General features: G+C 40.3%; 7 protein-coding genes across 12 annotated transcripts; 3 read left to right on the top strand and 4 right to left on the bottom strand.

Moving 5' to 3' along the window:
* The first annotated feature begins 3,020 nt into the window (after positions 1–3,020).
* LOC117420566 (small integral membrane protein 14-like) lies at positions 3,021–32,142 on the top strand. Its single transcript, XM_034034038.3, has 5 exons — positions 3,021–3,471; positions 8,753–8,848; positions 24,070–24,118; positions 29,688–29,836; positions 30,139–32,142. The coding sequence occupies exons 2-5, from the start codon at positions 8,774–8,776 to the stop codon at positions 30,175–30,177; spliced, it is 312 nt and encodes a 103-aa protein (XP_033889929.1). The 5' UTR covers positions 3,021–3,471; positions 8,753–8,773; the 3' UTR covers positions 30,178–32,142.
* A 23,189-nt stretch (positions 32,143–55,331) lies between these two features.
* On the bottom strand, positions 55,332–65,870 carry lias (lipoic acid synthetase). 2 transcript variants are annotated; one of them, XM_034034628.3, is made up of 12 exons: positions 65,554–65,870; positions 64,518–64,687; positions 64,153–64,246; positions 62,280–62,360; positions 61,590–61,746; positions 61,197–61,254; positions 60,532–60,660; positions 58,251–58,396; positions 57,740–57,810; positions 56,602–56,713; positions 56,428–56,492; positions 55,332–55,995 (listed from the first exon to the last, which is right to left on the bottom strand). In XM_034034628.3, exons 1-11 carry the CDS (start codon positions 65,644–65,646, stop codon positions 56,476–56,478), a joined length of 1,128 nt encoding a protein of 375 aa, XP_033890519.2. In that variant the 5' UTR covers positions 65,647–65,870; the 3' UTR covers positions 55,332–55,995; positions 56,428–56,475. The 2 variants fall into 2 exon arrangements, with proteins under 2 accessions (XP_033890519.2, XP_033890518.2); XM_034034627.3 differs by lacking the exon at positions 56,428–56,492.
* A 74-nt stretch (positions 65,871–65,944) lies between these two features.
* Positions 65,945–71,196, top strand: LOC117420695 (large ribosomal subunit protein uL6). Its single transcript, XM_034034227.3, has 7 exons — positions 65,945–66,018; positions 66,684–66,730; positions 66,833–66,948; positions 68,136–68,231; positions 68,362–68,494; positions 69,039–69,119; positions 71,044–71,196. The coding sequence occupies exons 2-7, from the start codon at positions 66,685–66,687 to the stop codon at positions 71,151–71,153; spliced, it is 582 nt and encodes a 193-aa protein (XP_033890118.1). The 5' UTR covers positions 65,945–66,018; position 66,684; the 3' UTR covers positions 71,154–71,196.
* Positions 71,197–85,339: 14,143 nt separating this feature from the next.
* Positions 85,340–98,679, bottom strand: LOC117420425 (beta-klotho-like). Its single transcript, XM_034033876.3, has 5 exons — positions 97,939–98,679; positions 89,857–90,364; positions 88,729–88,997; positions 86,957–88,100; positions 85,340–86,276 (listed from the first exon to the last, which is right to left on the bottom strand). Exons 1-5 carry the CDS (start codon positions 98,677–98,679, stop codon positions 85,939–85,941), a joined length of 3,000 nt encoding a protein of 999 aa, XP_033889767.3. The 3' UTR covers positions 85,340–85,938.
* A 2,379-nt stretch (positions 98,680–101,058) lies between these two features.
* Positions 101,059–132,750, top strand: LOC117420878 (replication factor C subunit 1-like). Of its 3 annotated transcripts, XM_034034595.3 has the most exons (25): positions 101,059–101,232; positions 102,479–102,592; positions 103,039–103,123; positions 104,556–104,684; positions 111,856–112,097; positions 112,781–112,858; positions 114,857–114,934; positions 115,709–115,799; positions 115,916–116,127; positions 116,264–116,371; positions 117,479–117,658; positions 117,871–117,975; positions 123,460–123,745; positions 124,298–124,407; positions 124,658–124,772; positions 125,590–125,678; positions 126,151–126,288; positions 126,427–126,522; positions 128,808–128,906; positions 129,272–129,426; positions 129,641–129,758; positions 130,061–130,206; positions 131,202–131,415; positions 131,519–131,707; positions 132,212–132,750. In XM_034034595.3, the coding sequence occupies exons 1-25, from the start codon at positions 101,230–101,232 to the stop codon at positions 132,299–132,301; spliced, it is 3,270 nt and encodes a 1,089-aa protein (XP_033890486.3). In that variant the 5' UTR covers positions 101,059–101,229; the 3' UTR covers positions 132,302–132,750. The 3 variants fall into 3 exon arrangements, with proteins under 3 accessions (XP_033890486.3, XP_058888613.1, XP_058888612.1); XM_059032630.1 differs by lacking the exon at positions 102,479–102,592; XM_059032629.1 differs by lacking the exon at positions 112,781–112,858.
* A 1,691-nt stretch (positions 132,751–134,441) lies between these two features.
* wdr19 (WD repeat domain 19) lies at positions 134,442–163,807 on the bottom strand. Of its 2 annotated transcripts, XM_034034432.3 has the most exons (37): positions 163,654–163,807; positions 162,925–163,016; positions 162,428–162,493; positions 161,988–162,113; positions 161,790–161,905; positions 161,004–161,119; positions 160,650–160,730; positions 160,361–160,473; positions 157,844–158,017; positions 157,298–157,368; positions 156,977–157,149; positions 156,285–156,399; positions 154,787–154,893; positions 154,185–154,307; positions 153,344–153,493; positions 152,701–152,848; positions 152,053–152,257; positions 151,102–151,261; positions 150,638–150,748; positions 149,906–150,015; positions 149,662–149,719; positions 149,258–149,404; positions 148,998–149,080; positions 148,536–148,619; positions 146,832–146,978; positions 146,287–146,411; positions 146,033–146,142; positions 145,844–145,912; positions 143,664–143,741; positions 141,980–142,076; positions 140,813–140,937; positions 140,494–140,575; positions 136,022–136,172; positions 135,732–135,855; positions 135,324–135,400; positions 134,852–134,995; positions 134,442–134,634 (listed from the first exon to the last, which is right to left on the bottom strand). In XM_034034432.3, the coding sequence occupies exons 1-36, from the start codon at positions 163,657–163,659 to the stop codon at positions 134,881–134,883; spliced, it is 4,035 nt and encodes a 1,344-aa protein (XP_033890323.2). In that variant the 5' UTR covers positions 163,660–163,807; the 3' UTR covers positions 134,442–134,634; positions 134,852–134,880. The 2 variants fall into 2 exon arrangements, with proteins under 2 accessions (XP_033890323.2, XP_058888610.1); XM_059032627.1 differs by lacking the exons at positions 161,790–161,905; positions 161,988–162,113; positions 162,428–162,493; positions 162,925–163,016; positions 163,654–163,807 and adding an exon at positions 161,203–161,253.
* Positions 163,808–178,890: 15,083 nt separating this feature from the next.
* On the bottom strand, positions 178,891–212,277 carry LOC117421452 (kelch-like protein 5). Of its 2 annotated transcripts, XM_034035913.3 has the most exons (11): positions 211,614–212,276; positions 203,994–204,176; positions 195,058–195,194; positions 194,582–194,778; positions 190,159–190,371; positions 183,032–183,218; positions 182,386–182,610; positions 181,828–181,990; positions 181,170–181,382; positions 180,570–180,741; positions 178,891–179,130 (listed from the first exon to the last, which is right to left on the bottom strand). In XM_034035913.3, the coding sequence occupies exons 1-11, from the start codon at positions 212,003–212,005 to the stop codon at positions 179,074–179,076; spliced, it is 2,139 nt and encodes a 712-aa protein (XP_033891804.3). In that variant the 5' UTR covers positions 212,006–212,276; the 3' UTR covers positions 178,891–179,073. The 2 variants fall into 2 exon arrangements, with proteins under 2 accessions (XP_033891804.3, XP_033891806.3); XM_034035915.3 differs by lacking the exon at positions 178,891–179,130 and having other exon boundaries at positions 180,638–180,741; positions 181,094–181,382; positions 211,614–212,277.
* Positions 212,278–239,479: the final 27,202 nt, after the last annotated feature.

The raw sequence follows: 239,479 nt of genomic DNA, 5'->3' as shown, positions 1-239,479 counted from the left end.
TAATCGGCAGCGCTGATATATTAATATCTTATAATCTTATAACTCACCCACCCCACCGTAATGTATGTGTAGAAAGCAATGAACAGAAAATGCACTTTTGTTAAAAAAAAAAACCTGAAATATACTTTACATACATGCCAACAGTCCCCATGGTCGGGACGGTCCCAGCAAATGTCCCGCGTCACGATGCATAAAGAAAGTCCCGACATTTACCCATAGAAAAAAATAATAATTTATTCAAAAGATTAAAAATAATTTATTCTGCACAGTAGAGTTAGGTGAAAACCACACGCTCTGCACTTCGTGATAACTAACTTATACAAAGGTAAGAACGCTTCATTATTTTAGTGTCACGATGGTCGTGTCCAGTTGAGTTTTGGGGGGATACGTCTATAATATGATAATGAGTGTTTTTTGCGTATGACTCTTCCCATGCAGGGCGCACTCGACCCAGTGCTACTCTCTGGCGGTCTGGGCATGTGGCTACATATTTCGACACTTATTTATGAAGCCCTACCCGTTAAAATCGAGCCAATATCCGTTCCCTCATTTTATCAGCTCCGAGGTGCCCGCAAAAGGGATATCATGCGCCAGCCTCATGACCTCGAGCTGACAAGATGGGGGAACCATCAATTGTGTTACAGGCTATCCCGTGCCCGTGGCAAGGTTTACCCTATATAACAATTGCCCCTTGATAATGAAGTGTGGAAATACTAGCGCCCCAGCGGCATCAACAGCTTTACCTTCAATAGACCGGACCTGTTCTCAAGCGTGCCCCAGCGTGGGGTCGTTGCTTTGGCCCCACACTAAGTCCGCGCTCAAGGCCCACTGGTTTGGTATATTGAGAGGGGCTGGAGTAGCCTCAGTCCTGGATGGCCCAGTAACCTCGACCTCTCGGTCACACTGCGTACCAACTCCCTTTGATTGGCATTTACCATCCAAGCATGTTACCATCTTTGTTAGTTTTTCTTGGATGAAAAAGGGGAGGAAAACATTTCAGCTTGAAAGGGAAAAACATCACCAATCATTTGGACAGATACATACTGCACATGCAGAACAATTAATGTAGGTGTGACATAAGGAGAAACCTGTTATAGGCGCTCCATCTGTTGATGATGAATATTGCTATTCCAGCTACTTGTCTTCATTGATTTAAAAAAGCTTTGGTCTTGATTGGATTACAAGCCAATTTATACATCTGCTAAAACTGAAGCATGAGGTTGGTAAGAGCCCCAAGCAACAGCACTGGATTGGACTATTGGACAATTGGCTACACTGACCGATTAAAGCCATAGTAACTTGCAGCAGCAATACAGGAAGTTGCCCATTCTTTCAAGGGTGTGACACAAAAGGTTTTTTTTTCTTCGGGTTTTTACCCAGCATATGTTTCAGTCACTTTTGTAAACACTTTTTGCTGCTTTTGAGTGGTGTATATATGTAGCATTTTCACAAGGAAAAATAGTTTTTTTTTTAATTGTAAAGTTTTAAACATTCATTTGTAGTAATTGGTAACTGTCTGCCAGCTCTAATTTGTAATTATGAAAAATAATGAAGACAGACATTAGAAAAATTGATCACAGAAATAATCAGTTCTTAAGGTCCCAATAATTCAGCAGTAACAACGTGGCTTGGAAACCCATTCCATACACTCACTGCTTTCTGTTTAAAGTCTGTCTTCAGTTGAGTGGATGACTCCCATATAAAAGCTGATCACATTTTCCTGGTAATTTTTGCTGTAATATGTGCAGAGCCCTCTCTTGGCAAAGGGGCATACTACATGCAAGGACTCATTAGTATGGATTTGTCCTTTATGGTTTCAACTGAAACACCAGTGGACATTTGTCCTTTAACAAGCAGATAATTTGACACAACTGTCAGTCTCTGCTTGTGAAAGCCCAGGACAATAGAATGGTGATATTCAATAGGTCAATATTAAGGTGTACCACCAGTGATGTATCCTTTCAATGCAAAAAAAAGCACAGTTACCATAGTCAGTAGTTGCTGTAAAAGACTGAATTACACCTATACAGTAGGTCTTATAAAAGTCTCCCATAGTAAAAGCATAGCAATGTGTGATAAAGCAGAGTGAAAGCATGGTAAAGCATAGGTGAGCATGAGCACTGTAAAGCCCAGAAAGGTATGTTAAACCATTCCATTAAAAATCATGGCAAATGCATAGTAGAATATAACTATGGGAACAGCATGGGAAAACTGAAAAATGACTGTGCAAAAATACCATGGTAAAGTGTGATAAACATGTGGTAACTGAGTGGTACTGCTTTTGAGAAAGGTTCCCCATATTTTTTAAGTTATTCTGAATCTTCATACAAAATCTATGAAAAGCAGGTTAGCAGTATTGAAGAAGAGAAGAAGCAAAACAACATTTAAAACATTAATGGCTTGATATATATATATATTGGCCACATCATAATAAATATAATTGGATCAGTACAGGATGGGTCAAGCACTTATTTATTATAAATGTGCTAGGAAAGAAAACAGCTTTTATGATCCAATAGTGGAAATATATGTTGCTGCTGCTTTGCACAAGCTGTTATTTATTTGCATGTTTTGCTTACTGCATCAGCTTTTTAATGATGTGATCAAGGCTTGTATAAAATGTAAATGTGATACATCATGTACGTGTATGTGATATAGAGTGATTGATATAGAGTGATTCTTGTGCATCTCCATATATTTCACCAGTCAAAAAAAAAAAGGCGACCTACACTTAACCAATGCCTTATAAGCCCATGTTGGCAATATCAGCTCAATATGAATGTTCTAACTTAGGAAAGAATAAACCACCAAACATACACCCAGTGACCTGCAGCTTAAAGGTGCAAGAAGTAAGGAAAGTTCAAGTTTAGTTTTCAGAAGGGACAGTGGAAGAATGGAGTAAAAAACAGGGTTTACATTTGCCACTAGAGGGAACTGTTTATAAATTCACCAAGCCTCAAGAGCTAGCCTTGAACTTCGTTTTGCATGTGTATCAGAATTTGTCGGCAGGGCGCCCACCTACAAGTTTTCAAGTCAGCAAACGCCCACTTTGGAATGCGAGGGGTAATTAACTGTGATAACTTAGCCCGTATTATTTCTTCTCGGCTGTAAAAAAAAAATAAAAATTCGGCTAGCCTGGGCACCCCAGAATGCACGTCCGGGACACCATTCCCAGTCACATTCCCTCCCCCAGCTGTAATAACACTAGAACCAGGATAGCATTGTGTAAACACTAATTTGAATACACCATGCACCAGGACCCGGATCTCTCGCGTGACATGAATGACGTGGACAGTGTGTCATAACACAGACAACACAGGCAGTCTGTGCAAATTGCAAACTTTAGCTTTAGTTGTTTTTGTGCACTGGTTCTTGTTTTGCGACGAATGCCGGAAGGGAAGCTTGGATATACAACATAGCCTGACAGTCATCTGTCATATCACACCGAAAGGACATTTGTAACATCCCCATGTAAGTTGACGTGCTGTTTTTTTTATCCTATGTTTATTATTTTGATTGTTGATGTACGTGTGTGTCCTGGCTGGCTCCCAGAATTGTTGTACTGTGTAACTGAATAATAAGGAATGCACTGGCCACTGAACTTAAACGCAAGGAAAAGTGAAGCTTCACAAGTGAAATGAGTTTACTGTATTCATTTATTTATTTATTTATTATTTATTATTTTTTTACTTTTGTTGCTGTAGTTTAAACCTGGGCTCAGCTCCCTTCATTTATTTGTATGTATTATTTACGTACACTACAATCTAGCAGCATTTCCTTGTTTGCGGTTGCAATTCAAGTTCATATCAGAGAAATGTGATGTGATGTGATTAAATTACTAGCAGATTTATTATCTATTTGCAGTACCTGTACCATTGAAACAAAACGAAATTAAATGGACCGCACATGCAGCCCATTCATTATTCCTGGTTACACTTCATTAAGGGGACGATTTGGGTTACTGTAGGCTACCAATACCCCCAAACCACCTCTGTGCTTTACCGGTGCATGAATCTAGCCATGGGTTCCTTGGGTACTATAAAGCATATAAAAGTGTGATATAAGACAGTGAAGCATACTAAAGAATAACGAAGCACTGTAAAGCATATAAAAAACAACATGGCAAACCACAGCAAATGCAAAGTAGAAGGATGGGAAAGCATGGGGAAATGCAGAATTACCAGGCAAATGTAACACTGTAGACTTTTATAAGGGCTGATGAAATCCAGGGTGTTTGCTGTAAAATGCACCCATATTATTATTATTATTATTATTATTATTATTATTATTATTATTACATTCCATAGCAAGTGGACTAAAACAAAAAGTTTGATGACTCTGAAGTCAGGAATTTTGTTATTTTGGTGATATTTATTTTCAAAATTCTAATTAAAATCTACAAGTCAAATGCCTAAACCACAAACTATGTAACTAATGATTATTGAGACAGGGCCTAAAGCTTTTGGCCTCAATGGTTTTTGGCCTCCTTTCCCTCACAATTCCAGGGAAGAATTGTATTGGGATTATATTCCTCATGAACCCCAGCACTAAGAATACAGCCACCACCTTTGTTCCACTACCTAATGTACAGTGCGCATTGATTCTAGAGTAGACACTGACGTGTCAGACTTGGACTAGTGCAAAAAGAGTGGTACACCCACTCCAGCTAGAAGCCATACCATTGCAAGTTAAGATCCCTGTGCACAAAACTATGATTTTATTTAAAGACTTTTTTTTTTTTTTTTTTTGATTCATGCATAAAAACTGAAGAAATTGATTAAGCACAGTATTAAGAAATGTACATTTCAATTGAATTAGTGCTGTGTCTGTTAAAGTAGCAAAACATGTGAGTGCCAGAATGAAGAAAAAGTAAAGAAAAACATGCATAAAGGACATCTCTGAATTATTATTATTATTATTATTATTATTATTATTATTATTATTATTATTATTATTATTATTACAACAACAACATTTTATTTATATAGTGCCTTTCATAGCAAGTATCCCAAGGCACTTTACAAGATTTAAACAAACAAAAACAAAAAGTACAATTAAGTACAGTTAAATACAATTAAAAGCCAGTTTCAAATAATAAGTCTTTTAAAGAAGTTTTAAAAATTTTTTTAATATAATTTGGCAAGGAGTTCCAAAGTCTGGGTGCATAAACAGAAAAAGCCCCGTCACCCTGAGTGCGAAGCCTGGAGCTGGGGACAAGCAACAGACCAGCCTCAGAGGAACGCAGGAGCAGGGACATAGGGAGTAAGCAGGTCAGGAATATATGAAGGAGCAGTGCCATTTAGAGCTTTATAGATTAGCATTGCAATTTTTAAATCAATCCTAAAGTGAACAGGCAACCAATGGAGTTGACATAGTACAGGTGAAATATGATCACGAGATTTTGATCTTGTTATGATACGAGCAGCAGCATTCTGGACATATTAGAGCCTTCTAAGAGTATTATTAGGAAAGCCACAGAAGAAAGCGTTGCAGTAATCCAATCTCGAGCTGATGAGTGCATGAACTAACCTTTCTGCACCTACTGATGATAAAAAAAGATGTAAACGGGCAATATTGCGGAGGTGAAAAAAGACTGTCCTAACAACACTGCATACGTGAGGTTCAAAGGTTAAGGAGGAATCTATAATAACACCCAAGTTCCTAATCCTAGAACTGACTTTAACATCGGAACCATCTAATGACAGTGAGGAGAAAGTAACTCTACGCAAATTTTGGTCCAGTGGTTAAAGTAAAGGGCTTGTAACCAGGAGGTCCCCAGTTCAAATCCCACCTCAGCCACTGACTCATTGTGTGACCCTGAGCATGTCACTTAACCTCCTTGTGCTCCGTCTTCCAGGTGAGATGTAATTGTAAGTGACTCTGCAGCTGATGCATAGTTCACACACCCTAGTCTCTGTAAGTCCCCTTGGATAAAGGCGTCTGCTAAATAAATAAATGATAAATAATACTTATCATCATTTATTTCTTAGCAGACGCCCTTACCCCGGAGCGACTTACAGTTGTATACAAAAATTACATATCAAGAATTACAGTACAATTAAGAGCAAGATACAAAATACAGTGTCTTCAGTCCTAATAAGAACAAAATATAAAGAACAAGTATGGTTAAAGAATAAGCATTTGAAACGTTTAACATTGCTGTTCTCATATTGCTTTCAAACACTGTGTTTTAAAATAAAAATATGTTTGTATGATGTGTGTTGCTTTCAAACGCTATAATTTGAGACATGCAAATTTGCACACCAAAGGTAAGATTAAAAAGTGATTTAATTAACTTTGTGAATTTAAAGCTGTAGTGCCTCATATTGTCATTTATAATCTCTTGTGAAGTTGTAAATTCTCATTGTAAAGGCACGCTTGTGGAAAGTTACTGATAATGACACATTCCTTATTTGGGTGTGATATATGGAGGTTGTCTGTTTTGTACTCTTCTGTTGCAGTCTCTTGTAGTAATAGCAGAGTTGGGGTCATTCCATTTCCTTTTATATAATTACAATTCCTATTCCATTTTACGACATGGTCTGAGGTTTATGCCATGGGCTTTATCAGGTTACCTGACAAGTTCATTAAGTTGTATGCAGTATTTGTTTGCTCAATAAAGCCTTTGTTGTAAAGTGCTTGGAATAGGAATTTGAATTAAAAGGGAATTGGGATTAGAAATTTAATTGGAATTGAAAAAATGGAATTTACCCTACCTTTTGAGTAATAGGCCTATGTCTTATTAGCATGGTGTGTGTGAATTGCCAATTGTGAGTATATTTATTAGAAGGACCAAGAAAAGGTACAGGAGGATACCAAGCTGTAATGGACAAAAGTTGCAAAAGAAAGAATTGTTGCAGAATGATGTAACCATAGGCCAGGTATAAAAAGGATTATTTCGAGTCTTTGTTAGACCAGAGGAAGAAATGAAGACTACACACTGTTATTTACTGTTATTTACTGTATGTGCACTAATTCATTTTTTGTATTGCATGCTGATTTTGATGTATAATAAAGCACCAGTATTAAACTGACTAATTGTTGTATTGAGAGAATCAGTCTGGGTTAATCCAACATAAGGCTCATATCAGCAAGCCAGTTAACAGTACCATATTGTTTTTGCATTCAACACTGAACTTGAATACTGGAAGCAGTTTTATTTCTGTGCTCAACGCTATGCTCATTTTTATTTCTGTGCTGGCTCATTTTTACAACTGAACTATTTGTAATGTTTGAAGTAAAAAAATAAATAAATAAGTTTGTTTGTTGTATTGATTAATGGCACTTGTAAGCTTGTAACTTGCTTAGAACTTGAAAGTGTAAAAAAATGTATTTTCACTAATATTTCAATATTATTGTGATTATTATTGTTAATATTATTCTACAGTAGCTTTATGTTTCGTGGATGTTGTTGAGCAAAGTGTATTTGATATATGACAGTGTATTGCTGTATTTAATGAAGTTGTTGTAGCTACGTGTGGAACAAGTGTTTTGTTATAGCCATAGGTTCGGTAATCTTCCAAGAGAAGGGGTAATGCTGATGTTCAGGTATTACTTGTAATGGTTAGGTAGTAGGAAATAATAATGATAATAATAACGAGTAAACAATAAAATAGTTTAACAATCGTGTTTGTAAACAAAGACTATATTCCTGCAGGTTAAACAAATACGTATTACTGAGAAGAAACATGTAATGTAAATTATATGAATGTTTATTGTAAATGGAATGAATGTTAAATGGATTCCAGGTATAACCGGTTATTGAATCATTAATTAATTATTATTTAATGCCATGGCTTTCCATAGCAGGAGTATTAGGTGGTCAGTTGCGAGCTTGTCTTGTGAATGCCAGTCATTGTATGTACAACCTGTTAGTCATTTGCAATCTGAGTGATGTATCCATTACGAAAATAGATATTTATACCTGTGAACACTAGCAAGTTGCTATTTGCTGCTTTGTAAATACCTCTGTGTTCTTGAGAGAATAATGTGATTGTGGGTGGGGGTAAGCTCGGACCGTCACCCTGTTACACACCATAACATTAAGTCAAAATAGTCAATAATATGTTTTTATATATATACTATAAAATTGCTACTGTGCTGCATTGAAAAAATATATATTAATAAGAAACATCTGCTACAAATTAAGGATTACTGTATATCCCGGTAGCTCTTCCATTCTGAGTTCAGGCTATTGTTCCATTAAAACATTTTAAGCCTGCTTTTCAGTCACATACTGTATGTGAACGCGCAAAGGCACTTAAAGTGCAAATATGAACGGAGTTGCAGACCGAAATACACGGCGGCCTTGGGCCAGCACATTAGTGTGAACAGAGTCTTTGATGTTTTACTGTGCTAGAGAGATGGTAAAATTCTGTTTTTGTGACATAATGTCTGTACTGTACCTTTAGACCAGAGGGATAAGAAAAGTACTTTGTTTCCATACATTCATTAGTCCATTTTTTTCCTTTCGATTTTCTTCCTTTTCAGCCTTGAGAGTGTTCTGTTTGTTGCAGTGTAATGTAGCAATTTGCATGTGGTTGTGTGATGTAGACAGATACATTTGAATGATGCAAATATGGCTTCTTTTTGTTTCAGTTGTTGATGTTGAATATGTGGCATAAAACTGTGCGAATGTGTACTTGACAAATGAAAGCCTGGTAAATCAGCACCATAACAGTCCCAGAGTTTGATTACAGTATTTTCTTTTCTGATTTTTTTTTTTTTTTAAATCTTCACATTTTAATTACAGCTAAGGAAGTAGACTGCAGCCATGGCAGAAGGAGGATTTGACCCATGTGAATGCATCTGCTCTCATGAACATGCTATGAGAAGACTCATTAACTTGGTAAGAGCCACTTCCAATTTTATATTTTTTAAAATAAGTGGTCAATTCCAGCTCAGGTGTACCAGGCTCCTGAGAGGGGTTCACTCCATTTGTGGTTGATGATACATTAATCACAAATGATTCAGAAAATGGTGCCAGGACGGGTATCATGGATACAGTGATGATAAATGTCGCTGTGATACATTGCAAGCCTTGAAAACAAAATTCTATGATATTTCTGGTTTCCCCAACGTGTTGGAAGAAATAGACTGCACACATGTGCCGCTAACCCCTCCAGCTCGTTCTGAGCATCTGTGTAGGAATAGGAAACACACCTATTCTATTAATGCGCAGGGGGTTTGTAATTGTGTACAATGTAACACTGCACCCCAGAGTAACTTAAATAAAAACGGACAGTGTACATTAGGCTTCTAGGCTACTAATAATAATACAAATAAGTGGTATAATGTAAAATTTGTTGTTGGTCCTTTTAAAATTTGTATTAACGAGAATTGTAAGTATCATAATAATAATAGTAATAATAATAAATAATAATAATAATAGTAATGTACAATGCAGCAGCATGATTTATTTTGTGTTACCATACCGGTAGCCTCCAGGCTAAAGTAAAAAGAGTGCGCTAGGTGTTCATTTAATTTTACTACTGTACTGTGTACTGTATAGGCGTACTGTACAGATTTATATTTTTGGTCATAATGTAATGTGTGCCCAACCCAAAACACATTAGTGTTATTTCAGCACAATGATTTATACATTTAAAATCCATTAAGCACTATACATGTATGTGTGTGATTTTATTGTATATATTTTTTTTTTTAAAATTTAGTCGTCGCCAATTATTTTACCCCGGTTTTCACCCCAGTTTAGCATGCCCAATTAGTATCTGTATCCCCGGCTCACCGCTCGCAACCCCCCCGCCGACTCGGGAAACGGAGGCTGGAACACGCGTCCTCCGAAACGTGCTCCTTCCAAGCCGTCATTTTTCGCACTGCAGATCCACAGCAATGCCACCAGACCTATAGTGCCGGAGGACAACACAGATCTGGCGGCTCCGCTGCAGAGCCACAGGCGCCCTATCAGCCACAGGGGTCGCTAATGCGCGGTGAGCCGTGGATTCCCCTGCCGACCTAAGCCCTCCCTACCCGGGCAGCGCTCAGCCAATTGTGCGCCGCCCCCTAGGAACTCTCGGTCACGGTCAGCTGTGACATAGCCTGGACTCGAACCTGCGATCTCCAGGCTATAGTGCACATACTGCGAGGAGCGCCTTTACTGGATGCGCCACTCGGGAGCCCCTGTATTTTTTTAAAACCTGACACCTCCTAATGTTGGACAAACATATTCAGTTTAGTCAGGGGCTACTGTATAATTATGAAAAGCTTTTTGATAGAACACATTTTTTATTTGGGGGTGAAGGTGGGGGCCCCACTATAGAATCTGATGGGATTAAATTGCCTTTCATTTTTATATACAGTACCTTGCAAAAGTTTTTAGACCCCTGACCATTTCTCTCATATTACTGAATTACAAATGGTACATTGAAATTTCGTTCGTTTGATATTTTATTTTAAAACACTGAAACTCAAAATCAATTATTGTAAGGTGACATTGGTTTTATGTTGGGAAATATTTTTAAGAAAAATAAAAAACTGAAATATCTAAGTAAAACACTTTTTTTACTGCTTGGACACAGAACACACTACCTGTCTCCTTCTACACAGCAGCCCCGTGCAGACTGACTGCACCTCCTATATACCCTGCACCTGGTCCTAATTTACAATTACTACCCAAGTGGTCTTGCGTTGTCCTGCTGGAAAATCGACACCTCCGGATTGGCTTGCAGGAATGGAAAAACTGTTGCCTCAAGGACTTTGTCAATGTATCGTTGAGCAGTAAGGTTGCCCTCAATCCGCACCAAAGACATTCTTGTGTTAAAGGAGATTCCTCCCCACATCATCACACTTCCACTGGTTGGCTTGAACACACATTGTCTTCCGCCAGGTCTGTCGAGGACAAAACAGCATTCATCGGTGAATAAAACACTAAACCACTCTCTGCCGCCACCTCAGATGTTCTCTGGCCCACAGAAGACGGCGATTTCGTCTCTCAACTGTCAACATGTTACCCTTGAATGGCCTCCAAGCATGCAAATGATTTTCATGCAGAAGGCGAGCTACAGTCATTCTGCTGATGCGTGGGTTATTTCTTCCTGGAATTGCTTGTACTGTAGCAACTGCAGTCTGAAAACGATTTTTCAGACTGTAGTTGCTACTTGCCGAAATCCTTACCACAGTTCTTTGGAACAGGAATAGTGCAAATGCTACAGCCGTTCTTCCAAACTACAATCTGACAACAAAAGATTGCGTAGCTTCTTGTTCATTCAAAGGTAAATGTGCTGAATGATGATGCTGAAGTGTGTCCCATTTAACGCTTTTAGCTCCACCCTACACCCTACTCCCTCGCTCACCCAACTGCACACTCTGTGACGTCAGTAAAACGTCACGCAAAGTGTACACTTGTCGAAGGGTGTGGGGTGCAAGGGAATTGTTTTGGACGCAGCCCTGGTCTCCCAGTTCGTGGCCTGTCATTGACAGAGTGTGTCTGGTTATACAGTCTAGCCATGTTTGAAATTTGCTGGCTGTGAGCACCCAAGACAGCGAGCCACAGTACGCTGCCCTAGTCCAGCCTCCAACATGCCAATTGCACAAAGGCGCTGCTCTCTTGACAGATGTGGCGTATTGGTGTTTTTCTGTGATTTTCTATATTGCTTTTATTCAAGCTTGCAATTCAACAGCTGAAATCACTCCATAGCCAGTGTCCAATCAACTGTCTCACTAATTAGGTGATATGCTTCAGTCAGTCACTCAAGCGTGTCATGGTCAAGGATGAATGATCGAGTGATTAAAAAGAAACCAAAAACATTTCGTCAGTGTCCATCATTTATATACCTTATTTTTTTTTTGAAAATAAATGTGTTAAAATATTGATAAGTTTCTTTTGACACTCGGTATGTGTGTGTGTGTGTGTGTATACACACACACACACACACACACACACACACGTATGTTTTTGCTCACAGAGCCAGGTTCCCATTATCTGTTGTGTATTACATTTGAACACTTTCATAAAAGAGATTGCTATGTACCGTATTAAAATAGGCAACATGAAGGGTTTTTTTTTCTACATTTAAAAAAAAAAAAAAAATGTTATTTTGATTCTTGCACCCTCTGCCGCAGCAAGCCACAACTCCCGCTATTTATTTTAACAATGTTGCACGACTCTCGCAATAGAGATCTCGTTAGAAGGGGCAACAAATATTTAAATTAGTATATTGCGTCCCTTTTCATTTTCTCTTAGTACATATCACAAAATGCATACTTTTGCTAAGTGTCGCGATGAAAATGCAAATTGCGGTATGTTTGCGCTGCGACTGGCCCATCTTAGTACACCTACCCCTTAACCTCTTCCATACTGAGTCACCATGTGATTACAAGGTACTGTATGTATGTAAAATATGTCAAATTCAATGTCAAATGCCCTAGCTTGTTAAAAAAAAAAAAAACAATCTGAAAAAATAATGCTTGAAAATCTGTAACAGCAGGTTTCTAGATCAGTAAGATCCAGAGATATGAACTTATGTAAATGTGGGTCAACCCACAAAATGTCGTTTTTGACAAAATTGATATTTTGAGAACTGTTCAATTTGATGTCCTCCAGCAGCTATGGAAACTTAATTGACTCAAAAGACCTGCTGTTTGATTTTCAGGTTTCTTATGAACCTCATTACCCACCCATTTGTTTCAGATTATTTGCAGGTCATTCTAACCAATCCAGATGCTTGACATGGAATCACCCATATTTGTTACAAAGGATGCACTGTAGGATCTTATAACAAATGCCCACATGTTCAAATTGTCTTGTAACAAATAACCATTCAAAGTTTCACCAGGCTTGGGCAAGCAGTGATTTACACCTATCTCAATCAGAATCCAGAATTTCTATTTAAGTTGTTCACCATTGCTTCAATACCCTAAATGCCTTTTGCCAAGGATTGCTTAAACAATTCATCAGATTGGATGAGCTGTTCTCGATAAACAGTACAGCTTAAATTGTAATTAGGGATATATGTTGGAGTGGGCAGATATACTACAATACATTGGTAATGGAGTTCCCAGACCCAAATAAACTCAGGTATGATTTAATTTGTGTAGAACATCAGGATGCAGCGTATTCACAAACTGGTCAATATGTGCAAAAGATCAGAAGTACAATACAACTTGAATACTGTAGCTTTTTTTTTTTTTGAGGTGGAGCTCTCAAATACAATAATAAAGTTCACTTGATGTGGGTGTACCTGTAGCTAAGCAGCAAAGTTTATTTATGATCTTATTGGTTTGCACAGTAAGAGCCCTGTATCCTGTCCATACAGGATATATACTACCAGCTGCAGACATCCAGGAACAGCTGTGCCTTACCTTTCAATGGCCTCATCTGTTCTTTAGCAGGAGTCATGCTCATTACTGAAAATACATTAATTCAAGCAGTATTGAAGAACTTAGTCAAGCATACTACTGTCACTTACTTCCAAAAGTCGTTTACCCCTCTAGTGAGTTTTGCTGACTCAGTATTATTATATCACAAACTACAGTAAGTTAATTCTTTCAAGAGTACAGACCTGTATAGTGGTCTAGCAGAAATGAAAGTGCAATCTTAAAAGTTGTGTACACATTTTTGTTTTCTTTCTTTTTTTTGTTCCCTGGAATACTACACTCTTTGTTTGTACAAGAGCTTTTTGCAAAGGTTTTAAATTTAAAGTACAGTACATGGAAATTAAATCGAAAGGGATTTCAATGTCAACAAATGTCTATGTCGGACACAACATCCCATCACAGGAGTTTTATTCATGCAACATCTAGGATTACTGGGTTTGGACATGTACTGTATCTACTAATTGTGAAGTACAGTAGTGCAAGCTAAATCCAATTTCATCTATAGAGAGAACATTGATTCAGCAGAGCATGATTTAAACAGCTGGACTCTGCATTTTATATTGTGTACCTCAGATCTCTGTGACTGTAAACTGGGAACAAGCTATTCAAGTTTTTTTTTTTTTATTTGAAGTAAGAATAATTTGAAGTACTGTATATTTACCTACTGAACCAGCTGTTTGTGCTGTTGTGGTGTATAATCGCCTTGTTTTGTTAGAATATTTACCTCCTTGCACACTACACTTAAAAACAAATTATCACTTAAATATTCTCCACTTGTATTAAAGAGAAAAATACCCCTAGAGTCTGCGAGAGCGGGGGCGGAAGATGACTCAACGTTGGACAACACGGTTAACGACTTAGGAACGGAAACGGATATGAGTATGGAGAGTACTTCACAAAAGACTAGTTCAAGATCTGCAGTTAACAAAGACATGGAACTCCAGGTTTGCGTCTGCGGCTGGAGCAAGGCGACAACGGTCAGGGGTTTGAAGATTCATCAAGGGAGAATGAAATGCTTGAGGGAGAAGGGACAAGGGCCTCGCATTGATCAGTACTTCTTACGAAGTCAGTCAAGTCAGTCGAATGAAATCCAGCGACAGGAAGCAAACCACAGTTCGCAGGATATCAGCACCCCTGTCATAGATGTGAGGAGGACTTGCATGGACACAGTTAGTGATGAACCTAATGATCCTTGTGAACCCGGTCAGACAAACCAGCATAAGAGAGAAAAGAACCTCAACGGGCACAAGCCTGGAGTTAAATGGCCAAGAGCTTGTGAGAAAACTGCATGGGACACAGTAAACACAGATCTCTGCGTTGCATTGGAAAGATTAAGTGGAACAGTTGAAAAGAAGCTGGATAAATTTGGGGACATCATCTACGCATATGGAAGTGAGAGGTTTGGAGTTGAAAAAAGGAAGGAAAAAGTACAAACTATTCCTGGAAAGTCTAGACGGCAGCAGGAGATTGAACGCTTAGTTAGAGAAAGGAGACAGCTGAGGAACCAATGGAGAAGAGCAGAACAAAGTCAGAAGGAGGGACTCAATCTCTTACAAAGGGTCATAAAAGATAAGCTTGCAACATTGCGCAGAGCTGAGCGCCTACGGAAACGCTACAAAAAGAAGGAGCGTGCGAGAGCTAACTTTTATAAAGACCCATTCAAATTTGTAAAGAAGTTATTCACCAGTGAGAAGAATGGCACACTAAAAGCATCTAAGGTTGAGCTGGAGAGATATTTGGAGGAAACACATACAGATTCAAAAAGGCAGGAGCCTATGTCAATTCCGTCAGACATCCCACCTATCAATCCACCAGAATACCAAATGGAGGACTGTGCACCTAAGTGGAAAGAAATAGAGCAAGCTGTGAAAAAAGCAAGGGCTTCATCATCTCCAGGGCCTAATGGAGTTCCGTACAGAGTGTACAAGAGTGCTTCAGGAGTTCTACGAATTCTGTGGAAATTGATGAAAGTGGCATGGGAAAAACAGGTTGTACCAAGAGCATGGCGCCGAGCAGGTGGAGTCTTTATACCTAAAGAAAAAGATTCTACAAGCATCAGTCAGTTTCGTCCCATTTCCCTATTAAACGTAGAAGGCAAGATTTTCTTCAGCATTATTGCTCAGAGATTGTCAGCTTACCTATTAAAGAACTGCTTCATTGACACTTCAATACAAAAAGCGGGCATTCCAGGTTTCCCAGGTTGCTTAGAACACATCAATGTGATCTGGCAACAAATTCAATCAGCTAAAAAGGAGAGGAAGGAGCTCCATGTGACATTCCTGGATTTGGCTAATGCATATGGTTCAGTGCCACATGAACTACTTTGGGCAGCATTTGATTTTTTCAGTGTACCGATGACAATAACAAATTTAGTGAAAGCCTATTTTGGAGATTTGCAATTCAGTTTTTCAACTTCAGAATTCAGCACTACATGGCAATGCCTAGAGGTTGGAATAATGGCAGGATGCACCATTTCTCCACTGGCTTTTACCATGGCAATGGAAGTAATCATTAGGGCATCAAAATGGGTAGTAGGAGGAGAGCGCTTGGCTTCTGGAATGCGACTACCACCAATTCGAGCATACATGGATGACATGACAACCATGACTACAACAGTAGCCTGCACTAATCGATTATTGGGCAAATTAACCAATAACATTGAATGGGCACGAATGCAATTCAAGCCCACTAAATCAAGGAGCATCTCTATAATTAAAGGCAAAGTAGTAGATAAAACATTCTTCATTAATGGTGAGGCAATACCAACAGTGTCTGAGAAGCCAGTGAAGAGTCTTGGGAGATGGTACGACGGGGATCTAAAGGACACAGTTCGTGTGGGAGAAGTTAGACAACAAGCAGTGGAAGGGTTGAAGAGCATAGACAGCTGTGCTGTACCAGGTAAACTAAAACTCTGGTGCTTTCAGTTTGGTCTACTGCCGAGGTTGCTGTGGCCACTGACTGTGTACGAGGTTTCTTTGACAACAGTAGAGAAGCTGGAAGCTTTAATCAGTTCATACATCAGGAAATGGTTGGGAGTTCCACGCTGCCTCAGCAGAGTGGGACTTTGTGGTAAAGGAATACTGCAGCTACCAGTCTCTGCTCTAACCGAGGAGTTTAAGTGCGCCAAGGTCAGACTGGAAATGACATTAGTAGAGTCACGCGATAAATGCGTAAGGGAGGCAGCACCTGTGTTGAAAACTGGAAGAAAGTGGGCGGCAAAGAAAGCTGTGGAAGATGCAAAGGCTGCCCTTCGAATTGGTGATATCATGGGGCAAGTTCAGCATGGAAGAGGGGGTCGTGGTTTCAGTTCAGCTCCTCCTACATGGCACAAGGCAGCCCCAGCTCAAACGAGGTGCAAAAGCAGGAGGAGAGGATGAGGTGTATAAAGGCCATTTCCCAGGCCAAGCAGGGAGAATGGATGAGATGGGAGAGTGTGGAACAACGCAAGATTGGCTGGCAAGACCTATGGTCAATGGAACAGAGCAGGATCAGTTTCCTCATCAGGTCAACATATGATGTTCTCCCATCACCACAGAACCTAAACCTCTGGGTAGGAGAGGATCCCTCATGTCCTTTGTGTTCATCACCTGCAACATTAAGGCACATTTTGACAGGATGTAAGGTGGCTCTTAGCCAAGGACGGTTTACTTGGCGCCATGACCAGGTGCTGCGATGTTTGGCCTTAGCATTGGAAGACAAGTGTAACATGACCAATAAGTTGTCACCTGTTCCATCAAAACATTACACACAAAAGACAACATTCCTCCGCCCAGGAGAGCAACCACCAAGAAAAGGTGTTAAAACCAATCCTCGCCCAGGACAACTGGAAGCTGCTCGAGACTGGAAAATGCTGGCAGATGTTGGTCAACGGCTTATTTTTCCACCTGAGATTGCCACCACTAACCTTCGACCAGATATTGTCTTGTGGTCTGGATCAGCACGCCTTGTTCACCTGGTAGAGTTAACAGTGCCATGGGAGGATGCTGTAGATGAGGCGTATGAGAGGAAGAAACTGCGGTATGCTCAACTAGCCACTGAAGCGGAACAGCGAGGATGGAAAGTTCGGGTTTACCCAGTGGAAGTGGGTTGTCGAGGATTTGTGGCACACTCTACAACCCGGTTTCTCAGAGACGTCGGATTCAGTGGCCAAGAGTTGCGTCGCACAGTGAAGAACTTATCTGAAGCAGCAGAGAGGAGCAGCAACTGGCTGTGGTTGAGACGGAAAGATTTTGGCTGGGGATCTCAAGCACAATAGAAAGAAAGAAACGCTGATGTACAGGTAAGTAAGCTGGGCTGAGTTGAGTGGGGGACGGAGGGGGGTGATGCTGGGATGCCAGAATCACCGTCGAGCCCTCTTGAGGTGTCGTGGGCTAGTCGACGAAACACTGAGGATGGAAGGTGCCCACTTGAAAACCCCAGAGATGTACCCTACTTAGCTCAATCCAGACGGTTGTCATGCTGATGCACTGGGGAGGCCGCACTGTGGTTGATCCCCGTAGCCAGCATCGCAGCCGTTGTGTGTGCTGATGCGCCAGGGAGGCAAAATAAGCTGATCCCTGGAGCCAGCATTACACTTCAGCCATTAACACCAGACTGAAGGATATCTACATCATCATATGGAAGGAAACGTAAATGGATGGAGACACATATGGATCACATTAGTTTACTGTAAAGCTACGTCTTAGTTGGTGCTTATCTTGGCGAGAGCCGAGTTCAAATCAGCATGAAGTTTTAACATCTACTCTCGTGTAATGGAAATCATTATAGTCCGTGCTACCTTTTGAGCTTTTTGAAATGACAACATCAGGAATGAGCCTCTTTTTTATATCCAGTGTTACAGATTCACTTTAAAGCTGTTTTGGCTAACTAAATAATTACATAACCTTTCCTATTGCCCGCTTTCAATCACTGTAGACAGGTCTCAAATGTGCAGTTTTGAATCAAGCACTTGTTACTGTAAGGGAAAGCCCTGTTTGCAAGCCGTCCTACTGGGTAGTTTGGCACTTCCTTGGTCATTTCACCTAGAGAGTGAAATTGACCCCTATCCTTCATCCCCAATGGTTTGCAGTCATTGACGATTGACCCAACAACACTGCTGAAGAGAAAAGACCAAGGAAGTGAAACGGTAACAGGCTACCTGAAAATATGGCAAGCAAACTAAGAACTTTCTTTACCAAGTATTGTGGGCTGTCCATTTCATGACCAGTAAACAAGTAATTCAGTTGAAACTGTGCTTAAACTTTTAACATCTTTCATACACAGCACTGGATATCTATTTTTGTCAGAGCAGTAAGTAACTGTAATTTTGGCCATGTGGAATAAATGGGAAGGTAAATAGAACAACTATAGTTCAATATTGTTCTGTATTTTTTTCTGTTAATTTAAGATAAATGAGTTGACAGCAGTTTATTTTGTATTAAAGATATAAAGACTGATTTATGATGATATGTAAGGAAGAAGGAAAATAAATTGATAGCGAGACAAACACATTTGAGAATTGACACCTTTGTGATTTGAACAAGAATTTATTTTCAAGGTGTATTTAACCCACACAGTGTCACTGTGAACCAGTCTCAGTTCTTTCCCTGTTTAATTGTGATGTATATATTTCTGACCAAGCCCTTTTAAACAAGCTATATAATCTAGGGTGTATTCTAACAGACAGTCCTAATACTCTGCCCAAGTCTGAAAAGTCACCTGTGGGCCTCCAGTAAAGCATCTCCTGATGCAGCATTGGACATTTATTCCTAAAATAATAATCTCTGGATTATGAATATACTTTCTTTAGTAAAACATTTTAGACAGTTCCATCGATACATTTCAACACACTACAGTGCACTCAGCTGAATGTAGACATTTACTTGTTATGGACAAAACATTTGAAGACTTATTTTTGCAACCTTTATCAAAAAAGGAAAACAATAAAGGAAGTATTCTATAATCTGTAGGTACAGGGTCACTATTTTTTTAGCTAATTTATTTTATCGCCTATCTGAAAAGATTTTCATATGTTTTTGTTTGGAAATTATTGTTCAGGAGTGAAACTTGGAAAAGATGTTGACCATGCTAGATAATTGAAGTAAAATAAAATGCCACACTGTCCGAGTTACAAATGCCTCATAATCCAAGATGACTGCCAGGCGGCAGTTTCCAATATGCGTCATGCCACACCAAATGAAAAACAAATTGGGATTGTCCACACCTCATAGTCTCAGATTATTTTGATATCACATTTGGCTTTAAATGGAAGTGTTTTAGGAAGAATCCCAAAATATTAGCTTACAGCTGTCATTATTTGTTTAATTATGGGCCTATAATGGGGGCATGCCTGTGATGGATGAAAACTGACTATGTTTGAGAGGTCAGAAATTTCAAAGTATTCAAGACATCATGTTGATACTCTCTGCACACACAAAACTGTTCTTCTGGTTTAATAATGCATTACCTACTGGTGACCATGTGTATTATTGCAATAAAAATACTATATTGTACTTGCGAGTCTTTAATCTTGATTTAAAAATGCCGACCGAAGCAGCGCCTCTAATAGAGGGAGGCAAAGAGTTCCACAGCCTTGGAGCATTAAAGCTAATACAGTAAGTAATCATGGTGCATGACTTCAATTTACAGCATTTAACAGTACAGGATTCTGCCGAGATACCTCTGTCTAACAGATTCCACGCTTTGAGGATAGAAGATCAAGAAATAGATAAAAGCAAAAGCGAGGTGCTTTTAGTAGGTGACTCCATTCTACATTATGTAGACTGATTTTTTTTTTCTGTATACTCCCGATAAACAGGACTGTTACTTGTTGCCCTGGTGCGAGAGTCAAAGACATTGACTTAAGAACGGACAGTCTTGTAAGGACCTATAATAAAAAGCCTGTGATTATCATGCATGTTGGAACCAATGATGTTAAGGATAGAAGATCAGAGGTTCTAAAGGAGCAATTCAAATCTCTTACAAAGAAATGAAAAGCGTTGGGGAACAGATTTTATCTGTCAGGTTGACTGCCTGTGTTTGGCAAAGGGGATGAATTGTTTAGCAGAATTAGAGCGTTGAACAACTGGTTAAAGGAGTGTGTATGCAAGAAGGAACTGGCTTTATAGGTAATTGGGACTTGCTTTTCGGGAGATGTGCATATGATATGAAAGGTGGTCTGTACTTGAATAAATTAGGGACAGTCAGACTTGCAGCAAACATTGAAAACCACTTAGCCTGTTGTAGCAGGGCAGAGGAGAGCCTTGCTGTTTTAAATGTATTTTGTGGGGTGTATTTAAAGGGATTATTTTGTGTAAATGATATTGTAAATGGTGCATTATGATTTTAAAAAAGGAATGTATTTTGTGTTTATTTAAAAACTAGTGTTTTTTTTTTAAAAATCTCGCTAATCTCGTGCAGAATGCGACCATCTCCAAGTGGTTTAATTAAGTGTTGATTTGGAAACACGCAGATAAAAAACCTGCAGCATTTGCTGAACGAGGTGGGGTTTTGGGAGGAGAAAGAACGAGGAGGCTGTGTGGTCCAGTGGTTAAAGAAATGGGCTTGTAACCAGGAGGTCCCTGGTTCAAATCCCACCTCAGCCACTGACTCATTGTGTGACCCTGAGCAAGTCACTTAACCTCCTTGTGCTCCGTCTTTCGGGTGAGACGTAGTTGTAAGTGACTCTGCAGCTGATGCATAATTCACACACCCTAGTCTCTGTAAGTTGCCTTGGATAAAGGCGTCTGCTAAATAAACAAATAATAAAGAGGGAGAGCAAGAAGGAAAGTATAACGAAAGTAAAAGAAAATAACAAATGCTACGCTTGCAGGAAGCTCAGTGTCAGAGTATTCTGTGTTCAAGAGTTTGTTTTGTTTAAACTTTTATTCTGGCTCTGAGCATTGTTGTTTTGTTTTAATATTTATTATTATTATTATTTTTTATAAATTTAGTCATTATCAATTATTTGTATTATTTTCTCCCAATTTAGAATGCTGACAAAGGTGTGTAACTGATAGAGGCATTTTCCCCAAACTGTACATTTTTTCAGAAGGCACATCTTGTGGGGTGGGGGACTGCTCTAATTATAATGTTACACAAAATATTACTGAGTTATTCCTCTTTTGAGTCGTTCGTACTAACCTTAATTTTAAAAGGTCAATCACCGGTGATTACTGTAATTCTTTACCGTCCACCCAAATCCAACCTACCTTTCAACACAGAATTTGCTGATTTCCTCACTATGCTCTCTGCTAAATATGACGGTGTTATTATACATGGAGATTTTAATCTACATATTGAAAGTGACTCTGATCCAAAATCACTGGACTTTGTAAGGCTCCTAGATTCCCTAGATTATGTTCAACATGTTAAAGGACCTGCTCAAAATCGTGGCCATACTTTAGACCTAGTCATCACTAATGGCTTAGCCATTAACAACCTGACAGTGTTAGATCTAACCATCTCTGATCATCTTGCTATCCTTTTTGAGACCAATCTACCTCTCCCCACTCAAACTGCTCTGCTGCTGCATACTGTTAAAAAACAAGTAATACATGTTTCAGCTGCACCAGAGCTGTCTCATATGCTAAGATTAATACCGCCTACTGCTACGAACTCAGTCAACTGATGAGGTAGTAGACACTTATATTAACCTTCTGTCAAGGGTCTTTGACAAAGTGGCCCCAGTTAAAACTAGAAAAATCTCCCTAAAGCCTACATCACGTTGAGTAAATCCAGATTTATGCCAAATGAAAAAAGAAGGTTGTAAACTGGAACACAGGTGGATTAAAAAAAAAATCATCTGTTCACTATGAAATAACAAATTGCCTGTTCACTGTGAAATCTGGAAGCAACATCAATTAAAGTATAGCATGGCTCTGAGGGCATCCAGATATTATTATTTTTCTTCCCATATTGAAACAAACAAAAATAACTCTAGGGAACATTTGACGTTCCTCCTCATTTTGAATCCACAACTTTTAAATGTGAGGAATTTCCTAATTACTTTCAAAAAAAGATTATTAATATTAGGAAGCAAATTCCCATGGATGGCTCTCCTTTGAATCTGCAGTGTAATTAGATTAGTTTTGCTATGGAATCTTTCTCTCGGATTACAGTACAAGATCTCAATAAATGGGTAATGCAAATTCATTCTTCCACTTGCTTGTTGGATTCAATCCAACCAAAATTCTAAAAGCACTTTTCAATGATTTGAGTGAAATTATCTTGGACGTAATAAATAGATCGCTGTCATCAGGAGTAGTTCCCTCTGCCTTAAAAATGGCAGTGGTTAAGCCTTTGCTTAGAAACCAAACCTAGACCGGCTGCTTTAAAAAGTTATAGACCTATTTCAAATCTGCCATTTCTACCTAAGGTTCGAGAAAAGATAGTAGCAAACTAGCTGAATTCATTTCTTGAGGGTAACAAAGTGCTGGGTTACGTTCTGTGCACAGTACAGAGACTGCGCTCATCAGAGTGGTGAATGATCTACTGTTAAGTGCAGACTCTGCTGTGCATCTATTTTTGTTCTTTTAGATTTAAGTGCTGCATTTGATACAGTGGACCATACCGCTTCAATTAGTCATCTCAGAAGTTGGGTTGGCCTGTCCAGTATTGTCTTAAAATGGTTCAAGTCATATCTTACTAACAGACAGCAGTTTGTTTCATTAGGAGACTCTGTGTCTGGATTTTCATCGGTTGCCAGTGGCATTCCCCAAGGCTCTATACTGGGACCCATTCTTTTTACTGCTGGGTGAGATAATCTGTAAGCATGGTGTTAACTTTCACTGCTATATCAATGCTGACACACAGATCTATATCTCTGTAAAACCTGATGATACCCTGGCTGCTTTACTAATGTGATGAGGTGGATGTTTCACAGTTAAACTCTGATAAGACAGAGGTTCTGTTATTAGGTTCTCAGCAACTAGAAGCCACAGAATTTAGTAGTCGCCAATTGTTTTATCATTTTCTCCCAATTTGGAATGGCCAATTATTTTTAGGCTCAGCTCAACGCTACCACCCCCGCACTGACTCAGGAGCAGCGAAGACGAACACACGCTGTCCTCCAAAGCGTGTGCCGTCAGCTGACAGCTTCTTTTTCACACTGCAGGCCCACCATGCAGCCACCTCAGAGCTACAGCGTCGGAGGACAACGTAGCTCTGGGCAGCTTACAGGCAAGCTCGCAGGCGCCCGGCCAGACCACAGGGGTTGCTGGTGCACGGTGAGCCAAGGACACCCTGGCTCACCTAAGCACCCCCCCCCCCCCCCCCCCCGCCCCTCCCCCCCCCGCCCCTCCCCCCCCCCCCGCCACGGACGGCACTCGGCCAATTGTGCACCCCCCCCTGGGAACTCCTGTCCATGGTCGGCACTGGAATAGCCTGGACTCGAACCGGCAACGTCCAGGCTATAGGGCGCATCCTGCACTCCACGCGGGGCACCGGATGCACCACCACTCGGGAGCCCCTTTAAACTGTGTTTCTCTTTAATCTCTATACAAATGTATTATATTAAGATTTTCTTCTGTTTTTATATTTGCTTTTCTAAAGTGAATTTTAAACTATTTTCTTCTGGTTTGTCCTGTACAGCGCTTTGATACACTTTCTGTATGAAAGGCGCTATATAAATAAAGTATTGATTGATGGATTGATTGATTTCACAACATAGAACATAAGATTCCTGCTAATACTGTAATTGTACTAGCAGGTCTGAATAGTTGAATTACTTATTTATTTATTTTTCTTTTCTTTCAGCTGAGACAGTCCCAGTCGTACTGCACAGACACAGAATGTCTTCAGGAGTGTGAGTACAATACAGTATTGGATTAATATGTTATTGCATTTCTAACCATGTTTTGAAGAAAAAAAGAATGAAACTGCCAACATGCACACATGACTGTTGTTTAGTTCTATATTATAAATATGTTGTGGTGTTTTGATGTGAAATATTGAAAGGCTGACCCAATTCCACTGAAACAATAACATAACATTTTAAAAGAAGTCACATACCAGAATAATACAATATTTCCTTTTTTTATCTTTTATGCTAATTGTTGTGACTACTCTTCCATTCTTTGGGGTGTTGCCTAAGGAATGCTGAGCGAAGGCAAAGCGTGGAGCAGGGGTGAAATTCTGCCGGTACTCATCAATACTCTGTACCGGGACAGTACTGGGTTCCGGAACTTATTTGATTTGCATTCTGTCCACTCTTACACAGTCTGTTAGCACAACATTTCTCATGCGGCCAAAGCAGCCCAGTAGCCTCCCAGTTACTCATCTCTTAACTGAGCGCCTTTATCGTAATCGGCACTGCTGTCCAGCTTTCATTCAGCGCAGTCCATGTTGCTTGCATTCGGATTCCTCGTTGTGCTTCTGTTTCTGTTAGCTGCTATTGGCCAGCATTAGCGTCAGTATAATCACTGCATGTTGATTGGCCAAGCTTTCATTCTGATCAGATTTCATTTGGCATGCGTCACAAATCTCCGCCCATTTTGCTTTGTGTCTGTGCTCATTGGTTGATCAATGAGAGAAGCAGTGTGACATGAAAATAATAAATAATAATAATTACTCTTTTAAGTGTTATATTACAGCACATGAGTGATACTTCGTTGTTAGTATACATTTTAAAAGTATTCCTTGTCACTCAGGTAGTCTACATTTTTTTAACGTTTACATTCGGCTGTGCATATGAGTACCTGCACTTTTTTGTTGAGAATTTCACCCCTGGGGTGGAGTATGACAGTAGAAAATGAAAGAATTTGACACACCCATCTGAAGAAAATCTTGTACATTAGCTTAACATGTCAAGGAAATCCCTTCCCTATGTTACAAGTTAAACCTCTGTGTCACTTGCACTTCTGACTTTATAGAATGATGCTCTATTCCAGTTTTAAAAATCAGAATATAATCTACGGTATTGATTTTATAGTCATATTCATATTTTTTTCAAGTAGCGTCATCTGCTTATACACATTGTCTTGAATCTTGTCCATCAATTTTACGAACATTTAAGAGGGCTGTATAACCAGCTTGTCTGGCCTTGTAATGCAGATGTAATGTTACAACTCACATCAAACAATTATTGTGATGAAACTGGCTAAGGGCATTCTCTAACACAAGCCATTCATAGTACCAGAATCTGCCTGTGTGTCACGCCTACATTTTTAAATATCTAGAGCAATGGTTTATTTGTCATAAAACGTGCTATGGACAGTCTCTCAAGTATCAGTTTACCAGCATCTAGCATAATTTTCTTTTTTTGTGATTCAGTTATACAGCTTACTGTAATAGGTTATATACTGATCATCAAAAGAAACTTATCACTATTATGACATTTATTTTCTGAAAAAAATAAGGTATATAAATGAGGGACATTGACAAAATGTTTTTGGTTTCTTTTTAATCACTCAATCATTCATCCTTGACCATGACACGCTTGAGTGACTATGACTGAAGCATATGCACTTAATCACCTAATTCGTGAGACAGTTGATTGGACATTGATTTCAGCTGTTGAATTGCAAACGTGAATAAAAGCAATAAAGAAAAACACCAATATGCCATGCCTGTCAAGAGAGCAGCGCCTTCATGCAATTGGCATGTTGGAGGCTGGACTAGGGCAGCGTACTGTGGCTCGCCATCTTGGGTGCTCACAGCCAGCAATTTCAAACCTGGCGAGATGGTATAACCAGACACACTCTGTCAATGACAGGCCACGAACTGGGAGACCAAGAGTCACAACACCTGCCCAAGATCAACAGATCATTATACAGCATCTTCGTGATCGTTTTCGCACTGCTAGTCGAACAGCATCTGATACTGCAGGTCGTAACAATCCACGCATCAGCAGTTCAGCTGTAAGTAGGCGGTTACACAGTCATCATCTACAGGCCAGACAACCATACAGGGGTCCGGTGCTCAGTAATGTGCACTGTCGCAACAGGATGAGGTGGTGCCAACAACACCTTAGGTGGACTCGCCTTCAGTGGAGCCAGGTCCTCTTCAGTGACGAATCGAGATTCTGCATGGACTGCCCTGATGGACGTCAGCAAGTATGGTGTAGACGTGGTGAACGATACGCTAATTGTTGTGTACGAGAGACCAATCGGTGGGGAGGTCCAAGTTTGATGGTCAGGGGAGGTGTCTAGTCGCTACAGAACTCCACTGGTAGTGACTGACGGCAATATGACTGCACAGCGATATGTTGACCAAGTCCTAAAGCCTCACTTGGTGCCCTTCTTGCAAGTCCATCCTAATGTGACAACATTCCAGCAAGACAACGCACGTGCATATATTGCTCGTGTCACGACAGCTTTCTTGCAGAATGCGAATGTGAGAGTCATGCCATGGATGCCTTATTCCCCAGACCTGAGCCCAGTTGAACATTTGTGGGATGAACTTGGTCGACATGTGGCTTCTAGGGCTCGGAGACCACTGAACAGGCAGATGCTTATCCAGGCACTACAAGAGGAATGGGCCAGGATTCCACAAGACAACATCCGGAACCTGGTGCACAGTAAAAAGTCCCTTTTTACTGTGCACCATATCTTTATTTTTTTTTCAACTCTATTTATTGTGCTTTGAAAAGAGCAAAATTAAGCAATCAGTAATACAATATAAAGATAACAGGAGATTTGGTAATCACCCACCAAAATTAAATTAAATGCAACTTAAATAAACAATAATAAAAAAATTGTATAAAAAAAGGTAGTACAGTACAACCATGCCTAGATAGTACACAGCAGTCCAGCTAAGGTGGGGGCTGCGATTTTAAGATTTTTGAAGTATGATAGAAAAGGATCTCAAGCAGCATGAAAATGATCCGTACAGCCACGAACAGTACACTTGTTTTTTTCCAGTTTTAAATGTTGCATCACATCCCTGATCCAGTGAGCATGGTTGGGCAGGGCAGACTGCTTCCAGTTCAACAAAATAAGCCGTCTGGCTAACAGGGTGCTAAAAGCAAGGGTATCAGATTGAAGTTTGGACATAGTCACATCTTGAGGTAAAATACCAAAGAGAGAGATCTCAGGAGAGGGTTTCAAGGGTTGTTGTAGGACAAAAATAGAAAGTATGTAATCTTGGACATGTCCAAAACATGTGGACCAAGTTGGATGCATCTTAGGGCAGATTTGAGCCAATTTGGTTTTAGACATATGAAGCCTATGAAGAATCTTAAACTGTATTAGGCCGCGTCTTGCACAGATCGATGAGGAGGGCACTCGAGCAAGAACAGAGTCCCACTCCTCATCTAAGAAGACCAGTCCAAGGTCCTCCTCCCACAGCGTCTTAAATTTAGATAGAGAGGTAGAGTTCAGTGTGCAAATATTATCATAAATCTGAGACATACTTCCTTTACAATTAGGGCTTGACACTATAATAGAGTCTAGAGGGGATTTAGGAGAGATTGTCGGGAAATTGAAGGTAACGAGAAAAGTATTTTCTCGGCAGACCAATTTTTTGGGAGAGCTGTTCAAAGGAGGCAAAGATTCCCTGAATATATAAATCACTCAAAATTTTAATACCATTACGGTGCCAAGTCCGAAATGCCGATAATGAAGGTGGGAATAAATGGTTGGCATCAACAGGAGCTAGGATTGAAGACGAGATAAAAATTTAGGAAGATATTCATTTTTATAGTTTATCCGGCCGGCAAGAGTCAGTTGCAAATTAGACCATCACAAAAAGTCCTTTCTCATGTGTTCCAGCAAAGGTGACAGATTTAGTTTAAAAAAAGCTGTCAATAGAGCGAGTAATTAGAACACCTAAATATTTAAGTTTGGTCACAACTTTGAAAGGGAAATTATGAACGGAGAATTTGGAAAAGTATGAATTGAATGGGAACAATTCACTCTTGTGCAGGTTCAGTTTGTAACCTGAAAATCTGCTAAATTGCTCTACAACAGACATCAAGTGGGGCAGGGAACTGCGAGGGTCAGTAATATAAATAAGGAGATCATCCGCATATAGGGATACTTTCTGTTTCTGCCCCCTTCAAACTACTCCTTGAATAAGCTGGTTACTGCGTAGAGAGGTGGCAAGGGGTTCGACAGCAATAGCAAAGAGAAGGGGGGAGAGGGGACAGCCTTGTCTTGTGCCACGGTGAAGTGAGAAATATTCAGAACGTGTGTTAGTAACGACAGATGACTTTGGGGCAAGATATAATATTCTTATCGAGGAAATAAAATTGGGGCTAAAGCCAAATCTTTGAAAGGTTTTAAAGAGATAGTCCCATTCCACACGGTTGAAGGCCTTCTCAACACCTAGAGAAACCAGAACCTCTGGCACAGGGGATGCAGGAGGCATGTATATGATATTGAAAAGCCGCCGTAAATTGGAAAACAGATGCCTGCCTTGAATGAAACCTGTTTGATCCGGAAATATTATAGAAGTAAGGACCAGTTCTAATCGAGATGCTACGGCTTTAGCGAATATTTTCAGATCCACATTTAAAAGAGAGAGAGGGCGATATGAGGAACAAGAAAGGGGTCTTTATCTTTTTTTTAATAGTAAAGAAGTTGCTGCCTGGTATAGCATTGGGGGGAGAGACTGAGAATTAAATGATTCCAAGAACACTGAATTCATGAGTGGGGAGAGGTGGTCAGTAAATGTTTAAAAAAATTCTGACGGGAACCCATCAGGTCCTGGAGCTTTACCACACTGCATGGAAACAATCTCGCTAATCGGATTTATAAAGTGTACAGTAACAGTGCTTGAATTGGTCATTAATTTCTTGCTGATCAATAGATGTTGACCCAGAAACAGTTTGAATTTGTTTAATAAAACGGGAAGTGGCAGATTAGCGAAACTGGTGGGCCAGAAGTTTACCAGTCTTTTCACTATGATCATAAATTCTGTAACGAGAATTGATTCATAATTGTGCAGTTTGGGATGATGAGAGTAGATCTTATTCTGTCTGATGGGCAAAACGTTTCTTAAATAAAGCTGGTGAGGGACAATTAGGATATATATAGAGTCAATTTTCAAAATAGAATCAGACAATTTGGAGAGCTGCTCAAGGCGGCGCTTGCAGTCTTGAGCTGTATAGGAGATCATTTGTCCACAAAGGACTGCCTTCAAGGTCTCCCATAGTGTGCTGAACAAAATACCTGTATATCCATACCTTAAAACACTTCATGAACTTGAGAGCTAATTTTGACACTTGCCATGACGCTGTACATAACCACACAGTTCTGGCAAAACTAGAACCCAAAGACTCATAATTCCATACAGTGCTATGTGATTTATTAGAGGAAAACTCAAAAGTACTCCTCTTGCATGTCTTACGCTCGTATTGGCTGCTTGGAGAAACAGATAGTAAACTATAAAAGTAAAGTAATACATACATGAATCATCATTATTTTGTTTTGCAGTGCCAGGACCGAACCCTTCCAGTGATGGCGACTTTACTATGCCAATGATAATGATGGCATGGATGGTTATTGGCCTGGTTCTGTTTCTTCTTAGACCAGCCAGGATGAGGGGACCCAGTACAGCAGGAAAGCCAACAAGCCCACATAATGTAAGTACCAGTGATGTTCCTTCTGTGTTGCATGTTTTTTTTATACATATAAATGAGAGATTGTGTTGCCTCTATATGGTTGAAAAATCTATTTCATACCCTTCAGTACTTTTTCAATTGCTCCTCTATCACCTGGTGAATTTTTGATTTGTAACATATTTTCTTCAGTCTCAGATGGTACAACACAATAGAGCAACAAGGAGACCATTAGGTTTAGATCAGCGGTCCTAGGGAAAGGGAACTACCTTGGTACAATTCTAATAAGGGTAAAAAGTAAACAATGAAATATTTTGTTTCCTCAGAATCATGGACATGAACCCCCGGCGCCCCCAGTGGATTAAACCAAACCATTGACTGACAACAGCCAAGGATTCACATTATGACCAAATGAATTATTGTGGCCCAGATACACCTTAGAGATGTTTCCTTGTCTCTATTAAGCCAATATTTTCCTATACTGTTTCTTGTTACAGATGGCTTCTTAATCAAATGTTGTTTTTTGTAGCTGGATTTCATCTTTATATCTACAGACTCTGAACAGTTTATTTACAATTACAGGTGAAAGGGGTGTTTTGATGTGATTTGTTCAACATTCCAGGTCAAATGTATATTTAGAATGCTTTAGACCCAATAATTTAATTTGCATATTATTATGTATATGTTAATATAACACAAACTGGATCATCAAAAAAACATAACCATTTACAAAACATACAAAAACTAGACATCCTGTCATTTTATGTGCTTGTTTCTATAGAGATGCAAAATTTGGATTTGTACAATCTAGGGTTATTGCTACAGATTAATTATAAACTTTGAGAGGTCAGTTATCATTTAATTATACCTAACATAAAGTGACAAATTCAACAAGGTAATTTCTCCAAATTGCATTATGTAAAAGGAAAAATCATACTATTAATGGTATAAAACTAGTAACAATCAAGGTTAATGCAGGAGCTAAACTATTAGTCTTGGTTGTTTATTAGTATTTTCTGAACATCATTAACAATTTGATTTTAATTTAAGTATACGGTACAAAGTAAACTTTGGAAAAAAATACATTTTTTCTGGTACTAAACTGTTTGATTGAAAGTGTGTGATCAAAATGTAGATTTTGCCCCACTTAGTTTTGAAACTCTTTAAATGGTAACAAAAATGTTTTTCTTACTTAAAACCAGCTCCATCTTTTAATGACTGCAAATTGTAAAGAATTTTGGTCAAATGCCTGGTAAAACACAATTACTCTAAATGTGCCTGTAGTGTGACCTGTATCATGTATTTCTTGTTTATTTTTCTGTACAAGACACAAACTGTTTAATTCATTATTTTTAATATATCATTCTGTAAATCTTGTCAGTACTGAAAGAGTTGCTGTCAATTCAGGAATTGGTTACAAAATTGGATTCTAAATATATAGTTCAGTTTAGTTTATCGATTTGCTGAAGATTCCTTTTGTTTTACACTGGCCAGCTTTGTTTCAAGGTGAACAACGTTTACTAGTATGAGAATTACCTCCTAGTTGTACCTTTCACAAATGCCAAACTTTATAGGACTGTATTGAGCTCATTGTTTTGCTACCATGCTTATTGTGCATTTGCTGTTTCTTTGCACATTTAGTCAAACATTCTTCAAATACACACGTCTATTGCTTAAGATTCAAGAAACATAGTTTGTAAAGTCTTTTTGTGGGCAGGGTCCATCACAGGTGTTCTTTGGGTAAGCCCATGACTTTCCTTATAATCAACCATTCTATTCTTTCTGACATCATTCACACATCCTAAATAAAATGGAGCTGCATCTTTATATACTGTAATGAAATGTGTGAATTAACCTTCACGTTTGATGGAAGTGCAAAAAGAAGGGATATAGATCAGAGTTACAGGTTACATGTTGCTTGATGATGTGTTTTTTTTTTAACCTGGACAAAAATGCTTTGTTTGTGCTGCTGCGTTAAAACTATAGATCCCCAGGCTGCCAGAATGGTGTTATGTCTGCGGGTGACAGTACTGTATGGTAAGCAGATAATTCCTTAATCCCTTCAGATATTTCCACAGCTGTAGGTGGCACAACATATGAGAAGTACTTCTTAATTTGCAGTATGTAAAAATTCTGACAGTTTGTTCTCAATGTTCTTCACCTTGATAGAGATGGGTGTCGGGTGTAATATGCCAAATTTAATGTGGGTTTATATTGTTTCTTTAGAATTTCTAAAAGGAGTGCCATTTAGGGCTTCATCTATACTGTAAAGGGCTTATACTATGCACTTTCTTATTAACTATAAAATAAATACAAGAGTGAAAAAATTGTGCACTATTTCTTTTTTTATTATTGTATTAAAAGGCAATACTGATTTAGGTTTAGTTTGACTGCTAGTTACAATAGACTCAAATAGCATACATGAACCGTTTTATGTGATTTATTGACTGAGCTGTACAGAAACACAAAAAATAAATGCAACCATGAGGTGATACATTTCATACTATAAAAAGCTACACAAACACACAAATGTACATTTTTTTTGTGGGTTCCAATTAAAATGACAATGCATATGGTGGTTTTGCTGTTAAGATTACTTTTGTATGTCTTGCAATCTCGCCTGCTTCGTATGCCCAGCCCTCAGACAGATTGACCTTGGGTTCATTTTGCCCTGTACGTCACAGGATCCTTCCATTTGCAGTCTGGCGTAGTGAATGGTGATTTGTCTTTCAATACTATACATTCCTTCCACAGACTAGTGACGCGATCCTGGGAAATATAATTTACATGCCATTAGATTGAGACGTACCTGCGTGATTAATTAAATAAGACAGATCTCCTCAGCAAAATAGCATTACTTCAGGAGAGCTACGAACAATCCCACTGTACCCCCGCAGTATACCTCTTTGAACAGCTTAGCAGTAGTGTATGTAGAAAATCCTATGGGCTGTTTTACAGATTCTCAGTGATGTACAGATGAGCCTGGGGCACTGTGAGTAGTTACCTGAGCCTAAAACTTGGGTCTGAAAACCACACGTCTATAATGTGCATTCTGGTGTTGTAATGGTTATTTTATCCAGGTCAAAAACTCGTTATTTAGTACGCGTTTCAAATATTTAGTACGTGTTCTCATCTGCCATTCCCCTTCAATTCATGGTGGTATAGGGGCTTGGCACTGGGTAAAGTGTAGTGAAAGATGGATAGACCCGGACCCTCTGAGACGAGCATCAACCAGCGGTTTCAGAGCCTTAGAAATCGCTTTCATTCAGTGGTAACCCCACTGTAACTAATACATAATTTTAAATGTATTGTTAATAGCTTTTTAATTAAATGATACCAAATCACGTTTTTATTTACAATGAAGGGAAAACAATACATGTTTTCATTATAAGCATTTGGGCGACTGTGACAAGCAGGCTCTAGTGGTTACGTCAGACCAGAAAGGAGTACACAGACAGATGGTGGATGAAATGGTAAATGCGCTTGCTTGCGCCGTTTTATTGTAAAATAAAAGGTTTGAACAAAACAAAACACAGGACACGGCACTTGAGGCCAAAATAAATAGACAAACAAAACGGACTAACACTTAACAAACGGTGCACGGACAGACACACAAACACGGTGAGTTTAAACACTTATTATTTACGTTCCCTTTCAAGTCGAAAATAACCATCAAGTATGGGACATTGCCGTCAGGCAGTAGGGATTGGCTGAGCTTTATGTCAAAGCTGCCGATAGGCTTTGTGCAGCGCTTCTGCGCTTGGTGCTTAGTGCTTCTGCACTTGGGGCTCGGTGCTCGGCCCTCGATGCTTCGGCGCTCGGTGCACGTTCCATCGACGCTCGACGCTTCGGCGCTCGGTGCTCGACGCTTCTGTGCTCGACGCTTGGTGCTCGACGCTCGGTGCTCGACGCACGCACCCTCGGCGCGCGAAGCTGCGGTACTCGACGCTCGACGTGTCGGTGCTTGACGCATCGACGCTCGACGCACGCACTTCGGTGCTCGACGCACGCACTTCGGTGCTCGACGCACGCACCTCGGCGCTTGACGCGGCGGCGCTCGACGCACGCACTTCAGGTGCTCGACGTCGGTGCTCGACGCTTCGGCGTTCGACACACGCACATCGGTGCTCGACGCTTCGGCGTTCGACGCAGGCACATCGGTGCTCGTCGCTTCTCTTCACTGCTCGTCAGTGCTTGCGAGTGCTAGGCACGATGTCTGGGTTACACCGATGCGTGACCTGTCAGGCCAAGTTGACTGCCAGCGATCCACACGAGGACTGCGTAGCATGTTTGGGGCCGGACCATGCCGCATCTGCCCTGGCAGATAGGGCATACTGCCCTGGCAGATAGGGCATACTGCCATTTATGTGCGGGGTTCCAGACACACACCCTTCGCCAGACATCCTTGGGGTCGTCCCATACCATCTCGGCCCCGCCGTCGTCTGTTTTGACGCCACCGGTGACGTCGCAGCTCCCCAGGAGCCCATCCTCCCAGCTTACAGCTGGTCAGAGGTCCCCAGCTAGGCGTGCTCGGGACGTTCCCGCAGTCCTTCCTCTCACGGGGCACGTCCCCGTCGGGAGTCCAGGTCGAGATCTCGATCGCCTCGCCGTAGAAGGCACTCTCACTCCCCTCGACGGGGCAGGCGACAACAGGACACATTTGGAGTAGCTGAGCTCACCTCCAAAATGTCACAATTCATGGAGGTCATGATGGGACAGCAATCCCTCCTCATGACCCTAGCGAATGTGGCGCCTCGGGCTCCAGAGCTAACAACCGGGCCCATCGCTAGTCAGCTGGTGGTTCCTCCACCAGTGCCTCACGGCCAACCCCAGGTAGAGTGGGACGTCGATGCTGTCTCAAGGGACGCGTCCGACGTAGAGCCCCTATTTGAAGAGGGCACGGAGCCTGAGGTGGCATCCCATCACTCTGGGCAGGATGACCCTGAAGTGCTGGATACTAATGACCCTATGTGGTCGGTGGAGAGGGCAGCCCGTCACTTAGGCGTGGACTGGCCTGTGTTAGAGCTGACACGACGCTCTCTATTTGAGTCGCCGTCAGCCCAGCCCCTTCAGTCCAGGATGCTACCGGCATTCCTCGATTTTATTAAGGAGGTGCAGTCCACCTGGGGAGCCCCGGCCTCCGCCCCTGCAACTTCTCGCAAGGCTTCGGCCTTCACCATGAACGGGACGAGCGAAGCTGGGTTAGCGTCCTTCCCACCAGTGGGCGCTGCGTTCGCCGCGTTGGTAAAGGCGCCAACATTATCGGGGCTGACTAAGGACCCCTCCTGCCCTAACAGTAGAGGCAGTTAGGCTGTCTAACGTGGCCAGCCTCCTGACGGTCTACCAGGCGGCGCTCATCCGTGATCTGCCTGAGTGCCCATCTGTTGCCCTTAGGACCGAGCTGGGTGCAATTGCGCAGCTGTTGGTTAAGCTGGCTCAATTGAATGCACGAGCACAGGGCAGGAGCATTGCTTCTCTTGTGGTGGCAAGAAGGCAGCTCTGGCTCTCGCAGGCAAGGGTACAGGAGCCTGATAAGGCCCCATTGCTAGATGCTCCGATATCACCGGGGCACACGTTTGGCCCAGCGGTTGAGGAGATGCTGCAACGCTCCGTCAAGGCACGTGAGGCGTCACAGCAGTTGGCAAAGATGTGGCCAAGCAAACCCTTCCAGCCAAGGCGGCCACAGGAGCGCCAGTGTCGCAGGGCACCGCCGCAGCAGCAGGCGCAACCACGGGGCAGTAAAATTGCCGCAGTGCGGAGGGTGGCGCCCTAGAGGAGGTGGCAGACCGTGCCCTCGTGGCTCTGGCCAGGCCCCTCGTGAGCAAGCGCAGCCTAAGCAGCCCTGAGAAACCCAGGCAGCTGTTAACCCACCCCTACACTGTTCCACAGCTCCTGTTCTGGCAACAATGCACCAACGACATCTGGGTGCGCAAAACTATACTCACCGGGTACACCCTTCAGTTCCTGTTAAAACCTCCCCCCTTCAGGGGAGTGGTGGTAACTGCAGTGAAGGACTTGGTTCAGTCCTCAACTCTGAATGTGGAAATACAGGCATTGCTCAGGAAGCATGCCATTCAACTAGTAGACCCTGCTCTGACCGACCAGGGGTTCTACTCCAAGTACTTCCTAGTGCCCAAAAAGGTCCTATTTTAGATCTGCGAGTACTGAACAAATACCTACGGGTGTTGTCGTTCAAGATGCTTACGCACAGGCACATTGTCAGTCTGTCCGGCAGGGCGACTGGTTTACCACCGTGGACCTGACAGATGCGTACTTTCACGTTCCCATCTGTCCAGGTCACAGGAAGTATCTATGATTCGTATTTCAGAGCAGGGTCTACGAGTTTTGTGTCCTGCCATTCGGCCTGTCTCTAGCTCCTCGAACATTTTCGAAGTGTATGGATGCCATTTTAGCTCCCTTGCGGACTCAAGGCGTCCGACTGCTGAACTATCTGGACGACTGGCTCATCTGCGCGCAGTCAAAGGAGCAGTTGGCACAGCACACAGTGATGGTTACAGACCATCTCCAGCGGCTAGGTCTGAAGGTGAATTCAGAGAAGAGCCGCCTCGTGTCGAGCCAACAGACCGAATTCTTGGGTCTGCATCTAGACTCAGTGTCTATGGAAGCGGCCCTGTCGACACAAAGAGTTGCCTCGTTGGAATGATGTCTCTCCTTATTCAGGTTGAGAGAAACAGTCAGCATGGAGCTGTGTCAGCGCATGCTGAGGTTTGTGGCTGCCACCTCACAAGCCCTTCCCTTGGGCTTACTACACCAGAGACCACTACAGGCCTGGTTCAATGCCTTTGCGTTGCATCCGCGGAGAGACAAGCACCGCAGGTTGAGGGTATCCCGAACCTGCTGGGAAGCACTATGCTGGTGGAAAGTTCCTTCGGACATCCGCCAGGGCGTACGCTTGGGTCCCATCTTCTGAAGTGAAGTCATCACAACCGACGCTTCCAACCAGGGTTGGGGAGCAGTCTGGAACGGGACAGGGACACATGGAGTGTGGTCAGGACCCTAGAGGTCAGCCCACATCAATGCTCTTGAACTCAGAGCGGTGGACCTCGCCCTTCGGCACTTCTTGCCAGTGCTTCTAGGCAAGCACGTGTTAGTGCGGTCAGACAACACCACGGTAGTGGCGTATATCAACCGCCAGGGCGGCTTGCGGTCCCCCCGGTCTTCACCGGATGGTAACACGGCTGTTGCTTTGGGCACAACTGCGTTTAGCCTCTCTGCGTGCGGTTCACCTACCGGGCAGAGTCAATTACGCAGCGGATCTCCTGTCCAGAGGAGGTCCTCTTGCAGGCGAATGGCGTCTTCACCCTCGGGTGGTAGAGCGCATTTGGGAATGGTTCGGCACAGCGCAAGTCGATCTCTTCGCTTCGCGAGAGACCACGCACTGTCCCCTATGGTTCTCGGTGAAGGACCTCGACAGCCCCCTAGGAGTCGATGCACTGGCTCACAAATGGCCGCCAGGGCTCCTGTATGCATTTCCACCGATTCCGATGCTCCCCGCCTTCTTGGAGAAGGTCAGGGTAGAGCAAGCGACAGTGATTCTGATCGCTCCTCGGTGGCTTCGGAGAATATGGTTCCCGAGTCTGGTGCAGTTGTTGCACGGTCGCCCGAGGGAGCTCCCTCTGCGAGTGGACCTGTTGTCCCAAGCCCAAGGAGGGCTATGGCACCCAAACCCCAAACTCATGCAGTTATGGGCTTGGCCCCTGAGCGGGAGCGCCTGTCAGCCTTAGGGCTTTCGACGGCGGTTATATCGACCATTCAGAGTGTGAGAGCGCCCTCTACTAGGTCGCAGTATGCGTATAAGTGGCAATTGTTTCAAAGTTGGTGTCTGGCTGAGGGCCATGACCCGGTCTCCTGCCCTATGGCAGTGATATTACAGTTTCTGCAGAAGCTGCTAGATGAGGGGAAATCTCCCTCTACACTTAAAGTGTATTTAGCCGCCATATCGGCTTGCCATGTACGCATTGACGGGTTATCACCTGAAAGGCGCAAGACGCTTGCGGCCTCCAAGGACGACCAGTTTACCGTCATGGAGCCTTGATGTGGTTTTAGAAGCCCTTACCAAGGCACCGTTCGAGCCTCTCCACAGTGTGGATATGAAGCTCGTGTCTATGAAGACTGCGTTTTTGCTATCAGTGGTATCAGCAAAACGTGTGGGCGAGTTACATGCACTTTCGGTGCATTCGTCATGTACTCGTTTTGCAGGAGACAGTTCTAAGGTCTCCATGCATCCAAATCCGGCCTTTTTACCCAAGGTCATATCCCTGTTTCATATGAACCAACCAGTCGAGTTGATGGCGTTCCATCCTCCTCCTTTTTCTTCCCCAGAGGAAGAGCGGTTACACATGCTCTGCCCTGTGCGGGCATTGAGGTGTTATATTGACTGCACAAGGAATGTGAGGCAAACAGAACAGCTGTTCATATGCCATGGTTCTAAGACTTTGGGTCAGCCGTTGTCTAAGCAACGCCTTTCCCATTGGATAGTGGATGCTATTAAGTTAGCATATGATTCTATGGGCCTTCCGCCACCAGGACAGTTGAAGGCACATTCCACTAGGGGTATGGCAACATCCTGGGCCCTCTTTAGAGGAGTGCCGGTGTCTGACATTTGCGCTGCAGCCAGTTGGGTTACACCGCATACTTTTACGAGGTTCTACCGGTTGAATGTACTGGAATCCTCTGCTCCGTCATTTGGAGCATCTGTGTTACACTCTATGACGCCTCAGGTTGCGGACATATAGAGTGGTTGACAATATGGTGTGACTATTCCACCTTAGGACAGGTGTCATTGCGAGCATAGACGCTGAGGTGCAGCTCCGCATATGCGTAGATGCATTGTCTGCACGGTTGCGTTATGACGTTAGTCAGTCCTACTGCCGAGAATCCTCCCTCGCGACGGCTTGGGTACACTGTTCCCATACTTGATGGTTATTTTCGACTTGAAAGGGAACGATAGGTTGCGGATGCAACCCCGGTTCCCTGAAAGAGAAAATAACCATCAAGCCGCGAGGTCGCTCTGGAAGCCTTCACGGCCTGAAGGGCAAAAGAGGAAGTGACTCTCCGCGCGTTGCGTATAGTAAGCTTCCAGGGGGGCGGGCTTACACGGCAGTTTGCGCGGAGGCCTATCGGCAGCTTTGACATAAAGCTCAGCCAATCCCTACTGCCTGACGGCAATGTCCCATACTTGATGGTTATTTTCTCTTTCAGGGAACCGGGGTTGCATCCGCAACCTATCGTTATTTTACTTTCCTTTCTCCTCTCCACACCCGTTCTCCACTCACCGAACACACCACCCCCAGTGAGTAAAACGTGCATCTATATACTGTTGTGCCAGGATTCAATTACCAATGAATTATTCACTTGAATCCCAGCACGTGAATTAATTATGTGCAACCTCGTGCTCACATATTAAATACTTTAAATGCACGTGAAGTGATGTGCCATCCTCGTGCCTAAATACAATTATACATTTTAAATAACTTGTGCTGCACACACCCATTTATATCCCGTGCAGCCATCTCTATACACCAACATTAACACACGCAACATACAACATATAACACACAAATGCACACAGGGGCGGGGCACATTGCCACAGCGACACAGTGTATGTTTCCTTCATTGTAAATAAAAACGTGATTTGGTATAATTTAATTAAAACACTATTAGTAATAAATTAATCATGGTTGTAGCAGCAGTAAGTATTCTGTAAATATTTTGTCTAATAGTTAAAAAGTACAGTGCTTATGGGGCTGTCTTGTTTTCAAAAGATATCGGCACAGACATTGTATACAAACCAATGGAATACCTTGTGTGTATTATATATCACAACACTTACTTTGCTATTGACTGCTTGGAAACAGAGCACACCTTCTGTCTCCTTCTACTCAGCAGTCTAGAGCAGACTGACTGCCTCTCTTAAATACCCTGCACCTGGTTCTAATTTACAATTACCACCAGGTGCAGGGGATAATTAACAATAAAATAAATCAAACAATTAAACAGAATGTGCATACGCACATGTTTTATGCCCCCTCCCTGCTGTCTTACAATATATATATATATATATATATATATATATATATATATATATATATATATATATATATATATATATAGTCACCTCCAAAATTATTGGCACCGTTGATAAAGATGAGCAAAAAAGACTGTATAAAATAAATAATACCAGTACTGAGCTATATTGTAATTTTCCAACATGTGGAATATATTTGACTTTATTAATGATTCAATGGAATCAACCAAAATTACACATTTCTCAAATTATAAATTTATTTCCAAAAAAAATTAAGTATCACAATTATTGGCACCCTTGTTTTCAGTACTTTGTGCACCCTCCCCTTGCAAGGATAACTGCACTTTTTCTATAATGTTTAATGAGATTGGAGAACACATTGGGAGGGATCTTAGACCATTCCTCCATACAGAATCTTTCCAGATCCTTGATATCCTTCGGTCTGCGCTTATGGACTGCCCTCTTCAATTGAAACCACAGGTTTTCAATGGGGTTAAAGTCCGGAGACTGAGATGGCCATTGCAAAATGTTGATTTTGTGGTCAATTAACCATCTCTTTGTGGATTTTGATGTGTGCTTGGGGTCATTGTCTTGCTGGAAGATCCACTTGCAGCCAAGTTTAAGCCTCCTGGCAGAGGCAACCAGGTTTTTGGCTAAAATGTCCTGGTACTGGGTAGAGTTCATGATGCCGTTGACCTTAACAAGGGCCCCAGGACCAGTGGAAGCAAAACAGCCCCATAACATCAAAGATCCACTACCATATTTTACAGTAGGTATGAGGTTCTATTCTGCACACGCATCCTTCTTTCAATGCCAAACCCACCGCTGGTGTGCATGGCCAAAGAGCTCTATTTTGTTCTCATCTGACCTTAGTACCCGGTTCCAATCGAAATGCCAATGCCGTTTAGCAAACTCCAGGCGCGTATGTTCGTTGGTTGCTCTCAATAAAGGCTTTTTTTCTGGCAACCCTTCCAAATAGCCTATTGGCATGTAGGTGGCATCTAATTGTAGATTTGGAGACTTGGTGACCCCAAGATGCTTAGCTGTCTGACTTGTAGAAAGGGGTAGTTAAAAGGTTTAGTTAGTGCTCCTTACTAAAGAGCTAGGTTTTTGTTTGGTTTATTTTGTATACGTTATTGATATTTGATTTGTGTGATTCTGGATAAAGAGAACACCATAATGAGAAAATAAACATACAGGCACCATCCTGTTTAAAACAAAATTCTGTTGTCCACAGTGCTTGGTTTCCATCAGACTGTGTTCAAGACTCGAAAGAACAGTGACAAAACACCCCAGTCTGTCACATGTGGTAGAGAATGCGGGCAACACTGGAAAAATAAAAATAAAGTATGTGAAGCGGAACACAACACCTTGCAACCATGGAGACAGTAGTGCAGGGGCTCTTACAAGCCGCTTCAGCGCAACAAGAAGCAACACGAGTCCAACAGGTAGCACAACAAGAAGCAACACGAGTCCAACAGGAGACCAATCAGTTACTGCGAGAGGAACAGCTGAGAGCCAGTCTGCAAAAAGACATACAGACCTTAGCAGAGCGAATCAGTGATTTGGCTAACAGGGTTTTGCCTAGCTCTCAACCCATACGTGCTCACTGTCTACAGAAAATGACTAGTAACTATGATGTTGAGGCTTATTTGAAAACTTGCGAGCACACCGCCGAAAGAGAGAAGTGGCCCACTGACCAGTGGGCTGGACTGGTCGCTCTTTTTCTTGCCGGGGATGCCCAAAAGGCGTTCTTTGACCTGGAACGAGATGAGGCTGCCGATTTACGGCAAACTAAAGGCGGAGATCCTTGCCCGACTTGGCGTCACTACGGCAGTTCGAGCCCAGAACTTCCATGGCTGGAAGTACCAGGAGGATAAAGCACCCAGGTCTCAAATGTTTGACCTCATTCATTATTATTATTATTAATTTCTTAGCAGACGCCCTTATCCAGGGCGACTTACAATTGTTACAAGATATCACATTATTTTTACATACAATTACATTTTTTTTTTTTTTTTTTACAATTACCCATTTATAGGTAAAGTACCTTGCTCAAGGGTACAGCAGCTGTGTCCCCCACATGGGATTGAACCCATCACCCTCCGGTCAAGAGTCCAGAGCCCTAACCACTACTCCACACTGCTACCCCATCTAGCCAGGAAATGGCTCCAACCTGAGGCTTTAACCACTGGCCAGATAGTGGAGCAAGTTATGATGGATAGATACCTACGAGAATTGCCACCAGGTCTGTGCAAATGGGTTGGTCAGGGAGACCCATCTAACGGAGATCAGCTAGTTGCGCTGGTCGAACGCTATATTGCAGCAGGAGCGCTACTTCAACCCACCGGACTGGAACGTTCCCTGATCCCGAAAGCCCGGAACCACAGTGGAACCGGTAAGACTGTTCCTGGGGAAAGGGGAACCGAAGAGCAGACTAGGTCTGCGAAGGGACATTTTGATAGTGGGGTATCTGAGGGTAAACATGACCTGGGGCTTAAACAAAAGGGAGTTGAAAGGTTTAAAGTTCGGTCATTTAGCAGGCCCTTAAGGTGCTTTAGGTGCGCTGAATATGGTCATATAGTGACTAACTGTCCTGGAAATGAGGAACCGATGCAGTGTAACATGGGGGAACAACCTAATAACAGCTCTCTATATACCTGTACTATAGTTTCTGTAGCAACGGGGAAACCAAATGGTGATAAACACATGTGTCCAGAGGTTGTAGAGGGAATTAAGGGTAAAGCATTACTTGATTCAGGAAACATGGTAACCCTGGTGTCCGCACACTTAGTGTCCCACATAAATTAGATAAGGACAAGGACCTCAATATTATTTGCATACACAGGGATACGTGCCACTACCCAATGGCAATTATATGTATTACAACGAGTGCTGGGTCCTTTAATTATAGAGTGGGAGTAGTACCGATGTTGCTGTATCAAGTAATATTGGGTCGGGACTTTCCCAGTTTTATAAACTATGGGGAAAACAGGGTGCATTGGATATGCCCGATAAAATTGAGGTGGCAGGAAGAGAGCCACAGAGTACCTGCCCAGAACCCTTACTTCCAGTGTTAGAGAGTGACATTGTTACAGAGTGTAAACAAGATTTCCGAATGGACATAATGATAGGAGAGGAAGTGGATCACAAGGGTCCTAGCCTCTCTGGTAAGGTCCCAGACCAGGACCCTTTTAAAACATTCTGCAGCCCATTAGTGCCACTGCCAATAATACTCTGTTTGAGCGCATAGCCATGGATTTAGTAGGCCCCCAAAACAAGTCAGCCCACGGACATCAACATATTCTGGTTATGCTAGACTATGCTATGAGATATCCGGAGGCTATTCCCCTACGTAATACCTCAGCTAAAGTTATTACCAAAAGAGATACTTACGGACCAGGGCACTCCTTTCATGTCTCGGGTTACCAAGGAACTGTGACACTTGAGAACCTTTGTCTACCATCCCCAAATGGATGGGTTAGTGGAGCACTTCAACAAGACCCTTAAATCAATGCTATGGAAGGTAATTGATAGGGACGGTAAAAACTGGGATTTCTTGCTGCCTTACTTAATGTTCGCTGTACGAGAAGTTCCCCAAGCTCCTACAGGATTTTCACCTTTTGCGCTTTTATATGGCAGACATCCCCGGGGCCTTCTGGACATAGCGAAAGAGGTCTGGGAGCAAGAACCCACCCCGTATCACAGCATTATTGAATATGTCTTTCAGATGCAGGACCGAATAGCTGCTGTAATACCCATTGTGAAAGAGCATGTGCTGCAGGCTCAAGCCCAGCAGAAGCACAGTTATAACCGATAGGCAAGGGTCAGGGTTTTTCAGCCAGGAGACAGAGTTCTAGTATTAGTTCCGACCGTAGAGAGTACATTTTTGGCTACCTGGCATGGCCCATATGAGATCATAGAAAAGGTTGGTGAGGTAAACTACAAAGTGAGACAGCCAGGGAGAAGAAAGGTGGAGTCAGTCTTGTACCAACGCTCACTGAATTATTATTATTTATTTCTTAGCAGACGCCCTTATCCAGGGCGACTTACGATCGTAAGCAAATACATTTCAAGTGTTACAGTACAAGTAATAATACAATAAGAGCAAGATAAATGCAATGACTATGGTTCAAGCAAGTACAAGTGTGACAAAATACAATTCAATAATACAGCAGATAACAGTGATAGTTACATCAGGATATGATTAACTACAAAATACTACAGATTAAACACTTGGCAGATTGCAGTACTCTGAAGTACAGGATTAAATGCAATAAAATAGGGGGCAGATAAGAGCAAATAAAGTGCATTTAAGGAAGGGTGATAGTGTCCCAGGGGAAAAACAGAGGAGTTCTACAGGTGCTGTCTGAAGAGGTGAGTCTTAAGGAGTGTGGCAAAGTGCCCGCCCCTGTGTGTATTTGGTGTGTTGTGTGTTGAATGTTGCGTGTGTTAATGTTGGTGTATAGATTGGTACACGGGATATAAACGGGTCTGTGTTTCACGTGTGTTTAAAAAGGTAGATTTGTATTTAGGCACGAGGAGGGCACAAATCACTTCACGTGCTGGTTAAATGTAATATGTGAGCACGGGATTGCACAGAATTAATTCACGTGCTGGGATTCAAGTGAATAATTAATTAGTAATTGAATCCCAGCACAACAGTATAAATAGGCACATTTTTAGTCACTCGGGGTTAGGTGTTCAGAGAGTGGAGAACGGGAGAGAGAGAGGAGAGTTAAAAACCAGCGTAATTATAAATATAATAAGTGTATTCTCACCGTGTTTGTTCGTCTCCGTTTCACCTGTGTGTTAGTGTCTAGTCGTTTTGTCTGTCTGTTTATTTTGGCGTCAAGTGCCGTGTCCTGTTTTTGTGCTGTTTTCAACCCTTTTATTTGTTAATAAACGCTGAGTGCAGCCATTGCACTCAGCTCATCACAGCAACTGTCTGTGTTTGAATTCCTTTCTGGTCTGACGCAACCCACTCTGGCCGTCTTTGTGACACGTGGTGTCATCGTGGGATAGCCGCGCCTCCAAGCGTCAGACCAGGAGGGGTTTTGTTTAAAAAAAATAAATAAATAAATAATAATATTATGGCAGAAGACGCCATCAAACTGCGGGACTGGTTCCTGGAGAATGCTGGGCTGGAGGCCCAGGCTCTACCCATAGTCGTCCGGGCCCTGTGGATGATGGACAGTGAGAGATGGGAGGCATATCAGGAGGAACACACCCCAAACACCTTGGAGGAAGGGGTGGAGTTTCTCCTCAGCTACCTGGAGGCAACGATAAACGGAACAGCAGCCCAGGTAGCAGGACCACCAGCAGAGGAGTACCTGCTGTCCCCATCTCCACCAGCAGAGGGTGAATGCCTGCTGGTTTTGCCTCCACAGCCCAAGCGGGAGGCAGAGACAGATAAAGAGGTGAAGGACAGGGAGGAGGAGTGCCGCCTAAGGGCCAGGCATCCACGGCGATGTAACAAGCCATTGCCGGGGTGCCTCCTCTGCGACCAGGATCACCTGTTCGCCCACTGTCCCTTCCGCAGTTATGGGGAGGAGCCTGAGCGTCCACAGCCCAAGCGGGAGGAGCCTGAGCATCCACAGCCCAAGCGGGAGGAGCCTGAGCATCCACAGCCCAAGCGGGAGGAGCCTGAGCGTCCACAGCCCAAGCGGGAGGAGCCTGAGCGTCCACAGCCCAAGCGGAAGGAGCCTGAACGTCCTACGCCTGAGTGGGAGGAGCCCGAACGTCCTACGCCTGAGTGGGAGGAGCCCGAACGTCCTACGCCTGAGTGGGAGGAGCCCGAACGTCCTACGCCTGAGTGGGAGGAGCCCGAACGTCCTACGCCTGAGTGGGAGGAGCCCGAACGTCCTACGCCTGAGTGGGGGGAGCCCGAACGTCCACAGCCCAAGAGGGAGGAGTCGGTGCGTCCACAGCCCAAAAGGGAGGAGTCGGTGCGTCCACAGCCCAAAAGGGAGGAGTCGGTGCGTCCACAGCCCAAAAGGGAGGAGTCGGTGCGTCCACAGCCCAAAAAGAGGGAAGTCGGGGCTTCCACAGCCGTAGGACCCAAGCTGCCAGCAGAGGGAGAATGCCTGCTGGTTCAGCCCCAAGAGCCGGAAGGGGAGGAGTTACAGGCTCAACCCCCTGAAAATTTTTGGGGGGGAGAGGGGCAGGAGGCTGGTGTCCCCCAGCAGCCTCTATTCATGCTGCTGAAGGCAGCACGGGGCGCACCAGCCCAGCCGCCACGGCGGAGGGAGCCAGCGCCGCCAGGAGCAGAGGAGCTGCCTCTGCCTCCGCCACCTCCACCGGCAGGAACAGAGCAGCAGGAGCTGCCTCTGTCTCCGCCACCTCCACCGGAAGGAGCAGAGGAGCAGGAGCTGCCTCTGCCTCCGCCACCTCCACCGCTTCCTCCACTAGGAGCAGAGGAGCAGGAGCTGCCTCTGCCTCCACCACCGCCAGGAGCAGAGGAGCTGGAGCTGCCTCTGCTTCCGCCACCGCCCGGAGCAGAGGAGCAGGAGCTGCCTCTGCTGCCCGTACCTCCACAGGGAGTACGGTGGCCGGAGCCCCAGAAAGGGGAGCTGCCGGCCACGAAGAGGGGGGACGAGGTCTGGAGACCACTTTCCCCAGCAGCAGTTTCGCTGCAGGAGTTCTTGTGGCCGGAGCCCCACAGGAGGGAGCTGCCGGCTACGAAGAAGGGGGAGGTCGGGGGACCACCTGCCCCCGCAGCTTTTTCGCTGCAGGACGGGACCAGCATGCTGTCAGCCGTGCCACTACCGGCAGGGGAGCTGACAGCATTTCCAGCCATGGGCCCACTGAAGCCTCCCTTCCCAGCCCGAGACTTTGGCCTGGACTGCTGGGTATTTAAGGGGGGAGGTGGCCGTTGAGGCCATGTGTGCTTTGCACAGGGGGGGGGTATATGTGGCAAAGTGCCCGCCCCTGTGTGTATTTGGTGTGTTGTGTGTTGAATGTTGCGTGTGTTAATGTTGGTGTATAGATTGGTACACGGGATATAAACGGGTCTGTGTTTCACGTGTATTTAAAAAGGTAGATTTGTATTTAGGCACGAGGAGGGCACAAATCACTTCACGTGCTGGTTAAATGTAATATGTGAGCACGGGATTGCACAGAATTAATTCACGTGCTGGGATTCAAGTGAATAATTAATTAGTAATTGAATCCCAGCACAACAGTATAAATAGGCACATTTTTAGTCACTCGGGGTTAGGTGTTCAGAGAGTGGAGAACGGGAGAGAGAGAGGAGAGTTAAAAACCAGCGTAATTATAAATATAATAAGTGTATTCTCACCGTGTTTGTTCGTCTCCGTTTCACCTGTGTGTTAGTGTCTAGTCGTTTTGTCTGTCTGTTTATTTTGGCGTCAAGTGCCGTGTCCTGTTTTTGTGCTGTTTTCAACCCTTTTATTTGTTAATAAACGCTGAGTGCAGCCATTGCACTCAGCTCATCACAACAACTGTCTGTGTTTGAATTCCTTTCTGGTCTGACGCAACCCACTCTGGCCGTCTTTGTGACAAGGAGGCACTGGAATGTGGTCAGAGACTGGGCGGTCCTGACATCTGTAGGAAGGTCATTCCACCACTGGAGCGAGGGTGGAGAAGGAGCGGGCTCTGGAGGCAGGGGAGCGTAGAGGAGGTAGAGCCAGTCTTCTAGTGCAGGCGGAGCGGAGAGGTCGAGTGGGGGTGTAGGGAGAGATGAGGGTCTGGAGGTAGCTGGGTGCAGTCTGGTCAAGGCATCTGTAGGCTAGTACAAGAGTCTTGAACTGGATGCGAGCGGTGATCGGGAGCCAGTGGAGTGAGCGGAGTAGTGGAGTTGCGTGGGAGAAGCGAGGCAGAGAGAACACCAGGCGTGCAGCGGAGTTCTGGATGAGCTGGAGCAGACGGGTGGTGGACGCAGGGAGGCCAGCCAGGAGGGAGTTGCAGTAGTCTAGGCGGGAGAGTACCAAGGCCTGGACCAGGAGCGTAGTTGGTGAGGAAGGGTCGGATTCTTCGGATGTTGCTCAGGAAGAATTGGCAAGTGCGTGCCAGAGTGGAGATGTGCTGGGAATAAGAGAGGCAGGGGTCCAGGGTGACTCCGAGGTTCTTAGCAGAGGAAGAGGGAGAGTGTGGTAGATTCCAGAGGAACAGAGATAGAGAGATCAGAGGAGGGGGGGAGGAGGGAAAGAAAAGGAGGTCAGATTTAGAGAGGTTGAGTTTGAGGTGATGCGAGTGCATCCATGAGGAAATAGCAGACAGACAGGTAGAGATACGGGAGGAGATGGTTGAGTCAGAGGTGGGGAAGGAGAGGAAAATCTGAGCATCATCAGCATAGAAATGGTATGAGAAACCATAGGATGCGATGAGGGGGCCCAGGGAGCGGGTGTAGAGAGAGAACAGGAGAGGACCCAAGACTGACCCTTGGGGGACTCCAGTTAAGAGTGGGTGAGGTGTGGAGGTTGCTCCACGCCAGGTTACCTGGTAAGTGCGGTTGGAGAGGTAGGAGGAGAACCAGGCCAGAGCAGTGCCAGAGATCCCCAGGTCAGCGAGAGATGATAGTAGAATAGAGTGATCAACAGTGTCAAAGGCAGCAGAGAGGTCGAGGAGAATTAGGACAGAGGAGAGAGAGGCAGCTCGGGCAGACTTAAGTGAGTTGGTGACAGACAGGAGGGCGGTTTCAGTGGAGTGAGCAGAGCGGAAGCCAGATTGGAGAGGGTCGAGCAGAGAGTGGTTGGACAGGAAAGCAGAGCTGGCGGTGTACAGTCCGCTCGAGGGTTTTGGAGAGGAAGGGTAGGAGGGAGACAGGACGGTAGCTCTGGAGAGAGGTGGGGTCGAGGGTAGGTTTTTTGAGGAGGGGAGTGATAGAGGCTTTTTTGAAGGCAGAGGGAAAGAGACCAGAAAGTAGAGAGGTGTTGAGAAGGGATGTTACCCTTGACCCCACCACCCATATATTGTGCAATTTTAAATTATACACTCATATTGATATAAATATATGAATATAAATGTACCTATTTTTTGTTGCTACTGAATTCACCATTCTAAAACATTCAGTATCCATGATGTAAGATGTATGCCACCACTTATGTTTGTTACGAGGACCCAAAGAATACAGAAACACAGTAATAATATTCACCCTAAAAAAAAAAAATCCTTACGATATACCTTTACAATAGGATTGTGTATTTTTTCTTCTGTATGACTAATGCAGTACAATAATCCATAAAACATTAAAATATGATTCCTATTTAGATGATTATATACACCAGAATTTTAAATTGTTTCATTTTTTTTTTTTTTTTTTTTTGCTAAGGGCAGCTATATGTTAATGAAAATTAATTTTTCAAATGTTTTAAATGTCATCTGACTTTGATATGTTGCAACATTAGTTCAGTAAGAACAAAATTCCTCTGAATGAAACAATGTTATTGTTTTTGGTCATAGGCCAAATTAGCAATCTCATTTAATTAAGTTAAAATCCCTGGATATGACCTACTTACCCAAGTAGACTATTTTAAGATAAGGATCTACCACAGGACCCACCTCAAAATGTGATATCTGCAAAATGGGATATCCACTATACGTTCAATTAGGTGGGCTTTAATAAAACAAATATCACGTGTCACCCATGCTTGCATTGATTATCAACGTTAAGTTCCTAGGCAGATAAAGATTGATAAACTGTTTGATGTACAGTATAAGATTAATTTGTGTATTGTTTTGTAGTTAGATACATGGTGAGTGAGATCTTGCCTTTAAAAAGCAAGACCAATTATCTTTCATTGGAATATATTGGCAGACGGTATACATTACTGGAGCAGATGCATAGGGCAGCAGTGTGGAGTAGTGGTTAGGGTTCTGGACTTGACTGGAGAGTCGTGGGTTCAATCCCAGGTGGGGGACACTGCTGCTGTACCCTTGAGCAAGGTACTTTACCTAGATTGCTCCAGTAAAAACCCAACTGTATAAATGGGTAATGGTATGTAAAAATAATGTGATATCTTGTAACAGTTGTAAGTCGCCCTGGATAAGGGTGTCTGCTAAGAAATAATAATAATAAAAATAATAAATATACCATGTCAACCTCTTAAAAGCATGGAGAGACAGGGAAGGTCTATTGGCTATGGATGATAGTTCATTGGCAGAATCTAAAGAAATTCAGCCAGAGCCACGGGTTAAAATAGCAGATACTTTATCGGAGACCCAGAAGCAGGAGGTACCAGATTTTGTAGGAAGAAATAGGGATGTGTTCTCCGCCATACCTGGCAGAACCGACATAGTACACCACGAAATATTGACCAAACCGGGAGAGAAAGTGCACAATAGGGCTGGAGGAAGCAAAATATTTGGGTTTTAATGTAGAAAGAGGCATTGTAAAACCACAAATTGATAAACTGGAGGCAATAGAAAAATGGCCACGCCCAATTAGCAAAAAACAGGTTAGGGCATTCTTATGACTAACCGGTTACTACAGGAGGTTCATTCCTGACTTTGCCTCAATAGCCGCACCCCTCACGGATCTTACCAAAGGTGCGAGAAACCTAATGATAAAATGGAATGCGGAAGCGGAGGCTGCCTTTCACAGGTTGAAAGGCACTCTGTGCACACAGCCAGTATTAGTTACACCAAATTTTGATAAAGAATTCATGGTACAGACCAATGCTTCTGAAGCAGGGATAGGGGCAGTGCTTTCCCAACAGGTCCAGGGTGTAATGTTTTTAAGTAGGAAACTCACTCCACAAGAGAAAAACTACGCTATAGTGGAGAAAGAATGTTTAGCAATAAGAACATAAGAAGTTTACAAATGAGACGATTCTGCCCATCTTGCTTGTTTGGTTGTTAGTAGCTTATTGATCCCAGAATCTCATCAAGCAGCTTCTTGAAGGATCCTAGGGTGTCAGTTTCAACAGCATTACTGGGGAGTTGGTTCCAGACCCCCTCACAATTCTCTGTGTAAAAAAAGTGCCTCCTATTTTCTGTTTTGAATGCCCCTTTATCTAATCTCCATTTGTGACCCCTGGTTCTTGTTTCTCTTTTCAGGTCGAAAAAGTACCCTGGGTCGACATTGTCAATACCTTTTAGAATTTTGAATGCTTGAATCAGATCACCGCATAGTCTTCTTTGTTCAAGACTGAATAGATTCAATTATTTTAGCCTGTCTGCATACAACATGCCTTTTAAACCCTGGATAATTATAGAGCAGCAATATCCTTTTTGTAACGAGGTGACCAGAACTGAACACAATATTCTAGGTGTGGTCTTACTAATGCATTGTAAAGTTTTAACATTACTTCCCTTGATTTAAATTCAACACTTCTCACAATATATCCGAGCATCTTGTTGGCCCTTTTTATAGCTTCCCCACATTGTCTAGATGAAGACATTTTTTTTTTTTTAAATTTAGTCGTTGCCAATTAGTTTTTATTATTTTCTCCCCAATTTGAAATGCCCAATTATTTTTTAGGCTCAGCTCACCGCTACCACCACTGCGCTGACTCGGGAGGGGCAAAGATGAACACACGCTGTCCTCCGAAGCGTGTGCCGTCAGCCGCCCACTTCTTTACACACTGCGAACTCACCGTGCAGCCGCCTCAGAGCTACAGCGTCGGAGGACAACGCAGCTCTGGGCAGCTTACAGGCAAGCCCGCAGGCGCCCGGCCAGACTACAGGGGTCGCTGGCGTGCGGTGAGTCGAGGACACCCTGGCCGACCTAACCCTCCCTCCCCCCGGGCGACGCTCGGCCAATTGAGCGCCGCCCCCTGGAAGCTCCTGTCCACAGTCGGCTGTGGAATAGCCTGGACTCGAACTCGCGACGTCCAGGCTATAGAGTGCATCCTGCACTCTAGCGAGTGCTTTTACTGGATGCGCCACTCGGGAGCCCCTAGATGAAGACATTTCTGAGTCAACGTAAACTCCTTTTTCATAGATTCCTTCTTCAATTTCAGTATCTCCCATATTTATAATGCACTTTTTTATTGACTGCATGCAGTACTTTATACTTTTTGGTATTAAATGTTGTTTAGATCATTTTTAATGACCTTTGCTGCAGCTGCAACAGTGTTTGCCACTCCTCCTATTTTTGTGTCATCTGCAAATTTAATAAGTTTGCTTACTATACCAGAATCTAAGTCATTAAAGTAAAGATTATGAATAACAGAGGACCTAATACTGATCCCTGTGGTACACCACTGGTTACCTCGCTCCATTTTGAGGTTTCTCCTCTAATCATTACCTTTTTTCTACATGTTAACCACTCTCTAATCCATGTGCATGCATTTCCTTGAATCCCTACTGCGTTCAGTTTGAGAATTAATCTTTTATGCGTGACTTTGTCAAAAGCTTTCTGGAAATCTAAATAAACCATGTCGTACGCTTTGCAATTATCCATTGTCGATGTTGCATACTCAAAAAAATCAAGCAGGTTAGTTAGACACGATCTCCCTTTCCTAAAACCATGCTGACTGTCTCCCAGGATATTGTTACCATATAGGTAATTTTCCATTTTGGATCTTAGTATAGTTTCCATAAGTTTACATATAATAAAAGTCAGGCTTATTGGTCTGTAGTTACCTTGTTCGGTTTTGTGTCCCTTTTTGTGGATTGGTATTACGTTTGCAATTTTCCAGTCTGTCGGTACAACCCGTGTCAAGAGACTGTTGCATAAGGACCTTTTTATTTTATTGTGTTACACGTTCCCATGTGTTGCTACAACTGTTTACGTAAGGTTTGTGTGTTTTTATTTTTTTAATTTTTTTTTTTTTTACATTGACCACTTTTTAAAAAACTTTTAAATTGCATTCCCTGTCTCATGATGACTACACATGTACCCGCATGGACATCTCAGAACTACATTTCCCATCATCCTGTGTGGTCCAGTGGTTAAAGAAACGGGCTTGTAACCAGGCGGTCCCCGGTTCAAATCCCACCTCAGCCACTGACTCATTGTGTGACCCTGAGCAAGTCACTTAACCTCCTTGTGCTCCGTCTTTCGGGTGAGATGTAATTGTAAGTGACTCTGCAGCTGATGCATAGTTCACACACCCTAGTCTCTGTAAGTCGCCTTGGATAAAGGCGTCTGCTAAATAAACAAAATAATACTCACATGTAACGGAGATGAATTTACCAGTGAGCAGGAGCATGATGGGTATTGTAGTTAATTGATTACATTTCTATACTTAAGAGTACGTTTTGCTTTTGATTAAAGAAGGACAATGTATGAACTTATAAATAATTCCCTTGTTTTGAAAAATACACATGGAGTATTATGCTTTGTATTAATGTTGTGTAGTGTCTAAAGTTGCACCTTCTGTTTCCTAAATCAGTGTCTCAGCTGGTCACTATAACAAATGACCCGTATGATGCTTGTGACGCAGCCCATGCACTTGCTATCTGACAGAGTGGGATATGTTTAAAGCAAGTATTATCATTTTACTGTGCCATATTTGAATCTTTTTGATAAGGGTGCACTGGCTGGGACAGAAAACCTGCTGTACAAAGAAATAAGGCACTATAGAATCATAAACCAACAGTATATGATGTGAATTAGTGTTTACTGGTAACTTAATGCAGAAAAAATCAATCCCTTAAATACACTATTACTTATTCAACTATAATACATACATTGGCATGTGTGCCATGTTTGCCAGCTGTTTTGACCCTTGGGCTGAGACCCTTAATGCGGTCATACAGTACATATTTTATTTCACAAGTGGGGAAAAAAACAGTGTGCTCAATACAAATAGTTTCCCAAAACATTTTCTTGTTGTCTTTTCACTGTGTTCTGGGTGGAGACATAAGGACCTATTCACAAAATGGGATGCTTTTAAGGAACTTCTACTTTCTAAAGGAGCTGGATTTTGAGCGAATCTACAAAAAAAACAAACAAAAAAAAACATGCTAAACCCAGCTTTTGTATTTGATGGGAGACGTGTTCTGGACGATCTTCATTTCAAGCTTCAGAATATTAGATTTTAGGTAAGGAGTTTTATTTTTAAACACTTTTTTTTTTTTTTTTTTTTTTAGATAATGCAATGTAAAAGTTGCAATGTAAAACAACAACTGCACAACTGCTTTGTGTTTCCATGGTTGTATCCTGCAGTTTTAGACTTTGGGTCTTCTTCAGAGGTGCCAACACTGCAATGCATAGCTTTAAGATATTGAAACTTAAGGTAAATACCTATTTATTGTTGCCAGTATTATTTACTGTATATACATGCACATGTTTATTTCGTTCCCCCAGATTGAAACTATAGGAAAGAAAGTAACCATACTGAGAATACCCTTTACTCCCACATGTGAAATCCCCAAAATAAGTCTACATGACCCTCCAGTGAAGAAGGCAAAGGTATAAAGGAAATTAAAGCTATGAACTACTGTACACAAGGCATAAAGTTTACTCACCAGCAATGTTTCTTACCAAATACAGTAATGTGCACAATATCTGTGTAGGAATTCAGAATTTCCAGCCTTAAATCTGCAGCTCTGAGGCAGTATTTATTTAAGCCTCTCCTTTAATTACATTTCCTGCCCAAAGGGAAATTCAGAATTCTATTCAATAACAACAACTGATTGGTCAATCTGATTTTGTATATTTATATAGGTTGTTGTAATCTTGAACTTTTGTTAATGCATATGTACAATTGTTTTCAATTGTTGAGTTTTATGTAAAATCGTTTTTTTTCCCCAGGGCTTTTGCTTCTTATATACTGTATGGAATTATTGTTTTTGGTTACTTTCTGAAATACTTGGGAATTTTTTTTTTTCTGTCAAAATATGTATAGTAGTACCTCGACAGTACTTGCACACTTAAGTTGTACCTTCTTTCCTTTGCTGTCTTCCACAACAAAATCCTTATGGTCACTGACACATTCTTCTGGTGTTTTTGTGTGTAAGCATTTTATTTTACATTTTCGTATTTGTAATTCTGTTTTAAATATTCTGTATCTCAATTGTAATACAGGTATAAATCCAAATATAAATCCTGTGAACCAGCCTCCATTCCTAATTGTAATCTTGTTTTAAATTTTGCAAGCAGAGTCTCCAATAGAAATGTAGGAATGTGCTGCCACTCAGTATTTCGGGCAGGTTTAAAGTATTCAGAACGAATCAGTTGTAGACAAATCAGGAAGGAGGGGACATTGCTCAGCTGCACTGGGAAAGATTTTTTTTTTTTTTTTTTTTAAATGGAGGGGGAAGGGTGGTCAGCGTGAATTGAGTAACCATTTCCACAGTTTTTCCGGTGTTTATTGGATTTCATTTTTTTTTGTATTGGGTGCTTTATCGTTTTTTTTTTTTTTTTATTGGTTAAAACCAAAAACCAGAAGCCCTAATTATGACATATTTCCTTTCAACTAAGAAGACTGAATGATGGCTCATTTTTTAAAAGTGGTTGACGTGCTGCAATTTAAGGCAAACCATTAAAATCATGCCCTACTTTGACCCACACATTATAGATTTTGTAAGACAGTGAGCTGTGCTTATGGAAAGACAATCAACAGTTGTACGCAATTTTATTCATAGAATTGGTAATAATGTTCACTGAAGGTCAGCAATTTACACTATATTGTCTTACATTGAGACTTCAGTTATTGGCATTAATATGTAAATTGCAATACAACGCCTTTATCTTCAATTAAAGACAAGTGGGATTTCTCTGCCATTCACTGTTACCCTGCAATAACAGCACAGTACAGCTTGCATAAACACACATTATGAAAAAGTAGATGATCACGGATCTACATATGTACAGATAAGTTCCTCCATATTTAATTTCTCCAGATTCTCACACTTCTGTTTGAAAAGTTATCAGTTTGATAAGCAGTTCTCTAGTATCTAGATATATGTAATTAGAGATGTATGTACTACATAAAGATAGAAGGACAGTCACCACCTTGTATGCCTTAATTCTGATATTCTAAATAACTTGAAGCATGTTCTAATCGAGTTTCATCACAATTGGATATGCGGTCTCAGATTTTATATATATATATATTAAACTCTTAAGTGGGACACACCTACAGTCCTCTTCACTCTATCAAGTATTTCATTATTTTTATTATTATTTTTATTATTATTGTAGTCCAACCCATTTGTCAGGAGTCGTCTTATTGGGTTTCTAATTTTCTTTTCTCAATGAGGTTCTTCAAGAAGAATTCACCTGGCAAAATACAGGAAATTCTCATTAATGAAGTTATCCATCAATAGATTTAGGGCAGTATACCAATGAGTCTGTTACAAGGTACAGTAAAAGTAAACAGCAAGTCAATTATTCCCATTTCCAATAGGTTAAGAACAGCCTTCCTGGTGTCTAGAATGCTTCAGTCATGTAAGACCCTTTCGCTGACAGCTTTACACATTTCTGAGAATCGTGATAGAACTGCTTCACATCTTTGTAGTGATCTTTGAAAATCTTACTTGTTTTTATGTTTCTCTTTGAAAAGAAAAAAGGCCCTGTTGATTTTAAGCTCACCAAAACTGCAAATGGTTCAGAAAGCTTTAAGATCTAAATGCCTATCCGCAGCCAAAAGTCTGTGGGCCAGTCAGTCAACCATTAAATTACTTTTCTAAACTGATCTGCAAGATGTGTTACCTTTCAAACAAATCAGGTACAATCCCAGGTCATGCCAAGAACAGCTTTCTAAATATGTGAATATTCTGGGTGACACAGAAAACACAAGAATTACTACCAAACAGATTGATCAATGATCTGTTTTCATACTGCGTGCGACTCATATCCGCTACTAGCCTGCGGTGATGAACATACCTGCTTTGTATGAAGAGCGCACTAGTGGTCCGCTTGCAGTGTACAGAAATCCCAGCTCTTTTCCCACATTCTCCCAGTGCTGAAACTTTTCAGGGCTAACATACTCATCCACCTTTACAACACAAAGAAACACACTTATGTCCACACTGTTCCTTGTATGGCTATGAACACAATCAAAAGTAATAAAGTTCATAGCATCATCAGTTACATGTATTATAGTGCTCTTTTATAAGCACAGACATTTTAATTTTCACTTCCAAAACCATTACACCATTTATTATTATTTGTAAACATTTAGTAGCTTTCTAATATCCAAATTTTTTTTTTTTTTTTTTTTTTTAATTTAGTAAATCGACAATTGATTTTACCCCGTTTTTCTCCCAATTTGAAATGTCCAATTGTATTTTTAGGCTCAGCTACCACCCCTGTGCCGACTTGGGATCGGCAAAGACGAACACATGCTGTCCTCCGAAGTGTGTGCCATCAGCTGACCTCTTCTTTTCACTCTGCAGGCCCACCATGCAGCCAACCCAGAGCTACAGAGTCGGAGGACAACGCAGCTTACAGGCAAGCCTGCAAACACCTGGCCAGTCTACAGGGGTTGCTGGTGCACGGTGAACCGAGGACACCCTGGCCGACCTAAGCGTTGTGCATCAACTAGGGCATTGAGCAATCAGAGAACTGCTTCAATGCATGTGGTTCACCAGGTAAGTGAAGCAATTTCCAAAATGAAGACAGAAAGAAAATCATACTTGCTGTGGAGAAATACCCAGAGCTTTACGACAAAGTTCATCACAATTACAAAAGATACAGATGAAAGATTATGGGAGTCCATTTAGGAGGAACTGGGTATTCCAGGTATGTATGATTTATTACCATATATGTTGAAATACCACCATAGAAGACACTCACAATTTCCACATCATGTTGATGAATATGTACCAGTCTTGATTATAGTTTTGTATAGATCTGGAAGTTTTCAAACCTGTCGCATCACCTCTGTTGCTTCTGGTGTGTATGGTCATGTTGCTGCACCTAATTTTAAAAAATCGCATCACGTCTGGTGTGCGGCAGCCTTAACTCAGATGATGGGATTACATCTGTAATTTTGTTAAGGACAAGAAAAATCACACCAAACCTTTAGATGTCGTTTTGTAGGTTGCATGTACTGTCCTAAAGTCAGGCAATCAACGGCAGCCTCTCTTACTTCTGTATGAAAACAAAGAAAAGTTCACTGTAAAACCAGAATGTCAGCATTTCATTTTGAAATTGGCTCATTTTCAGTTTACAGTGCAAAGGTCACTATAATTGATTGGCTCATCCCAGTAATACTCTTTTAATTGATCCTTTTCATCTTCTGCTAATATGATTTATATAAGTGCTATAATTTGACATTTGCAGTCCTGATCAACTGACAAGCCATGTTCCTACAATAATGCCACATTAAAATGTATATTAAGGCGAGTCTGTGCAAATTTGGAGCAAAAAAAACATTGCTCTTTGATAATTGTTGCACATCATATTACAATATAATGTTCTTATTCTAGAGAACACATAAAACATTTTTTCACGAGGACCAGTATTGGAAAATATAATTCTCTAAATTTGACCCAACAAAGAAAGAAACCATACATGAAACACAATTTTACCTTTCATTGTTGCATACACCTGTGCGTCTGTCTCTCCAAGACCCAGCATTATGGATGTTTTGGATAACAGAGAAGGCTTTACTTTCTTGGCATGCTTCAGGACACTAAGGGATTGGTCAAAATTTGCTCGCGGGTCACGGACATGCCTAAAAACAAAATGTATGGAAATCAGTCATCAGACAATGAAAGTAAGACACACTGAGAGAATTCAATACAAACTTCTGGGTACACTGGTGTTTACCAGCACAATTTGAAAAGTAAATATGGTGATAATGTCCATCAACATGTGTTGACTGTACATCTCTCTAGATAAGTCTTAGAAGGTCTGATATTCAAACCATGGGGTGAAACAGAGGTGAATTCCAGGTCATCCACTATCTGACTTTGTGACCATATACAATCCACTATCCTCCTTGTGTCTCACTGCAGGGTTAGAAACTTACGTTCGCCTGAGGCGAATTATATCTGATGAGGACTAGTTGATGTCTGTGTCTCAGTAGTCCTCTGGGCGAGTACTTAAAACAAATGTACACGTATACTCTCACGTTCAGTCTTGAAAAATGCAGGGAAGTCAATTTTCTAACGGGGTGTAGCAAAGGTGAATAAGCATTCACAAATAATGCTTAGAAAACAGTCTCTTGGAACTGAAACCTCCCTTCATCTCCACTGCAATGCCAACCCCACTTAACGACGTTTTACGTTTGTGTTCTCCCTCTGCAATTTACTGCAATTTAATAAAGTTGCGTTCTTATCTATAAACATAACACATTTAAAGCTTGGGAAGCTGAAATTACTTTAAAACACACTTTTCTTATACCAATACAGTACTGGTGAGCGATAATCATTTTGTTCGAAAACCAGGCTTTAATCACCGATAAGGTGCACAGGCGGTGATTCTGTGAGCCCTCCGGAGCTCAAGCACCAATGTGGGAAAATAAGGTCCCGCATAGTGCAAATAAATCACCGGTTCTGTCAATATATAGTGTGGATGCCTCACAAGCAGAACTGTTATTGCAGCGTTTAAAAATATAAAATCAATTTATACAAAGTCTCCCAGCTTTCTTGAAAAGATCTGCGTTTTTATTTTTGTATTTGTTATGCTCTCAATAGTATTGTAGCGATCACGGTTAACGCAGACAGGCGCATCACACAGGGCCATCCACACAGGGGGGGGGCGGGTGTCAACCCGGGCCCTCACCTCTCACACTAAAGCATAGTGCCAATACCGTTGTACAAAAGAGTTGGCTCCTTTGCAAGGAGCGTATGGGCTTATCGGGCTCATGTCTTTGTGTGTGATTACGTCAGCTACCAGCCCTGCTGCTGCCTTCCCCTGTGCACGCTACAGTATCTATAGCAGACTCAGCGTCTGTTAGTTCTGGCAGATTCTACTGTACTTGCTGAAGTGGTTTTCTCCCACTGCTAATTTAAAAAAAAAAAAAAAAAAAAAAAATAGCCACCTAACAATTTCATCCTGAGGGCTACAGTGAAACGTACTGTCTTTAAATTGGGACTTTAGTGAAGACTACATGTGTTCGTGAGTACATTAATTATTGTAGATAGTAATTCATAGCCAGCCCACATTTTTGTAAATAGAAACACATGTAATGTACAATAAAATAAACATTTTACTTGTGTCATCTGTGTCAATTTCAGGCAGAGCTTCATGGTCGGCAAGGTAACACAGCTAAGAGATTTTCTTCCTCTGTCATCCGTAAATAAATGGGCTGAATATGTTACCCAATAAAACACACTACAATAACTCCAGAAATCTGGTCCAGAATGGTTTTTTAACCCTTGGAGAAAGGCTGCCATCTGCTGTGAGAAACTGTTTCTGCAGCCTGAAACAAAGGCAATTCTAGTTCTAGAAGTTTCATTTGCTGTTCTTATTTTGGTCTGCTGTGCCACTGGCGCCCTCTAGTAGCAGCACATCACAATACACGCATTTAACAAAAACATTTTGTTTTTTATGACCTAATTTCTGACATCTGTTCATATAACATGTGCAGGCTTTGAAATCTCCTTATAAGGGGGTTGCTTGGCTTTCCTGCCACAGAGGATCTGGCAGCAACTGAAGGACCTTGGAGGACAAAACTGAGGGGTCAAAACAAGTTGGGTAACTTGAACTCAAATTTACAGACATAATTTACAGACATCATTAGCGTGCGTATAAGCATTTTAGGGCACAGAGGTATTTAGAAAATATGAATAGTAGAAACAACTGACAACAAATAATAACACAACAGACAATTAATATGTTATCCAGTTCATTGGGCCCTCTTACCTCTGTAACTCTCTGACAGTCTCTACATTGTGGGCATAAACATCTAATCCGGACAAAGCAATTCTCTCCACAGCGTTTAAGTCACCTCTGAAATCAGGGGTTAGGCACTCCACCAGGATTTTCTGACTCCTATTAAAACATTGAAATCTAAGATATTAACCTCACAAATAGCATTCCCAGTTCCACACACAAGAATGGCAGGAACTGTGTGGTAGCTTCATAAAGACATGCCAAAGGGATGGTTTAACCTAATTAGTGTGTCATTCTTTGATTGTTCCTCAACACATACGTAAGATGGTGATTGGTCCATTGGGCTACATTACCCATACTGATAAGAACACTTCAACTATGTTAGCATGCAACAGATGCAAGGATGATACAAGCATAAGAAAAGATTTCATGCACGAGGCATTGCACAAATATTGCATCACATGGCATTGACTTTTTTCAGAGGTCTGAGTCTTGCAAATTCCTTTTGTGATCTCTATTATCCAAGAATAACATTTGAAGCCAGGAAGACAAGTTGACAAAGTTATGCATACATTTTTCAGAACAATCAAACATTTAGGAAGAGCAGAACTTCTAAAATGGAGCAAAAAAATGTAATGCAATTTTTTAACCAAAAAGTTAGGAAGACTGAATTAAACTTAACTAAACTGACTTACATTTCTTTCAGATAAGTTACTGTTTTTGCAATATGTTCTGCACCTCCATCAGAAATATCTGTAAAAAAACAAAAACAAAGAAAAAAAATTGTCAAATATCATAACCACACTGTTATTATGTGGATAACTATACAATTGTGCCTACAAGTACCTTATCATTAGCGATATCAGAAAAAAACAAAATATGCAATTTGTAATACTTTTTGTTTCTAGTATTGGTGTTGGTTACAACTGGATAACCATCAGAGACACTAAACATCAGTACAAAGCCTCAAAAAAGTGCATTGTAAGGTAAGCAGAACATTTGCAGCAAAAAATGTTTTTTAACCTGGTCTGAAACATGTACTGCATTAAGGAAGCTTGCCTCGTGGCTGCAGCATTCCCCCAACTCACCGTCTCTGTCCACGGAGGTCAACACCACATAGTCCAGGCCCCACTCAGTGATGGCCTTCGCTGTGTTGTGTGGCTCGTTGGGGTCCAGTGGGGGAGGCTTTCTTGCGGTTTTCACTGAGCAAAATCTGCAGCCTCTTGTGCAGGTGTCTCCCATCAACTGGGGATACAACACAACTCTTTAGGAAATGAGCAAACATTGTTCTTAGGCATAGCTGCTTCTATATGCATTGTCTCCATCCCTTCTGAAAACAGTGAAAATGTGACAATTATTTTTCCACTGTTTCAGAACAGAGATATGATTTTTTTTAATGGAAATAGACTTATTCCAAAAAGGAAAATTATACCATGTCAATACACATTAAGTTACATTTACATGACTCCTACTGAAAATAATGCCTGATATGATTGCAAGTTGTACTGAAAAATGTAGGTTGTGGATTAGACAGAGATGATAAATAGTAACCTGAAAAAATATACCAGAAACAAAAATGTATTAAAATGCACTGGATTAGAAACAGATTTTAAATGGCACTTTTAAATCCCTGGCATTATAACCTTATTTACAACCATGTCTCCCACAATACCTTGATTAAAAAATGAATCAATTAAATCCTTTATCCAGATTAATCAATTCTCATTTACAACGACCACCTGGCAAGAAGTCCACACCACCACCAACTAAAAACTTACCATGATAGTTGCTGTAGCTGTGGCATACTCTCCCCCTCCCCAACACTCTCCAATGTTTGGGCACCTTGCCTCTTCACACACCTACGGACACAAACTACATTACCAATTGGAAAGAGGAATTCACCTCATAGCCCTCTCGCAGCATAACAGAAATACTGCACGCTACAGTGAAAAGCCATGAGACTCCCTATTCATAAAATTTAAAAAAAGAAAATCAACTACTGCTTCCTGGTACCTGTGCTGCAGGTCACATGGTCTAATTGCACCTACAGTGGTTTGCATAAGTATTCACCCCCCTGCAAAGTTTTCACATTTTGTTGGCATAAAGTTAAAAAATGCATATAGAATATAAATAAGTAAGATTTACAGACAAAAACAGATTAATCTCAGTTGCATAAGTATTCAACCCCTTTGCTACTGCAGCCCTAAATCAGCTCAGGTGCAAATTATTTGTTTGAAAGGTCACAAAATTAGTGAAATGGTTTCAGCCTGTGGGTACTCAAAGTGGTTTAACTTGCAGATAATTTCCCTCAGGTATATAAAGACTTTCAAGATGCAACTCACCTAGTGATCCAACAAAGCAACCATGGAGACCAAGGAGCTTTCGAAACAAACAAGTCAGGGATAAAGTGGTAGAGAGGCACAAAGCAGGAGAAGGGTACAAGAATTTCAAAGGCGCTGATTATCCCTCTCAGCACAGTGAAGTCCATCATTAAGAAGTGGAAGATGCATCATACCACTCAGACACTACCCAGATCAGGTCGCCCTCCCAAACTGAGGAGCCAGACAAGCCGGAAACTGGTTTTGGATGTCACTCTGAAGCCAACAATGACCTTGAGACATCTGCAAAGTTCTGTGTCTAAGGGAGTCAGTGTTCACACATCAACAATAAGCCTGTCCCTACACAAAGCTGGCCTGTATGGACGGGTTGCAAGAAAGAAGCCATTACTCAAAAAGCCTCATCTTAAAGCACGTATGGAGTTTGCGAAAAAGCATGTAGATGATACTGTAGACATGTGGAAAAAGGTTTTGTGGTCAGACGAGAAAAACGTTTCTGTCTAAATTCCAAGCGTTACATCTGGCGCAAGCCCAACACTGCACATCACCCAGTCAACACCATCCCAACTGTCAAGCATGGTGGTGGCAGCATCACGTTATGGGGATGCTTCTCTTCAGCAGGGACTGGGAAGCTTGTCAGGATAGAGGGGAGAATGGATGGTGCAAAGTACAGTCGAATCCTTGAGGAAAACCTATTTGAGAGGAAATTCACATTTCATCAGGACAATGACCCAAAGCACAAAGCCAAAGCCAACACTGGAGTGGTTGAACAAGAAGAGAATTAATGTTCTTGAGAGGCCCAGTCAAAGTCCTGACTTGAATCTAATCAAACATTTATGGCGAGACTTGAAGAATGCAGTCCATCGACGATCCCCAAAAACTTATTACTAATTTACCCGTGAAGAATGGGCAAAAAATTTAACCATCCTACTGTGCAAAGCTAGTAGAGACCGATCCAAAAAGACTCATAGCAGTAATTGCTGCAAAAGGTGCTTCTACCAAGTACTGACTTAAGGGGCTGAAAACTTATGCAACCAGTAAATTTCATTTTGTACATTTTCTTTGCAAGTTTTGCTGACATTTAACCTCCTCCTCACATAACAGTGTTCAGTTTAACCACTACAGCTTTGAATAAAAAAAAGTTTGTTTGAAAAACTGTGCATACATTATTTGTAATTAAAAAAATGTGACATTATTGGTGGGGGGCGAATACTTCTGCAAACCATTGTAGATCACTCCAGTACAAGAAGTGACTGATCGGGCACCAGGAAACAGCAGCATCTTAAAGAATTATTTGGTAGTGTAATTTGCTTACTGTGTGCAGGTTTAAATTCCGCAATGTGTTCTTCAGTTTATTGTAATTTTTCCCTATTGGAATCGCAGTCTTCAGCCAAGGAGGGAGTCTTAGCCTATGGGAGAAACACATTCATGACCCCTTCTGGTAATAAGCAAATGAGCTAGCTGTATTTATTATTTTTTTAGCAAAACAAAAAAAACAAACCACAAATGGTCATGTTTTTAAAGTAGGAAAAAAAAGTGTCAATCCCTTTAGTGGCCGTAACAGAGATTCCACTGTATTAAAGGTTTGTAAATTACTTTATTTCTTACTAGTGAGCTACCTCCTTGTTCTTATAAAACATTTAGGATGAGCCTGTCCTGATTCTCATAAGTCTCATTTACCTCTCTCCTTTCTGTCGTTTGAGGTTCCCCTTGTACTCTTCCCATCTGTTTTTGTCAGACAGATCGCCTGATATAAAATCCTGGAGATCGGGTCCACCGTCCAGCAGCTCCTTCTTCTTGTCTGGCAATGAACTGGAAGCCCTGACTGTATTAAAAAGGCTTGTACAGACCTACGATCAGAACAAAGCTGTGGTATAATTACATCAATATACGACAATATACATGCATGTTCAATATTAGGACTAGCAATATTATCACTGGTCCTCCTCCTCTTCTGTTGAAGATATCTTGGTTCTCGGCTTACATTATATACAGTACATGACAAATGAGACTTTAATACAGCTGCTACCTGACGACTGCATGTACTGCAATTTGAACTCATTGAAATGTTCAAGCTACAATGAGAGCAAGGTACCAGAATGCAACAAATTCCATTTATATTACAAACAACATAAAATATAAAACAAAAAGTGTTTATGTTAATGAAACTACTAAATATATACTATACATCCAAGCAAACCATGTATTGTATTCCGTTTTTGTAACAACTATTACACTCCAATAGGTCGTAAATAGTTCTTAAAATAGCGTTGCGCTTTGACTTTGTATTCAAGGCCTCACCTTGTCCAATGAAACCACACCTTGTTGCTCGCTATCCAGTTTACTATGGTTGTTTTGGCAGCAAACACTTGGTACCTCCCTCCCTAAGTATTACTACCTGCAGCAGCAGGAGGTTATAATATAAGTGTCACATATGAGCGAAATTTGTGCTCAGGAAAGCAAAACACAATATATAAACACATTAAGAATTATTACATTTTTACAATTCCATAAATAGTAGTGTATTTGTGACACTGATACTACGATTTTTACACCAAACTACTGGAAAGCTGACACGACTACGCAAGTGCTCTTCACCATAAGGAAGACTCACAAATAAACACAAGTAAATCCTCGGTCCACCAACACACAAAAGTTACGTGAAACAATTTAAGAATTGCACAAAAACAAAATCTTCGTTGCATTATACACTTACCGGTCCTGTCACAAAATCAAGTTCCTTTGATTTCCACCACAGCCTAATGCCAGGATGTCGACTGGCAAACTGTGCGTGTTTAAATAAAGACATTTCTATGACTATAAAGCCTATCTTTCAAGCTATTTCTGCAGCAGAACCTGAAAGTCAACTAGATCGCACAACAATAAATCTGAATTCGATTAAGAGTGACTGCAGAATATTTTATGGCAACTACAGAAAACGTACAGACCAATAAAGATAGATGTATTCTAGAAATGGGGGAATAATTAAAGTAGAGTTCACGGTGTCAAAGACTTAAATTTAAGAATTGTCACAAATCAGTTAAAAGGTTTTATTCTGAAGGCTCTGCGATCGTTCGATCGTGTCTAAAATGTGCATCAAAAACGTGATGACGTAGAACGTGGGGAAAGTACAATTGCGTGCCAGCGTCGGTCCTTCCTCCTTTCCTCCATCATCAGCGAGGTAAGAGTGGAAGATTGTATTACTGCTGTAGGAAAATCCAACTTCATCTATAAAGATTGTCTGTATGATGTGAATATGATCAACGTTATAGGAAAATACACATTGTGCCAATAACGACGGTTTATGTATTTAGGAGTTTTAGGAAAGATGGACCCCAAAAAGTAAAATATTTGTCAGACGTTCTCCTCTTAGCAGTCAGGCCTATATCCCATGGTTTCAATGGCTTGTCATTCCAGTTCTGAATTGTATGTTAAATTGCATATACATTGAAACACGCCACGTTATTTTATACAAACCTTAAATAGCAGTTTTAAAAAAAATCCAAGGTGAGACTGCAGTTGAATTAATATACACGCCATGTAAATAGCAAGTATTGGACATAGGGACACACCATACTCGAACAACCGGACTTCAATTGGTTTGCGCTACGTGTGAAAATGCCGAAGTTTGCTGTCGTAGTCGTAAAGTTAGTGGCATTGCATACCAAGATAAACATGCAACCGAGTAGTCAAAAGTTATATAGGCCTGTGTTTCAAGTTTTCAGATGGTAAGTTCTGTAATGGGAGCGCCGTGTAGAAAAGCACGATAATGTTTTATAGCAGATCAGTGTTTTTAATGCATTGTATAACGAAGTCAACCAGAACGCGTTTTTTTTTTCCTCTCAGAATGAAGACCATTCTCAGCAACCAGACCGTCGACATTCCTGACAACGGTAAGCTCGGTTTGCCGTAGAAAATGTTTTTACTCTTGTTAATGTACTGGTGGAACTAAAACATCGGAAGCTCATACGTGTTTCGTGCGTTTGTGTTTGCAGTCGAGGTGTCCCTGAAAGGGCGCACAGTGGTCGTGAAGGGACCCCGCGGGACTCTGCGCAGAGAATTCAACCACATCAACCTCGAGTTGAGCCTCCTCGGCAAGAAGCAAAAGAGGGTAAGCAAGCCGGGACAGTGTTACTTTGGTTGTTTGATACCGTGCTTGTCACCTGTATTGTATAATAAAGATGACATGTCTACCGTGTGGAAGTAGACCACTGAAACAAATCCCTTAACTATAAAGTTTTAAAATCAACTGTTTGTCTGTTCTCTCACTTGAATCTGTTTGCTGTAAACCTTGTATAGGATGTTGTAGCCTATACATGCTGGGTGCCCAGCAAGAGGCCAGTAAATATTTAACCAGCTTACTAGCACAGTTGCTGAAGTTTTCTGCATAGTGATTCTTGGTACACATTGGATAACCTTATTCTGAGAGTAAGACCTGGTTAGAAATAGGAAAGTATGCTACTGGTACCCCTTTCTATTCTTACTATGTCTGATTGACCATTTGCATAAAGATGCTAAATGTTTAGATATTTGTCAAAATTCTTATGACTTATGAAATTCTTATCTTGTAAGGTAGCTGTGAGTACTTTATTCTGAAGCCAGAATCAAAAGACTACTGTGCCATTAATATAGTTCTAGACTCTTCCTTGAAAAAGGTAAACCTTTTAATATGAGAAGGCATTGCAATTCCACCCATGTCAAGCCCAAGACGTTAGTAGTGATGGGTGTCGTAAAGCCGTATTCCCACAGAAAATGCAGGACCAGTGCCTACAGTGATGCCTTGTTTTGTAAAATGCAGTGTCAGTGGTGGCATTGCAGTTAATGCTAAGAAAGCTGTTTTCAGTACCGGCACAGAACCTTCTCTGAAACACCTCAAAATTGAGGATTGCGTTCGTATGTTTTGCAAGGCAAACATGTCACAGAATTAAGGAATACTTTTATCACATCCTTGTGGCCAGAAAAGCTGTTCTGTCAATTTCCTGGTGGAATAATGCATTGAAATGTATTTGAGAATGAATATATTGTTTAACCGTACCCCCTTTCTAACACTAATCAGGAGCCATAATTACAACTGTACTATTAGTGTTATGCCTTGTGATGCACATGAAAGTGCAAGTTGAACGGCTTATGAGGCAAATGAGTCACAGCTCATTCTTCAGTAAAAAAAGTCAGACTTATAAAGGGGAGCACTGTACATAGACAATTTAACAAGCTGGTAATGGGTGAAGCAGTGTTTGTGCACAGTACCCGTTAAACTTGTTCATATACAATTAATGTCATTTTATTTTTTCTTCTCAGCTTCGTGTTGACAAATGGTGGGGTAACAGAAAGGAGCTTGCTACAGTTCGGACCATCTGCAGTCATGTTCAGAACATGATCAAGGGAGTCACATTTGTGAGTGCTGTCCCATGAACCTGTATACTATTCAGCTGGCTGTAAATGCTTATGCTGGATTTATTACAAATGTCATAAATCCCTTTGTGAATTATTTGAGCACTAATCTGAGCCCTGTATTTCTCTGTAGGGCTTCCGTTACAAGATGAGGTCTGTGTATGCTCATTTCCCCATCAATGTGGTCGTTCAGGAAACTGGGTCTCTGGTGGAAATCAGGAATTTCTTGGGAGAAAAGTACATCCGCAGAGTACGCATGAGGCAGGGTAGGTATTTACTGTGGCTTCAGGATCTGTGCATATGGGAAATTGTGTAGCATTTCTCCTTTGGCTTGTCATTTAGTCAAGTCCAGTTTCTTGCAAAATGTTCTACATTTATTTTGGTTTCTGGCCTAGTGTGTTTTTTACCGATAAATTCTCATCTAGTGCTTTACAGTAATAAGTCTTATCTAAAATGAGTACACCAAGTTTTAGTTTTAGACTGCATTTCAAGGATTTGCAACAGGAGCTTTGGTAAAGATGAATAAAGAAGGTTTTTGCAGTAGTATAACCTTAACACGTTTATTCTGCCCGTCCACACAGTCTTAACATTAAACTTTTAAACTCTTGTACCTGCTCTATTTTAAAGTGTGAATTGTCGACACTTTAAAATACAAGACCCATAGGTCAGATTCTACAATAGCTAGTCCTTTGAAAGGATAAATGCTAACACACAAGTTTGTCTGTAACAAGTTCAACGTGGTCTAAGTAGTTTCTGCTTAGTTTGGGTCTCACTTTGTGTACTGTTGTCTAACCCTTTTATGTTACACAGGTGTGACCTGTAATGTTTCCCAGGCACTGAAAGACGAGCTGGTTCTTGAAGGCAACGACATTGAGCTGGTGTCCAACTCAGGTTTGTGTTCAAAGTTTTGTGAACATAAATTATGAAGGGGATGGCCACTTGGTTTGCCTGGTTTAATTTGATTTAGACCTCCACACAAATCATTTATTTTCACTTTGGATGAAGTGCCAGATTACCAGCCTTTTACTTTCTACTAGGGGTGCACCGATAAACATTTTCTTGGCCGATGGTTCTCTACCCATATCAGCCGATACCGATAACAGTGCAGTTAAGCTATTGTAAACTACGAGAACAAGGCATAGGGCCTGTATTTAAACTGTTTTTTTTTATAATTTTGTAAATGTTAAATGAACAGATATTGTTTACTACTTGTATTTATGACAAATGAACAGGTATTGTTTACTTGTTGAATTCTTTAGAAAATGAATACAAATAGCAAAGTATTGTTGTGTGCTTGACAGCAATTTATTCATTTGTTTTTACAAGTCGCACAAATAGTATTTTGCAGTTGTACTAGTAAACACTTCTATAGAGAAATATATAATGTGACATTAACTTTTATAGCCACTTGCTGTCACATTGTCTTTTATAAAGTTTACCTATACTGTACAGTAGAAAAACATGTAGCCTACACAATGTCAACTACAACAATGTTAAATTATTATTTTAAGCATACGCTGCTTAAATGCAGCACAACTTAAATTGTTAATCAAAAAAAGATGACGAATATTACATTTCAGTCAAACTTGAATTTATGTAACAAAAGACAGCACAGTAATCATTTTATGCTTAAATGCTGAATACACCCACAACCAATGCAGATTAAGCAAGATAAACAAATTACAAAAGGCCATTTTGAAGTGTGTTGTGTAATAATAAAAAAACTACCAGACAGTATGAGCTAACAGAGGACTTTTTTTGCTGTTTTAGATGCAGGGAGTGTTGAGCAGCATGGGCAGGCATATTCAGAGCTTTTTTTAAAAAATATATACTCACAGTTCATTGTTGAATTTAATTTAACTTGGCTATCCTATTGTCTTCAGATATTTAAAAAAAAAAAAAAAAAAAAAATCCAAACACTGCTCTTTTGAGTAGTGGGGAAAATGGCTGTTTTTTTGCGTCATTTAATAAGGGCTCCTGACCAAACGTACAATTCTGTGAAGCAATTGAAGCATGAATATTGGTGTATCTTATCAGCTAAAATAACAAACCTGCAGTTTGTGGGTTTTTTTTTTCTCCTCTTGTATCTGTGCCATGCTGATAGGCTACCGATTATTGGTGCACCCCTACTTTCTACCCAGTCATTCGTTTTGCTGTTACTGGTAAACTTTTGGCTCCCCTTCTGTTCTGCAGTGATGGGGGATCTAATAGAGGTGCCTGTGTTTTATAAAAAAAAAAATACTTTTGTAACTTATCCATGATGGTTCTAGTGTTTAATAGTGTAAACACATATTGGCGGTTCCTTTCAACACAGCAGGTTGCCCCCTAGTTTGCATTGTAGGCGTATATGGCGGTTGTTCATCTGGATCACGGTTTTCCAGTATGTCGAGAGGAGAATTTATTCATTTGTGGTATTTGGTTAGGACGTTCTTTTAGCAAGATGAGAGTACATGAATGTCCATGAGATGGGTGTAGGTTATGGTGGTCTGCTTTTTCATGTTGCAGGTCTGGCGCAAATTTGGTATCTACTGCTCCGATGGGGCTTTATGTTGACATTCTAGTGGAATTGCTTCAATTATATCAGGAAAACTTGGTGGTCTCTGTTTTGAAGGGGGGTATTTTAGTAAATCTGTGTTAAATTGGTCTGGTATGGGACCATTTGACAGTGCAACTTGGAACTACATAATTTTCCATAGCTTAAAGTCTATTCTAAATTCTAAGGTGAAATCTAGAGTTAAGACATTGAAAAAACAGCTAAGTAGGTTACTTTGCAACAGTATGTATGCTTCTGACTTTGTATGGTGTTTCTTTGCAGCTGCCCTGATCCAACAAGCAACAACGGTCAAGAAGAAGGATATCCGTAAATTCTTGGATGGGATTTACGTGAGCGAGAAGACCACTGTGCTTGAGATGACTTCTGATTAAAAATGGCTTCATTTCAGGACTAAATAAAGTTGCCTAAAAACAATTCTTTTCTTTTTTGCATTAATCAAATGAGCTCCGAGGAGGTATATCTTTTAATGAACTAATACTACAGGCAATTATACAGGGGGTAATAATGGGTGTCCCATTTCAAATCTAGAAATAACTTGATTGGTACTTGGCAGCAGATTTTACTCATTTTAATAAATTCCCAACCTATTAATCTTAAACCCAGCATAAAATAAACCTTCCCAAAAGATTGTTTCCTCAGAACATACCTCTTGTAGTAAGCACCTGTTTCCAGAAATGTTTTGCCACTAGGTGGTGCCCCTTTTCAGTGATCTCTAAATCTACTAAAGCATTGCATGAAATTTAAATGCTGCTGTACTTGACTAGAAGGGCTAAAGGCCGGGACAGACGAGCGGCGTGGCACCGCAGGGCATTTTTGCAGTGCAGTAGCGCTAGTCCCTAACCGGGCACACATGAGCGTTATGCACTATGTGACTGACTGCTACAATATTTTAAAAAAAGGCAATGGTAGTCAGTTCCACACAGTATGTCCAAAAGTTTTGCATCACCTAGAATGTTAGGGTTAGGACCACAAAAAAAAACCTGATATTTTATTTATCAAGTGATTGAAGAAACTACAAAAACGTACTGGAAGCCCAGTACACCCTTGCTATAACGCACATCATAACAAACCGGAACCCTGAATTAAAACTGTGCAAAAAAGGAGTAATGCAGGCATATCTCATCGTGAATATAGGTTGTCAAAAAACACTTGTTTTTTGGCTTGTGTGGCAAAACAAAAATTGATTAAAGGAAAAACTTGATCTTGTCTGGTTGATTTGGAATAGAAGCTCAGTTTGGGATTCTTGCATGTTGAATTAAGATTTGGTGCACTGAAACGATCATGTCATTGATTTTGAGTACATGTTCAGCATCAATTCGGGACTTTTGCTTTTTGTACTTTAATTCTTTAACGAATAGGATAAAGCAAAGGCAGAATACTTCATACATGAGACAAGCCAGTACATGTAATTCTACCATTATTCACAATCTCATTAATTTACTTCCGACAGTATCGTTCATTTTGATTGCACTTTTGTACAAACGAACCCCTCGATATAATGAACAAAAGGCTTGGACCCCAACAGGTTTGTTATAGAGAGGGTGTACTGTAGTAGTACAGTATTTCATGTTACGTTTCAAAATGTTACATTTTTCATGGTGAAAACTACAAAGCGGTATGTAATTTAATGTTAACGTATTTAGCAGTTTTCATTTGACTTTGACGCAAAATTGGTTAATTCTATAGGGTGACGCAAAACTTTTGGTTATAGCTGCAGCCCTCCACATAATCTACTAAATAAAAACATTTGTTTATCAAAGATGTTTTTCTGTCATCTGCAGGTGTATGAAATGAGTGATCAACTTGGCAAAGAAACTATACATGACAGCAGGTAGCCTACTGTCAAGTGATAAATATCTTTTTACTGTCTTGGACAATTATTTAGTAAAAAAGCGATAAGTATTATTTGATAGTGTAAGGGAATACTGATCTATGTTTACTGTTTACTAAATAGGCTACAGGAAGGGTGCTTATCAGGAGTGATGTATAAAATACTGACTTGTCCCAATTGTTGCTCCTATGGCTCCCCAGATGTTTGCCTTCATCTCAGCATCCTTGTAGGAAATATGGAGGTGTCCAAGCATATAGCGTTATGTCCGCCTGTATTGCTACAACTGTTTAAATAATGTACCTGTAATTTGTCTTTTCATTGTTAACATCCTGACAACTTTTTACAGTCTGTTTCAACATTTTCAAAATGGCTGCTTTAGTGCACTGGGGTTTGAGATCTGTCCTCTAAATCAAAATCACTTAAGAAAGAGCGATTTAAAAAAAAAAAAAAAAAACTGCTCTGGCTTTTCTGTTCTGTACAACATCATGGATCGTTATTGCTGTGCTAACTGTTTGACAATACAGACAATAGTCCTTACACTAGTGAAAATAGCTTTGAAATGGACTTTAAAGGTATAAGTGTAAAAAGTTGTAAGGATGTTAACAATGAAAAGAAAAATTACAGTTATGTTATTTAAACCGTTGTAGCAAAACCTATTTTTCGGAAACCTGCTACTTACTCTTTAAGAGCGTAGGCACATTTGAAACGTATGAGTTCACTTAAAAAAGAAAATACATTGTGCAAAAGTCTTGGGCATTTTTTTTTACTCTGATGCATTATGAGCATCAACAATTTACTCAAAGCCTCCACTAGTTTTTTCTACTATTACAACAACCTTGACTTGCATAAAGAAGGAAAAGCATTGAATGAAATAGCTCGCATCACACGATTTTCAAGGTGTGGTTTCCGAAGCATAATCAACAAGTACAGAGAAACATCATCTGTAATTGACAAAACCAGGACTGGAAGACCCAAAGAGCTGTCTAACAAGGATGAGCAATACTTGAAGATAATATCCTTAAGGAATAGAAAGAAGACAAGCATTGAATTGACAACAGAACTGGCAGAAGGAACAGGTGTCATCCATCAAATCAACAGTATGAAGGTCACTCTTGAAATCAAGACTTAAAGGATGTGTTGCAGTAAGAATACCTCTGTTAAGAAAGGGGAACAAGACTAAAAGGCTAAAATGTGCACAAGAACACAGGAATTGGACCATGGAACGATGGTCAAAGGTGCTTTGGATATATAGATAGATAGCTATCTATAAAGTGTTTGAAGATGCAGGCAAAAAATATATAAAATAAATATACAGCATATACAAAAATATGAAATAGAAATATTTGTAAATTATGTAGAAGCTTAATTGTTTTTATTATGTTATATAGCACCTTTCATAACAAAGTCATCTGAAAGCGCTGTACAGCATAAAATGGTAGGAATTATAACAACAGCAAATACATTTTAAAAGCATACAAAAGGTTAAAAAAAAAAAGGACAACAGAAAATCCAGTCAGGATGAACAGAATGTCATTCTAAACAGAATGGTTTTAGACAGGAATTAAAAGTAGGTTATTCACTGACACAGCATCCCTAATCGAATTCCATAATTTTGGAGTATAGGGGACTTTATATAAATATATATTACTCAAGCAATCATTTTTTGTTTGGTGAGCTATTGTGTTTTTCATTTCGATAGTGTTGCAATGCATTAAATACCCCTGCGAACATTTCATGATTACCTCAGACCATTCATGAACTCAAGTAGAAGTTCAAGAGCAATGGAGTTACAATGGTGTTTGGGAAACACTGCAGTTCCTGAACGTTGATCCTATGATGGTCTTACAATGTTGGTTTGGTTCAAGTAGCTTTTGGGAAATGACCCCTCTGGTCTGCAGCACCATTCAGTAACATTGCCTGCAATATTGGTGGTAAAATGCAAAAAAAAAAGTGTGTCCTAGCCTTAAGGCACCTGATGAGTACTTGCTGAAAGATACTTAATCTGTTTAGTTGCTGAGGCAACATTTCAAAATGTGCACAGTTGATTCAAACAATATGTAAAAATAAATTACAATTTTAATACAGAACCAAAAAAACCTTAAAAACCTAGCAAACAAAATGTGGACACAACTGCAAAAACTGTTCAACTGGATGTCTTTTGCAGTTTAAAACATAAAAGTAGATTATGATTAAAAGTTTTAAACCCCTGCTTCACATTTACAAATGGCTGCAGCAAAAAATATGCCTTCAAACATGGTGGGCTCCTGGTCCATCGTGAGAGATTGGTAATTGTATTTGTTTTACAGTACCTGGGAAACTGCCAACCAGGGCACACGACCTGGTCATGTGACAGTGTCAACTGAGAAGGTGTTGTTAATGAAAACATTGACAGCAGTGGGAGGGCTAGCGAACATGTAATTTACAAAAAAGACGAATTACTCTTAAGTGTACAGGTTGTGGTGCATTCACTTTATAGCAGAAATCTAAATACAAATGTATGAAATGCTAAAACCAGTGCATGTTTCTGTGTTTATCAGATTATAGCCAAATGCAATCCAAAATGTCTTAAAGAGGCAAGGAGTGTAAAATTAGTTTGATGAAGATTGGTGCAAAATCAAGGTATACAACACAATTTTTAAAAAGACTTGAATCACTAAAACACAACCTTCCAAAGAATACAATTTTATTTTGCATGGATGTATTTTGCATGTCCCTCATAAAGAAACTTTAGAAGCTTGTCAAAAAGCACTAGATAATAGACTAGATAAATCAATACCAACAGCACAGGTGCTGAACATGATCAACGTAGTTTTAGAAAACAGTTATTTTACATTTGTTGATAAGAATTACAAACAAAACGATGGTACAGCAATAGGATCTAAATTAGGAATGCATTTTGCCAGTACATACATGGGGAAATGGGAAGAACAATTACTTAGAAAATCGGAGAGAGAACCTTTAGAATACATTCGGTTTGTAGATGATATTTTGGGGGTTTGGACACATGGAGAAGAATCTATTTTCCAGTTTCATAAAATGGCAAATGAAATACACAGTAATATTAAGGCGGACCATCGATGGACAAGAAAATAAATATAATATAGTAAAACTTGAAGAAGGTTCAATTGAGACTGACCTCTTCTGTAAACCTACTGACATGCACCAGTATTTACACATGTCCTCTGCACATCCAATACACAGTAAAAGGGCAATCCCAAAGGGTCTAGGAATAAGAATACGAAGAATATGCTCAAAAGAAAGTGCCTATGTAAAACAAAGAAATGTATTAAAACAAATCTTTAAAAAAGGATACAAAGAAAGAATTATAGAGACAGAGTTAAGAAAAGTGGATAAACTAAAAAGAGATGATCTACTAGATTATACAAATAGAGATAAAAAGGTCAAAAGAGTCCCATTGGTAATGACTTACTCTAAACTTTTGCCCAATATTTCTAAGATAGTTTGGAAACACTTGAGGATTCTACATAATTCTGAAAAATTTAAAAAAGTATTTCTTAAGGCCCCAGTTGTAGCATTCAAAAGAGAAGCTAATTTAGGTGATATTTTAGTTCACAGTAAACATAAAAGAATAATTGACAAAATAGGTTCTACGAACAAATGCACTAGTAGATGTAAAGTGTGTAAATACATAGACAAACGTAAAAATATAATTAAACATAAGAATACCACATATCCACTAAAAACTAATACTTACTGTAAAAATAGCAATGTTGTTTATGGAATAGCCTGTGAAAAATGTGATGAAATCAAATATGTTGGAGAGACTGGAACTACTTTATATAAAAGAATTCAGAACCACCTTTCATTAATTAGAAATAAAAAAATGAATGAACCAATAGTACAGCACTTCACCAGTCAGGGACATGACATAAATGATGTAAAGTTTGTAGTATTAGAACAGCTAAAATTAGACTATGCGACATATAGAAGAATAAAAGAAAGTAAATGGATAAATAGACTGAACACGATTATGCCAGCAGGACTCAACAGAAAAGAATGAACTAATTAACCAATAAATATATAACATTTAAATAAATAAACAAAATTCATTCAAAAGTTGTGCATGCTGATGCTCTGGGGAGGCCAAATCAAGACTGATCCTCAGAGCCAGCTTTGCATGATATAATAAAAATATAAGTTTATATAAAGTAATGTTAATTAGAATTAATACAGATTCAAAGATAGAAGTAAAAATGATGTCACAATATATGATGTCACATTACATCATGTAAGAATAAATCATGGATTTGAATGTAAACAATAACAAGTAGTTGTCATGCCGTCAAAAACCTATAAATACCTCCAATGTTTTGATTCAAACACAGGCTCCCTTGAGAAAGATATGTACAACATATCGAAACATTGGGCAGCTGGGTCTTTGAGCTAATATATATATATATATATTATATACACAATCAGCACATAAATGTACCTTTTCTTTTTTTTTTAAAACCCTAAAAACTGGCATTGCTTGATCACAGGTAGCTTTCTGCTTTCTGCTTGGGTGAAATTAAATTGATCCTTATTTTTGGTTCAATTTGTTGAACAGACTTGAGTCTAACAGTTGCACCAAATATAGACAGACACATACTAATTACATACACAAATAACAGCTAACATCTTAGTGACAATAAGAGTTTTTTTTTTTTTGCATTCATTTTAAAATCAGTGTTTTTTTAAGAAGTTTAAAATTCAGTACAATTTAGGGGAATCCTGCATGCTTAAAAAAAGAAAAAAACATGACAAAACTATTAAACATGAGTCATTTAAAACAATGTAAGTTACCAAAAAACTATATATATATATATATATATATATATATATATATAACACAGCTTGGAAAAATAACAACCTCTGATTGGTTAAACAGCATCACATGACCGTGCGTGTATGTGTAACGACCCTGGCGATGGCAGCATCCTGGACATTGTGTTTGTCTTGTTTGTTACGTCCTGTTTAAGGTTCCATGTATTGTGAGGGTACGGGGCACGCCGTTGGTGTGTGTCTGCGTGAGTGCATGCGTGTGTGTGCAGTGGGCGGTTCCCCCAGAGGCTATAAGTAGGAGGGGGGGGAAGCCGCGAGGGGGAGAATGCGTGTGAATGTCTGACTGGAGAGCGATTACGAGAGAGAGAGTACCGGCTGAGAGAGTGCTTGTCGGTGAGTCTGCGGTGTAAAAGAGAGAGAGACAGCTATTTGTTATTTTGGCGTGAACCCCGGCCCAAACAGGGTTTCGTTGTGTTATTAGAGAAATTAAAAAAATAAAAGTACGTGGAACCTCATCTGGCCTCTCCCGAGTCTGTCTCATCCCCATAGCACAGAACGCTACATTGGTGTTTCAGAAGTGGGATTTGTACAGCGCCTGTCACGAGGGGTGAAACAGAAGCAAGAGGGAGAAGATGGCGGACGCGAGAGAGATGAGAGAAGACGAGCTGCGAGCCAGACTGGAGGAGCTGGTCGCTGAGCTGAGGGTCAGGAGCTACCCGAGAATGGGCGCTGCATGGGGAGGAGAGAACATGGAGCGAGGGAGGAGCAAGAACCCTTGGGCGAAAGAGGAAAGAGGGATCAAGATGGCGGAGCTGGAAGACAGACAGACTGCTCCGCAGGCTGAGGGGCACTGCGCCATCGTCATCGAGGGAGAAGGAGATTCTTCGGCCGCCGCAAGGACCTCATCAGCCACAGAGATAGGAGGAGCGCAAGTGCGCGTCAAGGAGGAGGCAGCGTCACCATCGGACACGCCCGCCCTGCAGCAGAATGTCAACAAGGGGGTTTATTACAGCCGTTTGCAGTACAACGGTAAGGCCGATTGGCGAGACTTTGTAAAGCAGTTTGAAATGATGGCAATGGTAAACAACTGGACAGACAGAGAGAAAGCCAGTAATTTAATTGCTTGTTTAGAAGAAGAGGCTTTACATTGTTTAACCACCGTCGATCTAAATGGCTGTAGTAGCTATGGGACATTGGTTGCTGAACTGAGCGTGTGTCTGACAAGAGAGCGTGACGTTAAGCCCCGATATGGGCCCCGTGCCGATCACGGGAGAGAGAATATGCGGTGTGGGGGGAACATGTTGCCAGGGGCGAGCCGGCAGCCAGTGAAAGCAGGCCGATATGACGGTAGATCGCCGTGGGAGGCGTACCACGTCAAATTCAGGATGGCAGCGCTCACTAATGACTGGGGGCCGACGGAGAAAGCAGGACAGTTGGCGGCTGCATTAGAGGGAGAAGCGCTGCAGGTTCTGCTGGACTTGGGCCCAGACGAGGTGGCCCAATACGAGGTGTTAACCGCAGCTCTCGAACGCCGTTTTGGGAGAGTGGAGCCCGCAGTCGGGTTGCGCCTGCAGCTGGCCAACCGCACTAGAGCTCCCGGAGAGAAACTGGGCGTACTGGCTGCTGATGTCCGGTACCTGGCCCGGAGGGGGTACCCAATGTTCCCGCCAGCCACCCAGGAGGACCTGGCTGTCGAGGCCTTTGTTCGCGGACTGACCCCGACCGCTCTACGTCAGCAGGTCCGGTTTGCTGCCCCAACCTCCCTAGAGCTTGCCGTGGCTCACGCCGAACGAGTCGAGGCGGTGCTCGAGGAGGGGGAGCGGGACCATGCCCCTGGGAGCGAGAGTGGTCAGCAGAAGAGGCGGCCTGACCACACACCACCTAGAGCTCGCATGGCCCAAGCAGAAGAAGAGGAGGCCCCGTACCGCACCATTGACCCCACCTGGCCCCCGGAGCTTACCACCCTCATCAGGGCGGCGATCACCCAGCCAGCTCGGACTCCTGAAACCCCCCCACAGCTGTGCTGGGGCTGTGGACAGCCTGGCCACCTACGGCGCCACTGCCCAGCAGCAGCTGCTGCACCACCACCACACCTGACACAGCAACCGCAGGGAAACGCCAAGGGGCCCGCATAGACGGGACGACGCGTGCCCCCAGTCCAGTCCCATTAATCGCGGACCACCCAGCTGCAGCGGCCGCCACCAGTACTAACCCGTGTAGCCGACAGAGCAGGGCGTCACCCCTCACGGAAACAGCCGACCACAGACAGTGCCAGCCAGCTATAGCGGTAGGAAGGACCACTGCCGGGGACTTCTGCCATGTCCCCGTCCGCATTGAGGGGGTCCCGTGCACTGCTCTCGTAGACACTGGCTCCACGGTGACTCTCATCCGCCCCGATGTGCTCCCTGCAGGGGTCCGGCTGGAGCCCACCACCGTGCAGTTGCGCACTGTGACTGGAGAGCTAGCCCCCATGCAAGGAAAGGGCAACCTTGCTATTGAAGTGGCTGGACGGACAGTACACCACCCTGTCTGGGTAGCAGCTGTACAGGACCCCTGCATACTGGGCCTGGACTTCCTGCGCTACACAGGCGGACAGCTAAACCTCCGGACCGGGACACTGCACATACAGGGGAGCCCGGCTTTAGCTTTAGCCTCACCCCTTGGACCGCTGGGTCGGAGTCGGGACCCCTTCGCACGACAGTTTCGGGATCTGCCGAGGACACAACGGACCGCCGCCATGAGACGGGAGACCTCAGCACACCCCCGGGCTCCATCATGCGCCAGTCTCATCAGGGACAATACAGCGTCTCGACGGCCCCCACTCCGGAAGGAGCTACTGCTTGCACAGCCGCCTTCAGGTGCCAGCGCTCGCCAGCCAACATGGCCACCCTCAGGCCGCAACGCTCGCCAGCCAACACGGCCACTCTCAGGCCGCAATGCTCGCCAGCATGTACAGCCGCCCTCCTGCAGTTCTAGCGTGGCCCAGGGGAATGCAGCTCTCCCCCAGGCAGCCCCGCCACCCTGCCCGGCGCCGCCAACCGCTACCCAAGGGCTGCGGGAGGATACCGCCATGCCACGCCCTACTGTCAGGAGTAATTCAGCGTCCCCAGCAATCTCCCCTCCGCCACCAGTCTCCCCTGAAGACCCAGCTCTCAGCGCAGTGCATGCAGTTTGGCTCAGGAGCTGCGAAGGGCTTTGCACAGAAGAGCGTCGCCAGCTGTGGGAACTGGTGTATGAGTATCGCCACAGTTTCGCTACCGCCTCGGATGACGTGGGGCGGACACACCTGGTGCAGCACCAGATCGAGACGGGAGCCGCCCGCCCCATTAAGCAGCGCCCTCGCCGCCAACCACTCGCCCTCCAGGAAGCCACAGAGCAGGTGCTGGAGGAGATGAAGGCAGCGGGGATCATTGAGCCGTCCGACAGCCCCTGGACCTCGCCGGTAGTCATGGTGCGGAAGAAGGACGGCAAGTGGCGCTTCTGCGTCGATTACCGGCGAGTGAACGATGTGACGGAGAAGGACTCCTACCCCCTTCCCCGCATCGATGAGTCCCTGGACTTGGTGGCCGGCTCTAGATGGTTCTCTTCGCTGGACCTCCGCAGCGGCTACTGGCAGGTTGCGCTGGATCCCTCTGCACGGCCGAAGACTGCCTTCTCCACTGGACGGGGTCTGTGGCAGTTTACTGTGATGCCGTTCGGACTTTGCAACGCCCCCGCAACGTTCGAGCGGCTCATGGAAAAGGTGCTGGCCGGAGTACCCCCCTCGGAGTGCCTGGTCTACCTGGATGACCTGCTAGTCCACGGAGGGACCTTCCAGGACGCCCTGGCCTCCCTGCATGAGGTGCTCCGGCGAGTGAGGAAAGCGGGGCTAAAACTGCACTCTGAAAAGTGCCAGCTGATGCGCCAGGAGGTCTCGTTCCTCGGGCACCGAGTGGGAGCAGAGGGGATCCAGACAGAGGTGGACAAGGTCACCGCAGTGAGGGACTGGCCTATTCCCGTCAATCCCCGGCAGGTTAGAAGCTTCCTAGGGCTTGCGTCCTACTACCGCAGGTTTGTGCAGGGCTTTGCCACCATCGCTGCCCCCCTGCACCGCCTCCTGAGGAAAGACGAGCCCTTTGAGTGGACCCCGGCGTGCCAGGAGGCGTTCGCCTCCCTGCAACATGCGCTGTGCCAGTCCCCGGTGCTGGCTCCCCCGGATGTCCGTTCTCCCTTCCTGCTGGACACGGATGCAAGCAACGAGGGGATCGGGGCTGTCTTATCCCAGCCGGGTCCAGAAGGGGAGCATGTGGTGGCGTATTTTAGCCGGTCGCTCAGCAAGGCAGAGCGCCGGTATTGCGTCACCCGACGGGAGCTGCTTGCGGTGGTGGAGGGGGTCCGCCACTTCCGCCACTATCTCTGCGGGCTCCCCTTCACCATTCACACAGACCACGCTGCCCTGCAGTGGCTCCTGACGTTCCGGGAGCCGGAGGGACAGGTCGCCCGTTGGATCGAGCAGCTCCAGGCGTTTCAGTACCGGATCCAACACCGGGCTGGTGAGAAGCACGCCAATGCGGACGCGCTGTCCCGTCGTCCCTGTGCCCGGGAGGGATGCGCCCATTGCAGCAGAAAGGAGGAGAGGGAAGCAGAGCTGTCCCGCCGGGGGGAAGAGCAATGCCGGGTGGCAGTATCGGCTGAGAGGGTGGATTGGAGAGCCCATCAGGACCGAGACCCGGACCTCCGCCCCATACTACATTGGCTAGAGGAGCAGCGAAGGCCTCACTGGGAGGAGGTGGCCCCTTTTTCCACCGCCACTCGGGGGCTGTGGGCTCAGTGGAGCGGGTTGGCCTTGCGTGACAGAGTCCTTCAGCGGCAGTGGAAGGTGCCCGCCACGGGGGAGGTGAGGTGGCAGGTGGTTGTCCCGGGGGCGATGCGCCAGGAGGTGCTAGAGGCCCATCATGGGACCCCAGGCACTGGTCATTTTGGAGTGACGAAGACCCTGAGGCGGCTCCGCCAGTCGTTCTACTGGGGGCAGTGCAGGCGAGACGTGGAGGACCACTGCCGACGCTGTGACATCTGCACTGCCCGGAAAGGACCCCAGGGCCGGTCGCACGCCCCACTCCAGCAGTACCAGGTCGGGGGGCCTATGGAGAGGGTTGCCGTGGACGTACTAGGCCCCTTTCCACGCTCAGAGAGGGGGAACCGGTTCGTTCTGGTGGCCCTCGATTACTTCACTAAGTGGCCAGAGGCGTACGCTTTGCCAGACCAGGAGGCAGAGACGGTCGCTGAAGCACTGCTGGAGGGGTTCTTCAGCCGGTTCGGGGTCCCTCAAGAGTTGCATTCCGACCAAGGGCGCAACTTTGAGTCCCGGGTCTTTGCCGGGATGTGCCGGCGCCTGGGCATCAAGAAGACGCGGACCACCCCTCTGCACCCTCAGAGCGACGGACTGGTGGAGAGGTTCAACCGCACGCTGGCCGTACAGCTGGCTGTCACCACCGCCACCCACCAGCGGGACTGGGACACCCACCTGCCTGTCGTGCTGTTGGCCTGCCGCTCTGCTGTCCAGGATTCCACCGCCTGCACCCCTGCCCTGCTCATGCTGGGGCGTGAGCTGCGCACTCCTGCGGAGCTAGCGTTTGGTCGTCCCCCAGATGCCCCCAGTGTACCCCCGGGCCCTGAGTATGCCAGGAGACTACAGGACCGACTGGAATCAGCCCACAGCTTCGCCAGGGACCAGTTGCAGGCTGCTGGGGTACGGCAGAAGCGGAACTATGACCTCCGAGTACGGGGGCGCCACTTCACCGCCGGGGAGCTCGTGTGGGTCTTCAGCCCCAAGAGACAGCGGGGCCGTTGCCCCAAATTGGACAGCCACTGGCTTGGTCCTTGCCATGTCCTGGAGAGGATCGGGGACGTGGCCTACCGGGTGCAGCTACCTCACAGAGGACGCAAGGTAGTGCTACACCGGGATCGGCTGGCCCCCTACCTGGGACAACACCCAGCACCATCCGACCCAGCAGCTCCTGACAGTCCTCTCCTGCCCCCTCCTGATCCACCCCGCCCTAACAGTCCCCCCACCCCCAGGGCTGAGGGTTCCTCCCCCGACGGTTCAGTTTCCCTGTCCCCTGTGGCTGACAGGAGCCCGTCCTCCACGCAGGGCTCCCGCCCGCAAAGACAGCATCGCCTCCCGGGTCGTTTTCGAGACTTTGTTCTTCCCTCGGGGACGAGGGACTAAGGGGGGGGCTGTGTAACGACCCTGGCGATGGCAGCATCCTGGACATTGTGTTTGTCTTGTTTGTTACGTCCTGTTTAAGGTTCCATGTATTGTGAGGGTACGGGGCACGCCGTTGGTGTGTGTCTGCGTGAGTGCATGCGTGTGTGTGCAGTGGGCGGTTCCCCCAGAGGCTATAAGTAGGAGGGGGGGGAAGCCGCGAGGGGGAGAATGCGTGTGAATGTCTGACTGGAGAGCGATTACGAGAGAGAGAGTACCGGCTGAGAGAGTGCTTGTCGGTGAGTCTGCGGTGTAAAAGAGAGAGAGACAGCTATTTGTTATTTTGGCGTGAACCCCGGCCCAAACAGGGTTTCGTTGTGTTATTAGAGAAATTAAAAAAATAAAAGTACGTGGAACCTCATCTGGCCTCTCCCGAGTCTGTCTCATCCCCATAGCACAGAACGCTACAATATATATATATATATATATATATATATATATATATATATATATATATATATATATATATATATATATATGTGGCATATAGCATATAGCACGGCTTGCATACTAATGAGCCGCTTCACACTGAATAAATCACTACGCATCACTACATTCTAAATTCCATGACAAACTGCCATTTTATTTGTTATTAGTTACAGAACCAGTGCCAAAAATGACTGGCATGTCACCTATTTCCTTTAATAGATTTGGGGATGAAACTCCACATAACTGGTACAACACCAACTTGCTGAGTGAAGACAGCAGTCAACCTGAAAAAAATAAATTAATAAAATAAGTGCACCAGCAAGAGTAGACACATAACAGTAGATGAGGAACAGCTAAATGAAATAGAAGAAAAAACACACACACAAAAAAACAAAAAAAACAAAACTACAGCATGGGCTGGTTAATGTACTTAAAGAAAAAAATATGGACATTCATTTTATGGAAATAAGTCCAAAAAATCTCAACAACATAAGGGAATTTTATGCCAGTGCAAGAAATTAAACTGAGGACCAGTATTCAGTCTCCAGTTTTATAACACTGAGGTGGACTAAATACATTAACAGTAGAAGTTTTAACATCTCTGCTGACAGCGAGTTTAAAACCAGCAATAATGTATTCCTGTCAGTCAGGAAAACTCTTAGAAAAGCAGGTAACGACAAGGCCAGACACCAGCCCCCGAATTACCGGCCTGGATTTTAAGCGTCTGCGGGAAACTGAGGTGCTGAGGACTTTACGCACCAACGGTCGGATTGGTGCGTAAAGTCTGGTTCGATTGTCACGACTTGGACGCAAGGGTGTCTGGCAACTGACAAAAACATATTTTGAGATCCAAAAGGATGAAAACGTACTAGAATATGTGTGCCTCGCATATAACGAGTTCACAAACTCACTTCAAGATCCGACTTCAGTCTCCATCGCAGCTGCCCTCCTTACTTCCTTAGTGTCATTTGAAACGCCGCTCATCATCACAGCTTGTATTCAGTCCTCCAGGTTCTAGTGAGATGGCACTTTCGATGCAGAAATTCACAATAAACTAATGTGCGCAATGTATTTTTAATAAGCGAACAATGAATTAAAATACATTAAATTTGGGACTATATTACACTGCGGATGTATACACAATAATATCACCACGCCAGGCATGGTATATATCATGGGAACCGCACGGCTCGTCGTGGTTTATACCTTACATATATATATACACACACACACACACACACACACACACACACAGAGTAGTGTGCAAAATTTGGAAGCACCTATGAATTTTAGTGTTTTGGATTTTTTCATACTTAATTTTGAAAGAAACAATTTTTATAATAAAAAGAAATTCATAGGAGGTCCCACAGTACTGTATGTTGGATGTAGAAATACAAAGATATAAAGGTGATATAAATGGTTTAAATTATGTGCCACACAACCAATTCAGTACTGATGCCTATCTTCACATAACTCCCTAGGGTATTAATTCAGGCTAACAACTGAGTAGACTATGGAAGTGTTGAACACAAGTTCAGTTCCGTTAACAACAAAACGAGTTCTTTACTTCTTTACTTCATGGGGCAGGATTTTTAAAAAAAGTATTATCATTAACTAGCATTACCTGTACATTCAACAATGACCATTTAAGATGTGTTTGACACACTTTTCTCTCAAGCATAAAAGAAAACAAACGAAATAAACAAAGCCTTTAACTAACTGATTACTGCAGAGCCCTTAATTTACTTTCGTCCCTTCAATTCATCCTTTTAAATGCACTCCCGAAGCAGGAGTGACTAGAAAACAACGATGTCTCTTATATAAAACCTGTGTGCAAACAGGCCCCTACAGGAGAGAGTGCTGCACTTCAATATGGCTTCTTTTGTTTCCTTTTGTAAATGAGGAGCACTGAAATACAGAGCGCAACAGTGATGAGAAGACAGACCCCAAAGAAAAACAACGGCTTTCTCTCCAGTATCAAGGCACACAGTAAACACTTTTTCTGCGTGTCCTTTTCCTCACAAGACTGGACTTGTTTTTCTGAAAGAAAGCCATTGTTAGTCACCACTTGGCTGTAAAAATGCACTGAGGCCTTGGAGCTGGATTTGTAGTAGTGTGAGTTGAACAATCCAAACTGTGGCACATGCTTATCCTGTAACTTCCAGCTGTAGTATCCTTTGATGTTGACATTATCTTGTTGATGTGCTGTTGAGAAATGGGGAGAAAATGATCATCAGTCAATTTTAAAAGCATCAGATTATTTTTATTGATGACAGTACTACAGCTGCTCCCTGCTTTAGAGAAGGGAGGATTTGATCTGTTGGTATCCAACTAAATACATGTTGGATTTTTTGTGGCATTTTTTGTCAGGCCATTGTTATGCTTGCATGCATTTGCACTTGATAATTACAATGTAGACACAAGGGTATCATGTTTAGTGTTATTCGTGTTTAGCTAACATGGATGAAATAGAAATAGGTGTGAAAGAATGAATTCCCTTAATTTGTAACTGTACCTAGTTACAATCAAGTTTTATAATTCAAGGTTGTATAAAGTGTTCTTGAAAATGTTTTTTATTTTTTTATTATACTGTAATGCAGGGGTGTCCAATCACGGTCTACTCCAGATTTAACAGATACAAATATATAATGTACTACTTCAGGGCCTGGGTGGAGGATTAATTAGTTCAATTAAATCATTTGAAACAGGATTGGAACAAAGACCAGGAGTGGGAAGGCCAACTTCGGACATCCCTGTCGTAATGGATTCCTCTTATTCCGTGGAGCTTTCTGTTTAACTCATAATTTAGTTAAAAACTCTAACGCACTGTATAACAGTTAAATTAACCTTCAATCAGATTAGTCAGTATGCATAATGAAACTCACCTTTTAAGACCTCTTCAATGTAATGCCTTATATAAAATTTTCTGAGCTCATCTGTATAAGATCTGTCATCTACCCCGTTGGCTGTAATGTAAAGGCCTATATTTCCATAGCTGTTCTTAACCCAGTTTAGAACTCTGCGAATCCCCCAGGGTACCACAGATAAGCCCAGGGGGGAGCTGGGCCAGGTGATGTCTGACATGAGGTTGCAGTCACGGTCCTGTTCGTACCGGCTGCCATTCTGCCGCTGGTGTATCACCAACCGCGTGGTGAAGTGGTTCAGGGCCACAAAGTCAGCTGCACCCCTGACGGTTTTCTTTTCCTTTTCAGTGAAATACGGGAGTGTGGACCGGGACATCCTTTCTATGTTCTTCTCCTGCAGGTAATGGCGCATTGTTGTAGGGTAATCTCCGGTCCTGAAGATAGGTTCCATAAACCAAGCCAGCTCAAACTGCAAGAACCTCTGTACAGCAGCAGCATGAGACGGCAGATATGGATTGGCGGGTTCGGCCCAGTCAGCGTGCAAGGAGAGCGATACCATTCCATGTTGCTGGACTCTGTAGTGCTTGTCATACAACTGCCAGGCCATTGCATGCGCTATGATCAAGTTGTGGGCGGCTGTGTATGTATCACTGCTACTTACATTATAAGCATGACTTAACCTATTGGGTTCATTAACAGTGATCCACAGCCCAACCCATTCCCCTAACTCTTTAAAACACAGGTCAGCATAGTCCCTGAAGGCATGAGAAGTGGACCTGTTGAGCCACCCCCCAGAGCTATGCAAAGACAAAGGCAGGCCAAGGTGTTGGTGGTGGGTTGGATGGTACAAAGTCACCATGGACTTGATGTTGTGCTTCAGCAGCTCTGTAATCACACACCGGTAGTATCTCAGGGCTTCCGAGTTGATGGTCGATAGGCCACCATTGGGTAGAATGAGGGACCAGTTGAGGGCGAACCTGTAGTGATCTACCTTCAGCTTCCTAACCAAACGGAGATGATTCCTGATGGCACTGAAGGCTGTGCACTGGGCAGATCGTGTCTTCAGCTTGACACCACTGATTTTGTGAAGACCCCCGTCTCCAGTGATGTTCCAGAGGTACAGGTTAGGATCAGTAAATTGAGGAGAGGAGGGTGTGAGATGCACCTGTGGTTTAGGATAAAAGAGTGGAATTAAACTGGGGAAGTTGAATAGGGCTTCTGAGAGTTGACAAAGGGCAGGGGTATCAGTTCTTGGCACGGCCAAATATGATTATCGTCTTTTCTAGGACTGTGGGAAAGTGTAAAAAGGTTAAACACATCCTGCAATAAATATGTCTGGAAATATTTTTATGCGCCCTTGTTTACAACTGCAGCGGGTGTTGCTGGGTAATGTAATAATATGATAATGTCTCAGTGGTTATAAATCTACACTTACTCAAAGATGTTACAGAATTGTGATAAATATATTACCATACATTTATCTAAGCTGAAACCACCTGGTAAGTGTCCAAAATAATAATATTTAGAGATTGAAAGGCAGTGACAGGCAGTGCATTGTAATACTGTTATACTATCAAGGGGATCTGAGATAAGAACAAGAAACAATTCCTGAAACTAAATTACTGCATTAAACACATGCTGCCATTTGTTATGATCTATACTGGTTTTCTGTCAGCGGCAGCTGTTGCATTATCCATATACATGATATCAATATAATTCCAAGCACTGAAGGCTACACTAAAGAACCCTGCAGTATACAGTATACAGTAGATACACATGCAGTTTTGACTTGCCTGAAGGGTTGAGTCTGAGACGCCCCACTGAAAGTCACAGGGAAATTGACCTTGAATGGGTTGGTTTATCTCAGTCCCCGGAAAGCCATGCTGTTTGATAATCTGTTTGTAGAAAAGAGCAGACGTTTTGGGAATTCTCGTTTTTTCTTTACTATTGATATCCACGTAAAACAGCCCCCTTCGGCTGTTGTATGCATATTGCCACTCAAAGCCATCAACCAGCGACCATGCTGTGTAGCCAAAGACGTCCACACCATCATATGTAATAGCTGAAAGGAGAAGAAAAAAAATATTTAAAAAACCTGTGCATCTTTTAAAGCAACGTGGGTATGAGACAGTGAATCACAGTTATCTCAACTAATACAATACAATACAATACAATACAATATAATAAAAATGTATTTATATATAGCGCCCTTCACGCTATGGCATCCCAGAGTGCTGTACAAAGTTAAAAACAAAAGAGCTCATGTACAATACACTCCAGCTACAACCAATTATATAAAAGCACATTTAAAAAAACAAAAGTATGTTTTCAATTTAGACTTAAAATAATTGTTTCAACCTGCCTGATGTCAACCAGAATAGATTTCAACAAACAAGGGGAACTAATGTATCAACTAATGTATTCTTCTGGTTGCGATTCCCTGAATATCTTTTTCTGTTTCAGTCATTGCACCCTGGTATGTTTGTAAAACTCAGAATTAAAGCACCCCATGTGGCCTCTATCTAAGTTCAGCTGGTACACCATTGTGTAGCTATTACCTTGTCCCCCAGCAAAACTCTGCCCTTTGTGCATGTAACAACTACCACATTTGTTTTATGTGGTATTTTTTACTGATGTATTTCTTTAATCTAGTAGGAACAGAGTGTTGTAGGGGGACAGGTTACACTATGGTGTACCAGCTGACTGAGAGTCACTTTGAAGCTTTAAACACTAGGATATGATGAAACAGAAAATAATATACGAAACAATAATGTGACATTTCAGACCCCCAAATTGTTCTTTGAATCAAAAGTAAAAATAAGAAGAATTCTTAAAATTCAAGATAATGCCCCTCATTTAATGTATAGAAGGATGAAGTTTACTGTTGACTAATAATACTATTGCCAAAGCCTTCTACCCACCTTGCAATACTTCATTGAGAAACTTCTTCATCAGATAAATAGCAGTGGTGTCTTCAGTTGTAACCTTGTGATCTGTGAACCATCCACTCTCCACAATGAGAATCCTGGGATTGTTATATTCCAGTTTGATCCAGTTCAGAGCCTGTCTCATGCTGAGTGAAACTTGTTGGCCTGACTTTGCAAGAGCTGACCGGAAGTTGTTGGGTCCAAAGGAAAAGGCAAAGAAGTCAGCTGTTCCACTGATGTATTCTTTCTCATCTTCCGTGAAAGAAGGGATAAGGCCTTGGCTTTTGTTTTTCAACACAGCAGGGTAGTCACCATTTCCATATATGGGTGCCGCAAACCAGCCCAGCACAACCTCCATAGACTGTTGGCACCTTTCAACATTGACAGGATTCATGTCCCCTTTCCCAGGCACAATCCAGTGGGACCCCAAAGCTATTGACACAAACCCACCCTGGAGTTTGCGAAAATTTTTGTCATATGTGTGCCATACGTTTGCGTGGGCCTAGAAATACAGAAAAAAAATGTATTCATGTCAGCTTACTATAGTGAAAACATTTGTTATCATACTAATCCTATTATGTAATAATTATCACTGAAGGTATGGGTATGAGTTGTGGGTTTAGATTTATACATGTATGAATGTTAAAGTTATATATTTGAGAATATGTTTTTATTATAAGACTGCATTATGTTATTTAAAATGTAATAAAAATATGTATAAAAAACAAAACAGAACAGAGCAGTAGAATTTATTGTTTTATTTGCAAATCCTGTAAAAAGCTTCTTGCATTTCACTGTAAATTGTATTACAAACCACCTGTGGGCTTGGACTAATCCATTTACACTCCAAAACAAGGCCACTGAGAAATTAAAAACAAGGCTATCTGGGTTCTTATTGGCTGGAAGTAACAATTACATTACATTGCGAAACAATAATGTCCAGGAGGTATGTTTGTGACTCAACATTGAAGGCTTTGGCTGTGCACTAAATACGAGCTTTCTTTTATGTAGTCCCCAGGATCTGTATAATTCATCAGACCTCCTTTTCTTCCCCCTCTTCCTCCCCCACCGCTGATCTCTCTATCTCTATTCCGCTTGAATCCACCACCCTCTCTCTGTCCCTCCTCATCCACTCCCTCTCTTACTCTCAGCATATCTCTACTGTGGAAGGCTTCTGTCGCTTCTTCCTCAGCAACATTTGCAGAATTCACCCCTTCCTCACTAACTACTCCATGCAGCTCCTAGTTCAGGCCCTGGTACTGTCCCGCCTGGCTCTGCTACCCGTCCGCTCCAGCTCATCAAAAGCTCTGCTTCTCACCTCGTCTTTTCCCTTCCTCGTTTCTCCCACGCCACATCGCTGCTCTGCTCTCTGCACTGGCACCCTATCGCTGCTCGCATCCAATTCAAAACTTGTACTCGCCTATCGCTGTCATGACCTTTATTATTTTATTATTATTATTATTAGTAGTAGTATTTATTTCTTAGCAGACGCCTTTATCCAGGGCGACTTACAATCGTAAGCAAATACATTTCAAGTGTTACAATACAAGTAATACAATAAGAGCAAGAAATACAATAACTTTTTTTCAAGTGTGACAAACCACAATTCAATAATACAGCAGATAATAGTGATAGTTACATCAGGATATGATTAAATAGTGATAGTTACATCAGGATATGATTAAATACAAAATACTACAGGTTAAACACTTGGCAGATTACAGTATTCTGAAGTACAGGATTAAATGCAGTAAAATAGGGGGCAGATAAGAGCAAAATAAAGCACATTTAAATGAAGGGTGATAGTGTCCCAGGATACAAACAGAGGAGTTCTACAGGTGCTGTTTGACCTTTCTGCTCCTTCTTATCTCCAGACTATCGTTTCTCCCTACACCCCATCTCACCCCGTCCTGCTCCTTCTCCACTCTTGCCCCTCAGTGGTGGAACGACCTACCCACGGATATCAGGACTGCTCAGTCCCTGACTATGGCACCCAATTGTACCAGTACTTGCAGTGAACTGCTCCATACCCTGCTGCACCTTGTATAGGTAACCGTACTCACATTTTTGTAATTGCTCATATAAGCAAATATTTACTATAAGTTTTAGCTGCTCTTAGTCAAACTCGCTCTTACTTATAATTTACTGTATTCTTTATGTTACTTTCATAGCTGCTCTTATCTGTATTATGATATTCTGTAATGTGATATTTTATAATGTGATAACTTGTAATGTGATATTTTACAATATGATACTTCGTACTGTGATATTTTGTAACAATTGTAAGTCACCCTGGATAAGGGTGTCTGCTAATAAATAAATAAATAAATAAATAAATAAATAAATAAATAAATAAAAAAAGACGGGCTTCTGGTAAGAGTCATTAGCATTCTGATCATGTTGTTGCAACTTTGATTTAGCCACTCATTAATATGACACAAAACAAGCATGTCTGTAACATTAATTCCCCAGATGTAAAATTAAAATTAGAGTTATAAGATACATTTAAAAAGTATATCACCATGTGTAACAGGACGGCTGAGTCGTGATGTACTCAGACCAGACCCGGAAGCTGACAAAGAGACAGACAGGTACTTGCAGGGAAAAGCGCTGCTGACAGCGGCAAGGCTGGCTCCTCCAGCCAAGGCAATCCTGGCCATAGCAATGCTGCCCTTAGCACAGGACACCCCGGCGGTAGCAGAGGCACTGGCACTCCGGACGTGGTGTTGGGGCTGGCAGCAGCAATGCTGCTCTCAGTGTGGGACACTCTGGCAGTAGCAGCGGCGTGCCGTACTCCGGCAGTGAAACTGCTATGGGTGGAGGTGGTCACCTCCCCCCCTTCTCTGTAGCTGTCGGCTCCCTCTTCTTGGGCTCCGGCCACAGAATTTCCAGCAGCAAAACTGCTGCTAGTGGAGATGGTCTCCTGACCACCACACTCCTTCTCTGTAGCTGGCGGCTCCCTCTTCTTGGGCTCCGGCCACAGAATTTCCGGCAGCGAAACTGCTGCTGGTGGAGGTGGTCTCCTGACCTCCCCCCCTTTTCTGTGGCCGGCGGCTCTCTCTTCTTGGACTCCAGCCACAGAATTTCCAGCAGCAAAACTGCTGCTGATGGAGATGGTCTCCTGACCTCCCCCCCTTCTCTGTAGCTGGTTGCTCCCTCTTCTTGGGCTCTGGCCACAAATCGTGCAATGATGAGCAGGCATCCCCGGGCGGTGACGTGCAGGCATCCCCAGGCGGTGACGTGCAGGCATCCCCGGGCGGTGACGAGCTGGCATCCCCGGGCGGTGACGTGCAGACATCCCCAGGCTGTGACATGCAGACATCACCAGGAGGTGACGAGCTGGCATCCCCGGGCGGTGACGAGCTGGCATCCCCGGGCGGTGACGAGCTGGCATCCCCGGGCGGTGACGTGCAGGCAACCCCGGGTGGTGACGAGCTGGCATCCCCGGGCGGTGACGTGCAGGCATCCCCAGGCGGTGACGTGCAGGCATCCCCGGGCGGTGACGAGCTGGCATCCCCGGGCGGTGACGTGCAGGCAACCCCGGGTGGTGACGAGCTGGCATCCCCGGGCGGTGACGTGCAGACATCCCCAGGCGGTGACGTGCAGACATCACCAGGAGGTGACGAGCTGGCATCCCCGGGCGGTGACGAGCTGGCATCCCCGGGCGGTGACGAGCTGGCATCCCTGGGCGGTGACGTGCAGGCAACCCCGGGTGGTGACGAGCTGGCATCCCCGGGCGGTGACGTGCAGACATCCCCGGGCGCTGGCGTGCAGGCATCCCCGGGCAGTGACATGCAGACATCCCCGGGCGGTGACGAGCTGCCCTCACCGGGCAATTAATTAATTTGGAGAGTGCCACATTCTGCACGGGGCTTTTATATCTGTGTGGTCGACAGTCACTTTGTCAATACTCACTGACTGCCGACCATGCAGTCTCACAAGCTGTCTGGCAGAGACAAGCTGCTAACACCGCCTCTGCCAGACCACACTTAAACTAAAACAACAATAACAAACCATTCTTTTAAATACACCCATAAATTCACCTGTTCTAATAAACAAACATTATGGAGATTTCAGTCGGGATGTGTTCAGATTTGAAGATTGAACATGTTGAATCTTTTTCAGACGCAGTTTCATTCAGATGTGATCAGTGTGTCTGTGTGCGACGGTTGGCGACCAAGACTGACTGAGACTGATTAGTCATAAGGGTGTCAGCCAATGGTGAAGCAGGTTTAAGTGACGTAGCTTGTCATGTAACTTGTCATACAAGATGGCGGAATATTGACAGCTTTAGTTCCACAGGTATAAAAAATACATTAGTCTTGAATTACTCCGAGTGTCCCGAATTCAAAAATACCAGATACGTGCACATTTGAATTGTTTTTTTTGGCGTTTACTAATCAAAGGTAAATTATCAATTTACCTTTTTATTACACTATGTAACACAAGTTTTGTTCCTGGGTAGTAAGTGTTATTTCCTAATTGCTTATGCCTCAAAAGTATAGAAAATGGCTATTATTCCCCACAAACTTTGCTTTTGTGACCAGGACAGTGATATTTTGAAATTTACCTATTTCCAATGAGAAAATGGGCGAATTTGTGTCTTTTCGTTCATATAAAGTCAGAAAAAAACAACATATGAATCCAAATTAACATGTATTTATACTAAAGTAATACAAAAATGACTACAAAAGATTTAAAAGTGAGTAGTTTTTGGACATTTACGATTATACTGTAAATCACTTTCACGAATCAGCACCCAAATGTAGTCTCCCATCATGTTCTCGTTATACTGTCCTTGGTAGCGGCGTTCAAAGTCCAGTATATCCTGGTGGAAGCGCTCGCCTTGCTCCTCCGAGTACGCTCCCATGTTCTCCTTGAATTTATCAAGATGAGCATCAAGGATATGGACTTTGAGGGACATCCTACAGCCCATTGTGCCTTAGTTCTTCACCAGAGTCTCAACCAGCTCCACATAGTTTTTGGCCCAGGAAGCCCCGAACCACTGCGACAAAGCTTCTTGGGGAATTCATTGCAGTCCAGGATTTTCTTTATCTGTGGTCCGACGAAGACACCGGCTTTGACCTTTGCCTCAGACAGCTTAGGGAAGAAGTCTTGAAGGTACTTGAAGGCTGCCGACTCCTTATCTAGAGCTCTGACAAATTGTTTCATAAGGCCCAATTTGATGTGCAGTGGTGGCATCAGCACCTTCCGGGAGTCCACCAGTGGCTCCCACTTGACGTTGTTCCTCCCCACAGAGAACTCGGTCCGCTGTGGCCAGTCCCGCCTGTGGCAGTGCGCCTTGGTGTCCCTGCTGTCCCAAAGGCAAAGATAGCAGGGAAACTTGGTAAAACCGCCTTGGAGACCCATCATGAATGCCACCATTTTGAAGTCTCCTATGACCTCCCAGCCGTACTCATCATACTTCAAGGCATCCAGCAAGGTCCTGATGCTGTTGTAATCCTCTTTGAGGTGCACCGGGTGAGCCAGGGGAAGAGATGGGTACTTGTTACCATAATGGAGCAGCACGGCTTTGAGGCTCCTGGATGAGCTGTCAATGAAGAGGCACCACTCATTCTGGTTACAGGCGATTCTGATTGCCTCGAACAGACTGGTCACATTGTGGCAGAAGCAGAGCCCATCTTGACGGGTGAAGAAGCTGGAAAAAGGTTGGTGACGCTTCCTCTGATCTGCGACTTGCACACTTTCATCCAACAAGTTCCACTGCTTGAGCCTAGACGTCAAAAGCTCGGCATTGGACTTGGTGAGACCAAGATCTCTAATCAAGTCGTTGAGGTCTTTTTGGTTGGGGTAGTATGGGTTTCTCTCCTCAGCTCCACCTCTGAAATTGTCATCTGGATCTACAACGTCTTCCTCGCTCTCTGACTTGCTGCTGTCTTCTAAAGACGGCTGCTCTCTTTCCGGAGGAGTGGGTACGGGGAGCTCATGGCAGTGTGGCACCGGGGCAATGGATGAAGGAAGGTCCGGATACGTGATAGCAGGTGCATTCTTGCCAGTCCGACGTTTGGAAGGGTCCACCATGCAGAAGTAGCAGTTGCTTGAGTGGTCAGTGGGTTCCCGCCAAATTCTTGAGATAGCGAACTTCAGGGCTCTCTTTTCCCCTCTGTACCATCCTACAAAAATACATTTATTTCACCCATGACTAATGTGTACATTTTTCATATATGATATATTTTTTCAATAACATTGAAAATTGTAAAACATTTTAAAATTAAAAACTTTTACAATTTTAAAAATGTTAACAAATTTTATAACATAAAATTCCGAGCAACAATTGTCCATCTTGCCTTCCAGAGTTTTTTTGCAGTGCTCGCAGGTGAAATGAGGTGCCCAGGGTTTGTCTTGATCCCCGACAGGCATGCCGAAATATGCCTTGTAGGCCTCACACATCTTAGCAGATGCTTCCACGGAGTACTTTTTCGCTCTTGTCTTGATAAATTGGCCGCAGACATAGCAAAATGCGTCTGCCGGATGCTTGCAGCCTCTTGATGCCATCTCAGAAAAATGCAGATATGTATCCACTTAGGCAGCTGGAACTAAACTGAACTGGTGGGCTTAAGGCCCCTGTATTTATACTACTATTTATATTACTGGAAAGTTCTAGTAGTTACTCCAATTTTACTCAGCACTGAATCTATCTGGAATGTTCTAGAAAATAAGTACATTTCAAAATATCACTGTCCTGGTCACAAAAGCAAAGTTTGTGGGGAATAATAGCCATTTTCTATACTTTTGAGGCACAAGCAATTAGGAAATAACACTTACTACCCAGGAACAAAAAAAAAAAAAAAAAAAATTGTTACACGGTGTTATCAATCTACTGGCAGACTATATTTTCTTAATGCGCTACAACAGAAGTAACCGGTGTGTCGATCTCCAATAGGTCACAAATCACAAGCCCCAAGATCCACACCGTGAGAAAAAACCCCGCAAAAGTCAAATAAAAAATCAACATGTTGGATTTTATTTACCACAGGCTAAAGCTATACAAAAAGTCAAACTCTACCTGAAACGTTTGTACGGTGTAAAATGATCAATTAATTAATAGGCTAAGCGTTCTTTTGGTTGCCTCGCAGCGCTGTCTCCGCCGTCTAAACAGCATACGATGCCATGTATAATATGAGGATCGCTATGTTGGGCTAAGTTAATACAAAAATGTGGAGAGGGCAGTATTAAATACATTTGCATACATAGTAATCACCAGGATCTAGTTGTGGTCCGTCTAATTCAGTCTTAGCAGTGTGCGACACCGTCGGGAAAAACTCAGTCGTGACGTCAAACCAAAATTGAGCACAACTGATTGCAGAATCTGTGCATACTCAGATGAGATGAGTTGGGGTGGCTTGAGTCGGGCTGTGTGCGGCGGGCTTGAGGAGCGAGAGGAGCGAGCGAGAGTGAAACGAAACGAAACTTATTTAAAAAATAGTAACACAGGAACAGTGTGCCCAACCTGACCTGTGTTGTATTATTTTGTGTTAGTGATTTTGTTTTGTTTAAACTTTTATTTTCGCTCTGTGAGCACAGTGTTTTTGGCTGAACCTTTTGTTTATTTTTGTATTTGAATAAACGGCGCACGCCACGTTTGTTTTGAACTGCGGTACTATTTGGTGCACTTATGCATTAAACATTTTAACATTTTATAAGTTGCATTATATCAAAAAGGGAACATATATATATATATATATATATATATATATATATATATATATATATATATATATATATATATATATACACTCCTAGCAATACATCAATAATATGTTCATTATTATAATCATCCATATATACAAAATAATTTAACATACAATCTCCCAGACATTAGTGGTCCTGTGTTCTGTTGCTCCAATAAAGAGTTATTACAGTTTGTCTATATCTCAGAATAAACACAAACACATAAAACAGCAAGAGAACTTAAAATGATATTTAAGGATTCTTTCTTAATTAGAAGATGGACCAATAGAACAAATACCATAAAGATTACTCATGATCTGTAATGTTATTGAGTTATTGGAGAATTAAGCACACACAAAGTCCACTATCTAAACACTGGCTTACCTTGATTAGATTGTGTACCACTGCAAAGACAGCTGCAGAATTCCCTGCTTCTCCTGGAGCATGCATACCTGTCCCGTAGCCATACCAAGCAACCAGATAGGGATTGTGGATAGTAACCCAGTACTTGACACGGTCCCCAAAGGTCTCAAAACAAAAGACTGCATAGTCATTAAAGATCTCCACCAAGCTCTCACTCTTCCATCCTCCATACTTTAGTTGAAGTGCTAGGGGGAGGTCCCAGTGGTAGAGGGTAACTATAGGCTCAATATTAACCTTTTTTAAGGAATCAATAAGCTGGTTATAGAACTCCAGACCTTTCTTGTTGGCAACCCCCAATGTTCCGTTTGGAAAAAGCCGTGGCCAGGAAATGGAGAACCCATAGGTCTGTACTCCCAGGTGCTGAAGAGCTGCCAGATCCTTGTGCCACAGTCTGTAGCTGTCACTGGAGCTGTCTGCTGTGGCGTTGCCAAACCTGATGTATTGGGAGTGAGTGAAGTGGTCCCAGATGGAGGGACCTTTGCCATCCTGGTCCCAAGCTCCCTCAGTCTGAAATGCTGCAGTCCCAGCCCCCCAGAGGAAATCCTGAGGGAATGTGTCATATAGAAAGAGCTGGGTTTCATTCAGAGGGTTCAAGCTTGACAGTCTTCTCCACACAGATCTCCCATCCCCAGGCTCACAAGCAACCAATCCTATGCAAAGCAATGAGAAAACTAGATGTCTTAACAAACCTTGGCTGTACATGGTGAATCAAAATGCACTTCAAATAAGTGGAGTAAAAAACATGTTAACAAGTAAATGAAAGTTAGAAAAGTAGGCTGTGACCCATCTGTGCAGTTTCTCTCCATCTGCAGAATGAACTGCTGGTCTGCCTTGTCGCTGCATTAGTGAGAAAAAAGCTTTATGCTCTGTCAATGATTAGCTTGAACTGTGAGCCGAAGGATGGGTCACAAGGGAGAACTCTGCTTTAGGGAGGTGTCCTTGTAGCTACTGGGACACTTCACTACTGTGGGCTGTTCAAACACAGCCACAACAATGGAACAATGTGAAGCCCACTGCACATCAATACAGTTTAATTCAGGTACATTTTGTAAGTCAACATTCATACACTTTAGTGTAAATAAACTGTGGACAGGCCTGCTTCAGTGTCTGTATTGATGAAAAAAATAGATAATCTAATTCAGGTAATGGTTACCAAAACCAAGCAGTTGGCACACTCTACATTTACAAATAAGAAAACACATATATAATGTACTGGGATATCTCCATTATATTCTCAGCCTGTTGTTATAAAGACATACCTTTAATGTTTCATAACATTTACAGATTTTTTTAATGGTTTTGGTAAATTTGAGTTGACAGTTATTGTTAGATATAAAATAGACATAATAATAAAAACAACAGTTATATTTAAAAAAAAAAAAACTTTTCATTAAAAAATGACAGTTGAAGGTGTCATAAACATCTATACTATATATCATGCTATTATTTTGTTTTCTATTGGTTATATCCTCTGTTGATAAAGAAGAATATTGCATGATGATAAATATAACATAAGGATAATAAGCAAATGAATGCCATGAACCTGTAGAATGATTTGGAATTACATCATTTTCCACCACAGTACAAAAATGAAGCAAGTATAGCTGTATGCAGAATATTGCTGTAATACATTAAATGACATTGTGCTTTAACATTAGTATTGGAATTGTAGTACCATGTTAACCAATAACTAAGAAAACCAACAATGTTCCAGAGAAGCCTTATAGCTTCTTCTAGTGGAGGATGTTTCAGAATAGTAGGCATTAAGTTACCAGAGATACTTTATGGAAACAAAATAATATATTGCCACACAAAATATTACAGTATAGTATTTTTTTTTTTTTTAATATCAATATTTTTATTTCATTGTTAGTTTTATAAACATGTCTGTCTTAAAAGAAGTCATATTGGATGAATCACAGACTAATATTGATTGGGATGGCCTATTTTAGAATTTTGTTAATATGTATTCTATTTTTTTAATTTATTTTTCTTTTTTCCTCATTTGTTTTTGGATGTTTTTTGATATTTTATTGTCTATTATATTATATTATATTATTGTATAGTATATTTATTTATAATGTGAAGCGCTTTGGGATGTCTTGGCATGAAAGGTGCTATACAAAATAAATGTGATTGATTTGATTGATATTGCAGTATTTGTAGTAAATGATAGAGTGGCATATATGGGGCGCTATACAAATACATGGCACTTTGGATAATATTTTAATGTATTTTGTGTCGGTAAGGGATGGAAACCCTTACTTAGTGTGGCATAATTATATTATTTGTATGTTTAAGCTATTTCTATATTTGGTGATTCTTAAATTGTTTGCAAAAAAGCTGTGCAAAAGAGAACATGTATACATTTTAAATACTGTATTTCGGCAGGAGAAACCCCTTGAGATAAAAGCATCACCTTTACAAGAGCATCCAATGGGGGTCATAAGTAAGCAGCTGAGCAGAATCAAATAGTATATAAAAAAATTATATTATAATATACATCTTGGTCCTGAGATAATCCAACAAGAAATGTGTGCCGTGTAGCTAGATGTTATTAGTAAGTGTTGATTTACAAAAATTAGGTTCAGCAGCAGCTGGCACCTTGATTTCTGGGATGTAGAAGCGTGTGGATCTACACCAGGCTAAGCAGGTTACACAGGTAATAGGGACCTGTATATTTATTAATTTACACGAAAGTCTACCACCTTCACAGAAAAGCAACACTGCCAATTAACACATAATTAGCAGCAATAGTTTTTTTTTTCTTGATACAACATAACACTGCAGTGTTCCCACCTGTATGCTGTGATTCACATTTTCATACAATTGATTTTAATATTATAGTGTATGTCAAACTATCAAAAATATACCAATGTGGTGTATTTTACCAATGGCTGCCCCAATGTACAGTAGCTGAGGTTGTGATCATTGCATTGTCATTGAAGAATACTATGGGAAATGTATTTTAGTTTTTCAAGACTGCCTTTTGACATTTAATACATCGTTGTTATTACGCTTTATATGTTGACATAAAAGGGTCTTTAATGCACGGCTCTTGCAACACTTTATAGTCGCAGACAGTGAATAGCTCTTTTGCTGAGCTGAACAACTTGTCATGTGCAGCAACACAATAATACCGTTTCGTCATTTTGGAGCGCCCTGAAATACTTGGCGCCAAACTGGAGGGGAAAGAGTAGGTAGATGGAATCTGGCAGCGAAAAATAACAAAACAATACATTTTTACAAAGTATGGTAAGTAACAACAACAAAGTAGCAACATGCAAACGCCGGTACGACCATCATTCTCAGATGTGCGTCATAGCAGATACAGGTTAAGCAATGACAATCGTATGGATTTGAAGTGACTGGATTACTTTTAGTTACTGCAGTTTGTAGCACCAAGAATGTTAATGCAGTGATAGCCTGTTTTCCTAACAAATGCACTGTTATGCATGCGGGGGGCGGGGGAGCCAGTGATCTGTGAGCTTTCGTAACTTTTACAAACAATCGATAAAGTGGTTTGTTTTACAAGCTGCGTAGGCACGAGCTAGTGGCACCGCCTGACAGTGACGCTCAGTGGACAGCATCTGTATTATCCGTTTCATATATAAATAATAATTAAAGATCACAGTGTGTGTCCTTATTTTAATAACCAATTGCTGATACGCAATGTGTGTGTGTGTGTGTTGTTGTTGTAATTATAATGTAACATTATAATATTTGGTCAATAAAAAGTTATAGCTAATACTTTAGGGTAGATACAGTCAGAATAAATAAAATACAAACCAAAAGGCCCATATTGCACAGTTTATGGAAACACGTAAAGATATTTAGTCTAAGCTTGGGTAAGGAAAGATAAGGAAGGCGATGCAGTTCTGTTCTGACTGTGCTCGTGTCAACAGCTAGCATTTAGTGAAAACATATTTTCTGCAGGGATGAATGCAATGCAAGTCTGTACGTTTCAGTTAGATTGATTAAAGTTTATAAGGTATTGGCGATTATATGGGTAAGGTTAGAACTTCTACCTAAACGTTTATGTCATCCTAATGCACTAAGGTATTCATGTATAGTTAGAGTTATAAGATGAGGAGGGTGGAGATGATGCAGACACTGTCATTAAACAAAGCATTATAGGGACTGAAATGCATAAGGATTCCAATGGTTTCTATAGCATACAAATCCATTCCTGGTTGTACTGTGAGTTTAATAAAACACACCTGAGCTTGTTACCTACCCTACAGGCTGTGGCTAATCAAGCTTGTTTTAAAACCTGGAATGGGTGAAACTGCTATGTAATAGTTGTCATATTTACATTCCTGGTTAGGTATATTCCATGAAGTTCAACATTTGTTATTTCAGAGCCCCTGTGAAAAGGTGGAAAAATACAAGGTTCTCATTGTGACCCTTGGAAGGCCATCCTAAACAGCTTAAGCCTGATGGGTATCATGTTTTGTGGCAAAAAATGAAACATTCTGCTATAAACTTTTTTTTCCCCCAGGACATTCGGAAATTCTTTGTGGTTCAGCAGCAAAAAAAATCTGCAACCGAGCCAGCAAAGAATGGTAAAGCCAAACGTGAATATGATAGCAAGAAGAAGTCTGAGTTGCCCAAGGTTAGTTTTAGTGGTTTTACCTGAAGATACATTTCATAGGTTCTGTGTAGTTTAACAACAAAATTAAATGTAAAAACCAAACCAAAAAAACAATCCGAATTAAAGTACAGTACATTGGTGGCTGCAGGGATTTACAACATTTTATAAAGGATGTCATACATTTAGGGACCTGTGTTTCTTTCACATAGTGTAGTCCCAGGAAAATGCAAAACTGGTTTAAAACAACCCCTTGTTGTTTTAAATTATAGGGGAACAACTGTATAAAAGGAAAGCAAACCGAAAACGATTGTAATATCCAGTACGTAGGGATGCATTGTGAAGCTGTAGGTTATTAAGAATTTCCTATTAGGCCTAGTGTAAGATGTGACCTTCATGTCACATAACCGCTTTCTGTGGAATTTGGTAGTCGTTTGGTAAAGTAAATTGTTCTGTGTTGTGGATTTCAGGTGAAGAGTCTGAACAGTGATGATGGTTCTGCAAAGAAAATGAAGCAACAAGCAAACAAAAAGAAACACATTATCATTGACTCAGGTATGCTTCAGCTACGAAATGTCCAAGATCGTCCTGTGTCTGCAAAACAGAAATGAGACCACATTGTTTTACAGCAAGGCACTACACTATTTTTGAAGAAAAGTAAAACCTGTACAATCTGGCATTGCTTGGGACCGGAAAGTTGTGGATTAGACAGTGCTGGATTACAAAATTACTGTAAAAAATCTAATACTGTACCTAAAAAGGCAAAATGAAAAAACGTTGAACTTCAAAAAAACAAATGTTTTACTCTAAATACACAGTATAATCAACACAGTAATTCCTCAAGAAAATCTTTTCCTGTATTACACTGTTACTGTTCGTACTGTACCTGCATGTGGTATTTAGGCGGGCAGTCAGGATTTCTCTGCGTTGCTTAAGTAGGCATCTCATCATTTCGGAATATTTGAAATGGTTTGCCCTGTGATTTTGAATTTTTCACGTCGCTCTTTTTGTGTTGGTTTTGGTAAACATTTATCTTTGTTTGCTGTTCAACAGCTGCACAGTTCAGAATGCTGACAGCAGGTCACGTGAGTGTGTCTTGCTTTTGTTTTTTAAACTTAGAAAATAATAATCACATGACCAGGTGCCGGATAAAAATCATGCTGGATTCCAGAATAGACAGGTTCCGGATTGTAGAGGGTATCACGCCATTCATTTCAATAGGGATTTGGCCAGGACCCAGAAGTCATGCTGAATTATACAGAATGCTGGTTTGTAGAGGGGCTGGATTAGACATCTTTTACTATACCTTCAGTCTTCTTAATGGGGTCGACCGAAGTTTAGACCTTCAGGGCACAAGTGACTATTGTGTTTATCTAACCGAGTTAAGTGTTCTGGGATTTTTGTCATAAAGGGATTTATATCGAGTGTTGGACAACGAAGATTCATGGTTATATACTTCATAACTGAATTAGATTTCCTTCCTTCATTTATTTTATTGCATTGCTGTTTCCATTTACTTAGGGAAATGAAGACACGTAAGACCGTTTTTTTTTTTAAAAACGTTGTTCTAGCAAAAATGTTTTCTGACCCCAAAGTCAATGCAAGTTACAAAAACAGATTGGAGGGATCATAGCATAGTGGATAGACAATCATCTGCTTTTCTGTTTTTTGTGAACTCCTAGTGTTGGGTAATTTCTCAATCTTGCACCATTCAAAGACAAAATATGTTGCAAACTAAGTGTTTTTGAAAAGAGATACTGTGAATGAATCTGTGGAAGTCTTAAGGGGTAAATTTTACTGAAGGGCATTGGACCTATCTCTTCAAGTGCCACAGAGCACTGTATCTTTTTTGACCACACCTCAGTGTCCGTGCCGCTGGGCTGGAGATTGATTGGTTTGGATTTATCTTAAAAATGTCTACGCTTCAAATTAAGTCAGCAGCACCCAGCTTTAGTTGTTAATTTGTTTATGTACTTGATCATTGCAGATTTTGAAGAAGAAGTGCCAGTACAGAAGCACAGGAAACCCTCCAAGGAATCCCCCAAGGAATCCAAGTCTTTATCCAAACCTGCACGCCCTCCCAAAAAAGACCCTGTTGTATATGTTTCAGAAACAGGTAGGACAATCTTTATGGATTATACATTTATGAAGGCTTCTAGCTGTCTGGTTTGCTTTCTCAGTTGAGTAGAAGAGCAGAAGAGCTACAAGAGCATCCCTCTGCTGCACTAACCAGAGCAGAAGGAAGCTGTCTACTCTTCAAAGTATGCAGCCCCACACTTGAGCTAAGTGCAGGAAGTAGGGGGTGGGTTAAGCAGGTGTTAGTAAAAGTCTGAGTTTGTGCTGTTTGTTTCAAGCAGTGGTGCATGGATCAAAAATGACTTGACTTCCTTTTTTTTCTATTGACTATTAATAGGTGGTGGTGTTCAAAAAACAAATATGTTTATAAAGTATATAAGTTTATAAAAAACCACAGTCTAATTAACACAAAAGAAGGCATTAATCAAAAACGTTGTATTCTTGACATATCTAAGGAAAAGTACCAGCTTAGTCTTGGTGCATACCAACAGACAAGCTCAGCTCATTTGCCATTTTGCCTACCTTTTAAAGTGAGAACATGTGAAATACTAATATTACCCTACTATGCTCAACAGAGTTAAATGCAAAACATTATCATCATATGAGTATAGGAGGACCAAGTAAACCTGCTTGTGCTCCACACAATCCCCAATAGTGGTACCTGCAGTCCAAACAGTGGATGTTTAAGATGATTTAGGCATTTTGGAGTGGGGGACACCGATTTTAAAAATATGCTCAGTGTGAAGCTTTTTTTTTTTTTGTAGTTACTGTAGTATTACCAAAATAAATGTGAGGCAGGAATACTAGCACTTACTTTTGCTTTACTACTTTCACAGCCATGTGCAGCGTTCTAGAATAATGCTTGTTGTGTCACAACTATTTGTTACTGGAACTAAAAAAAGAGCTCTGAATGGTGCATGTCCTTTGCTTTTACCCTTAGTGGTTGTCTATTAACCACTGAAGCCCATAAAATCTATTTTATTTCCTTATTCTGCTGATAGTGTTGATAGTAAAAAAAAAAAAAAATATGTATGACAATTTCATGAACACAATGTTTTTTTTTCAGTGAGAATTTTTGGATCTAGTTGCGAGCAAGCTGCCCCTAGATAGTAATACCTATTACACCTGCTTGAGCTTAGGCCAACTGTTCTTACCCTTGCGTTGGAGTGAAAGTTAAATAATGAAGGTCATATTGATGCCATTGCCAGGTAGCATTTTAAAATGAATGTAAACTTACAGTTGAAATGGTATGAGACTAACTCAGTCTTTTTGTTTTCCAATCTGACAACATTCCATCTAGGAAGCTGCCAAAAACATATAACTAAACTTCAATGGTGTCCACAAACTGTGGCATTCAATATTTCCTGAATAGAAGGTGACTTATTATTTTCCCTTGATGAGCGCAATAGTTTCAGCTGAGGCGGCAATGTGGAGTAGTGGTTAGGGCTCTGGACTCTTGACCGGAAGGTCGTGGGTTCAATCCCAGGTGGGGGACACTGCTGCTGTAACCTTGAGCAAGGTACTTTACCTAGATTCCTCCAGTAAAAACCCAACTGTATAAATGGGTAATTGTATGTAAACAATAATGTGATATCTTGTAACAATTGTAAGTCACCCTGGATAAGGGCGTCTGCTAAGAAGTAAATAATAATAAAATAAAAACAAATAGGTCCTAGGTTCTTTCCTTCATTCCTGTAAAATCTCCCGCTCAAAAATTGAAAAACATTTCTGTTAAAAATAGACACTGTCTTGTTGACAAAGAAGTTTCTGTTCTCATTCAAGGGTAATGCAAAGCCCAAGGTACAAGGCCATAAACCTAAATTACTGCTGTTCATGTCATAAATAAAACGACATAGAGATCAGATCCAGTGTGATTTTAACTGCGAGCAACACTCATTCTTTTAAGATCTGTTTTAGAATGAGTTTATGTTTTGCATGTCTCCTCGTGGCTAGGTTGAAGAATGTGCTATCAAACACAGGGAGGCTTGATTAGTACAGTGTTTGATAATTTAGATACTCTCTGTGGTGCTAAACTTTCAAAATGGTTTAGCACCAATTTTCAAAATGATTTGCACCCCTGAGTGGTGTTATACAAAATATAAATGCAACACCTCATTGTGAAATATCGGAGTATGGTTTTCTGAAATGTTTTTGCTGCAGAAGACACCATACTGTAGCTAGGCTAGTGACCTTCATTAAAGTAACCTGGATACCCATCTCGTGCAGTACAAGCACAGATACTCCTGTTTGCTTTAAGTGTGAAATTAAGTTCTGGGTCCTTGTTCTGTGTTTGTATAACGCATTTGTTTATTTTTTATTTGTTCATTATGTCACAAATACGCAGGTGTGACAGGGCGGCTGGGCGGTGACGTCAAGGCAGAAGCAGAAACTAAAAACACTGACACCAGACACTGCAGATTCCAAACAAAAAGACGCGGCGGCGCCGTTTTATTTAAATAATACAAAAATATAAATAAAAGTTTTAAACAGAACACTTGCTCACAGAGCAAAATAAAAGTTCAAACAAAACCAAAATCTCGAACACAAAATAAAACAACACAGGTCAGGCTGGGCAACTGCTGTCACTGTTCCTGTGTTACTGTTTAACTTTTAAGTTTTGTTTTCTCTCTCCTCGCTCTCTCCGCTCTCACTCCTCATACACCTACCGCGAGGGTAGCTTTTATGCAGGTGACCATCTCCCGATTAGAAACAAAATTAATCACTTAATTCAGGAGATGGCCACCTTCTGCACAAGTTTATTAATTATTCCTGGCAGAGGACGAGCACCAATCTCGCCTCTGCCAGAACACGTTTTAAAATAAACAAAACCGCACGGCTACGCCGTCATATATAAAAGCAATAATAAATACAAAAACAATAACAAAACATACGGCGCTTCGCCGTCATACATTTTAAATAACTACAAAAACACACAACACCTCGCCGTCATACAAATACAATAATAAATCATAAAACAAAACAAATACAAAATAACAATCTGCACGGGCGGAGGGGGAAACCCTGTTCTAAAAATAAACAAATAAATAGGTACAGGGCTCCTCGCCCTGTTACATATCACCCCCCAATTTGCACAGCACACATGGTCCAACGGCTACCTCCCCACTTAGTCCCAAAGTCCCGGCTAACAGTACCGGCCCAGGAACAGGGGAAGCAAGGTGTATTCGGGGGCAGCCACGGCGGGATGTCCTCCTCCCACCCAAACAACTGTAGCATCCCGGTGGACCGCGCACAGGCCGGCTCCTCCAGCCAAGGAAATTTTGGGGCTGGTCTCCAGACCTCCCCCCCCTTCTTCATGGCCGGCAGCTCCCCTCCGTGGGGCTCCGACCACAATTTCTCCTGCTGCGAAAGTGCAGCTGGGGGAGCTGGTCTCCTGACCTCCCCCTGCTTCTTCGTGGCTGGCAGCTCCCCTTCATGGGGCTCCAGCCACATTATTTCCTGCCGCATGGCAGGACTGGTAGTGACCCCAGGAGAAGCAGAGCCCCCGGTGACCCCAGGCGAAGCAGGACCCGTGATGACCCCAGGTGAAGCAGGACCCTCAACGACCCCAGGCGACGGCAGCAGCAGCGGACCCTCGGGAGGCGAACTCGGGAGGGGAGCCCTTGGCCATGGAGGCGACAGCGGGAGCTCCACTTCTCCCTCCCTCTCCCTGTAACTGATGCGGAGCAACAGGCAGCCCCAGGCGATGCGGAGCAACAGGCAGCCCCAGGCGATGCGGAGCAACAGGCAGCCCCAGGCGATGCGGAGCAACAAGCAGCCCCAGGCGATCCAGGCGTGGCATCCCTGAGCGGAGCGGGCATGGCATCCCCGGGCGGTGCAAGGCAGGCATCCCCGGGCGGTGGCGAACTGGCATCCCCGGGCGATGCACGACAGGGCGGCAACGGACCCTATGGATCTTGTCCCGGTCCGTCCTGTCCTGAAGAGAGAGGCAGCTCCTGCTCCTCTCTCTTGGATGGTGGTGGGACCAGCAGGTATTCTACCTCTGCTGGTGGAGATGGGAGCGACACCCAGTCCTCCCACGGCGTTGGAGGTGGAACCAGCAGGTACTTTCCCTCTGCTGGCGGAGGTGGGAGCGACACACATATGTCCCAGGGCGGTTGAGGTGGCACCAGCAGGTATTCTCCCTTTGCTGGTGGAGGTGGGACCAGCAGGTATATCTCCCTCTGCTGGCGGAGGTGGGAGCGACCAACAGTCCTCCCACAGTGGTGGAGGAGGCACCAGCAGGTATTCTCCCTCTGCTGGCGGAGGTGGGAGCAACACACAGTCCTCCCACGGAGGTGGAGGCAGAACCAGCAGGAACTCTCCCTCTGCTGGTGGAGGTGGGAGCGACACACAATCTTCCCACGGAGGTGGAGATGGAACCAGCAGGTATTCTTCCTCTGCTGGCGGATACCTGGGCTGTGGATATTCGGCCTTCCCCCTCTTGGGCTGTGGACGCACCGACTCCCCCATCTTGGGCTGTGGACGCTCGGGCTCCTCCCACTCAGGCACAGGACGTTAGGGCTCCTCCTACTCCAGGTCTGTGTCACCTCTCTCCCGCTCCTAGTAGACCCAGTCAACCATCTGGGTCATCCACTCCAAGGCCTCTATGAGCCCTGGATATCCTCTGGTGATGGCTTTTTGTTGAACTTCTGGCTCCAGCCTGACGAAGTCCAAGAGGATATCCAGGTTGCTGTCCCCCAGCAGATGTCTCCCCTCTGTTTTTAGCCACAGCGGGGCGCTGGGGTCCTTCAGCCAGCTCTCATACCTCTCCATCCTTCTCTGGAGAGGTGGCCTCTGTGGAGCACTTTTCCTCCTGTAGTGCCTCACCTCAGTGAAGTGCAGGCACCACGAAGCTTCCTCCATCCTCTTTCCTCCCATTCTCCTTCTTCACTCCTTTTCTCCACAAACCTTCTTCACTCCACACGTTAGAAAAAAAACGAAAAAAAAACCTGCAGTATCCTCTTCTGCCTGCGTCCAGGAGGTGCTGGTGATCCCACCGCTGCCACCACGTGTGACAGGGCGGCTGGGCGGTGACGTCAAGGCAGAAGCAGGAACTAAAAACACTGACACCAGACACTGCAGATTCCAAACAAAAAGACGCGGCGGCGCCGTTTTATTTAAATAATACCAAAATATAAATAAAAGGTTTAAACAGAACACTTGCTCACAGAGCAAAATAAAAGTTCAAACAAAACCAAAATCTCGAACACAAAATAATACAACACAGGTCAGGCTGGGCAACTGCTGTCACTGTTCCTGTGTTACTGTTTAACTTTTAAGTTTAGTTTTCTCTCTCCTCGCTCTTTCCGCTCTCACTCCTCATACACCCACCGCGAGGGTAGCTTTTATGCAAGTGACCATCTCCCGATTAGCGACAAAATGAATCACTTAATTAATTCGGGAGATGGCCACCTTCTGCACAAGTTTATTAATTATTCCTGGCAGAGGACAAGCACCAATCTCGCCTCTGCCAGAACACGTTTTAAATAAACAAAACCGTCATATATAAATACAACAATAAATACAAAAACAATAACAAAACATACAGCGCTTTGCCGTCATACATTTTAAATAAATACAAAAACACACGGCGCCTCGTCATCATACAAATACAATAATAAATCATAAAACAAAACAATCTGCACAGGGGCGGAGGGGGAAACCCCGTTCTAAAAATAAACAAATAAATACGTACAGGGCTCCTCGCCCTGTTACAGCAGGTTATTGGACAGAAACGATTGGAACAAATGGAAATGATTAATGGTTAGATTTAAGATGCACATAGTCACACACATACTGTAGCCTACATTGCACGGCACAGATCTTACTGCTTATACTTGCTTTTCAGGGTACTTCTTATTTTAGCCCTGCCCACTTCTGGTGGCAAAAATACACATTCATACATCAGAACATACATTTTCAGTGACTGTACACAAAATGACAACTTGACCTTGCTTTTATCTAAAATCCGGAGATAAGCTTTGCAGCTCCCCATTATAGATCACTATAAGCAACACATACATATACTAAGTAAAGTTCAGAGGACAGGTCAACTGTCATATCAAACACATGAAAGATTTATGAACTTTATCATGGACCGAAGTTCATTTAAGATTAGATTTGGTTCCTGTTTACTGCTAGTGTAGTATCTGCAGGTAAGTGTACTAAGCAAGTAATGTTGCTGTGCTACCACCAATGAGGAATTTGTAAAGTGACCTTGACTTTGACTTCCCGGTTAAAATTACTGTCTGGAAACCAGCGTGATCCAGCTTGGAACAATGTAATACATTTCTTTAAAATTGTATTAAACTACACTGACTGTAAAAATAGAAAATCCCTGTTATGTGATGTGTCGCGTGAAACAATACGGGCAACAATGACGGAGAATCAGTAGGGCATCTGTGACTTCACAAGGGGCAGGATAGTAGTAGCGTCACTGACCAGTTATTCTACTGGGTGTTCCTGGAATGGCAACGTTTGCAGAAAACCATCACCAGAAAGAATTGGTTGTCGGTGGATAATGACAGATGGAGCCCACAGACGTGTGTTAAGTACAGTATTGTGACAAACAACTGATAAACTAGAGTGGGCTAATAACAGAAACCTTCAACACTGCGAAGCCCCATGTTTCCATTCGAACAATGCACTAGGAGATGCACTGGAGGCTGTTAAGGTCATTCTCTATTTTTTAGGAGATGATCAAATGGGACTAACCTGGTGGCCTTCTTTGTATCATCTAGAAAGGTTGTTTGTTTAACCCTTAGCAGTCAATTTATTCAGTGCGTGTCAGGCACGTCAGGTCCAATTTATTTTCACACTCGCAGTTTATTTTAGACACGCTGTTTAAAAGTATTTTTTACAGTAAAACAAGTTTAAAAGGCACTGCATATCAACAGGACACTCAGTACTCCTCTCCAGCCCTGCCCCACCCCTTTTTTGCTGTATTTTTCACATACCTCTGAATGCGGAAGCAGCTATCTTGTTTGTTTATGTCCGTGTTATCTCTGTGGTGCCGGGGCTATGTGTATTGCTCAGATCTACCCCTTTTCTTTCCTGGTCTCACTTGGCCATTGAATGGTTTTCTCTGCTTTTTCCAGAAAAAAAATGACTAGAGACCTGTGCTTTTACGTCTTTTTGGACAGGGTCCGACAGGACCGCAAAGGGTTAAAACAACTGAGGTGCAAGTGTGTGTTTATTTTTCTTCTGTTTAGATGAAGAAGATAACTTTGAATCCTTAAAACAGCCCCCGAAACGCAAAGAGAATGGCCTGTCTGCTTCCAGTCGTTCAGGCAGCACTGGAAGAGCAGCCGAAGTGAAACCCCCTGCTAAACCAGCTCCTCCTAAAGCAGTGACTCCAGTGAAATGCACTCCTACATCAGTGTTTGATTACTTTGGAGACAGCAGTGTGCAGAGGTCACATAAAAAGCTAGTGGCTACGACAAAGAGAAAAGCAGTAAGTAGACCCATGCTGAAATAATGAGAAAAAGTCCTGCTTTTAATGTCCATAGTCTTGGAGGTTTTTGCCATATGAAGGGCATTGTGTAGATACTGTACATGAAGCATGCTGTCCCCATGGACCCTCTTCTAAACAGCAAAGAACATTTGGGGGTAGTGGTTACAAGCTTATATTCTAAGGAAAAGGGGGTGTCCTGTATGTTTTATGTGTCCTGTACTGGTCTGGTATTTGTTTCTGTTAACATTTAAACATTTAAAGATTGTTTATCGGACACATTGAGACCTAAGCCTCATTTACAAGGGGGGCATGACAAGGGAACACAGTCAGGAGAAAAGACAAGTACATTCTATTCCATAGTTGCATGCATGTTTATACTTACTCTGCAAAAGTGCAGAGTAAGTATAAACACAAATCCATAACAAATAATACACAAGTAGAAAGTTCACTACTCATACTCACTTTACAATGGTCAAAATCATTGCCAACTTTATAAAGCACTATCTGGTCACTTTCTGAGTGCAATAAATACATGGCCTTTCAAAATGATTACTGCTCAGATTACAGATACAAGTAATGGCTCCTCTGCAGACCCGTTGTAGAATTTGTTCTTTTGGTTTTACTGAAGCCAGAACACACAGGGTGCAACATTAGAAGCACCCTACTGAAATGCTTTCTGGCAGCCCACAGGATGCACTGATGACTCCACTAATGAAGATGAGGCTATTGCCCGCCAGCTTCAGATGGATGAGGATGCAGAGGTAAGCACTGAACCGAAAATAAAAAAGGTCATAACAAAAATCTGTATCTCTAACATAGACCCCGTTCACACTGCTGGGCTGCCTCGGGTCCCCTCAGGGCCGCCGCATATTTAGGTTTGCAACCCTGTTCACATTTGTGGTTTAAGGCGCATTTGCGCGTTCACATATGTGACTGAAAAGCAGGCCTAAAATGTGTCGAATTGCTTGTTGGGAAGGATACATATAATTAAGTAATACCCCAAACATAAAAACCAAAGGTGGTTGAATGCTTGTTACTACGATTTGGCTTGCTAAATTACAAATTATTAGTATGATTTATTATGTATTACTGTTTGTCAGATAAAAGGCATATACGGAAATAATGTGGCTCTATAAATATATATTTATACTTTTATGGAACGATAGCCTGCACTCAGAATGGAAGAGCTACCGGGATATACAGTAATCCTTCATTTGTAGCAGGTGTTTCTTATTAATATTATTGTTTTCAATGCAGCATAGTAGCAATTTTATGGTATATAGTAAAAAAAAAAAAAAAAAAACTATATTATTGACTATTTTGACTTAATGTTATGGTGTGTCAACAATCTTTAATATTTGTGGATGAGAACAGTATTTTATGTGTGTGTGTCATGGATTGCTTGTGTGGTGACGTCAGACCAGGCACTGGATGACACAGAGTTGTACAGTGAATGCGCTGCTTGCACCGGTTTGTTAAATGAACAAATAAAACGTTTAAACAAAACACTGAACAAAACAAACGGCACGTTGGCCAAAATAAATAGATAGACAAAAGGACAGTGGACGAACCCCAAACAAGTGTCATGCTGGTCCTTCCAGCACGAGTAGCAATTGTTATTTTAATTTCTCTTAGTTTTTATTTCTCCACTCCCTCTCTCTCCTATTCTCCACTGCGAACACACCAACCGTGAGTGAGTGATTTGTGCATCTATAGGTACAGCTGTGCTGGGATTCAGTTGCTAATTCTTCATTCACTTGAATCCCAGCACGTGAACTAATTTGTGCAATCCCTGTGCTCACTTACTACTACATATTTTAATCTGTATGTGATGTGATTACATATCCCACATTATATCCCGTGCACCAATATATATACACCAACAATCACCCACCACATCCAACATAAAACACAAAGTCAGCACAGGGTCGGGGCACCCTGCCACAGTGTGTAAAAATAAGCAGCTAAAGGAAATGATCAGCATTTTAATGTAAAGACGCACACTTCTGTAGCTATGTATATCATTGCATGCAAAATAATGGTGGCTGAATATGCCAAGTCGCCAGCATTATCGATCATAAAACTTGTAGTTTTTATATTTATTGCTTAGTTATTAATTAACAGGAAGAAAAGGTAATTATGATAAATTAAGCTTAATTATGAATGCACTTTCTACATTTTCTCGCTCAAGTATGGGAGTGTCTACTGAGCTCTGTAACCAAATTGGTCATGTGATATGAATAGGCTACCCAAAGTCTGCTTTGTGTTCATATATAAGCAAAGGCCGGCTCTAGTCCTGCAAAAGTCCTATCTGAGCAATAATAAAAAAGGAACAATTATTGAGTTACAAAAGGTTGGAGGGTAGCTTAGCTGGAGCCTGTTTTTTTATGTGGTTAAAAGGCTTTAAATGTAATACTGTAAGCGTAGAAAACAATATGTCACACAAATCGACCTGGACAGCTTATTACCTTTGCTGCAAAAAACAGATTAATAAAACAAACCGTATAAAAGCAGTCACATTATGGCTTTATGTTGACGCATTACAAACTTATTGAATGTGATGACCTACTTTTTCATGAGTTCTTGCCTGTGCTAATGAAAGCTATACCTTTACAATAGCCAAATTTGATTACACTTTTTATTGATGTTTTTTTGAGCTAAGGTTTTATCTTGGAAAGTCTAGACAGTTACATGATGATTATTAACTTAACCTAAAAAAAAATAAATTGAGCATTTTGGTTTTTGTTTTGTCCTGCTAGCTGGAGAGACAGCTTCGTGAAGATGAGGATTTTGCAAGGACACTGGCGATTCTAGATGAGCCCCCACAATCCAAAAAGGTACAGTAAGGTGACTGCCCGGAAAGCTGAACTACTGCAACAAAGGGTATTCAGAGTTTGCACAAAGATAAGGTGATGTTCTAACAATCTGCTTCAACTCCTGTCATGTGCCAGATTGTGGCAAAGTGCCCCGTCCCTGTGTGCATTTGTGTGTTGCGTGCGTGTGTTAATGTTGGTGTATAGATTGGTACACGGGATATAAACGGGTCTGTGTTTCACGTGTGTTTAAAGTGTATAATTATATTTAGGCACGAGGATGGCACATCACTTCACGTGCAGATAAAATGTGTATAATGTGTGGCACGGGGTTGCACGTAATGAATTCACGTGCTGGGATTCAAGTGAGTAATTAATTAGTAATTGAATCCCAGCACGACAGTATATATAGATGCACGTTTTAGTCACTTGTGGTTAGGTGTTCGGTGAGTGGAGAACGAGTGTGGAGAAGGAGAAATTAAATAATAAGAAAGAACGTAAATATAAAAGTGAATAACTGTCTCACTCACCGTGTTTCGTTTGTCTGTCCGTGCACCGTTTGTTTAGTGTTAATCCGTTTTGTCTGTCTGTTTATTTTGGCTATAGTGCCGTGTCCTGTTTTGTGTGCTGTTTACAACCCTTTTATTTGTTAAATAAACGCTGAGTGCAGCCATTGCACTCAGCTCATCATCACCATCGTCTCTGTCTGTGTATTCCTTTTCTGGTCTGACGCCACCCACTCTGGCCGTCTTTGTGACACAGATATAATGGGCTCATTTTATAATTGTCCTCACACAGGCAAGAAAGGACTCTGAGGATCAGCAGCCATCTGCATCTCTGCCTGTTAAGAGTCCAGTCAAACCAGACAGAGGCACTATCAAACAAGAAGGTACCAATTTCATTCTGAGAGTATATCAGATATTTATGATTTTTTTTTAGATTTTTTTTAATGAAAATGTGTTAAATGTATCTTTTTTCTACATTGGTTTTATTTTGTTGTTCAAGCCAAAGAGTCAGATGTTGGTTCAAAGGACCCCCCTCCCAAGAAACCCTCACCCATCAAAGCCAGCTCCAAGTTGGTGCTTATAAAACAGAAAGAAGAAACATCGAAAAAGGAAGTGGTAAAGAAAACATCAGTGAAAGAGAAGACAATTTCACCCAAAAAAGAAGAGATGGTCACCCCCAAAACAGAGAAAATTTCTCCCAAAAAATCAGAGGTAAAATTTATTTTCTGCAGTTCAAATCAAACGCTATTGATAACTAGTATGGAAGACTGCAGAAAAACTTAAGGGTATTTAAACAAGCAAAAGTCATTCAACCTGGGAACCACTTGTCTGATTTTGATTTTTCTAGTCTAAAAGTCCTGAAGACTCAGAAAAAAAGCGACAGTACTTGCAGACCTATCGCAGCTACTTGAACAGAGATGGTCCAAGAGCACTTGGATCAAAAGAAGTACCCAAAGTAAGAAATGTTTTTATCAATTCAAGAATATCCCGTCGATTGGGAGTATGCAAAGTTACAATCCAGATTGTAAATGTCTTAGTTTTACACCTTTTATTGACCTAAATTGATGTACTTTAATAAAAACAGGACACAGTCATGAACTTGACTTACTCAAATGCTAGAAACCTAGAGATGGATTGTCCAGCAATTTTATAAATGGTATTTTTTTTTTCTCATTCTGATGTGTAAGATCACTTTGTGACCTGTCTGCTCATCACTGCTCCAGAACTCAGCAGACGCCTTTTTAATGGTGGTGATTTAAACAAGTACTGTTCTCCTACCATCCACTAATGTCTTTATTGATGCTACATTATTATTGATTATCATAGCGCACCATGTCTGGCAGTGAGATCTATTCTAGTTTTATTACTATAAATGTGTATAAAAGATATTAAAGACTTGAATATTTGGTAGGTATGATCACTTAACTGATTCCATGTAGTTTTTGTTCTACTCATGATAGTGCTGTTCATGATATATTCACAGCATCTTCTTTCTCCTGGGCATATTGTGCACTAAATGCTGCAGCAGCCACTTATTGCATTCATTTGTAAAACAGTTGTCAGAGTGTGCTGTCTACAACCAGGAAACGTATGAGGGACCAGGTATTTTCTTTTGGGGAGTACAGAGGAGGCAGAATGTCAGTCACTACCCATCGCTACCCCACTGAGAGCAGCAGTGGGAGCACTCTAATTTGTGCTGGCTGAGAACTCAAATATGTTTCAGCTATGTTGGATACCTATTTTTAACTAAGAAGTGTTACAAAGTACCACAGGAGAAATGTTCTTTTTTTTAACTAATACATTTTTTTAACATAATTATATTAGGTTATCTTTAGGTACTTCTATACAAAGAATAAACACACACTGTATGGTTCTAAGTCTTTCTGAGTTGCTCTGTATGTTTCTATGTTGGCTTAAAAAAATGCAGATACATTTTTCATTTTTCTTCATATTCCAGACAAATCTAATCAGAATATAATTTGTTTATAGTTTGTCATATTTAAGCAAATTTAGTCTCTTTTTCGCATAACTGTACAGTAGGCCTGTACCTTGTGTTTTTCAGGGTGCAGACAATTGCCTGGAAGGGCTGACGTTTGTGCTGACGGGGGTCCTGGAGTCCATGGAACGAGATGATGCCAAGTCCCTCATCGAGCGATATGGTGGGAAAGTGACCGGAAACATCAGCAAGAAGACAAACTATTTGGTGCTGGGCAGAGACAGCGGTGTGTCCAAAACAGAAAAAGTAAGAGTTCAATATGCTTTCAGAGCCTGGCCATGCCATGGCACCAGTTTGCAAGGTTGAAAGTCTATTCTTCTGGTTTAAGTGGTGATTGGATTATGGTCTGTAATCCAATCAACCAATCTGTCATTAGTTGCAAGAACATGTTGAATTATTTATAGCGTGTTACAACCTAATTTAATTTTTTTTATAATAATCAGTGATGCTAATTTTAGGCAGAAAGTTTGGGGACCAACATTCTTGATGAAGATGGCCTGCTGGATCTGATTCGCAAACAGCCTGGCAAGAGATCCAAGTATGAGATAGCTGCTCAAGCTGAGGTAAGATTGGAAGGAAATTGAACAGTTTTCTTTTGATTCACCCCTTTCATAGTATGTGAAATATTTTAAGTTGCAAGGATATTCTCAGCGAGATGGATTCTGATTTCAGCTGTCATAGTATTGTGTGTGTGTGTGTGTGTGTGTGTGTGTGTGTGTGTGTGTGTATGTATATTGTAACACGGCAGGGAGGGGGTTAAAAATCCTCCCTGCTAAAAACTAGTATGTGTTAATTGTTTTATTATTTGTTAATTAATTTCAGCTGGCAATTATTGTAAATTGAAGCCAGCTGACAGAAATAAAAAGGCAGCAGTCAGTCTAGGCGGGGCTGCTGAGTAGAAGGACATGGAAAGGAGTACTCTGTGTCCGAGCAGTCAAGTTGTAAGTATTGTGCTGTGTTTAGCTTTGTAAAGCGTGTGTTTTGTTTGTTACGGGTAAACGGGGTATCCGTCCCGTACTAGGAAGGGCGTTCCTGTATGTTTTAGTTAGTGCTCAAACAGAGCTAGATTGTTTATTTATTTTGTTTGTTTGTTTATTTTGATTTGAAAAATAAAAGTGAGCTCCAGCGCTGAACTTTCATTTCCTGTGTCAAGTGTTTTAAAGGGGCAACGAACGTTTTAAAATGTGTTGGTAAGTGAAAACAAGTGAAATCTTTCACTATATATGTATATACAGTGTATATATATATATATATATATATATATACACACACAGACGTGCTCAAATTTGTTGGTACCCCTCCACAAAAAACAAAGAATGCACAATTCTCTGAAATAACTTGAAACTGACAAAAGTAATTGGCATCCACCATTGTTTATTCCATATGTAATAGAAATCAGACTTTGCTTTTGATTTTTTATTCAACATAATATTATAAATAAGAAAACAAATGAAAATGGCATGGACAAAAGTGATGGGACCGCTAACCTAATATTTTGTTGCACAATCTTTAGAGGCAATCACTGCAATCAAACGTTTTCTGTAGCTCTCAATGAGACTTCTGCACCTGTTAACAGGTAGTTTGGCCCACTCTTCCTGAGCAAACTGCTCCAGCTGTCTCAGGTTTGATGGGTGCCTTCTCCAGACTGCAAGTTTCAGCTCTTTCCATAGCTGTTCCATAGGATTCAGATCAGGACTCATAGAAGGCCACTTCAGAATAGTCCAATGTTTTGTTCTTATCCATTCTTGGGTGCTTTTAGCTGTGTGTTTTGGGTCATTATCCTGTTGGAGGACCCATGACCTGCGACTGAGACAGAGCTTTCTGACACTGGGCAGTACGTTTCGCTCCAGAATGCCTTGATAGTCTTGAGATTTCATTGTGCCCTGCACAGATTCAAGGCACCCTGTGCCAGGCGCAGCAAAGCAGCCCCAAAACATAACCGAGCCTCCTCCATGTTTCACTGTAGGTATGGTGTTCTTTTCTTTGAAAGCTTCATTTTTTCGTCTGTGGACATAGAGCTGATGTGACTTGCCAAAAAGCTCCAGTTTTGACTCATCTGTCCAAAGGACATTCTCCCAGAAGGATTGTGGCTTGTCAATATGCATTTTAGCAAATTCCAGTCTGGCTTTTTTATGTTTTTCTGTCAAAAGTGGAGTCCTCCTGGGTCTTCTTCCATGGAGCCCACTTTCACTCAAAAAGCGACGGATGGTGTGATCAGAAACTGACGTACCTTCACCTTGGAGTTCAGCTTGTATCTCTTTGGCAGTTATCCTTGGTTCTTTTTCTACCATTTGCACTATCCTTCTGTTCAATCTGGGGTCGATTTTCCTCTAGCGGCTGCGCCCAGGGAGGTTGGCAGTACCATGGACCTTAAACTTCTTAATAATATTTGCAACTGTTGTCACAGGAACATCAAGCTGCTTGGAGATGGTCTTGTAGCCTTTACCTTTACCATGCTTGTCTATTATTTTCTTTCTGATCTCCTCAGACAACTCTCTCCTTTGCTTTCTCTGGTCCATGTTCAGTGTGGTGTACACAATTATACCAAACAGCACAGTGACTACTTTTCTCCATTAAATAGGCTGAATGACTGATTACAAGATTGGAGACATGTGTGATACTAATTAAAGAAACTAATTAGTTTGAAATATCACTATAATCCAATTATTTATTATCTTTTCTAAGGGGTACCAACAAATGTGTCCAGGCCATTTTAGAGTATCTTTGTAGAATGAGCAATAATTCATCACTTTTCACAGCTTCTTTGCTTTATTCTATGACATACCAAAGGCATGCAAGTATACATGATAAAATAGCTTTTAATTTCATCACTTTTCAGGAGGAATGAAGCATTATTTCAATGAGCTGTAAGGGTACCAACAAATTTGAGCATGTCTGTATATATATGTATATACACATACACTGCTGTGCAAAAGTCTTAGACATGTTGCATTTTTCTACTTTACATTATGAGCATCAACAATTTACTCAAAGCGTCCACTAGTGTTTTCTACTAGTATAACAACCTTTGACTTGCATAAAGAAGGAAAATCATTGAGTGAAATAGCTCGCATCACTCGATTTTCAAGGTGTGGTATCCGAAGCATAATCAAGAAGTACAGAGAAACGTCATTTGTAATTGACAAAACCAGGACTGGAAGACCCAAAAAGCTGTCCAACAATAATTGAAGATAATACCCTTAAGGAATAGAAAGAAGACAAGCATTGAACTAACAACAAGAACTAGCAGAAGGCACAGGTGTCGTTGTCCATCCATCCTGCTTGACAAAAGTATTTGGGCAATCAACATATTTCGTATGAAACCCATTCATTGCTAATTTTTGACAATTATCATGATTGAAAACCAACACCTGATGATAATTCTAGAATAAATAAATACATAATCAAGTGCTGAAAAATAAATTGGAAATTTGTGATTCAAAAAAGCAACAAAAATGGTTAAAACTAGGGTACACCAACAATCTCAAAATGGCAGTGATACAACTAACCGAAAAAGGAGAAACTACCAGAAAAATAGCAGAAAGACTCAGTTTACCGAAAAGCACTGTGTGGACTATTATTGACAAACGCAGGAGAACAGGAACTACTTCAACTAGATCCAGGTGTGGAAGACCAAGAAAGATATCTGCAATATCTGGAAGAATCATTGTTCAAGCAGCCCGGCAAAATCCTTGGATTACTGCAAAAGATTTGAACAAGAATTGAGAGAAGATGGTCAAGACATTCACGAGCAAACAATTCAACGATATCTTAACAAGGTGAATATCCATGGGTGAAAACCAAGATGGAAACCTTTGTTAAAAACAATACTCAAAAGAAAGCGATTGGAGTTTTCCATTGAATACTTGAAGAGCCTGATGATTTCTTCAACCAAATTTTATGGTTAGACGGATCCAAAATAGAACTTGTTTCACCAAGAAAGCAACAATATGTCTGGAGGAAGAGAGGAGAAGAATTTAAAGAAAAGTTAATCATGGCCAGTGTTAAACGTGGTGGAGGTTGTGTGATGATATGGGCTTGTTTTTCTTCCTCAGGAACTGGCGACCTTTGTATTGTAGAAGGATCAATGAATGCTGAAAAATATCAAGACATTTTGCACTCTCATTTGTTGCCCAGTGCTAGAAGGCTTAATGGATGGAAGTTTGTATTTCATCAGGATAATGACCCTAAGCATTCTTCAGTTTACAAAGGAAAGTCTGAAAAAAAGGACGATTTACAGTTATGGATTGGCCAACTCAGTCCCCAGACTTGAATCCTGTCGCAGTGTTGTGGATTGACTTGAAGGCTGCTGTTGCAAAAAGGAAACTAAAATCGATTGCAGAACTCAAAGCTGTATGTGTTGAAGAATGGGCAAAAATATCTCTGGAAAGATGGCAGGAACTTGTTTCAAAATACAAAAAAAATCTGCAAGCTGTAAAGGAATCAAAGGGTGGGCACACAAAATACTAATTTAAGGGTGCCCAAATACTTTTGTGAGTGAGCGAGTGAGTAAGTGGAGTGTGGGTCTCTGGCCGGCGTAATAAAGACAACGTTAAAACAAGCTTTGCATGATTTAAATCTTTTCTTAACTGACAGGATATCAATGTTTTACAGAAAACACTAACCCACAGCGAGCGGCAAGTACAGCTCAATAATAAGAACTGCAGCAACTATTCTTCTCGGGAACAAAATCAGAAATAAAACAACATCCTGTTGGATTTATGTCAGTGATAACTCTGTGATCCATTAATAATAATAACCGTGTGGATTCCAATACGGAATGCTTTATCTACAGTTATTGCGCAGATATAGTTTTTTACCAAAAAGATAAAATATGTAGCCTTTATTTAAAAATAAATAAGCAAATAAATAAAATAATGTGGCGCACATTAAGTGTGCTACCTCCTTTTGAATGAAATATTTCCATGGCAGAGTTTGCAAATTCCATTTTCTCCTGCTTGGTAAAGAAATTCCACACAATGCTTTGCTTGGATGCCATTGTTATGTTTTCACAAGACAGAATTTAGTGATCAGGAACGGCACTTTATTGTTACAACCAAACGAACGCACATATGTCTTTTGCGACTGCCGTCAAAACACAGCTGGCTCAGTTTGAATTTACGGTAGTTATTGCGACAGTCCATAACGTAATAGCAGTGCTGTACTACAGCATTAGTTTTAAAACTGAACATAATAGCCATGTTAACAACAACAACAACAGCGGAATATGACCAGTATATGTCACAAAGAATCCTTCAGCATGATGTGGTGTTAACATTAATAACTATTAAAACTGAGTATTATTATTATTATTATTATTATTATTATTATTATTATTATTTTTATTATTATTTTTATTATTTCGATGTTTCCAGTGCTGCAAAAGGTTCCACAAGTTTACAGATCTGAAGAGACTAAATGTATTTGTACTATATAATATTTAAATATATATCATGCACTTAAAACATTGAATTTTCTTTTAGTCACAACCCGAGATTTTTTTTCACCCAGCATGCGCAGTGCAATCAATCCTTATCGTTAAAGAAACAGTAGCATCATCAAGATGGACGGCTCAGGGTTTTTCAGTTAGCCGGGCAACACGTCCGGCTGAAAAGGCCTGGGGAGAACCCTGAGACACCCTTAAGCTTAATAAAAAGTTCTGAAAACTGACTGCTGTGTGAACCTAGGCAAGATAGCAGAGGGTCAGAAAACGACATTTTTTGTTTCTTCTGTATAAAGACAGTACAGTTTAAGTTATTGTCCTAATGTTTGATACAAAGCTGTATTCTTTGTAAAAAGTTTCATTGCCATGTTGTTTTAACAGCTGGTCAAATGAATTATACAAAACCCAGTGGGGACCAGTGAGTTAGTTTTTCCTGTTGTTTTCTAGCTGCCAATTTGTCCATGTTAATAACACAAAGGTGTACTATTGTATGAAAGTCAAAGGTATTACTTTATAAAGCAGTGAAAAATAAAAAATTGAAAATACTAAAATCACACAGTCCTCTTCTCAATGTCATTAAAGATTATACTCTCTATGAAAATAGAATACACCAGAAAAGACCACCCCCCCAAAGCGAGCAGAGTCTGCAAAGAGAAAGACTCCCACCCCTCCGAAGAAAGGCCTGTCCTTCGAACAGAAATCACTGGAGAAGGTGGAGCCTCCGGCCCCGAGTGAAAACAAAGAGGAGAGCCTGCTCTGGGTGGACAGGTACAAGCCCACCTCCTTGAAGAACATCATCGGACAGCAGGGAGACCAGAGCTGTGCCAACAAGCTCCTACGCTGGCTCCGCAACTGGCACCACAACACTGCCGGTGACAAGAAGCCTGCAGGTACTGTACATCGAACCATCTCAACAAAGATAGAACCAGAGTTGAGGTCATTTCCTGTTTTTCCATTCCAATTCCCATTCCCATTTCCTTGTAACCAATTCCAACACATCGCTGATCAACATTGCAATTAGCAGTATTCTGTTAAAATGAGCAAATTAGTCAGTTACATTGGCTTTAAATGAAAGCAGTTGAACAATCGCAACAATTATTATGTCTCTAAAATATAACTTGCAATTCCTTTCGAAGGAATTGGAATTGGGAATTGATTTTAAAAAGGAATTGAAAAAACAGTATTGACCCCAACACTGGATAGAGCAAATCTACACATTATCAGGATTTGTACTGGTTGAAATTACTTCTGATGGTCTTGGCCTACAATGTCGTGGCCAAGTTTCCACCATAATATTAATTTGGGACCAAAGATGGCTGCCACAGCACTACAGTGGTTTCTCTGTGATTCAGTTCCTAATATTTGCAATAAGCTTGCATTTACAAAATAAGCCTGTCACTTCTTGTTAATGCACCTCGGTTAATTCTTTTTGTGTAAAACAGCAAAATTCAGTAAATTCGGTGGAAAAGACGATGGCTCCACCTTCAAGGCGGCGTTGTTGTCGGGTCCTCCTGGTGTGGGTAAAACGACCACTGCAGCGCTGGTCTGTGAGGTGAGTGGAATAGTAGTCAATAGTAATAACAGTCGTGAAAATATTTTCCTGCTGACACTCTGACAATGTTTCCGATAAAACAAAGATAAACTCATCTTAACAATGATTCGATTCAGTAAATCTTTTTAAACAGTTGTTATCCACTAAGTTATGTGGTGCTTCTAAATCAGTAGTGAATGAATCCATTTTAAAATAGTCTGTTGACTGGTTATTTAGATGTTTGGTTAATTTCCGTCTCTCCTTGGTTCAGGAGCTGGGATTCAGCTACGTGGAGCAAAACGCCAGCTGCACCCGCAGTAAGAACAGCCTGAAGGTGGTGATTGCTGAGTCACTGAATAACACCAGCATCAAGAACTTCTATTCAGGTAGTTTACTGTCTGGGAAATACAAGTGAGCAATAATTAACTCGGGAAGTACTGCAAACATTAACATAACATCATCTTTAACCCTTTGCGGTCCATTTATTCAGTGCCTGTTAGGTACGTCGGGTCCAATTTATTTTCACACAAGCTGTTTATTTTACACACGCTGTTTAAAAGTAATTTTATTCACAGTAAAACAGGTTTAAAAGGCACTGCATATCAACAGGACACTCAGTACTGCATATCCAGCCCTGCCCCACTGTATTTATCACATATCTCTTCATAGTAGTAAATAATCTCCTCAATAATGCAATCCAAGTCGTTATTTTATTACTTTAACATCTCAAAAAGCTTGGCAAATGTCTGTGATATTCTTTGAGCGCTGGATGCGGAAGCAGCTATCTTGTTTGTTTATGTCCGTGTTATGTCTGTGGTAAAGGGACTATGCGTATTGCTCAGATCCGCCTCCGGTTTTGTTTTTTCGGCTTCTCTCGGCCATTGAAAGCTTTTCTCGGCTTTTTCCGGAGAAAAAACGACTAGGGACCTATGCTTGACGTCTTTTTGATGATGTCGTACAGGGTCCAACATCGGACCGGAAAGGAAAAATTGTAATGTCAGACCTGGTCTGACATAGGACTGCAAAGGGTTAAGCTGATATTGTGTGCCTTTCCTGTATTACTCCACACTGCTAAGACCAAAATAAACTAAGCCCAATATTATAACTGCCTGTGGACCCCCTGTTTGAGAAAGACTTCTGCCTATTTCTGGATACTCTTCACTTCCTTGATGTGTTTCAAAGCTGAATTTCTTTCCATTCCAGGCACCTCTCACACAGTGAGTAACAAACATGTGCTGATCATGGATGAGGTGGATGGAATGGCAGGCAATGAAGACAGAGGTGGAATCCAGGTAACAAACTTATGAAAGTATTGTCACAATGTGAATAAACCTTAAGGATATTTCATTAAAGGCATGCAGAAACCCAGCAGTATGACTACCAGACAACTGTGCCCATGCATGCATGATACTGAGATACGTACTGAGAGTTCAGCTGATTTGGCCAATAAAAAAAAAAAGGATTTCAAGCAGTGATGCAATCTATACAAACTACAAAAGTCACTGACTAAAATGGTCTTAATGGAAGATCTCCAGATCAAATGAGACTTAACAGAATGGTTTTAATGGTATTTAATGGAAAACTGTTTACTGGGTTTATACATCACTTTGACTTTCAGGGAGCTGTAAGCTGATATTGACCACACTTTATTGACACTTTATCATCAACCTCATCTGATCTAAAACAGCGTCTCACCCTCTATATGCACTCTATATATTTATTTTGCTTTGGGGCTTAAATGCTTTTGTTTTCTGCTATTTTCAGGAACTGATCGGTCTTATTAGAAACACAAAGATCCCTATTATCTGTATGTGTAATGATCGGAATCACCAAAAGATCAGATCTTTGGTCAACTACTGTTTTGATCTGCGTTTCCAGAGGCCACGAGTGGAGCAGATTAAGGTAGGGAACAACAGGTGGGGGTTACTTTATAGCATAGAAAAAAACCCTTTTGGATTACATATTGTGTTCAAATACATTTTAACATGTGCATAGTTTTGGTGCCTTTTTGTATCTGTAGCCATGACTGTTGTTTTCCAGGGTGCCATGATGTCTGTTGCTTTCAAAGAAGGTTTAAAGGTCCCACCCCCGGCTCTAAATGAAATCATATTGGCTGCTAACCAGGACATCAGACAGGTCAGTTACTGCAGGGATGTGGGGCAGCAGTGTGGAGTAGTGGTTAGGGCTCTGGACTCTTGACCAGAGGGTTGTGGGTTCAATCCCCAGTGGGGGACACTGCTGCTCTACCCTTGAGCAAGGTACTTTACCTAGATTGCTCCAGTAAAAATCCAACTGTATAAATGGGTAATTGTATGTAAAAATAATGTGATATCTGTATAATGTGAAATAATGTATAATGTGATATCTTGTAACAATTGTAAGTCGCCCTGGATAAGGGCGTCTGCTAAGAAATAAATAATAATAATAATAATAATTTCATTGGTCCACAAACAAGTACTGTGAATTAAACAGTTATGGTGCAGTTCTGCAGTTCACATTGCAGAAAATGGTGAAAATAAGAGAATGGAAGGAAGGTGCTGGTGAAAAATTAAGATCCATATATATTTATTTTCTGTTTCACTTGTGGAGCGAGCGAGCGAGCGGGGTAGGCGGGGTTGAGCACGGACGTTGTTGACAAAGCCTGTAGCCCCCCCCCCCCCCTCCTGGAATAATCCATACATTAGGCATGTATAGCTCACCTTCAAACCGTGAGCACTGTCTCTTGCGGTATGCTTGCGTCTTAAACAACAGTAACTAAGTCTGCTTTTTTTTTGGTTGGTCCGCATGCGTACCTGCGACGTACCGGTTATGTGAACCGCTGATTATGAAAGAGGATAGAAGTCATTGGAAAGCCATGTTCTCTGCAGAAAACATGTAGACATAATAAATACTTGTCGCAGTAACTACAGCTTTTTCTTTGTGACCTGATGTTGATGGAGACAAGCCTGGTGATCCAGTGAATTATAAAATATACCCCATGTTTAAACAAGCATCTTTTGAAGTTGCCAGACATTTGATTCCCATAGAAGACAGAGTGAAAAATCAAGAGGTCATTTTAAACTTTTTTATTAACAGAACTTCAAGATTTGTTTTAAGCTGTACACGGCTTATTTTTTAAGTTAAGTTTTTTGTTTTTATTTTTATTACCTTTACACGACATAAACAATTAGTGTTTGTTTTTATTAGCACTCTATTCTTTTACATTTTTTCCCATGGTACCATAAAAAGAAGCAGAAAATGTCAACTTTGTGCTTAAAATAAACATTTACAATATTAAATGCTTAGTATTGCAAATAGGTCCAAAAGAGTGGATGATTAGATCAAGTTCAAGAGCTCTGCACTGAAAGTATTTTGTTTGGTTTCTTTTGTAGGTTCAATGTTTATTATTATTATTATTATTATTATTATTTGTTATTGTTATTATTAAAGCTCAAACAGGGGAAGGTGCCACAAAAATAGAACAAGACCAATTGAAAGTGTACAGAGTTCTTTTTTGACCTTTAACAATTAAAAGGGAGTGACTTTCTGATGTAAACAAGGTGCATTTGAGATCCAAAGGGACAAGAACATTAAAAGAAAAGACATGCTGTACAACATTTATTAAAAAAAAAAAGAAATATAATATATGAAATATATTTTACCTCAACTTTATTTGACTGATTTACAAGCATCAAGTTTCACAGACCTATTTTACCATCCTGACTTGTCAAAAAAACAAAAAAAAAACATTGACCTAATTTTGCTTGGCAGGTGCTGTTTTGTCCACTCTCAAGTATTGGCATCTCTGGGTTTGTGAAACTAGCAGTTAAAGTTCACTTATTTGATATACAATCTAATTTCAGGTGTAATCTGAATCTTAATTGCAATTTGGCAGTGGATCCCAGATTCCTGCCAGTTTTTAGTTTTTTTTTTTTCTTACTTCTCCTCACTCATCTCTGAATGAAAACAGGTGTTAGTGCTGTTTACGTGGTTAACTTCCTGTTACTGTTACATAATGACACATGCTGATATATGCATGTCATTCCCCACTGTACCCTCTGCAATAGTGCCCTGAGCATGACATCCCTAAAGGGAAGGTTCAGTGCACATTCCACCCAAGCTGTAGCCAGTCTGATGAATGGGAAGTAAAGAAACCACTCATTGCTGTTTTGCAGTTCCTTTGTTTGTTTATGGTGACTTTGGTGTCATAAGTTTACAGCTGACTGTCCACATTATCAGGAAGTTCAAATTGTGTTACCAGCAGAGTTAAATGCCAAGCTCTCTGTCTCAAATACCCTTAAATCAACATGACCTGTCCCCGGGCATTGATAAGCACTGTATGCACTATGAGGTTCATTCCTTGTAGCTAGTACATTGGCTTATTTATTGGTTGTTTCTATAAATATCTACTTAAACAATGTATATTTTTAAATGTTTTCCAGGTACTTCACAATCTCAGTATGTGGTCTGCCCGGGATAAAGTGCTTACTTATGACCAGGCCAAAAGCGATGCCAGTAAGGCCAGAAAGGATGTTAAGATGGTAAGCACTTTTGAATTCATTAAGTGGTAGAAGGGGATTTTTTTAGCATGCTCAACTTTTAACGTGCTGTGGCTAAAAAAAAGGACTACACTAATGTCTGAATTTGCTGTCTAAAGTGGTCATTGTATTTAGCAGCAGTAAGATGTTGACATTATGAGGGATAACTTTTGGATCTCTTTACTATTGGAAATGTGCTTCTTACTCAGCTGATAATTAATCATGACATACTCAGCTGTTAAATAATAATTTAGCCTCAGTTAGAGGTGGTACATAGAGAAAAGTCAAGTCTTTTTTTTCATGTATTAAATCTGTAGTTGAGTAGATACTTATTTATTTTTTGAAGGAACCAAATACATGTCTTTCAGGGCCCCTTTGACGTGTGCCGAAAGGTGTTTGCTGCTGGTGATGAAACTGCTCACATGTCCCTGATAGACAAATCAGATCTCTTCTTCCATGACTACTCTCTGGCACCTCTCTTTGTCCAAGAAAACTATGTCCATGTGAGGCCGGCTGCAGCGGGGTGAGTGTTAGTGCTGAAACAGAAAGGCCATTTCCTAGAAGGATAAACTGATACACAAGTAACACCTCTGTACAAATTCATCCTAGAGATATTAGATTTAGAATAAAAAAGAAATTGGAAAATGGCAGTTTATGCTCTAATGTCAGGAATTCTGCCAGTTTTGTATTTCAAAGCTGTCCGGTTTTGATTGGTTCACTTTCTTTTCTTATGTTAGCGGCAATGTAAAAAAACACCTGATGCTCTTGAGTAGAACTGCTGACAGTATTTGTGATGGAGATCTAGTGGACAGGCAGATTCGCTCCAGACAGACCTGGACATTGTTACCTACACAGGTAAGAAATGAAGCCTTCTTTAGAAGCGTGGGCTGAATGCTGTTGCTGCACAATTGTAACAGCAGCACTTCAAGCTTTACCCTTGGCATAGGTTGGCTTTTGCAACATATATAACCTTCAGAATTTATTAACATACAAGCCTCAATCTGTTCCAGAACACGTTTGAGTGTTTTTCTGAGCCTGGTTATGTCTTGTCTGAATAATAGGAAACAGTGCAGTTTTCTGTAATGCCCTGCTATGCACTTTGAGAATGGTCTCCCAAAAGGTCTACTTCAATGGTGGTCAATGAAATGTGTTTTTAGGCCATTTACGCCAGCGTCCTCCCTGGAGAGCTGATGAGAGGATACATGTCACAGTTCCCTACCTTCCCCAGCTGGTTAGGAAAGTTTTCATCAACAGGCAAACATGACCGCATCATTCAAGAACTTTCAATGCACATGTGTCTGAGGTGAGCAGTTCTTCAGATAATCAAATCCACCTATGTTGTCCTTATGTCATGTATGTCTGTAATCTGTATTTATAATAGAACTACCATAAAAATCGTTTTATAGGTTGCACTGGTGTAAAAGTCGCTCCCCCTTTTTGAGACTTCAATTTTAGAATTTTTTTCCTATATGCTCAACACCAATAAATAAAGAGATACACACAGGTTTAGTTTTGAAATAATCTTTGTTTGCAACATTTTATTCCATTAGTAATTTTACAGTGTTGTTTTTAGTTAAACTACTAGAAACTATTTCATTGAAAAAGCAAAAATTAACAGAGCGTAAAATCAGGAGGAGGTCAGTCAAGAGTCTGAAAGCTTGTGTTTAACATTCAAAATGACTAAGGGTATTGAGAGTAAGAAATTCAAACTTTTAATTAGAACAGTGGTTTTTTGTTTCTACCTAGCAACAGGACCTGAATGCCGTAGATACTGAAAAAATAAATTGGGTTGTTGACACTTAGGTCTGTGTGAGACATAACTGTGGCTGTAGTAATCCCATTGTGGCACTGGTCCCCCCCTTTTAAGGGCCCCGCAAAAATGCCTAGAAAATCGACTTATTCAAAGTTTTTTACAGTACTGTCAAGCCTTTCCTTACCATAGCTAAATAATCGTGGTTTGATTGTTGCTCTTTACAGGAGTATTATTATTATTATTATTATTATTATTATTATTTATTTCTTAGCAGACATCCTTATCCAGGGCGATTTACAGTCGTAAACAAAAATACATTTCAAGAATCACAGTACAAGTATTAATACAATTAAGAGCAAGATAAATACAATGACTTTGGTTCTACCCTTGCTCTTGCTTAATACAGCTAAAGACACCTCACTTTCCCACCACACTGGTTTAGAAAACTAGGTGCCCAGTAAATTCAGGTTTCTTGAACTGCAGACCTGGATTATCAACCTGGTATGTTCTATATTGAGGGACATGTTGCCTCCTCTCCCCTGCAGGACACATATCAGTAAGCGGGCGGTGAACATGGAGTACCTTCCATTCTTGAGGGACTCTCTGGTGAGGCCGATGGCAGAGCACGGGGCGGAAGGGGTGTCTGAGGCTGTTCAGCTCATGGACGACTATTGCCTCATGAAGGAGGACGTGGACAACATCATGGACATAAGCACCTGGGGGGGGCGCCCAGACCCCTTCTCCAAGCTAGACCCAAAGGTAACCAGCACAATAACTGGTATGAACTGGGAATTTGTAATGGTTTTAGAGGTTCTTGGTTCTTTGGTTGTGTAACACAGAATCTTATGTGTTCCTTGTCCAGGTTAAGTCTGCCTTCACCCGTACCTACAACAAGGAGACACACTTAACCCCATACTCGCTGCAGGCTGTAAAGAAGGCAAAACGTGGAGCAGGCTCGACCGTGGATCTCGGAGATGAATTTGGCACAGAGGACACCCAACCAGAAGACAAGGAGTCTGAAGACACCATTGAAACAGATGCCATGATTAAGGTGACAAATTGTTTCAATGAAAATACGAAATTTTTATTTTTTGCAGTATGTAGTGGTAGTTATCAGATCCTCTATATTTTTGTCAAAGAAAGGTATTCTTGTGAGGGTTTTGCTCTTCCTAATTTTGTTTTACTGGTAGACTGACCACTAACAATGTCAGTAACATTTTCATTTAGGGACCTTACTTTCTGATGCCATTTTTCCCTGGGCTTTACAGTAAATCATTTGTTCTCACTTAATCCTTATTACATTGTGTCTGTTTCTGATAACTGGACTTCTCTTTTCACTACAGTAAGGGGGGTATTTATTTGTTTCTGGGGGTGAGTTGTTAGAGATGATTTTAGGATCAGTATGTTGCTGTAGAATCCTAATGGACCTGTGCCACGGATTTATAAAGAGGTCTTACCACTCTACAAAAAAAGGATTACTGTTGTGGAACCTATGTAGATCTAAATGTAGACTCTTAACTAAACTTTTGAAACCCATGTACTTGTTTCTTCACAGCAAAAGAAAGCAAAATCTTCCAAGTCAACAAAACATGAGAAAAACTGCGATTCTGGCAAAGGGAAGGAGAAAGCAAAGAAAACTAAATGAGAAGACTGTGTTGTTTTTTTTTATAGCCTGCTTTTTGTAGCCATGCTGTCTGGGGCTTAGGACAGAGCAGAGATTGCAGAGGGGTACTTCCTTCCCTGGATTTTTATCTAGCTGCAGTGCCCTGAGCTTATTAGGACTATTCTCTTCTGCTGGTATGGTGGAAGGAGAATTGTACTACAAATAATGGCAAATAAAAAAGCAGGACTTATGCTATTCTGAGGTTTGTACATTAATAGAAATGTAGTAATATGTAAAGAATTGCAGTAAAATACATTTCATATAAAAACATGGGGTTTTGTGTAAATCCTTTGGATATGATGTGGAAGATGCACACAAATTGTTATTTAACGCAAGTACACTGTTACTTATTGTGTCTCCTGCAATCACAGTTGTCTCTTTTAATAATTAAAAAAAATATATCCAAAGTTACCAATTCATAGTAAAAACTTGACTTGTGCATTTGTGTGATCTGATGCATATTGTTAGTTTATTAGTGATGTATTGCTTAGTAGACATTGCTATTTCTATATGGTGTCTGTTCCAAAAACACCTTCACATTGTACACAAGTGTGTCATAGAGACAATCATTGACTCCATGCTGTGACAAGAGAAAAGGAATCAGAGCTGCAATTCTCCCTCCCGACCAGAAAGGAAGCTGTTTAAGGGTGGTGGTATACTTTCACATAGATGGGACCCTGGTAGGTGGCAACCGGAAGTCATCCATTTTGGAGGAAGCACCTAACTGTTAGTTTGCTAAACAAATCCAATCAGCTGCGGGGCAGGCAGTGATTGGATAGACCGTGGCGCTGGGCTGATCACAAGGAGGACTCTGGCAGTAAAAAGTGGATGCAGCTTACTTTGGAGTTTCACACTACAGACTCGCCATGCAGCCACCTCAGAGCTACAGCGTCGGAGGACAACGCAGCTCGGGAGTAGCTTACAGGCAAGCCCGGCCAGACTACAGGGGTCGTTTGTGTGCGGTGAGCCGAGGACACCCTGGCCGACCTAAGCCCTCCCCCCGGGCGGTGCTCGGGAGCCCCTAAAAAGGTGTTCTTTTAAGCAAAAGTTCCTGTTCCTTTAGGCGGAGCATTTACAATGGGAAAAAATCTGTTTCACCACAAGGGTGTTCTCTTAGGCGAAGTGTTCTCTTAGGAGGTGTTCCTATCCAGAGATTACTGTACCATAAAACTCATTTTCCAGTTGTCATGAAACTTTGTAGTAACATTATTTAGCACAAATTACTAAGAATATCAGATGCTGGGGATATGTGTCTGCCTACCTGTACACCAATCCATCTCTGTCACACATATATGTCTTGCTTGGTATTAATGTTATTTAGCATGAAATATGACATTAAAATCACAAGTGGGTTTAGGAAAACCAAAAACTTAGTAACTTACAAGACCAAAACGGGAAGAGAGAAGCAACAGCAGTCTGTACAAGCATTATTGGTGAATTCCAACCAACTTGAGAATGTAGTCCTAAATTTTGTATTAAGATGAGTACTAGCTTGTGCAGATCACCCCGAGCTCTGTACTATCAATTGCAAGGAAAAAAACATAGGGAACAAAGTTCCAGATCAGCTGATCCCCCAACTTCAGTTCGGACCTCAGGGTTAAACTGATCATTTACATTTCATGTATGGGAAATGACAGCGAGCAGAACAGGGACAGGAAAGTAAGAGGAGTGCTGTCATTTGAAAATCAGTAGGCTCATTTTACAGGAACGTTTTCAAATTATTATTTATTTCTTAGCAGACGCAAATTACCATTACAGCACTGAAGAGAGCGAGACATGAGTTTCAATTGTATTTCTATACTACTCAATGTGAAGATATTCAGTACCTGAAGTTGTAAAAAGTTATCAGAAATTAGAAGCATGTTCCTAATTTAATTATCATCCACACATTTGTCTAATTGTACAACTTTCTTTTTAGTACTAGCCAATGAAATCCATCAGACAGGCTTATTGCAGTGTACAATGTAACCTTTAATCAGCTATCAGCCAATTACAATGTATAGGACTGGAAAAGGTAAACTAAAGTTCTATTTAATCAGGGATGTGATAGATGTTGCAGCTGCTTTTACAGCCGTTGTTTTTTTTTTATAAAAAGAAGTAAGGATAAGAACAGACATCATCATGGAATGAATGATACGTTTATTTTTAAAAGCAATAAGAATTCAGTATATATTTTACTGCTAAAAAAATGCTTTATTATGAAATACTATTTACAAATAATAGTAGCCTGACTACAATAATGGAATGTTTTGATTGTCACAGAAGAGACTCCACCCTTCCTTGAAGCAGATTAACCTCAAATTCACTTTCAGGTCCTGTGGAAAAATTAAAAAGTAGAGTTATTGAATAACAAGATAGCAGTCTTTTTGTCTCTAAAACAAATGGCATATATTTGTACACCATGTAATGAGATTATTTGTTTTCTTTTAATATTAGGAAAATAATGAAATATCTCAGACGCCCCATGCAAACATGAGTAAAAAAATCCTTACACAACCCTTCCATACATATAATAAAAGAATATCCTGTCACCTGTTCACGCAATGCACAGGCAATACCCATTACTGATCCACTTCGTCTGGTTTCAGATACGGTGTACAATCTGTGACTTTCTTCAGCTGACTTGCACTGAGGCTCTCTGAGCACATGGGGCACACTGTCTCAGTCTCCAGTAAACTGGGTACAAATATAAAAATGGATCAGAACATGGCAAAGGTGAAATTATTTTGATGTCTTAAGTTGTGTATTCCTTTTTAATAACAACACTGCAGGATTTACGGTTATAAAGGGTTCATTTTACAGACTACCTTACCCAATAAAACACCAGGTAAGCAGGGTCTGTGTAACCAACCAATAGACTCCTTAGGTGATACCCAGCTTCAGATACGGTTCTGTCTGTATGTCTGAGTAACCTGACGACCTATTGTGTTTTTATTTATAGTGGCCCAGCTGACAAATCAGGTGTACAAGCACTTAAAATATTTGGAATCAGCACTATACTCACATTTTGAATTCTGAGTAGAGCGCAGGAAAGTCACAATGTGGGCAAACTGTCCAGTCCTCTTTAACCATGTGACGACCCTGAGGAATATAAACATTTATTACAACAGCGATGCGCTGATAACAATTCTGTTACTGTGTTTAAGAACTGAGAGATACCATATAGATAAGCAGTGACCTAACACCCTAATGAAACATCAGGTAGATTTGTTGGGCAAAAATGTTGTAGTTAATCACGAATGGTGACAGTATAAGAAAATATAAAAGGAATGGACAGTAATTTAAAAATAAAATGTCACCAAGGATTTTTTTTATAAATGGTGGTAAACCTCATATTTCACAAATTCTGTCTGAAATTTTGTAATAGAAAAGTGGAGACATTGTAATGGTTTCAGCACTTCAGTATACTCACAGTTGCAATGCAGTATGGGAGATTGTTCTTGCAGCCTGGACAAAGCAGCCCACACTCTGCCAGCTGAAAGGCACAGTATGGACATGGTTTTGTTTCTTCCTCCAGCTCTGAGGTGTCGGGACGCCTGCAAAAGGAAAAAGATAAGATAGAAATCAAGAGAATATCAGAGGATACTGTTGATACTGGGGCATTGTATAATACAAAATAACCACAAATTATTAATGAAGTATTAGTTTACTGCAATTTGAATAATCAGGGCTTAAAATGTCAAAGTGCTTCATTCTTCTCACCTAACCATGGCTTCAATCTTTTTTTTGTACTTCAAGTCTATTTTATTTCTGTATTCAGGCCTCATAAGCATAGCTGCAAAGCCGAATGCAGAGTTTTTGAGACCTGCTCTGTGACACTCAATAACTGAGGAAGTCAGGATGGGAACAATATCTGGAAAGAGAAATAAGAACATAAGAATATTTATGAACAAGAGGAACAAGATTTGGCTCGATCAATGCTTGTGGTTCCTAGTAGATAGCTGATCTCAAAAGGCAGATTTTAAAGGATCCCATTATTCAGCATCCAATTTAATGGCTAGGTAACCCATTCCATAATAACCACTCTAAGTATAGACATGTCTCCTATTCTCTATCTTTAATCTTTCTCCACTTAATATCTATAACTCATTCCTTTCAGTCCTGAGATTAGTCTGAAAATAAACCATTTTAGTTACAGAAAGGCAGACTTGTAGTCCTTGAGTCCGAGTCCGAGTCCGAGTCACAAGTCCTTGAAACAAACTCAAATCAATTTTCATTAAACTAGTGGGGGAACAGTTTACCTAATGGAGGTTGTCTGATATCCCACAGGAAAAAAGCACAAACAACAAAAATCTAAAAATACAAAATAAATGATTTTGATTTATTTTTTCTAGCTAGATTATTCTATTTGCATGCCTTTTTCAACTTGTCTGTCACTATCTTCTTTTCTTTTGGAATTGCAATTGGAGTACTGTTTGACTGTATCTGAAGTTTATAGATAAGTTTTAAGTTCAAGTTTGTGGATGTTGTTTTTCACTTTGATAGAAGCCGCGATCTGGACTATAGAGCTGGTGTAGTGTTAGAAAGCGCTACGTTGTCAGAATGTGGTACGTGCACCAAAACTTGACTGTGTAATGTCAGAAAAGTGGTATGCTGTCAGATTTTGGTACATGTGCAGTCAATTGCGATCTGATGGGTGTTTTCTCATTTTCAAAAAGAGGTACATTTACCATTAATTATATATGATATTTTTGCAAACTTAAACTGGAAACAATCAATTTCTCTATAAAGAAAAAAACAATTCATGAGAAGTCCACCGCAAAGTTGCACAAGTAAAAAAGAAATGTACAAGACCCAATGTATTGCATATGATAACTATTCACATACTAATTTCTTAATGGTGGAAAAATATGATAAATTGCATTAAAAGTGACATAAAATACTGGAAAATATGATAAATTCAATTTAAAAAGATGTAAAAGACTGAAAACAGATAACATACCAGATTTCAATGTGCTCTTCCCTGATTTCTTTGTGGAAGTTGTTTAGGCATGCACTTTTTTTTTTTTTTTAATTTAGTGGTTGCCAATTATTTTTATTGTTTTCTCCCCAATTTAGTAATGTCTAATTATTTTTAGGCTCAGCCCACCGCTACCACCCCTGTGCTGACTCGGAAGGGGCGAAGACGAACACAAGCTGTCCTCCGAAGCGTGTGCCGTTAACTGCCCTCTTTTTTACACACTGCAGACTCACCATGCAGCCACCCAGGGCTACAGCGTCGGAGGACAACGCAGCCCTGGGCAGTTTACAGGCAAGCCCGTAGGCGCCCGGCCAGACCACAGGGGTCGCAGATGCGCTGTGAGCAGAGGACACTCTGGTTGACCAAGCCCTCCTTCCCTCCCCCCGGGCGGCGCTCGGCTAATTGAGCGCCGCCCCCTGGGAGCTCTCGTCCTCGGTTGGCAAAGGAATAGCCTGGACTCAAACCGATGACGTCCAGATTATAGGGCATATCCTGCACTCCACGCGGAGCACCTTTACTGCATGCACCACTCGGGAGCCCCTGCATGCACTTTTGAACGTGTACCTGAAAATAACACTACACCGGTAAGAGATTAAAGTTACTTTCACCTCTGACTATAGCATCTACTTTTTACTTTTTTTTTTTTTTTTTTTTACTTCAATTCAGGTAAAATATATATATATATACACACTGTGTTCTTAAATAGTACATTTAGTATTATTTTTATTATTTGTTTTGCAAAACAGAAACGTTATGTTTCACTTTCCTTGCATTTGCACTTTATTAAGTCTGTAACACAATGATGCATTTACGAGGTTGTGCTTCAGTTCATTTGATTTAAGATCATGTTTTTTTATCTTTTCTCTTTTACACAAAAACATATTATATTTATGTATTTCCCCTTTGTGTAGGTTCATAATGAAATAAAAAAAAAGACATTCACACAGATTTCTAGGTTGACACTGCACAGCGTATTGTTAATGTGTTTTTCCTGTATCCATAATAAATTACAGATGAACCTGTTTTATATCACCTCGCTGAATATCATGCCCCGTTTATTATCACAATGTTTCAAAAACCACTCGCCATGCACCATATTTCTTTGAGAAATTACCTCTTAATATCATCTCACAAACCCACCTATTGTCACGTTTTGTGCAGCCTGTCAAATGCAGCGTGGCTGGGCTTTACTAAGTAACCACAGGATATAATTAATTTCCAACGCAACTAACAAGCAATAATCATGTCGGCTGATAAACTGACATTTTGTGCAGCCTGTCAAATGCTGCATGTCTTAACAAGATACAGTTCAGTTACAAAACACCAACGTCAACAGTTTTTTGTTTTTTTTTTATTCACAAAAAAACTACTAAGTGCAACGCCTAATTGGTCAGTCAACACTTAATGTCTTTTTTAGATAATGACACAAACTGTTTCGTGTCAGTTAATGATACAAAACGTATTTGTCCTGTAGTAAATATGCATTTGTTTAAATGCAAAGAATGACTAAATGTACAGTACTGTGCAAAAGTTTTAGGCAGGTGTGAAAAAATGCTGTAAAGTAAGAATGCTTTCAAAAATAGACATGTTAATAGTGTATATTTATCAATTAACAAAATGCAAAGTGAGTGAACAGAAAAAAAATCTACATCAAATCAATATTTGGTGTGACCACCCTTTGCCTTCAAAACAGCATCAATTCTTCTAGGTACACTTGCACACAGTTTTTGAAGGAACTCGGCAGGCAGGTTGGCCCAAACATCTTGGAGAACTAACCACAGTTCTTCTGTGGATTTAGGCAGCCTCAGTTGCTTCTCTCTCTTCATGTAATCCCAGACAGACTCGATGATGTTCAAATAAGGGCTCTGTGGGGGCCATACCATCACTTCCAGGACTCCTTGTTCTTCTTTACGCTGAAGATAGTTCTTAATGACTTTCGCTGTATGTTTGGGGTCATTGTCATGCTGCAGAATAAATTTGGGGCCAATCAGATGCCTCCCTGATGGTATTGCATGATGGATAAGTATCTGCCTGTACTTCTCAGCATTGAAGAGACCATTAATTCTGACCAAACCCCCAACTCCATTTGCAGAAATGCAGCCCCAAACTTGCAAGGAACCTCCACCATGCTTCACTGTTGCCTGCAGACACTCATTCGTGTACCGCTCTCCAGCCCTTTGGCGAACAAACTGCCTTCTGCTACAGCCAAATATTAAAAATTTTGACTCATCAGTCCAGAGCACCTGCTGCCATTTTTCTGCACCCCAGTTCCTGTGTTTTCGTGCATAGTTGAGTCGCTTGGCCTTGTTTTCACGTTGGAGGTATGGCTTTTTGGCCGCAAGTCTTCCATGAAGGCCACTTCTGACCAGACTTCTCCGGACAGTAGATGGGTGTACCAGGGTCCCACTGTTTTCTGCCAATTCTGAGCTGATGGCACTGCTGGACATCTTCCGATTGCGAAGGGAAGTAAGCATGATTTGTCTTTCATCTGCTGCAGTAAGTTTCCTTGGCCGACCACTGCGTCTACGGTCCTCAACGTTGCCTGTGTTTTGTTTGTTTGTAATCGTCTTGTCTTGTACATTGTTAGACGGCTAAAACAAGTTTCCGGAGCTGTCGCCAAGGGCCAGCAGTGAACCGGAATATCACTTCACCACTGTCACTAAATAAACTTGTATCACCCACCACGAGCACTACTGCACGGATATTTGTGTTTATTATTTAGGACTGCAACCCTGGTGTTATTGCCGGGAATTACTATTTGGTCACCAGATTTGGATATAAATAAAAACTATTTCCAAACTGGATTATAACTCTGTGTTTCATTACTGCACTGCATTACCCCTGCACCTGCACCTGCACGTACCACTTACCACTTACCACTTTGCCACAGTACAGTATTAAAACACTGCTCTTTAATTTGCCGTAAGTTTTCTTTCTTTTTTCTCGCACTCGTAATGTGAGACCTGCATGGCAATCATGATATAAAGCGGATTCATCTGTATTTGGTAAATGAAGTGGTATTAAGTTATTCTGTAGTTCTTTTTTTTGCTATCAATCAGTCCTTCTGTCATATCAGTCTGATATATCTGCCAGTTTGATGGCAGGCAATTTTCGATTTGAGACTTTAGTGCCTAGTTTTACATTGAACTTGCCAGGTGAATTCAATAAGATCAATAAGGGAAGCAGTGGAATGTTCCAGGACTCTGACACTTACGAGAGGGGAACTTGCTGATGTTGTTGGAAACTCGAATTAGCATTCGTGCCCCTTTCAGATGGTCGCCTCGCTTTACATGGATCTAAAAAAACAAAACAATCAACATATTAATAAAAGTATTGCATGAGTACTTTTTTCTTCCTTTTATTAAACTGAATGATACAATATTCATTATAAATCACCTGATCACAATTTAAATATTCTTGTGACCTTTGGTTTGGACTGCAAAACATTTGCACAATAACCAGACACTATAAAACAGTACTGCAATTAAAAAACAGTAAGATAGCCAATCACTATCCAATTTAAAACATTTTACCTTGACCAGTATATAGCTGTGCAGGATCATTAGGTTTGTTGCCATCTCAGATGGAATTTTGATCTTCTGCGTTTGCAGTTCAGTATACATGCTGAACAGCACATCATGGGCATTGCGATAGTTGCCTTGAAAAAAAGAAGATATTCACTTTGTAATCATAATGGAGATTCAAAAAGTTGAAATACTGCACTTTAGGCTAGTGTATGTTAATGTTAAAGCTGATAATGTGGTTATTGTTTATATATTATATATATATATATATATACCGAGCATCAAAAGAAACTTATCACTATTATAACTATTATTATATACTATTATATTTACTGAAAAAAATAAGGTATATGAAAAAATATGAAACAAATAAGGTATATAAATGATGGACATTGACGAAAAATGTTTTTGGTTTCTTTTTAATCACTCGATCATTCATCCTTGAACATGACACGCTTGAGTGACTATGACTGAAGCATATGCACTTAATCACCTAATTAGTGAGACAGTTGACTGGATACTGGCTATGGAGTGATTTCAGCTGTTGAATTGCAAGCTTGAATATAAGCAATAAAGAAAAATCACAGAAAAAAAAACACAATATGCCACATCTGTCAAGAGAGTAGCACCTTTGTGCAATTGGCATGTTGGAGGCTAGGGCAGCGTACTGTGGCTTGCTGTGTTGGGTGCTGACAGCCAGCAATTTCAAACCTGGCGAGATGGTATAACCAGACAAACTCTGTCAATAACAAGCCACGAACTGGGAGACCAAGAGTCACAACACCTGCCCAAGATCAACAGATCATTTTGCATCATCTTCGTTTGTTAATAAGCACAATAAAAAGTCACTGCACCTGCTCTAAAACACAGTTTATCATTTTCCAATCACATCTAGTGAATTTTATCCAAATATAAATGATACGTTTCTTTTGATGCTCAGTGTATATATATATATTTTTTTTCAGAATGTATAAAAACAAACTGAAGCAAAATCTACTTTATAAATAAATAGGTTAACCTATTTGTAAAGATGGCAAGCAGGTGTACACAGGCCAGTGTGTAACATTTAACCATGCTGGCCTATTTTTTTTTTTTTTTTTTCGTTAACTATATTTATGCTTCCAAAGGCAGACAGTATTGGCTTTCTCAGCCCCAGTCCTCTGCTAACCAGCATACCTGCAGACTGTTCCTCTCTAGCGATTATGATGGCTGTTCTAGCCGCTTCTCTGTACTGCTTCAGTGCCATGTACAACCGGAACAGATACTTAGCATCCTGAAGACAGCAATGGATTAAAAAACACTTATTTTAGCAACATACAATAATATATTTAAGAAATGCAAATAATAGTAATAATCTAGTTATAAAATCATGGCTAAAACATGTATGCAATATAAACAGAACCACTATATCAGCTTATACAAGGAAAACTCTGACGAATTGATAACCTAGAAAAAGCTAGCTTTGTTAATTGTCCCAGAAATTAAAGTCTTACAGAACATGGTTTGTTTTTTTTTCAAATTATGTTTTAACTGTGATAACTACTCCAGAGATTAAAAGATACCTCGTGTGGCCTGTATTATCATTAAGGCTGTAATTTTTCACGGTTATCATTGCTGTGTAATATATAGTTCACCATGAAAATTCTAATTTCTGAAATAATTGTGTAACTATAGGCCTACATATCTTAAAGGAAGCGTTTTTTTTTATATTTTGGAACATTTGTTGTATAATAATAACACTAGACAAAATGATACATTTTGAATGTGACAAGCTATTTTCAGACCAGCAATTTTTTTACCATGAAAAAAAATAGTCCTAATTATCACTGCTGTTTCAAGGGAATTTTACCAAAAAGCAAGCTATGCAAGAGAAGAAATGTGTACAATATAAAACAAAATGTTCTATAGGGCTTCAAGATCTGTAATCCTTATTTACTAATCAAAATGCCAACAGTAATGTTCTCAGTAAATCTTTTAGCAATAACTTCTCATTATTGCTACAATAACACAGATGCTGTCAAAAGAATGCAAAGCCACAGATAGAAATGCATATATTGATAGGGTATAGCTACTCACAGAGAGACACTATGGGTACATCAGAGTGAAATGTAGATGATAAGCATCAAGAGGAACAAATAAAACAGAATCATGTTTATGGAAAAATGGAAAGAAAAATCATGGGTTAAAGACAAATCTATGCTCAAGTATGTTAACTACAGAACTGGGATAAAGGCAGTGATTTTTATGCAGAATATGTAAGTATTATGGCAGAGGCCCCTTTTACATTTGTTTGTATTGGGATTTTGCAGAGCATACAAAGCCACCAAGTAGCTAAATGTTGTCTCTATGGCCAGGGTCTTAAAGGGAGTCTCAAATATAACATGCACACCCCTAATACTTTATATTTACATGGGAGTAAATTAATTATAAAAGTAGCACAGCATAATTAAACAGTTATTCAACGTTTCAGAATGCATAATACTCCAAACAGCACAACCGGTTACAGTCAAAACTAGTATTTCTGTAACAGGCATTTGTGTCTGCCTGCTTATCTTTTCTTCATTCTTGTGAACTGTATTGTCTAATTTTACATTTCTGGTTTGTACTATATATCTTATTAATGAATGTTTAAACATATGGAATGAATTTACTGTCTATAAAACCTATACAAATATCATTTTTATATTACACAGGTTGCATTTACCTCATTCAATGGTATTAAGAAAACGGAATTGTTCTTGCAACAAACTCCTTGGGGAAACTGCTAATCCTTTAAGAAGTGCCACATTCTGATACATTTCACAAGCAAGCTTAAGCATACTCATTAGCGTTCACATTACAGTAAAGGTCTGGACCATACCTTAGGCATTCCATCACTCTCTCCCATCAAGTAATCGATCAACTGATTAGTCAAAGCTTCATCCTTGGCTTGCCCAACCTGTAAAATAAAACAGCATGTAGATTTTTAGTTTTTATTTTGATTACATATAATGAAGAGCATTCTCCATTTATTCACACAAAGCAAACCATTTTTTATACTTGAAATTTGTTTTAGATATGTTTTGTTTTATTTAAAAAAAAAATCATTGAGCGTGGTAAATAATACATTTCATTGGGGTATAATACATTTCAGTAAATGATGGTGGAGCTAACTACTGCATTGTTTCAATCATTAAAACAGAACCTTTCCTGGTGATTTTTGTTTTATATTTTTACAGACAGAATTATCAAAAACAGACAGATGCTTGATTAACATACAGTGCCTTGCATAAGTATTCACCCCACTTGGACTTTTCCACATTTTGTAGTGTTACAACCTGGAATTAAAATGGATTTAATTGGGATTTTTACCATTTGATTTACACAACATGCTTAACACTTTGAACGTGCAAAATATTTTTTTATTGTGACACAAAAGTTAATTAAACCAAAAAAAAGACATTTGTTGGTTGCATAAGTATTCACCCCCCTGAGTCAATACTTGGTAGAAGCACCTTTGGCAGCAATTACAGCTGTGAGTCTTTTTGGGTAAGTCTCTACCAGCTTTGCACATATGGATACTGCAATTTTTGCCCATTCTTCTTGGCAAAATTGCTCAAGCTCTGTCAAGTTGGATGGGGACGGTTGGTGAACAGCAATTTTCAAGTCTTGCCACAGATTCTCAATCGGATTGAGGTCTGGGCTTTGACTGGGCCATTCTAAGACATTCAGGTTCTTGTTTTTAAACCACTCCAGTGTAGCTTTGGTTGTGTGTTTAGGGTCATTGTCCTGCTGGAAGGTGAACCTCTGCCCCAGTCCCAGGTCTCTTGCAGAATGAAACATGTTTTCCTCTAGAATTTCCCTGTATTTGGCTCCATCCATCTTGCCCTCAATCCTGACAAGTTTCCCAGTCCCTGCCGATGAAAAGCATCCCCATAACATGATGCTGTCACCACCATGCTTCACCGTGGGGATGGTGTTCTCAGGGTGACGAGCAGTGTTGGCTTTGCGCCACACATAGCGTGTTGCGCTAAGGCCAAAAAGTTCAATTTTGGTCTCATCAGACCAGAGAACCTTTTTCCACATGTTTGCTGTGTCTCCCACATGCCTTTTGGCAAAATCCAAACAGGATTTGATATGGGTTTTTTTCAGCAATAGCTTTCTTCTCGCCACTCTTCCATAAAGCCCAGCTTTGTGGAGCATCTGGGTTATAGTTGTCCCATGGACGGTTTCTCCCATCTCAGCTGTGGATCTCTCCAGCTCCTTCAGAGTTACCATTGGCCTCCTTACCTGGTCACTGAGTTTTGGTGGACGGCCTTCTCTCGGCAGAGTCGCGGTTGTGCCATATTCTTTCCATTTTTTAATAATGGATTTAACGGTGCTCCGGGGGATGTTCAAAGTTTGGGATATTTTTTTTATAACCCAACCCTGATTGGTGCTTCTCCAGAACTTTATCCCAGATAGCTCCTTGGTCTTCATGATGCTGTTTGTTTAGATATGCTCTCTAACAAACTCTGGGGCCTTCCAGAAACAGGTGCATTTAATCTGAGATCATGTGACACTTTAATTGCACACAGGTGGACTCCATTCAACTAATTATGTGACTTCTGAAGGCAATTGGTTGACCCGAGCTTATTTAGGGGTGTCACAGAAAAGGGGGTGAATACTTATGCAATCAAGACTTTTCAGTTTTTTATTTGTAAATAATTTTGAAAAATATGTAGATTTTTTTCCCCACTTCGACATTATGGACTATTTTGTGTAGATCAGTGACAACAAATCCTAATTAAATCCATTTTAATTCCAGGTTGTACAACTACAAAATGTGGAAAAGTCTAAGGGGGGTGAATACTTATGCAAGGCACTGTAATGGCCCAATTTAAATTATTGAAACGGTGGCTGTATTTTGATCCACCGCTGTTCAGATCAATTAAAAAGGACCCATACATCAGATCATTTTATGAAACAATAAAAACTCAAACTCTGCGTGCAATAGATATTACAATATCATTAGTATCTAAGACACTTAGAAATACATAGATATAAAATAAAGTTCCTTACCGTTTCAATAGCCATTTCAATAGCTAGGTTATCTTCTGTATTTGGACATTTCAAAAAGTGTTTCAATGCCTGACAAAAGAGAAAACACAGTCTTAATGTGATACACAAAACCTGGTGAAAACAGTACTAGTAACCTGATAAGCTGTCATGTTGAAGTTAAATCGTAAACAAATATTTCTCATTACTCACCCGTCCATGTTGACCACAAAGCAGGAAAAATTTTCCAGCTTGCAGGTGTTTCTTTTCTCCTTCAAAGTACAATGCAATACTCTGGTAGTCTTCCATAGTGGCATTATTCCCTGCAGCACAACACACTGCATCAGAGATGGCCATTCCAGAACAACAGAAAACAGTAGCCTGAACTAAGCCATGTCTACTTGGAAATACTGGTAGGAAACTGTATATTTTATGTTTTAGTCAGGATTATAATAAAATAGGCTTACCAATAATGTCTGCATACACCTCCATCTGGCTGTGCTGCTGAGCGAGTTGAAACGCTTCATCGTTACATTTAGACATAACCAGAAACTGGATTGCTGAGCCATAGTCGTTTAAGCTCAGGAAAAATCTAAAGGAAATTTGAAATTGTTTTCAGAGCTATATTTCACAAGGAGACTTATTTTACAAGGACAGTGAACTAGTTGGTATCCAAAATCCTATTTGCATTCAATTAGAATCATAATTGTTTATATACTGCTCATTAAACCTCAACATTCAAATGTATCTTTCTTATTATCAGGGGTTTGATTCTGATACTAGTACCAAATTTTATCCAATCTGGTCACCGTTGAAATACATCCCCTATTGTGTTAATTCTAGGCATAGCTTTATCATGATAATTACTGACTAGCTAAATTGATTTGGGGTTTTCCACACATAATGAGGGAAGTTAGCATACACTTTACAAATATCCAGCTTATGAAGCTACTTCTTATGGCACTATACTTGTATTACAAAAGTAGACAGCTGTAAGCTGCTAAGGCGTTACCTTGCCACCATTTTAGCCCCATCAATAGACTGTGTTTCCCTAACAATGCGGACAGCCTCCTCAGGATTATTCAGATGATCCAAATGAATTCGAATGACGTTGTCCCAGTCCTTTGCGTTCTCATAGGCCATGGCAGCTTCTTTGTATCTGACCAAAACATGTACAGGTTTAAAAAAAAAAAAATCAATACAAATTTAAGGCATAAATAGAAAATTAACATTTTTAAGGTTGTGTTTTTTTACATTTGTAAGATGATTGCAGATGTTCTTTTTACAATTACTCAAATGTTGATATGCATTCAAGGACCTTATTTCAAAAGTTGCTCTTTGGTTCTAGTTCGCAGTTGTGCCAGCAATACACAATGAGACTCTTGTATTATTGTGGTATTGGAGCAGGGGACACTCTTGTTGATATAGCCTAGGTTACATACTGTATGGCTACTAGAACTGAACAGCTTCTGAACTTATGCCAAAGCACATTACCAGACTTACCAATAAATTAAAAACACAGTATATTTGCATGTGCAATAACAACCACGCAGAATGAGTTCAAACATTGTAAAAAGTTAAGGGGATAGTAATATATATATATATATATATATATATATATATATATATATATATATATATATATATATATATATATATATATATATGAAAAAGTAATTTCAAGATAATATTAAACATGATTATCTGTGATTCACCAAGCCCCTGATTTAACTACACTTTTATTGAGCTTTACTTCCGTTATCGATACTTTTACCATGGGATATAACAGTACATTATTATGAGTTTGTAAACTATTATGACAGCTTGTATCAGTAGCTTACTGATTTAGAGATGGGTAAATGATATTCTGTTGAATCTACAAAATTCATCTGAGATTACAGCATTGTCTTACAATGGAACACTATACAAACAGTTATTTAACAATAAAAAGAAGATAAAAAATGAAAGCAGAATTGTCTCAATTGAAGCATAAGCCATTTTGCTTTACTGTGAATTACACATATCAAAAGGCCTTTCTCTAAAGTGTTCTATTGTACTAGCTTTCCCTTTAGAAAGCTCATTTGCAATGTCAGAAATTTAAGTGCAAAAGTATTTGTCAGCATTAGGAGCCAAATACTAGAACTGCATCTTATCATTGATGATGCCGACACCAGATGCCCTGGGGTACAAAGGTCAGACTTTCACCCATTGTAAACCTTCATGTAATTGTTAACTAACTCCATCTGACCGCACACAAACACATGGTGGAAATAGAAAACGATGCATTGAAAGAAAAAGCTGAGACTGCTTTCATTTGAAGACTGCGCTTTGTTGTCAACATTTGGAAGGAAAAACATTTTGGATGGGTCACTGACTGTCCTGAGATACTTAAATCATTTTTTTTTCTACAAGAAAGTGCCATTTATCTATTGTGTTTGGGAAGATAAATTGTGAGAATTTAGCTTCAACACATTGGTATATATTTTAAATACATTTATTGGTGAGCGCCAGACTTTTTTCTGTTTTTAATCAACTTGTGACTCACATGAAATTCAACAGATTTTATTCCATGGAACTAATGATACATTTTAGAATTAGAATTAGAGAATTCACACCATTGAGATGATATTCCAATGGCATGTGATCTACAGGCAGTGTTCTTTAAGCTGCACTGTTATTTGTTATACAACAGTGACCATGACAGCTACTGCAGTACCTTCCATCTGCCTCCTTAGCCTTCGCATACTGCAGGTGAATCTTGGGAGAAGTCACATGAGGGAGAAGTTCTCCAACCTTTGCCCTGATAAAAAACAGAAAACAAACATGAAAGCATTACCATCACATCACCATCCCACGCAATGCTTTAACTGCCATTTCCTTACATTCAATGAGACTAAAAACATATTGCACTGTAACACTTTTATGGAAAAATATACATTCTGCACTCAGCAATATCCCACGTAAACCTGTTAACAGGTACACTTTCAGTGTCTGTTGCAATGGTGGTATTTTTATATTTAATGTGTTGTTGTCTTATGAGAATGATGTTGTGTGAATGAGAGGTTGTGTTTCATGAATCCTTGGTCATTATTACCTTTTTAACTAAATGTAGCTATTATTAATGGTTCATTATTTGACAGTAATAGAAGGTGTCCTTTGCATGTGATTAAGATCATACCAGTTTTTACAGCGGATGTAAACAGACGCAGCTTTGTCGTAATACTGCCCCTTCTCATACAGTTGAGCAGCCTCTGAAAATTGCTACAAAAGCAAAAAATACAGTTATACAGTAGGTACAATGAATCCACAATAATACATTCCTAACTTCAGGACTAACATATGTTTTTCAATAGTGCCATCAGTACTGACCTGAAAAACTAAATGTGAAATGCATCCACTGACAAAATATGTGATTATTGTGTTTTTTGTCTTCATTACCTTCATGCCCTCCAGAATAGCACCACAGTCTTTCTTCAGCAGTCTGCTGGGGTGTTTGATGGCCTGATTAACCCCTCTGCGAATATCTCCCATTCTGATTGACATCCGAGCCACTCCAGCTAAACATGCTTCATCGTGTTCCTGGTACTAAGAGAGACCAAACCCCAATTACATAGCTTAATACCTTTTTATGAACAATGAACATACAAACATGTATAGAGCTAGCACATATATACATATATTTCTAATATACAGGTATGGGAAATTAGAACTGTATATCACAAGCTTGGGCACTTGCATGACCATCAACTGGTAGATGAAAGGAATAAGTACACGTACACACACACACACACACACACACACACACACACACACACACACACACACACAGACACACACCTTACCTTATTATCACTAGTCATTCCTTTTTCATAGTGAGCCAAGGCATTTACATAGTCCCCACTGAAAATACATTGTTTAGAAAGGAGTTATTGCATGAGCTATACCACTGTAAACTTTACTACACTATTTATCAATGTTATTTGTAGTCCAGTCTGAGTGACATAGCTTACAATCCCAAATACGGTAAGTTATAGCTCATCAAAGACTGTGTCTGATATAAAAGATGGTTCTTTAAATGCTACGTACGTGAATTCCAGCTGAATAGCGTACTCCTTAGATATGAATGGGATCTGTTTGGGAGCCAGTCGTTTAGCCAGCTGTAGTGCACTGTCCCAGTGCTGCAGGTCTCTCCTCATCTGCAATAACACAGCCAACACCACAAAGGTACAGTTAAATAAATAAAATAAAAACTCAGATGAGTTTACGCTGCTACCCATGTGTACTACATACAGTAATGTAATGAAAATGTATTTTTCAAAACATGATGTGGTTGAGAGGGGACTTTTATAAACATATACACACACTTAAATCCATCATTAAGAAGATTATAGGAAGGCATTCTGACAGACATATCAGTAGTAGCACATTTGTAGTAGCCCCAAAGCTGAAGAATGATAGAATGGATATATTTTTAAACTAATCTGCAGCAATACATAATACACAGGACAAGAGGGAGTCAAGGGGTGTTCCCTAATGCTTTAAAGCATAGTATTTATAAGAGAGATGCCATTTGATATGTTTTTTGCTTCTGACTCAGCAGGGTAACAAGGCTGATTCAGGTAAAGCAGTATAACAAATCAAAGTGACAGTGGGAGGCTGGTTATTTACAGTTAGCCATTCATCCAAATCAACCCGTGCACTGCACCATAATGTTTTATTGTGCACTTTGTATTGCATATAATGTATTACAGGGCTTCACAAGAGACCCTGTATCTGTATGTCATGCTCTCTGTTTCTGTAGGTAGAAATGAACAGTACCTCCAGTGCAGCTATGGGGCAGCTAGATGCCAGGTACAGGTCCTGGGCCTGATTAAAATCGTTGGTGAACATGGCGAGATGTCCTGCCAGAAGGTTCTGATCTTCGATTCCCTGAAAAGAAAACAGTTGTTGGAAAAAATGATAGAATGCCAGAAGGTTTAAACTTGACATCTAGTAGAATCATCAGGACTTTGATTACATCAGAAGATAATGTTATGAATAATTTTGCTTGTTTTAAGAAAGTCATTTGAACTTTTAACCCAGCAGCATCACACAAATTGTTTGGTAGACTTTGTGAACGCACACAGCTGTTATATCTTTTATTATCTGACTGACTGCACATCTAGTTATACACAGTTGTAGTGGAGAATATATTTATTACATACTTGTTTTTTCATGCAATGGCTAGTACAATGACAACCTATTTCTATGTAGGAACATTTTTTTATTTTTTTTTACTGTACTTTAATTTGCTCCAATGACATGACCATCCCCACATTCCCAACCATGCGGTACACTCTGATGGCAAACTCCACTTCCATGTGATGGAGACAGGCTCTGCCCAATTCAGTCCAGGCTGAATGGTCATTCAGAACTTTGCACAGCTCCCAGGCTTCAGTGAACCTGCAGAAAAAAAACAAAAAAAAAACAAAAAAATGGAGTACAATTTTAGCAATGTGGAGCTAAAAAGCAAATCTGATTTATTATTATTTTCTATTAATTTAATAAATTACATTCTACTTCCCCTTTTCAACCAAACTTTAAATGTTTAGTTTGAATGTTGCCTCACCACTGAACTCACTTAATGATAAGGATAACTGATGTTCATCTAGCCCAGTGGTACTCAACTCTGGCCCTTGAGATCCATTCCAGTCATGGTCTTTATTCCAAGCAGGTCCTAAATTAGTTAATTGCCTCTTAGCAGCTTCAATTAACTACATTAGAACCTGCTTGGAGTAAAAACCTGGACTGGATTGGATCTCGAGGGCCAGAGTTGAGTACTACTGATTTAGCCAATCGAATCTTTACCCACACTGGACATGAGCAACACATGTTGCCAAGCTCCTGAACCCTGGTGGGGAGGTCTGACTACTCTCTGTCTGGCTTCATCAGGCTCCTGGTGCACGGTGAGGAAAACTAGACCCCTGACGATTTTCCTTGACTATCAAGAAAATGCTCCCTGTGGGTCCCCAGTCAAGATTGCCAACTCAGTGTGAATAAGATTTGTACTAAAATCGCATGATTTACCTTACATTCCAGCTGGCAGTGCTTTTACTAAGAGGGCCAACCCCTAACAAGACTGCATTTGAACTTTAAGAGTAATGCACATTTTTAATAGCATCATTATATCTTTCTACGTACTAGGGTAAACCTCCCATGTGTACTACTGTGTAGTGCACTCTAAGCAGAGTTACCTTTTAAGCATCAGTGTTTGTGTCAGCATACGGGTCTGGTCGCTGTTACCGCTGTCTTTCACGCTGCTCATGAAGGAGTGAGTGCTGAGGATGATGTTGTTGGTTTTGCCACTCAGTGTCTGACAGGTCAGCTCTCCGTTATACAGCAGCAGTGGCTTATGGGAGTAAGGCAGCTTGGTGCCTCCAGCAAGGATCACTTTGGAACCTGTAGATTAAAGAATTCAAATGTGATATAAGTTGAACAGTTTCTCATGTCCCTTAAATGTAGTGAAGGGGTTCCCTTCTAGTTATGACAGTTAGCCTTTACAAAGTGTTTTTTACCTTTTTTTATTGAGAATATGTTTTTGAAAGGGAAATGGATAAGGTGGCAGATATGCTACTTGTCAATGTGGGTCAGTCCACAGTATTTGTATGCCCACAACAGTACACAGCAATTCTAAATAAAAAGTACCAAAAGCTTGATGACTACAAGTCCAAAAAGACCAGTCCACTCCACTAAGCTTTAAAAAGGTAAGTACAAATCTAAAATAATATAAAAGTTTCACTTGCTATTGCAGTATCATTAGTGCCAATAAAGCAAAATGTATTTACAATGTCTAATTTCTTAAATCCATGATTTTAAACCCTTATCCACAGCATTCTAACTACCTTGAATTGTGTCTTTGTGAAAGACATATGTGTAAACTTTATCATCATCATAGGCAATAAATACACCCTTGTCCACCGGCCAGTTTTCCCACAGAATGCCTTTGATAGTAGGTGAAAAGTTGGGGACTTCATACAGAGAATCGTTTACCTAGGAAAATAAGATAGCCATGATTGAGAAATGAAATTACTTGATCAGTAATCAAAGAAAGCAGATATTTTTATTAACCAAAATATACTGATGTAACTATCACTGACACTGTTATCTGCTGTATTATTGAATTGTATTTTGTCACACTTGTACTTGCTTGAACCAAAGTCATTGTATTCATCATTGTATTTATCTTGCTCTTACTTGTATTATTACTTGCACTGTGATTCTTGAAATGTATTTGTTTACGACTGTAAGTCGCCCTGGATAAGGGCGTCTGCTAAGAAATAAATAATAATAATAATAAAAATAATAATAATAATAATAATAATAATAATAATGTATTTATACCTTGGACCAAAAAACAAAACAAATAAAAAACATCTACTGCAACATTGTCAATGTAGGGCCACTCTAGGTAGCTACAGTATAAGGTAAATCTTGGATATATTATATAATGAATATAAAAACACTGAATACTGATACCCTACTTACTGGGCAATACACAAAGCCATCGCTCTTGTCATCAATGAATACCAGTCTGGTTCCATTGGGGTCTGGAAAGATCTTTTTGACACTCACTGTGTGCCGATACTCATTGATATACTGCCAATCCTCTATGTAAAAACAGTGAATTAAACCAGTCTATGGAAGAACACAAAATATTAATTTACTTTTTATTGCGTTTTAAAAAAAAAAAAAATTTAGTATAAATGTAGTCATTGCCAATTATTTTTTATTATTTTTTCCCAATTTGGAATGGCCAATTATTTTATTATGCTCAGCTCACCGCTACCACCCCTGCGCTGACTGAGGAGGGCGAAGACGAACACACACTGTCCTCCAAAGCGTGTGCCGTCAGCCGACCGCTTTTTTTCACACTGCAGACTCACCATGCAGCCACCCAAGAGCTACAGCATCGGAGGACAACGCAGCAGTTGGGCAGCTTACAGGCAAGCCCGCAGGCGGCCGGCCAGACTACAGGGGGTCGCTGGTGCGCGATGAGCCGAGGACACCCTAGCCGACCTAACCCTCCCTCCCCCCGGGCGGCACTCGGCCAATTGAGCGCCGCCCCCTGGAAGCTCCCGTCCTCGGTCGGCAAAGGAATGTGCTGGACTCAACCTTGCGACGTCCAGACTATAGAGCGCATCCTGCACTCCACGTGGAGCGCCTTTACTGGATGCGCCACTCGGGAGCCCCTTACTTTTTATTGCGTTTTGACATCAATCTCTAAATCAAAAAGCATCCACACATGGCCATACAATGAATACATCTTAACATAGGAGGAACATAATACATATTTACAATGAACAATTAAGAAAAACAAAGCCCTTACATCTGTCCCGTAAATAAGGAAGTCAGCGGTCAACGCGTGGCAGAGGATGCGACACTTGTCATCTCGCCCTGGGAAGAGGCGTGTCTCCCGCTCCTCCTGCGCCTCCAGATGTTCACTCTCAATCTGAAACACACTCGCAGTCACTGTCTGAGCTGAGAAACACTAGCTAACAATGGCCTAAACCAATAATGCTTTACGATGAAGGAGACTGGATTGCAATATACTATAATTTATTATATTTTGTTTTACACAGAGATGTAAATGTTTTTTTTAAGCACCATCAGACCACCAAGCTACTGTGCATTTGAATGCAATGTGTTCCCAAAAAGGATAAGTGTGATTAGTACAAATTAGTCATTTAGTATAAACATGAATAGAAGGGAAATAAAACAGACAATTTTAGAAAACTAGTAGTTATTTAGCTGTATATGAGTTGGCACAGCCACCATTCCAAGAGCAAAATGTTCCTAGTATTTCTTGTACATTTTAGTAAATGTATGCAGCATTAAGGATCTGTTTAAATAATTACAATAATCCCTGATATGTTATATATGTGTGTTTATACGGCTGATTCCACAAAATGCAATACTGTATATTCTCACCATATGCAGTTGCACTTTACCCTCGAAGAGTGCAGCAGCGTAATCTGAATTGATATGCATGCTGGCTACTGTCCCAAGGTATTCCATATCTTTAAGTTTTTCCACACCTGCAGATGGAACACATTTTAGTATTTAGTTGTTTGCTGGTAAGGAATAAGCATGCCAGCTAATTTGGCTAAAATTAATTTCTTATTTTAATTCATTTCAGATAGATACATTGCTGTGCAAAAGTCTTAGACGTTGCATTTTTCTTCTCTGATGCATTATGAGCACCAACAATTTACTCAAAGCCTCCACTAGTGTTTTCTACTATTATAACAACCTTGACTTGCATGAAGAAGGAAAAACTCTGAGTGAAATATTATTTATTTATTTCTTAGCAGACACCCTTATCCAGGGCAACTTATAATTGTTACAAGATATCACATTATACATTATTTCACATTATACAGATATCACATTATACATTATTTCGCATTATACAGATATCACATTATTTTTACATACAATTCCCCATTTATACAGTTGGGTTTTTACTGGAGCAATCTAGGTAAAGTACCTTGCTCAAGGGTACAACAGCAGTGTCCCCCACTGGGGATTGAACCCACAACCCTCCGGTCAAGAGTCCAGAGCCCTAACCACTACTCCACCACTACTCCACACTGCTGCCCTAGCTTGCATCACTTGATTTTCAAGGTGTGGTATCTGAAGCATAAATCAAGAAGTACAGAGAAACATCATCTGTAATTGACAAACCCAAGACTGGAAGACCCAAAAAGCTGTGCAACAAGGATGAGCAATACTTAAGGATAATATCCTTAAGGAATATAAAGACAACAAGTGTTGAATTGACAAAAGAACTGGCAGAAGGCACAGGTGTCGTTGTCCATCCATCAGCAGTCCAAAGCACCTTTGACCATTGTTCCATAGTCCAATTACTGTGTTCTTGTGCATATTTTAGCCTTTTAGTCTTGTTCCCCTTTCTTAACAGAGGTATTCTTACTGCAACACATCGTTTAAGTCCTGATTTCAAGAGTGACCTTCATACTGTTGATTTGATGGATGACACCTGTTCCTTCTGCCAGTTATTTTGTCAATTCAACACTTGCCGTCTTTCTATTCCTTAAGGATATTATCTTCAAGTATTGCTCATCCCTGTTGCACAGCTTTTTGGGTCTTCCAGTCCTGGGTTTGTCAATTACAGATGATGTTTCTATGTACTTGTTGTTTATGCTTCAGATACCACACCTTGAAAATCGAGTGAAGCAAGCTATTTCACTAAATGTTTTTCCTTCTTTATGCAAGTCAAGGTTGTTACAATAGTAGAAAACACTAGTGGAGGCTTTGAGTAAATTGTTGATGCTCATAATGCATTAGAGTAGAAAAATGCAACATGTCTAAGGCTTTTGCACAGCAGTGTACATATCTGAAATTAATTAAAATAAGAAACTTTAAAATCATTGTTTTTGTTTGTTAATCAGCTTTAATTTGTACATACCATTTTCACCAAGTGCATAAAACCATGCCCTGTTGTTCATCCCCACAGCGATGTGGTAGGGACCCACTGCAATAAAATTAGGTTCCACCTCAACTGAAACTGTGATGGGACGTTCCTATTGAGAGACAGACACGGCAGTGTGAAACATTCACAAACGTATCATGAATTGGTTTCCCAGAATATTTGATATACAGTGCACACCTCTATACATAACATCATAATTTGTGAATGTACTGTTTGCCTAATCCTATGTTAAAGAGAAAAATAATTGTTTCCATATGCCTTCACACAAACAGAAAAAGCACTGTAAATGTGTGGTGCAATCAAATAAGCACCAGTGGAAGATCTGAATGTAAAATGTATTGGGCACATTCAAATTACCAAAAGAATGGCCTGAAATTAGATTGAACTTTGCATTCCTGATTAAAAAAAATACTGTTGAGTTTTTAAAACATCTTCCACATTGGCTAGGCATGGTGCTTATAAAGCAGCATATGATTAATGTTCAGTGTCACAAACTGGTAACATGAAATCCTGGATATCTAATTACCTGTGGGCTTTTGCCCAAGGGAGTTTGCAATCTGTGGACAAACTGTAGACTAACCTGTCTGTCAAGAAATATTGATGAAGAGGGTCTATGACACAAAAAGCTAAGTAGTTCCACATGTAACAGGAATCAATACGCCTCCTACCCCTTCCACATGGTTAGCTACTGTGACTTCCAGTAGAGAGGTAAGAACAGCAAGCCGTGTCCCGCAAGTGTCTCCAAGAATGGGAAGTTTTGTCAGGAAAACGTGAAGTGTCCCCCTCTGTGACGAAATAGCAAGCAACTGTCCATCATCTGTCCAGGAAAGGTGGTCTAGACCTGCCAATATAGTGTGTGTGTATATGTATATTTATAAGTGTCACCACAATAAATTATACCTATTGTTGAAATCCATTCTACTGGAGAAATGGTTAAACAAATGGTGACTGTGAGGTTAATTTAAAAAGTAAACATAAAGGTTACCTACCCTTGGTTTCATCATCCAGGTTAATTATAGCATACATTTCCTTCAGCTCTGATAGATCGTGGATTTTGATGCTAAAAGATATCAACATTTCAAGCAGGGAAGGATTTTATAAGCAGGTATTTCAATAAATTAAAAGGGAAACTAAAGGTAGGGTCAACAAGAAGGAGCAAATGCCTTTTTTATCTGTTGCACAAACATGGAAGGAAAAAACTAGTCGCATCTATCTTCACGAAGAACAGATTAAGAGAAAATAGGAATAATCTTTTTCAAAATTCAAATCTACAATTGATTTTCTTGTCTCAGAATAAAAGAACAACATTTTTTTCAACAATTTCCTTTTTTCCAAACCTATGTTTTAGATACAAATAAAGATAAATATACCAGCATAAAAATGCTATTTTAAATGTTTCCATGCAAGACATTTTCTTGCACTGGGTAAGCTCATAGTACTGTCCTACTACAGAGGACATGGAGTGCTGTTTACAGTGGATTCCCATAAATGACTTTTTTCTCTATTAACCACAATCTTATATTGGTTGCTTTTACCAGTTATCTCCACAAGACGCAGCTTTGTTGAGGGACTGTGAAATGGCAATGCTGGTCAGGCTGTCTTTATGATTATGCGCCTGGAAGAGCTCTTGACCAATCTCACGGATATGTGTTGAAATGACTACAAAGTAGCCCTGGGAGAACCCAATCATAATATAGCCATCTCCATACCTGTTAAATAAAAAGCACTACAGTAAATCAAACCAACAGTAAATCAAAATCACAGCAAACATTATCTCTTATTACAATGGTGGAGAGAACATACAGTGCCTGGAGTAAAAACATGTGCTGCAACACCATATATATAGGCTATAGTGGACAATTATTGCCGCGAGGGAAGACTATTTTTACCGACAGGGGGCTAGAATGACCGCAGGGCTATATATACACAATGTTGTTCAAAAGTCTTACACATTTTTCACTTTTTTTGGGGGGAGGTTATACTACCATATAATCAACCTGCGCCATCTACATTGTGATGTCACGGATTGCTTTGTGCCCCCCCCTGTTGAGAACCACTAGGTAAATGTGATGGATTAGCTACTACAACACTTCATATTAGCTGCTCATGTATAGTTTACTTTGAGTTGTTGTGATCATAAGTTTGCTAAATGACAAGCTTGGTTTCTTCTCACCCAAACTAAGCTGTATTAATAACAGTCAATGTTGTTATGATAGTGGAAAACACTAGTGGAAGCTTTGAGTAAATTGTTGATGCTCATAACATTGATATTGTAACTCCTGAATGTGTCTAAGACTTTTGCACAGCAGTGATATATATATTTGACAGGGACAACATACGATTTTTAACATTTATGCCATGTCATAAGATGTACTGCACACAGATTTAGCAATGAGCTCATTTTAATTGGCAGTCCCTGGGCAGGTGTATAGAAATGAAGAAAATAAATAAACAAACACAAAAAAAGAAAAAGAAAATACAAATAAAGAAACATTTACAGAAGCGGGCAATTTGTAATTGACAGTTTAAATAACTTTAAGTTATCTCCTCAAACATAATGGAATTATTCCCTCCAAACAAATACACCGTTATAATAACGAAAATAAAACAGTTAAAATTCATAGTACCAAAATAATTACCCTCCCACACGATTTTAATACTCGCAGTACAACAATTTGCCAAAATCTACTAATATATAACAGTTAATAACATAAAAAAGTATATTTACAATTAATGATCACAGATTTGGTTTTGTTTTAACCATGCGTTTCGCTTATAAGTGAAATCTTTACATTTATGAGCACCGTTGATGTCGTCTGGCAAAAAATTCCAGAAAGTTACACCTTTAAGTGAAAATGCAGTTTGTGCACATTTTGTACGTTGTCTTGCCTACATGCAGGTAGCTTTAACAGCTGCCCTAGTAATTCTGTTATTGTAATCTAAACTGAGTTTTATAAATTCCATTAATGGGGGATAGCATGGCCACTGATTCAACGGGACAGGTCTGCAAGGTTCACCAATGATTCTTGCCTCAGGGAAGTTTTGAAAAATCTGCAGCAAAGTCCTGTTCTTCAGAATGGCGCATAGATTCAATTTTAAGACTATTCCTGATGAAACATCTTGGGTATTAAACCACCTGCAAAATGAGCATCGACTACAGTGGCTCTTAAAAGTATTCACCCCCCTTGGACTTTTCCACATTTTATTTTGTTACAACATGGAATCAAAATGGATTTAATTAGGAGTTTTTGCCACTGATCAACACAAAAAAAGTCCATAATGTCAAAGTGAAAAATATAATCTACAAATTGTTCTAAATTAATTACAAATATAAAACAGAAAATAATTGATTGCATAAGTATTCACCCCCTTTGCTATGACACACCTGAATAAGCTCTGGTGCAACCAGTTGTCTTTAGAAGTCACATAATTAGTTGAATGGAGTCCACCTGTGTGCAATTAAGGTGTTTCACATGATTTCAGGTTAAATACACCAGTCTCTGGGAGGTCCCACAGTTGGTTAGTACATTTCCTAACAAAAACTACATCATGAAGACGAAGAAACATTCAAAGCAAATCCGGAATAAGGTTCTTCAAAAGCACCAATCAGGGGTAGGATATAAGAACATTTGCAAGGCATTGAATATCCCCTGGAGCACAGTAAAGTCCATTATTAAGAAATGGAGAGAATCTGTCAGGGCCTGGAAAGCTTGTGAAGATACAAGGGCAAAATGGATGGAGCAAAGTACAGAGAAATCCTGGAGGAAAACCTGCTGAAGTCTGCTGAAGTCTGCAAGAGACCTGGGACTTGGGAGAAGATTCACCCCAAACATACAGCCAAAGCCACACTGGAGTGGCTTAAAAACAAAAAGGTCAATGTCCTGGAGTGGCCCAGTCAAAGCCCGGACCTCAATTCAATTGAGAATATGTGGAAAGAGTTGAAAATTGCTGTTCACCAAAGGTCCCCAGCTGGCTTCTATAAACTATGTTACTTTTGTTTGCTATACCTGCATTTGTATATAGAATACAGAATATATTTGTGGGGGTCTTACCATCTGTAGGCTATAATGTTGCCATAGCGCTGCTGGAAGGCCAGCTCAATTGGGTTATCTGGGTCATTAAGGTTAAACAGAAACAAGGTCTTCTTTCCAACCACCACACTGACCTGCAAAACAAGTGTTCAAAGTTGCTTAACTGTTATATCCGAAGTTCAGCTATTTGAGCTATACTGTGCACCTGTTTCAAAACATGTAGATCAAGAAATATTTAATAAGTTCATATTTGAGAGTGCAGTGTATTTCTAACATCATTTTATATTGATAGGGATTCACTGAAACTCACTGTGCTTTCTCCCGAGGCCGCTCTCTCATCTGTCTTCATTACTGAGAACTGGATCTCACTGGGCTCAGCACGGACTGTTGTCTATAAGAAGTTAAACAAAGCACTGGAGTTTATACGGCAGTGTTACAGCTTAAAAACAGAGCTTCATAAATTAAGTGGTAATTGGAAAGTATTTGTTCTTAAAATAAGTCAGGGTATTATTCAGATTATTAGCATTTTTTTAATATGAATTATAAAGAATTGTTACCAATTTCATTTTTAACACATATCCCATTTTTCGATATTCTTGTTTGATAAAAAAGTCTTGTATGAGTCTGAAGATTACAGGTTTCAGTTGTGCCCCGGTTTCCTCACCTGTCTCATGGTGTCCCCTTCATGGTTGCTAACAGTGACCATCTTATCTTCACTCCCAAGAGCCAGCAGGTTTTGAGTACTCCAGCAGCCGCAGGTAATCCTCTTTGTGTGCTTTCCTACAAAAGAAAAAGCCTGTAAGCAGGGCTTGAAACGCACACGGTTAAGGCAGTCTGCACTTTACAGTTGTGGATGTCCATACCATTCATGTCCTTCATTAGATCTGAAACCCTGAACAGCACAATGAAAACCACTGTAGAAAAATGTAATAATAAAACAAATCAATGACATGGTTTATTTGCTCATTGAACAGCCCTAGTTTGCTCTGTTTAGACACAATAATGGTTAATTTGCTGAATAATGAATACATACATTTATGCAAAGTATGTTAATTAAATTCCAAGAATAAAGTTCATGAATAATACAGTGAATAGGTGATTTACTGAATTTCAATGATAGTTTTGTCATCGTATTTATAAACTTTTTAGGTTGCTCAGAAATCTTACAGGCATCAACTAGTTTGATATGCTAACATTTACACAACTAGTAGAGTTTGAGTTAGATTAAAATATAAAGCAATTTTAGATAGTTTCTTAAGGTAGTTAAAAACATATTGAAGCATATACATACACACCAAGAGACATACGTCCTTAGTCATTGGGTCTTGCCATTATGTGTAAAATATATAATATTCCACTTAGTACTTAAAAAATAACATGTGATTATTATCTGGGCATTGAGGAATATGATTAAAAATAAGATTTTTTTTTTATTATTTTTTTTTTTTACCAAGAATTGGAATCTTGCGTGAAGTCTGCTGATTATATATAAGAAGATTCCCTTTAGCGGTGCCTACAGCCAGCAAAGATCCAACTTTTGACCACAAGAGAAAGGACATCTGATCCCTGCAAGAAAAGGTTATATTCGTAGTAAAGGTTTATTCCAATTCATAACACTCAAGCCATTTCAGAAAACCCCATGTCTTACCTCATTCCACTGTCCAGCTGACTTGGTTTGTGTGTGTTGGCATCCCACAAATAGATGGAACTAGATTTGTCAGCAATCACTGCCAGTGTATCTCCGTCTTTATCCCAGTCCATTGCAACACAGTTACTAAAACAGTGTATTTTTTTATCAAAATGTGTTACAAAAAACATAGATAGTGTATACTTTATAATCAGTTAAAGCAATATGAAAATAATACTGGTAGCTGTAGAATACAAAATTAGATCCTTTAGCAAATTGAACAGAAAAGCACCTATTGAATAGAAAATACTAAAATACGGCCAATCATTATATTTGTAGAACTGCTACCTGTGTCAGAACACGGTACATTATGTACTTGGTTACAGATGATGTTAAGATTTATTTTTTTCTTATTGATGTTACCATTTCAATTTACTGGAATGTGTAGATGTACAACTTACCCTGGCAGGTTAATTTCATCTTTCTTTTGCCCATGACGATCAAATATCTTTACTGTACAGTCAGGTCTGTCAAAAACAAACAAACAGCTGTCATACATTTTCTAAGAGCTTAGTTCAGTCTTTATGACCATCCAATGCTTGCTATCTTTGAAAGACCAGGATCCATTTATGTACATGTTTTAATGTACACTGATATATCCACTCTTAGTATTATTGTGGTATAATTTTTATGTAACATATTATCAAGAAAGTCTGCATAGAGTAAGCATGAGGTGCCCTGCTGGGAGCAGCTGTGATCAGTATATACTATAAAGCAATTTAATTTATCTTTCAGCTTTGCAATTGGAATGACAAAAAAGGCACTATATCAAAAATAAGTGTTGTTATCCGTCACATTATTTTAAATAATCATGTAAAAATGATCACACTATACATTAATATACTACAGCAAGTTATATCAAGGAACTGCAAGGTGGAAAGTTCCACATTTAGCTTACCCAGTGACAGCAAGATAATTTCCCAAAGTTTTTTGCCATCGATACTGCAAGGTAGAACCTTGCCAAGCCTTTTCTGTGAGCGTGAACACTCGCTGTGGGGGGTAAATAAATAATAAACACGACACACATGACTTTTGTCACTTGTCTTTTGGACATAAAAAGAACATTCAATTTTCTTTGTGGTTTACTTATTTTTTCTTTATATTGTCCCTGGTCCTTTTAGCTGATTTAGATCTAGAATACAAGACCGTACCTTTTATAATCCATCTATATAAACTAAACTTAGAACAAGCCCTATTTACTTACATTTGCTAGCAAATTAACTAAATATATATATATATATATATTTTTATAACACAACACAATTTCATTTGTCTATGCTCTTAGCTTATTTCGTATCTGCACGGTACTGTAGTTTACTTATCTGTGTTGTCATGGTGTGAACCGACAGATTTACAGCAGCGTAATGCAAACAGAACAGTTTACTGAAACTGTAAATACAATGTATGTAAGGAGATAGCCCACATTACAGTATTTCTTATGTTTTAATTACATAAAATAAATAATTGAGAAATATACAATAAAACATTCTTGTAAAATAAACTATCAATCGGTAACTGAGGTGGAGCCAACAACTGTGTCATATATTTGAGGTAGAGACAACAACCACGAGATTTATTTCTAAATGTTACTGGAAACAAGTAACGTATATTTACAATATTTACTTACCTTCATAATTACGATTTGCTGTTGTTTATTTTAAAAGAAGCACATCAGCTTCAGCATAAGGTATTGTTTAAATCCCAACATGCACCGCTTCCCAGCGTCTGCGTCACCCATAGCGACCTCGCTGAAGCATCCAATCAACTCGGCTAACAAAAGGCAACCGTCAAAAGGTAGACGTCTTTGCATTCTGGGAATTATAGTTTTATAGTACTGATTATGCAAATACAAAATGAACTACTGTAGTTAGATGTTAGTGCTGTTTCCTTGGAATCCAAAAAGGGTCTTTGGAATCACTAAAGCACAACTTTCCAGAGAATACAATTTTATTTTGTATGGATGTAAAATCCTTGTACGCCAAGTGTCTCTCGTAAAGAAACTTTAGAAGCTTGTCAAAACGCACTAGATAATAGACTAGATAAATCAATACCAACAGCACAGGTGCTGAACATGATCAACGTAGTTTTAGAAAACAGTTATTTTACATTTGTTGATAAGAATTACAAACAAAACGATGGTACAGCAATAGGATCTAAATTAGGAATGCATTTTGCCTGTACATACATGGGGAAATGGGAAGAACAATTACTTAGAAAATCGGAAAGCGAACCTTTAGAATACATTCGGTTTGTAGATGATATTTTGGGGGTTTGGACACATGGAGAAGAATCTATTTTCCAGTTTCATAAAAAGGCAAATGAAATACACAGTAATATTAAAGCGGACCATCGATGGACAAGAAAATAAATATACTTTTTAGACACCATAGTAAAACTTGAAGAAGATTCAATTGAGACTGACCTCTTCTGTAAACCGACTGACATACACCAGTATTTACACATGTCCTCTGGACATCCAATACACACTAAAAGGGCAATCCCAAAGGGTCTAGGAATAAGAATACGAAGAATATGCTCAAAAGAAAGTGCCTATGTAAAACAAATAAATGTATTAAAACAAATCTTAAAAAAGAGGATACAAAGAAAGAATTATAGAGACAGAGTTAAGAAAAGTGGATAAACTAAAAAGAGATGATCTAGATTATAAAAATAGAGATAAAAAGGTCAAAAGAGTCCCATTAGTAATGACTTACTCTAAACTTTTGCTTAATATTTCTAAGATAGTTTGGAAACACGTGCAGATTCTACATAATTCAGAAAAATTTAAAAAAGTATTTCTTAAGGCCCCCAGTTCACAGTAAACATAAAAGAATAATTGACTGAATAGGTTTGACAGATACTTGCACTAGTACATGTAAAGTGTGTAAATACATGGACAAAAGTAAAAATATAATTAAACATAAGAACAACACATATCCACTAAAAACGAATACCTACCGTAAAAATAGCAATGTTGTTTATGGAATAGCCTGTGAAAAATGTGATGAAATAAAATATATCGGAGAGACTGAAACAACTTCATATAAAATAATTCAGAACCACCTTTCATTAATTAGAAATAAAAAAATGAATGAACCAATAGTACAGCACTTCACCAGTCAAGGACATGACATAAATGATGTAAAGTTTGTAGTATTAGAACAGCTAAAATTAGACAATGCAACATATAGAAGAATAAAAGAAAGTAAATGGATAAATAAACTGAACATGATTATGCCAGCAGGAATCAACGGAAAAGAAAGAACTAATTAACTCCAATAAATATATAACATTTAAATAAATAAATAAACAAAATTCATTCAAAAGTTGTGCCTGCTGATGCGCTGGGGAGGCCAAATCAAGGCTGACCCTCAGAGCCAGCATTGCATGATAATAGAAATAAAAGTTTATATAAAATAATGTTAATTACAATTAATACATATTTAGAGAAAGAAGTAAAAATTAGGTCACAATATACAGAACACCATTACATCATGTAAAAATAAGTCATAGATTTGAATATAAACAATAATAAGTAGTTGTCATAAATACCTCCAATGTTTTGATTCAAACACATGCTCCCTTGAGAAAGATATATACAACATATCGAAACGCTGGATAGCTGGCTCTTTGAGCTAAATATATATACTGTATATATATATATATATATATATATATATATATATATATATATATATATATACACACACTCTATGTCTTGCCTTCGGGTACAGAATCACTGCGAAAATAACCTTAGCATCTGAAAGTGAAGGTAGTATTGAATTTAAGGTTAATTTAATTACAAATTCCAAGACATTACAGGACTACAGGCATATTGAAAAATAAAGAATTGCAAGGCCAACTGACTAAATGCAGAGTGTGACAATAAAGTCAGTTGGCCTTGCAATTCCTTATTTACAACAGCAGATGGGGCAGTGTGGTTACAGTACTGCTAGACCAACAGCTTTTGTTCAAGCTCCTCATGCTCATGAAACATAAACAGTAGTTTAATCGGTTTAAGAATGCACACTTTATCTATGGACAGGTCCTGCAAGATACACATTTGTACTTGTGATTTTATGCTGTGGTGTCTGCATGTATGGTAAATGGAAGAAAGCTGTAGGAGACATTCTGACGCCCCACCTGGACACAGTGTGTGGAACTGCCTCTGCCTTTCAGATTGGAAAGCTGGTGGATGAAAAGCCTGGTAATCAGTTAGGTTTTTAAAATGTCTTTAGTATAAATACATTTCATTTTTGGAATATAAACTTAATGTACTGTATATTGCCTGACTCAATAATTTTGCATTATGAAAATCATATGTATATACAAGTGTTAGAATTCAATATAACCATGAATATCACATCAACAATAACAAAACAAAACAAAACAAAAAGTCTATATGGTGATAAAGCAGTAAACGTAAAAATAATGGGGTAATGCAATAAATGTGGCCACGACTGTAAGCAAACAAACAAATACATAAATCAATAAATAAAAGTGGTGTACCTACAGTCAAATACGAGCCTCCTCTCAATCTTGTCATGTTCAAAATACTCGGTGGTAGACGTGTTTGCTGTGTATGACATTTTTAAAGTGTATAATCAAAACTGGCTTGTAGGGATACTCGTGTTTTTTTGTTCCTAGTGCCTAGCCTTATTCAATGACAAGGCTCAGAAAGATTTAATTGCCTACGGCTTATTGTTGTCGTGAGACATCCCAGAAGAGAGACTGCATCATCGGTGCTTAGGCACCGAAATTAGAGCAGTCTAGCATCTCGGGGTTAAAAAGGTAAGGAGGCAAACGCATTTCTATTATTATATTATTACTCCCTTTAAAAATTGAATGCGTTATATTACCTCGTTATTGACAAAACAATAGCGGAAGAAAAGATCATTCTTGCAGCATCAAAATACCCAGAGTTGTACAATTAAAAAATTATAAAGACACAGCAATGAGGGAGAACACCTAGCAGTCCATTTCCAGGGAGCTGGATACAGCTGGTGTGTATGATTTGTTATGCTGTGTAACAGGACTATCATACTGTAATAGTTCCTGTACCTTTAAGTTTAGGTGGTGCTGGTTCTGCCCATATATGTGTGTGTGTGTTAGAGAGAGTACACAGAGAGAGTGTGAGACTGAGTGCACACTTGTAGTTTGCGATTACTGAACTCCCTGTTTATCGACTGTACAAGTCATAGGGATTATTATTATTATTATTTTCTAGTATTCCGATTGTGCTCGGATTAATCTGTTGTGAACAGTTTGAAAGGTCTTCCATTAATAAAGTGGATATATTTGTTTTACACCTGATTTCATGTGGCTCATTTCTGAAAAGGATCCAGAAACCATTGAAGGTCAGGGGTCCAGCCTCCAGACCCTCACAATACGTGTGTGATTTTTTCCAGCTGACGATACAACCAGAGGAGAGTCGCCTATCACATCACGCGCCTTTCGCCACTGGTGTGGAAGGTAGTGTCGCAGCAAAAGTACCATTTTATCGCAGGACAAATTGCATCGCATCCAGTGTGTGGAAACCTTAAGAGTAGAGGGAGATTTCCCCTTGTTTAAAAGGTCCTGCAAAGAATGCAGTATGGCTGCCATGGGGCAAGTGATGGGGTCCAGCCCAAGAGACAGACACCGTCTGGAAAACGCCCCATTTAATCCGGTACTGGGAATGCATAGAAGCGGCCCTGGCATTCTGGAGGGTCGCAATAACCTCATCTGACAGACTGAGCTGGCTTAGTTGCAGCCACTCAGGGGTCAGACCCACAGCTGCAGGCTTGCTGGGTCGGAATGCCACACAGTCTCCATGCCTGTCTGAGCAGGTTGCAACACGCAGACAGCTCTCAAGGCTGGCCGTCCAGGAGCTGGACCAGTGCCAAGAACCAGACTCTCCTGGGCAAACACCCGAGCCCACTCTTGTCTGATTTTCTCCAGGCACAGCGTTAGCAAGCCAGTGGTGGGAAGGCATAAAGCAGGACCTTGGGCCACTCGTGGGCCAGCGCGTCTATGCCGAGTGGGTGCTTGCCCTCCAGCAGGTAGAACCAGAGGGGGCAGTGAGTGGATTCACATGCCTGAATCTTTCCCATACGAGTCTGTGGTGGGTTATGGGAGGAAGTGATGTGATACAGAAGTGATGGAGACAGGAAGCACGTAGTTGGGGTTGGTTTTTTTTATTTTTAACTCCCACAAGAAACTGCCTCTGTTACCAGCTATGGTAAGCAGAGGCTTGAAATGAAAAACAAATAGTCCAAACAAAAGAAAAACACTGCCACAGGGTTTTCAATGATCCACAACAAGCAGGTGGCTCGGGCTCCCTCTTCAACACAACAGGACACGTAATTCCTGCAGCTTCCCAGGATCTCAGGGAAAATCCAGACTCGAAGGCAGCCGGTCTGGGAATCCTCAGTCTGGATATACGTGAAACAAACAAAAGAACAAAACTCACAGAGCTCACGCAGCACAACTGTCTCAGTCCAGGATAGGGAGACCAAATGGCAGAACCCCACAGCCTAAATAGTGCCGAGCCCCACCCCTGCAATCAGTGCACTGCCCCACCTCAGCCAATCGTCGAGCGCAGCACAGCTGATTGCAATAATGGGGCTCAACCATGAGGTCCTGCCCCAAGTTAAGATGGCCGCCCCCACTGTGGCTTCTGCCCCAACCATGACTCAGCCATTCTCCTGTGTCTCGGTCCTTCCTGCACAGCGCTGCCAGTAGTCGGGAGGGCAAATTACAAGAGGGACTCCTTTCACTCCTGTCACACATCCCCCCCCTAAGAGTGGAGCCGTAGGCACACTCGGCCAACCCTAAGTTCCCTAATTGACCCCCCTCCCTAGAGAAAAAATCAGCGTTTAGATGTTCCTTACCCGCACGATGTTTCACAACAAAGTTGAAGGGTTGCAGCGCCAGACTCCACCGAGTGATCCGCGCGTTTGTGTCCCTCATCGTGTGCAACCACTTCAGAGGAGCATGGTCCGTGACAAGAGTGAAAGGCCGACCCAGGAGGTAATAACGAAGAGAGTCCACAGCCCATTTAATGGCTAAGCACTCCTTCTCTATGACCGCGTAGTTCCGCTCCCTAGGGAGCAACTTCCTACTAAGGTACAGCACTGGGTGTTCCACGCCATCTACCTCCTGAGACAAGACAGCCCCCAGACCAACATCGGAAGCATCAGTCTGGAGGATGAATTCCCTGTTGAAATCCGGTGATATCAGCGCCGGGGCCTGGGAAAGAAGCTGTTTAATCAAGTCAAACGCCCCCTGACACTGACCTGTCCACTTTACCAAATTTGGGGCGCTCTTCTTGGTTAGGTCAGTCAAGGGGCTGACAATGGTGGCAAACTCGGGGATAAAGCGGCGATAATAGCCTGCCAGCCCCAAGAGCGACCTCACCTGAGCCTTGGTTCGTGGGTCCGGCGCATCCACCAAGGCCTGGACCTTGGTGGTCACCGGCCTCACACGTCCATTACCCATAATAAAACCGAGATATTGGGTCTCTTGGTGGCCAAACGCGCACTTACCCAGGTTGGCCGTTAGACCTGCCTCTCTCAGAGATTGTAGGACGGACGCTAGTCTAACAAGATGCTCCTCCCAGGTGGAGCTGAAAATAACCACGTCATCAATATATGCAGATGCATACTGATGATGGGGAGATAATACCCTGTCCATCAATCTCTGGAAAGTGGCCGGAGCTCCATGCAAACCGAAAGGCATGGTCTGGAAATGAAACAGACCATCCGGGGTAGCGAATGCGGTTTTCTCACGAGAACTGGACTCCAACGGGATCTGCCAATATCCCTTCGTCAGGTCCAAAGTCGACAAGTACCTCGCCTTACCCAGCCTGTCGAGGAGCTCGTCGACCCGGGGCATTGGATACGCATCAAACTTGGAGATGGCGTTCACCCGGCGGAAATCCACACAGAAGTGGGTGGTACCGTCCTTCTTAGGAACCATTACCACCGGACTGCACCACTCGCTCTGGGACGGTTGAATGACTCCAAGCTTGAGCATGTCCTCTACCTCCTGGCGCATCACACTCCTCCGACTTTCTGGGATCCGGTAAGGCCTTTGTCTCACTCGAACACCTGGCGGAGTAATAATAGCATGTTCAATGATATTCGTTCTACCGGGCACCTTCGAAAAAACATCCCTGAACTCCGCAATTAGCTGTCTCAGCTCCTTTTTCTGACGGGGAAGTAGTTGTTCCCCCATCGAAATCTCTGTTGTTTGCTCAGGTGACCCTGCCTCAGGACCAAAATCCTCCTCAGGTCTCTCACTAGTAACAAACAGGGCCTCTCTTTCTCTCCAGGGTTTCAACAAATTTACATGATAAATTTGGAGTGGTTTTCGGTGGTCAGGCTGCCTGATTTCATAATTGACCCTCCCTACCGCCCGAACCACCTCATAGGGGCCTTGCCACTTGGCAAACAACTTAGAATCCGAGGAGGGAAGGAGCAGCAGTACTTTGTCACCAGGTCGAATTATAGTTTGCTCACACCCGGAGTCCACTAAAGCATGGGTGCTCATCTTGCCTACCTTTACATTAATAATACAAGGTCCCTCCCGTCCCTTCCCCTGATACTCACCTGCTTCCGCTGAGGTAAAACGGGAGGCCACGTCACACTCCATAGCAGCCGGGCAGTACCTGGCAATATGCCCAGCCTCGTGGCACCGGAAGCAGATCAGGGGTGGCAAGGCTGTGGGAGACAGCTGCTTATCCCTTGCTCCCCCACCAGGGGGAGACGAGGAGGTTGCTTTGGCCCAGCTGGGAGCTAACCTTCGTCTCCACTTTGGAGGGGAGGCGCTCGGTGGGACCGATGGGGAGGCAGCCGCTGCTCTCGAGATCCCGGTCTTCTGGGTCGGGGCCGGAGTCGTCATCCGCGGTTTGGAGGGGGTCACTGCGGAGGATTCTGGGCTGGCCCGCAGAAGGGAGTCCTCGTAGGCCTCTGCGAGCTCAACGGCCTTCTCCATGGTCTCCGGGCTGTGTCTGGCGACCCAGGCCTGGGTGTCAGCTCCAACCACTGCCAAGAACTGGTCAATGGCCACAGACTCCGCCACAGCCTCGGCCCCTCTCTCGGCAGGCCGTAGCCATCTCGTCATGTGGTCCCAGAGCTGCTGGGCAACGATCCGGGGTCTCACTCCTTCTGGCCGTTGGTATTGCCGGAACCGGCGGCAGTGGGTCTCTGGGGTTATATTGAGACGCCGGAGAATGGCCTGTTTGACCTGCTCATAGTCCAGGGCAGCCTCATTGGAAAGCGCACGGTAGGCAGCCTGGGCTTCACCACACAGACACGGGGCCAGTTGTGCTGCCCACCACGTCTTAGGCCACCCCGAGACCGTGGCCACGCGCTCAAAGGTGGTCAAGAACGCCTCCGGGTCGTCCTCCGGTGTCATTTTCTGCAGCCTGATCTTCGGAGTGGGCTGTACTGCTGGCCCAGCTCCCACCATCGTCGGCGCCGTGACCAGCCCCTGGACCGCGGTACACATGGCTGTCAGTTGCTGCATCATGGCAGCCATGTGGGCTGTTCGCTCAGCATCCCGCTGAGCATCCCGCTCCTCACGTCTCCGCTCCTCACCATCCCTGCGCCGGTCCTGAGCCTCCAGCAGGGTGGCCACCACGTTTGGGTCCATCCTTTTTACCCCTCTTCTGACACCACGTGTGGTGGGTTATGGGAGGAAGTGATGTGATACAGAAGTGATGGAGACAGGAAGCACGTAGTTGGGGTTGGTTTTTTTTATTTTTAACTCCCACAAGAAACTGCCTCTGTTACCAGCTATGGTAAGCAGAGGCTTGAAATGAAAAACAAATAGTCCAAACAAAAGAAAAACACTGCCACAGGGTTTTCAATGATCCACAACAAGCAGGTGGCTCGGGCTCCCTCTTCAACACAACAGGACACGTAATTCCTGCAGCTTCCCAGCATCTCAGGGAAAATCCAGACTCGAAGGCAGCCGGTCTGGGAATCCTCAGTCTGGATATACGTGAAACAAACAAAAGAACAAAACTCACAGAGCTCACGCAGCACAACTGTCTCAGTCCAGGATAGGGAGACCAAATGGCAGAACCCCACAGCCTAAATAGTGCCGAGCCCCACCCCTGCAATCAGTGCACTGCCCCACCTCAGCCAATCGTCGAGCGCAGCACAGCTGATTGCAATAATGGGGCTCAACCATGAGGTCCTGCCCCAAGTTAAGATGGCCGCCCCCACTGTGGCTTCTGCCCCAACCATGACTCAGCCATTCTCCTGTGTCTCGGTCCTTCCTGCACAGCGCTGCCAGTAGTCGGGAGGGCAAATTACAAGAGGGACTCCTTTCACTCCTGTCACAGAGTCTCACAACCTCTTGAGAGGAGGTCCGCTGCCCAATTCATCGCCTCCGGCAGAGGTTTTCGTGGACCCCAGAGAAGAAGCTCGTGGGTGACACTATGCCATGTTGTCTCCGTTGTAGCCGCACAGAAAATTCTGCAGGGCCAGGTGAACTGCCCACAGTTTTAAAGGATTGATGTGGAGACCCTCCCATGGAAGTTTCCACACTCCCCGGCCGTTCCATACAGTGCCCAAGCCCAGGTTGGATGCGTCTATGAACTGTCTCCTCGTGGCGCCGCCCAAGTGCAGAAGAGCTGGGTGTTTCCACCATGAGAGAGTTTTCATAGAGTGATGAGACACAGAAAGCAGGCTGTTATTCCACTCCAGGTTGAAAAACCCTGCGATTCAACCAGGCCTGGAGAGGGTGCATGTGGAGAAGCTCCAGGGGAAGGATTTGGGAAGCTGCTGCCATGAGGCCCAGAAGTTTTTGGAAGGTGACAACCTTCGGTGCCACGTTGGGCAAGCTCCAAGCAGGCAGTTACAACTTAAATCGAGTTACAAAAACAAGTGTGACATTTGTACTGCTGTTTTATGTGAATTACTTAAAAACTGTTTTACACTTATTTATACAGTAAGTTCTTGATTTTTTTATGTCACATAAAAAAAAAATACATTCCCACTGTCCATGTTTGTTGCATGTGTCTTATTTGTATTTCTTTTTTTTAATCTTCATTGCATAATGTTCAAAACTTTACATTGTAATAAAATAAAATAAACTATTACAAAGGTGTGGTGATTGTTTTGGGTTTTTTTTATGGACCTGGAGTTGAAATACACCCTGACATAGATGTCTGTCTGGGAAGGTGTCAGTCGGCTTTTGAGAAGGTTCACGGAGAGCCCCAGTTGATGCAGATGACCAGTGACCAGCTCTGTGTGTAACGCTGCCTTTGTGGGTGACTCAGCACATATTGTCCTGTAGTCCAGATAATTGAGAACTCTAATGCCTTTGAATCTCAGCGGGGTCAGTGTAGTGTCCATGCAGTTGGAAAACGTGCAAGGCGCCAGGGAGTGGGCAAATGGCAGAACACAGAACTCATAAGCGGTTCCCTGAAAAGCAAACTGCAAGTACTTCCTGTGGCTGGGTCTTAAGGGGATTTGGAAATCGGCATCTTTGATGTCCACCCTGGTGACCCAGCCATCTGGCCTCACTGTCTGCAACAGCTGTTGCATTGTCAGCATCTTGAATTTCCATCGGCATAAGAACAGGTTGAGCTGTCTGAGGTTGAGGATCGGCCTGAGGCTGCCATCCTGTTTCAGCACCAGGAAGTACCAGCGAGGCAATGGAAGCCTCAACAGGCGAGAAGTGGACAAGGCCCAATTTCTCTGCATCGTGCACCCCATAAAGGTTGTCAATCACTCAAGAGACAGCAGGTTGCTGGGTGGCCCCATGAGGACCACCTCCTGCAAAAAGTCCAGGGGGACCCTGTCAAAGAGGGAACGCAGAGGCAGCGAGGGACAAGTTGTCTTCATAAGCCAGCTCAAACCAATGTGCAGCTGCCTTCACCCTGGGGGGAGGGCGTTGAAGCAGTGGGGCACTGCAATGGCTCTAACAAGAGAATAATCATACAGAGCTTATTCATTTGGCTACGAACCTGGTCTATGTCTATAGAGAACTTGGAAAAAAATTGATCAAAGTTAACTTCTATCTTAAAATATTTCATTATTTGTGATTAGCATTTTGTAAACAGTGTTTTTAAATGATAAGCAGTATGTCACAATAAATAATAATAAAAAAATATCTAGTCAAACTTTTGAGTGGTATCAAATTATATATTTATACAGTTGCACTTGTATGTGAACACAGAAGATTAATTTTAATGCAGCTAGTTTCCTTAAGAGGATTTTGTATGATGACATCAAGTTTTTTTTTTTTTTTTTGAAAGCATGGAAATAATACATTTGAATTTAACCTAGAAATAATAAAGAGTCTAACAATATCATTCTGTTTTAGTTCCTGAGACAGAGACCTGCGTAAATGGATGTGGCTTTAATGACCATAGCATGAATAATGTGCAGTAAGAAGCTCCAAAACAAAACAAATAGACAGAGTAAATTATATTAACAATGTTTAAGCCGTCAAAGGGAGATATTCTATTTGCAGCCTTCCCATTTTTGTTCTCAGCTTGTATCTGGAATGCAATGAATGAATTATTTTGCAAATATCAATTTTGGTAATAACACAGAGGGGACTGTCAGGGCTGGGTCATCACCACTTACACAACTGATTATAATTAGACTAAAATATAGGATGTATTTGTTTTCAAGGTTTTTTTGGTGTCATGTACAGATTAGAGATCTTAATTAGAGGTCGAACACCAGTATACATTTAAAACCCTCTGAAAAAAACCCAAAACATTCATCACACATTTGTAATAGTTAATTTATTTTATTACAATGTAAAGTTTTGAACATTATGCAATGAAGATAAAAAAAAATACAAATAAGACACATGCAACAAACATGGACAGTGGGAATGTATTTTTTTTTAATGTGACACCAAAAAAAATCAAGAACTTACTGTATAAATAAGTGTAAAACGGTTTTTAAGTAATTCACATAAAACAGCAGTACAAATGTCACACTTGTTTCTGTAACTCCTTTTAAGTTGTAGACTAGCCTACTCCCCACATCTTGTTTGACAGTTCAGGCAACTGAAGAAAATTATATACAGGGTTGTCACTACAGAACATTCAGTTACCAATTCCCTTTATTTTCATACTTTACGACCGTGGGATTAGGCAGCTGAATCTGTTGTTGTGACGTTGCTGTATTGGTTAGTAGTGAGAGGTAGGTCTCAGTTTGGCAAATAACTTGTACTGGTCAATATTCCCATCACTTCTAAACCAAAATGGGCTATTTGAAGATAAAAAGAAAAAAGTGTGACATTTACACTGCTTTCTACACAAATAAACATAATCCAGTCGAAAAGAAAACAACAGTAACTTTTCTGCTGATGAATTGAAAATGTGTTTGTAAATCCAGAGCCATTATTTTACCTGACAACAAGAGGCCTTGTCAGATGAAAGACTAGGCAAATAACCAAAGCAAGTAGCTTTAAATTACATTTTCAAAGTTTGTTTTTACAGTCTCCTTACATTTTCTTTATGAAAGTCTGCTATCATTCTAAGTGGTGCTTATTGATTTTTTTTTTATCTTCTTTTTGATATAATCTGTGTTAAGGTTCATGAACCTGAGTCTAAGAGCTGCTTTTCAGTTCTAGTTGCCTGTGTTGCTGTAGACATCTGTCTCTAGCTAAAAAAAAAAAAAGGTAAAAAAAGCTAATGTTACTTGATGCAACTTTAACCCAGGGGGTCTTCAGCAGTGACTAACAAAACGATGGTAAGTCCTACTCAGTGCAGACCTCTGGTAAATCTGTTGTTTGTTCATTTTAACGATCCCAGAGACTCTCCGACTCTCTTATTTGTTGTATTTCTTCATATAGAATGTCACTTGAGAATTATCCAGGTGTATGTATGTACTCGTCATTTGAAAGCTGCCTCAGGCTACAATGCGCACATCTCCCAGATTTCCATTACACGAGAGTAGATGTTAAAACTTCATGCTGATTTGAACTCGGCTCTCGCCAAGATAAGCACCAACTAAGACGTAGCTTTACAGTAAACTAATGTGATCCATTTGTGTCTCCATCCTTTTGCGCTTTCTTCCATATGATGATGTAGATATCCTTCTGTCTGGTGTTGATGGCTGAAGTGTAATGCTGGCTCCAGGGATCATCTTATTGCCTGTCTAGAGCATCAGCACACACAACGGCTGTGATGCTGGCTCCGGGGATCAACCACAGTGCGGTCTCCCCAGCGCATCAGCATGACAACCGTCTGGATTGAGCTAAGAAGGGTACATCTCTGGGTCTTCAAGTGGGCACCTTCCATCCTCGGTGTTTCGTCGACTAGCCCACGACACCTCAAGAGGGCTCGACGATGATTCTGGCGTCCCAGCATCACCCCCCTCTGTCCCCCACTCAACTCAGCCCAGCTTACTTACCCGTACATCAGCGTTTCTTTCTTTCTATTGTGCTTGAGATCCCCAGTCAGAATCTTTCCATCTCAACCACAGCCAGTTGCTGCTTCTCTCTGCTGCTTCAGATAAGTTCTTCACTGTGCGACGCAACTCTTGGCCACTGAATCCGACGTCTCTGAGAAACCGGGTTGTAGAGTGTGCCACAAATCCTTGACAACCCACCTCCATTGGGTAAACCCGGACTCTCCATCCTCGCTGTTCCGCTTCAGTGGCTAGTTGAGCATACCAAAGTTTCTTTCTCTCATACGCCTCATCTACAGCATCCTCCCATGGCACTGTTAACTCTACCAGGTGAACAAGGCGTGCTGATCCAGACCACAAGACAATATCTGGTCGAAGGTTAGTGGTGGCAATCTCAGGTGGAAAAATAAGCCGTTGACCAACATCTGCCAGCATTTTCCAGTCTCTAGCAGCTTCCAGTTGTCCTGGGCGAGGATTGGTTTTAACACCTTTTCTTTCCAGGATAAGGCATGGAAATAAGATATCAATAACATTGATGTATCTTCCTGTTTAAAAACAATTTCAGACCACTGCACCACCCAGTTTCAGCACCATTCAATATTGGCAAACCTACTGACTGTGTTCCTATCAGCACTGATTAACTTTAGAAATGGGAAACCAGCTATAACATAGTTATATAGCTTCAGTGACATAAGGAAATAAGTCATATAAAAATTATTTGTCAACTGGTCCATTGTGTTTAGTTGAGTTATTTTTCCTACACCTTCTTACAGGTATAAAATCCTGTTTTCACCTCTGCAAATTTGCTTTTCCTTAATGTTAACTTACTACACTCAGTTATATTCTACCCTCTCATCTAAAATAACCAATATAAAATGACCTGTCTTGCCTGAGTGTGATTTATTTTGATATTGTGCTTAACATTCCATGAATAAATACACTGAATGGAAAATATTATTTTATCCTCTTTGGGAAACAAACAAATGCAAATACAGGAGGAAAAAAACAGAATACATGTACATTTAAAATCAACATCAGCACAAAGATCAAGGCACAAAGCAATATTTAAAATGTAAAATGCCACTTCATGAGGTTGTACATATGACTCCATACAAAAGGACGCAATCTTTAAAATTACAGTAAATATATTTTAAAGACAGAAATACACCACGTGTACAGTACTTCAAATATAACAATATATTACCTTTACTTTTGAGTGCATGTTTTTTTATTTATTTATGTATTTCAGAGTAAGCTCAGCTTATACTCTATGGCACTGTGCAATGTTATTGTATTCTTGTTACTGCTGTTTATATTGTTTTAGTACAAGGAACTTTAACTATATAATGTATCACTACATATGCTTTGCTTTGAGTAAGGAGAAGCATTACTTGAGAGTAAGACAGTGTGTCTATGTATACACTGTACAGAAAGATCACCAGAACATCTTCATTCACAATATATGTAATCATTTGGTCAAATATAATATAATACCGTTTAAGGTAACTATGAAATGTGTGTTGTAATTCAGTGCTTAAATGTTATAATGTAATTCAGAATTGAAGTTACCAGTCAAAGATACACACAAGAACAATGGAAAACAGAAATACAAACAGAAAAAAACTATATAGACAGCTACTATATTTGCTATATTTTTTAGACCCTCTACTGTACATCTGCTTGGTAAATCCTCTTTTAAGACACATCATGAATTATTTTATCAAAAGTTCTTAACAGTAATATAACAATTATAACAATATTTTGGTTCAACCAACATTTTTGTGCCATTAAACAAAAAGTGCAAACAAAATAAAATGCCTTCACACCAATGTTACTTAGAAAGTATAGAGAGAACGTGACCTCATTTTCCTTGGGCCATGTATTGATTGCAATTTGATGTGCACTTCAGATCAGTAAGATACAGTACATCACTTCCAGTGCCGCTAAAATGAAATCCTTTGCACATCTATCACATTTATATTAAAGCCAGCCTCATGAAAATGTAAATGTTTCAACCAGTTCAAAAAGTAATTTGAATCCTGTCAACAGAAACATAATTGATCGTTTTTTTTTTCTATTGCTGAAAAAAATTACTTTTAGCTGGTAGTACTTTAATATGATACAGTAACAGCCAGTGGCAGCTTACTTCCTTTATGGGCAACTTAAAACAGCTAAGTAACTGGTGGCTAAGCATTAGAGATCTGAATAAATTAAAACTCTCCATCATATTCTACATTCACTGTGCACCAAGAGCATTGATCACTCTATAGCTTTGTAAACCAAATCTTGCATTGTGTCCATCAACGAACAAAATAACCATGCCATAAATTTGAACTATCTTGAGCTTTTAAGCTGTACAGGATTTCTAACTTAATAGTTACGATACTGTACAAATATAATATATATATATATATATATATATATATATATATATATATATATATTTTTTTTTTTTTTTTTTTTCATATGACACTTATGAAGGATAACATACAGTACAGTAATTACATATTATTTATGTTCAATGGTTCAAATAAATATCACATTTAAAATGCATTCCTTGGTAATACGCTGGATGTTCTTATTAACATCTTTTCTTTCTGAAAATGTCTTAGTTTTTTGGGGAACTGAAGTTAAATACAGCCAATAGGACATTAAATAACAAAAATATATTGCACAGCTTATATTTTTACTGCAACAACACAGGCTCCAGCCCTTCCCTGGCACAACGGTGCAACCTGCAAAAGAACACATTGATATCGATAAATGAAACTGTATTGACACTATATTGTACAACATTAAATAGTATTTCACTCTCATTAGTAAAACCGGGTTATGGTCCAGTGAACCCAATGCCATTGCACAAACAAATTAAGTACATTATTTCAGAATAGTACAGCTAAGTCATTGTTTTATTGAACCAATATTAGACTGCAGTCATTAGCTCCAGTGAGAAGGTATATTCTAAATCAAAAAGCCCTGCGTGTGAATAGGGGGCAGGACAAAGTCCTGGTGATTTAAATTTAATGTGTTTATTATTTAAAAGGAAATGTATTGTTTATTGTTGAAAGAGTGAATGTGTTATGATTTATTTTGTGTTTAGCTAAAAACACAATGTATTAATATGATTTAAAAAGGTATGGTTTTGTGTTTAAAAAGACAAAGTGTTTTGTTTGTTACTGTGTGGCAGCGTGGGTGGGGTTAAAAGCCCATCCACTAAACTCATGCAGAATCTGGAGATGTATAAAAACCCTGCAGCTTTCGTGTTCAGGGGAGTGTTTAAGGGGAGAGAATGAGAGCAAGCGGAGAAAATAGAAATAAAAAACAAAACTAAAAGTAAAAAGAACAGTAAGCAATTGCTACTCGTGCTGGGCAAACCAGTACAGTTTTTGTTAGATCTTTTATTTTGCTCTCTGTATTTATTTTTGTTAATAAAAATGGCGTAGGAACGCGCCTTTCACCCGAGTACCTGCCTGTGTGTTGTTTCTATCAGCTGTCTGGTCAGGGGATGTCAACCCTCAGCTGCCTTGTCACAGGTACAAATTAAAAATGACTTCTAGGATCATTGATAAGTATTACTGAATATTTACATTGATTTATAATAGAACATATTTATTTATTTAAGAGGTTGCATGTAAAAATGTTCAATAAGAGATTTACCAATAGCATGTTTTAGGTAAAATTAATCTGCCTTATTTTCACTAGCATTAGAACCATGAACTTCGCTACTTTTCAGTTAAAGATTAAGCCAGTTTATATCAGTTCAATTTAAATTATGGTGTTGTATTCCATTTTGCGGCTTTTAAAAAAAGTACCAAATAAACCAAAAAACAATACCTGATAAATAAAACAATTTTTTGTATTTAATGCAGTTTTAGAATGTAACTGCATGCGCTTTTAATATTTTATTTTGTACTTTTTGAAAACTTCTGTAAGGACAACAGCACCTTTTTATTTGCAGTACTGCTATATTCATCTAAAATGTACAACAGTTTACACACCCATAACTCACCCATAACACCCTGAATTGTTACGATTTAATCTTTCCATCCACTCTTCACTTAACTACCATGGCATTTCCAGCTAAATCCAACAAAGTGGCATCATGGACATACAGTACTGTCCATTTCAACTGGAAAGACTTTGGAGAAACTGAGAATAAAAACTAGGGTCCAACCTGTGTCCACTCATTGGTCTGAGGATCATAGGCTTCAACAGTATTTAGATATACTTGTCGATCATATCCACCAACGGCGTACAGTCGATCACCCAACAGACACACTCCCACTGCATCTCTGCTGATGCTCATAGGGGCTACTGCTGTCCACATGTCAGTTTTGGGGTCATATCTGTAAAAGAATAAAAGCAAAAGAAATGTTTACTTCAATACTATTATTATTATTATTATTATTATTATTATTATTATTATTATTATTATTATTATTATTATTACACAGAAAAGATTAACCACTGAGCAGAGAATTTACATTAGGATCAAAGTAGGTATGATTTCCACATTTCACATTGTAGATATCACATTGTTAGATGACTAATCCCTTTATTCCACCTTGCCACTTTTTGGTCAGATAATTTTTGGACACAAATGTATTCAAGCATAAATGGCAACACTTCTAGATAATTAAAAGCAGAATATTTATCCAATTAAATAGAATTTTTAAACAGCGGATTCAAATTCCTTACCATTAAGAACAAGTAATTGGAGTCTGAATTCATCAGGTGCAAGTTACTGAATGACTGGTCATAGATACTACCGTACCTCTCCACACAGTCAGAAAGCCTTGATGTCAAGCTGGAAGCTGGTGCATCATGACCACCAATAGCATAAAGAAATCCATTCCAGGTGGCTACTCCTACGCCCCCTCTCCTATTTACCATCTGTGCACAGGGGATCCATTTGTTTGTGTGGGGATCAAAACACTCCACAGTCTTGAGACAAGAGCTCCCATCGCGACCACCAACAGCGTACACCCTAAAATAAAAAGAGGTTTGGCATCTTAATTGAGGATTTGCCATTCACAGCTCATATTCTTTTCCATTAATTAAAATGAAGTTCTGTATGAGCTGTTTTTAACATTTCTACTTGATATAGATACACTGATATAGTTTTCCTTACTCTTGGGATCACTAAAATTAAATACAAAAACCACTACTAAATAATTTGCTTTGGGATCAATTTAAATTTTCTGAAAAGAAGCATCAAAACAATTGAATTTGTTTTATAGTCAAGGTTGTTGTACTGTTTGGTGGAAAAAGGAAATTGCTACATGAAAAATTTTATAAAAAAACGTTCTCAAATGCAACTCTTTTCTATCAAAACCTTGACAGCCAAATAAAGAGCTGTGCGTGTGAACAAAGAAACTCCTTGTCTTTCACCTGAACAATGGTATAAACTTATCCCCTTCATTATAACTTACTTTCCATTAAGCACGGCCACCCCAACAGTACTTCTTGGTGTAGACATGCTGGCCACAAAACTCCACTGGCGAGCCTGTGGGTCCCACCTCTCCACTGTGTTCAGGTAACTCCAGCCATCATGCCCTCCTACAGCATACATGGGAGCCCCCAATACAGCCACACCTGAAAATGAAACACTGCTAACCTAATGGACACAATGGGCTGGTCTTTTGTAATAAAAATAGCTAAATATCAACTGAAAGTAATTACAAAAATAAACAGAATGATATGCAAACCTTAATTAAAATCTAATGTACATCTAATCTATATACGATCCTAGATCACATACCAATCACACCACAAGCTCAGAATAATGCTATTACAAACTAGCATACATTTCCAGACATAAAAGGTAGAAATAATCTATGCTATACCATTACAATTCAGTTTTTATAGGCTTCAATGAAAATTACTGCACTAGAATTTATCAGTCCATTAGTCGTATTTGCTATATCATAACCTGATTAGGAGCAATATCTTGCGTTATCTTACTACTTAATAATGTACATCTCGCATACCAAGTCCATGTCTGTGTGTCGACATAGGTGGCATCACACTCCAAGTTTTGGTCTTTGGATTGTAGCACGCCACTGTGTTGAGTGTTTTCAGTCCATCTCGCCCACCAACAACATACAGCTTTTCTTCCAACACTGCCACTCCAAACTGCAGCCGCCGCCCGTTCATGTTTGCCGCATGAGTCCACGTATTAGTGCGAAGGTCGTACTTTTCAATACTTGTAGCACCTACAAGTGTATCAGGGACACATAACTACTCAGTAGCAAAATTAAAATCCTGTCTCATTTCTGATCCATGCATTCATTCTGTTACTGTAACATTCAATGTCAGTTCAGGTGTCCAGAAAAAAATAGCATAACTCTTCCAAAACAAAACCGAGGAAAACCCAAGTTTTTGCACTACTTAGGGTTTTAATTAGATAAAATCAACCCTCTTCAAAATGTAAAAACTTTTTTTTTTTTTTACACTATTCATAATGGAAAAAGGAAGGCTCTTTAACTATAACATTTCCACCTCACTTTATTTGCCTTAAAGAAATATTTGCCTTATAGATGATATTCAAAGTAAATACAATGAGAAGCAATCTTTTTATTCATGCAGCATTGTGAGCTGTGGTACCATTGGTTTTATGAAATAAAGATTGGCTACCTTTAGTTGCATCCACGCCTCCAACTGCAAACATCACCCCCACGGTAGATTTCCTGGGCTTAGTCCTGAGGCTCTGCAGCATGGGCCTGCGCTCTGGTAGCAGATGGTATTTCATGGCCTCCATGATGAGTTTATGACACTCAATGTCATCCCTGAATAGGCTGTTGTTCTCCATGTCTGCCAGAAACTAACACAGAAAAAATGCATTCATCTCCCACACATGCTTTATCAATGTTTTTTTTTTTTATCATCAAACAATCGGGATGACAAATGAAGAGCACCATGATCAAATTCTTTGACATGAAGACAATAAAATAATCCAAATTAAAAGGATTACTATAATTCCCATTATATTTAACAGTGTATATATATATATGATGCGCCCGCATTAGTCTTTCCTGCCGATGCACAAATAGAGGTCTGTACATAGGGAAGAAGTGGATGAGGATGTCTGCTGGAAAGAAAGCTCTAGATAAGAAAGCAATAGATGCACGATTCCTTTCCTGCAAACCCACTGCACGGGACTGAAGGAATTCTTCCCATACAAGACTTAATCTAGCCAGTGTTTGTCTGTGTCTTCTCCATCCATCCATTTTTGTCGCAACTACGTTGTAAGTAGGCCTATGATTTTATATACCCTTATAACTAATTAGCAAATACACACAAATTATGTATTTATTATATTAACAGCGTTTGTGTAAGTTTCCACATTTTCTGCATAATTAATTTTAATATTTCAACCAAGTACCTGTGATTGAAACCAACACATCATGAGTTGTTTTTAATATATTTGTTCCACATTCACGTATATTTGTGATTATTGAACGCATAATACTTCTGTTTAGCACATTAACAGTTACGCAGTTGGCTAATATATGGGTGTGTGAAAGGACATCAGTAGCCTAAGAAGCATAAGAAAAGCAGTAATGGGATTTGGTGAGTGCTGTCGGTTTTTGTACACATGCTACTTCTACCATTTATAGAACAACTAATTCTAAACAATAATAGTAATAACTATTATTATTGTTTTCTTCTTCTTGGCAGCATGAACCGTTTTTAGATGGGGGTAACCTTCTCTTCATCTCTGCCTAGCGCGTAAAGCCTCATGTAAACCCCTATGCATTATTTGAACGATATCCTTTATCACGCAGCATCTCTTTTAAGCGCGTTTGGTGATATTTAAATAAACACTCCCAATGTTTTATTACTAATGAGGTAATTTGCATTTGGACGACTAAATTCTCTCTCTAAAATAAACTCTCATGTAAACGTGGAAGCAGAACTGTCATGACCAAAAAAGCGCGGGAGATCTGTTGTCACGCGTTTCAGTTTTTGCTTGTATACTGCCCCTCTGTCAATGACAGGCCACGAACTGGGAGACCAAGAGTCACAACACCTGCCCAAGATCGACAGATCATTTTGCAGCATCTTTGTGATGTCAGTTGTTAATCAGCACAATACAAAGTCACTGCACCTACTCTAAAACAGAGTTTAAGTAATACGTTTCTTTTGATGCTCAGTATATATATATATATATATATATATATATATATATATATATATATATATATATATATATATATATATGGTATAAAAAGCTATACAAATGTACAGTAATTTACATTGAAGCCTATATAAAAAGGATTTGTAATGTCATAGTATAGCTTTTGTCTGGAAATGTATGCTAGAGTTGGGTGCTGAGTTAATAGCATTATTCAAGTGAGCAGTGCTTGTGGTAATTTGTTGTCATTTATGATCGTACATATAATATTATATTTGTACTTTATCTGTCACACACACACACAAACACACACACACACACACACACACACACACACACACATATATATATATATATATATATATATATATATATATATATATTAAATACAACATTCTAGTTAAGGACAGAAAGGCTGGCCTATTTGTTGTAGTTAGTAAAATTATTTTTGGCAGTAAAAAAAAACTACAACTGAAATTGAAGAAGGAATCTATGAAAAAGTTCTAGAAGTTTATGTTGACTCAGCAATGTCTTCATCTACACAATGTGGGGAAGCTATAAAAAGGCCAACAAAATGCTTGGATATATAGTGAAAAGTGTTGAATTTAAATCAAGGAAAGTAATGTTAAGTAACTTTAGAATGCATTAGTAAGACCTCATCTAGAATATTGTATTCAGTTCTGGTCATCTCGCTACAAAAAGGATATTGCTACTCTAGAAAGAGTGCAAAGAAGAGCGACTAGAATTATTCCTGGTTTAAAATACCAGGCGATCCGATTTAAGCATTTGAAATTCTAAAAGGTATTGACATTGTCGACCCAGGGGACTTTTTCGACCTGAAAAAAGAAACAAGGACCAGGGGTCACAAATGGAGATTAGATAAAGAGGCACTCAGAACAGAAAATAGGAGGCACTTTTTTACACAGAGAATTGTGAGGGTCTGGAATCAATTCCCCAGTAATGTTGTTGAAGCTGACACCCTGGGATCCTTCAAGAAGCTGCTTGATGAGATTCTGGGATCAATACGCTACTAACAACCAAACAAGCAAGATGCATCAAATGATCTCCTCTCTTCTGTAACCTTTCTTATGTTCTTATGGTATTATCTATTAAGGTATATGCTTTCAATTACTATAAATCTTTGCCAGTTCTCATGCAAAAGTTGATTCGCTGTTCTCTAAATCCCACTCAGAATATATGATGGCTGATTATGATTATGATTACACTACTTAGTTGCACACATAATTTATACCTGACATTTGAATTCATCTATGGTAAGATTTTTATGTGTAGAAACCATATCCTTCAGAAACTACAGTACTTATAAAAAAGGCAACAATACCCTTTACCTTAAATGGCCACATAATTCACTATAAACTAGTCAGGTTTTCAGAAAATACAACTTCAGGAGGCATTTCTTGTTAAAAGTTGGTAAAAAAAAGTCTTTCTAAAACAATTTAGGTGTGTTGAATCCAAATATGATTGTTACCAAGCTGTACATAGATTATTAATGCCTCTGCAAAGCAGACAAAATAACAGTATTTTTTTTCAATATATCTTTGTTTTGTACAAGCTAAGTAAATAAGATGTATTAACATGTTTGAATGATGTCAAAATGTTGTGCACAACTTTATTGTTACATGTATACATTTATTTAGTCCTTCAAGGGGTAAAAGAGATATTTTATTGTAGTGTATAACCATAAAAGACACTACATAGCTCGCATAATTTTAAACCAAAATTGCACAACTCTCAGAACTTATAGTAAAATCTGACATGACACATCTTCAAACAACTATTTGACAGCACTTCTATAACTTACTATTAATTGTCAGGTACACAGCCTTGTTCAAGCTCTACATTTGCAAGCGGAAGAGCAGACAAGCTGTGCTGTCCTGCACTTGCATCTCTGACTCCTGCATCCAGTTCTGCAGTGACAGACTATTGCCTCAATGCAATCTGGTACGGGTGGCAGTGACATAAGCTGAGGCAACACATATCCTTCTTCATTTTTCCATCCCATGGCAGTTGGGGAAGGAAGCACTGGATTTAAGCGGTGAGACTGTCTCCAAACTAAGGCCTGATAATGAGACCCCTGTATGTGTAACCCTTGTTGGGGATAGAGCTTGTGATGACCTCAAGCATGTAAACAAAATAGCACGTGCTTTGTCCATGCTGTGGATCTCTGACAGGCCATATAATTTACAAATAAACTCCTCTGCACTCTTCACCTTTTCTGGGGTAAGGTCATTTTCACCAAGGTGCATCAGAAGGTGATGGTGCTTCTTAAACACCTTCAGTCCTGTCTTCTGGCTGTGACCAGCAATGTAAGACGTTGTATCACAACCAGTCAGTGCATGAAATGGAAGCAGCGGGTGTAAATTGTAATTTTTCACAAATATCATGAATAGGAAAGTACTTGGGTTTCTTTGATGTGCCAGCTTTCATCCAAAGCTGTGTACATGTCATTTTCTTAAAGTGAGCCAGGAAACAAATAAGCACACAGTGACTGTATCACTGTGGACACCGTGTAAAATAATTCTAGTCTGCTTCATCCTGATGAGCACTTAGCTGACTGGTGTCAACCATTTCTGCTGAGGACCACATTTCAGCTTCATCTTCAAAGCCACAAGCCAGAATTAGCATTTTGTCATGTGGTGCTTGTGCAATGAGCTGCTCTGATAAAAACTTTTTTTTCAGGTAGTGCAATGAAATCCTTCCAATTACTTGGGAGAGGCACATCCCTACCTTCCACCACGCTCCTGATGGGTCTTGTACCTCTGGATCGCTTTTGCCTTGTTCCACACTTAGTCAATTCTGTGTAGTATCTATCAAAGACCACATCAATTCTGTGGAAGTCTGTGCCCATCCTAAGAATGGTTTGTATGAATATATCGGCCAGGTCTCCAAATGTCTTAGCTCCAGGTGGCTTTCCAGTGGCTTGCATCAAAGCCTGTGCATCCATCACAAGACAGTTAATGCCTGCACGGGTCACTGATGGTGGACAGTGAACATCAGCGGTCAGCGCATCTGCCAGTACTGCTTTCATCCCTGTCCATAGACTGCCATTAGTCTGTGCTAACACCAAAACCACAGGCATTAACTCATGCTTCATGATGTGCTGCAAATTAACAGTCCTGCCAGCTTCATATGCTGTAATAAGTCATTGGAGAATGTTTCTGTCCACCTTGATGATTGTGGACATTCCTTTGAATTCATAACCAACTTCATAAAGGTTGGAGAAAGTTAGAGCTTTATTTTTTGGCAGTGGATCATGAAAGTGCATGTGGCCAGGCTCCCCCTCTTTTGTCACAAGCCGTTTCTCAACTCAGCTTTCCAGCTGCTTTTGGCCTAAGGTTTTTGCATTCAGCAGAGCATCTTGGATGGCTTCAGTAGCCAGATCTTTAGTTGCAATACTTTGCAATGAAAGAGGAGGCTCCTCCGCAGAGAATACTTTAAACCTTTGAAAGGTTCTTGCAAGTGAATTCTCATCATCATTATCATGTTGTCTCCTTGCCTTTCCTGACTCAGTGTGCACAAGTTGATCTTCCAAGCCAACATGAAACATTGTCCTGATGTCTGCTACAATATGGGCTCTTAGGTTGAAGGCAAAGCCCATCTGCTAAGAGCTGAGCAAGTCCTTGTGATGCCTACAATTCCACCTCCTTTCTTTCCAGTGCCATTAACCACTCTTGATTCTGATCTAGGTTAACATGGTTAAACTTTTGATTAGATCTCTTTACAACAAAGTTTCCTCGCTGAAACTCTTCAAGCACTGCAGCTGGTAGTTGATGCATTTCAGCTATGTATATTGCACCCCACCTTGCGTAGTTAGTGTGATCATATCTCATGAAGAATGACAACATTGAAAGTTCACACTGCCTTCAGCTTTGCATGTCACAAATGCAGAGATATGTGTTTGAAATCTCTGTGGAATAAAAAGAGCCACAATATCATAAGAATTTGGCTGTGTAGCACCCGTGCTTATTAGTTAAGTGTTGTTGACACGCAACCCAGCCGCATAAAGGAGCTGTTTTATTGAACTTTAACTGTCTGTGTGTGTTATTATTGCATTGCATCAACTACACCTGTGTACTACCAACCACATGTTCACAGTCTTTCAGGGCTGCCAGTAAATCAATTTGCTCTGTGACAGTCAGCGTCTTACTCAATGTAGACCACAGGGTAATCCAATTTAACATTTTAATCCACACCAAAGGATTACCTAAAAAAGACCTGTTGGTCTGAACAGTGCCTTGTGGCTCTGTAGGACTGTTCTTTCAACTTCAGTATAATCATTGTGAAAGAAAAAGGGCTGATTCTGATAGGATCATAAACCACAATATCTTCACATGGATTCTGTTTAAAAACTTTAAAGCCAGAGTACAACAATGTAAAATTCTATACTAAAATACTATTCCTTTGGGGACTGCCCCTATCCTTGACACCTTCTTGCCTCTCTGTGAACTGAACTTCTGATAAAGGTTTGATTTAGTACCCGATACACTGTACAATTCCTGCTTCCATGTGTAACACACTGCTCTTAAGGTTTTCTTTAAAGATTCTCCATTAGCAATTTTAGTACCCTGGTAACTTTGCCTTATTTCCCGTCCTCTCTTCTCATACTTTTTTTCTGTCCTTCTCATCCAGTCACACTGTTTTACTTTGTCACTGACATTCTCAATAATCAACTGGACACCCGGGTCAGTCTGTTGCTACGCTGTTTGGAATGTAGATATAACACTGATATTCTTGTCAGGTCTCAATTTGCTAGCCACAACAGTTAATGTCCACCCTTTCTTCAAACTCTTTGTCACGATTTCCGCCTACAGTATGTACGTTTTTGTCATAAAATAAGAGTCAAATCCATCCAGGGAGATGAAAAGACCTCAAGAACCAGAATTCAAAAAAGGTTAAAGTCAATGCATGGTAATATCTAAAAACCATGCACAAATTATGTTCCCTACTGATCTTTATCAGCCAATTATTGAATGCTTGCTTCACATAGAAATGCTTTTCATTTCTGGAAGTACCGCAGCTCTCTATGCTTGTATCCAATAACATTTCCAGCTCATTGTCTCATAGTAAATGATTTTGCTGCCTGTGAGGCAATCAGAATTTGACAATGAAATCATAAAAAATCTATTCAGTTATAGGAACAACACATTACACATAACTTATGCTGCAAAATGAAATGGAGTGTTTGCTATTTACTTAGCATTCAGAGACGTATGAGTGAGTATGTGCCTGTGTAGGGGTTATTGTGGGAAATGAACACAATAATTTACATTTAGATAACTTCCTTTAACGCTAGACTACTTTGTAGAGTGCAGAGATTGAATTTTTTCTTTATCTGTGCCCAAACTAAACGGTTTACCCTCTTCTTTAACCCACAGTTATTTCCATCCACAGACTGTACTCTGTATTTATTTAAAAAAAGCACATTTAGCATAGTTTTTAAATACTAGTCTCCTTCAAGAAAAATAAAAATGATTTGCTTTTAATCTTAATTCTTTCAGAATTAGTGCTACACACTAGGTCAAAAGAAACCAATACTACTAATAATAATTTAAGTCTTCACTGCTTCTTAGGAGGACTAAAAAGCAAATCTTCAATTTGAATTTACCTGTGGAGCCAACAGGGGTAGTCTGATGAAAGGCAGGAGTTTGCTGAGCTCTTCCTGCCTGCTTTCCATTTCGTGCCGCACCCAGCTCAGCAGGGCATTCAGAATGGTCTCTTCACTGGGAATGTTCATATCGTCAGATCCCAGCAATTTCACAATCTCGCTGGCCGGCAGCAAGAGGAACTCCTGGTTTTTTATCACTTCCAAGAAATTCTCCTGTGGAAAGCGAGAGTGAAAGTACTATTTGACAAAGACATGCAAGAGGTGCACATACGCCTTTTACAGTACAAGTCAACTATTTTCTACATTATTTTTTTTTAATAATTACAAGTACTGTACACAAAGGCAGTAATTTTTATGTTTTGCCAAATTAATAAAGTTGGTATTCAGAAAATATTTCTTGGGTGTTGATAAAGACCCCAACAACAATTATAACAGGCCATGAATAACAAACTTAAACAGTTTATGAATAAGCTGAATCTAAGATAAAGCAAGCAGGGCACCACCTGTCTAATTACTGTATGTGCTTTATACTGTATCTATTATAATGACCACCTGTTTGTACCTTGACATTCTTAGCATGTACAGTTTTGAGTTAACTGTATTCATTTTGCCCCTTCATATCTAATTGCAAAAACTAAAAAATACAGCAACACATTTGTCTTATTTGTATAATCATAACTGGGTGCTGATACTGACAAAAGCCTTCAAGCTATTTTTAGTATGTGAATAATACACAGTGGTTATTTACACATCACCTATATATTTTTTTTAATGTGGTGATTTGTGAAAGATGTGTCTTGGAACACTACAGTCAGAAAGCCTCTATTTATCCATAGTAGTAATATAAGTTTTTACATGCAATGTCTATTTCAGTTAGTTATGCTTTTACGATGTTAGTTTGTTTTTTGCGATGTGTTCCATGTCTACTAGGACGTGGTCTGACACCACACAACTCAACTTCTTTAGATTTTCAAGCTGTTCAAAATTACTGTAAGGCCTGTGATGAAAACAACAGATACAACTTCATCTGTTATGAAAAGACAACATATTACAAATTCAGAGAATACTTTTGAACACCTAACAGCCAAACCCATATATTGCCACACTAAGCCCCTTTTTTAAACACCTGAAATCTTCCTTGATCTTACATGTGATTCCAAAATGTAAATGTCAATATTAGGTTTACATGTGTGTCTGTAAAAAAATAACTTGAGAAAAGTACACACACCATAACTCTGATTTAGATTTCAAGTGGTATTTGTCTTTCTGTTTAGTAAAGGATTAAGGAATTGAGAGTCTGAAATACTGTTTTGATAGCATTGAAGATTGAAAAGCGCAGGCAAGCCCAAGCTCCAGATTCACTTGGCTGCTTAAATACTTTGCTTCAAAGCTGACCTGGAGGGACCACTCTCACTTCGGCTGTGAGGAAAACCCGTTTTCTGCAACGCCAACTTGTTTCTCAAGTGGCTATATTTTTATTGTTTGTTTTAGATCCATAATTTCTTTCAAGCAGTGAGCCTTTCTATTCTTGCAACAATGCATACATTCCTCAGAATCTTTTTTGTTTTCTTTTTCAAAACAATGTGGCTGGTTAGCCTGCTTAATTAACAAGCTAAACCAATCTACATGCTTTGGGCTTTGAATTCTTAGCTACAGTTGATGACATTATTATTATTATTATTATTATTATTATTATTATTATTATTATTATTATTATTATTTATTTCTTAGCAGACACCCTTATCCAGGGTGACTTACAGTCATGAACATATACGTTAGATCACATTAGACCAAACTAGATCAGACATTAGATCAAAATAGATCAGTTACCATGTAAATGGTCGTATTGTCCCTGTGATTGATTACGCTGTGTCATTTTTGCATACATATTTGTAAAATGCCTGATGCTGGGATAGTAAAATGGATCAACACTGAATACATGTGGCTATAACTTGTTGTTATGTTGATGAATATTCAAACATCATAATTGATCCCTGAAATACAATTCTAAAACGTATGACATAAGGATGGACACATGCACCTGAATGAGCTTGGTGCAGTGAATAAGATTTTCCAGACAGATTCTTAAATATGATGGACTTACGTATTGTAGCTCCTTGAATAAAGTCCCATTGTAGTACATGTATTATTCAATACACCTAACAGTCAGCTCAAGCTACTGTCATAACAACAGCACATTACAGTTAATGTTCTCCTCTGGTAAATAAAAAGAACCCTCTCATATAATCTCATCTATTTGCATAAACCAATAAAGCTGCTTTGTCTGTGGTGAACCAAAAAATACCAGCTATACAAACAAAAAGCAATCAAATGCTACTCTGTTCTATTAGATCTGTTGGATTCTTATCTTTTATATAAAGCACACTGGTTGTGTCTATAATACTTGGTTTACAGTTATTAAAGACAGCAAGCTACACTAATTCCATTCCAAGCTCTTCAAAACATCTCTCTAATGGACTTTGTTCTGACATATAAAGGCTATTACTAGAACTGTGATTACTGATATTAGTCAGCGATGGAATTATAACTCAAGGGACGACGTCTGTCTGATAGAAACTTCTAGCTGTATCTGTAATCTCTGTGAAAAATAAGTACTCTTCTCTACCTTATTAAACCACCTGTAACCAATATGAAGTCCAGGACATATCTTGTTTTCAGCAAACATTTCAGCCATATTCACACACGTTTTGAGCTATATGAATGATAATGTGTTATTAAATTTTGCTTTTGATTTCCCTTAGAATGAAACATGAAACGATCAAAGACACCAGATTTTATTTTAAAATAAGCAAATTATCTAAAATATGTGTTTTATTTAAAATAAGAAATGCTGTAAAGTGCATGGGGTGCTTATCCTACAGTGTGACAATTCGCAGGGCAGTGCACGCTGTTTAGGAACTAACTGCTCAGGCAGTGTAGACTTGGATTGGACACACAAAAGTATTTTTCAATACACTGACACTGAAAAAAATGACCTTCACAATATTTTAACCCAGTTGTATCAATACTGTCGGGTGGCAAAATTAAAAGAAATTGCATAAGTAACAAAGACACTTACAGAGCACAGATTTACCAACTAAGAATCCCTGGGGTGATGTGGTTAAAAGATTATCCAGTTGAGCACAACATAGGGATTATTAATAGCTGTCAATTGTAAAGATCTATTAAATTCCTTAAAACTTTTTGTTATTTACTTTTGTTTTTACTAATATAATTAATGATCAATGTAATCAGTATAGCTTTTATAAATGTATATGCTGTAATTGAGCTATTATTATATATTATGGTGTCAAAACAAACATGAATTACTTTCAGATTACAGTTTTCAAGGTAGTTTCTACAGAAACCCCTGCTGAGAATACTGGGGTTGCCTCTGAGAATTCTCCATTATTGCCCAAAAGAAAGAATTAGGACTCTCAGGGCCATATGTTCAAACTGTTTCCTCCCGTCTTTAATTAACTCCTATTTTTTGAATGAGGTCAAATGTCTGTTAATTTTACAAAACTAGAACCAACCAACCAAGTAATAGAATCCAAGTTCTCTTAAGCACTTTCACAGTGTTAGTTTCTCATTTTCAAACATTTATATCATTTTTTCTCCTTCCAAAAATAGGAGTTAATTAAACACTGGAGGTAATGCTTTGAAAATATGGCCCTCCATATGGTATGACTAATTAATTGTGGAAACTGCATTTCAAATTGTATCGATGGAGAACACAACTACAAAACAAAAACATCTATGAAATAGCATTTACAATTTAAGGATTATGCTGTGAACAGCTCCTTAATGCAACTCACTGAGTTTAGACTTGTTTTAAAATCATTAACTGCAGCCCTCAGTATACAGTGTTTGTCACTCACAAGTCTCTAGCCCCATACATTGTCTTCCAAGATAATTGTTTCTGTGACAACTACATGCTAATCTGTGCAATATAAAACCATTTTTATATGAACACATAATACATCATATATTGTATGCAGAGTTGTATTCATAAAAGGTGATTTTGTCAAATGCTCAAAAAAGGCAAGTTAAAAATAGGGGACTTATGTACCAAGGGTATGAAAACCTAACAATGCAGGAGTTCAAGCAACAAGAGACCTTCTATAGAGATTTGTCATGCTGGTGATAAGCTTGCAGCTTCACCAAGGGAAAGGGGTGTGTATTTAAATCTTCAATTATGATTACGAGGTCAATATACCACAGATCATTCACTGATTAGTTTTCTAACTACCTCAGAAATTATAAGTGAATAATTTGTAGACATGTTGATTACAGCATACTATACTTTTCCTATCCATTTTTAAAAAAATGTACTTAATGGCTTTTCCTTATTTACTGCATTAGTCACTCGATTGGACTCCAATTATAGTGAGTGAATACCCCCCTCGTAATGGGCACCTACCATTGTATAATTGTGAGCCACTTTGTGTAGATCTGTGCAGCCCTGTGCATGAGCAAATGAACGGATTCCCAGGCAGTTGGAGGGATGGAGCTGCTTCATCAGGAACCGGCAACAGGCCTCCACAACCTGGGAGAGCTGAAGAAGGCAGGCTGTGGACAGCAAGCTCTCAATGTTGTCTTCTTTAAGCTCCAGACGACCTAAGAAATAGGAAATGTAAAGGAGTCCCCTAATTGCATATCTGCTCCCCCAGGGCCATACACTATATATATATATATATATATATATATATATATATATATATATATATATATATATATATATATTCAGCAATCTCCATTGTACCAAGATGTTTTCAAATGCTTAATAATAGGTAATGCTGTGAGGTTAGTAATAGACCATTATAGGAAGTCAATGACAACTTGCAGAGTTGTCTCAGGTGCAGAACACTCCCTCAGCACTTTTCAGGAGCTCATTACCTGTGTACGCATACTGCACCAGAGCCCACAGTGCGTTTGCATCCACACCTTCCATCTTAATTTCTTCTTGTTTTGCCTCCTGCACATCATTGGTAAACATGGCAGCAAAGTAGTCAGAAACTGAGGAAAGAACCAACCTGGGAAATCAAAATGGGTAAAAAAACAAATAAAAATTGAGCCGATATGAAACAACTTTCCACTAATGATTTTAATTTTTTTTTCATCCTATTATCCCCTGGTGTCAGTATATTGAAGAAAGCATTGTTTGTTTGAGAAACCATTTCCATGCTCCAGTAGCCCTCCTGCACATACAGTAAATAATTATTTTACAGCAATGATCCTTTTCAAAGCTGTGTGTTTTGCCTATCTGATATTTTAAAATAGGGAACATTTTCCATACAATGTCACTACTGTGCAAAAGCTGTAAAAATATTTTTTTTCAGTGAACACATATTTTCTACGTTTTCTTTTCCCAATAAAGAGAGACCATTCTGGGCACTCTAGTTCACTGGGGTTTGAGATCTGTCCTCTAAATCACTGCAGGAAGAAAAAAAAATACATAACAACAAGTGCTCTGGCTTTTCTGTTCTGTACCACGTCATGGATCGTTATTGCTGTGTTACCGGTTTGACAATGTGGGCAATAATCCTTACACTAATAGTGCACTAGAGCGGCCATTGATTGAAAAGAGCTTTGAAACAGACAAAGTTATAAAGTGTAAAAGGTTGTCAGGTTGCAGCAAATACGTGGGGACGTGTAACGCTATATTTTTCAGAACTCCGCTACTTACTCTTTAAGGTTCTTGAATTGAAATTCTGTAATACAAACAAAACAAAATGTCCATAAAGATTTCAGCAGACACAAGATAGTATAGTCAAATGATCGTAACATTGGCAGATTAAAATATTGCCAGTGTGTAAATTATTAATATAGGGCTGTAACAGGGGAGATCTGTGCTGACTGTCTGACGTATGCATGGTGCTGTTATTCCCTCAGATCTGCCCCTTTAAAGACGAAAAACGAGCCAGTGGAAGCGCTGCTGCCGGACCAAGCACAGCCGGAGAGGAACAAAACAAAACAAAAGAAAAAAGAAAGAAAAAGGATTTCTTTTTAGTAGCAGGGAAAAACTTGGGCAGGACCCTGGAAAGTATCTGCATAGCAGGCTGAGGGAATAGGTGAGCATAGGACGGAGACCTAGGCCGTGCGGATAGTGACGGTCGGGGTAAAGCTGCAGAGTGTATTTTGTAGTTTGTTAAAAGTGTTTTATTTTCTTTTTCTTTGTACCTTCTGTTTTTGCATCTGCCGTGTTTCATTTACCACTGCTGGTATTTGAGACTGGCAGACACTGATTGAAATTGGACAGGCTTGTTTAGAGGCATACTGTTACTCTGTCTGCTGCAGAACATAACTATAAAAATCCAGCATGTGAAACGGTTTGCGCCATCACTCCTGTGCATGGGTCTGTACCCCACTTGGTCTAGGTTTGCCAGATATCCAGAGTAACGTTCAATTCCTGCAGATTACCAAGAGATGGCTCCTGCAATGAAGTGGTCCAGCAGATGGTGTACTGTAAATCCGAGTTCATATCAGGAAGCTGTTTCCTTACATCCCCATATCAATTGTGTCATCAGCAGGGATCCTAGGAATCCGTTTGCTGCGGAGTAACATGGAAAAATGTGGAATTTATATTATAACACAGAAACACGTGGATTTTCTGTCAGATTTTTTTTTTTACACTTGTGGAGGGACAAAAACATGCAAGGCTTTTTTGTTTGTTTGATAATAACCAAACAAATAAAAAAGCCCACAACACCTCAAGAGGGCTCGACAGTGATTCTGGTATTCCAGCATCACCCTTCTCCCGCCCCTCTCCCACCCCACTCAACTCAGACCAGCTTACTTGCCCGTACATCAGCGTTGCTTTCTTTCTATTGTGTTTGAGATCCCCAGCCAGAATCTTTCCATCTCAACCACAGCCAGTCGCTGCTCCTTTCTGCTGCTTCAGATAAGTTCTTCACTGTGCGAGCAACTCTTGACCACTGAACCCGACATCTCTGAGAAACTGGGTTGTAGAGTGTGCCGCAAATCCTCGACAACCCACCCGGACTCTCAATCCTCGCTGTTCCGCTTCAGCAGCTAGTTGAGCATACCGAAGTTTCTTACTCTCATACGCCGCATCCACAGCATCCTCCCATGGCACTGTTAACTCTACCAGATGAACAAGGTGTGCTGATCCAGACCACAAGACAATGTCCGGTCGAAGGTTAGTGATGGCAATCTCAGGTGGAAAAATAAGCCGTTGACCAACATCTGACAGCATTTTCCAGTCTCTAGCAGCTTCCAGTTGTCCTGGGCGAGGCTTGGTTTTAAAACCTTTTCTTGGTGGTTGCTCTGCTGGACGGAGGAATATTGTCTTTTGTGTGTAATGCTTTGATGGAACTGGTGGCAACTTATTGGTCTTGTTACGCTTGTCTTCCAATGCTAAGGCCAAACATCGCAGCACCTGGTCATGGCGCCAAGTAAACCGTTCTTGGTTAAGATCCACCTTGCATCCTGTCAAAATGTGCCTTAATGTTGCAGGTGATGAACACAAAGGACATGAGGGATCCTCACCCACCCAGAGGTTTAGGTTATGTGCTGATGGGAGAACATCATATGTTGATCTGATGAGGAAACTGATCTTGTTCTGTTCCACTGTCCATAGGTCTTGCCAGCCGATCTTGCATTGTTCCACACTCTCCAATCTCATCCATTCTCCCTGCATTGCCTGGGAAACGGCCTTTACACACCTCATCCTCTCCTCCTGCTTTTGCACCTCGTTGACTACCAGCTTCCTCCGTTGAGCTGGGGTTGCCTTATGCCATGTAGGAGGAGCTGAACTGAGACCAAGACCCCCTCTACCATGCTCAACTTGCCTTATGATATCACCAATTCGAAGGGCAGCCTTTGCATCCTCCACAGCTTTCTTTGCCGCCCACTTTCTTCCAGTTTTCAACACAGGTGTTGCCTCCCTTACGCATTTGTCGCGTGACTCTACTAATGTAATTTCCAGTCGGACCTTGGCACACTTAAACTCCTCGGTTAGAGCGGTGACTGGTAGCTGCAGTATTCCTTTACCATAAAGTCCCACTCTGCTGAGGCAGCGTGGAACTCCCAACCATTTCCTGACGTATGAACTGATTAAAGCTTCCAGCTTCTCAACTGTTGTCAAAGAAACATCGTACACAGTCAGTGGCCACAGCAGTCTTGGCAGTAGACCAAACTGAAAGCACCAGAGTTTCAGTTTGCCTGGTAAAGCGCTGCTGTCTATGCTCTTCAACCCTTCCGCTGCTTGTTGTCTAACTTCTCCCACACGAACTGTGTCCTTTAGATCCCCGTCGTACCATCTCCGAAGACTTTTCAGTTGCTTCTCAGACACTGTTGGTATTGCCTCATTAATGTAGAAGCTTTTATCTACTACTTTACCTTTAATTATAGAGATGCTGGAGGATGTTATGGTTGCTGAGGCTGGAGCGGTAGTGGGACCTCGTCTTCCCCTTGTTCTACGACAGTCTCAGTCAGGACTTCAATGTCAGGACGTGAGGCCAGGGGAAGCAAATCAGCGTACCATCACGGCTCTGCCTATTCAGCAGAAGGCTGATTTGGCCACCTTGCAGGCCCAGGACCCTGTAATTGGACGTTTCTGTGATTTTTGGAGACGGGGTTATGGACCGGACCATGCCAAGAGAACACAGCTGTTAAAGCCAGTGTTGGAAATGTTGCGTCAGTGGGAACGGATTGAGCAAAAGCAAGATGTGCTGTATCGTGCTGCATATCCTTCAGGAGGAGGTAAGAAGTTTTTACAACTTTTACTCCGTGAAATTCTTAAGAAAGAAGTGCTTACTAGTTTACATGATGACCATGGCCATCAAGGGGTGGAGCAAACTATGCACCTGATTCGACAGAGGGTATTTTGGCCAAGTATAGGGAAGGATGTTAAGCACTGGTGTGAACAATGCATTCGATGTACATTGTCCAAGGCGGTTCAGCCGAAGATTAGAACCTTTATGGGGAATTTACTTGCTTCAAGGCCCCTAGAAGTGTTGGCGATTGACTTTACTGTATTGGAGCCCTCTAGTGATGGTAGGGAAAATGTTTTAATAATGACAGATGTGTTTTCAAAGTATACGCAGGCAGTGCCAACTCGGGATCAGCGAGCTAGTACGGTGGCTGAAGTATTAGTCCAGGAGTGGTTTTATCGTTTTGGAGTGCCTGAGAGAATTCATTCAGATCAAGGAAGAAACTTTGAGAGCACCTTGATTTACCAGCTCTGCCAACTGTATGGGGTGCAGAAGAGTCGGACGACTCCTTACCATCCTGAGGGGAATGGCCAATGTGAGAGGTTTAATCGCACTCTCCATGACCTCTTGCGGACACTCCCTCCAGAGAAGAAACATCGCTGGGCTGTTCATCTCCCCCAAATGTTGTTTGCTTATAATACGTCGGTTCATCAGAGTACTTGTCAGTCTCCTTACTCTCTGTTGTTTGGAAGAAAACCTCATCTGCCTATAGATTCTCGGCTTGGAGTTAGAGAAGTGGAGCCAGCCGGGGGTACTGTGGAGGACTGGCTAGCAGAACATCAAGAGAATTTGCAAACAGTTTTTGGGGAGACTCGAAAGCACCTGTTGGATGCGGCACAGCGGAGGGCGAGAAGGCATAACGAGAAGGTCCGGGATGTGAGGATAGAGGAAGGGCAATTGGTTTACTTGAAGAACCACAGCAGCAGAGGACGGAATAAAATTCAGGATATTTGGAACCCTATGGTGTATAAAGTGGTACAGTCCCCTAAAGGACAGGGGGCAGTTTATTCTGTTGCCCCTGTGGATGGAACTGGGACAGTTCGGCATGTCCATCGAGGGGAGTTAAGACCACTTCATCCCAATGTGGTGGAAGTAATGTCACCTGCTGTAGACCGGCACCATAAGGGTGCAAGAGCACCAGGTAGTCGATGTGTAGCTGTGTTTTGGTGTTCCTGTGTTCCCGTGGTTCCCCCTGTGACGAGGTAAGCCGGTTGCACTATTGTTTTGCTCCCTCTTAATCTTTATGTGCAGTACTCTTTTGGTGTCCTGGTTTTATGGTATTGTTATTGGTATATTGTAGGGCGAGTCGGCGGATATTCTTTTGGACGTCAGTATTCCGGACTCTCCCGAGGTAATGGAAACTGTGTTTTCAATGTAATTGCTGTGTTAGATTTGTTGTGGTGGTGCTGCGTAACAAGGTTTCTTTTGTTATTGTAGGAAGTGGAACGCCGCCAGCCACTGTTTCTGGTAGTTGTCTTTCCCTGTGTTTATCTTGCACATTATTGTCCCCTTTTTGTTTTAGTTTGTGTATACGCACGTTTTTATTTGTCTTTACAGTTTTAATAGTATCGTGTGGCGTTTAGCTAGCTTTTAGTGTGTGTCTATAGGAGCTGCGAGGGAAAGCGTCGCTATTGTAGTTGCTCTGCTCTACAGAGCATTGAACGCTTAGGCAAGTTGGGTGCTGGGTTGTGTTTTCTTTTTGAATTGTGCAATACGCTTCTTTACAGCGATGTTTCTGCGCATGCGCCAGCGAACGGGACAGTGCTCAGAAAACAGCATTTTTCATAATAACTACGTATTGTCATAATTTGCTAATATTGTCATTTTCTCCAAAAGGCTTTGGGCAAATGTGAAATCTACTTCAAAAGTTGTATGCATTTTTTAACATGGCGAAAACCAGCAACATTTCGTACTCCTGCATTAACAATTTTTTTGCCTAACGCGCACAGTGAGACGGAAGTCTCCTTAGAAAATCAACGGAGGCAATCTTGTTAAATAGAATATCTTTTGAAACGCCCTTCTAAATATTATTGGCTGAAGCAGTTAGAAAGGTTGCAGTGTTTTCTCACAGTGCGAGATTGACAGTTGGAAGTTTGTCTTTGTTGGGAAGTTTGTCTGGTTGATTGGAAATGTGCATGTCTGTACAGCCTTTTGTATTAATGAATTGACAAATTAATTAATGAATTTAGATGAATTAACAAATACGTTTAGGAATTAGTGTATGAATTGACAAATTTATGGACAAACTGCTGGACAAATTGACCAATTCACGAATTGACAAACAAATTGACAAATTCACGAATTGACAAACAAATTGACAAACTAACGGCTGGATAGTTTTGGCACAAATGGCGCTCCATAGATACCGCTGTACAAAAGAGCCAGCTCCTTTGCAAGGAGCGTATATCGTGCTTATGTCTTCGTGTGTGATTACGTCACCTACTAGCCCTGCTACTGCCTTCTCCCGTGCAGGCTACAGTATTATTACAGTCTTTTTATATGCAGTGGTTGACAAGGATACGGTATGCAAAACGTTGGAAAATGAACAAGCAGAAGTACAAATTTGTATTTAAAAATGGAATTAGATCTACCATTGTTAACAACAACAACAACAACAACAACAACAACAACAACAACAACAACAGTTAAATCTACTAAAAGATATCAGAGAGGGACCCGGCAATTATTTGAAGTTTTACGTTATTATTTTTGTTTTTCGCTTTCTGTGTTTTTGAAGGAGAGTACTGTGCAATATAAACGGGTACTGTCTACAGCAGGGGAAAGAGATACAGTCCAGCCTGCTGCAACTACTCAACCCTACACTAACCTGCTTTTTATAATTAATGATTTAGTATTGAATAGCTGGATGGTTGTGAATTAATTAGTGTTGTTTTAATTAAATTAACTAGTGCTTGTTAATTATTTTAACTAGTCGTTGGTTTTATTAATTGTTGATGCTTGAGTAGATTTTCCCATGCTATTATTTTGACCATTACTATGGTCTTAGGGCGTAATTCCCTTCGTGCTGTAGTCGGCTACTTTCACGTTATTGGCGCAGTTGCCAAGGCGCCCGTCCCTTACCATCGTGGCATTGTTTTGTTTTTTTTTCCAACAGGGAACTATTTGTAATTATAAAGTGAAAAAAAAAATAAAATAAACTAGTTTGTTTTATTGGTTAATGGCACTGGTAAGTTGCTTAGAATTTGAAAGTGTAACAAGTTGTATTTTATTTGTTTATTTAGCAGATGCATTTATCCAAAGCGACTTACACCACTGTAATGCAAGATTACAGTTCAAGAATAATTAAAGTTATAAACTAAAATATAACAGAGACACAACAAGTATAACAAGAACAACAATAAATACTTCATGTGTTAAATATTACTGTTTGTGTGTCTTATAATGTGGCAGGGAAAACTCATTTTAGCCTTTTATTTTACCCGTGGAATAACGCATTTATTATTTTTTTTTATTTTTTAATCTTTTTTTTGGGGGGGGGGGGGGGGGGGGGACTAGGATCCCTGCTTATCAGACTTGCTATATTGATCTTTAAATCTGTGCATATTCTAGGAGTATCATACTGGCCTGCAATCTAGAAATATAAATCAAATAACACCTGTACTGACTCCAATGCCCTGGCACTTTCATAGGCACCCAATATAACATCTATAGATCTCCATTTCATACCATCCAGGACCCTACTCTACAGCTTCAGAATACAATAGAAAACGCTGGTTCAGCAGGGAAAGGCACAAAATGAATCCTTCAGTACATGTGCTAAGAGTTATATTAAGTAGACTGATTTCCAATCTGCTTTGCTTTCTACCTGAACAGCTTTTTTCCCATGGGGGTTACAAAACAACTCAATTTCGATTTTCTTTTTTCTAGACATTTCCTCTGCCATTCACGGAAGAGATTTTGAGACTATTTTTCTATTTCAAACACAATTTGAATCTGTATATTGTAATGAAATATTTATTTTCACTCCTAAGGGGAAAGGGTCTGTGTCTGACTGACAGAATCTATTTTCAACTCAGCTTGCGGTATTTCAGCCCTGCCTCACATGAAGCAGTTAACAAGAGAACACAACCACGCCTGAAACCCCAGAAGAGAAAATAAACCAGGAGGAGAGGGTCGGGGGGTGGTGGGGTGGAGTGCTTTCATGTAAAAATCAACAACAAATAAATACAATACAAACACAGCCGAATGGCCATTTTAACTATAACAAGAACAAAGCATCCCTTTAGTATCGTGTAAAGGGAATGCCACCGCGGATGGATGGTTTGTATACATGATGAAACAGAGATGAGAAGTGGTTGTAAAGGTAAAGCTGTACATGCTGTATACAGTATTGCGCTTGTTTATGGTGTTTTAAATTGAGGCCACAGCATTCTTTTGCTCGATATCAATTGTGAAAGAAGAGATTTAAAAAAAAACAACACATGTGTACCAAATTTCAAGATAATAGCATTCTATAGATTTGATATGGCCATAGGATAAATTAAACATTTGAAAACGCCAAAAAATGGACAACTGCTGAGAAGTTGTTTTGCCAGTATATGCTTGTCTCAGAATAAACTAATTTATAACTAGAAATACACCAATGTTCCATGACTTTTTTTTTTTTAATCCCTTCAAGGCATTGTGATTCTTTAGATATCTGTCCAAGCTTGTTATACAGCCATCACCAATGCCTTGAATCTGGGTTATTTATAGTCTAAAATTAAAAGATCCACGGTACACAGCGTTGGTTTGATTTTCGGACTTGTCTTGTTGAATTTTGCTATGATGTAATACTTTGTTAAATAAAGAGGTAAACATAGTTTAGTTGTATGAAAGAGTTAACATTTTAAGTTTTGAAAATCTATGTAAGATACAGTAATATGTTTTGGGGACATGCAATATGAAATTGAGGAGTACAATGAAAATATGAAATAGGTGTTTTTATAGGATCAGTATTTTCCATTTTTGTGTGATTGTGAGTATAGGATCAGAGTTAGACAGCACAGTAGAAAAAAAGCTGGAAAATATCATTATTCTGTGCAGTATATTTATGTACCTTTTTAAAATGAATTTAATTAAATTAATTTTTTTCACCTGTGAGCTGGAATCTTGCGGTCACCTGCCACCAGCACCACGTCACACAGCTGCTTGTGCCTCAGATAGTTCTCCATCTTCTTAAAGGTCTGCTCCGCATGTTTCAGTGCCTGGAAGTATTCGTCTGGGGCACACGTCTCCATAGGGTGGCATGAGGACAGAGTTTGACTGCTATTGGAGGTCCTGCATTGAGAAGAACTGCAAACTTAAGTCTAAAAAGGAGACTTGCCTACTGTACTTATCTTTGCAGAAAACAAAAGATACATCTGATAATATTATTATGAGGAAAAATGTACATTACATTATAAAGATGTAATTGACATTATAAGCAAGAGTGCTACTTTAAGTTATAATACATTGTAACAGAATAAAACAGCAGAACAAAGTATGAATAATTGCTTGGGTTTAACTTACTAAAGGAGGGATATTGTTTTGAAAATTTAACATTAGACAAATGAACATTAATGGCAAGTAGTAACTTACCAACTAAGTGATACTAAGACTGTAATCAAACTTAAATTGGCAGTTTATAGGATAGTAATATTACTACTAATAATAATCTACAGTACAAACACTGTTTCTGGATGAGAAGCAAATCTTTTCAGATTACTGACCTTATACTGAAAACTTGCCTTTTAAAAGTAACTTTACTTTTTCCATTCTTCTATCAGTTTAAATAACTGCATTCATTTTGTATTTGCAGTATATTGTGGTTTGCCTAATTTTATACCAGGAAACTGTGACTATGAACTCCAGCTGTGATAATACAGAAGATATAGAACTGTTCCTGTGTGTTAAATTGATAACTTGACCGAGTTGGATGACAGGTTTATTAAAATGAGTCCTTGTTTACTCCAAACGTGTCTGTGCAGGGCAAAGCTCTAGCATTTCTATTGTCATGTTTATATTTCTAGAGAACTTGTCCAAATGTGGTGAAACTTGGTAAGGACATTCTTTATCGCATGTTATTAAATATATCACAATCTGGGGGTGTATGGAGGCTGTGACTGTCTCTGTATGTTACACGTACATTTTTATAAATAAATACAGCACTTATTTAATTGTAGTGGAACTTGATTTAAACATAAAAGTAATAAACACTCCCTAAAACCATGCTCGGGCATTTGCTAAGCTCTAGCTCCGAACGAAGTGCCACAACCCTGTTTGTGAATCACCCGACTCTCCATGCTGTAATGTTGAAACATCTTTTCTAGTTGGGCTATTTAGCAATGGAAATGGAAATTCAATTTATTTCCTGAAATCAAAATTGATATTCAATATATCTTTTGTGCACTGAGAGAATGCTTTCTTTCAGCGTTGCAGAATGTTTTTATTTCAGTTACATTCCGTATTCCAATGTCCATTCGTTTCTTTGCATTCTGTATCTGTTTGACATGACTTCCTCCATAAAAAGAAACAAACTCCCCCACCCCCCCCAAAAAACCCCAGATGTGGCCGTTAAAATGTATTATTCAACAGTGTATCAGCCTGCCACACTTACATGCCAAATTACTTTCCAAAGGCATATATAAACTGATATACCCTTAGGGAAATCTATTCAGAACAGAATTTGTATTTGTTGCAAAAAGCAAATAGAAATACACACACAGCACAAACTGAAGGAAAATTACACAGATGCCTAGAATTCAAAAGCGAATAAACAGAGACATTTAGATTTGTGTTTCTCTGAAAAACATACCTAAAAGTTGTAATCAACTCTCAAGACCCACATCTCCTCGTCGACTCCTTGTGAAATTATACAGTTGTTCTTAAGGCTCATTTCAGATCAAAAGGACCAAGGGGGATTGTTCAACCCCTTTCGTCGAAGACTTAATGTCAATTAATTATTTTTTGTCCCTTCAAACAAGCTTTAAAATGATACAAAAATAATCTGTATAGGTCATTACTCACATGGAGAAAAATGACTGAAGGAAAATTGCATAGGAATTCTAAATCATGATCCGACAAGTGACATATTTTGCTGTTTTCATTATTTCAAATCTTGTTATCCTAGGAAATGGTACAATTTGGATAATTTGGATTGAGGAGGCTGTGTGGTCCAGTGGTCAAAGAAAAGGGCTTGCAACCAGGAGGTCCCCGGTTCAAATCCCACCTCAGCCACTCACTCATTGTGTGACCCTGAGCAAGTCACTTAACCTCCTTGTGCTCTGTCTTTCATGTGAGACGTAATTGAAAGTGACTGCAGCTGATGCATTGCTCACACACCCTAGTCTCTAAGTTGCCTTGGATAAAGGTGTCTGCTAAATGAACAAACTTCAAAGGGTCCCATTCATATCACAGTATGACCTGCAGCAGATGAGTGAAAACTAGGTACAGTACATTTTTATGTGAACATAAAAATCAGATCCATTATTTATTTATTTTTTCCCATGTGACTTAAATTGTCCTTTGGACTAAAGAGTGGATGATTCATTGGTTACTTTTCTATGACCTTGCAAATGGTGAAGTAGTTTAACTAGTTTGTGGTGTCAAAACTATTACCTTTTTTTTCTATACTGTAGCTTTATTTAAGAATGAGTCACATTTTAAGGCAGAGCAAGATTTTCCAAAATAACCCCACCCAAAACTGTCATACATTATTCATATCATGAAGCAAAACCCATGACATTCAATCAGACACTACTAAATCTTATACTCTGCATTGGGCATACTAATAGTAACCTTAAGTGCCTATCCCTGTTCTTAAATGTAATTTAAGCCTCTGTTTGCATAATTTAAGCCTCTGTTTGCAGACATGACTTCTGAGTCCCATGGATCCCAAATATTGTAATTCTTATAATGCAAAGCATACAGAAAATGTTTTCTTTAATAGCAATCTATATATTTTTTTTAAATATCAAACCTATTAACCTAATAACCTAATTATTATCAAAATATGCAGGTTTTTACAGTCTGTTAAAAGCAGAATTGTCTTTGAATTCTACAATTTGTTTTTTTACTCAAAGAGAACTTTTAAGTCATGGCTAATCCTACCACAAATGGACTACACAGCACCTGGGAATTCTCAGCTAAGAATTCCTATCTCTTTTTCAAGAGTAAAAAAATGTAATGATCAGTTTTGTCCAGCACATCCCCAACACAGCTCAGGCCAAAGTTCAAGTTAAAAAACAACAGCTTTATTAACAAAGCGGCACAGATAACGGACAATTGCCTAGCGCTGCTATTGGCTGGGGTGTTAGTAACACCCTACAGATGGCCAACAGTGCCAAACTTAATGCAGAATGCAAATAGCTTTTGGTACCTAAATGCCAATCAATAGAATAAAGTATTTAAAATATATATGAGTATGTGATGTTTCTTTGCCTACAAGTCTGAAAATGATTGTTATGTATAGGGGTTATTGTATCACAATATAAAATAAACTTGATTATACTGTGTTAGTATTTTAGCAGTATCAGCAATAGAAAAACATGTCTCAGCGAGCTTTCTGTACGTCACTTTATGGAGAGTGTATGTGATGGGTGATATTTACGGTTTCGCTATGATAAAAAATGTATCTGTTCTTCTATTTAAAAATAAATCCATTACAGCATAGCAAATTGCTATTATTGTTAAAACTTCAAGAACACTGATGTTTAGCTTAGTAGTTAGACACGCCATCTTTATTTCACCAAAAGCACTCAAGTTTTGTCGAAAAAGTTATTGATGAAGCAAAAATTGTAAAATCCCACGATATCGCAATATGGAAATTATTATCGATATCAAACAATAGCGATATTATATCAAAATATCAATTTTGGCGTCCGTCAATAGTATTCATCATGTACTGGCACGTTTTTGAGTCTATGCCTCAACCAACAGTAGCTGTAATTCAGTCAAAAATGTCACTCCTAATATAGCATAGAGATCCTATAGGCATGCATGCATTATAATAATTGCTTTACAATATTGTTATCCACTCAGCAAAAACCTAAAATCCTGACGAATGTATTCATACCCAATGTTCATTATATATGCTACTCTACAAGATATTAAGCTAATCTTTTCATATTGTCACTTGAAATCGGTTATGCTCAAAATAATATCATTCAAGTATGTGTGCATGTCCTTGGATAGTTTAAATTAATCTAGAGGGGGACGCCAACAAGTCTCTAAAGGGAAATGAGCACATTGAAACGGCATTAACTAGATTTAGCTATGCATAATAATCTTATCAGTATCACCTTGCCCTTTGTATAAATGTAATTACAGCAGTGTGGAGTAGGGCAGCAGTGTGGAGTAGTGGTTAGGGCTCTGGACTCTTGACCGTAGGGTCGTGGGTTCAATCCCAGGTGGGGGACACTGCTGCTGTACCCTTGAGCAAGGTACTTTACCAAGATTGCTCCAGTAAAAACCCAACTGTATAAATGGGTAATTGTATGTAAAAATAATGTGATATCTTGTAACAATTGTAAGTTGTCCTGGATAAGGGTGTCTGCTAAGAAATAAATAATAATAATAATTACACCAACTGCAGCTACAATGTCAACCCCTCAGAAAATGTTTCAGAGGTAGATAAAGTACTGTCTAGAAACATACTATAGCAGTCAGCTATGGTCATACTTTTTCGTGCCTTTTTATGCTATAATAATGAACAATCTTGTACAGGAACAAGTATTTCAGAAACATACAGTATATATGCCCTACTATAGCTTTAAATACAAAATTAAAGATATCAGTGCTATGAAAAAGTAGATCACCATACAACATACAAATTAAGTACAGTTAGCATGCTGTATCATAAGAAATGATGATGCACAGATAATCAATTACTTACTGTAAATATAGCTTAGCCTTCTGTTACACTCAATATCAAATTGTCCTTACCAAGACATGCAGTACAGATGGAAGCAGGGGATACAATAATTAAAAAATAAGCCATTTTCTTTTTTCTTGCAACTGTTATTTACTAAGTCTAGCATTTTTCCTACAAATATGGTTTTGTACAAAATAAAGCATTGTGATTCAAGTAATGTTTGTTAGCAGTCTCCCTACTACACTGCCTGTTGTTTATGAACATTATCTGTATAACCACTGCAACTAGCCTATATGATGTCCTTTCTGTACATGTTCCTTGTTTATTTGTGTATTTCACCATGCACCATGCTAGCTGTCAGAAATGGCTTAAACTCATCAGTAACTTTTTGTGTGAGATATGTTTGCAGTAAGAAGTGCTAGAATTAGGGCTGCTAATTTGAATGTCTCTATGGATTGTCTGAATGCTATACTGTGGATAGGAGGTGAATGTTGCCGAAGTGTAGGGCTGCAGATCCCCATAGAAACCAGAATTAACACTAGGTAAAGACTACCAGGCTGTATGATGCAGTTACAGTATACCCACCAAACAAATCAACAACACCCACAAAACAGTCAACTGGGATCAACTAGGATTGTGGTCTCATCACAGTTCCCAAAATGAAACAATATTGTTTTGTTTCATTAATAGTTCAAAGTGGACTTGATGATGGACCTAATGCAAGGGAATGTTAGGTTATATATCATAACCTTGTTTCCCTGAAATACAAATGTTATCCATTACCGATTGGGACATATTATTATTATTATTATTATTATTATTTATTATTATTATTTATTTCTTAGCAGACGCCCTTATCCAGGGCGACTTACAATCGACATACCTCTGTGTAGCGAGGATTACCTGAGTCATATGACAAAGCTGCTTGTATGAGCGCGCTCAGCATAAGGCATGAAGACCCCACCCCCGAGGAGATAAGGTGCTGCGCGCAGGAGGGATCAGCGATGATTTTCTATTCAAGCCTGCTGTGTTGGTGTGAACGCAGTGACCTCGAAAGAATTACATTTCTATTTCAGGAAACCAGGGTTATGATATATAATCTAACGTTCCCTTTCAAATATGAAATGTTATCCCAATTGGGATAGTGTACCCAAGCTGTCACAAGTGCAGGACTTGCAGCACTGGCAGATGTGCTGAAAGGGTAGACCGGGAGGCTTCCCTTCGCACTCTAGACCCAAAACCAGGGTTTGGAGGACCGATGACATATGGTCCATAGAACCTAAAAAAGTGTGTGGAGAACCCACAACTCTGTGTGTGTGCTTTAAAGGGTAGACTGAATAGCTACCTTTAGCACTACGATATAAGAACCCTGGGTTTTTGGGGAATCTATGAAATCTAGTGTACAGAAACTAAAAAAGTGTAGGGTAAACCCACACTATGGTATATGTGTGTCAAAGGGTAGACTGAGTGGCTGCACTTAGCACTCTGGTCCTAAAACCAGGGTTATGGGGATCTAAGAAATTCAGTCTATAGAACCTTGTGAAAGTATGGGGGGTTGCCAATACTGCAGCATTACATATGTCAGAGACGGATGCACCCTGAAATAATGCCCAAGAGTTTGCGAGGCCTCTTGTGGAAAACCAGTGACCTTCTCTGGTAGGGACAGGTTGTCTAGATTATAGGCAATTCTGACAGTGTCCGCAATCCACTTGGACAGACGCTTTTTGGACAGGGCTTGTCTGTTGAATTTAGACCCATAGCAGATATATACACGTACAAGGTTTAAGTGAGTGTGACTGAGTTAACCGGATGCAATGTATCTTATTTTGTTTCTATAGACAGGGAAATATCAATTAACGTAAAATAGGGAGATTTGAAATACTAAGAGATTAGACAGAAAGATTAAACCACCCATTAACAAGCTTTTCATACGTTTCTGATCTTGGCCATTCCAGTCCATCTGCCAAGATATAATTTACAGTTATTGATAAAGACTTGATAATTTAACTATCTCAAATGACAGATGGCAAATATCTTATATATTACTGAATCAAGATAATTATACATTAGGGTATACTACACTAGAAAAATATGCATATGCAGGAAGTTTAATGAGAGATTCATATGAATAATAACAATATGAAATCCAAGTCTACACTGCAACAAAGGCATCATCAAATGTGGTACTGGTCCAGTACACCTGTACACACAAGTGGCAAGCACATTCCCTGTACTGTATCAGCTATTCTGCTAGTCAGCTCTATCAACTCTGCTACAGCTCCACATAATTAGCCATCCTGATAAGATCATAAGTCTATTTCAGTAGATCCTGAAACATTTATGTATGCGGCACAAAGGATGACATTAATGCATTAAAGTCCAGTTACCATCTTGATCGGGTAATTGAAAGCAATTTGATGGCCATTATGTGGTCACTCAATATATCTTTGAAAAAAAAAAAAAAACTAGGCCTAAAATGTTACAACAATGGGAAGTGATAAATAATGAAGTGGTTTTACAGTGGATTTTAAAAATAGTTTTAAGTAGTTATACAGTTGAATTTCAAATTCAAGTACAAATCTTTTCCCGTACATATCCCCACTTGAAGGCAGATACTGTAGCTGACCAGCAATAGTGCTGTAGGTAGAATATACTCTAAGAAGAACCTGCTTACTGTTACTGTACTTAATAAGGGTAGAAATAAAATAGAAACAGTCAAAATGATAAATTTCACAGTGTAAAAATATAATTGTCATGTCTGTCATACTCTACCACAGTTTAACTACATTTTAAACTATGTAATTTCAGTACTCCTAAACCAGTACATCAAGAAAGCTGCCACGCTAATCCTAGAAAAACCAAACCTGCAAGAGCTGCTGTCCGAGTCGTTCTCCTCCTCGCTCCCTCCTGCATTCGTGACTTCGTTGCCATCGAGCGCACATGCTCCCTGGCAGTCTTCCGATGTGAGCTCAAACGTGGGCACCTGACAGGGGGGAAAGTTCTGACATTCCTGGTGGCTGGAGGAGAGGTGAGAGCTCATTGGTGCCAAGGGCAAAGGGCAATTCCCTGGGTCTAAAAACTTTATACTGCTGCCACCGCTGCTTGAGGAGCTCCCTGTCGCCCCCCTGCTGCAGAAGTCTTCTTGCTGTGGGCCTTTATCAGAGCTAGTTGGTGGCGGGGACGTGGGATGGCCAAACCACTTCCATCTGATTCGCAAGATCTGCTTCACGTCAAACTCCTTCCTGGAGCCAGACATCCCACCTTGAGAGCTTATATTGTCTAGGTGACAGCACAAACAGCACTGGAAAGGACTTCTTCTGCACCGGAGCAAAAACACTCTCTCTCTATCTCTCTCTCTTCTTCCTCCCTCCCTCGCTCCCTTGCTTGCTCACACTCTCTCTCTCTCTCTCTCTCTCTCTCTCTCTCACACACACACACACACATACAACCACCGCATGCCTGCCTACCTCCTTTTAGCTGATTGAAAAAAAAGAATGCTTTCACATGCCAAAAAACATTTAAAAAAATATTTAAATCCTGTGATATCCAAACTTCAAAACCATAGCAAGAGATGATGGAAATGTATTTAGATAGTGGTGTGCTCAGCCAAGCGGGGGGACTATTCAGCTTAGACTAGAGCAGTCAAACCACTTTCTAGTGCCCTGTTCCTCAACCCCTGACTATCAGCTTTTACAAACACTGACAGCTTTCATTCAGCCCTTTCAAATGGCACGCCACCCCCTCCTTCTAAACCACAAATGACAGAGACACACAGCCGCTCCCATGCAGCATCTCAACACAGTTTCTCCTGCCTTTTTTAACCCTATAAATGCCACAAGATGCTGTTAACATTGAGCTACATTAAGTCACTGCTGAAAATTTCAAAACCAGATGTGTAGAGAAGCTTATCATACAATATACTGTACTGTACTGTTTCAAAGCATAATCCAGTCATTTAACTCTTAATGCAACATACAGTAAACACCAAATGTAGGAGATGAGGTGTGTGCAATCCAAGCACGACGAAACCATACAAGTTCTCGAAAACCCAGTATAATATCCCTCAAAGCAGCAGAGACTGCATTGCACCATTTCCATGAAATCACAATCTTTAAATGTTTAAAACCCCAAAGGAATTCCCCACAGAGATAAATGCACCCCATACTACTCAAACATTATGGCATCAGTTTCCAGTTAACAGTTTTGTAGCCACTTACTTATGGATCGGAGGGGGGTGTAATCTGAAATGTACTGCATGCACAAAATGTAATTAGAATCCTTAACATTAGAAGCTAATTAACTGATTAAAGTGTTCCGTCTGTGTATTTTGAATATTTTTCAATGTATGCTCCCACTGCCAAAAAATGTGCACTATTGTTCAGGGCTGCCGAGAGCCATCATGGGCCCCGGGGAAGGATTGGTTTGTCCCGATCCTGCCCCCGCAACCTCCCCCCCCCCCCCAAAACAAAACACTTTCACAAAACAAAACGGCATGATGGCCAAAACAAATATACAAAACATAAACAAGTATCGTGCTGGTGTAAAACCAGCATGGGTAGCAATTGTAGTTCTTCTTATATAGATCTTACTTTCATGCACAACTCTCGTTCCTCCTCTGAACAAACTCAACCCAGAGTAAGAGATTTCTGTCTCTTTCATGCAGCTGTGCCTGGACTCAATTGCTTATTAATCATTCAATCTGGTCCAGGCACAGTCTGCACGTGAACTTATTAAATAATAACAACACATAACAAAATACAAAACAGGTGCGGGGTGTACTCCACCACAGTGCCATTGCACACTTTTAATACACACAGCCAACAAAAACACAGGAACAGAGTAATTGGCACAAGGGCCAAAATAAAAGGTTTAAACAAAACAATAATTAATACCAAATTCCACATCTGCAAATACCTTAACTATCTTTCTCAACGATATTAAGAAATGGATGTCAACACATTTTCTACTGTTAAATTCTGAGGTCATAATTTTGGGGTCAAGAAATCAACAAGAGAGGGTAAATCAATGTGCCTGTACAGTGGACAGCTACCCCATTGATTAGAAAATTAGATATTTGTGTGTCTTTCAGTTGAATCCCACATTAGGAACGCAACTAAAGTGTCTTTTTTCCATCTAAGAAATATTGCTAAATTAAGACGCTTTCTCTCAGCACAGGATATTGAGAGACTGATGCATGCCTTTGTAACTTCTAGAATAGACTACTGTAATGCCCTATTTTCTGGTAGTCCAGCTTGCAGCTTGTGCAAAACACTGCTGCCAAGAGCCTAACGAAAACAAGAAAGTTTGACCGAAAACAAGAAAGTTTGACCATATTACGCTGGTATTAGCTTTACTACACTGGCTCCCACTATGATACAGGATTGATTTTAAAGTCCTGCTTTTGACCTATAAAGCCTTAAATGGGTTAGCTCCATCCTACCTGAGTGACTTATTGGTCCCATATGTTCCAGGTCGGCCGCTCTTATTTCAGGATGCTGAGTATCTCACCACTCCAAGAAAAGAACACAGGTGGTAGAGCATTCGGCTACAGGGCCCCTAAATTGTGGAACGAATTGACAGTCTCTGTAAGATAGGCACCAACTATGGCAGCTTTTAAAACTAGGCTGAAGACATATTTTTATATTCTATCATATACATGACTGCTACTGTTGCTTTTTTACTGTATGTTTTATAGTTTTTATTTTTTTTTATTGTACTTACTGAATTCGTTGGTCTGCTTCTAATGCTTACTGCTATGTACATTTTCTTGCATTGCCCATGTGAAGCGCTCTGTGGCAGCTTGTTGCAAAGGGCGCTATATTACCGTAAATAAAGATCTGCTTGATTGATTGATATTCAACCAAATAATTATGAGAACTCGGAAACAATGAGGTTTCCTACCAATAACTAAAGAATTTGAGGAAATGTTTTCAAAAGAGCAAGAAAATGAAAATGTTGCAAGCCTCACAAAGCTGTATTTGCATTCAGTGGGAAAGACAAAATAAAATAACAGCAACATATATCCACTATACATGTTTATCTGACAGTTTTAATATAATCCCCACTTTTGTTTTACCATCATTAACATCCTGTATGATAACTTCACTCAGTAGTATTGCTCATAGTATAGCCGTGTGATTCAAGCACACTTCCAAACATTGCCTATCACTTATCATTGTTAATTGTACTGTGCCACCTACAGCAAACAAAGACATAAAAACATTCCTTGCAGTGCTTTTACAAGCTTGAGCAAAAGTGTTCAGCCTCAGAGGGATATTTACAAAGTATCACTGCGCTACGTTGCTACCATTCTTTTGTAAAAAAAAAATAAACTGTAACAATTCTAGAAAATACTAAGGTGCGAGAGCTTCAGACATTAACATGTTACTTTCACTTTAGAAAATAACTGATTCTAACCTAGCTCGGTGAGAAATGCTTTGTGTATATGGCTCAGTTACTTTTAGTGCTAATTTATCAAAATGTTTTAAAAGGGTAGCAAGCCCCTGGATGCTTCTACCAGAAAACAGCATTTGACTTATGTATTGCTTCAGATGTATTGGGTAATTTCACAAAACTCTTGATGTTTAAAGCAACAAAGGATTTAATGCATGCCTTTGTTACTATATGTTGCAGATTTGTTTTCTGTTTCAAAATATTGCTTGTGAAAGTTGTAGGAAATGGATGCAAGAGTCTTCAGGTGCTGTGGAACTCCCGACTTAAAGATATCTGTTACTCGATGCTTCATCAAAATTTTAATGTAAACTCAATGTTCTTTTTGTTTGGCAGAGCTTACTGTACCAGTAATGGCTAACTATTGGCTAACTATAAGCCTTGTAGAAACAGAGCTTGTATTGTATGAAATTCAGAGCTGAAAGCAGACAAACTGGATCAAAGGTTAAACAAACTTGGAGGGATATATATATATTAATACAGGTCACAAATCTGAATCATGACAGTAAATCAATACCTGAACACATTTTTTTTAATATTTCCATGCAGTGCTTCATCATTCACCTTCTACCTGTTCACTGTACACAAGTTTTTATAAAAGTATACTTGCTCAAACTCAAGGACAACCTTTCTTTCTCCTTGTCAAGCCCAGGGGCACAATAAAACCTCAGCTGGTCTTTAGAAGACATTACCATGTCTAGTCAATCTTTGATGAAAACATCACAGTGCAATTTGAGAGTCCGGAGGCTTGTTTCACATTTAAATAAGCTCAATTATTATTACACTGTGTCAAGCAGACACAGCACATTGTGAATGAATGATGGTGCTTTTCCTTCAGCCCTACTGTTCTATATTATATTTAGGAACAGGAATCATGATTAGAAACTGGAAACAACACATCGCATTGAGATTCATCCTATCACATTCATGGGATTTTTGAGTGTTCTTATATTTCAACTCCAGTATACTTGGCAACCCTTCATTGCATTTCCAGCCAATGGAACACACAGTAGAGAGAAATAGTAGTTAGTTACAGCACTTTGGGGCATCTCACATGGTTATGTGTAGGCATGAGTCAACCAACCAATGTACAATATTTTGATTGCAAAATATGACCTGTAAATACTCTTTCTTTTTTTTTTAAATGTGATTTTTATTGATCGTTTTCCATTATATACAGATCACAAATTCAGTATACCACACTGCTACAAATGGATCCATTTAACCACAAAATGTTTACATATATTTTGCAGTGTCAATTACATTTGTGTTTTGTATTCCCTCCCGTCCCACCCCTCTCAAGAAATAAAAAAAAGAAAAACCAGACTGTTTTGCTTTACTATTAATGTTTTTCAAAATGACTTCATTAGTTAATTATTAAGGAGGAGGAGAAATGGGCCGCAGATCTCCTCATACTGTGCCATCGTGTCATGAACCCCATATATAAGCCTCTCACAGGAAGCAGTTTCAGTTTTGTGCCACTCCACATACGTGAGAGGGGTATCATCCTTCCAGTGTCACAGTATCATTCTTTTACCTGTAGCTAAAGCTACCATCACCCATTTTACCAATCTGCCATTTAATGTATCAGATGTATTGGTTTTATTTAGAAGGCATAGTGCTGGATCCAATGGTATTGAATTTCCTGTAATTTCCCCAATTTGACAATTAACCTCTTGCCAGAATTGTTTTATTTTAGTACAGCTCTATAGTATTTGTAGAATGTCTCCCGTATCCCCTAAGCACCTCCAACACACCTTGGACTTCCTAAGTACCAAAAGATAAATTTTAGCTGGAGTCCAGTACATTCTGTTGAATATGTTGAACTGCATCAGTTTGAGTTTAGCATCCCGCATCGGAGAAATCATATTTTTTACAATACTGTCCCATTCCTTCTCCTCATAATCTACCCCCCCCCAGTCTCTTTCCCACACTGCTTTTAAACTTGTGCAGTCTGTAGCTGCTATGTCAATGAGAAAACTTTACATGAATGAGACGAGGTGTCGCATTGAGCCATAGGCTTCTAATGTGTCCCCAGTTTCTGATTGATATGGTGGTCTATTATCTTTACTTCCTATTTTAAGCACACAATCTCTAATTTGCAAGTATTTCCAGAAATCCTGTTTCTGCAAGCTTTATTCTTTTTTTAATTCTTCAGGATTAAAATGTCTCCCAGGTATTTTATACCTTTCTGTGCCAGTCTTTCCAAAAAAATGTGTTTCCATCAATTTTAATTTTGGGGTTGTTCCATATTGTTGCATTACTTGTCAGTAATGGTTATGTAGTAGACCCCATATTTCCCTGGAGTGGATCAAAGGGTGAGTTTATATGTGCTTCAATGTCAGCCCAAACTGTCTTTTTGTCATCATCTTTAAATTGGGGTGCTATCGATGCAGGTACAAATGCCTGCTGATATACTTGCAGATTGGGGATCTTCAATCCACCCTTTGCCCCCATTGCCTGGCATCTAAACAATTTTAAACAAGCTTTTAATTCTAATCATTCTGTCTATTATTTGAAAGTACCTTACTGGCATTTTGAGAGGTATCATGCTAGTTACAAAGTTTACAAGTGGAGCTATTACCATGTTTATAATTTGGACCCTCCCCCACAGTGAAATTTGAAGTCTATCCCAATTTTTAAAGTTGATCTGTAATTTAGCTATCAGTGGTGATATATTATCTTCCATGATCTGGTCTAGTCTGGGATTCAGTAATATCCCCAGGTATTTTAAATGACAGTGGTATCACCTCAGACTTGGACTCATTTACCTTATAACCTGATATAGCAGAAAAAGATCACCACGTCTAGAAGTGCTGGTATTGAAGTTTGAGGATCTGAGACAGTTAACAGGATGGCATCTGCATATAAAAACAGTTTATGATCATGACTTCCTATAGGAATACTGTGTATAGACGTATATTCAATGATGGCTTCTGCTAATGGCTACAAGGCAAGGACTAATAATAATGGGTTGAAGGGGCACCCTTGTCTTGTGCCCCCTCAGCCCATTAGTGTGGTCGTAAATACTGCAGCTATGGGTTTGCTATAAATTACTTACACTAATGCCTGGATAGTAGGGCCAAATCCGAATGTCTCTGAAGTACAGTAGAGGTAACCGCACTCTACCCAGTTAAATGCTTTTTGAGCATCTAGTAACAAGGCTGCTACAGGAGCATCTACAGCTTTTATATTCCAAATAATATGCAATAGGCATCTCAGAATATCAGACGATGTCCTTCCCTTAATAAATCCAACTTGGTCAGGTTTTATAAGTTTCTTAAGAATTTGATTGACCCGTGTTGCTATTCATTTTGTCAGGATCTTCCTGTCATTGTTAAGCAAGGAGACTGGCCTGAAGCTGCCACATTCCCTTCTCACTAGAGTCAGAGCCAATGCCGGGCTAAGAATGTAGCAGCAGCGGCAACACATGAGCTACACTTGCTATATGCAGATACACACCACCGCCAGTGTACGCTACAGTTCATAAACTTCACACACAAAGTAGTAGTTTATCAAAAAACCCTGAACCCATGAAGCTTTATAAAGTATTCAGCTACAAACAATTGGACTAATTAATCAATTACAACGCGATTTGCCTACACACATTCACACATGAATTAAAAAAACATATCAATATAAAATAATCAAAGTGCAACAGAAAAACGACACATCCATAACCTGGTTATAGTCTCCTCCCAACATCCCTGGGAAATCTCCAAATTCAGCTATTGTTTTGTTTAGTTGTAAAAATAAATCTTCCTGGTTTGAGGCATAAATGTTACCTAAAATTAACCTTTGTCCTGAAATATTTATCAGAAGTAATAATATTCTGCCTTCTTGATCCTTGTATTCCTTTTCAGCTATTACCCGAACAGTCTTGGAGAAAAGTATAGTTACTCCTCTGTTTTTTGGTATATGTTGTAAGACAGCAGGGAGGGGGTTAAAAGCCTCCCTGCAAGAAAACGTGCGGAATGCACATTTGTTTAATTTAATTGTGTTTTGGTTTATTGTTTAATTGTTTTGCTTTATCGTTGAATTTAATTTGTTAATTGTTTTATTATTAATTATCCCCTGCACCTGGTAATTATTGTCAAATTAGGACCAAGTGCAGGGTATTTAAGGGAGGCAGTTAGTCTGCTCATGGCTGCTGAGTAGAAGGAGGCAGATGAGGTGCTTTGCTTCCGAGCAGTCGAGAGGTAAAGAGTGTGCAATTTAAACCTGTTTGATTTTGTTTGTGGGGTTGTGTTTGGTGGGGAAATGGCTTAGCCGTCCCACTTAGTCAAGGTGTTCCAGAAAGTTTAGTTAGTGCTCGTAAAGAGCTAGGTGTTTGTTTTGTGGTTGTTTTATTTTTGTGAATTAAAAATAGCGCGTCAGCGCTTGAAAAAAAAATCCATTCCTATGTGTTGGGTCGTGTTTTTAAAGGGGCAACAAACCCGTGTGGCAGCAGTCTTTCCACAATGTGTTATGGTAAGCACTTTCTATTTGTGTTTATTTAGCAGACGCCTTTATCCAAGGCAACTTACAGAGACTAGGGTGTGTGAACTATGCATCAGCTGCACAGTCACTTACAACTACGTCTCACCCGAAAGACGGATCACAAGGAAGTTAAGTAGCTTGCTCAGTCAAGTCACACAGTGAGTCAGTGGCTGAGACAGGATTTGAACTGGGGACCTCCTGGTTACAAGCCCCTTTTCTTTAAATACTGCACCACAGAGCCTTCTATCCAACTGCCTTGTAATCTAAAGCTATCCACCTCTAGCAGGTGCATCTCTTGCAACATTATTATGTCAGTCCGTTTTTGTTTAACATAATTTAAAACCTTTTGCCTCTTCACATAGTTGTTTAACCCATTGACATTCCATGATGTGATCTTAATATTAAGCCATAGTAACTATCAGTTTTATACATTTTAAGCAATATGTCTATGTAAGTAGTATCCCTTATATACATTTTGACTTGGGGAATTATCAGGCAACTATAAATCAAGCAATCCAATCTTATGTAATTATTCTGACATTTTAGTTTAACACTTTGACTTTTGCAATGCCTGTACAAGTCTGCTGTGTTTCCCATAAAGCCCAGTTCCAAGGATATAACCCTGTGGCGGAGTGTCCTGCCCCTTTTTTTGGTATTTATTTATATTATGATTTATGTTTATATTATGGCGAAAGCCGATTTGTTATTTGTTGTTGTTTTGTATTTTTAAAAACCTTGTGAGGATGCGTGAATGATCAGCTACTGATTATTTAACTAGCTGTCAGTCACGCATCCTTACTAAACTCGTGCAGACTATGGCCGAGATAATTAACAGCTAGTTAACCCCTCGGCCGGAATATAAAAGACCCACTCTCGAAGGCGGAGAGTGTCAGAGGAGAGACGTAAGGCTGTGAGATTTAAAACCAAAACAATAGCTAGACGTGCTGGCTAAAAACCAGCACGATACTTGTTTGTTTGGCCAATGCGCCTTTTTGGTTTTGTTTAAACCTTTTGTTTTGTTATTATTTAATAAAAACACTGAGCACCATAGCGCTGCAGTTTCACCACCGCCATTCATTGTTTTGGTTTCTGTTTCTGGTCCGTGACGTCACCACCCACACACCACTCAACAACAGCTCGGTCACAAATCCCCAAAGAAAAAATAAAAAACATAAGGTTATGTCTCAGCTCCTTCTGAAAACACCTACTTAAACCCTTCCTAGGCCTGGTTAATGCTGCTTTGAGGTCTTCCAGTGTTTCCTCTAACCATTTAAAGTACAATAATGTACATACAGAAATAAAAAAATAGAACAAATAACTTTCATGTCTATACAGTGTCGCAGGTAGCCTTGGCATAGGTCTGTTGTGCTATAGATCACTGGGACCCTTTGCATGGCAGGTCTCAGTTGCTAGGGTGATCAGTTCTGAGATCAGTTCTGATCAGATCAGAGGTGAATCACCACTGACCAGGTCCAAATTTTTATTATTTTAATGAAATGCTGAGGCAAATGTCTAATTGTCTGAGATCTGATGTCAATTAATGTTAGACATGAAATCTTATTGTTTGAATGTGTAAAAAATATTTTCTACAGAACGAAAACTAAACTTTGTATAAGAAAACTTCATATTTCTAAATAAGAAAAATACAGACTTTAAGCTGTTGATAAATGACTGCAATAAGAATAAAATAAAACTTTGTTGCATGTCCCCCCCCCCACTTACTCTAACCTCTATATCTAACTCATGATGAAAATAAACTGTGCACTGATATTTTGTTTACTTCCGTTGCTATAGTGCCTGCTGCAGTTGAGCACTTAGAACTGCCCGGGCATTACGGCAACTGCCCAATATCAGCAACGGTCCATAACATATATAAAACAACATCTCTTTTAATACACATATAAACTTGTATCGTATTGTACTGTATTATAACAAGGTTCCCGTGAACTTTGGTTCACCTGACTTTTTAGAGAAAGGAGGGGTTGAAAAAGAGAACTAAGAGATCATGTTCCAATATTTTTGGAAAGAAGTTATAGCCAATTCATTTTGAAGGTTGTTATGTAACTCCAATTAGTTTTAAAAAGAGTTGACCGGATCCTTCTAGAATATACATTAACTCAAAGATAAGAACTGTCAAGGCAGATTAATGATCAGATTTAATTGGAGGGAAAATCCTATATAAGCCCAGAGCAAGACCCTATTCGATACTATTGATCTTGATCTTGCAAGCTGATGTGATCCATGCTCTGAGGGTCTCTGAAAAACTGATTGCTTTTTGATCGAATTCAGAAGTCTCTGCCTTTTGAAGGCAGTTCTTATTTTTCATATATCCTACACTATTCTTCCATATACTGGAAGGTAAGCATATATTTGAATTTAATATCTCTTTTATATTGGATGCATTGCTATAAGGTATAGAAATGATGTGTTAGTTTTAAGAGAGTGATATATTGAATGCTTTAGAACATAGCTTTGGGTGTTTAGCTTTTCGCAGGTCAGTTCGCCATGACCCGGAGAGGCCAGCTAGCCATCACCCGGGGAGGCCAGCTCGCCATCGCCCGGGGATGCCTGCATGTCACCGTCCGGGGGATGCCTGCACTTCACCGCCCGGGGATGCCTGCATGTCACCGCCCAGGGATGCCTGCTTGTCATCATATGGGGATTCGTTGTGTCCACAAGCAGCAGTTTCGCCCCAGAAGAAGGAGCCACTGGCTACAGAGAAGGTGGGGAGGTCAGGAGACTTCACATCCAGAGTACCCAGTGCCTCTGCTACAGCCAGTGTCCCATGTGGAGGGCAGCATTACCGCTGTCCATGCCACCGGTATTTCCTGAGTGCACTGTAATGGTGCTAGATCTGCCTTAAATGTTGGAGCCAGTATTTCTGCAGCCAGGATTACCTTGGCCAGATGAGCCAGCCTGTTCGCGGTCAGCATGGCCGCTGCCAGTGTTGGCATTAGAGGAGGACCTCCCACCGTGGCCGCCACCCATGTTCCTAGGCCGGAACTTTGACCGAGACTTTTGAAACTTTAAGGGGGGAGGTGGCCGTTGGGGACAGGTGTGTTGCACAGAAGGGGGGGATATGTGGCAGGGCAGAAGAAAAGCCCTGCACATAATTAGAGGGGGCAGGGCTAAATTTAATATGTTACATTTATTGCATTATGATTCAAAATGTATTGTTATGATTTCAAACGTATTGTGGTGTACTGTATTATTATTTAAAAGGAAATGTATTGTTTGGGAACGGGTGATATTGTTATTGTATGGTTTAAAGGTATTTTCTGTTTATTTAGAACAATGTTATTGTTTGTTATTGGTTTAAATGTGGTCTGGCAGAGGCGGTGTTAGCAGCTTGTCTCTAACAGACAGCTCACGCAGACAAAAACCCCATCCAGAAGAATTCATTGATTAATTTATTGCTAATCTGGAGATGGTCACAGGTATAAAACCCAGCAGCTTTTGCTAGTCGGGGTGAGTGTTCAAGACAAGGAATGTGTGTGCGTGAGAGAGAGCGAGGTAATGGCAAATAAATTATTTGTTTAAATATTTAATTTTGCTCTTTGAGCAGCGTTTTTATTTACTTTTTGTTTCAATAAAAACAGCACACCAGAGCGCTCTTTCACCTGTAGTACCTGCCTGTGTGTCAGCGTTCTGGTCTGGGAAGACCATCACTCAGCCAACCTGTCACAACGATACATAATCTGCAGCTCTATCACCAGTAGAACAGCAATCACAACCATAAACACAATATCATATATATTACAGTGAGGGTCTCACCCTTACATTGGTTTTTAGAAGAGGGACTAATTTAAGGGATTGTAATCCCATACAAGTTTATTCAGTGTGTGGCAGGGAGAAGGTTTCTGCAGCGGGACCTCCCTTTTAGTGAGAAAAGCACTGAGCCATTGTTTGGCAAACTTATTTTTAGTTGTTTTGTGTACACTTGTGTATACAAAGTCGGCACAAGGATTTTTGCCGGCCTAGGCAAACGAAATTTTGCCGCCCTCCCTTTTCTCTCTTTTTTTAAAATGTATATATATATTGTTGAACAGCTGCGTTGGAAGTGAAACAAGATTCAGGGAGACCAGATGGGATTCCAAATTTGCTGCTTTTAATTACTGCACTAAATAAAATAACAGCGAATCCTTGTTTGGGCCGGGGTTCACGCCAAATCAATAAATAAAAATAACTCCCTCGCTCTCTGCTCTTCCTCTCACTTCCCTCTTCTCTTTCCTCAAACACTCTCACTCACTCTAGTTCTCGTTCTCTGTTCTTCCGACTCACTTTTGCTTTAGCTCTGTCCCTCACAGCCTCACTCCAGTCGAGTCTACACACGTTGTCCCGCTCGCGGCTCACCCCCCCCCCCCCCAACTTATAGTCTTGGGGGAGGGTGCCGCTCACCACAACCACACACACACACTAACTAACGCATGCACACACATACACACACTAACAGCGTTGAGCTTAGATTATAAATAACAATTGATACAGGATACACAGGTTACTTCAAGCACATCGTACTTCCTTAACTACTATAAAACTGGTATCTAACATGTAGGTTAGTGATCATATAATCGTGCACAGCAAAGACTTTTTTCCTTAGGCAGATCCTTGATTTAAGAATTAACTTTAAATAATTAAAGAATCTTTACTGATGTGTTATGAAAATGCTTAACTGCCATACAACTGCTTTAATTTCAGTGCCTGGGTACCGATGAAGCGATCTCTTTTCCTTGTTGTGTCAAGGCAATAATAAGCTGTGCTGAAATCAAATATTTGTTTCTGCGCCTTCAAGCAGTGTTGCCAATTTAGCGAATTTCTCGCCAAATCTAATGACTTTAAGGGCTGACTTGGCGAGATTTGTTGTCAAAAGCAACTAGCTACAAATATAGCGATTGCCAGGACAGTCATCGGAGAGTTTCAGAGATATAAAATCGGTAAAATGTTTCGATTATCCTTTATTAGCAAAGTCCTTTTATAAGAATCATTAGGCCAGTTTACATGTTGGTTTGTTTCACGGGAATGGAAAATGCTCATGAACCTTGGCAGGGAAAGATTGTGAAAATGTCCCAAAAAACAGTCTCAGTATTTTACCGTGAAAGTCTCCATTTCTTGTGAGATTCCAGGAAATGCTTGTGAAATCAACGTCCACTTACACATGTAAACACAAGTTTCTCATGAAAATGTTAATTAGCTTGTTCAAGTGCCTTACCTAAAGCCACTATAAAAGTCACATGGAAATACGGAAGTTATGGTCCAAAGATGGCAGCGGGAAAGTAATTTTTTTGTTTGCAGTATTTCCCTTATCAGACTGATGTTGCAGATAAACCCACTTTTTTCTCCATCTTCCCTAGAACTTTGCATAATGCTAATCATACATGGATCTAAATGTGATTGTACTTACCAAGTTTCTGTTTAAAACTATTATTAAAAATGTTTGATAAACTGCATCGTGGGCTTGTGAATTCAGGTGGTTACAGCTACTGTACAGTACTTCAGAATACACTTGCAAATAGCATTCCAAACATCTGTCAAAACGACTTTATTGTAAAGTACTACTGAGTACTATGTTTAAATGTGTATAACTATACGCCAATGCAATTTCTCCTCCACTTGTGTCCATTGAAGCGATGAAGAGACCCGGGTGTTAATATCCATAACGGAAGGATATGATGAGGCAGCTTGATACAATGCACAACACAAACATTGTTTAACCCACTCCCAAAATAAAATGTGGTGTGGAATTTTTGTGATTTATTTCCTGGGAATCAAGAATACTCAATATTTCAATTCTTCATTTAGCAGAAGCAGTCATACAAATACAGCACAAATGAGGATGCTATATTCGGTATACACCATCGGGTTACAAAAATAAAGACAGCAGTGCATCGCTGTTGTACAATTCTTGCTGGAGGCTGAGGTAGCTGTTCCTCTGCTTGCCTGAGCACCTCCTTACGGTCCTGGCACAGATTGTGCAGGATACAGCAGGCTGTAATAATTTGGGGAACAAACTCGTGGTTCACTTCAGTATGTTTCAGTAGTATCCGCCACCTCCCTTGCAATAGCCAAACACCTGTTCAACCACCACTCAGATTTGGCCCAGTTATTATTAATAAACATATAACCCCCCCACAGATGATGTGTGAAAAGCAGTGTGGGCGACAACACTAAAATAAAGTATTAATAAAGCAGGCACTATCCATCAGCAAATCAAATGATTTAGATTTTAAAAACAAATCTAATATCGTCTAAAATTTTTCACTGTCCATCTGCCGGCATTCATACCGCAATTAACTTGCCAACCTGAAAATGAACTTGTCCTTGACAAACTGAAATAGAATTTGTCCAGCCAAGCAAGTAATTGGTTTTCATTTCCCCCAGAATGTGCAAAGGCCATGATAATTGAATGATCTAACAGTACAATATTTTGTTCAGGAGTTACTTTCATACTACTGAACTGAAAAAGAAACTTTAAGAACCATTCTGTCACTTTGGTCCCTTGGGGAATTATAGAAAAAGAAACGTGTTCTGGTGTCTTTCACCCTCTGGTGCAGTTTGGGTTGGATTTCAGGCATTTATGAACCACCCAGAACAACTTGCATCTAAATTCAAACAAAGCCAACCAAACTAAGACATAGAACCAATTTGATTACATAAAATTTAATAACTTAAGCTGTAATCTGACAGTTTAGATGGCATACCAGAAACCGACATAAAAAGACCAGTAGTGTCTTTATATAATGTGCCTAGCTGTTCATTAAGCATGTTTCATGTATTAGTATTGATAAAAAAGGGAATATTCTGTTTTGGTGTTTTACAGTGTTATTATATGTCATAGACCTGTGTATAATAAAATTAGGTGGTGGTGCGAGACCCATGTAAAATAAGGTTGATGATAAAACTGCTAACCTCAGTTTTTTAAAACAAACTCTACCGCCAGTATATGTACACAACAAAACACCATCAATACCAAAACTGAATGCAAGTTTTATCGACAGAAGACAGGGAGATATTTGTGAAAGAGCAGAATAACGCAAGTATTTTTAGAAATACAACAGCAACATACATTTAGTAAGAATATACCTCAACCACATGCCCTGAGTGTGGTGTTAGGCAGTGTAGATAGAGGCTCTTGAGTGTACAGTAAAGCTGTAATTCTATCTCAGGTTTCTGTTGACTGATAAATCACTTATATGTCACCAGAAACCCTCAATAGAATTACAGTCTTACTATGCACATTATTCTTTATTTATAAAACCACAGGCAGAGATGCTGCTCTCTGATTTGGCAGTCACATGTTTCACCCATTGAAACATTTTACAACATCACGACGACAGGAGCCTCCTCAGAAAATATTGATAATGAAATATTAATCCGCTAACTGGTAAACAGAAACAAAAAGGAGATGGGGAAATTGAAGAAAGTAGGGGCGCCATACACCCCTCTTGTTAGAATAAAGCATGTACATCTCTGTTCTCCAGGATCAGTAGACCACCCACCTCTGCTCTGGACTGCTTGGCGTAATTCTGGCTTTAGGCTTGTGAGATCGGAGGACGCTCACACACCCTCAGAATTTCTGTGCTGTGTGGGGATCCGCTGCAGTGAGGAGAAAAAAAAACATAATTGGACATTCCAAATAGGGGGAAAAATAAAAACAAATAATAATTGGTCACTCAAAATTTATAAAAATAAATAAATAAAAAATAAAGCATGTACTGTACTACATGTAATAAGTTTTCAATAATAACAGATGAGTCAGGAAAAAGAGATGGAACACTAACTAACATTCAACGAAAAAAACTAAAATTGTAACTCCCACACTGAAACAAAGAAATTATTGAATAATGTATGGGGACTTTAGTAAAGAACTTTCTCCCATACTTTCACTACAAAACTATATATCGAAAATACCTTTTAATGAGATCCTCAGCACCTCCAACAACATAATCTACTCACTGGAGCAAATGGGTAAATTACATTAGTTCAATGATGTTGGGCGAAGCAGCGTGGAAATCAAATAGATGTATAAATAATTTAATAAGATCTGACATTACTGTTGTGTTCATAATATTCTCACCAAAGCTGAGCTTGGAACACAGTAAATAATGTCCCTAACCAGTCACAAAAAAGGCATCCATCAGAAGCTACTGGCAAGCAAGCCATAGAGAAAAAAACACTTGGTCCCATATGCTTACTGGTAGCGTGGCAGCAAACCAGCCAAATTCAAATGGTCCTTCGTCCCCACTGGAAAGGACCCGGAGCAAAATAAGTGACACACAGACTGCACCCCACCCCACCCCACCATCACCACCACCACCACATTGACACACATACTGCCCCCCTACACTGACATACAGACTATGCGGCTATGCAGAATCCGAGATCAGCACCGAGCCCACCAGACCAGTACAGTGCAGGAAGAGCAGGCAGTCACCAGGAGCGCTAACAGAACCCAACCCAGCCGCCACTGAACAGCTACGAAGCAGCAGCAGCGTCCACCCCAGGGAACACAAACACAGCAGAGCTGGGGGAGATCAGGAAACTACTGAGTTTAATCTGCACTGAACTCACTAACTAATACAACCACTCGGTACAGTTACAGGTGTATGTAGATACGGTAGTGTGGTCGAGCAGCAGTTGAGTGGCATGTGTATGGTGACGTCACGGACCAGGAAGTACCAGAAACAAAACAATGGATAGGCGGGTGAAGCTGAACGCAACGGCGCTCAGCGTTTTATTAACTAAATAAACCAAAAGAATTAAACAGAACAAAACACAAAACAAAAGGGCGCGTTGGCCAAACAAATAGAAATAAACAAATAAGCGTGCTGGTTTTACCACCAGCATGATACTTAGCAGCTGTTTTTAATTTGTTTTCTCTCTCCTCGCTCTCCTCGCTCTCTCTACTCCTCCCCGCTCTCCCCGCTCTCTCCTCTGTACACTCTCCCCCGAGCACAGACAGCTGCAGGTTCTTATATTCTGGCCGAGGGGTTAACTAGCTGTTAATTATCTTATTACCCCTCGGCCACAGTCTGCACGAGTTTAGTAAGGATGCGTGACTGTCAGCTAGTTAAATAATCAGTAGCTGATCAGCCATGCATCCTCACAAGGTTTTTAAATTATAAAAACAACAACAAATACGTGGCACTTTGATCTGCGCCGCAAACAAAAATACAAATAATAATAAATACATATAGGGGCGGGACAATCCGCCACAGGTAGTAACTGCATTATGCCTTGTAAAAACCAATGTTATATAAATTAATAATAGATACATATAATAATAAAGTATACTATATAGATGCATTTATATTTAAAAATCAAAATGAAAAGAAATTAGCTGTGCAGGTACAGATTGTATATAGATGTGTATGTGTGTATGTGTATATATATATATATATATATATATATATATATATATATATATATATATATATAATTTGTTAAAATTTTTAAAATTGTAAAAGTTTTTAATTTTAAAATGTTTTACAATTTTCAATGTTATTGAAAAAAATATATCATATATGAAAAATGTTGCGCGAATCTCTTACACATTAGTCATGGGTGAAATAAATGTATTTTTGTAGGATGGTACAGAGGGGAAAAGAGAGCCATGAAGTTCGCTATCCCAAGAATATGGCGGGAACCCACTGACCACTCAAGCAACTGCTACTTCTGCATGGTGGACCCTTTCAAACATCGGACTGGCAAGAATGCACCTGCTATCACGTATCCGGACCTTCCTTCATCCATCGCCCCGGTGCCACACTGCCATGAGCTCCCCGTACCCACTCCTCCGGAGAGAGAGCAGCCGTCTTTAGAAGAGAGCAGCAAGTCAGAGAGCGAGGAAGACGTTGTAGATCCAGATGACAATTTCAGAGGTGGAGCTGAGGAGAGAAACCCATACTACCCCAACCAAAAAGACCTCAACGACTTGATTAGAGATCTTGGTCTCACCAAGTCCAATGCCGAGCTTTTGACGTCTAGGCTCAAGCAGTGGAACTTGTTGGATGAAAGTGTGCAAGTCGCAGATCAGAGGAAGCGTCACCAACCTTTTTCCAGATTCTTCACCCGTCAAGATGGGCTCTGCTTCTGCCACAATGTGACCAGTCTGTTCGAGGCAATCGGAATCGCCTGTAACCAGAATTAGTGATGCCTCTTCATTGGCAGCTCATCCAGGAGCCTCAAAGCCGTGCTGCTCCATAATGGTAACAAGTACCCGTCTCTTCCCCTGGCTCACTCGGTGCACCTCAAAGAGGATTACAACAGCATCAAGACCTTGCTGGACGCCTTGAAGTATGATGAGTATGGCTGGGAGGTCATAGGAGACTTCAAAATGGTGGCATTCCTGATGGGTCTCCAAGGCGGTTTTACCAAGTTTCCCTGCTATCTTTACCTTTGGGACAGCAGGGACACCAAGGCGCACTACCACAGGCGGGACTGGCCACAGCGGACTGAGTTCTCTGTGGGGAGGAACAACGTCAAGTGGGAGCCACTGGTGGACCCCCGGAAGGTGCTGATGCCACCACTGCACATCAAATTGGGCCTTATGAAACAATTTGTCAGAGCTCTAGATAAGGAGTCGGCAGCCTTCAAGTACCTTCAAGACTTCTTCCCTAAGCTGTCTGAGGCAAAGGCCAAAGCCGGTGTCTTCGTCGGACCACAGATAAAGAAGATCCTGGAGTGCAATGAATTCCCCAAGAAGCTCACTAGTAAGGAGAAAGCGGCTTGGAACAGCTTTGTCGCAGTGGTTCGGGGCTTCCTGGACAATCACAAGGCCGAAAACTATGTGGAGCTGGTTGAGACTCTGGTGAAGAACTACGGCACAATGGGCTGTAGGATGTCCCTCAAAGTCCATATCCTTGATGCTCATCTTGATAAATTCAAGGAGAACATGGGAGCATACTCGGAGGAGCAAGGCGAGCGCTTCCACCAGGATATACTGGACTTTGAACAACGCTACCAAGGACAGTATAACGAGAACATGATGGAAGACTACATTTGGGGGCTGATTCGTGAAAGTGATTTACAGTATAATCGTAAATCTCGAAAAACTACTCACTTCTAAATCTTTTGTAGTCATTTTTGTACTACTTTAGTATAAATACATGTTAAACATATGTTGTTTTTTTCTGACTTTATGTGAACGAAAAGACACAAATTCGCCCATTTTCTCATTGGAAATAGGTACATTTCAAAATATCACTGTCCTGATCACAAAAGCAAAGTTTGTGGGGAATAATAGCCATTTTCTATACTTTTGAGGCATAAGCAATTAGGAAATAACACTTACTACCCAGGAACAAAAATTGTGTTACATAGTGTTATCAAGGAATGTATGGGATGCTGCAAGTAGAGGGTGGGATTTTAGGGTATATGTATTGCGGTATACTGGAGACTCAGCACAGCTGGAAAATGGAAGAGAAGGGAACTGACATCGCCAGCTGTCCTGAGCCAACAGCTATGGGAAAGTATGAACCTATTATCTGTTACTCTGTATTAGGGCTAGATCATATGCTCTAGTAGTAGTGGATTTCTCTGTATAACTTTACTTATATGTTAATAAAACCTGATAACTGTGACTTGAAATTGTTTGTCGTTGTGACGGGATACCCCCGCCCCTGTGTTTATTTATATTATTTTGTATTATTATTATTATTATTATTATTATTATTATTATTATTATTATTATTATTATTATTATTATTATTATTATAGTGTACTGGTTTGTGTTTGTTTTAAAACAATGTTTTGTTATTGTTGTTTTACAGTATGGATGGGGTTACAATTCCCCATACAGATAAACTTGTGGTCGGCAGCTAATGATTTATTGACAAACTGGCTGTTGACCACGCGTATGAGAAACCTTGTGCAGAATGTGGCAGAGGGATAAACTAGGTAATTGATAGCCAGTTAATCCCTCAACCACAATATAAAAACAAGCAGCTTTTGCTGACCGGGGTTGGGGCGTGGGGTTGTTCAGAGGAGGAACTTAAGCAAAGTAAACAACTAAAAATATAGAATACAATTGCTACTCGTGCTGGCTTTACATCAGCATGGTACTTGGGTTATTGTCTGTTTTATTTTGGCCACTGTGCCGTTTTGTTTTGTGTATAATGTTTTGTTTCCTGTTTTATTTAAACGTTTTATTTAATATTTAATAAATACATGCACAGCGCTTCAACCTGTAGTACTGGTGCCTGTGTTTCTTCCTGGTCTGACATCATCACCACCAAGCCACAGTCATGTTGGGTGCTTACCCTCTCACAGTGGCGGTGGAACAATTTTTATAGTGGGAGTGCTGAAAGCCATTGCACAAAAGTATAACCCCTGTATATTTTATTTATTTATTTTATTTATTTATTGCATTTATACAGCGCTTTTTATACAAAAGTATCGCAAAGTATATAGCAGAAAAAAAGAACAAACCACAATACATTTGTACAATCAAAATCAATTAATAAAATCAATGAATGGCTATCAATTACCTAGTTTATCCCTCTGCCACATTCTGCACAAGGTTTCTCATAGGCGTGGTCAACAGCCAGTTTGTCAATAAATCATTAGCTGCCGACCACGAGTTTCTGTATGGGGAATTGTAACCCAAGTGTATTTCAAACTTCTCACAGACCTTTCACCCAAGCTTCACTCAGTTTTGAATAATTAAAACAATACTGATAAGACATAGCCCTGTGATCACTATCCTGCATTTATATTGTACCCCAAGACTGGATTATACTGATATCATTATTTTAATTGTTTCACATTTCCCAAATTCCTTCTGTTTTGCTTTTAAAATGTCTAGGATCTGAAAAAAAGCATTTATGTCCAGGGTTGTGTTGCCATTTAGTGTTCTTATACATTTACAGAATATACTGTATCAATTCAGAGGAACCTGAATTACAGTAACTGGTCCCCACGCTCCAACATTGCTACAGCAGTCAGCTTTCCCTGTAGTAGAGCAATAAAAGGTAATTCCCATACATTAATAAAAGCAAATTGTTAATTCACTTTTTTTTTCTTGTTTTTTATTAAGTTACTGCATTTTGTACTGTATGACACAGCAAAGGCTGTACCGGTACAGTAGATTTAATTATCTCAGGCTTCAGTCAACTTCCTGCTCAGTATATATTGTAAAGTTGTTTACACATCAACCCAATCGACTATCAATATAAACGTCCTGTGCTCACAAGTTCTAAAACATTGCTGTATAGATTTTTAATTCATCCGTCTCAATCATCTCCTGTGCAATCCATACACAAGTGTTTGAAGCCAAAACAAGAAGCTCTTCCACATAATTTACTTTACAAATGCTAGGGCTGCTACAGGGATTATAACACACAATAAAAATCCAAAATGGACAAAAAAGGACACGGCCAGCATTCTGTACTTTATTCCCTTAAAAAGGAAAGAAGAGACAGTATACAAGTGGCTTACATTCTTGTGATATCACACTCATGAAGGGGCTGACATTATTTTATGTTCACTTAAGACTGCCACTTTTGCTGCTTGATACAAAAATAGGTACAGGTTTACATGAAAATTCTGCAATCAGTGATATGTGGATGGACCTCACATCCGAGAGGACACTTTCAGACATTTTTTTTTTTAAATTAAAAAAATAAAATCAGCTTGTCGCACATGGCTAAACATTCCTCTTTATCTTATGGACTTTTAATAGAAACAGAAAATAGATGATTTGAAATTGGACCGTCTAAAATATACTGTACAATATGGTTGTGACAATCTGGTTTAAACTCAATACCTACTCTGTTGCAGTTTTTTGCATTCAACAGCATCACAGTAGCACTACTTTTTGTCAGGGGAATTGTCAAGTGCAGTAATCCGTCGCATATCCGACTGCGGTGGGACCAGAGTAAGGGTGGATATGTAAAAAGTCAGATGAATAAATCCTGTTTTAAATACCATTATACACAGCTGTAACAATTACTATATTCACATAATTATTGTTTTGAGATTCAGCTTTTATTAGGGAGCTCCCCTAAAGCCCTTGTTTAGAAAGATACAGGGTATTAATGCTTGTGACAGAGTAGCCGTCTGCCGTGTGGATGCGTGCATTCGCTGTTGAGTGACGGGCAGGAGATCGAGACGGAGGTTGAAGTCGATATGCCCTGCAGGAGAACAGGATTAATTTACATATCAACACACAACAGCTCACGTGACACTAACAGCAATGGCAGCGCATGGAGCACATACAACAAACACAGTGTATGAAAACTTTGGTAGAATCTACAATATTTGAAATAATCTTCTCTGTTCAATAATAAACTAACGTTGGTGATCATGGTGGATAAACGGTTAGGGCGGATATGTGACAGATTACTGTACTGAACAGTAGTTCATCAGTGACAGCTACTGCTAATCATGCACTGCCTATAGGAAATTCCATAGCACTTCCCAAACTTTCAATTGAGACAATGTGGAGCAGAGCTCTTATCTAACGTTGTGGTACTGTGTTGTAGGTTTTAGAATGGTTATGTGTAATTCTCAGAAGCTATTTTTCTTTAATTTTAAAAACGTTTACATTTTCAGTTACCACTGAATTGGTTAATTTGCTTTTTGCTCCAAACAATTATATTTTAGCTCCGAAATGTAATCTCAAAAATGTTTTATGACTAAAGGGCACACCAGAAAAATGTCTGTGCAGTACATCTTAGTTCCTTTTAATACATATGAGGAAAGAATGGACAAATATTAATTGAATCAATACATGTTATACAATCCAGGACAGAATTTCAGATTAATTTTTCATAAAAATAATGATTTTGTACTTATGTTTTACTTATTTTGGCCAATGGCACTATGTCATGCCATTCTAAACATTGCTGGGATAAACAGTTGCATTATCTACATGTCTGCAGCCCCAGATGAGAGTCTAACACTTTGAATTCCTCAAGGAGATTGGAAAGCCCTAGCTCGTCTCTTTATGGAGCGCAGAATGACCATCGCTAAAGTACCTTGCAAACTCTGCTCCCTTACAGAGGATATTCTCAGAACTCCGCTGCCTGCCCAATCCCTGCAGATGATATTCCCAAATATAAAAGGAAAAGGTGTTCCATGTGTCCATCATCGAAGGAGCGAAAGACAAACGTCTCCTGCGGCACATGCACAAATACCATCTGTCTTCAAAGTGCCCGTCATATGTCCAAATTGCATCTGAGCAATGAAACTGCTCTGAAATATTTGAATGCTGCTGTTTTATTTTGCTAAAGTGTCATTTTTTGTTAAATGGATTTCCTTTCTCTGTTTCTTTGACCAAATAAATGATGGCTCCACGTGGATAGTACTTAATTAACTTTTTTGGTGGATAGTAGTAGAAGTTCTTAAAATTAAAAAGTTAATCCTGCAATACATGGTTACTTGCCACATACCTGTAGGTCAAAAACCCATAGGACTCATTTTGATTTTGCCAGGAGTCAATGTCTGCTTGACTTGTGAAACTTTCACCAATTTATAGTTTACTTCACTCCATGTACTATGTTTCGTCAAAGTCATCACAAAAATTAGCATTTGTTTTGCTAAGTAGAGTAGTCAAGCAAGACTGAGATCACCCTGTTTTATAGGACTCATTACAGCAACTGTTCACTTGTGTAACACTCCCCATCACTTATCCCCTTACCATCTATCTTTCTTTGGCTACAAATGAGCAGAATTATGAAGCACCATTACAATTTTAACTCTTATAATTTTTGCCATAATGGAGATCAAAACTCCAGATTCCCTGTCCAATGTAAGTTCTTTGAACTGCAGGTTACATGTGAAATGGGAGAGAATCAACTTTCTTTATCATTTTTGGAATGATGCAAGAAAACTGAACTGCAATGTTGCTGATGTACAACATTCTGTTAAAATATCCACAAGAAATGTACAGTAGTAAGCAGTAGGATACCTTTTGTTTGATCAACAAATACATACATTTAGCAGAATAGAATTTCAAGACAAGAAGCTCCACGGAAAATGTGAAGACCTTGTCAGGGCCAGTTTTAAGGATTAAGGCTATATATATCAAAGCCATGACCTAAGCATTACACCCACACACTGTGGGGACTATATTAATTGTTTTAACAGTAAGGAATTTACTGTATATACCTATTAATCCGTTCGACCAAGGGTGATTTACTGACCCTCTTATAAACAGCGCTAAAGACAACGGCAGTGCAGTAGAATGGGGTAGAATTACCCGCCATGCACATAAAGGAAATTAGTAATATATATATATATATACCCAGAGATAAGAAGGAAATACAGGAAAAAATTACCATAAACATGTGAGTGTGAGTGTGGCTCAATGTGCAGCAATCATGACTAAAGCAGCTCTCATGAAACTGTTAACTTCCATACTGGTTGTGTTTCTTATATGTCTCCCAGAGTTTTTTTTTTTAATACATTTGAAGGAGAGTACTGAACATTTATTCATTGGTTGGAACTCTGAAGTTTTTGTGTGTAATGAAAGGCCAGCTTCCTGTGACTGATGCAATAGTTATTAGTCAACATTACTTAAATTAAATGACTGTGAAATCCAATACACCTTTTAGCTTTCAAATGATTTGCCTGGCAGAAAAACATAACCTGCCATTCTTATATTTCTCATTGGATAAAACATTTTCTTTTTTTTTGGTGCTGTTAAGATCTGGCAATTGGCAGAATAAAGGTTAGCTTATTGTCATGGTTTTTCAAGATACAGTAACAGACAACTTTTACTGCAACAGGAAAGCAACACATAGCACTATGGAGTCTTTAAAGCCGCAGTCCATTGTCAGATTGTAGTTTTTTTTCTTACTAAAGATTAAGTAGTTTCAAATGTATATTTCATACCTTAAGAAGGTGACTATTATATATGCCAAATATGCACAAGTTTAGAAACAGTAATAAATTATCAATAAGAACACATATAATGGGAAAATAAACAGTACAAAAATAAATGTTATGCAGATTCAGAGGATACAAAGTATTCCTTTAAGATATTCTGCTATTTATAGCATTAAAATACAGTGCCTTGCATACAGACGTGCTCAAATTTGTTGGTACCCTTACAGCTCACTGAAATAATGCTTCATTCCTCCTGAAAAGTGATGAAATTAAAAGCTATTTTATCATGTATACTTGCATGCCTTTGGTATGTCATAGAATAAAGCAAAGAAGCTGTGAAAAGAAATGAATTATTGCTTATTCTACAAAGATATTCTAAAATGGTCTGGACACATTTGTTGGAACCCCTTAGAAAAGATAATAAATAATTGGATTATAGTGATATTTCAAACTAATTAGTTTCTTTAATTAGTATCACACATGTCTCCAATCTTGTAATCAGTCATTCAGCCTATTTAAATGGAGAAAAGTAGTCACTGTGTTGTTTGGTATCATTGTGTGCACCACACTGAACATGGACCAGAGAAAGCAAAGGAGAGAGTTGTCTGAGGAGATCAGAAAGAAAATAATAGACAAGCATGGTAAAGGTAAAGGCTACAAGACCATCTCCAAGCAGCTTGATGTTCCTGTGACAACAGTTGCAAATATTATTAAGAAGTTTAAGGTCCATGGAACTGTAGCCAACCTCCCTGGGCGCGGCCGCTAGAGGAAAATAGACCCCAGATTGAACAGAAGGATAGTGCGAATGGTAGAAAAAGAACCAAGGATAACTGCCAAAGAGATACAAGCTGAACTCCAAGGTGAAGGTACGTCAGTTTCTGATCGCACTATCCGTCGCTTTTTGAGCGAAAGTGGGCTCCATGGAAGAAGACCCAGGAGGACTCCACTTTTGAAAGAAAAACATAAAAAAGCCAGACTGGAATTTGCTAAAATGCATATTGACAAGCCACAATCCTTCTGGGAGAATGTCCTTTGGACAGATGAGTCAAAACTGGAGCTTTTTGGCAAGTCACATCAGCTCTATGTTCACAGACGAAAAAATGAAGCTTTCAAAGAAAAGAACACCATACCTCCAGTGAAACATGGAGGATGCTCGGTTATGTTTTGGGGCTGCTTTGCTGCGCTTGGCACAGGGTGCCTTGAATCTGTGCAGGGTACAATGAAATCTCAAGACTATCAAGGCATTCTGGAGCGAAACGTACTGCCCAGTGTCAGAAAGCTCTGTCTCAGTCGCAGGTCATGGGTCCTCCAACAGGATAATGACCCAAAACACACAGCTAAAAGCACCCAAGAATGGATAAGAACAAAACATTGGACTATTCTGAAGTGGCCTTCTATGAGTCCTGATCTGAATCCTATCGAACATCTATGGAAAGAGCTGAAACTTGCAGTCTGGAGAAGGCACCCATCAAACCTGAGACAGCTGGAGCAGTTTGCTCAGGAAGAGTGGGCCAAACTACCTGTTAACAGGTGCAGAAGTCTCATTGAGAGCTACAGAAAACGTTTGATTGCAGTGATTGCCTCTAAAGGTTGTGCAACAAAATATTAGGTTAGCGGTCCCATCATTTTTGTCCATGCCATTTTCATTTGTTTTATTATTTACAATATTATGTTGAATAAAAAATCAAAAGCAAAGTCTGATTTCTATTAAATATGGAATAAACAATGGTGGATGCCAATTACTTTTGTCAGTTTCAAGTTATTTCAGAGAAAATTGTGCATTCTTCTTTTTTTGTGGAGGGGTACTAACAAATTTGAGCACGTCTGCAAGTATTCACCCCCCTTGGACTTTTCCACATTTTGTAGTGTTACAACCTGGAATTAAAATGGATTTAATTAGGATTTTTTGTCACTGATCTACACAAAATAGTCCATAATGTCGAAGTGGGGAAAAAAAATCTACATATTTTTCAAAATTATTTACAAATAAAAAACTGAAAAGTCTTGATTGCATAAGTATTCACCCCCTTTGCTGTGACACCCCTAAATAAGCTCTGGTGCAACCAATTGCTGTCAGAAGTCACATAATTAGTTGAATGGAGTCCACCTGTGTGCAATTAAAGTGTCACATGATCTCAGATTAAATACACCTGTTTCTGGAAGGCCCCAGAGTTTGTTAGAGAGAATACCTAAACAAACAGCATCATGAAGACCAAGGAGCTATCAAAACAGGTCTGGGATAAAGTTCTGGAGAAGCACCAATCAGGGTTGGGTTATAAAAAATATCCCAAACTTTGAACATCCCCCAGAGCACCGTTAAATCCATTGTTAAAAAATTGAAAGAATATGGCACAACCGCGACTCTGCCTAGAGAAGGCTGTCCACCAAAACTCAGTGACCAGGTAAGGAGGGCATTAGTCAGAGAAGCAACCAAGAGGCCAATGGTAACTCTGAAGGAGCTGGAGAGATCCACAGCTGAGATGGGAGAAACCGTCCATGGGACAACTATAACCCAGACGCTCCACAAAGCTGGGCTTTATGGAAGAGTGGCAAGAAGAAAGCCATTGCTGAAAAAAACCCATATGAAATCCTGTTTGGATTTTGCCAAAAGGCATATGGGAGACACAGAAAACTTGGAAAAAGGTTCTCTGGTCTGATGAGACCAAAATTGAACTTTTTGGCCTTAGCGCAAAACGCTATGTGTGGCGCAAAGCCAACACTGCTCATCACCCTGAGAACACCATCCCCACGGTGAAGCATGGTGGTGGCAGCATCATGTTATGGGGATGGTTTTCATCGGCAGGGACTGGGAAACTGGTCAGGATTGAGGGCAAGATGGATGGAGCCAAATACAGGGAAATTCTAGAGGAAATCTTGTTTCAGTCTGCAAGAGACCTGCGTCTGGGGCGGAGGTTCACCTTCCAGCAGGACAATGACCCTAAACACACAGCCAAAGCTACACTGGAGTGTTTTA

The sequence above is a fragment of the Acipenser ruthenus genome, chromosome 1, assembly GCF_902713425.1.
Source record: "Acipenser ruthenus chromosome 1, fAciRut3.2 maternal haplotype, whole genome shotgun sequence".
Taxonomy (NCBI): domain Eukaryota; kingdom Metazoa; phylum Chordata; class Actinopteri; order Acipenseriformes; family Acipenseridae; genus Acipenser; species Acipenser ruthenus.
This window is presented reverse-complemented; position numbering and strand designations above follow the sequence as displayed.

What these genes read in the sequence shown, in the direction of transcription:
- LOC117420566 (XM_034034038.3), top strand. Translation starts at nt 8,774, where the DNA reads ATGGCAGAAGGAGGATTTGACCCATGTGAATGCATCTGCTCTCATGAA. An exon ending in TGAGAAGACTCATTAACTTG is followed by an intron (nt 8,849 to 24,069) that starts GTAAGAGCCACT and finishes CTTTTCTTTCAG; the next exon opens with CTGAGACAGTCCCAGTCGTA. An exon ending in CACAGAATGTCTTCAGGAGT is followed by an intron (nt 24,119 to 29,687) that starts GTGAGTACAATA and finishes TTTGTTTTGCAG; the next exon opens with TGCCAGGACCGAACCCTTCC.
- lias (XM_034034627.3), bottom strand. Translation starts at nt 65,646, where the DNA reads ATGTCTTTATTTAAACACGCACAGTTTGCCAGTCGACATCCTGGCATT. An exon ending in GTAACTTATCTGAAAGAAAT is followed by an intron (nt 60,661 to 61,196) that starts GTAAGTCAGTTT and finishes ATGTTTTAATAG; the next exon opens with GAGTCAGAAAATCCTGGTGG. An exon ending in ACTGTCAGAGAGTTACAGAG is followed by an intron (nt 58,397 to 60,531) that starts GTAAGAGGGCCC and finishes TTTTGTTTTTAG; the next exon opens with GCATGTCCGTGACCCGCGAG.
- LOC117420695 (XM_034034227.3), top strand. Translation starts at nt 66,685, where the DNA reads ATGAAGACCATTCTCAGCAACCAGACCGTCGACATTCCTGACAACG. An exon ending in CGTCGACATTCCTGACAACG is followed by an intron (nt 66,731 to 66,832) that starts GTAAGCTCGGTT and finishes TTGTGTTTGCAG; the next exon opens with TCGAGGTGTCCCTGAAAGGG. An exon ending in TGAGCTGGTGTCCAACTCAG is followed by an intron (nt 69,120 to 71,043) that starts GTTTGTGTTCAA and finishes GTTTCTTTGCAG; the next exon opens with CTGCCCTGATCCAACAAGCA.
- LOC117420425 (XM_034033876.3), bottom strand. Translation starts at nt 98,679, where the DNA reads ATGTACAGCCAAGGTTTGTTAAGACATCTAGTTTTCTCATTGCTTTGC. An exon ending in TCTCAATGAAGTATTGCAAG is followed by an intron (nt 88,998 to 89,856) that starts GTGGGTAGAAGG and finishes TTCTCCTTTCAG; the next exon opens with CTATTACATATGATGGTGTG. An exon ending in TCTCAGACTCAACCCTTCAG is followed by an intron (nt 88,101 to 88,728) that starts GCAAGTCAAAAC and finishes CCTAAACCACAG; the next exon opens with GTGCATCTCACACCCTCCTC.
- LOC117420878 (XM_034034595.3), top strand. An exon ending in CTACGACAAAGAGAAAAGCA is followed by an intron (nt 112,098 to 112,780) that starts GTAAGTAGACCC and finishes GCTTTCTGGCAG; the next exon opens with CCCACAGGATGCACTGATGA. An exon ending in CCAGAAAGGATGTTAAGATG is followed by an intron (nt 128,907 to 129,271) that starts GTAAGCACTTTT and finishes CATGTCTTTCAG; the next exon opens with GGCCCCTTTGACGTGTGCCG.
- wdr19 (XM_034034432.3), bottom strand. An exon ending in CAGCTGGACAGTGGAATGAG is followed by an intron (nt 161,906 to 161,987) that starts GTAAGACATGGG and finishes CTTTTCTTGCAG; the next exon opens with GGATCAGATGTCCTTTCTCT. An exon ending in GGTGTATGCAGACATTATTG is followed by an intron (nt 146,143 to 146,286) that starts GTAAGCCTATTT and finishes GTTGTGCTGCAG; the next exon opens with GGAATAATGCCACTATGGAA.
- LOC117421452 (XM_034035913.3), bottom strand. Translation starts at nt 212,005, where the DNA reads ATGTCTGGCTCCAGGAAGGAGTTTGACGTGAAGCAGATCTTGCGAATC. An exon ending in TACCCCTGTTGGCTCCACAG is followed by an intron (nt 183,219 to 190,158) that starts GTAAATTCAAAT and finishes TTTCTGTGTTAG; the next exon opens with TTTCTGGCAGACATGGAGAA. An exon ending in AGACCAATGAGTGGACACAG is followed by an intron (nt 179,131 to 180,569) that starts GTTGGACCCTAG and finishes GTTCTTTTGCAG; the next exon opens with GTTGCACCGTTGTGCCAGGG.